Here is a 285,341-nt window from a genome sequence, read left to right as displayed (position 1 = left end):
GCCGCAGCGCGGACCTGAGGTGGTGGCCGGGGGGTGGGTGATGTGCTTGGGCCCCGGGGACACCCGCCAGGCTGCTGGTTGGAGGTGGGGTGGGGAGGGCAGGCCCAACTGCACACTTGGCTGGATGGGGGTGCCCCTCCCTGGTCTGGGGGGCGCCGGCGGGGCAGCGGGCAGGGCCTGCTGGAGACTTGGTCTTGAGCATTTGCACCAGGGTGCCTCGGAGACCCCCAGTGGCTGCCCCGTGCCCACCATGCACCGCCTGGGACCCACTGCCCTGACGCGGGCCTCGCGCCCTTCGGGTCCTGCAGAGGCCTTGTGGGGATGGCGCCCCGCTTATTGTCGCCCCCCCCATCTTGTTTGCCACCTCCAAACCAGCTTTGCTGGCTCTATGGGACCCCGCGCTCTTCCGCCTCCCCCTTTGGGGTGTCGTTTCCCTGGAGCGGGTCCTCAGAGCCCAGGGGAGGGACCCCGGGGTCCAACCAGTAGAAGCCGGCCTTGCCTGGAGTGGGGGGCGGGGAACCTCGAGGATTTGCTGGGGGAGGGGTGATTAAAGGAGCAGTCACACAAATCCTTAATTACAGCTGTCGCAAGCCTGCGAGGTCCACACCGGTGGGGAGGCGCACAGCCCTCCCACCCAAATCTCTAACCCGGGAGAAGAGGGCCTTGGGGTGGGGAGAAGGGCGAGGCGGCTGAGAGAGGGTCCCGCGGGTTTCCTGGCACTTTGGTTGAGGAGGCCTTGCGTGACGTCAGCCTGAGTCTCAGGCTTTGAACCAGGGTGCTAGAAGATTCCAGCAGCTGAGGCGCCGGGCGGGGGTCCCTGGGTGGAAACTCCTCTCCGTCCAGTCTCATCACACAAGTCACGGGGAGAACTGAGTTCGGTTTACAGGGTTTTGCTTCCTCAGGTCCGTTTTGGGGAGGGAGTCTGCTGCCGGGCTCCCAGAGAGGCATTGGTGGTTGAGGCCAGGCTGGGCGGGGGCTGGAAAGGGGTGCAAGTCTTCTCCGGCCACCCCCACCCCCTCCCCGGGCTGACCCAGGAGGCTAGGGCCGTGGGCGTTTGCTCATTTCCTGTCTGGTCTGGTCCCAGTGACCAGCCTGGCCCTAAGCAAAGGCCAGGGGGTCAGGCTGGACCTCGGGCAGCGGGGAGGGGGGCTCACAGAGCCGCTGCCCCGCCCCCCTGGTCACCCCACCCCCCACTCTGCGGGGCGCCAGCGGCACGGGGGCTGCGGACGGAGGGGCTCTTGGTGACTGCTCTGCCCCGCCGCGGGGCTGCGGGCCTGGGGGGGCGGGGCGCAGCACCTGAGCTCTGGCCCTGGACCGGAGCTGAGGTGCCCGAGGCACAAAACCAGGGGCTGCAGCTGCAGCTGACCCTCGGGATGTCTTTTCTGCCTGCCCCTCTAACACCAAGAGGGAACTGACAGTGAACTTGCAGTTCAGAGCAGAGCAGGTGAGAACTGGGGTTTGGGGGAAAAAAATCTCCACAAACCGACTCAGACCTGTGCTGCCAGTGCTGCCCCCAAAACCAAGTGCGATGCCCTAGAGAGTCGACGCGCTCCCCTCCCCGCCGCCCTGCCCGGGCTTTGGTTGGCAGAGTAATTGCTGGGGATTTCGGAAGAGCCACCCCCTCGCCCCCGGACCGAGGGGCCCAATCGCTGGACGCACAGGTGAACGGCACCCGTGGCTCCCCCCTGTTCTGCCTTTTCAGCTGGGGTCTTGCTTAAGTCTTTTTTTTTTTTTTTTTTTAGATTTATTTATTTATTTAATTGCCCCCCTCCCCTGGTTGTCTGTTCTTGGTGTCTATTTGCTGCGTCTTGTTTCTTTGTCCGCTTCTGTTGTCGTCAGCGGCACGGGAAGTGTGGGCGGCGCCATTCCTCAGCAGGCTGCACTTTCTTTCGTGCTGGGTGGCTCTCCTTATGGGCGCACTCCTTGCGCGTGGGGCTCCCCTACGCGGGGGACACCCCTGCGTGGCGCTGCACTCCTTGCGCACATCAGCACTGCGCATGGGCCAGCTCCACACGGGTCAAGGAGGCCCGGGGTTTGAACCGCGGACCTCCCATGTGGTAGACGGACGCCCTAACCACTGGGCCAAGTCTGTTTCCCTTGCTTGAGTCTTTTAAGCCAAAATTGTTCAATTCCTGAAAAATTAAGAAAGATATGAGTCCAACGTCGATGTGCAGAGCAGCATCTTTCCCCCTCTATTTAGTGAATTAAATATTTGCTACTTAGTTTGAATGGAGTGTGGAAATTAATAAATTCATAAACGCGTGGGGGTGTCCTCACCACGGCCAGAATCAGGCGGCTGGCCCGGGGGGTTCACACCGCTGAGGGCCCCTGGGTACCTTTTAGAGAAATAATCTATTTAAACAAATGTACCTCTTCCTTCTGTAATAGTAGGTTTTTCCAAATTAACCCACCTAAATTACGAGCATTAGCACAAATCAGGAATACCAAAGTGTTAGGAGATTCCTAATCACCACCCCACCATCCCCCTCCGCTTCTGTAGCAAGAATAACGGGGTGAACGAAAAACATACGGTTTTCTTAAGTTGATGTGGTGGCAAAGTCTAGTACAGAGAAGCAAGTGGGCGGGACACTTTATGACCTTGAATCCTGACCCCCTCCCCCACACTTGAGAGGTTAGCTGAGCTGGGATTTTGTCTATAGATTTGGTTTACTTTTCTCAGAGATATTGACAGCTTGCCTTGAAATTGTTTCCAAATTCACTGTGGTCAGATTCCAGAGATAAGACATATTAGTCAGCCAAAGGGGTGCTGATGCAAAATACCAGAAATTAGTTGGTTTTTATAAAGGGTATTTATTTGGGGTAGGAGCTTACAGATACCAGGCATAAAGCATAAATTACTTCCCGTAGTCTATTTCCACGCATTTGATAGAGCATGATGACTGCCGACACCTGCAAGGGTTCAGGCTTCCCGGGTTCCTCCCTTCCTGGGGCTGGCTTCTCTTTCCTCCCTGTGCTTACTTCCTGGGGCTCCAGCATCAAACTCCAACATCAAAAACCCTTAACTCTGTCCTTTACCAGGCCTTTTATCTGCGAGTCCCCACCCACCAAAGGGTGGGGACTCAATGCCCTGCTGGCACAAGAGGTTTACATAATTACATAATCAAGTAAACAGGTGAATCCAATATAATCTAATCTGCCCAGAGGAAAAGTTTACAAGCATAATCCAGTATTTCTTTTTGGAATTCATCAGTAATATCAAACTGCTACACAAGGGATTCTTGATTTTGAATTTATAAATAATAAAAAGGATATTAAATTCAATAGGAGTTTTTTGTTTTTGTTTTTTGATCCCTTACACTAACCTGCCAAATGGCAACTGCATTCAACAATGACTCTACAAAAGGGCTTGTGTACATGTCCCCAAGTGACCCCGGCACAAGAAAGTAGTATAGAAAGAGACCAAATTAGCAGATCCCCTTTTTCTAGCTTCCGTGCTGAGCAAACAGTAGGCAGACTGAGGTTGTTTTTAAACAGATTTTTTTGTACTTGTATTTGGCCCCACAAAATCACTAAGAATACATTTAACTGGTGTGCATTTCCTAAATCGTATCCCATGTAAAACCAAAACCTTACCATGAGGTTGAATTACTAGCGTTGTACCAAGGTTGGTTATTTAGTTGTGACAAATGGACCACAGTAATGTCAACAGGAGAGAAAAGTGGGTTTGGGGTCTATATGTGCTCTGTACTATCTTTTCTGTAAGTCTAAAACTATTCTTTAAAAAGGTCATTTGAAAAGACCTTATATAGAACTCAGAGGAATCCTTAGCATTTGGCTACTCTTGCTTAAAGGGACCCTTGCGTTAACTTTTTTCCTAATACATTTCCCCCCAACAAATAGCCCCACTCTTTCACTTGGTTCATAGAAACACACAACCAGCCAGTTACAGCTTTTTTCTTTTTTAATGATTGTCTTTTTTTTAGGTATTGACTAAGCATTTCTTGGCAACTTAAAAGCTTTCAACCTAAAACTACTTCAAACTTAGTGCAAGCTGCCTGAGCAATTCCTGTGGAAACAACCTTAGAAACCAAATAGACCATTTTACATATGGGGAAACTGAGGTACGGCCTCTCCTCATCTTAACACAGAAACTCAGCAACAATCTTATTGATGCCCATTCTGGATTCCATATTGTAAACTTATATACCTTTCCTTTCCCCACCAGTTTTGTGTAATAATTTCATAGCATAAGAAATTACTGGAAAGCAGACAGAGCTCAACCGATAGAACATCCGCCTGCCATATAGGAGGTCCAGTGTTCAAACCCAGGACCTCCAGACACATGTGGTGAGCTGGCCCACGTGCTGATGCGTGCAAGGAGTGCCACGCAGGGGTGTGTAGAGGAGCCCCAGGAACAAGGAGTACACCCCACAAGGAGAGCCACCCCATGTGAAAAAAAGCACAGCCTGCCCAGGAGTGGCACCGCACACATGGAGAGCTGACACAGCAAGATGATACAACAAAAAGAGACACTGATTCCTGGTGCCTCTGACAAAAATGCAAGTAGACAGAGAAGAACACACAGCAAATGGACACAGAGAGCAGACAATGGGGCAGAGGGGCAGTGGAAGGGGAGAAAAATAAATTTAAAAAATAAAAATAAAATATTTAAAAAGAAAGAAATTAGAGTTTGCATGAACCATTATATACAGCATATATAGAACAACAACAAAAAAACAAATAAACATGATTATCCCTGTGCAAATAAAACAGGGAAAATAATCCAGTTGTGGGTTTTTTTTGTTTGTTTTTTTTAGAACCTATCGAGGATTGAACCTAGGACCTTGCACATGAAAAGTGGGCACTCAACCACTAAGCTACATCTGCTCCCCTCAGTTCTTAAAAATAGTGCATTTCCCCAAATTTGGCTCCTATTGAGAAAAAATATATTTCTTGCATGTTCTAGTAATTTCTGTAGTTCCATTAAGCAAAATGGAAAATTGCTTTACAGTTTAAAACATAAAAAAGCAATTACCTAGATGTGTAGCTCTTTTACTGCCAAATATAATAAAAACAAAGATCTCAGGCTGTCTGCTTTTGCCTAAAGCATGGCTTGAATTTTTTATTGATAGTGACAGTTTATTTAGATTGCTACACAATTCCCTATGCGCTGAAACTACAGAAATTGGCAAAACCAAAAAACATTGCAGGAGTCAATTTCTTCCCAAGGAGGAAAAAGTATAATATACTAGATATTAAAATTTCCATTTGTCATTCAATTATTTTTGCTCTGTTCAAAACATAAAAATACAAATAATCATTGCCTTACAGATGAAGTCCATAATATATTGTTTTAAAAAGAGATAATGAGGTTTTTGCCCATTTTATTATTATTATTATTGGAATAATGAAAATGCTCTAATAATGATTAAAGCGATGAATGCACAACTATGCAATGATACAATGATATGCAATTGTACTCTTTGGATAGATTATATTTTATTAGTATGTATCAATAAAATTGATATGTTAAAAGAAAAAAGACCCTTCAAGCAATGAAGATTGACTGTCACTGTGGGCCCTAAGGGGAGGGGGAAAGAGGTATTGAATAGATGGAACCAATGTAACTGTGTGGGCAACAGAAGTGTTCCACAAGAGTACGCAAGGATGGATATAAGGCATGTAAAATTACACCAAAAATATATAGGGGCTGATAGGCTAAAATGTAAATCATAATATAACTAAAATTTTAGAAAATTGTATAGTCTAAAATATAAACCACAATGTAAACACAAATGTTACCTTGTTTGAAAGCTATTGTCTCAATATCTGTACATCAGTTTCAGTAAATATAGTATGAATATGTAAAAAGATTATTGCTGTGGAAGGGAAAAGGTTTTATGTTGGATATGTGGGAGTACTGTATATTGTATATATGAATTACTGTGATCTAAAACTCTTGTGAAGATAAGCTTAATAATTAGAAAAAGGAAAAGAAAAAGATAGGACATAGACACTGAGGAAAAGACGGAAGTAGTTGCCTTGCCAGTTTGCATACAGGGCAACACTTATTGCAGTGATGGAAGGCAAAACATCAAAAACAAAGCTTTTGCATTTTTTAATTTTTTGATACCCCAATTTATTTTTACCTTACTTTTTCCAAGTTAATATGTATTCTATATCTAACCTTTAAACTCATCACTATATTCCGTTTTACTAATAAGGGAACCTGGCAATATTTTGGGCTTCACTTTTCAGGAAGTTTTGGATCACAGAGAGTTTCAACAATGGCAGCGGAGGAATACTGGTGTGGGATGTTATTGACAGGGGACACATGGTTGACAGGGAGTTCTATAGGGCATATATCCAGGGGACATACAAATGTATGGATATTTTCATATTGGATACAATTAAAAACAACTGAGGGAGTGCTGAGTTCCTAGCCAGGGGAGCTCTATCATAGTCCCTAAAGGAACAGCAACAATCCCCCAAGTGCAACGGCAAAGACCAAAAAAGAATGAAAGTCCAACAATGAGCCCTTGATACTAATGAATATGCTTGTGAGCCTGTGCACCTGAAATAAAAATAAGGCCTAGAGCTGCAGGGTGCCTAAGAGTTACCTCTTGAGAACTTCTGTGTTGCTCAAATGTGGCCAGTCTCGAAGCCAAACTCAGCATGTAAATGCATTGCCTTCCCCCCAGCGTGGGACATGACTCCCGGGGATGAGCCTCCCTGGCACCGACTGACTGTATTAGAGCAGCTGAGGTGGCCAACCATCTCTACTAGGTCAAACCACGTCCCCTTTGCTACCTTAGGTTAGAGCAGTGGGTCTTGAACTTTAGGCCCATCAGAGTCACCTGGGAGGCTTTTTTATTTTTTTGCGGGGGGGGGGGGCGTGCTTTAAAACACGGATTGCTGGACCCCACCCCTGAGCATCTGGTTCAGGAGGTCTGGGGGCTGCCAAGAATTTGCAACACCTCGAGGAGCACAGAGCGTTTCTGCTTACCTTACATATGCCTTGGCCCTGTGGGTCAGCGTGGGCCGTGGGCTCTCAGCTCAGGAGCTGCCGTCGGTGCAGATGAATTCACCCATCGGGACTCATCGCTGGTTCCTGTGACAGTCCCACAGGTGCAGCGTCGCTCCCCCCACCTCCCCAACACCTCTCTGTGCCTGTCCCTGGGTCTCTAACTCAATGCGAACCAGGCAGGTGTGCTCCCAGCGCCCCTGCCTTCAGCCCCTGTTTCTAAAGCAAGAGAAAGAAGCTTCAGTTTACGTTCCTCAGGATTTAAGTGGTTATAAATACAAGGATTGCCTGGGAAAGGGGGAAGGGAGCACCCTCCTTGCAGCTCTGTATGACCCAGATGATAATGAAAATCATCACTGTTGTGACCACCTTCCTTTCGTGCTCCGGGGCCGTGCCCGCCTCTGAACGCATGTTCCTCTGTGACCGGCATTTGTATGGTTATCCTCATTTCACAGGTGATGAGATGAGCAAGGAGAGCAGGGCAATGGCTGCGTCGTCAGTGCTGGCGTCCCAGACTCCGCTGCTGGCCCCTGGCTCCCCCGAGGGACTTCAGAGGTGGCCCATCTCCAGCCCCCTGATGCCCGACAGCTGAAAGTCAACCTGTGGAAAAGGACACCTACCTCTTGGGCTTTTTCAGGTGCCACCTACTGGGCAGGGCTGCTCTGCTGTTTCTTCCAGCACCCAATGGCCCAGCACCCCAGGTCTCTCCAAGGGTCAAGATGGTCACTCTACCCAACCGCATCAGGGTCCTTGGGGAGGGGCTGAGATTATCAAATCTGCAGATTTGCAGGCCCCACCAGCTGCCCCAAATCAGAACCTCTGGAGATGGGGCGAGGCATACACATTTAGATCTGTCTCCTCTCCAGAAACTTCTGAGGCTTGCTGAAGTTGGGAAGCCCCTGTGGCTTTAAATCCCCTAAGAGTCCCCTGGAGCCACTTCTGGGGACCCTGACCTTCCCCATTTTCTTTCCCACCTTTATTCTCCCAAGAGCCAGTTTAGTTAGGGGTGGGGTACGTGTGGCACTTATGGAAGCAAATCGACACCCAACAGGCGTGCTCGGTGAGAGGTCCAAGCAGAGCACCTCTGGGGACCCAGAGGAGGCCCTGGCACATAAACGGTGCTGAGTAAAAGTCTATTCCTTGTACTGCCAGACTCTCAGGGGCTGATCTGAGCACGATCCATATTTGCTCTCCTGCAACTACTGCAGGACTGACACCAGGCAATAACCTAAATGTCCATCACCAGTGGAATGTATTTTTAAAATTAGGGCCAATGCCTGCTCTATGCAGCAACGAAGCAAACCGACTATTGCTATATGCAACGATGTGTGAATCTCACATAATGTTGAACAAGAGAAGCCAGACACAAATAAGTACATAATATTTATATAAAGTTCAAAATCAGACAAAAGTACTCCATGATGTTAGATTTAGGATAGTGGCTACGCTTGGGGGCTGGGCTCATGGTCTGCTTCTTGATCTGGGTGCTGTTTAGACAGCTTCTGCAAACTTATCAAGCTGTTCACTTATGATTCATGCACTTTTCTGAATGGATGATATAATCCAATAGAGAGTTTAAAAATACAATATGCAGACAGCCTTGAGAAGCACTGCACTAGTGTCAACGCTATCAAGCCAAGACCGTTCCTTTGTAGCTGGGTGCAGAGGAGCAGGATATGCACAGGTCAGGGCTGGGACTAGAAGGGAGGTGTCTCCGTCTCATTTTAAGGACATATGTGGTTCCTAGAATCTTGGAATTGGAAATACATTATAGGTCACAACTGTTTATGGGTGCCTGTGACATGCTAGGCACGACTCTTTTTTAATAACTTCTTTATTAAGATATAATTCACACATAAAATTCACCCTTTTATGGTGTACAGTTCAAAAATTTTAGTATATTCACATAGTTTTGCAACCATCACCACTCTGTAATTCCAGAATATTTTCATCACCCCCAAAAGAAACCCCATACCCATTAGCAGAGCTCCCCATTTTGGCCCCACACCACCTCGTGCCCTGGGAACCACTACCTACTTTCTGTCTGTAATGGATTTGCCTCTGAACATTTCCTATGAATGGAATCAAACAATATACAGCCTTTTGTGTCTGGTTTCTTCACTCAGTATAACGTTTTCACGGTTCATCCAGTTGTAGCGTGTCAACACTTCGTTCCTTCTTACGATGTCCTGTTGTCTGTCTAGACCATACCTGGTTTATTAGGTTTTTTTTTTTAAGATTTATTTTATTTATTCCTGTCCCCCCACCCCCACCCCGTTGTCTGCTCTCTGTGTCCATTCACTGTGTTCTTCTGCATCCACTTGCATTATCCGGCAGCACTGGAAAACTGCATCTCTTTTTTGTTGCATCATCTTGCTACATCAGCTCTCCATGTGTGAGATGCCTCTTGTGGGTGGGCTGCACTTTTTTCACGTGGGGCAGTTCTCCTTGCAGGCACACTCCTTGCATGTGGGACACCCCTACACGGGGACGCCCCTGCCTGGCAGGGCACTCCTTGAGCACGGCAGCGGCACTGCGCATGGGCCAGCTCACCACACGGGTCAGCAGGCCCTGGGTATCGAACCCTGGACCCTCCATATGGTAGGCAGATGCTCTATCAATTGAGCCACAACTGCTTCCCTGCAGGCATTCCTCTTGAATCTGGAGATACAGAAGTGAACAAAGCAAATCAATGTATGGTCATTTAGTTTTTTTCTATTTTCTTGCTATTGCAAGTATGCCATGATGAATATCTTGTGCAAATATATTTATACATTTGTGCTGCGATTTCTGTAAGACTCCTAGAAGGAGCATGTTAGTATGTAATCTACGTGCATTTAAAATTTTGCCAGATGTCAAATTTCTCACAAAAAGCCTGTACTGGCCATGTCTCTTTTACCACAGGTCATTTCATTATTCATTGTGGTTTCTTCTCAGGAAACTGAATGTTTCCAACTTTGTTTTTTTAAGAAATCTCTTGAAAATTTGAGGAAAATTTCCATTTGCATTATTTTACCTTCTCTGTCAAAGGTGAGCTTTGGAATGACAATGTCCTACAATAAAATACTCATGCTGCAAAAGTATTGTTTGCTCCACTGTAAAGTGGGCTGAAAACAGAACCTATGGAGCCGATGTAGCTCAATGGTTGAGTGCCTGCTTCTCATGCATGCGGTCCTGGGTTCAATTTCTGGTACCTCCCCTCCCAAAAATTTTTTAAACAAAATTGATTCATTTAACAAAAAACAAACTGTACTTCTTAAGGTTTTTTGTTTTTTTAACAAATCAATTTTATTGATACATATTAATAAAGAATGCAATTCATCCAAAGTGTACAGTCACTTGGTATTTAGTAGTTGTGCATTCATTGCTTCAATTTTTATTAGAGTACTTTTATTATTTCAATAATAATAATAAACAAAAACCAGACAAGCAAGCAAGAAAACTCTTCACCTTTCAATCTCTCTATGCTAACCCTGCCATACATAGCTGCTATTTCTGGCTATTCTTGCACATTTATTTATTTGTTTATTTATTTTTAAGCAGTTTTATTGAGATATATTCACATGCCTTATGATCTATCCAAAGTGTATAGTCAATGGCTTTTAGTATAGTCACAATGTTGTGTATTCATCACCACAAAAACTTTCAGAACCATTTCATGACTCCAAAAAGAAAAACTCCACGCCCTTAGCGTTCACTTCTCAATCCCTCTATTCTCCCCCAGCTCTATATAACCACTAATCTAATTTCATCTATAAGCTGATTTATATTTACATTTTATATAAATGGAGTTACAATAGATAGTACTTTGTGTCTGGTTTCTTTCACTTAGCATAATGTTTTTTGTCTGATATTGACATTTTGTAGTATTATCATAGTTTCAAAGAAAAATGGTCTTATATATGCAATTTTACCCATATTCATATTTCACATGCAGTTTTACTACGCTATGCAGTCCCATGTTACACTTTTTAGCTTTCCTTTCAGTAATATACATGACCTTAGACTTTCCTTTTAAGCCACTGTCATACCCATTTAATATTAGGTTGGTGCAAAAGTAATTGCTGTTTTGCTTTGTTGAAATTTGCAATTTGATATTGGCATACATTCTTAAATAAATGTGGTTATGTTATACATCATTTTAATGTGCATTTCTTGCTTTGTGTTTTCTTGCTAATGATTTATTGCTTGCTGTTTATTTTGTATTTATTTTAGACTATGGAAATGATGTTAGACAAAAAGCAAATTTGAGCAATTTTCTGATTTGAGTTCAAAATAGGTCGTAAAACAGTGGAGACACCTCACAACATCAACAACGCTTTGGCCCAGGAACTGGTAACAAACATACAGTGCAGTGGTGGTTCAAGAAGTTTTGCAAAGGAGATGAGAACCTTGAAGATGAGGAGTGTAGTGGCCGGCCATCGGAAGTTGACAACGACCAATTGAGAGCAGGCATCAAAGTTGATCCTCTTAAACTACACGAGAAGTTGCCGAAGAACTCAGCGTTGGCCATTCTTTGGTCACTCGGTACTTGAAGCAAATTGGAGAGGTGAAAAGGCTCAATAAGTGGGTGCTTCATGAGCTGATTGAAAAGTTAAAAAATTGTTTCAAAGTGTCGTCTTCTCTTATTCTATGCAATAACGAACATTTCTGGATCGAATTGTGACATGAGACGAAAAGTGGATTTTATACGACAACCAGTGATGACTATCCCAGTGGTTGGACCCAGAAGAACCTCCAAAGCACTTCCCAAAGCCAAACTTGCACCCTAAAAAGTTCATGGTCGCTGTTTGGTGGTCTGCTGCCAGTCAGATCCACTACAGCTTTTTGAATCCCGGTGAAACCATTACATCTGAGAAGTATGCTAAGCAAAAAGATGAGATGCACCGAAAACTGCAACGCCTGCAGGCAGCATTGGTCAACAGAAAGGGCCCAATTCTCCTCCATGACAAAGCCCGACTGCACTATGAACAACCAACACTACAAAAGTTGAACAAATTGGGCTACGAAGTTTTGCCTCATGGGCCATATTCATCTGACCTCCCGCCAACTGACTACCACTTCTTCAAGCATCTCCACAACTTTTTGCAGGGAAAATGCTTCCACAACCAGCAGGATGCAGAAAATGCTTTCCAAGAGTTCATTGAATCCCAAAGCACGGATTTTTATGCTACAGGAATATACAAACTTATTTCTCACTGGCAAAAATGTGCTGATTGTAATGGTTTCTATTTTGGTTAATAAAGATAAGTTTGAGCCTAGTTATAATGATTTAAAATTCATGGTCCAAAACCACAATTCCTTTTTCACCGACCTAGTTACAAACATTATGTTGAGCTTTCACCTTTTCTATTCATTTCCAAAGATTAATACACATCCTTTTTACAAGTTCTGCACAAGATAACCCTCAGCTTTCCGTTCTCTAGCCTCATTTTATTTTCTGGTGACCTATATTCAAGTTATTAACTTCATGAGATTACACAATATATTTAGTTCACAGTAGCACAATCATACAGTATTTGATCTTCTGTGTCTGGCTTGCCTCACTCAACATAATGTCCTCCAGATTCACCCGTGTTGTCATATGCTTTACAATCTCATTTCTTCTTACAGCTGTATAGTATTCCACAATGTATATCCACCAGTTTATTTATCCATTCATGGGTTGATGAGCATCTAGATTGTTTGCATCTTTTGACAATTGTGAATAACACTGCCATGAACATAGGTGTACAGATGTCTGTTCATGTCTGAATTGCTCTCAGTTCTTCTGGATATGTACTCAGCAGTGGAATTGCCAGGTCATGTGGCAAATCTGTATTCAACTTCTTTAGGAACTTCCAAACAGTCCTCCACAGTGGCTGTACCATTCTACCTTCCCACCAACACTGAATAAGTGTCTCTATTCCTCCACATCCTCTCCAACACTTGTAGTTCTCTGCCTTTTTAGTAGTGGCCATTCTAAGTGGTGCAAAATATCTCATTGTAGCTTTGATTTGCATTTCCCTAATTGCTAGGGATGTTGAACATTTTTTCACATGTTTATTTTTTTGCCATTTGTATTTCTTCTTTGGATGAATGTCTATTCAAGCTTCTGCACATTTTTAAATCAGGCAGTTTGTCTTTTTATTGTTGAGTTGTAGCATCTCTTTATATATCATGGGTATTAAACCCTTATCAGATATGTGACTTCCAAATATTTTCTAACGTTGAATCAGCTGCCTTTTCACCCTTTTGACAAAGTCCTTTGAAGTGCAAAAGTGTTGAATTTTGAGGAGGTCCCATTTATCTATTTTTTGTTGTTGTTGTTCATGCTTTGGGTATAAAAGCCAAGAAACCACCACCTACCACAAGGTTTTTAAGATGCTTCCCGACATTTTCTTCTAGTAATTTTATGTTCCTGGGTTTTATACTTAGGTCTTTGATCCATTTTGAGTTGAGTCTTGTGTAGGGAGAAAGATAAGGATCCTCTTTCATTCTTTTGGTTATGGATGTCCTGTTCTCCCAGGACCATTTGTTGAACAGACTCTTTTGTCCCATTAACATGGACTTGGGAGTTTTGACAGAAACCAGTTGACCATAGAAGCGAGGGTTTATTTCTGGACTCTTTCTATTCCACTGATCAATGTGTCTTATCTTTATGCCAATACCATGCTATTTTGACCTCTGTAGCTTTGTAATATGTTTCAAAGTCAGTGAAATTCTTCCCATGTTGTGCTTCCTTTTTAGAACGTTTTGGCTATTCAGGTGCACTTTTCCTTCCAAATATATTTGGTAATTGCCTTTTCTATTTCTGTAAAGTAGGCTGTTGGAATTTTGATTGATTTTGCATTGAATCTGTAAATCAGTTTGGGTAGGATTGACAGCTTCACAATATTTAGTCTTCCAATCCATGAACACAGAACGTCTTTCCATTTTTTTTGGTCTTCACTGATTTCTTTTAGCATTGTTTTGTAGTTTTCTGTATATCGGTCCTGTTCTTCTTTGGTTAAATTGATTCATAGGTATTTGAGACTTATTGTTGCTTTGTAAATGGAATTTTTTCCCTGATTTCCCCTCAGATTGTTCAATACTAGTGTACAGAAACAATCCTGATTTTTGCATGTTGATCTTGTATCTGGCCACTTTGCTGAACACATTTATTAGATCAAATAGCTTTGTTGTAGACATTTCAGAATTTTCTAAATATAGGATCATGTCATCCTAGAATAATGACAGTTTACTGCCTCTTTTCCTATTTGGATGACTTTTATTTTATTTTATTTTTTCTTGTCTAGTTGCTCTAGCTAGAACTTCTAGCACAATGTTGAATAACAATGGTGATAGTGGGCGTTCTTGTCTTGTTCCTAATTTTAGAGGGAAAGTTTTCAACCTTTTCCCACTGAGCACGATGTTGGCTATGGTTTTTAAAATATACCCTTTACCAATATGGAGAAATGTTCCTTCTATTCCTATCTTTTGAGGTTTTTATAAAGAAAAAATGCTGGATTTTGTTGAATGCCTTTTCTGCATTGATCAAGATTTTCATGTGTTGTTGTATTTTTCCTTCAGTTTGTTTTTGTGGTATATTATGTTAATTGATTTTTTAATGTTGAACCACCCTTGCATATCAGAAATAAGTCCCACTTTGTTGTGGTATGTAAGTCTTTTGATATTTTATTGAATTCTACTTGCAAGTATTTTCTTGAGAATTTTTGCATCTATGTTCCTTAGAGAGATTTGTCTGTAATTTTCTTTTCTTGTAGTGTCTTTATCTGACTTTGGTATTAGGATGATGTTGGCTTCATAAAATGTATTGTGTAATTTTCCTTCCTCTTCAATTTTTTTGGAAGAGTTTAAAAGGATTTGTGTTAATTCTTCTCAAAATGCTTGGTAGAATTCACCTGTGAAGCCATCTGGTCCTGGGCTTTTTGTTGGGAGATTTTTGTTGCTGATTCAATCTCTTTAAATGTGATTTTTTTGGGGTAAGTTCTTATATTTCTTGTAGCATTGGTGTAGGTTTTTTGTGCATTTCTAGGAATTTGTCCATTTCATCTAGGTTGTCTACTTTGTTGACATACAGATTCTCATAATATCCTTTTATGACCCTTTTTATTTCTGTGTGGTCAGTCATTATCTTCCCCCCTTTCATTTCTGATTTTCTTTATTTGCATCTTCTCTCACTTTTTGTTTGTTAGTCTAGCTAAGAGTTTGTGGATTTTATTGATCTTCTCAAAGAACCAGATTTTGGTTTTGTTGATTCTCTCTCTCTCTCTTGTTCCCAATTTCATTTATTTCTGTTCTAATCTTTATTATTTCTTTCCTTCTGCTTGCTTTGGGAATGGTTTGATGTTCTTTTTCTAGTTTCTCCAGTTTTTCTGTAGTTTTTTGATTTTAGCTCTTTCTTCTTTTTTAATATAGGCATTTAGGGCTATAAATTTTCCTCTCAGCACTGCCTTCACTGTACCCTATAAGTTTTGATTAGCTGTGTTCTCATTTTCATTTGTCTCAATATGTACGCTAATTTCACTTACAATTTCTTCTTTGACACACTGATTATTTAGGAGTGTGTTCAGTCTCCACACATTTGCAGTTTTACCTCTTTCCTGTCTATTATTGATTCCAGTGTCATTCCATTATGATCAGAGAGAGTACTTTGTGTAAGTACAATCTTCTTAAATTTATTGAGAGCTGTGTTGTGGCCTAACATGTGGTCTATCCTGGAGAAAGATCCATGAACACTTGAGAAGAACATATAACCTACTGATTTGAGGTGCAATGTTCTGTATATGTCTGTCAAGTCCTGCTTGTTTATCATATTGCTCAAGTTCTCTTTCCTTGTGGGTCTTCTGTCTAGTTGTCTTATCTATTGATGTGAGTAACATGTCAAAGTCTCCAGCTATTATTGTAGAGATGTCTATTTCTCCTTTCAGTTTTTCCAGAATTTACTTGATACATTTTGAGGCACCCTGGTTCGGTACGTAGGTATTTATAACTGTTACTTCTTCCTGGTGGGTTGTCTCTTTTATTAATATATAGTGGCCTTCTGCATCTCATCACTTTTTTGCTTTTAAAGTCTGTTTTGTCCAATATTACTACAGCTACCCCTGCTCTTTTTTGGTTACTGTTTGCATGGAGTATCTTTTTCTAACCTTTTGCTTTCAGTTGGTTTGTATCCCTGGGTCTGAGGTGAGTCTCTTGTAGGCAGCTTATGAATGGCTCATGTTTTTTATCCATTCTGTCAGGTTATATCTTCTGATTGGGGAGTTTAATCAATTCACATTCAGTGATATTACTATAAATGCATTATTTACTTCCACCATTTTATTCTTTGCTTTTCATATGATGTATCTTATTTTTGTCTGTCTTTATTCTTTTGGTTATGCTTTCTTGCTATTCTTGCCTTCTATGCTCTCCTCCAAGCCTCTCTCTCCTATCTTTTTCTTTCTGAATGTAAGCCTCCCTTTAATATTTTCTGCAAAAGAGGATTCTCTTTTATGAACTCTCCTAGTTTCTGTTTGTTTGTGAATATTTTAAACTTACCTTCATATTTGAAGGACAATTTTGTCAGATAAAGAATTCTTGGTTGACAATTTTTTCTCTTTCAGTATCCTAATTGTATCATACCACTGTCTTCTCGCCTCCATGGTTTCTGATGAGAAATCTTCACTAAGTCTTACTGGGCATTCCTTGTATGTTATGGTTTGTTTCTCCCTTGCTGCTCTCAGAATTTTTTCTTTATCTTTGACATTTGACATTCTGAGTCGTATTTGTATAGGAGTAGATCTATTCACATTTATTCTGATTGGGGTATGCTGTGCTTCTTGGACATGTAAGTTCATCTCTTTCCAGAGAGTTGGAAAATTTTCATCCATTATTTCCTCAAATACTCTTTCTGCCCCTTTACACTTCTCTTCTCCTTCTGGAACTCCCATGATGACATGTATGTTTTTTCACTTCACATTATAATTCAACTCTCTGAGCCTCTGGGCAAATCTTTCCATTTTCTCTCTTCAATCTCAGCTGTTCTGTCTTCTGTATCATTTATTCCTTCTTCTATCATTTTGAGTTTGTTATTGTATGCCTCTAATGTGTTTTTTTAAAGATTTATTTTTTATCCCCCCCCCTTGTCTGCTCTCTGTGTCCATTCACTCTATGTTCTTTTGTGTCTGCTTGCATTCTTGTCAGCAGCACCAGGAATCTGTGTCTCTTTTCATTGCATCATCTTGCTGTGTCAGCTCTCACACCTGGGCAGGCTACACTTTTTTCACGTGGGGTGGCCTACCATGTGGGGCACACTCCTTGTGCGTGGGGCTCCCCTACATGGAGGACACCCCTGTGTGGCACGGCACTCCTTGTGCACATCAGCACTGCACATGGGCCAGCTTGCCACACGGGTCAGGAGGCCCTGGGTTTGAACCCTGGACCTCCCATGTGGTAGGCTGATGTTCTATCAGTTGAGCCAAATCCGATTCCCTCTAGTTTGTTTATGATCTCACCTATCATGTCTTTCATTCCCATGAATTCAGTGACTTCTTTGTGCTTGCTCAATGTCTTTGTGATGTCCTTTTAGCCATATTGTCTTTCTTTTAAAGATTTATTTCATTTTTTCCCCACATACACCTCACTGTTTGTGGTTGCTGTCTGCTCTCTGTGTCTATTTGCTGTGTGCTCTCTTGTGTCTGCTCATCTTCTCTTTAGGAGGCACCAGGAACCAAACCCAGACCTTCCATGTGGGAGAGAGTCACCTCAGCTCCCTGGTTTGTTGTGTCTCTCATTGCCTTTCCTCTTTGTCTCTGTTGTGACATCTTACTGTACCTGCTTGCCACACCTGCCAGGCATGCCAGCTTGCCTTCTCCAGGAGGCACCAGGAACTGAACCTGGGACCTACCATGTAGTAGGTGGGAACCCAATTGCTTGAGCCACATCCACTTCCCCATATTGTCTTTCAATTCATTAATTTGATTTTGGAAATTTGTATGCATCTAATTAATTGTCTCAAATCCTGGGTCTCTTCTCGGGTTTATATATATTCCTTTGCTTGGGCCATTTCTTCCATTTTCTTAGTATGACTTGTATTTTTTTGCTGATTTCTAGGCATTTGATCAGGATGGTGAGTTTACTCAGATGCTCAATTTCTCTCTCTTGCTAGGGATTCAGTGACAGGAAGCTGTGTTTTACTGCTGTTCCTTGATTCTTGGTTCAACCTGTTCTGGGTCTTTATGATTGTCCCTGTTAGTTGCTCATATCTGGGCCCTGGACCCTGTAATGGTTGCAGACCTGCTTCCAAGGGCCTTGGGGAGGGAAGCTGTAAAGACCAGAAAAAACCTCTCACATTTACTTTTAACTTCCTCACATGCACTTCTTCAGTCCACCAGCAGATGGCACTCTTTGACAGTCCTCTCAGTTCAAAGCCTGCCCAGAATGTGTTTGCTGCAACACCAACTGGATCAATGTGAGAGAGCATCTTGCCTGGAGATAGCCTGGTAATTCAAACTTCCTCAGAGGCGGTTCTCCAGCCTTTTCTGGCAGCCCCCTCCCTTATCTCAGTTAGGAAATAATTCCACTCCCCTCTGTGTTCTCAACATGTCCCTGTCAGTAGAGAGGAAGATTGAGAGGTCTGGATCTCTTTTGTCCCCTGCTGACTCCCAAGGCAAACAATTGTGTGGTTGGGGACCAGAGGACCAAATCTGTGGGTTCAAAGCTGAGTCATCCTTAGACTGTGTCCCTCTTTCTCTCCTTTCCTGGGGACGTGGATCCTTGGGGCCCCTTTGTCTGTAGCTACTGCTCGTAACCCCGAGACCTGAGAATTTAATAGTGTCTACATGGTAGGGGAGGATGCCGGCAGTTGCAGCTGCAGTTTTTAACTCACAGTTTTGCCATCGCAATTCTTTTCCTTTGCCCCCTCGCTCATGGGTGGTGTCCACCTCTCCTCTCATGTCCTAAACCCTAGAAGATGTTCTCCAGGCCATTTCTGCCTGTACTCTAGCTATTTTTCTGGGGGAAAATAGAGTCTCTTGTCTTTCTAATCTACCATCTTCCCAGAAGTCCCTTTCTTAAGGTTTTTATGAGGTTTAAAAGAAAAATGAAAAAAAAAGATAATCATAAGGTGTTGGAACAACTAGACAACCATATGAAAAAAAATGAATCTTGACCCTCATTTCACACTTTTCAGAAAAAATTAACTTTGAAAACATTATAGCTTCAAATGATAAAGACATAACTATAAAATTTCTAAAAGATGAAACAATGGAGAAAACTTTTGAGACTTTAGGATAGACAAAGATTTCCTAGGTCACAGATAAAATGAACCATAAAGGAAAAAAATAATTTGAATTTTATCAAAATTTAAAATTTATTTTCTTTAAAAGACACTTAAAACAGAAAGGCAAACCAGAACAGATACTTCAAAAAAAGAGAGAAAAAATGGTTAATATGCACATGAAAAGATGTTCAACATCATTAGTCATAAAAGAAATGCCAGGGAAGCAGATGGGGCTCAAGCAGTTAAGTGCCTGCTTTCCACATGGGAGGTCCCAGGTTCGGTCCCAGTGCCCCCTAAAAAACAAAAAAAGACCAAGCAAACAAATGAAGAAACCAGCTCAGGGGAGTCAGTGTGGCTCAGTGGTTGAGCGCCAACTTCCCACATACAAGTTTCCAGGTTCAATCCCTGGCCCCGGTACTGGAGAAAAAAAAAAAGAGAGAGAGAGAGAGAAATACTAATTAAAACTACAATTAGATATCACTACCCTCCTATTAAAAAGGCTAAAATTAAAAGCCTGAACATACCGAGTGTTGACAGATGTGGCGCATCTGGAACCCTGATACACTGCAGGAGGGAATTTAAAATGGTATAATACTTTTGGTAAATTGCTTGTCAGTATCTAATAATATGGCCCAATTAAAGCCCTAATCATAACTTAATCATGCCCAGGTACAGACCAGATTACAAACATAATCCAATATCTATTTCTGGAATTCATAACCATATCAAACTGCTATAGTCCATCAACAGGTAAGCTAGACACAAAAGAGTGCTACAGGATGATTCCATTTTTTTTAATTCTGGAAAATGCAAACTAATCTATAATGACTTAAGAAGAAAAACAGATCAGTGGTTGCTTGATCTGGGGAACAGATACAAAGAGGAATGGGGAATCTTTTGGGGTGATAAGAATGATTAAGACAATGTTTCAAGGGGGGATACATCTGTCAAAACTCATCGAATGGGACATCCTACATGGTTGCAGTAGCAGTACATAAATTACTTCTCAAAAAAGTTTATTTTTTTAAAATAAGGGGTTTTTACAAACTCTTTCAATATTTCAGTTGAATGGCTACAACTTTTAATTTGGGTAAATTTAAGTGTTGAGAGGTTATGGTGGGCAGAATAATGGTGTTTTAGTTTCCTTGGCTACTCAAGCAAATATCATACAATAGATTGGCATAAACAATGGGAATTTATTAGCTCATGATTTTGAGACTAAACGAAAGTCAAATCAAAGCATCATCAAGGCAATGCTTTTTTTCCAAAAGACTGGCATTCTCAGCCTGGCTGACCATCATCCTTGGTCCTTGGCTCCTCTGTCACATGACAATGCATGTGGCAACCTCTCCTGGCCTTTCCATTCTCTTTTGGGTTTCCATTGAATTTCTGCTTCTGGCTGCTCCCTGTAGTTTTTCTCTCTCTGTGTCTGGATTTCATTCTGCTTTTAAAGGACTCTAGTAATAGGATTAAGACCCACTGTGATTGAGGTGGGCTACACTTTAACTGAAGTAACCTCATTTTTAAAAAGTCCTACTTACAAGGGGCTAACACCCACAAGAATGGGTTAGACTTAAGAACATGTCTTTCTGGGGTATATATAGCTTCAATCCACCATTAATGGCTCCCACAAAGAGGTCCACAACAAATTCTCAGCATCTATCAGAGTTAGAGGAAGAGCTGGCAATGCTATACTGTTGATTTTTCAGATAGAGGAAGGGGCCATGAACCAAGGAATGTGGGTAGCCTCTAGAAACTGGAAAAGGCAAGGAAACAAAGCCCTCAGAAAGAATACAACCCTGCAGACATGATTTTTGCCCAAAGACCCATTTTGGACTTCTGACTTACAGAACTGTATAAGATAATACCTTTGAGTTGTTTGAAGCCACTATGTTTGTAGTGGTAATTGTAGTCTATTGTAGTCTGTAATTTGTTACAGCAACAATAGAAGCTAATACAGACATGCTCCTTTGTGTCTGTATATACTTCTTGGGGCAGTGCTCCTCAGGTTGTGAGGGTGGAGCCTTATTTGTTTATTTGTTTGTTTGTTTTAATTAAGGTGGCATCTCCAGTTTCTGGAAGAAAGCTGTGGGGAGTTGATGCTGGGACAGCCTCAGAGAGAGCTTTAGGTAAAGTTGAGTCTGGTCTTAACCCACTTCAGGATACATTCATGTGCCTGCTGGTTTTTTGTCATCCTGCATCACCCTGCCCAGCCCAAGGGCCAGCCTCCTTCTGAGCATTGGACCTCAGATCCACCACTCTCCTATCCTCATCCTAAATGTACCGATTGAAGACTTTCCCTCAACATTTCTTACTAGCCCGAGGATGTTACATTTATCACTGGGACCCATCTAAGACTGCCAGCCCCTAGTCCATATGCAGAACATTCTTTCCCTAGAAATGTGTTGGCTGGTGGGCATAGGAGTTGCAGATCTGTTGAGGCTCAGGAACTGGCTATCACATGAACAGTCCAGAGATTCAGGTCCCCTGAGCATACACCAAACCCCAGCGCCAACCACAGGTCCAGTAAAAGTAACTGGAGAGGCCTGTGAACAAAGATCATATCTGAGTTCAACTCCATCACACTCAGGAACACAAACTCCAAAGTAGAGCCAAATGACATGGCACTGAACTCCATCTGTCATGACCATAGAACCTATGGGTCTCTGTAGCCCTTAAAGAACCAATACTTGGGCTTGTATCACTTTGGCTGTCTCTGGGACCCTGCTGAGGCATGTGTAAGAGCAACCCCTCTAAAGGCCTCCCGACTCTTTTTTGGAGAATCATAGCCATATAAACTCATTTGTCCTTTCCATTTCCCCCTTTTATTCAAGGTCAAAAAGCATTTTTGACACCTGATATTACATGTAGGCTGAGATATTCTGCTGGTCTTAGTTGACCCTTTTATTCAAGGTTGTTTTCTAGTTACATCATCGGCTGGTACTTGGTAGTAATCCCTCGGCACCAGGGAGGCTCATCCCTGGGAGTCATGTCCCATGCTGGGGGGAAGGTAATGCATTTACATGCTGAGTTTGGCTTCAAGACTGGCCACATTTGAGCAACATGGAGGCTCTCAGGAGGTAATTCTTAGGCACCCTGCAGCTCTAGGCCTAGTTCTTATTTCAGATGCACAGGCTCACAAGCATAGTCATTAGTATCAAGGACTCATTGTTGGACCATCCTTCTTTATTGGTCTTAGCCATTGCACTTGGGGGATTGTTGCTGTTCCATTGGGGAATGTGATAGAACCTCCCCTCCCTCCCCAGCTAGGAACTCAGCACTCCCTCAGTTGTCATTTTTAACTGTAACCACCATGAAAATATCCAAACATTTTTATGTACCCTGTATACATGCCCTGGAGAACTCCCTTCAAAGGATGTAGACACTGAGGAAGAAACGGAAGAAATTGCCTTGCCGTTGTACATACAGGGCAACACTTATAGCAGTGATAAACGGCAAAACATCAAAAACAAAGTATTTTCATTTTTAAATTTTTGATACCTCAATTTTTTTACTTTAATTTTTTCTAAATTAGTATGTATTCTAAATCTAACCTTTAAACCCATCACTATATTCCATTTTACTATTAATGGAACCTGGCAATATATTAGGTTTCATTTTCAAAGAAGTTTTGGATCACAGAGAGGTGCAACTGTAGCAGGGGAAGAATACTGGTATGGGATGTTATTGATAGGGGGTACATGATTGGAAGAATAATGGTTTTTTGAATTTCAATTCAAACTCACGGACCCCTTGTTAAGAACTCCTGCTCTAAATGCTTACATTTAGACTGGAAGAACTAGAAACAAAGAGCAAACTAAATCCAATGCAGACAGAAGAAAAGAAATAACAAATATTACAGTGGAGATCAGTGAAATAACAATAAATAAACCATAGAGAGAATCAACCAAACCAAAAGTTGGTTCTTAGAAGAGACCAATAAAATTGACAAACACTTAGCTAGTCTGATGAGGAAAAAAGAGAGAGAATACAAATAACTAAATGAAATGAAAAGGGGGACATCACTACTGATGCCACTGAAATAAAAAGGACTGTAAGAGGTGTATTAGTCAGGGTTCTCTAGGGAAACAGAATCAACAAGAGATATCTGGCAATAGTATGTGATTCTATAAGAGTCTTTCATGCAGTTGTGGGGATGCACAACTCCAGGTTCCATAGGCAGGCTGCAACCATGAGCTACAATGGAAGTCCAGTGAAGGTTCTTGATGAGTTCTTGGAGATGTTGGCTGTCCAAAGACAAGCTGGGAAATTCTCTCTCAATGCTGGAATCATTTCCTCTTTTAAGGGATTCAACTGATTGGGTTAAGCATCACTCTTGCTGATGGCAATCTCCTTGGTTGATGTAATTATAACCAGCTATCTATGATTTACCACTGCAGTAAAGTCAATGGTGACTAAAGTCCATAAATGCCCTTGTATTACAGTTAGCCCAGTGCTTGCTTGACCAAACAACCAGGCACAATTACCTGGCCGAGTTGACACAATAGCCTAACCATCACAAGAAGATACTATGAAAAACTGTACAACAAATTAGACACCCAGACAAAATGGGCAAATTCCTAGAAACACACAAACTATCTACACTGACTCAAGAAAAAATAGAGGATCTTAATAAAGCAATAACTAGTAAAGAGACTGAATCAGTAATCAAAAACCTCCCAAGAAAGAAAATCTTGGGACTAGATGGCTTCACAGGGAAATTTTACCAAACATTCCAAGAAAAATTAACACCAATCCTGTGCAAACTCCTCAAAAAAAAATTGAAGAGGGAATACTCCCTAATTCATTCTGCAAGTCCAACATCACCCTTGTACCAAAACCAGATAAAGATACTTCAAGAAAAGAAAATTATAGCCCAATATCCTTTATGAATACAGATGCAAAATTCTTCAATAAAATACTAGCAAAATGAACCCAGGAGCACATTAAAGTAATTATACACAGTGATCAAGTGAGATTTATCATCACAGGCATGCAAAGGTGGTTCAATACAAGAAAATGAATTAATGTAAGACACTGTCCCAAGTATAGTGAGGAGCTGTATAAAACAACAGCTTCTTGCTGAACTAAGAGGGATACATCAGCTAAAAGGATGACTCAAGCAAATCCAGTTTGGCAAGTAATGAGCATTTATTTAGGGTGCTTACATGGGGTCCTCATCTTTGGCAGTGGGAGGAGAGAGAGTATTTTCTGAATTTGATCATCCGCATCTTCCAAGAACTTGGTGGGTCTTTTTATAATGGTTGAAAGATGTTTATCAAGACACATGGGAGTGCATGTGACTTCTACCGAATGCTTCTGATTACAAACAAAGAAGCAAATGTTTGTATTGCTTACACAAGGAGGGAAAGGTCAGACAGTTATAGTTTTACTAACTTTAAGATTTACTGATTCTCAGGCATTTGCTAGCTGAATTTAACCTGCAGTTTAGTTTATAGAAAGGGCAGTAAGCGTTGGGGGGTGCTCTAAGTTACCTATTCCACAACACCGCATTAACAGAATAAAGGGGAGAAAAACCACACGGTCATTTCTATTGATGTAGAATAGGCATTTGACAAAATCCAGTACCCCTTCTCAATAAAAGCACTTAGAAAACTAGAAATAGAAGGAAATTTCCTCAACACAATAAAAGGGATATATGAAAAACCCACAGTTACCATCATACTCAATGGTGAAACACTGAAAACTTACCCTCTAAGATCAGGACCAAGTCAAACATGTCCACTGTCACCATTGTCATTTGGCACTGTACTGGAGGTTCTAGCCTGAGCAATTAAGCAAGGGAAAAAAAAGTGAAAAGCATCCAAATTGGAAAGGAAGAAGTAAAACTTTCCCTTTCCCTTTGCAGATGACATGATCCTATATATAGAAAATCCTGGAAAATCCACAACAAATCTCCTAGAACTCATAAATCAATTCAGCAAAGTGGCAGAGTACGAGATAAACACTAAAAAATCAGTAGTGTTTCTAGCCCTGGTAACAAACTATCTGAAGAAGAAAGCAAGAAAAAAATGTCTTATGTAAGAGCAACTAAAAGAATCAAATATCTAGGTATAAATCTGACCACCAATGTAAAGGACTTGTATGCAGAAACATGCAAAACATTGCCAAAAGAAATCAAAGAATGTCACTTTTACTGAACCTGTGGTTGACATTAGAGTTGGTGTACACTCAGGAGACTTGAATCTCTGGACTGACCATGTGCCAGCTGGGCCCTGAGCCTCGGCAGAGTTGCAACTCCCACTCTCCGGTTCATTGGACTTACCCAGGTCAGCTAACAAGAAGGTGAAGGTGGTCAACCACCACACCAGGGAACCGAGAGTCTACAACTGCAAGCAGGAGAATCGCATCCATCCGCCATGTGGGATCTAAGCACCCTCTCGATTTAGAGGTGGAGTGGACATCACCATCCCAGGGCCCACAGGATGGAGGAATAAAACATGGTTTTGAGTGGACTTACTCGTATTCTACTATAGAACTATTGTGACTATAGCAGTTGAAGAAATTGCATCATTGATGTGGAGACAATGGCCATGGGAGTTGCTGAGGGCAGGGAGAGGGAAGAAGAGATGTGAGAGGGGGCATTTTGGGAACTTGGAGTTGTCTTAAATGATATTGCAGGGACAGATGCTGAACATTATATATCCTGCCATAACCCACTAAATGTACTGGAGGAGAGTGTAAACTACAATGTAAATTATAATCCATGCAGTGCAGCAGTGCTCCAAAATGTATTCACCAAATGCAATGAATGTGCCACAAAGAAAGGAAAGCGGACTTGGCCCAGTGGTTAGGATGTCCGTCTACCACATGGGAGGTCCGCGGGTCAAACCCCGGGCCTCCTTGACCGGTGTGGAGCTGGCCCACATGCAGTGCTGATACGCGCAAAGAGTGCCGTGCCATGCAGGGGAGCCTCACGTGCAAGGAGTGCGACCCGTAAGGAGAGCCACCCAGCACGAAAGAAAATGCAGCCTGCCCAGGAATGGCTCTGCACACACGAGGAGCCAACACAACAAGATGACACAACAAAAAGAAACACAGATTCCCGTGCCGCTGACAACAGAAGTGGACAAAAAAGAACACGCAGCAAATGGACACAGAGAACAGACAACTGGGGGGGAAGGGGAGAGAAATAAATAAAAATAAATCTTAAAAAAAAATGATCAAAGAGGTTGTTGATGTGGGAGGAGTGAGGTGGGCTGGGGTATGGGCTATATGGGAACCTCTTATATTTTTTAATGTAATATTTTTGTGATCTATGTATCTTTTTTAAAAAGTCAATTAAAAATTTTTTTAAAAAAAAGAAAGAAAGAAAAAAAGACCTAAATAAATGGAAAGACTTTCTGTGTTAGTGGATTGAAAGACTAAATACTGTAAAAATGTCAATTCTACCCAAAGTGATGTGCAGATTCAACACAATCCCAATAAAAATTCCAACAACTTTCTTTACAGAAATGGAAGAACCAATCATCAAATTTATATGGAAGGATAAGGTCCCTTAACAGTCAAAGCCATCTTGCAAAAGAAAAATGAAGTTGGAGGACTTCCACTTCCCAATTTTAAAACTATTACACCCCTCTCAATTAGAAGCAGAGTGGGCAAAACCATCCTCAAATCCTCAAGATTGAGGAATGAACAAACATAAGGGGGGAAGGCAACTACGGACTAAAGTAGACTTATAAATATTTTAGTAGTGCAAGAACTTGTAATATTGATAGAAAGGCAGTGGTCACCAGAAGTTCTGAGGAGAGGAAGAGGGACATTTTGGGGACATTGGAATTGTTCTGCATGACATTGCAATGATGGATACATTTTGTCAAAACCTATAAAATTGTGTGATGTAAAGTGTAAGCCATAATATAAACTATAGACCATGGTTACTAGCAATACTTCACTACATATTCATCAATTTTAATAAATGTACCATATTAATGAAAGACCTTGTTAGTGGTGAAAACTGTGGGAAGAGTAGGGCTGGGGTACATGGGAACCCCCTATATTTTCGTTGTAACGTTTATGTAATCTAAAGCTTCTTTTTTTTTTAAGATTTATTTTATTTATTTCTCCCTACACCCTCATTGTTTGCACTTGCTGTGTCTGTTCATTTTCCTTGTTTCTTTAGGAGCCACCAGAAACTGAACCCTGGACCTCCGATATGGGAGGGAAATACCTAATCACTTGAGCCACCTCTGTTCTCTGCTTTTTTGTGTCTCTCATTGTGTTTTTCTTCTTGTGTTTCTTGTTGCATCAGCTTTCCATGCCTGCCTGTCATGCCAGCTTGCTGTCTTGCTCATCTTCTTTAGGAGGCACCAGAAAACTCTGCTACCTGCTTTTTTGTTGTTTCTTTCATTATGTTTTTCTTCTTGTGTCTCTTGTGATAAGCTTGCCACAACTGCCCGTTGTACCAGTTCACTGTCTTCTTTAGGAGGCACCAGGAACCAAACCAGGAACCTTCCCTGTGGTAGGTGGGAGCTCAATCACTTGAGCCACATCCACTTCCCCTAAAAATTCTTTGGGAAAAAAAAAATTAAAATACAAAAAAATCTTATTACAAAGTTACAGTAATCAAAACAGCATGGTACTAGCACAAGGACAGACACATAGATCAATGGAATCGAATTGAGAATTCAGAAATCAACCCTCACATTAACTGTGGCAACTGAAATCTTTTACGAATCCCCAAAAGAAAAAGATTATGTTTTGAACTAATCCATTCCTTTGGGTTTGAGACCCTTTTGTTGAACTACGTGATGTGTGACTCAGGTTAAGTCTCTGCCCTCTTGCTGGGTCTGATATAAATGGAGACTTGGGAGAGAGAGAGAGAAGAAAAGGAAGGCACCATATTTGATCTTGCCATGTGAGAGAGAGGACTGCAGAAGACAGAGACCCCAAGAGGCTGAGAGAGGTTGTATTAGTCAGGGTTCTCTAGGGAAACAGAATCAACAAGGAATATCTGTCGATAGTAAGAGATTATCAGAGTCTCTCAAGCAGCCGTGGAGATGCACAAATCCAAGTTCCGCAGGCAGGCTGCAACCAGGAGCTCCGATGAAAGCCCAGTGAAGATTTTTGAGTTCTGGGGGATGTTGGCTGTCCAAAGATGAGCTGGGAAATTCTCTCTCAATGCTGGAATCACTTCCCCTTTTAAGGGATTCAACTGATTGGGTTAAGCGTCACTCATTGCTGATGGCAATCTCCCTGGTTGATGTAATTATAACCAGTTATCTATGATTTACCACGGCAGCAAAGTCAATGGTGACCAAAGTCCATAAATGCCCTTGTATTACAATTAGCCCAGTGCTTGCTTGACCAAACAACCGGGCACAGTTACCTGGCCGAGTTGACACAATAGCCTAACCATCACAGAGGTCCTGGAATCTGGAATCAGCAGAACACAGCGATATGGAAAGAGGCCCCTGAGGGGCTGGGCCCACAGAGCAGCCCATGGTTGAGGAGGCGAGCGCTACGTCTGGTTGCCCACAGCTGCACTCCAGGAGATTGTAGATTCTGGCAGGGAAGGCAGAGACCTCGGTAGCCATCTTCACCACGTGGCAGAATGCTAGGATCAACGGTAGCTGACTTTGGTGAAAAAGCATTTTGGATGGTGCCTTGATTTGGACATTTCATGGCCTTGGAATTGTAAGCTTTTAGCCCAAATAAATTCCCTTTATAAAACCAATACACTTCTGGTATTTTGCATTGGCAGTCCCTTGGCAAACTAAAACAATGACCAACTGATTTTTGACAAGGGGACAAAGATCATTCCATTGGGAAAGAAGAGTCTCTTCAACAAATGGTGCTGGGAAAACTAGATCTTCTTTTGCAGAAGTCTGGAGGACCTCTACCTCACACCATATAAACAAAAAATCAACTAAAATGGATGAAATACCTAAATATAAGAGCCAGAACTATAAAGCTTCTAGAAGAAAATGTAGGGAAGCATCGTCAGAATTTTGTGTTATGCACTAGTTTCTTAGACTTTACACCCAAAGCACAAGCAACAAAAAAAAAAAAGTCAGTAAGTGGGACTTCATCAAAATTTAAAACTTTTGTGCATCAAAGCACTTAATCATGAAAGCAAAATGACAGCATACACAATGGTAGAAAATATTTGGAAACCACATGTCCAATAGGGGTTTAATATCCAGAATATTTAGAGAAATCCTTCAACTCAACAAAAAGACAAACAACGAGTTTTTAAAAAATGGGTAAAAGACTTGAGTAGACATTTCCCCAAAGAAAATATACAAATGGCCAAAAACACATGAAAAGTTGCTCAAAATCATTAGCCATTAAGGAAATGCCAATTCAAACAACGAGATACCATTTCACACTGACTAGAATGACTACTACTTAAGAAAATGAAAAATAACATTTTTCATTTGTGCAGAAATAGGGACAATTGTTCATTGTTGGTGTGAAGGTAAACTAGGGCAGCCACTATGGTTTGGCAGTTCCTCACGATGTTAAGTATAGAATTGTCATATGACCTGACAAGCCTACCTCTAGGAATACACCCAAAATAGTTGAAAGCAGGAACTCAAACAGATATTTGCACCTGATGATGTTCACAGTGGCATTATTCTCAATAACAAAAATATGGAAGCAACCCAAGTGTCCATCAACAGATAAGTATTATTCAGCCATGAAAAGGAACAAAGTTCTGACCCATGTGACAACATGGATGAAACTTGAAGACATCATATTGAGTGAAATAAGCCAGATACAAAAGGACAAATACTGTATGATCTTGCTGATATGAAATAATTAGAAGAGGCAAATTCATAGAGTCAGAAACCAGAATTCAGGTTACCAGGGGCTGGAGAGTGGTTGAGGAATGGGGAGTTCACTCTTAATTAGTACAGAGTTTCTGTTTGGGGTGATGGAAAAGTTTTGGTAATGGATAGTGGTGATGGCAACACAACATTGTGAATGTAATTAACACTCCTGAATCATATATATGAATGTGGTTAAAAGGTGGTATATATATTACTAGAATAAAAACTAATAAGAAAAAACAACAATAACCATAGAACTATACAATACGATAAGTGATTGTGAATGCAAACCATGGACTACAGTTAACAGTACAATTATAATAATATTCATTTATCAATTGTAGCCGAGGTACCATACCAATTCAAAATTTAAAAATTGGAGCAGGTATATGGGAATTCTGTATTTTCTGTATGATCTTTCTGTAAACCCACAACTTATTTAATAGAAATAAATTTAAAAAAAAAAGAAATTGGAAGCAACCTGCAGGTCCATGGTCAGGGACAGATTAAATAAATATGGCACATACCCATTCAGTGGTGTGGCCCATAGCTAGTAAAAGGAAGGAGAGGTATTTAAAAACCTGTGTGTACTTGAGAGTGTATTTATGAAGCAAACCAGGAAGCAGGGCTGGCTTCACTGGTGTCAGGCTGCGCATTTACTCAGGACCCACACTTCAAAGGACCCTACACTAAGTTTAATGGTCTGCTGTCACCATTTTGAAATTCTTAATAATTTATTAAAACTTTTATTGTGGTGATATATATATATACATTAAAATCTGCCATTTTAACCATTTTTAAGTGTACAGTTCCGTGGCATTAATTGCATGTACAATGTGCTACTGTAGCAGTTTGATATAGTTTATGGATTATATAGATGTGGATTATGTTTGTAAACTGGTCTGTACCTGGGCATGATTAAATTATGATTAGAGCTTTGATTGGGCCATGTCAGTAGGGTGTTGAGTCCCCACCCCTTTTGTTACAGATAAAAGGCATGGCAAAGGACAGAGTTAGAGGGCTTTTACTGTTGGAGGTTTGATGTTGGAGTCTGATGCTAAAGTCTTAAGTTGGAGCCCCGGGAAGTAAGCACACAGAGGATAGAGAAGCAAGCCCCAGGAAGAGAGGAACCCTGAGCCCAGAAAGAATCAAGACCTGAGAAGACAGGAACCCAGGAAGCTTTAACCTTGGCAGATGTCAGCAGCCATCTTGCTCCAACACGCGGGAATAGACTGGTGAGGGAAGTAATCTACGCTTTATGGCCTGGTATCCCTAAGCTCCTACCCCAAAAAAATACCCTTTATAAAAGCCAACAGGGGGAAGTGGACTTGGCCCAATGGATAGGGCATCTGCCTACCACATGGGAGGTCTGTGGTTCAAACCCCGGGCCTCCTTGACCCGTGTGGAGCTGGCCCATGGGCAGTGCTGATGTTTGCAAGGAGTGCTGTGCCATGCAGGGGTGTCCGCCGCATAAGGGAGCCCCACATGCAAGGAGTGCGCCCCGTAAGGAGAGCCGCCCAGCGCGAAAGAAAGTGCAGCCTGCCCAGGAGTGGCACTGCACACACGGAAAGCTGACACAACAAGATGACGCAACAAAAAGTAACACAGATTCCCAGTGCTGCTGATAAGAATGGAAGCGGTCACAGAAGAACACACAGTGAACAGACACAGAGAGCAGACAACTGGGGGAGCGGGGTGGAGAAGGAGAGAGAAATAAATTTTAAAAAATAATAATAATAATAATTTTTTTTTTTAAAGCCAACAGGCTTCTGGTATTTCGCATCAGCACCCCTTTGGCTGACTAAGACAGCTACCATCACCACCAGCCGTCACCAAATGTTTTCATCACCCCAAAACAGAACTGTTCTCATTCAGCACTAACATCTCACTCCCCCTTCTCCTGTCCCCTGGTAACCTCTGACCAACTTCCTACCTCTATGAATTTGGTAAGTATTTCATAGAAGTGAAATCATATATTTGTCCTTTGGGTTTGCCCTATTTCACTCAGCATAATGTTTTCAAGTTTCACGCACACTGTAGCACATTTCAGAATTCGTTCCTTTTTTATGGATGAATCACATTCCATTGCATGGATAGACCACATTTTGTTCATTCATTCACCTGTTGATGGGCGCTAATTCTTAGTAAGGTTTTCAACAAGGGGCCTCCTATTTATTTTTTTTTAGGAGGTACTGGGGATTGAACCCAGGACCTTGTACACGCAAAGCAGGCATTCACCACTGAGCTCTGCACCACGGGGCCTCCTATTTTTACTTTGTACTGGGCCTTATAAATTACGTAGCCTGTCCTACCAGGAAGGATTTCTATCCGACTGTTAGCAATAATTATCTCTGAGAAATAGGATTGCAGAAGAGTGAAAGCAAGCAAGGATTTCTTGTACACTTCTGAACTAAGTATCCTTTTAAAAAACTATTTCTAAGAAGCTGTGGGATCTACTCAGATGGATTCACACACCTTTGGAAGGTTGGATTTTTTTTTAACATCAGTAAAGCAATCCAAGATCTGTGGTAAAGGGGATTATATACAGATTCAGCTGTCAAATTTCTCCATTTATTGAACATCAGAGGGCACAACCCATTACAGCACTTCTAATTAATCCTTGTAATGCTCTGGGGTCGTGAGCAAAGGGCAAATAATAACCCTATGTTACCAATGGGACCTCCGGCCACTGTGATTCACCAACTTGCCCGAGACCACGAGGCAAATCACCTGCGTTTTACACCTTCCTTAACAGCACAGTTTATCAATTATAACAGCTACATTAACAGTGAGCACTTATTGAGAGCACACCCCCCCATAAACCAGGCTCTGTCCTGAGAACTTCACACACATCATCTCATTGAATCTCCGTCAAGACCTTATTAAGCAAAAAATAAAATAAAACTAAATTAAAATTTAAAAAAGACCTTATTAAGCAGGCCCCGTGATTATCCCCATCACATACACAAGGAAAGCAGAACTCAAAGAAGCGTCAGTCCGACAAAGACCATGGCCAGGAAGCTTAGGCCTGGCGACTCCAAATCTCCCACCCAGCTCTTCGATTTACTGCGCTCGCTGGGCGCCACATTGAGAAGTGAAGCCCTGCGTGCTCTGGACCCGAATCTTCCACGGCCTTGCTGTGTGGCCTTGCGAAAATTCTCCAGCCTCTCTGGGTCTTGGGCTGTTTCACTGTTGGAGGAGCGTAGAAAACGTGGACTTTGGAGCCACACTGGAGTTTGGATTTGAACCCCACTTCTGTCACTTACATGTCGTGTAACTCTGGAAATTTACTTCTTTGTCCTTCCATATTTTAACATGTAAAACCAGGCTAACAATAGTCCTGTCCCACAAAGTTTGTTGTGAGGGCAAAATTAGTTAATACATGTAAAACTCCGGAAACAGTGCCCGGCTCAGCAATAAGTGGTGTTTAAATGTCAGCTGTTTAGAACATAGCTGTCCTGTGCTGGAGGGTTGTGCTGGGGAATCGCTCACTCTGCTGATCTCTGCTGATTCTAAAATGAATGACTTCCCAAGGGTCATTTGGTTTAGTTACTGGGAAATCGTATAATTCTCCTGGGATATAGTTTGGGGTCATCTGAACAAAATATTTGCAATGTGCAAACAAAATAATGCTTGAGTCAAGACCCTTTTTTTTTTTTTAAGATTTATTTTCCCTCCTCCCTCTCTCTCCCCGACCCTGCTGCTTTTGCTGTCTGTGTCCATTTGCTGTGTGATCTTCTGTATCTATTTCTCTTTTTGTCTTCTCGTCTTTCTCCTCTAGGATTCACCAAGATCCGATCCTGGGGACCTCTGATGTGAAGAGAGGTTTCCGGTCAATTGCACCACCTGTTTCTGGTCTCTGCTGTGCTTCACCTCAACTCTCCCCTTTGTCTCTCTTTTGCTGTGTCATCATCTTGCTGAGTGACTCAATTGTGTGGGCACTGGCTTACCATGCGGGTGAGTGGCTTGCTGCTCGGGTACTCGGCTTTCCACGCAGGCTCTAGCACAGGCACTTGGCTCATCACATGGGCACTGGCTCATCACAAGAGCACCGGCTCACTGCAAAGGCACACTTGCTCTTTTCCTTTTTCACCAGGAGACCCCAGGGATTGAACCCGGGCCCTCCCATATGGTAGGCAGAGGCCTTATCACTTGAGCCACATCCGCTTCCCGAAGACCCTTTTCACTGGAAATGACAACCCAATTTAAAGTGCTCTAAGCAAAAAAGGAAATTGTCTTTGGTAAACAACAGTCCATAGGTAAATGGAGCTATAGGAACATTAGATCCAGGTGCTCAGTCATGTGCCCACTTCTGGATCCACATGGATTGAGGCTGGGAAAGGAGGGTTCCCCGTGGAAGGTGCCTGCTGGGTCTCTGCCCAGGTAGAGGTTACTGCAGCTCAAGCCACCTGTTGGCAGATTTCCTGGGTGTGAGATGCAAGGACATAATGTTGGGCAACAATCTCCTGGCTGCAAATTGGCATCCCAGCCCCATTCGCAGTGGGGAGGGAAGGTTCCCAGCAGCCAGTGCTTAGACCCCCGTCCCTGAGTATAGAACCCATACGCCACATCAACATCCTGTGATTATGCCCGCTCGGCCTCTCCTCCTTCATGCCTTACCACTCCTCCAGCTTGAGCGCCCCAGCCAGACGGAGCCACCGCAGTTCCAAGTTCTTGCCTCCCTCCGGACCTTGCACGTGCCACTCCCTCTGCCTGGCGCGCCCTCCATCTTCCTCGTTTCGTACATTCCTTCTAGTCCTAGAAGTCACTTCCTTCATCCCCGACTGTCCGTCACCTCTGCTGGATAAGATGTGCCCACGGCTCCCAAGCCGCCCCATGACCCACCCCAGCCCGCATGACACAGCGCTGCACTGGTCTGCTTCCTCATCTGCTACTCCCAAGACACCCGGAAGGGAGTTTCGGGAAGGGCGTATATTGCTCATACTTTAGCTCCAGGGCCTGGTGCTGGGCCTGACCCCTAGTGGTCAGTAGGTCTTTTCTGAACGGAAGAATATCCAGTGGACTGGACGGGCAGTGGGGATGATTCACTGAGAAGTCCAAGGGGCAGGCCAGCAAGGAGCAAGGCACCCAGTATGAGACGGACGTGAAAGGGCCCCAGGCAGCTGCCAAGAGACCCCACCAGGGTGGTGACGGGCAGGTCAGCCCAAGGCTATGTAAATGGGGGCACCTTGAATCTTCTCTCTAGATGGGATCTTTTTTTTTTTTTTTTTTTTTATTGTCACAAAACTTAATATATTTAGAATTAGCCAGCTGGACTCAGTTTAGATGATCCCAATTTTGTTGGCAACATCCAAAGCATCATAGTCAGGAGCCAGTCGAACATATGCCTTCTTCTCTCCATCAGGCCTGATCAGGGTGTTGACCTTGGCCACATCAATGTCATAGAGCTTCTTCACAGCTTGCTTGATCTGGTGCTTGTTGGCCTTGACATCCACAATGAACACAAGTGTGTTGTTGTCTTCAATCTTCTTCATGGCTGACTCAGTGGTCAGGGGGAACTTGATGATGGCATAGTGGTCAAGCTTGTTTCTCCTGGGGGCGCTTTTCCGAGGATATTTGGGCTGTCTCCTGAGACACAGCGTCTTAGGCCGCCGGAAGGTGGGTGACGTGCGGATCTTCTTTTTTTTGTGGCTGTGGACGCCTTTCAGTACTGCCTTCTTGGCTTTCAAAGCTTTTGCTTTGGCTTCTGTTTTGGGAGGGGCAGGCGCTTCCTTCTTCGCTTTCGGCGCCATCTTCGTGAAAAGGCTCTAGATGGGATCTTATCCAAGCCCAAACACCCTGCCCCAGGTAGACCTAGAAGGCACGCCCGGCAGGGCCCTTCCGGAACAAGCACCCTCACCCCCTCCTCCTCCAAGGAACGTCTGAGTTGGCTTTCAAGGAGGCTCTTTGCCATTCCCAGATAAAAGGTCGTGCGTGGAAAACACAAGTGCTCCTCCCTGCCTTGGTGGTGCCTGGGTCCCCTCACACTAATGAGCTTGGTGAACCTGCTTCCTTCTCTTTTGGGCCCCGGGAACACCTGACAACAGGCCTCTGGTGCCACAAGGGCACCCATGTTTTCACCTCCTTGGGGAAGGGCCCTCCATCCAGGCTCTTGCGCCCAAAAGTAAAAAGCAGGGTCAGCTTGCTCCTCCAGCCCAGGCTGCGGCCCCTCCTGCCGTTCACTCCCCAAGAACCAGGTTTGCTGTCTACGAGAAGGAAGGCGCTTCGCTTTTCAAACAGGCCTGAACCCCAGTTGGTTTCTCAGCCACCTGACGCTCCCACATGGCAAGCGTGGGTTCTCAGCCAGCCTCGTTATTGCCTTGCTCAGAAGTAATTAAAGGATCATTCTTACTCAGTTACATTTCCCTGCATTTCCTGAGGCTGCTGACTCTGCTCTCTAAGTGTATTTTCTTTTCCAAATCAATTTTGTCTTGACTTCTGTTGGAAGAAATACGGTGCTTACTGGGACAGGGAGACTGAAATGACTATAGACAAAGATTTATCGAGAAGCTCTCCCAATGGACGGGGTCTGAAGAACAGACTTCAGCCCCCCGCCTTGGAAGGGGGACTTGAATTTATACAGGACTTTGCTAGGCGGGGGTATGATAGTTGGTGGGAGGGGGTTGAGGGTCCGAGTGAAGTGCAGGGGCCAATGGGAAGAGCCCTAAAAGGTGGAACTTTCTCCTGATAGTGACTAGAAGATAGCGGGTTAGGGAGTTATGGTTTCCTGGACTGCTGCAGGGGCAGATGATTCTTTGTTCTGTAGGAATTTTATCTCCCTCTGATATGCAGGTAGGGAAGGTTTCCATTTCCCTTTACTCCCGTCTCTATGTGGCTTCTTTATTTAACCTGTGGGGAAGCGCCAGGCCCTTGGACAGGTAGGCTTACCCGGGATGGGGTTAGCCTTTCCCCAGTGCACATCAGGGGAAACTGAGCTACAGCTTGGTAATTACTGCAAACCTCTAACAACTTCAAAATCAGCTGCCACATGGTGACACAAGACGGCGGGCAACCTCCGCTGAGGTCTCGCCTTCCCGTCAGGCTCACAGTCCCTGGAGCCCAGCTCCCGGCCTCAGCTGTGAGCAACAGGCACAGCGCTGGTCTCCTTCCGGCCTCCTCTCTCAGCCTCAGCTGCTCCGCCTGCTTCCCGAGTTCAGCTGTGAGCTGTCAGGCAGGTCACCTTGGCTGGGGCGCTCCGGGGCCAGCCCCTCAGGGGCCTCTTTCCGTGCCTCTGTGCTCTGCTGGTTCCCTGGGCCCAGCCTCTTGGGGCTCCTCTGCTCCCTGCAGTCCTCCCTCCCTCCCTCTCCCTTTGCCTCTCCCTCTGCCTCTCTCTCTCTCCCTTCCCCTCCCCCTCCAAAGCCCCCCTCCCCTCTCCGTCTTCTCCCTCTCTCCTCTCTCTCTCTCACACACACATGGCAAGAGCACTATGGTGGCTTCTTTTTTCTCTGTTGAACCGTATCCATTTTTACAGGCACTTAGACTTTGTAACTTCTGTGTATGCAAAATATAAGAGAGACTTGCAGGGAAGTCTAACTGCCCCCTGGAAAGGATGAGGACTTGGGGTGGACAGAGCCAGGTGGAGTTCCGCCTCCATCAGCCAGTTCCTGGCTGCCTCACCTTGGGTAAATGCCTTCATCTTGCTGAGACTCAGTTTCCTCCTGGAGAAAGATGGAAACTGTTTTCTACCTCCTGTGGCTGGTATAAGATTAAATAGTGTGAGATAAAGGACAACAGCTGGTGCTGGAGAATATCAGGCACTTGTTAAATAGTACCTATTAGCAAGCCAGGGAGAGACCAGAAATTGAGAGTACAGGCATTCCTGAGCTTAAATCCCAGGCCAGCCACTTACCGTGTAGAGTTGGACCCTTCATTTAATCTCACTGTGCCTCAGTTTCGTCATCTATAAAATGGGAATGGTATAGGCTCACAGTCCTTATCTTCAATTCTGAAACCACAGGAACTCTGCAAGCAGGAAGTTTTGTTGTAGATTTGGCACAAGCACATTTGGCAAACGCTCAGACCTGAGCTGATGTGGAGCTATTTATATTTAAAATCTTGGCTTGTCCCCCACTTTGCATGAAACTCAAACATTTTGCTGCAGAACTGTTCATGTGTTTGATTCTGGCCCCCTCTGGGGCCATGATGTAATAGTACACAGGACGTGGGTCTGCTGGCTTTCTAAAATCCGAATGCTCAAATCCAAAACCCAGCAGGGCCCAAGGGTTTAGGGTGAAGGGTAATGGAGCTGCGATCCCGCCCCCAGGCTTTGGTGAGCTTTGGGTGCAGCAAAGTGGTTCAGGAGCCGCGCAGGACTGGGTCCGAGGTTCTGATCCAAGCAGGAAGGCTGGTGCTGGGGTTTGGTCTTCAGACGAACTCGGGTTCAAACCCCAGCTCTGCTCCTTCCGTCTCGGTGAGCGTGGGCAACATATCCAAGTCTCTGGGTCTCTTAAAGCAGGGACAAATGATCCTTCCATCAGGGAGTCCGTTGTTTTTTATCTTTTTTTTTTTTTAAAGATAATAGATCACACAAAATGTTACAGTAAAAAATAGAAGAGGTTCCCATATACCCCGCTCCCCACACCCCCCACTCCTCCCACATCAACAACCTCTGTCATCATTGTGGCACATTCATTGCATTTGACGAATACATCTTGGAGCGCGGCTGCACCGCATGGATTATAGTTTATGCTGTAGTTTACACTCTTTCCCAGCCCATTCAGTGGGTTATGGCAGGATATATAATGTCCTGACCTGTCCCTGCAATATCATACAGGACAACTCCAAGTCCCCAAAATGTCCCCACATCACATCTCTTCTTCCCTCTTCCTGCCCTCAGCAACTCCCATGGCCACTGTCTCCACATCAATGATACAGTTTCTTCCATTGCTAGAGTCACAATAATTCTATAGTAGAATACCAGTAGGTCCATTCTAGTCCATATTTTATTCCTCCATCCTGAGCCCCCATCAGCCTTGACAACAATGGAGTGAAGAGCCCAGTGGCCCGAGGAGGGGGAGGCACTGGCCGGGGGCAGTCTCACCTGCTTCCTCATTAATCAGGGCCCGAGCACACTCAAGGGCCAGGCAGGCCAGCGGGGGGCTGCAGAGAGGGCACCCCAGACCCTCAGCCTTCAGAGAGGCCCGTACTCTGGAAAGAGAGGTGCCCAGCTAATTCACAGGAGCAAACGGAGGGAAAAGGTGGGGAGGGACTCTGTATTAGTCAGCCAAAGGGGTGCTGATGCAAAATACCAGGAATTGGTTGGTTTTCATAAAGGGTTTTATTTGGGGTAGGAGCTTACAGATACCAGGCCATAAAGCATAAGTTACTTCCCTCGCCAAAGTCTATTTGGAGCAAGATGGCTGCCGGCGTCTGCGAGGGTTCAGGCTTCCTGGGTTCCTAAGTTCCTGGGGCTTCCTTTTCTCTGGGCTCAAGGTTTCTTTCTTCCTGGGGCTGGCTTCTCTTTCCTCTGTGTGCTTACTTCCCAGGGCTCCAGCTTAAGTCTTCAGCATCAAACTTCAACATCAAAACCCCAACATCAGAAACCGCCAACTCTGTCCTTTGCCATGCCTTTTATCTGTGAGTCCCCACCCTTTGTGCCCTAATGACATGGCCCAATTAAAGCCCTAATCATAACTCCATCAGGCCTGGGTACAGATCAGATTACAAACATAATCCAATACCTATTTTTGGAATTCATAACCATATCAAACTGCTACAGGCTCCAAGTGGGAACCTGGGGTCAGTATGGTGTCTGTATAGGAAACACCTGGAAAACCCCATCAACAGGGGTTGCCCAGAATGGTGAGCCCAGGACAGGGGCCCCAGGGCAAGGCACTTATGAGGGCTGAGACCTGCCTGCATCGTCAGGGTTCTCCAGAGAAACAGAACCAGTGGGAATATACACAAAGATGTATTTTGAGGAACTGGCTCCGGCGATCGTGGGGGCCGGGCAGCCTGAGCTCCAGAGCACAGGCCAGCAGGCAGGGACCTCGGGCAGCATTTCCATGTCACAGTCTTGAGGCAGAACCCCCTTCCTCTCCCGGAAATCTCCGTTCTTGCTCTGAAGGCCTCCAGCTGACTGGATGCGGCCGCCCACGTCATCGAGGGTCATCTCCTTTGCTCCAGCTGCCGGCAGATGCTGACCCTGTCCACCAAATACCTTCCCAGCAACGTCGAGACGAGCACTGTGCCCCAGCAAGTCGGCACGGCCCCGCCGCACTGCCCTGCGAGGAGCTGGCCTCCGGCCCTCGGTGAGGGTAAGCTCGTCTGTCCCTATGGTGTCCATAACTCCATGGGGCTTGGACCCAAAGGGGGACTGGTGCTTCCAACAGTTGCCTCTGGCTTCCCATGGCTCTTAGCATAAACCCGGCCCCGTGCCCGTGGCCTGCAGCCCGAGCTCAGTTCAGCCCGTCTCCCTCTCCTCCCCGTGGCCCTCGCGCCCGGCGCCTCACCCGCCCTCTAGCCCAGCACTTTACCCAGGCAAAGGCCCCCAGCTCAGGGCTCCCCCACACTTTGGGTCCCCTTCCTCAAGGCCCGGGACCAACAGGGGCCAGTGTGCCATTCAGGTGGGACCCCGAGTGGGCCTGGGTCCCGGTTTCTTCCTCTCAGGGCACTCTCTCTGACCTGTTCCGCACATGGGGTCGACCAGATGCCACCAGGGGGCTCCCTTCGGTCAGTGGTGTTTCTTCCACCGTATCACATGAAATGGCCCAGGGCCTGCACCCCTAAGGGCTGGGCTGCTCCAGCCACAGCGATTTTCCTTCAGTTCCTGGAGCCCACGGCATGATCCTTTGCACCTCCAGGTGCACCTGCCGACACACAGCACCCCTGCCCGGACAGCCCTGCCCACACAGTCCCCGTTAGCCCTTCCTTTAGCACTCGGCTCAGAGGCCCTCCCTGACCCCCCGTTATGCTCAGCCAGTTCTTGTCTCCTTGGCAGTCATGTGTGCCGGGCACAGGAGCCAGACGGAGCCGGCCCCCAGGGGAGCCTGCATCCCAGTGGCTCCCAGGGGCGACGTGGCCCTGGCCATGCCCCGGGACCGGCTCCCCAGTTCCCAAACTGGCCAAGCTCTCTGCAGCCTCGGGTCTCCCCGACGCCCGTCGCCAGCTAACCCTCACTCCTTCCACTGTTAGTCTAGGTGCCACCTCCTCCACAGCTCCTCCCCACAGCACCCTGGCTCCTTCTGTTGCCAGCGGGGTGAGGCCTCGAGGGCAGGGGCACTTTCCTAGAGCCTATAAATATTTTGTGAATGAACTGACAAAAAAGAAAAAAGCCATATTTGCTTAATGAACTTGGACTCTTACTGGGCATGCTGCTTTCATTATTTTTAGACTGGTTTTTTTTCCTTAATGGCTCCCACCCATCCCGGGTTCCCCTGACACGGCCCTAAGCCAGCAGCCCCCTGCCGGTCTCTCCTCACCACCCAGGACCAGCCTCACGACAGCCGTCCTGGCAGTCACCCGAGGCCCCACACTCGCAAGGGCCCTGCGCGCTGGGCATAATGCCCTGCTGGCGCCATCGTGAAATTCCTACTCATTTCAGAACAAGGGGCTGCACATTTTCCTTTTGCTCTGGGCCGTCCTCCTCTGCCCCGCGGTGCCCTGCTGTCCAGCCGCCCGGGCTCCCCTTCGTTTCTTGACGGTGACAGATCCGGGCACTCTGGCTTCATTTCCAGCCTGCCCACTCACTGGAGGTCCCTTCTGCCTTATACCTGTGACACGGGCGCTGCCCTCTTGGCGGGTCACCATGAGAACGAGTGAGTTAACCCGGTCTCAAGTGCTCTGCCCAGTGCCTTGATCTCATGAGTGCCAGCTCTGACTGCCCGCTCAGGACCTCGGAACTGCCCGGAATTTTCTTTGTCTTTGGCTAGCCAACACCCGTAGAACCATGGACTCCTGTGGACACACGGTCTTGCGGGGACTAGAGGGTGGACTGACTGGAGGAAAGAACCTGGCCTGAAGGCTCAGGGAGGGTGGAAGCGACAGGGGCTTGCCCAGCTCAATCCCAGGAGAGAAGGGCCCCGGGGGCCACGCTGGCTGTGCCAGGAGCCGAAGCCCACGGCGACGTGTCCCCCTCTCACGCTTCCCCGTGTGCCTCTCCGCGTTGGGGGAGGGTCCCCGGGCAGCCCGGCTTCGCGCCCATCTAGGTCTTGATCCAAAGACTGGGGAGCCAGGCTGGCTCCGTGGTTCAGGGAATCAGGGAACCCACGGCTGCTCCACCTGCTGGGGTACCAACGACGAGCAGTGTCCCTGCAGGAGCGGGGAAGAGGAGACGAGGCGTGGACCCATGTGGACCACACACCACGTCGGCCGCGCTTGCTGGAAACGCATCCCTGTCACCCGTCTGTCACCACGGCCCAAGCGCCCAGGCAACGATGCACAGCAGCCCACACCCGCTCCGTCTCCTGCTTCATCACGACTGCCCCTTCTCCTGGTCCGACCCCATCAGCTTTCAAATGGGCCAGCTGTTCCTCCCATCTTGAAACACCTCCCTTCAGGAGTGTGGTGTTCGCTGCACTACTCTTTCACCTTTTTGAGGGGTTTGAAAAAGTTCACAACATCAGATTGAGGGAAGGGGGTGTGGCTCAATTGATAGAGCATCGCCTACCACATGGGAGGTCCAGGGTTCAAACCCAGGGCCTCCTGACCCGTGTGGAGCTGGCCCACACATAGTGCTGCATGTGCAAGGAGTGCTGTGCCACACAGGGGTGCCCCCACATAGGGATGCCCCATGTGCAAGGACAGCGCCCTGCAAGGAGAGCCACCCCAATGATAAAAGCACAGCCTGCCCAGGAGTGGCGCCGCACACACAGAGAGCTGATACAGTACGATTACGCAAAAAGAAAGAGACACAGATACCTGGTGCCACTGAGAATGCAAATGGACACAGAAGAATACACAGTGAATGGACACAGAGAACAGACAACGGGAGAAGAAGGGGAGAGAAATAAATAAAATAAATCTTTAAAATATAACATATATGTAGAGAGAGAGAGGCTGCTTTCTGCCCTCTCCTCGGCCCTCCCCTCACAATTCAGTCCAGAAGGCGTCAGGTGGAAACAAACCACGCGGCATCGGCCCTGGGTGCAGGTGTGGAGAGGAGGGACGCACACAGCCGGGCCACCTCGTGGGGACCTCAGGGCCCAAGCGGGGGGCTACGGGAGCCCTGGCAGGGGTTCTCGGCAGCGGCAGCCCACAGCGTTGGGCGGGAGCCAGGTAAGGAAGACAGCGATGGGGCGAGGGTGGCAGCAGCCTGTGCAGGGCACCGGGGTCTGGCCCCCTCCCCGCCTTGCTCTCTGTAGCGCTGTCCCACGCATGCATGGCATGCTCGCGGTGGCTTCTCTCACTTCTGCACAGTCTGCCCCTGCAGCACCCCCGGAATGGCCTTGAGAGCAGGCCCTGTGGCCACCGTTCACAGTGGCGTTTGTTGAGTGAATGCAGGAGCCTGTAGCCCCTGCCCCTTGACAACTCACACCTGCCCCCGTGGGGAAAGGGAAGTGAAACTGATCTGGGTTCTGCTTCCGAGAGGGGAAGAGGGCAACTTGCCCCAGGGAAGGAGGGTCCCAGAGAGGGCAGGCTGGCGGGGAGTTTGGCTGGGGGCCCATTGCCTTTAGGGGCCTGGGGAAGCCCAGGTGGAGGTGGCAGGAGACTTGGGGTGGGGGGACAAGCGAGAAGCCCAGGTGGACGTGCCAGGGGCCTGGGGGGAAGCCCAGGGGGAGGTACCAGGGGCCGAGGGGGGTGCAAGCAAGGAGCCTGGTGGGGAAGCCCAGGTGGACGTGCCAGGGGCCTGGGGGGAAGCCCAGGGGGAGGTACCAGGGGCCGAGGGGGCGGGGCAAGCAAGGAGCCTGGTGGAGAAGCCCAGGTGGAGGTGTCAGGGGCCTGGGTGGGGAGGAGTCAGGGGCCTGGGGGGGAAGCGCAGGTGGAGGGGCCAGCCGCCTGGGGGGGGGCACCAGGGAGGGGGCGCTGCCTGGGCCAATCCAGACCCCATAGGGGTGGAGTGTGAGGAGGGAACCAAGGTAAGACGCAGGGCTGAGTAGCTCTGGAAGAATCCACCACTTGCAGTGCAAGAACTTAAGAAAGGAACAGGAAGTTTGGGGGAACATAAAAAACGTTTTCTGGGGCATCCCATCGACATAACGCACGTGGCTGCCTCAGTACCTGCCCCGGAAAGCACCAGCGGCCCAAGCACAGTAACACAGGATTTGCACTCACGCCCCCATCCCTGGAGGAAGCCGGGCGAGAAGGAAAGCGAGCGCGGCGTTCCGTGCGTCCCCAGCGTGGCAGAAGTCCCCACCCGCCGCAGCCGGAGGGGCAGCCGCGCCCAGGGCCCAGCCCGGGGTGTGCGGCCGTGGACGGGGCGGCCTGTGCCCCGCGCGGCCACCAGGGGGCGCTGCTTCCCCGGAGCAAGAGCGGGGCTTCCGGAGGCGGGGGGCGCGCAGGCGGGGGGCGCAAGGGGGGCGCAAGGGGGGCGCAAGGGGGGCGCAAGGGGGGCGCAGAGGGGGGCGCAGAGGGGGAGCGCGGAGGCGGGGGGGCCGCGGGGGCGGCGGGTGGGGGCGCGGAGGCGCGGAGGCGGGGTCTCTCTCCCGCAGCGCTTCCGCCACGGGACCCCACCTCAGCCGCTTTGCGGGGGCTGCCGCCTCCCGTCCAGTTCCCCTGCCCACGGCGGGGTGGGCGTGCGCGTGCACCTGCGTGTGCAAATCCTAAGCCAGCCGCCAAGCCGGAGGAGACGGGAAACTCCGGAGCTCAGGGTGTGAGAGCGCGAGCTGCAAGCGGACTCGGGTTCAAATCCCCCTTCGGCCCCTTGATGCTGCGTCAACTGGACTCCACCTCTCCCCGCCTCCCTTTCCCCATCTGTAAAGTGGAGCTAGTACCCACCCCAGGGGCGGTCGTCAGGACTGAGTGTGGTAACAACAGCTATGACTAATATTAATACGATTATTCTCACCGCGAGCGGGCCCTGGCCTAAGGCTTTACATGTGTCAGGTGTTATTACAGCTCCTGTAATCCGGAGTGGCTGGGGACAAATCCGTGTCCTCCCCACAGGGCCTCCCATGTCACGTCCACCTTCCCTGGGGACCCCTGGGTGCTGCTGCCCAGAGAGGGTGGAGAGAGGAGGGCACCCCGGGCCGCAGCCTGCCAGGCCGCTGCGGGGGAGCAGAGGCGGCCGGTGGGGCAGGGCCCACTCTGCCCTGGGGGAGCAGGTGGTCCCCACACCCGGGGCCTCCCCTTCTGTGCTGCCAGCAGCCCCCCCGAGCACCTGGAAGGAGGGGGCACCTGCCGCCTGGGGCAGGTCAGTGAAGATCGCAGCACGCCCCGGCGGGCCTGACGGTGGCCGGGGGGACAGCAGCGCCTTCCATGGGGGGTCTGAGATGGGTTGGGTTTGAGGCCCCTGTGGAATGTTGGGGGGCTGCCCAGGGGCAGCTGGAGGCCGCTTCTGGCTGGGGAGGGGGTGAGATGCGCTCAGGAGGCAAACGTAGGAGGTGAGTTGCAGCGCAGACCTCAGAAATCCTGGCAGGGGTCGCCATGGGGGGGTCTCCATCGGGAGGGACCCCAGCAGCCTCCGGTGAGGGCTGTGTCCCAGGTAAGGGCTCAGGCCTGGTGGGGAGGGGTTTTTAGGGGGCTCTCCCCCCAACCCCACCCCCCGCTGCTGTCAGGCCCCCTCCAGTCCCGCCTCTTTCCCCGAGGGTCTCATTCTGATGTTGCTGGAAATGGCCCCGGACTTGCCTCTAGGGGCTGAGACCACAGGACTGGGGTTACCCCGAGTTTGAGGCCTGGGAGCAAAGAGGGCTCTGAGCCTACTTCAGGCGCTAACTCTTTGGCCTCTCTGCCGGGCGAGGGCATAAACCCTTCATTTTGCATCTCAGGCAGTCAGTGCCCTCCCCCTGCCGCTTCCCCGCCGGTGAGTGGCCCACCCTGACCCTCAGTCTTCTCTGGTCTGGCAAAGAGGTGCTCGCTCCTCCCCAGCCCAGACACTGCAGGAATCAGAACTTTCAAAGCAGTGACCTCAGCAGCTGGCCTCCACTCCCCTTTCTTGTACCAGGTCAGATGAGCTGAGAGAAGGAGCCAGAATCCTCCCTGCGGCCCCCCCGCCCTGCCTTCCCCACCCCTGACCCTGAGCTCACAGGCCTAGAACAAAAACAGCCCACAAACAGAAATCAGAGCCTGAGGAAGGGATCAAAGAGCCATGACCCAGCTGTGGGAAAGGCTGTGTGACCTTGGCCAAGTCACCTAACCTCTCTAGTCTGTTTGCGCATCTGTAAAATGGGGTCATTTTTACCCACCTCGCGGAGGCGTTGGGAGAAGGTGTGACAAGAGGCGAAATGCAGGGCCTGGGCGGGCTGTTTGGTCAAAAAATAAACCCTCCCCGCCGAGGGGTCCAGGCTGGCCTCTGCCCTCGCCCCGCCCTGCCCCCCGCAGCCCGGCAGGGGCTGCCCCCTCGTCGCCGCTTTCCTGTAAAGCGGCAGGTGGGAGGGGCTCCCACATTCGCCTCGGTGGCGCTTCTGCAGGCTCGCTCTCGGCTCCACTTCCTGTTTTTCTCCCCAACGAATTTTGCACCATTGCTCTTTCATCACCGTGAGCTGGGGGTCGGCGAAGGCAGGGGCCTGGGGAGGAAACCCGGGGTACACAGGGGGCTTCGCGGGGCTGGGGAGAGGGGAGAGGTGTGCGAGGGACGCCTGGCCGGCTGAAGCTTTGGGATCCCCAAACTGGACCAGTGGTGCTGGGAGGTGGGGCTGCCCGAGGGGAGGAGCAGGGGGGTCCGGCCTCACTCTGGAAGAGCGTGTTTGCAAAGGCTGGGGAGGCGGCTCGAGAGGGCCCGATCCTGGCTGGACCCGCACCCCTCTGGGGATGTGAGGGCTAAAGGGGTGGCCCCTTTGGTGAGTCCAGCCTCCCTGCCTCCTTCGGCAGGCTCCACGCAGAGTCCTGCCCCTGAGGGGGGACACACGGGCCATCGTAGTGGAGTCACGGCGTGCCACCGTGGGGGGCGGCACAGGCTGGAGAAAAGAGGAAAGGCCTGGGGTGGGTGCCAGCCCTGGGGCTGCTGAGCAGGGAGGCGAGGCTGCTGGAAGGGCATACCAGGCAGAGGGAATAGCATGTGCTAAGGCCCAGAGTCAGCACCTGGGCTGCCCAGAGCTGGAGTCAGCACCCTGGAGCCTGGCTGGGTGGGCCCCATTCAGGCTATGAGACCCCCATCTTGTTCTCGAGCTGCAGCCACTCCCCATGCCCTTGTCCTAGCACGAGAGTGAGTCTGAGCATCAGAAACCAGCCCATGTTCCCTCAGGCAGGAAAGGGACATTTAGAGATAGGGTCCGGGGCTATCTCAGACCCAGGGAGGCAGCCCAGCCTTGCAGGACCGGAGGCAGACCCTCTCTCCCGCGCAGCTCACCTGCCCCCACCTGCCACCTGTATCCCAGCTGCCAAGCTGAGGTGCCATGGCCCATTCACCAGAAAGAACTATTTCCTGGTCACAAGGCCACATTCCTGGCCCGGCTTGGGTCAGGGCCTCCCTCCTGCACCTCTCGGCTAAGGCTAGCGGTCAAGGTGGTCTGCTAAGTGCCTGTTCTCACGGCTGTGTGGGGGTGGGTTACCAGAAAAGGGGACCAGGCAGACAGCCTAATGGCCCCAAACCCCATCATGCCCATTCCAGTTCATTCCCTTTGGGGGCTACCCAGCCTCCACCCTTGCTCAATTCCTACGGTTTTTCCCAGACTTCCCCCTTCCTCTTGCCTGGCCTAACCCAGGCCTGTACATTGGGAGGTCAAAGGACAGATGGTCCAAGTCATGTCACACTCTCATGTCCGGGGGCTGCATTTCAGAGCCTGCCATCCCCGGCTGATACCCAACCCCTCTTTTACTGCTGGGCTCCCCAGAATCCTTGTCAATTGATGGGCAGAGCAGTCAGTGCAACCTCTCCTGTAGACTTGATCTATAAAGCTAAAAAGAGAAACACCATCCAAAGCACAAACCCGGGCCTCCCAGGTGGGAGAGAAAAGTAAACTTTCAGAGCAGTGAATTGCGTGGGGTCTGCTTTGCTAGTTAACGTCCTTGGCAAATGTGGTTACCCCTGGTTCCGCCCGCGGGGAGGGGATCCCTTGTCTTGAGTCTTTCAGGTCGGCCCTTGAGAGGGGCCCGGGGAAAGCTTTTTCTAGGAGTGGGATGTAGCGGCCCTCGCGCTGCCTCTTGTAGGGGTACTCGTCCAAGAGAGCGAGATAGCCCCTGTTCCTATTTGCCAGGTTTGAGGGATTCCTAGAATTTCACCCCCATAAAACCCGAGTTGGTTGCCTGTCAGTTTCGTTTGGGGCCGTGTCATTTTCCAATCACCAAGGCCATGAAATCCTGTCCGGTTGAAAATTCAGCCTTAGCTTGGGCCTGCCCCAGGACGTGGGTTTCTCAGCAGTAAGTGTGAGGGCTGGAGCATCCTTTCAGCCTAAGAGTGAGAGGAGGAACCCATGGCCTGGCCTGGGTTGAGAAGAGGGCCTTGTCTCTAACTTCCTGACTGCTGTCCCTGCCTGCCCTTGTGACACTCAACAGTGGGCGACACCATCCCGTTTGCCTGACAAGAGGAAGTATTTAATGGGACCAGAGGTTAAGGGCCGCTCACTCTTATGGCCCCCCAGATCCCCCCATTCCAGCTGCTGAGCTCACAGCCTTCCCTGATCAGGTGCCACTTGTCTTAGAGACAGGGTGTGCGGAGAACGTGGCGGCCGCTAGCAGCAAAGTGCATCATTACCTGATTCTTAGCCATCCAGAGCTAGAGGAATGAAGGATTTCCCTCCATAGACTTCACTTTCTGCTCTCTTTCTTCCAAGCTTGAGCGAAATTGAACTGAAGCTTGTCTCGTAGCCCTTTCTGAAGGATGACATACCGAGAGCCTGGACAGCTTGCTACCGAGTTTCCTAAAGCTTCAGCCTTGGCTGACACCTGTCCTGAGTCCCCCAGGGTCACTGACCTGTGACCACATAGCAAGGACCCACCCAAGGAGGAGAGCGTCCTCATCGCCACTTATTCTGCCTCAATTCAGCTCACTTTGTACTTTCTTTGAAAAACTGTTTCTATTAACACCCCATTTCTGATACTAATTCAATTTCTGTATTAATTAGAATTTGTTTAGTTTCGAATAAAAGAAACCAAAGAAAGAGAGTTTAAGTAGAAAATGAAAATAAAGTATGAGAAGGTAGGGAGAGGATTATGCGAAGATGGTGGAGCAGGAAGCTCCAGGAATCAGTCCCCCCACCAAAATAGCTACCACCAGCAGGAACTGTCTGAGTCAACTTTTTTTTTTTTCCACTTTTTTATTTTTTAAATGATACTTCGATTACATAAATGTTATAGAGAGGGAAGCGGACTTGGCCCGGTGGTTAGGGCATCCATCTACCACACGGGAGGGCCACGGTTCAAACCCCGGGCCTCCCTGACCCGTGTGGAGCTGACCCATGTACAGTGCTGATGCGCGCAAGGAGTGCCCTGCCACACAGGGGTGCCCCCGCGTAGGGGAGCCCCACGCGCAAGGAGTGCGCCCCGTAAGGAGAGCCGCCCAGCGCGAAAGAAAGTGCAGCCTGCCCAGGAATGGCGCCGCACACACAGAGAGCTGACACAACAAGATGACGCAACAAAAAGAAACACAGATTCCCATGCCGCTGACAACAGAAGCGGACAAAAAGAAGAACACACAGCAAATGGACACAGAGAGCAGACAACTGGGATGGAGGGGGGAGAGAAACAAAAATAAATAAATAAATACATAAATACATAAATAAATAAAATGTTACAGAGAACATATAGGGGATTCCCACATGCCCTGCTCCCTACACCTCCCACATTTTCCCACATTAGCAACATCTTTCATCAATGTGGTCCATAGGAGAATACTAATAAGTTTATTTTAGTCCATAGTTCATTTTCCAATCCTTTGGACTCTGGGATGGTGATGCCCACTCCACCATTAATTGAGGGGGCTTTGATTCCATACATCCAGTAGGTGGGACTCTCTTCCTTGCAGCTGTAGGCACTCTCAATTTCATGGTTGAATCTACTATTTTGAAACTCTGGAGTCTAGTGGAAGAGTGGGCAGCATCCAGGGAAAAGTGGAAGGAAGAGGCTGGTAAATTGCAGTAAATACAGGTGAATTTCACCCTCTGGTTGCAGCAGGTACCATCCCCCACCCCCCAGGGTGAGGCAGACAGCAGTAGGCACTGCAGCCCAAGCTCCTGGGGCAGCTTGTTGGTGCCAGGGTGGGCTGTAAGGACCTACTCCTCCAAAATTTGAGAAGGGGAATGTGTGGTCTGATCACTAATCACTGCTTTTTTAAAAATGAGGTACCAGGGGCCAGGGATTGAACCCAGAGCCTCGTATGTGGGAAGCCGACACTCAACCACTGAGCCACATTAGTTTCCCTGAGTTGGTTTTATTGTTTGTTTTTTCAGGAGGCACTGGGAATCGAACCTGGGACCTGCCATGTGGGAGGCAGGAGCTCAGCTGCTTGAGCCAAGCTTGCTCCCTTAATCCTGCTTTTGATCAGCTACATCAGATCAAGGGGGTGAGGCCCTGGTAGCTCCAAGGGCAGCAATTGACCCAACACCCCTCAGGCAAAAAGGGCAGAGGAGTCTTAAGGAGGCAGTGCCTTTTTTTTTTTTTTTTTAATCTCATTGCATTCCCCATTTAGGAGCAAAAATAGTATGAAAAAGTCACAGGTTGATGACTCCAGCCAACAATAACAACAACAAACTGAGGGGAGTGGGGGAAATAGATTTCCAGAGTTAATAACAACATAATATTCAGAATGTCAAGTTCTCAACAAAATTGTCCATTCACAGGAAAAAAATAAATTTGCCAAAAACTATCCCTGAGAAACTCATACGTTGGCAGTATTAGTCAAAGACTTTAAATCAACTCTCTCAAATATCTTAAGTGAACTGAAGGAATCAATATATGAAGAATGAAAAGAAATTAGGAAAATGTTGTCTAAACAAAATAAAGATATGGAAAATATAAGAAAGAACCAAACAAAAATTTTGGAGCTGAAAAGTACAGGAATTGAAGTGAATAACTCATTAGACAAATTCAAGAGCAGATTTGAATAGACATAAGAAAGGACCAGTGAACTTGAAGACAACTGAAATTATCCAGTGTGAGGAGCAGAAAGAACAAATAATGAAGAAAAATGAACAGACCTGAGAACTCTGTGGGACACTATCAAGTGTACAAAGCACATACCACTGGAGTCCCAGAAGTAAGAGAGAGAGAGAGAGAAAGAGAAGGGAGTAGAAAAGATATTTGAAGAACAATGGCTGAAAACTTCCTCAATCTGATGAAAGACATGAAAATACACACCCAGATATCTCAACGAACTCCAAGCAGGATAGATTTTTAAGAGAGTTACACCAAGGTATATTAGAGCAAAATTGTCAAAATTCAAAGACAAAGAGAGGATTTTCAAATCAGCAATACAGAAGCAACTTGTCACATAAAAGGGATCCCCAGTAAGAGTACTCGTGGGGGGAAGTGGCTGTGGCTTAACCGATAGAGCGTCTGCCTGCCATGCAGGAGGTCCAAGGTTCGGTACCCAGGGCCTCCTGACCCATGTGGTGAGCTGGCCCATGAGCAGTGCTGCCGTATGCAAGGAGTGCCGTGCCACGCAGGGGTGTCCCCCACATAGGGATGCCCTGCATGCAAGGAGTGTGCCCCACAAGGAGAGCTGCCCAGCACGAAAGAAAGTGCTGCCCACCCAGGAGTTGTGCTGCACACACAGAGAGCTGACGCAGCGAGATGATGCAACCAAAAACAGCTACACAGCTTCCCAGTGCTGCATGACATGAATGCAAGCAGACACAGAAGAACACACAGCGAATGGACACAGAGAGCAGACAACGGGGCAGATGGGGAGAGAAATAAATAAAATAAATCTTAAAAAAAAAAAAAAGTACTAGTGGCTTTCTAACCAGAAACCATGGAGGCCAGTGGAAAAATATTTAAAGTCCTTAAAGTTAAAAAACAAAAACAAAAACTTGTCAATCAAGAATTCTGTACTCTATCTGACAAAATTGTCTTTAAAAAATGAATGAGGGGGAGCGGATGTGGCTCAGGCAGTTGAGCACCCACCTCTCACATGGGAGTTCCTGGGTTTGGTTCCCAGTACCTCCTAAAGAAAAACAAAACAGACAACAGACAGACAATGAGCACAAACAATGAGAAAAAATAAAATAAATAAGGCAAAACAAACAAACAAACTCAACAGACAAACAGACAGGGGGCCAGCTTGGGGGGGTGGGGAATAAAGGGCAAAAAAAATTTTTTTAAGATTTATTTTTTATTTATTTCTCTCCCCTTCCTCCCCAACGCCCCGTTGTCAAGGAGGGGTCAAGGAGGCCTGGGTTTGAACCGCGGACCTCCCATGCGGTAGACGGATGCCCTAACCACTGGGCCAAGTCCACTTCCCTAAAGAAAAAATTAAGATATTTACAGATAAATGAAAGCTGAAAGAGTCCATTACCAGAAGACCTGCCCTACAAGAGATGCTAAAGGGGATTCTTCAGGCCGAAATAAAAGGACGCTAGACAGTAACTCAAAGCCATTAAGAAGAAATAAAGAACATTAGTAAAGCTAAATACATAGGTAAATATAAATTCCTTTAATATTGTACTTTGGATTTGTAACTGATCTCTGACACACACACCCCCATGTGACCTAACAGGCAAATGTGTAAATAACATTTTAAATATATCTTAATGGGCATACAATGTATAAAGGAATATGTAGGAATAAATTTAACCAAGGTGGTGAAAAATTCTTACACTGAAAACAACAAAACATTACTGAAAGAAATTAAAGAAGGCCTAAATAAATGGAAAGATATCCCATGTTCATAGATTGGAAGACAATAGTTTCTTATTTGTTTTTTTTTAAAGATTTATTTTTATTTATTTCCCCCCTTCCCCTCCTCCTGCCTTGCTGTTTTTTGCTGTCTGTGTTTTCTTCTCTTCTCATTTTCTCTCCTCTAGGATTCACCAGTTTCAATCCTGGAGACCTCTGATTGGGGGAGAGGTTCCCTGTCAATTGCACCACCTCAGTTTCTGGTTTCTGCAGTGCTTCACCTTGACTCTCCCTTGTCTCTCTTTTGATGCATCATAGTCTTGCTATGTGACTCACTTGCACGGGGCACTGGCTCACCACGCAGGTACTCGCACGGGCACTGGCTCGCTGCGCGGGCACGCTTTCTCTTCTTCTTTTTCACCAGGAGGCCCCAGGGATCAAACCCGGGTCCTCCCATATGGTAGGCGGAAGCTCTATCACTTGAGCCATATCTGCTCAACCGTTTAAGCAGTTTTAAGGTGTTTTAAGATGTCAATACTACTTAAAACAATCTACAAATTCAATGCAATCCCTAGTAAAATTCCAGCAGCCTTTGTGCAGAAATGGAAAGGCTGATCCTCAAATTCATATGAAATTGCAAGGGGCTCAAAATAGCCAAAATAATTTTGTAAAAGAACAAAGTTGGATGACTCACACTTACTAGTTTAAAAACCTTCTACTATGTCATTTAATTAAAGCAATGTGGTATTGGAATAAGGATAGATTTATAGGCCAATGGATTGGAATTGAGAATCTGGAGTTAAAATCATACATCTATGGCCAGTTGATTTTCAACAAAGGTGCCAAGTCCATTCAATGGGGGAAAGAATAATCTCTTCAACAAGCAGTGCTGGGACAACTGGAAATCCACATGAAAAGAATGAATATGGACCTCTACATCTCACCATATTTTAAAAATTAATTCAAAATGGATCAATGACCTAAATAGAAGAGCTGCTACTATAAAACCCTTACAAGAAAACATAGGGAAATGTCTTCAGGACCTTAGAGTAGACAATGGATTTTTAGATTTTATACCAAGAGCAAAAGCAACAGAAAAAAATAGATTAAATAGACTTCATCAAAATGAAAAACTTTTGTGAATCAATAAAGTGAAAAGACAACCTTCAGAATGGGAGAAAAGATTTGGAAACCATATATCTGATAAGGGTTTAACATCCAGAATGTATGAAGAAATCCTACAAAATAAATGGATCTTGACATGTTGAGTGAGATAAGCCAGACACAAAAGGGCAAATATTGTATGATTTCTCTTTTATGAAATACTTGGGATGGGCAAATTCATAGAGACAGAAAGCAAAATAGTGGTTACCAAGGGTGGAAGAAATGGGGAATGGGGAAGTTAGTGCTAAATGAGTGTGAGTTTTGCTTTGGGAGGATGAGAACAGTCTGAAAATAGATATTGGTGAAAGTTACAAAGTATTATGGTTACAATTAATTTTATGTTATGCATAATTTACCACAATTTAAGATAAATTTTTAAATTTAGGAAAAAAGCTTAGGGAACTTTCACAGCATGCAAGGGCAAGAATGTGGCATGATTTCCAAATGGCTCAGAAGCCAGGGGCTGGAAAGTTGCCCCAAATCTCTTTCTCTCATCCGTGCTCCTCTCTCCTCAGTGCATCTGCTTCATGATTCTCTTTCTCTCTCTCCCTCTCGCCCCACCCCACCCCGTGTATCAGCCTCTCCAATCTCACAAGGAGCCCCACAGCTTTCCAGCCTACCCACTGTAGCGCCCACGCTATGGGTACCTGAAGCATCACTGACTCGGCTCTCTTGCTTCTAACTTCATATTCCCGGGAGGTCAGTTTGGGCGAGGTGACCCTTCTTGGTCCCGTCACCTTGGGCAGGGGTCAAGGGCACGATGGACAAGCATGTCTGATGGGGGACTGTCCCTACAGCCGCGTGAACACATGGGGGAGGGTGTGAAGTGCCCGAGCTGGGCACAGATCCCTTCCCTCGGTCTGGGGCCCCGTTCCCCGTGCCACCTGCATTTCCCAGTCGGAGTGCCCCTGGGCTGAGGCCCTGCCCTCCCCCGGCAGACTTCCCGATGCCAACTGTATTCCCAGAGGAGTCCCGTTCTGGGTGGGCTCAGGTCCCCACAGGCACATACAAGTCTGAACCTCCAACCTGGGGGTGAGAGCCCTTTTGTAACCAGGACTTTGGAGATGTTGCTCTGTGAAGTGTGGCCCAGTGGGAGCGGGTGGGCCTTTGTCCAGCAGGCCTGGAGTCCTTATAAGCCCAGGAAATGTGTGCCCTGCCAGCAGTAGGAGACAGACGCCCCGAGCCGGAAGCCGAGCCTGGGCCCTGGCTTGCTGACAGGCCACCGTCAGGACGCCCTGACATCTGAGGAGGCGTGGTCCAGCCGACACCCTGATGTGGGACTTCGGCCTCCCACCCTGAGCAGGGAAAGGCCTATTGGTTGAGCCGAGCTCTGAGGCCCTGGCAAAGCAAGCACCCTCCTCCGTGGGCCACCCTGGGGGGGTGGGGAGCCACGGGAGCCTCTGGCTACGGCCCACCGTGTCCAGAGGCTGGAGAGCAGACCGAGCCCCCCTTGGGGACCTGGCGTGAATGGCAGCGTGAGCTCTGACCCGGGGAGAGCCAAGTGTTTGGAAATGTTCCCACTTTTGCTCCACCTTTAGCAAAATGTAAACAGGAAAAGATGGAAGAAAACCATCTCTCAGCTCACCTCGCCCAGAGCTCTCGCTCCTGGAAGCCCTCTGCTGTGACGGCCCACGGCCCGCGGGGTGCTTACGCCGCCGTGGCCGGGGCAGAGGCAGGCCGCGGTGGCACCTCCTCCTTCCCCTTGCTGACATCCCACTTTCCCAGGATGCTCCAGGTCTCCAGAACCACCATCTGCAATGGCTGCAGAGAAGAGGATTTGGCCCAACGGACAGAGCGCCCACCTACCACATGGGAGGTCCGCGGTTCAAACCCCGGGTCTCCTTGACCCGTGTGGAGCTGGCCCATGCGCAGTGCTGATGCGCTCAGGGAGTGCCCTGCCATGCAGAGGTGTCCCCTGCGTAGGGGAGCCCCACGCACAAGGAGTGCACCCATAAGGAGAGCCGCCCAGCGTGAAAGAAAGCGCAGCCTGCCCAGGAGGGGTGCCGCACACGTGGAGAGCTGATGCAACAAGATGACACAACAAAAAAGCGACAGAGATTCCCGGTGCCGCTGACAGGAATAAAAGTGGACACAGAGCACACAACAAATGGACACAGAGAGCAGACAATTGGGGGGGAGGAGGGGAAGGGGAGAGAAATAAATTTAAAAAAAAGAGGACGTGCTGTGCCTTAGAGTTTGTCCAAATGTGCTTTTTAAAAAAATTTATTTTTATTTTTTTTTTTAAAGATTTATTTATTTATTTATTTTATTTCCCCCCCTCCCCTGGTTGTTTGTTTTCGGTGTCTATTTTGCTGCGTCTTGTTCCTTTGTCCGCTTCTGTTGTCGTCAGCGGCACGGGAAGTGTGGGCGGCGCCATTCCTGGGCAGGCTGCTCTTTCTTTTCACGCTGGGCGGCTTTCCTCACGGGTGCACTCCTTGCGCGTGGGGCGCACTCCTTGCGCGTGGGGCTCCCCCACGCGGGGGACACCCTTGCGTGGCAGGGCACTCCTTGCGCGCATCAGCACTGCGCATGGGCCAGCTCCACACGGAGTCAAGGAGGCCCGGGGTTTGAACCGCGGACCTCCCATATGGTAGACGGACGCCCTAACCACTGGGCCAAAGTCCGTTTCCCTAATTTATTTTTATTTCTTTCCCTGCCACCCCCCGTTGTCTGCTCTCTGTGTCCATTCACTGTGTGTTCTTCTGTGCCTGCTTGTATTTTTGTTAGCAGCACCAAGAATCTGTATCTCTCTTTGTCGCATCATCTTGCTGTGTCAACTCTCCATGTGTTCGGAGCCACTCCTGGGTGGGCTGGGCTTTTCTTTTTTCCCACAGGGCAGCTCTCCTTATGGGGCTCACTCCTTGCACGTGGGGCTCCCCTACACAGGGGTCACCCCTGTGTGACATGGCACTCCTTGTGCGCACCAGCACGGCACGTGGGCCAGCTCCACACGGGTGAGGAGGCCCCGAGTTTGAACCCTGAACCTCCCATGTGGGAGGCAGACGCCCTATCCATTGAGCCAAATCTGCGTCCCTTGTCCACGTGTTCTAAACACGTTCTGGCCAAAGGGAGAAGGCAGAAGGCTGGCCCCCTAAACGCTGGGTTTCCTCCTCCCATTTTTGGCACCCTCCATTCGGCGTGGACCAACTTCATATAACTGCTTGTCCAACAACCCACACCCTTGCCTGAAACCCGACTTCAGGATCGTGGAGTGTGGTGAGGTGGGGGCTCAGCTCCCCACCTGCCAAGTAGGTGACCCTGGCAAGTTACAGGAGGCCTTGCCTCGTTTCCCCATTTGAAGTGCCGCGATGACAGCAGCCACGTTGCTCTGGAAACGTGGTTACTGTGGGAGGAAGGCGGATAAAGCAAGAGAAGGGTTAAACCCAGGTCAGGCACGTGCTCATTGCTCAACAATGTTTCTGCTTTTTTCCCTTTGATTGTGTAGCCCAGACCCTTCCCATGAGGCCTCGCTTCGTAATAACCCCTTTACTTGTTCACTTGTTTAATGTGTCAGAAGAGAAACGGGGTGCATTCCTTTCCCAGGGCGGCCCTAACAACTGGCCGCCAACTTGGTGACTTAAAACAACAAGTTTTTATTCTCTCCCGCTTCTGGAGGCCGGAAGGGGCAGTCAAGGTGCTGTGGGGGTGGGGGCACTGTCCCTCCGAAGGCTCAGGGGAGGCTTCTGCCTCGTCCCTTCCAGCCTCTGGCGTCCCCGCGTTCCTTGGCTTGTGGCTGCGCCCCCCACGCTCCGCTCTCCGTCTCCGTGGTCGCCTCCTCTTTGCTCTGCGCCAGTCACCCTTGTTTCCCTCTTATAAGGACACTTGTTGGATTTGTAGCCCACCTGGATAATCCAAAATAATCCCATCTCAAAATCCTTCACTCATCACATCTGCTTTTTCCTAATAAAATAACCGGTTCAGGGGGTCCAGGCATAGACCCACCCTTCAGGGGCTACCACGCAGCCTCCTACAGGTGGACAGTGGCTCTCCCCCTAACCCCTAACCTTCTTGCTCGCCAGCTGACACTTTTTCGTTCTCATTTTCCTATTGGGGAAGAGGTAACTGTACCCCTTGTCACCGAGGTCTTTGGGTTTTCCTGTGGGACTGCTCTCAACGCAGGTGCTTTCAAAGGTAGAGCCCACTCTCGATGGGGGAGGGGCTAAAGCAGGGGGTCAAGGGTGGCCTGAGGTGGGGGAAGGGCGGGACTAAGGCCCCGCCCAGAGCTGTCCCCTGGAGGCCTGTCCCGCATCCTGCGCTTCTCCCTCAAGGATAAGGGCACCCGAAGGACTTGCTGGTCCCCACAGCACTTGCTTTGGGATTCTCAACCAGGGCTCTGTGGAAAGATTTCAGGGGGGCCGTGAGCTTGAACTGAAAAAAAAATCAACTCGATTAGATGTCCACCAGGACATGCATGTTGCTTTGTCAAATACTGCACCGCAGTTTAATGTCGTTATTCAACATAAACAGCCATCTGCACACTGGCATGTCTTTAAAGACTAAAATATAACTTTAACTTTCCTATAGTTTTGATGCATTGGAATTATTATTTAATGTTTTAAGAAAAAAGCACATATGTATAGTTATTATATCATATGTTTTATTTTATTTTAGTAACTGTATTTCAATATATGTAACTGATTTCCTTTATAACTTTATTTTATACATTTGAAAACATTATCCTGTGGGGACATATTAGTGTGGACGTGATATGTTTACTAAAATAATACACTGAATAGTGTGGACTTAGTATGATTTTTATTTTGATGTAGCATGTTCTGAGTGCAGTGGATAACTGCCTGCAAAAAGATTGGTGTGGCAGTTTGATATTATTTATGAATTCCAAAAATAGATATTGATTATATTTGTAAACTGGCCTGTTTCTCTGGGTGTGATACCCCTTTGATTGTATTAAACTCAGAGGTTTCAGTTTTACTTTATTAAATCAAGATTCAGGGAAGCTGACTTGGCTCAACGGATAGAGCATACACCTACCACATGAGGTCCACGGTTCAAACCCCGGGCCTCCTTGACCCATGTGGAGCTGGCCCATGTGCAGTGCTGATGCACGCAAGGAGTGCCGTGCCATGCAGGCCCCTGGGTAGGGGAGCCCCACACACAAGGAGTGCACCCCGCAAGGAGTGCTACCCTACACAGAAAAAGCATAGCCTGCCCAAGAGTGGCACCACACACACGGAAAGCTGATGCAGCAAGAGGACACAACAAAAACGAGACACAGATTCCTGGTGCCACTGACAAGGATACAATCAGACCCAGAAGAACACACAGTGAATGGACACAGAGAGCAGACAACTTGGGTGGGGGGGGGCATAAATAAATAAAAATTCCACTGTGTCCTTAGAGTGCGACTCAGCCCCCTTGGTGGGCTGATAACACACTCGCACACAGAAGGGGACGCACAGAGGAAAAGACCTGGTAGAGAAGAGAGACAGCTCATTGCAAACAGCAGAAGCCCAGGGAGGAGAGACGAGCCTGACAGTCTACAGCTGACCTTGAGAGGAGACCTGAGCGCCTGAGCCCGTGAGCTGGCACCACGGAGCCGGAAGAGGCAGGAGGAAGTCTGAACTCCCGTGGCTTCACCCGCCATCGTGCCTCGACACGAGGCCGATGACTTTGGGTGAGAAAGTACCTCTTAGGGTACCTTGATTTGGACTCTTTAGGGCTCTGTGAATGTCAGCTCCTACCCCAAATAATGCCCTTTATAAAAGCAAACCGAGTTCTGGGACTTGGCATCAGCACCCCTTTCTGGCTGACGAGTACTGTTGGTAAGGATGGCGAAGATGGTTTTATGACACCGTGGGAAAATTTGAATTTCTAAATGTTTGCCGAAAATGACTTTGAACAGATGTGGAACCGTGTTAGATTACCAGGTATTGAAATTATGGGATAGTTGTAAAATGTAATTTTGAATAATCCTAAAATTTAATTTGAAGACCTGCCAATGCCGAGTGTCATAAAACTCTCTGCCGCTCCATTCTGAGAAGGGGTCCGTGGTTTTCACCTGACTGGCAAAGGGGTCCGTGGAACAAAAAAGGTTCAGAAGCCCTGCAGTAGGACATCTCCTTTTAGCCTCCTAACCCCTCCCAAGTCAGAGTAACGAACCCCGTTTTACAGAGGAGGAGGGTGTGGGGCCAGGGCCGCTCAGAGGAGGAGGCACCAAAACGCAGGCCACACCCCGTGGGAGGGCAGAAGGGAGAATGAGCCCCGGCTTTCTTGATTTCTGTTCCTTCTACCCCGACCCCATGATTTTGCCTGTCCCCTACCCCAAACCATTGTATTCCAGGCTTTTTAACATAATGCCTGTGCTTTCTGCCCATTATATTCTAGTTATCTTTTTTTTCCCCTTAACAAATTCTTTCTCATTTTTTTATTAGAAAAGTTGCTGATTGACAGAAAATTCATGCAAAAATTTCAATGTTCCTACACCCCCCCCCATTCTTGACACTTTGCATTAGTGAAGTACTTTTCTTACAACTGATGAAAGAGTATTAAAATATTACTAACCAGATTCTGCAGTTTACATTAGTTGTTTTTACCCCCGCATACCACCCTATTATTGACACGATGTGATCATATAGTACGTTTCTTATACTTCAGGAAAGAACGTTCCTATGCTTGTAGTGTTAACCACAGCCCATAATCCAGCACACGGTTCACTGGGTTAGACAATCCCATGTTTTGAAGAGTCGATCCAAAGTGTACACTCAGTAGCTCTCAGTCTCATCACAGAATTGTGCTGTCATCACCGCAGTCAATTTTAGAACATTTCCAGAAGAAAACCCTGTGCCCCCTCCTCTTCCTCTGTTGTTGACACTTAACGTTGATAGAGCACCTTCATTGCACCTTTACAAACATTTAATTTTAGAATAATTTTAGATTTATGGAAAAAAACTGTGGAGATCGTAGAGAAGGTTCCCATTCACCCCCTTGTTAACATCTCACATTAATATGGTACATTCGTCACAATTAATGAACCAAGATTGATTCATTATCATTAACTGAAGTCCATATTTTATTCAGATTTCCTTGGTTTGTACGTAATGTTCTTTTTCTGTCTCAGGATCCCATCCAGGCCACCACATTCCATTTGTCCATCACATCTCCTTAGGCTCCTCCGGGCTGTGACAGTTTCTCAGACTTGCCCTTTGAAGACCTTGACAGTTTTCTAGATCAAATGTCCCTCAATCTGGGTTTTTCTAAGATTTATCTCATGCTTCAACTGGAGTTACGTGTTATTGGGAGGAAGATCACAGAGGTCAAGCACTCTTCTCATCATATCATATCAAGGGCATGTGCTACAATGTGACATTGCTGGAGATGTTGACCTTGGTTGCTGGCTCAGGTTGTGTGAGTCAAGTCTGCCACTGTAAAGTCACGTTTTCCCCTGTCCATACTGTACTCTTTTTGGAAGGATGCCACTAGAGGTGGCCCACACTCAAGGACAGGGAGTTATGCTCTACTTTTTTTTGAGGTGCCGGGGGCTGGGGATCAAATCCTGGACCTCATAATTGGGAAGCCGGCACTCAACCACTGAGCCTCATTGGCTTCCCTGAGTTGGTTTTTTCATTTATTTGCTTGATGTCCGTTTTTGGTTTTAGGAGGCACCAGGAACCAAACCCAGGACCTCCCATGTGGGGAGCAGGAGCTCAACTGCTTGGGCCACATCTGCTCCCTTGCTCTACCTTCTTGAATGCAAAATATCTAAAATATCTACATAAATTATTCTGCATTCTTCTGTACAGGAGATTTGTCTAGTCTCCATTTATTTATTTATTTATTTAGTCATTTATTTGTATCGGTATGGACCCATATTTATTTTATATTTTGGATAATAATCCAATACTACTTTATTTTGTTGCTCAAATTATTCCAGTTTTGCCCAAGGGGAGGTTTTCCAGTTCTCTATGTTCCTTTGATATACCCACATCATTGTGTTGTGTGTGTATGTTGTTGTATTGTGTGTGTGTTGTCGTTGTTGTTCCTGAGCACTTCTTTACTTTTTTAGCACTATGGGATGCTCCAGGCTCATCTTGTATAATTCCCATGCCAGTTCTGGAATCTGCCACTTCTTTCAAGAGCTCTGGGTCCTTTTATTGAGGAGAATAGTGATAGAAACCATGATCTGGGTGCTCAGTGTGCTTGTGGCTGCTGGGGTGTCATTGCTTCCAGACCCTTTCAGCTGACAGAACAAGGAGATGTATGTGTGTCTATTACAGACTAATTTTTTCCAGTTTTAACCGCTCTCATTTATAGTGCTTTAGGTGTCAGGGACTGTCAAACTATTTACATTTTTTTCTTATATAATTTTCTCAATGGGGAAGCAGATTTGGCCCAACGGATTGGGTGTCCGCCTACCACACGGTAGATCCAAGGTTCAAACCCAGGGCCTCCTGACCCATGTGATGAGCTGGCCCACCCGCAGTGCTGAATGTGCAAGGAGTGCCATGCCACACAGGGATGTCCCCCCCATTAGGGGAGCCCCACACACAAGGAGTTGCCCCATAAGAAGAGCCACCCCACATGAAAAAGTGCAGCCTGTCCAGGAGTGGCACCGCACACACGGAGAGCTAACACAGCAAGATGATGCAACAGAAAGAGACACAGATTCTGGGTTCCGCTGACAAGAATACAAGCAGACACAGAAGAACACAAGCAAATGGACACAGCAGACAACTGGAGGGGCAGGGAAGAGGAGAGAAATAAATAAAAAATAAATATTGAAAAAAAATTTTTTCTCAGTGGATATAGGAAGTTTTCTTATCTCCGTTTCATGTATGAGAAACTTGGGTTCTGATTAAGTAACTTCAAAAATCACAGAGCAGGGAAGCAGATGTGGCTCAAGCCCCTGGGTGCAGGCCTGCCACTTGGGGGTCCCGGGTTCAGTTCCCAGAGCTTCCTAAAGAGGATGAGCAGGGAAGCAGATGGGGCTCAACTGATAGGGCCTGCACCTACCACATGGGAGGACCCGGGTTTGATCCCTGGGGCCTCCTGGTGAAAAAGAAGAGAAAGTGTGCCTGAGAATCAAGCCAGTGCCTGCATAGTGAGCCAAGTGCCCGCATGGCGAGCCAAGAGCCCAGGCGAGTGCCTGTGTGGCAAGCCAGTGCCTGCGCAGCAAGCCAGTGCCATGTGGTGAGCCACGTGCCCACGCAATGAGCCAGTACCCGTGAAAGTGAGTCACGCAGCAAGATGATGATGTAACAAAAGAGAGGCTAAGGGGAGAGTCAAGGCGGAGTGCAGCGGAGACCAGGAACTGAGGTGGTGCAATTGACAAGGAACCTCTCTCCACATGAGAGGTCCCCAGGATTGAATCCTGGGGAATCCTAGAGGAAGAAAGACAAGAAGAGAAGACAAAAGGAAACATAGATCACACAGCGAATGGACACAGACAGCAAAAAGCAGGGCAGGAGAGGGGGTGGGAGAGGGGGAGGAGGAGAAATGAAAAAAAAAAAAAAAAGACCACCAAGACAGAGAGCTGACACAACAAGATGATGGCACAAAAAGATGACAGTGCAACAAAAATGATGATGCAACGAGGAAACACAATGAAAGACACAAAAAAGCAGGGAGTGGAGGTATCTCGAGTGATTGGGTGCCTCCTTCCCATGTGGGAGGTCCCAGATTCGGTTCCCGGTGCCTCCTAAAAAAAATAAAAAGAATGGAAAAATGAATATGAGCAGACAGTGAGCATGGAACAATGGGGGGGGGGTGAGGAATAGATAAAATTCTAACAAAAGAAATCACAGATCAAATAGTGACAAAGGCAGGTTTCAAAGCCAGGTGCAATGCCAACCCGTTCTCTTAACCACTCTGATCCTAATTCTTTGGATCACTCATTCTTCAGGAAAAAATTTTAAGAAAACTGTTAGAGATCATTCCCTGGGTCACTTTCCCTCAATTGCTTGGGTTAGTAAATTGTCCAAATTATGCAAATCCCTTTTATTTTTTCCTGGAGGCCTGCAGGGTTTGGGCGCCGGGTCTTGACTGTTTAACATGTAAATAAACCTCAGCCTGCAGCTCCCCAGCTGGGCTCAGAGCCTTCCTTCTGCTTCTCATCGCTCTTTTGGTCAAATCCCAGCTCCTCGGGTGACTCTCCATGGTGGGTTGAACCACAGACCCCAGGAGAGGTCGTGTGAAATCCTAACCCGCGTCCCTGAGGCTGAGAACCGTCTGTAAAGGGGCCCCTTGAGGAGGCCCTGCAGTTAAGACACGGGCTCATTTCTGACCAGGGTCTCATGTGGGTGTGGCCGAGCTGACTCCGGGCAGGCCCAGACTACTGATGACCTTCTAAAAAGAAACCAGGGTCAGGGAAAGCCACAGGAAGAGACCAAGGAGTCAGCCTGGCGTGTGGCGGAGGCAGAGGCGCAAACCAGGGAACCCCAAGACTTGTGCAAACCAGCCCCAGGGGCTGCAGACGACGGGAAGGGCGCGTGGCCCTGCTGACACCTTGGTTCCAGAACCTTGAGACAGCACATTCCTTCCTAAGAGACGTTTGTCATTACGACCCCGGCAAGCTGAGACCCCACCTCAGTGCCTCCTCCTGGCCTGGCCCAGCCCGCCCTCGCCCTCCCGGGCCTTCAAGATGCCACCGCTCAGAGCCTTTGCACCCGCTGTTCCCTCTGCTTGGAATGCTCTTCGGTCCCGCCTCACCTCGTTCAGGCCTTTGCTCTGCTCAAATGTCGTGACCTCAGAGAGGCCTTCCCTGGCTCTGGCGCCCCTCCCCATCTCTCCTCTCCCAACCTGCCTCCCAAGTTCTTTGCAGCGCCTACTACGCTATGACATTGTATCTCATGTTTTCGTTCCTAGTTTCTCTTGCCCACTAGAGCTCCTGAGGGGGGCGGGGGCCTCGGGTCGTACAGTGCCGCCTCCCCCGAGCAAGAACTGTAACTGGCCCTGCACAGTGCACTTGCCGAATGAATCAGTGTTGCCAAGCCTGGGTCGCCCCCAGTGTATGGCTGGGGTGAGGCAGAATCCAGCCTCCTGACCCCAAACCCCACCGCTCCTCCACGCCCTGGACTGAGAGGCGCGGAAGAGGGTTTCTGAAAAGGCAGCGGCTGCTGCTTGAGCATGACTTGGCACCAGGAGCAGGACTGTGGACCCACCGAACTCCCCTGCTGCAGCCTGGGGCCGGGGGTTCTTAGATCATCCTGGGCCAGATCAGGAAACTGAGGCTCAGGGGACTCCCCTGAGGTTGCCCAGCGGGGAGACGGGAGGGCTGGGATTTGGACCCAGGTGGCCCAGGTTCCGAGTGTGTTTTACAAAGAGGAGAAGTGGGTTTCCGCTTGGAGCCCCCATGCACCTGGGCCCAGCCCTGCGGCCTCCGTCAGTTCAGCCTGACCCCAGGAAGGCGGCCTCTGAGCTGTCCCATCGTCCGTTCCGGTCTTGGGCCCTTTAGGTTCAGCTCTGGTCTGAGATCAGGTGCAGAGGCGCCTTCCCCTCCATCTGCCAATCCCAAACCTGGCACTTCTGAGTCATTCACCAGCTAACAGGAGCTGCCTGGGGATGGGAGCTGCAAGGCCCAGGACCCCTGGATCCATTTCCTCAGGTCCTCCCACCTGGGCCCCTCTCAGTTCTCCCCCGAGCCTAAGTCATAGGAGTCAGAGTGTTCAGGATTTGAACCCAGCCCACCCACTCTCCAGCCCTATGACTTTGGCCCCATTTGCTCACCTGCCACCATAGGATCATCCAGGGCAGCGCCTTACAGTTGTGTTGACCGGGACCTACAGTGAGAAATGGATTTTACGTCTGGACCCAAACACACTCCCACTCCCACATCTCTAACTGGAACTAAGGTCTCAGGAAGTGCACTAACCCTTACCACGTGGAACACAGACTGATATTTTCTAGTCTTTTCTGTTTTTTAAAACGTGGCCCACTGGATTGATTTCCAGCCCACTAATGTGTCACAACCTGCTGTTGAAAAACCCTGTTGGGAAGCGGCTGTGGCTCAATTGGTTGGACTCCTGTTTACCGTGTGGGAGGCCCTGGGTTGACGCCCCGGGGGCTCCTTGTGAAGGCAGGCTGGACACACCTACGGAGAGCTGATGGCCGGCGCCCGTGGAGAGCAGCAGCAAGATGACGCAACAAAGGGAGACAAGCAGACACAGAAGAACGTGCTGTGAATGGACACAGAGAGCAGACAGCAAGCAAGCGGCAGGGGGTGTGTGTGTAAATAAATAAATAAGAAAAACCCTGTTTCAGAGCAGAAACACACAGGTCTGGTAAAGCACAAAGACCCTGTGGGGGCTTGAATCGCGGTCAGGTGCCAGCCCCTGGTCCTGTGGGTATAATCCCATTTGTCAACAGGAACTTTGAAGCTTGTTAGTTAAGGGGTGAGCGAGGGTGGGCCTTCATCCAATAGGGCTCATAGGCAAAGGAAGCCGGGCACCGGAGGAGGGAGCACAGAGAGCACCCAGGATCAGGAAGTCAGTGGAGCCTGGAAGAGAAAGGAGAAGGTGCTGCCACGTTCATTGTCATGTGACGGAAAAGCCACGGGGGAAAAAATCCAAAGATTGCTGGCCAACCAGAAGGTACCAAACCGATCCTGGGAGGAAGCAAAGCCTTCTAGCCTCTGCAACCATGAGTCAATAAATTCCTGTTGTTAAGCCAACACATTGTATGGTATCCACCTTAGCAACTGGGAAACTAAATTAACCTTGTTCTAGAATGATCATTTTAACTAACATTTTCTGGGGGTTCACACTACATCAGGGACTATTGTGAACATTTTTATGTGAAAAACTCACTGAATCCTAACAACAATTCTAAACTTGAGAATTGTCATTAGCATCCCTCCTTTTACAGATGAGCAAAGAGAAGCACAAAGAGGTTAAGTCACTTGTCCAGGGCCACACAGCTCCCTAGTGGTGGTGCTGGGCAGTCTGGCTACAGGGAGGATGCACTTGACCACTAAGTCTCACCACGCTTTTCCTGGCCAAGGCCAACCAGCAAAGGTTTCAGCTGGGTTATTTCTGCCTTGCCCGAAAGGGGAAGACCCCCAGCAAAGTGGGCTTCCTGCTGCCACGATACCTGAAGATAGATATCTGGAGCGCCTCGTGGAGGGGATGGGGAAGTGGGCTCCTCTTCCTTGCAGCCTCTCCACCCAAGCGCTCTGCTTGGCTCTCGCTGCCCCGCGATAACCCTGCTTGTGGGCATGTGTGGGTGGCAGTGGCAAAGCCGCTCGAAGTTGAAGTGAGCAAAGATGCTTTCTGCATCCGTGAGAAGGTGCAGAGGTTGGCTGACTTTTGGAGAGGGGGAGTTCTGGCAGGAGATGGTTGCATGAACAGAAGGAACGAGAACCTGGAAACCTGCGCATGCGCCGCCAAATCACTGTGGCTTTCACCTGCCTCTCCAAGTGGGTCTGTTCTCCACGGACCAGTCCCACCCTTTCGGAGCTGACACCTTCTTTCCTTCCATAAAGTGGGGCCAATGTGTTTCCCAACAGGACTAATTTCCGGAGGATGGAGTTGAGCACCCTGGGCTCACGTGCTCGTGAGTAGTGACTTTCTTGCAGCTAAGGTGCCAGTTTTCTTCCATGACTGCTGTAAATTCTCCACCGTAACTGGCTAGTTTGATTGACAATCCCAGGGGAACTTGAGGTAGCCCCCTCCAAAATCACACGGACAGCAGTTAAAAATAAAGTGAGAGAGATCAGAAACCATATAGAGGAAAGCAGAAGGCAAGTTCTACCAGGAACTCGAGGCACACTGATGACTGTACTTGAATGTTAAATTTAGCTTGAGCTTCCTGGCACCCCAAGCAAAATGGGGGTGGGAGGGCATGGTAAGTCCTAGGTTACAGTTTCGCAAAAGGAAGAAGAGCAACTTTTCAGGAAAGAGAAACTTCTTCTGGAGACTGGGGCCGAAGGAGAAGCAGGCAGGCATGGTAAATGGAGGAAGGTTCTGGAGTAGACTGAGAAAACGACCTTCCTGTTCCCAGCCTCAGCGTTCTCATTCATAAAATGGGGATGGCAGGTTTCCTGGGCAGCACAGAGCTTACTGGCCAGGCCTCCATTCCCCTGGCTTTCTCTTGCATAGTAAAAGGCACGGTATGGACAAATATATATTCAATGAAGAGTTTTCCGAAGATGCAAAAGAATTCTTCATGTGTTCTTACAAAGAACTCTGGAAGTGAAGGAGCCATGATTAAATGACGACTTGGCTGAAGATGGTCTGGGGACAAGTGTTAGGGAACCACGGCAGGCTGCTTGGCTTGCCATTAGATTTTCTCTCCAAAGTATCCATTGCTCTCCCGGCTTTTGGAAGATCTCCCTGGAGTGGACTGGAGCTCTCCGCCAAGCCCAGGGATTGCAAGCTTGGGGTAGGAGTGAGGCAGTGAGCCGCAGAGGATCTGTGCTGCCCAGAGGGGCTGGGACGGGTCCAAATCAGTCCCCACAGGGAGGGGAGGCCCTCCCCCCCACCCCCCAGGCCCTCCGCAGGACTTCAGTTGAGAGTCCAGAGCCTGCGGCCAAGATCAGAGAAAACTGGGACCATTTAGCAACCACCCAGGCTTGCGCAAACTCTCTGCCCTTTCCCGGTTAGAAATGGAACCGGCTCTGCCGCTCCGGCTGCTGCAGCCTGGGAAGAAGGCTGGGGGACAGCTCAGGTCTTGGAAAGAAACAGCCCCTCCCCAAGACTCAGTTTCCCCAATTATTGTCCAAGGGAGCAATAATAGCTGTTTTACCTTCCCGGCCCAGTTGGGGAGAGCAGTTTGATGAAGCTATTTCTTGCCTACGCATTGGACTGGCTCATTCCCCCACTTTCTCCCAGAAGGAGTTGAAGCAATCGTAATCCCCGCCGGCCGGTCCCGCCCCGGTGCTCTTGACCCACAAAGCCTGGCGCCCTCGGCTCTGCACCCCGGACGGGACTCCTGGGCCTGGTACACCACGGGGCCCTCCCTCGGGCGCCTCGGGCTGCAGTGGCGCCTCTCCCACCCCCACCCCCACCCCCAGGCCCCACCTTTGAGATTCTTGAGTGTGTGCCTGTGGAAGGTGTGGGGGTTTTATGACTCTTCGGATTTTTTTCTTTTTTTTTTTTTTTGCTTCTTTTCCTTCGTATGAAAAAGAAAACTTGTTTTCAAGAAGGGCAAGGTGCAGCTTCTAGCGGCACCTGGGTGGCTGCCCCTCCAGCCACAGACGGGGTGCGGAGGGGGTGGGGGGCCAGGGGGAGGGCGAGAGAAGCTGTTGTTTTTCCTGTTGCGAGTAAAAAGGAAACAAAGTGGGAAGTGGAGTGTGCGGGCTGTCAGCCCGCCCCGCCTCCCGCCCTCGAGGCTCACTCGCGTCCTGCGCCCTCGCCCCGAGCGGCCGCCGGGCGGAGCAGCCCGGGCCCCGCCAGCCGCCGCGGCTCCGGTAAGCGCTCGCCTCTGGGCAGGTGGGAGAGGGGCCCCGGGCCGGGGGCGGCGGGGGGCCTCGGAGGGCCGGGGCTGCGCTCGGGGCCCAGGGCGGCTCGCGGGCGTGCCCCCAGGCGCGGGGGTAGGGGCGCGCACAGCCGCGTGCGCCCTGGCCCCGCGCGTCCTCCCTCGGTCCCGCGATCTGGCGAGGGGAGCGCCCCGGGCCGAGTGCCGGCGAGAGCAGCGGGTTCGGCTCCCGCGCGGCCAGGCGAGCGGGACGAGGGTCTCCCCGGCCCCGTTGCGGAGGAGCTAGCGCTCGGGCAGCGCGACCATCTCCCGTGCCCCGCCGAAGGCCGGAGAGACGGGCGCGCACAGCCGCGCGCTCCCCGATTGTGCGCGCCCCCCGCGGAGCCGGGACCAACTGGACAGCGGGGCGACTGGGTCCGGGCTGCGTTCCCGCCCCGGGGCGCCCGTCCGGGCCCGGGCGGGGACCAGCGCCCAGCCCCCGGAGCCCGGCTCTGGCGCCCTCGGAGCCCCGGCGCGCGGGACGCAGGGGCGAGCTGCAGACGCGCGGCAGGGCCGGGGCTGCAGAGGGGCCGGGGGCCCGGGGGCCGGGGCGCCGCTCCGGGCGCGGGGACTGGCGGCCGGCGGTCCCGCCCTCGGGGGTCGTCGGCGCGGCCCCTCGGCGTGTTTACTGCAGCGGCGCGGGCGAGATCAGCCCCCGGAGCTGCGGCTGAGCCTGGGTTACGGCGGCAAAACCGCCTCCAGCTTTGCATTTCCGGACTCTCTCTCTCTTTTTTTACCCTTACCCGTAATTCGGCCTGAATGGGTTTTTTCTTTCTTTCTTTTTTTCAATCGAATGACCAATTTTTATTTAGGCTTCCTTCCCGGCGCTTCCTTCCTTGAAATCGCGGAGAGGGGGACAGGGACGACCTTCCGTGGAACCCCGGGTCGGGGGCTCTGCGTGGCCGGCTGCGCTCCGCCGGGACGGCGAAATGGGGGTCCAGGGAGACCGGGAAGAAGGGCTGGGAGGCCCGGAAAGTGCGCTGCGCGGCGGGGGGGGGGGGGGGGGGAAGCTGGGGCTGGGGTTTCCCGGTCGCGGGTGGGGGACCCCACCAGAAGGCTGGCGGCCCACGTGCTAGGCCTTCGCGCGACCCCTTGGGACCCGCCGGGCTGGCGGACGGGGTGAGCGGCTCCGAGCGGGCTCGCCGCGCCTTGGCGGGAGGGCCCTCCGCGCCTCGCCCCCTGCCCGGGGACCCCCGCCGCGCGGCCGCTGGTGGGTTTGGGGCGACAGTGTCTTCCCCGGGTGGGGCGAGCCTTCCTCTTTCAGAATTCTCCAGGAGGAAGGTTCACGGCTCCCACGGGACCCTGAGAGCTCGGGCTCTGCGGGCTGCTCACTTCCGGGGGTGCCGGCCGTGCCTTGGTGTTCTTGTCAGTTGACCGGTACCCCAGGGACCTTTGTCCCCAGATAATGGATCATCTTTACATATGGTGTCAGTTAAGCAACCGAACGAGTTCGGGAAACGTAAACCCAGAGAGGTTCAGTTGCGTGCCCAGGCCCGCCAGCTTCTCAGCAGCCGAGCCAGGATTTGAATTCCAGCTTTGGCGGCCTCCGAAGCGTTCGATCTCCAGGTGCCGAGAAGGGAGCACTTTCCCGATAGGTTCCCTTGGTGCGGGTTAGGCTGCGCCAGGGCGGGGGTCCTTTCCTGTACTCAGCCTCCGGCGTTCCTGCCCTTGATCTTCCCCTAAATAACGGAGCCCAGGCCGTGCTTGTCAACAGCTGCGCTTCTCGGCAGCAGGCGGGCTTTCATTCTGTGACAACCCGGGTCCAAGTGTCTTCTGGTTCACGCGGCTGGGACCCAGGGCCGGGAGATAGAAATAGCGCTTTCTCTTCTGCTTTCTCTAGAGCAGAACCAGGCAGCCCGAGCATTTCCGCACCCTGCTGTAATTTGCTCTCTGGATAGCAGGAATCTACCCTTCCGGGCTCCTGGAAGGCGGCGGAGCAAGGCCGGGGTGGATTCTCTTTGGGCGCTTTCTGGGAGTCCTGGGAGGAAGTGATGGCACACATCCTGGGAGGCGGCGTTCCTCAAAGAGCTGCCAGGCTCTTCTCGAGAGAGAGAGAGACAGACGCTCCGGCTTCCCTCCCTCGGAGCCCCCTCCTCCCACCTCGGCTGTGTTGAGAAAGAGGCCTGCCCAGCTGGGAGCAGAGATATTTTGGGAATTAGGGCAAGTGCCCCAGAGGCTCTCCTGGCCGCTCGACCTCCCCTTCGGGCAGGACCAGCTGCGTTTCTCACTGCATTCTTTCGCCGTGAGTTCCATCCTCTTCTCCTGCTTTTCCGTGCTTAGCCAAGCCTGGAGCTCCGGCTTTGGGCCAGGGGCTGAGCCGAGCACCAGGCAGGCCAAGGCGAGGGTACCAGCCCCTGTGGGCTCACGGGAGACCACCATCGGCAGGTAGAGACCAGCCTCCGGTGTCTGCCTGGGGCCTCCAGCCCCTGCCTGAGCCTTTGCACCCAGCGTGCCCACGGAGTTTGTGGGGGGTGTGCGTGGGGGCAGCAGGGGTCAGTGCCTGCTTCCCCTTGTTTTTCTTCAATTGCAGGGTTAAAGGGAGAAGTGAATGTGCAACTTATGAAGCAATTCCCCTTTGGCTGGCTTGTTTTTCAAAAGCCATTCTTGTTTAGTGAACAGTTCCCTCCTCTCTGGGGCCAGTTGCTTCTGGGGGGAGAGGGGGGCTGGGGGCCCCACCAAATGTTTCTTTAACCTGAGCCCTTAGTAGGGCCCTCCTGGCCAGGAGGGAAGCTGGGGCCACTCCTCAAGGGACAAGCATGTTTCCCAGCAAAGCTGTTGGAGGGCAGGACGGGAAGGGAATTGCTCCAGAAGCATCAGGGGGCAGGGCCAGGTGGGCTGGGCAGGTGGGCTGGTGTGTGGCAGTGACAGTCAGCCCAGGCTTATGCCAGGAACCCAGCTTGTTCGGGAGTGGAAGGAAACTTGATCATCTTTGTGCCAAGGACAGCGTTTCGTAAATGGCGAAGGTTGCAACACGCCACCTCTCTCCCTGCAGTTAACGTTAAAACTGAATTTTCTTTCATTTGGTTGGCGGAAATCCCCCGCCATCATATCAGAAATGCTGCCAGTTTCAAGGTAGAGAGAAACCCCCAGGAGCCTCCCTCCTCATCCCTTTCTCTCCTGCCCGTGGATTACACTGAAACGGAAGCGCCCTCTCCGCGCTGGCGGGGACCCTGCTGCGAAAGTTCTCCTTCCGACCCCCCGCCCGCACCCCCCACCTGACGAGAGTGGGAGCCCCCTGCTGCGTCGGCGGTGATGACCTCTGCGTCTTGGATGGGGGGGTCCCGGATTGTCCTGGAAGTGGGCGCTTCCCAAGGCCCCTACTTTGAGCAGAAGGAGAGGGGCGTGGGCTTCCTAGCATGGTATTTCAGTTAGCTTCTGGTTCGCTCACATTGGGGGAAATTGCTTTCCATTAGCGAAAATGCTAGGAGAGTGGGGGAGGGGGTGAGTGGCAGACGCGAGCAAACTGCCAGTTGGGATTTTTATGTGGATTTGTTTCCTTGGCCGATGGTAACAAGTGACGGCAAAGGGGAGGGGGCCTGAAACAACAGACCTTTCTTCCCTCACAGCTCTGGAGGCCAGAAGTGTAGGATCAAGGTGCCCGCAGGGCCGGCTGCCGCCGAAGGCTCTAGAAAGGAGTCCCTCCTGGCCGCCTCCAGCTCCTGGTGGCTCCAGGGGCTGCGTCCCCTAAGCCCTGCCTCTCTCGCCTTGTCCTCTGCCTCTTCTGAGGATGCTTGTTCTGGGGAGGGAGCGCCCACCGGGGAGATCCAGCCTGACCTCGTCCCCAGATCCTTCCCTGATTCACACCTGCAAAGACCCCTCCTCCCAGTGAAGTCCATGTACAGGCTGGGGATTGGCCCCAGACCTATCTGTTAGGGGGGCCCTAACTGCAGAGGGACAGAACGCAGCTCTTCCTGTGTTTGGGGGGAAGGCGTTGAGCGTCCCTGTCTTTGCAGGCGACCAAACACCTGCTGGCCTCAGCCAGGGCTTTCTGCTTTCCCACTGTCCCTGGGCCCCCCGCCTGCTTCCTTTTCTCCCCACTTCGTGGACGGGCAGCCACCTCAGCAGTCAGTCCTGTTCACTGCAGCCCCCTCCCACCTCCCCTCTCTGCGGTCAGGGACCCCTGGAGGGCTCTGCGACCCCACAGGTAAGTTCTCTGCCCGCCCTGGAGAACCGCTTCAGCCCCTCTTCCGTTCTCCTCCCGTCCTAACCTCTCCCTCTGCCTCTTACGGGACCCACACTCCCTGCCTCCCCCAAGCCATTCTCTGCTCAGGGCGTCCTCCCTCTGAGGCCACCCAGCCCCTCTGCCGGACAGCCATCAGGAGAGTTGGGGGGCAGGGCTCCATTTTGCTGCTGGGTCCCCATGTCCTCCGGGAGCCACAGTTGTCTCGATGAACCAAAAGGTTTTTGGAAACGGGGATGGTGGTGAAAGGGCTATGGAAGCCCCCAAGTTGTTGAAGGTGCTGGGAGCCTCCTCCAGCACGTGGATGAGTACAAGGGGTGGTGAGGGATGGGAGAAGGGTGCTCCAAGGCCACTCTGCGGCTGCTTCCTGAGGGTGGAGCATTGCTTTTCTTTGCTCTGATTGTGCAATCTGGGAGAAGTACTTTCTTATCAATAGGGAAGCAATCGCAGACTATAGCCCTGCTTTTGAAACTTGGATGAGTGGTTTGTGTACAGGTGAGGGTGGGGCACGGGGTGGTGATTTGGGGATTGCCACAGGGAAGGAAAAGCACCAGTGTTGGAGACAGCCGTGCTGCGTTTTAATCTTGACCCCTTTTTTGTCTGGGGGCAGGGGGACTTGGAGCAAATGGTTGGACCCCTCCAAGCCTCAGATCCCACCTGTAACATCGCAGTAGCAACACCTGCCATTCGAACTCATCTCTGACCATGTATGAAGTGCCAGGCATGCAGCAACATGCATGATCTCTGTGTAGAAGTTTGTGATGGGTTCCGCTTAGGTGCTTCATTATTATCTTACTATCCCAACACTACCACTTTCCATTTGGGTCTCCGCTCCATTTTTCACATGCATTTTTTTTTCAAGTTAAAAAAAAAAAAGTCTCATTTTTGTTATCATTGTTGTTTGATCCAGGACTCAAACAAGGATTACTTACGGCAGTTGGTTGTCAAATCTTTTTAGTCTCTTTTAATCTATTTTTTTAAAATTTTTTATTGATTTTGTAAAAATATTACATTAAAAAAAATTATATGAGGTCCCATTCAACCCCACCACCCCCACCCCACCACTCCCCCCCCAGCAACACTCACTCCCTTCATCATGACACATCCATTGTGTCTCTTTTAATCTAGAAGAGGTACACAGACTTTTTCATTTTTACTTTCTGGTCGTTCATTACATTGATATTTGTTGTAAAACAAATCAATTTCATTGATACATATTACTAAAGTATACAATTCACCCAAAGTATACCATCAATGATATTTGGTATAATCACATAGTTGTGCATTCATCACTTCAACCATTACTAGTACCTTGACATTTTTTAAGAGTCCTGAGATCAGGTCTCTTGTGCAGCAATTCGCCATTCAGATTTGTCCAATTGCTGCTTCGAGAATAGATTCATGTTGCCAGTTTTGAATTCCACATTTGGACAATGTCATATTCTCTCCTTTGTATCTCACGGCGACATTGACGTTTTACATGCCTTTCGAATTTAGCAATGATTTGTACTCACGCGCTCTCCACGGTTAGCTCATTTGGTTTAACCTTGGCTTGCTGGCATTTTTTCATGTTGGTTCATAACCAAGCCATCCTTTCTAGGAGCAGGTGAGGTGTCCTCAAGCAGAGGCACCATCTTCTGGAAGACTCCCCATTCTCAGACATGTATGGTGCTTCTAGACACACACACACATACCCATCTCAAAATCCTGTAATTGATATTTTCAGGCCTATGGCTTTTCCCATGTTCAGGAATTAGTGAGGCAAAGGCATTGAACATTTTTTACGGCACTTGAAGCTAGATGGTGTTCCAGAAAAAGTGGACCAATTTGCCCCAGTGATGCATAATGGTTTCATGGCTCCTTGTCAGCATTGAGTAATATTGAAATAAATGTCTTACTAATAGATCTGAAAGACAATCATTTTAAATGTGTTTCTTTTATTGCTAATAAGATTAAATAGCTCTCTTTCTGACTGCTCTGCTGTTTATAGAGCATAAAGTTTGCCACAGTGTGATGGGCAGTTAAGAACTCTGGAGTTGGATGGATTCACATTCAAATCCCAGCAGCCCCACGTCCCAGCGGTGTGAGGTTGAGTGGGTTACTTCATTTCTCTGATCCTCAGTTTCCCGTCTGTAAAATGGGGCTAATAGGACCCATTCCTAGGGCTGTCTTCAGGCTCAAATTACATGAACTAGATAGTGAACATCTCCTGGCACTAGATGACCCTCAGTAAAAGCTAGCTGGTATTGCTGTCGCTAATTTAATGTCAGCAAGGCTCTGTTCACCTCCGTGATTTGTCTTATTCTGCCAATGGAAAATGGTTTACACTTCAGCCGATGGGGTTCGCGGAGGTAGAGCTTCTGCCAAATGAGCTGATTGTCCTAGAAGGTGAGCCGACAACCTCCCCGCAGAAAAGCTGTCTGGCTTGACCCGGTGTGAGCCTCCCCGGGCCTGAGGTTTATGTCACGGAGCAGGTGAGGGGGGGCCGCAGGCGGTCTCAGCAGTCCCTGACAGGGCTGTTTTTCCAGGATCCTGCCTCCCCTGCAGTCCCACCGCCTCTCTTGGCCATGGAGGCTAAAGGCCTCCTAGTGGTTTCTTTTGAGTCCAGATTCATCTTCGTGACCTTCTCATTGTCCGCATCCAGATGTTCAGTCTGGGAAACACAGCCCTGCGGATGCCCCAGGCATCTCAGGCTCAGGAGCCCGGGCCCAGCTTGGTGTGCCGCCTTTTCACAGCCCCAAGTGGTCTGACGTGAGGGAACAAAAGTGAGAAGTAGAGCAGGCCTAATGCCCACGGCGGAGGAAGAAGGTACACCAACTAGGGGCTCGGTCTCAAAACTGCTTCATGAGAAATTTCTCCGAGGGAAAAAACACCAAAACCCCCCAACTTTCCCCCTTACTTGTCCCTCTCAGAAAATTCCACTCAAATGTTTCTCATGGTTGGAACCCACAAAAGGATGAGTCCAGGAACGGATCACCGGATCATGAGTATTTTTTTCCCTGTTGTGGGGGGTGACAAATATTTGAATAATAAAGCCCATCTGCTGTCATTTGGAAACCAGTAATGAAGTGTGGACTATTTTTAAATCAAGTGCAACACAGCTACTATACGGTGGCTTCTTCTGATGTGTGTAGCTTTGTCTTGTCAGGCACAGTTTTGCGAATGCATAGAAAGGAAGCTTGATGTTTGCATCAAAAGCCAGGGCCATAGAGAGATTGAGAGGTGAAGAATTTTCTTGTTTGTCGTTTATTATTATCATTGAAATAATGAAAATGCTCTAATAATGATTGAAGTGATGAATGGACAACTATGTGATTATACCAAATACCACTGATTGTACACTTTGGGTGAATTGCATGCTTTATTAATATGTATCAGTAAAATTGACTTGTTTAAAAAAAAAAGCAAGGACTTTAGAACTAGAAAGATGGAGGCTCAAATATTGGCTTTGACACTTACCAATTGGTGATCTGGACAAATAGCTTAACTCTCTGAGCCTCTGGCTTCTCATCTGAAAATTGGTACATTGGTACCTCCTATACTGGATTATCATGAAGATTAGAAATAGTGAAAAACCTGTAGCAGGTCATGACAGTTAATGAGCAATTGCTCTTTTTGTGATTGGATGAGTGCATCTCTGAGGCCCCATATTGTGGTGATGAATGGGTTTAACGTAACAGGTAACTTGCCATAAGCTGTTGAGGTTTGCATGATGCGATAAGATTTATGAATCCATTATCTTTTTTTATTCTTTTTTTTTTAAAGATTTATTTATTTCTCTGCCCTTCTCCCCCTTCTCTGCTCTCTGTGTCCTTTGGCTGTGTGTTTTTCTGTGTCCATTTGCATTCTTGTCAGCGGCACTGGGAAACTGCATCTCTTTTTTGTTGTGTCCTCTCGCTGCGTCAGCCCTCTATGTGAGCAGCTCCACTTCTCGGTGGGCTGCGCTTTTTTCACGTGGGGCAGCTCTCCTTGCGGGGCGCATTCCTTGCACATGGGGCTCCCCTACGCTGGGGACACTCCTGTGTGGCATGGCACTCCTTACGTGCAGCTGACCACACAGGTCAGGAGGCCCTGGGTTTGAACCCTGGACCCTCCATGTGGTAGGTGGATGCTCTATCAGTTGCACCACAACTGCTTCCCTCCTGTTATCTTTTTGATCCTTCTCTGGGTGACTCTTTATGGAACACACAGGGCAGGTATCAACACCTGCATTTTACAGATGAGATAAGTTTGGAATTGCTTTGGCCTTTGTTCTCAGCCTCTTCCTCTCAGGTATGTCAAAACCTGAGGTTTTAGTTCCTCAGGTTTTTTTGACCCTTTAAGGGCTGAAAGAGCTTGGGCGGCCAGAGCGGAGGGCTACGAGGTGTGCTCTTGTCTGGGTCGACTCCTGTCTTTCCCCACTGTGCCCTTAGCCTCGGGTGGGAGCGGCCTGTGGACCAGCTCCCCACACCTGGTTGGGATGGTGAGAGCAGCTCAGCAGTGAGGTCCACGACCATGTGACCCTGCCCACTGTGGCAGTTTGAGATTATTGTATGAATCCCCCAAAAAGATAGATTATGTTTCTAAACTAATCTGTTCCTGTGGGGGTGATGCCCTTTGATTGTGTTACATTCAGTTGGGGGACCTTTGATTAGATCACTTGATAAGATGGATTTAGACTCTTTCAGCTGGTCTCCATCAGTGAGGCGTGACTCAGGTTGAGTCTCTGCCCTCTTGGTGGGTTTGATAAAAATGGAGACACCCAGAGATACACGCAGACACAGAGAAAAAGGAAGCCGCCATATTTGTTCCTGCCACGGAGAGAAGACTAGAGGATGGCTTGAGCGTGAAGCCTCCAAGAGGCTGGGCGCGTGGAGCAGCTCAAGAAGAGACAAGCTCTATGCCTAAGAGCTGATGGTGAGCTCCGGGAGTTAGGCACCCAGATTCTAGAGGGAAGGACGAGACCTTGGCCGAGATTGGTGGCCATCTTTGCCACGAGGCAGCTGACTGTGATGAGAGAGCATCTCCGATGGGACTTGGGGACTTTTCATGGCCTTGGAATTATAAACTTTTACCCCATTATAAAAGCCAACCCATTTCCGGTATTGGCATTGGCAGCCCTTTGGCAAACTAAAACAGCCATTGTCAGGGGTTGAATTGTGTGCCCCAAAAGATGTGTTAAAGCCTCAGAATGCTACCGTATTTGGGAACAGGGTCATGGCAGGTCATGGCAGGAGTAATTGGTTAAGATGAGGTCCTCTGGCTGTTGTCCTTAAAAGGAGAGAGGGGAAACGGACTTTGACCCAGTGGTTAGGGCGTCCGTCTACCATATGGGAGGTCCGCGGTTCAAACCCCGGGCCTCCTTGACCCGTGTGGAGCTGGGCCATGCACAGTGCTGATGCGCGCAAGGAGTGCCCTGCCACGCAGGGGTGTCCCCCGCGTGGGGGAGCCCCACGCGCAAGGAGTGCGCCCGTGAGGAGAGCCGCCCAGCATGAAGGGAGAGTGCAGCCTGCCCAGGAATGGTGCCGCCCACACTTCCCTTGCCGCTGACGACAACAGAAGCGGACAAAGAAACAAGACGCAGCAAATAGACACAGAGAACAGACAACCAGGGGAGGGGGGGGGGATTAAATAAATAAATAAATCTTAAAAAAAAAAAAAAGCAGAGAGGAGGCGTGGACAGAGAGGGGGCAACGGCCACGAGAAGACAGCAGGGGTGAGAGCTCAGCAGCTACAAGCCACAGAGTCCAGGCCACCACCACCATCTCCGCGAGGCACGGAAGGACCCCCCGAGAGCCTTCGGAGCCCTGCCGACGTCTTGGTTTTGAACTTTCAGCTGCCAGAACTGGAAGAGAAGACATTTCTGTTGTTGACACCGCTCAGTTTGTGGCACTCAGTGGCCGCAGGCCAGGACACCAGCTCAGGTGTGCCGTGGACTCTGGGTCATCCCATTACGTGGGAGGCGCATCAGCGTGCCGTGTGCCCAGGCCGGGGCCTGCCCCGCTCCCGGGAGGGCTCTGCTCTGGAGGTGGCCATGCGAGGAGCCCTCAGGGGCTTAGTGCTGAGCCCATTGGGGGGGAGTGGTTGGGAGACGGCTGAGGGGCTGGCGGTGACCTTGACCCTGATAGAGCTGTGCTTCTCTGACTTTCCCACCGGCTCCTCAGGAAGAGGAGAGGGACCGGGTGACCCCAGCCTCCAGCAGCCAACCCCAAGCATGACCTTGCTTTGAAGCCTCAAGTTTTATTTTTTAACACTAACGTTAATTTTATATTCTATTACAAGATAGATGCATGTTTATTTTACTATAAAGTCTATTTTCCCCTACTTTTTGAGCCAAATGGATGCTCTGGGAAAATGTCTATGTTTTTTTTCCCTGTGACTTCCCCTACTCCCAGCACAGCGTCTCCACGCTTACTTTAAATAAACGTGGATGACAGCAAAATCGTAAGAGGAACGATTAGACACCATGTGACAAACGGGGTTTAGTAGAAGCCTTTTATCCTATGTCCTCCGGTAAGAGAAACTCTGGTGGAAAAGAGAATGACAAAGGTGCTGTACCCCCAAACCCAAACAAACATTTTATTTTCACTTAAAATGTGCAAATGTACATCCGTTCACTGGTTTGCCGACACGAGGCCGGGGGTTTTTGTTTGGTTTGAGAAGTGCTCTGGGTTGAATTGTGTTCCCAGAAAGCCACGTTCAAGTCCTCACCCCATCCCATGAATGTGACCGAAGATGTGATTAGAGAGACTGAGGCCAAACGGGAATCGGGTGGGCCCTGCCCCAGGAGGACTTGGGATCACAGGGGAGGCCAGGTGACAACAGAGGAGGCCAGGTGATGACGAGGGAGGCCAGGTGACAACGGAGGAGGCCAGGTGATGACGGGGGAGGCCAGGTGACGACGGGGGAGGCCATGTGATGACAGGGGAGGCCAGGTGATGACAGGGGAGGCCAGGGGATGATGGGGGAGGCCAGGTGACTACGGAGGAGGCCAGGTGACAACAGGGGAGGCCAGGTGATGACGGGGGGAGCCAGGTGACGACGGGGGAGGCCAGGTGATGACGGGGGAGGCCAGGGGACGACGGGGGAGGCCGAGGCTGCAGGGATGCCACTGCAAGCCAAGGCTGGCCGGCCACCAGCAGCAGCTAAAGAGGCAGGAAGGACCCTCTGATGGGGCTCTGAGGGAGCCCGCCAACCCCCTGATCGCTGACGTCTGGCCTCCAAAGCTGAGACACAAACACTTCTGTTGCCTGAAGCCCCGCGCCTGTGGAACTGGGTAGACGGGAGCCTGGGAAGCAAGGCAGGCAGAGTCATCATTTTTGCATAAGGCACACTTGCAAAATTACACACTTGCAATAGACTCTGTATTTCCCGATTTAGTTAAAAGTGCATCGAGAGTGTAAAGACATTGGGGAAAACTTCCGAATGCCAAATCCTTCCAGATTTTTCTAGTTCTCCCCATCTTTTGCAGTTGTCCTGCCCAATCTCATTCGATAGAAGGTTTGTTTCAGTGATTTGTCTTTATTGAGTTCCTAAAACATTTGGGCTAGATTTCACAGAAACAGCCCTTTCTTTTTGCGCTCATGTATCACCTGCTCGTGCAATAGTTGCATCATGTAATTACAAAGACAAACGGCTGGTATACACAGATGTGGGAACAAGCACAGATAAAACTCTTGTTGGCACGCAAAGACCAAAGGGCCCGTGAGCCCCGAGTGGCCAGCGTGCTGAGGACGTGGGTCAGGTGGCCTTGAGGAGGGAAAGTGGACAGAGGTAACCCCCGGATTCTGCTCGGCGGTGGGGGCGGGAGAGCCTGGGGCCGCGGCGGGCTCTGGGAGGGGGCCTTTCAGACCAGTGGTCTTCTCTTTTACTTAACCAGCTTGGCCGTCAGCCAGCTCAGAATCGCACCTCTAGCCTGGTCTTTCTTTTCTTTGTCTAATAATAATAATAATAGCAAATGCTTTGTGAGCTCTGCGATATCCTGATATCCCAGGCACTTTCAAAATACTCAACTGATTTATTCTTATTGCCACCTCATGTGATCAGTACTACTGTGATCCCTGTTTTATGGGTGGGGAAACTGAGGCATGGGATGGTTAAGTAACTGACCTGTGTACCCAGTTAGGAGATGGCAGAACTTCACCACTGCCCAAATGGGGGTGCCTGTTTTTCCCAGGAGGGAGTGTTAAGTTGGGACAGGGGGGTCTGGATCCCAGGCAGGAGGGTGAGGTGAGGCCCCGGGGGTCGGCTGGCTGTGTAGAAGCAGCTTCCAGGGGCTTCCAGGTCCTTTTTCTTCCCCACCCACTCCCACCCCTGGACTTAGCTGGGCTCCCGGGCGGCCTGCCTTGTGCTTGCGGGTCCCTGCTCTCTGGTGGAGTTGGCTCCTGTACAGTGAGAATGGCCAGCAGGACTCAGCTTTTGGTGTCCATCCTGGCCCCACTCTGCCCAGGGTGGTTCCCTTGCCAGCACTGGGCCAGCTGGGGTGGCCAGTGAGAGCAGTACCCCCCTTTGCCCCCCGCCAGGTCCAGGGAAAGCAGGCCCGGGCTCTGAAACCTCAATTGCCTCCACGTCCAACTCTTGGGCCTTCCTGCAGGAAATTGACCCAGGGGTCCTTGAGCTGGCAGGTTACCCAGTCAGGGCACCAAGACTTGGGCCCCCTCTTGGCCAATGTCCCCACTCTGGCTCCTCAGCGCTGACCAGGAGAGGCAGTGTGGTTCAGTGGTAAGACCAGGGCTCTGGTGTCAACCTGGGTTCAAACCTCACCTTCCCCCTTACTAGCTGCACAGCAACCTGAGCCCCATTCTCCTCATTTGAACACAGAATGCCTGCCTTAGGGGCTTCCTGTAACCATGGAAAGAGAACGGGGACCCAAGGTACCTGGAATCCTGACAGTTTGGGGGAGGCGCTCACAGATGGTAGCTGCCCACTTCGCCCCAGAGACCAGCCTTACAAATGATGAAAGGTCCCTATTCTGGGGCAGAACTGGCCTGGAGTCCTGCTTTGGAAGTAGGAAGAGGTAGCCGGTGACAGAGACTGAATAGGACAATGGATGATAGAATGAGGTTTCTGGAACATTCTAAGTTTCATCCCCAAGATTTTTCTCCCTTTGGTCCAATGGTTCCAGGGTTGTCTGTGTATCCAGTGCCTCACGGGAAGAGTTGGGGACAAGAACATGTCAGCCCATCGCGGGGTGGGAAAGAAGGGTCCAAGCTGGACGGGCAGGTTGCACAGCTGGGTGGGGGAGCAGCTGCACAGGTGGGTGGCAGGCAAGGGGTACAGCTGCAGGGTGCATCCCAGGAGAAAGGTGATAAACTGCTAACTTGCTGAGGACACTGCGAGGGACCCAGCTCCTTCGCCACCTCAAGTGTGTGTACCCACGTATCTAGATTTAGATCAGGATAGAAGACAGGAAGTAGAATTTATAGCTTTAAAAGATATTAATTATTTGGGGGTCTTGAGATTGGGGTCACTTCAATTCTGGGTATTCCAGGCTGAGCTCTAGCTTGGGCCTGTGGATGGTTTTAATAAAAATGCTAGAGAGGTGTTCTATAAGTGTGTCTGTGCATGGATACCATATATTTTAATTGGATAAAAGCGATACAAGCTAGTTATAAAAGGAAGGAAAAGAATTCATCATCCAACCTACCCTAGAAACACATCCCCAGGGGTTCTTAACCTTTTTCAGATTTTAAATCCTTTTGAAAATCTACTGAAAATCATGGGCCCTGTCCCCCCCCCCCCAAAAAAAAAAGGCTCCTACAGGAACATTATTGAGTATACTTTCCAGGGGCTCCTGGATGTCCCCCAAGTTCATCCACAGACTGCTGTATGGAATTGCTCTTAGGGTCCAGTCTCTGACTTCTGTGCCCCAGATTCTAACTCTGAATCCAACCTCATAGGTCAGAGAGTGACAAATATTCCCACAGCCCTGGAGCCCCTATAAGATACACCTGCCCTACAACTGGTTCTCTTTTGAGGCTGTTCCTATCTTCAGCTTTGATCTTCTCTTAGGTAAGATGTTGAACGAGTTTGTTCCACGCTGTTCAAATCCTTTTCTTTGTCCTAAATTTACTACTCCTTCCTTGGGGCCTGGAAAGAAGTGTCATGTGGTGGCTGATCAACCAGCCCCAGTGATCTCACTGTGGAGGGCAAGTGTCCTCTGAGACAGCTGGAGTCATCTGCCAAAGACAAGAAGTCAGGGTGTGCCCCAGGATTCACATGGTGGGGAGCTCAGGTGGCTTTGAGACCAGACAGGGTCTCCCCCCACCCTTCCCCCTAAGATTGGCAAGCAAACCCCTCCCACCTTTGCCAAGTAGGTGGGGCTGGCTCTGAGCAGCCACACCCACACCTGCCTGTTTGTCCTTTCTGCATTCTCTCAGCCATGGGTTGGCCAACCTTAGCATGCACATCCTCTCCCGCAGGTACCCCCAAGGTGCTCCCCCTTAAAGGATCACAAAGCTTTCCTGGGACCTGTGGGGGGCCAGCCTCCCTGGGCCTCTCTCCCCACTGGGGACCAGGGGTCTTGCCTCTTTTTCTCCTCCTTTTTTAAATATAACAGCTTTATTGAGATAGAATTCACTTACCATAAAATTCACCCTCCTAAAATGTATAATTCAGTGGCTTCTGGTATAGTCACAGAGCTGTGCAACTATATCACAATCACTTAGAGAACACTTTCATCACCCCAAAAAGAACACGGGACCCATTAGCAGTCACTCCCTATTTCCTGACAACCCTCCAAGCTCTCGGCAACCACTAATCTACTTCCTATCTCTATGGGTTTGCCTCTTCTGGACATTTCATAGAAGTGGAATCTCACCATCTGTGTTCTTCTGTGACTGGCTTTTTTTCACTTGGCATATTGCCTCTTCTTTAGGGATGTGTGTGAATCATACAATTGCGGTGGAGGGGTTTTTGTTGATTCTAAACGTTCATTCAATGGCAAGTTTTTCTTGTTTTGTTTTGTTTTGTTTTTAAGGAGGTACAAGGGATAGAACCTGGACCTCGTACATGTAAAGCAGGTGCTCAACCACTGAGCTACATCTGCTCCCCTCAATCACAAGTGTTGATGGAACCTCTGCACTAGCCGAGGCATGAGGCAGATTGCAAGGCAGATCCTGAGACACACAGCAAGGAAGGCGGAAGCTGTGGATGGTATATTACTCATCTGTTGCTGTTGTAACATATTACTCCAAACTTGGCAGCTTAAGACAGCAAACATGTATCATCTCACAGTTTCTTTGGGTCAGGAACCCAGGAGAGGCTTACTGAGATGGGTGGTTTGGGCGCAGGGTCTCTTGTGAAATTGCAGACAAGCTGTCAGTTGGGGCTTTAGGTATCTGTTGCTGGAGATACTTTCCAAGGTACTGTCTGCAGTGCTCAGAGTCCTCGGTTCCTTGCCACATGGACCTCCATGGGGCTGCTTGAGTGATCTCACAACATAGCTGCCAGCTCTCCCCAGTGTGAGAGATTAGAGAGTGCCCACGACTGAGCCACAGTCTTTTTTTTCTGTTTTTCCCCTTTTTCTTAGAGCAGTTGTAGGTTTACAGAAAAATCCTACAGAAAGCACAGATTTCCCATATACCCTCACTCCCCAGTTTTCCCAATTATAAATATTTTGATTAGCATGGTACCTTCGTTACAATTGCATGAAACAATATAATCATAACCACACTATTAATTAGGATCAATAGTTTACATTAACTTTCACTCTGTGTTGTAAAGTTTTGTTTTGTCTTGATTTGATTCTGATGACATATATACTAAAACTTCCCATTTTATCGAGTTTCAAATATACAATTCAGTGGTGTTAATTACATTCACACTATTGTGTCACCGTCACCTCCACCTATACGAAAACTGTTCCAACACCCTAAACAGAACTCCCTCTTCCTTAACCCTACCCCTGCCCCTGGTAACCTATATTTTAGTTTCTGACTCGATGAATTTGCTTATTCTAATTATTTCATATATGTGAGATCATACTCTATTTGTCCTTTTGTGCCAGGCTTATTTCACTCTGAAGTCACAGTCCTTTATAAACAAATCCCAGAGGTGACACACCATTACTTCTGCCATATTCTTTTGGTCACACAGACCAACCCTGCTGCCATGTGGAAGGGGGCTACTCAGAAGGCGGGGATCAGTGGGCACTGTCTACCACAGCCGTCCTCAGCCCACTGGAGACTGTGGTCAAGCTCACAGGGGACTGGGAATAGTTTCCTGTAGAGAATGACCACTGCGAGACCCCAGGGCCAAGCCAACTTTTTCCTGGAGGGAACAGGAAGATGCGTTCTCTGACCCAGTCGGGTATGAATTCTGTTTTTCATTCTCTATTTCAATTCCATGTTGTTATTAGGGAGTTTAGCATGTAAATACATATAGCCTTGCAGCAGATTTAATCACTTATGGTAGAATAATTTTCTCAGACGATTCTTCCAGATATTTGTGGATCTTATTGAATTGATGAGCCAGCTTTTGGGTTTTCTTTCTGTTGTGTTTCATCTTTTTTTCATCAAGAAAGATGTAGAGAAAGGGGATGTAGCTCAATGGTTGAGCACCTGCTTCCCATGTACGAGGTACTGGTTTCAGTCCCTGGTACCTCTAAAAAAAAAAGAAAGAGATAGACTAGAATAGACCCCAGGACTGATCCCAGTGGGACAGGGTTCCTCACCATCTAATAGGAGCTGCCAGAGATTCCTTCTTTGCCTGGTGGTCCATGCCACTGTCCCAAAGGGCAAGATCAGGTCTTGCTCTAATGGAGATTATATCGTGCTCAAAAAAGGAGCCTTGGGAAGAGGGTGTGGCTCATGAGATTGGGCTCCGGTCTACCATATGGGAGGTCCTGGTTCGGTTTCTGGGGCCTCTTGGTGAAAGTGAGCTGGCCTGCGTGGAGAGCTGACACAAGATGACGCCACAAAAAAGAGACAGAGGAAAGATAATGAAAGACAACAAACCAGGTTGCTGAGGTGGCTCAAGCAATTGAGTATTTCTCTCCCACGTCGGAAGGTCTCGGAATTGGTTCCTGGGGCCTCCTAAAGAGAAGGTGAGAAGAGAAGACAAAGACACAGAAGAATCTGCAGTGAATGGACAAAGAGAGCAGGCAGCGAGCGCAAAGCGGGAAGGGGGGAATAAGTAAATAAAAAAAAAAAGGAGCCTCAACAAACAGAAAAAGAAAAATAGAAAATTAAATTTAAAAATTTAAAAATGAAAAAAAAAAAGGAAAATAAATAACTTTAAAACAAGAAAAAAAAAGAAAGGCGCCTCGTGCCTTATCATGATTGGATGGTTTGCTGACAGGCAGGGGGGCTCTGACCCCTGCACTGCCGCTTACTTGCAGCTTTGGGTAAGTCTTTGACCTCAGTTTCCTCATGGAGATGATGATAATAACCACCTTGAGGGATTGTTTAGAGGATTTAACAAGATCGTGAAATTTCCAGCTCGCTGTGGCTGGTGACAAATCAGCCCAAGCTCGGGGGGGTCAAGCGCAGCTGTTTATGATGCTCGTGGGGGGCGTGGGCTCAGCACATGGGCCCGGGCCCGGCTCTGTCCCCTGACGTCTGGGCCTCAGCTGGGAAGGCTGTGGGGGGCAGCGGCTGGGACAGCGGGGGGCTCGGATGGCCTGCAGTTTCCTTGACTGGTGCCAGGGCAGGGATGGCTCCAGGGATGGGCTCAGCGTCTCCACCAGGGCTTTGTCGCAGCATGGCAGCTTTGGAGTAGTGAGACGGTTGTCATGCTCAGCGCTGCGAGAGTAAGTGTTCTAGAAACCAAGGCGGACGCTGCGTGGCCTTTTATAACCTAACCTCCCGACTCCCTTAGCATCACTTCTGCCTTACTCTCTTGGTCAAAGCAGTCACAAGCCCGTCCAGACGTGAGGGGACAAAAATCCCACCTCTCCATAGGAGGAGGGTCAAGGAATTTGCGACCATCTTTTAAAACCTCCACGATGAATGTATAGTATGTGTGAGTAAATGTTAGCTGCTCCTGCTGCTGCTGTTGGAACTCACTGCTGTGTAGCCGACTGTGTGACTTGGGCGAGTCACCTGCCCTTTCTTAATTCTTTAAAGTCCAGTTCTGTGATTATGCAGACTCATGCTTTTTACCATTTTCAAATTTGGGTCCACCTTTTGTTAAAATTTCCTATCCCTCGATTTAATTATCCTGCCCTCAGAGGCTTCTCGCAGAGATTTCGCAAGATGATCCTAGCAGATGTTTTGGCGTCCCCCAGGGTAGCCTTCCTGAGCCTTGATGTATGATGCGCACAGCCTCCTCTGGTTCCCCTCTTCCCCCCCTTATCCTAATTTTTCTCTCGATAAAGTATCCACAATTTACCTTTTCTACAAAGACAAGGAATGCCTTATTGTTCTTTCATAAAAGATGAAAAGAAGTCTAAGTTACCGTGTCCTCCCGCAAGGACCACGTCCTTGAATTGCAACTTAAGGCTCCTAGGAAAGGAGGAGAATGCCTGAGTAACCGCAGACTGAAGCCTCCCTAAACGTGCTGTGCATTTGCTCCTTTCCTCTTCAGTCCAAGGGCAGCACTGTGAGCTGGTACCCCCTTTTACAGATGGGGAAACAGAGGCTCTAACGCCAGAGCCCCTGTTACCTTTTTTCTTCAAGGTTCTCTACAATTGCAAAAGCCTTTTGGTTCAACCCTTGAAAGGATGAGCAGCGCAAACGTCATTTTCCCCTCTGCGCACCACCCCCCTCAGGTCACAAACTCCCAAAGCCACTCAATTAAGGCAGACTTTTGGTCTGAGCAATGGAGAATTGGTGAAAAAAAGCAGCTCCAGATTCTAATTAACTTTGCTTTTTAACTACAGATGAGCCACTTTTTGCGTTAACTGGGCATGAGCGTCTCAAACATTAAAGATAGTACAGACGGCAGGGGAGCTGGGGCCAGAGCATCGGTAATTGGGTTCCCTCCTCCTGGTACCTCGAGAGTGAAAATATCCAGAGAACAAAGGGGTCGGGATTATGTGAGAAACTAGGAAACTCTCTCCCCTTTGAGGAGGATTATTTTCCAGAGTCCTCATTTTCCTAATAGAATTAAAAATAAAGTGTTGTGGTTTTTTTTGTCAATTGCATCTTTTTTTGTTTTCTTCTGACTTTAGCCTCCCTAGTCTTGTCTTTGCTCAGCTTATCTGAACCATACCTAGAAATGCAGACGGCTTTAGGAGGAAAAGCCACGCAGAATTCCAGGGGGCCTGGTGGTTGGGACGTCCCAGCCAGCTGGCAGAGGCTGGCAATTCACCCACGTGAGCTTACCTGGGAGTGTCAGGAGAGGGACACAGAGGAGCGGCCAGTGGAGCAAACAAACTTCTTATAAGCTTGTTGGATGAGTGGGAATAGAGGCTCATTTAATTTCCTGCCTTATGCTCAGGAACTTAAAAAGAGGTTCGGCTCCTTTTGGAGCAGTGGGGCAGGAATTTAAGATCGAGCTTTACTCTAACTTTAACCCGCAGTGAAACTGTTCTTGATAAGGTGAGCTCTGAACGAGGAACAGAGGCTCGGCTTTTCTTCCATCTTCACCTCTAACTAACTGTGACCTTGAGCAAGTTCTCTGTGTCGGTTTCCATCAGTGAGTGTAAAGCTATTGAGCGTGTTTACTTCTCCCCAGGACAACTGATTATGTTATGTATCTTCCCAGAATTTCTCAGACCAGTTCCTGGACAGGTTTGTAGTCCTGGAAGGATGTTGGGGGCTAGCTTTTTTTTTTTTTGAACAGGTTTTTGCCTGTTCAAAGATTCCTGGATTGTGCTCTGGGCTCCAGAGAAACCACTGTCCCGACACCTCCAATCTGCGCCCAAGCCAGGTCATGGGTCCCATGGCTGCAGATGACCTTGACTCTGAGCTTGACTTTCAACTCAGACCCACGTTGCCCAGAGAGGGAAGTACCTAAGCAAGATGGCCACTGCAAGGCAGGGTCCCAGGGGACAAGGAGGGGTGCATCAGGGGACGGAGTGGAAGCGCGGGTGCTTGTCACCTGTCCCTTCGGAAGTCTCTCTGGAGGCTAGGCCTTTCCTTTTTTGGTTGGGGGCTGTCAGGGATGCCGCCCCCTCCCCACCCAGGGTGCCTTTCAGGGGACCCTCTCCTGCCCTGGTCCCGCTGTGATTTCTGGCGGCTCATTTCTCACCCGAGGAAACCCTGGTCCTATTTGGGCCGGGGAGGGGGTTGGGCCCAGGGGAGGCCCAGACTCCCCCATCTGCCTGCGTCAGGGGGTGCGAGCCACCTTAGGGCCGTCTTCTGCCCTCGGTCTGCTCCCCGCCCCCTACCCCAGGCGGAGGAAGAAGAGCCGCCGGTCGCGCGGGCAGGGCGCGCTCGCCCCCCCACTCGGGGGCCGGGGCTCCGCCCTCTCCAGGGACTGTCTGCCAAGTGCACAGCCGCACTCCGCGGTGCGGGAGAGGGTGGGCGAGGGTGGCTCGGTGCGTGAGGGTGTGCCTGGGTGCATTTCTCTAGTCTGTGCGGGTGTGTGAGGGAGTGAGTGTCCGAGTGCTGACAGTAACTGTGCCCGGGCGAGTGCGATTGTGTATGCGGGTGTGGACTTCGTGAACGTGAGTGTGCGTGGTGGGCGGGCGTGCGGGCCAGCAGCGGCCGGGGCAGGGCTGCTGGGGGCTGCGCCCCAGGCCCACCCTCTCCTCCCGGGCGCCTGCAGACGCCCCGGAGCCCCTGCCTGGGTCGCTTTCCTCCCTTACCTCGCCCCCGCGGCCACCCCGGGGGCTCTGAGGCTCCTGTAGGGTCCCTCGATGGCGACAGTGGGGACAACAGCGGGGTGTTTCTCAAATCGCCTGGCCCCAGCCCAAGTCTGTCCCACCTGGTCGGGGACAGCAGAGGTGGCTCAGCTCCTCTAAGACCCCTCCTTCCCCTGAGCCCCACGGTGGCTAAGGGCTAAGTCCAGGGCTGAGGACCCGAAAGAAAGCTCCGAGGGGCGTGGCCGGTTTAGGGCGTTGGAACTAGGTGTGAACCACGGCGTGCGCTGTAGACCTTGGTCCGGGGGAGAGTGTGGTTTTGGTTTCAGACCAGGCTGGTTCCAGTCCAAGCCCCGCCGGCCCGCGGCTGGAGGACTGAGCGTGGACGTGCGTGCGCCCGCTGGGAGCCGTGTCCGTGTTTGCGTGGGTGTCCGTGTGTCTGCGAGGTAGGAGCCCTCTCAGCTCGGGTTGCCTCATTCACAACCCCGGGGATGGCAGGGTCCCCTCGGGGCGCTGACGCTCCGATTCGAACCCGAGCGCCGGTGTCAAGGTGCGGGCGCTGCGGGCTGCGTGACCGCACCAGTGCTCCTGCCGCGTGCGCGCAGCTGGTGGCAAGGAGGGTGTGTCGGGACAGGCCAGGAACACCCATTGTTTTCGAAACCCGGCCCTCGAGAGGAACCCCCGAAGCCAGGCCGCTTGCTCGGGTGACCCAGCCCACGACCAGTGACAGGCGTCCGGTGCCCCGGCCCACGTGGTGCGGCCCCGGGAGCCCGGGAGGCGCAGCGCTCGGGCCAACCCCAGCCCTCGCCCGCTTTGCAAACGGTCCTTTCCAGCCCCGGGGGAGACCGAGGCCCGGGACCAGCGTGCGCGCGCCGCCCGCGGCCTGGCGGCACCTGGAAGCCCCGCAGGCTCCGCCTCGGGCCTCGCTGCGGGGGGCGGCGGGGACCCCGGAGGACCGCCGCGGGTCCCCACCCCGGCGCCCCGCGGCCTCGCGAGCCGCGCGCTTCGCCGGCCGTGGGGTGTGGGAATTTGCCCACGGTGCCCGCCCCCAGGCTGGCCCCGGCCCCGCCCCGGCCCCGCCGCCCCGCCCCCGGGCCCGCCCCCGGCCGCCGGCCCGGCCCCGCCCCGGGCCGCGCCCCTCCCGCCGCCCGCTGCCCGCACCTCGCGCCGCCCGCGCGCCCTCAGGCCCCTGCGGGCTCCGCGCCGCCGCCCCGAGGCTCGCGCCCTCGGGTCCTCGGGGACCCGCCCGCCGCGTCCCCCGGGCAACCGTCTCCAGGGAGATTGGGCCCCGCCCCCGGCCCCGGCCCACGGTACGGAACCCACCTGTGCGGGCGTCTGCGGGGTCCCAGTGCCGCCCGCGCCGGGCTTTGTCCGCCTGGGGCGGGCGGCCGCGGGCCGGGGAAGCGGCGGGCTCCGGGGACTGGGGGCGGCGGGCGCGTCCGCGTCCGCGGGGACCGGCGCGACCCCCGCGGGAGGCCGAGGCAGGGGGTCGGGCTCGCGCCCCGCTCGCGGGTGCGGGTTGGCGTGGTCCAGCCCACCGCCCCTCCCGGAGGCCGGGGTGCGGGCGCCGCGGCCGCCGCCCGGGATGGGGTGCGCGGGGCGGTGTTTACGCGGCGGGGCCGGAGCCGCGGGGCCGCGAGCTCCCCTCCCCCTGCCTCCCGCCCGGCGCGCGAGCAGCATCCCGGGCGCGCCTGCCCAGCGTTGCCCTTGAACCCCGCGGGTCGAGCGGGGCCGCAGACCCGAGTCCTGGGGTCCCCGCCAGCGCGAGGGCCGGAGCCGGAGCCCCCTCCCGGGAAGCGCCTCCTCCAGCCCCCCCCCCCCCCCCCCCGCCTGGCCTGAATTCCGGGGGCGCCTGTGCTCGCTGGCCCCCTCCGGCTCTAGCTCGTGCCTTTGGCTTTCCCTGCCTGGGGTGGCAAGTGCTTGCCCCGTTATCCCGTCTCGGGGCCCTGGTAGCGGGGTGCTGGTGTTTATCCCCAGAACTCGGCACCGGCCGTCTCTTCGCTGGCCAGCGATGGCCGTTATTGCTTCCTGAGCCCTTTCCGTTCTCGGGTGGCCGTGCCCGGGCAGTTCTTGCAGCCTCCGCTGGGTGCTGGGGAAGGACCCGCCCGAGCCCCCGTCCCTGGCCTCCTGCAGCGGGTTACGGGGTGTCCTTCCAGGGATGGCCCTGGCTGCGGTGGGATTGTGGAGTGTCCTTCTAGGGATGACGCCGACTGCAGCGGGATTATGGGGTGTCCTTATTATGGGGTGTCCTTAGGGATGGCGCTGGCTGCAGGGAGAATTCCCACTTGGTCCTTGCGTGGTGTGTTCCTGGAATCCTTAATTTTCTAACGGTCCCTAGAGGTGTGCTTTTCGGCTCGTGGAGAACCCACCGGTTCAGGCTTCCTGCCCTTCAGGAGCCCTCCCCAGTCCTGCCTGGAAGCTTCTCCCCGCCACGGAGGGAGCTCAGGGTAGGGGGCGTGCGCTGCTGGCATCCGGGTCCCCCGGACATCGCATCCCCAGCTCAGGCGTGTTTGTCTCCCAGGTGTCAGATTATTTCCAGGAGTGGGTGGTGGTGGGGGTAAAAGCCCCACAGACCGGCGAGTGGGTGGTCCCCTTCCCAGCCGCCCTCTAGAAGGCTGGCCTTTGTTTTCATTTCCAGCTCCTTCAGGGAGCAAATTGGACCTTGAAGACAGAAACTGTTAGGGAATCCTGATCCCAAGTTCACCTGCCTGCTTTTCCCAGCCCATGAATGGGACTGGAACCCAGGCTTGGCTCAGATCACTTACTTTGCTTTCAAAAACCAAAGGAAACCGGCAGACAGCTCTAAAAACGATCTGAGTCATCTGTGTATTCCTGCCTCAGGCCCTGGAACGCTCCTGTGTTTTGCCTCAGTACCACCAAAGGGAGCTGGGGGTGGCGGTGATGCAGATGGCGAGAAAGGCCCGTGAAGCAGAATGTGACTCGTTTGCAAAAAGGGAAACGAGGTGAAACGGTAGTGTTTGAGCTAAAATCCTGTAAGAGAATGTAAAGAAAGTTTCTGAGGTTCTCTCTCTCTCTTTTCTTCAGACAGATAAGTTGCTGAGGGTGAGCCCGGCGGAATGAAGGCATCTTTAATCTGCCAGGCAGAGGAGCCTTTGCTGGTGGCTTTTCTTGGACCATTCCAGAGAGGTAGGCTGGGGAAAGGGGGGAGAGGTCCGTGGGAGGGGCGAGAAGAGGTGCTGCTTTGCAGATGGGGTGAGAATGTGGACCAAGTCTGCCCTCCCTGACTCTTCGGTCACAAGAGAGCTTCTCCCTAAGACAGACGGCCGGAAGGGGGAGGAGGACCCAAATCTGTGCCAGGAGCAGGCGAGGGGGGGAATGTGAACGAGACATCAGCCAGGTTCCCAGGGGAGGACCGCTTCCTGGGAAAACCAGTTACAGTTTTGCTCAGAAGAGCCCGGGAACCTGAGTGTGTGATAACATTATATATATGTGTTCATATATGTTTACATACATAAAACGTAAAATTGCCATTTAAGCCTTTTTTAAGTGTATAATTCAGTGACTTTAATCACTTTTACAATGTTGTACTATGATTACCACCTTCCATTACTAAAATTTTTCAGCACTTCCAACATAAACCCTTTATGCAAGAACTACCCATTCCCCTCCCCCAGCACCTAGTAACCTCTGATCCTCTTTCTCTGTAAATTTGCTTATTCTAGATATTTCGTGTAAGTGGGATCACACAACATGTGGTCCTTTGCATCTGACTTCTTTCACTTGGCATAATGTTTTCAACGTTCACCCTTGCCGTAGCAGGTACCGGGCCTACTTTCCTTTTTATGGCTGAATAGTATTCCGTTGTAGGGATATTCCACATTTTGTTTATCCATTCATCTGTCGATGGACACTTCGGTAGTTTCTACCTTTTGGCTCTTGTGAATAATGCTACTATGAACGTTGGTGTTGGGACCCATTATTAAGCTGCAGCATTTCGTATTTGACTTCTGTGGTCATGGTTGGAATTGGGCTGGCCTTTTGGGGGTGGGATTAAAATATTCTTTAGAAGGAAGTGAATTTAGTTTTTATGCCTCAATAGTGCTTCTCAAGGAGTCCTTAGATAGGGACTTTCTTTTTTCCCAGAGGGCTGGCAGTCACTTTATTGGTAATAGGATGCTCTTTGGGGCTTCTAGAGTATTCAGCTTGGAAGGGAAACACTGTACTCTCATGCAGATGAGGAATCCGAGACCAGAGCTGACTGGCAATGGACTACCTCCCCTCATCTGAGGTCTTTCGTACTTTCCAAAATTTGTTAGTTGTGGATCTTGTTACCCATAAAAATCAAACTATTAAGCAGAATTTTAATCTGAAAAGCAGATAAAAGCAGGGAGCCACCATGCCATGGGTAGAGACGAGGCCAGGATGCTTTACACTCAGCACCGCCCCACTCCTACCCGTCTCTGAAGGAACCCTAGAGCTCTGGAGCTCTCCAGAACATAGAGGAAAATTGTGGATGACACAGGCCTGCCTTGGGGGCTTAGAGTTTCTTCTGCAAATCTGTTTATACTGTCCTAACCCTTGTTCCAGAAGATGTCCTTTCATAATAACTTTTTTTTTTTAAGTTTATTTATTTCTCTCCCCTTCCCCCCTGTTGTCTGCTCTTTGTGTCCATTCGCTGTGTGTTTTTCTGCATCTGTCTGCACTGTCAGGCGGCACCGGAAAATGCGTCTCTTTTTTTGTTGTGTCATCTTGCTGCATCAGCTCTCTGTGTGTGCGGCGCCATTCCCGGGTGGACTGCGCTTTTTTCACACTGGGCGGCTCTCCTTGCGGGGCGCATTCCTTGCATGTGGGGCACCCCTGTGCGAGGGCACCCCTGCATGGCATGGCACTCCTTATGTGACAGCACTGCGCGTGGGCCAGCTTACCACATGGGTCAGGAGACCCTGGGTATCGAACCCTGGACCCTCCATATGGTAGGCGGAAGCTCTATCAGTTGAACCACATCCACTTCCCTAATAATGGCTTTTAACCCTATGCTTTTTTAATTTATAAAAAAAATATGTACTTCCCAAAATTTGGAAAACAAAAAGAACTTGCAAGCATAACTCTTCTAGACTCTCAGCCTCCAGAGAGAACCATTGTCTCCATGTTGGAGTACCCATTCTACCCCTCTTACCTCCAAAGGGTCTTTGTATATATATTTTTAAACTTGATTTTATTTATTGTTCAATATTTTTATGGACTTCCAAATAAACACAGCTGCTGAAATGCATATGTTTACTTCTGCTCTATTTCAAACCTCTCTAAAATTAGAGCAAAGGAATAAAAATGGCATAAACCCATACAAAAACAGAAGAAATGATACAAGAGGGAGGGATAGGAGCAGAAATTTTGGGATATAGAAAGCAGGTGAGTGGGAGAGAAGCAAAGCAGAGAATGTCAAAACTCAAGTTCCTGTGCTGCGAGGCAAGGAAGTTGGCATGTCCATGGAGCTCACCAAAGACTCAGGAGTGTGGGCCACGGTGTTCTCCTAAAGGCAGGTGCTGGATGGGCTGATAGTAGGAAGATGAGTTGAAAATGAGTGTTAGAACTGCACACATGCGCTCTCTCTTTTTTTAAATTTCTCTGCCCCCCCCCCAGTTGTCTGCTCTCTGTGTCCATAAGCTGTGTGTTCTTCTGTGACTGCTTCTATTGTTATCAGCGGCACCGGGAATCTGTGTTTCTTTTTGTTGCGTCACCTTGTTGTGTCAACTCTCCATGTGCACCGCGCCATCCTTGGGCAGGCTGCACTTTCTTTCGTGCTGGGCGGCTCTCCTTACGGGGTGCACTCCTTCCACATGGGGCTTCCCTATGCGGGGGACACCCCTGCGTGGCACGGCATTCCTTGCGCGCATCAGCACTGAGCGTGGGTCAGCTCCACTCGGGTCAAGGAGGCCCCGGGTTTGAACCGCGGACCTCCCATGTGGTAGGCAGATGCCCTGTCCATTGGGCCAAGTCCACTTCCCCACACATGCTCTCTTAGTGCACATAGTCAGGTGGCTTGCCTCCTCCACCCCAGCAGAAGGTGGGAGGTTTCCTGCCAGCAGTTTGTACCAGAGAGGCACAGGTGCAATCCAAGGCAGAGAGAGAGGCTATGTGGAGAGCAGCAGAAGGTAGGGAGAAGCTGTGTGGAGAGGGGCTGAGGGCAGGGAAGGGCACTGTTTTGGGGACAGAAGGATTAAGTAACAGCTTACGTACTGAACAGTGAGACTCTCAGCACATGGCAGCCTGGCTTATCCCATTTTCCAGGCAAGGCCTTGAAGGCATTCTCTCTAAGGAACCCCTCGTCACAAGAAAAATGATCCTCAGAGGCTGACATTGAGTGGGACACCCATTGAGAAGTTGGCTTGCTGCTTTATCACTGTACAGTAAAGTGCACCAAGCAACTAGTTCTGCTTGGGTACAAGCAGCTTTGCTTTTAGTGCCTCTCTCTTACATTTGAATGGGCTGCCAAGGATCATCCAACATAGAATGAAGCCTCCTGCATGAAAGGCAGTGACTGACACAAACAGAAAAAAGGAATTCACCAGTCATAATCATGGTGGTGGTTTTTTTTTTAAAGGCACATTCCTAAATAAGAATAAGCTCTTGAATAGTAAAACTATGATAGCAGGAATGCATAATTCAATAGAAGAGTTGGGAGAATGAAAAACACACTTTCTGAAAAGTAGTATAGAAGATTTGAGAGATGGAAAAAGAGGGGGGAAAGATGATAAAGTTAGAGAATCAGTTCAGGAAGGCCAACATCCAACGATAGAAGAAAGAGGGGAGAGAAAGCAGAGGAGGGTAAAGTAATTATAGTTCAAAGTAATTATATAGGAGAAATTTCTAGAACTGGAGTTTCTGCATTGAAAGGGTCTCTGAGTGGTACCCAACATAATGAATAGTAGAAGACCCACACTAAGCGACATTGTAATGGACTTTCAGAACTCCAGTGATAGAGTTCTGAAGTCACCAAAGAGAAAAGAGGTCATGACAGAATGGCATCAGACTTTTCAAAAGCAACACTAGAAGTTAGAAGACAATGGAGTGATGCTTTCCAATTTCTGAGGAAAATTAATTCCCAACCCAGAATTCTGTGTTCATTATCATTTAAATAAAAGAATAGATTAAGGACATTTTCAGATATGTGAATTTTCAAAAAATGCACCCTCCCTCACATGCATTTTCAAGAAAACTACCCCCTAAAATAAGGGAATAACAAGAAAGAAAAGTGATGCAAAATGGCTTTCTAAGTTTTAGCTATTACCTTACTTTGACTCTTTGGAAGGGAGAGGGAAAAAATCCCACCTCCCCCCATAGGAATTGAAAAATATTTACTTCCAAGCCTCCCAGGCCAGGACCAGGTCTAAGATGCACCTGTGCCAGATTTGACACAGGAGCTGGTGTCACAGAAGAGAGGAATGAAGAGTATGTTCTATCCATGGCTGTAGTTGTGGCAGCAGTGATGAACTCTAAGGTCAAATTCCTGGTGCAGAAGATACAGACTGGTACCCAGTGCTTGGTGGCAACAGCAGAAGTTTTGCTATCAGATGTGCATTGTGGAGCTTACACAGTGTACTTGATTATATTTTCTTTCTTATTCAACTTTTTGTTTTTCCTAGAGTTGATGTTTGCCTTACTTTTTTGTTTGATTTGTTTTCTTTGTACTAATCACTAATTCTTCCCCAAAATCTCCCAACAGAACTACAGAACCCCTCACAGTACAAAAAATATGTATGTCAGATAATTCTCTGCTTAATCAGCCAGAGAAGGCTTCTTTACTTGCAGCCAAGAACTCTGATTTATCCAGAAAGCAGGAAAGGAAATTCCCTTAACGGTGGTAGAAAGGAGCCTCGGTAGCCGAGTGGTGAAGAGGAGCCAATGCAGCAGGTCTAGAGTCCAACCAGCCCCGCTTGGAGCAAGATGGCAGAGGGCCCTAGGAGGAATAACTTTGAGGAGAAAATGGAACTGGTGGATTACGTGACATATTTACTATATTGTGAGGATTTTTACAATTCTGTTGGAAAGTTTGGGAGGAAAATTAGTGACTTGTACATAGAAAACAAAGCAAATAAAATAAGCAACTGTCAGCTACAGGGAAAACAAAAAGTCAGACAAAAAGGAAATATAATTGTAGTTCATTACGGGGGTTAGCTTTGAACAATATTTGCATAGTCATAATGAAGTAAGAGCTGAAATTAATTTATCCCCAAACTATTGCACAGCTATATTCAGAAGATGGAGGAGAAGATATGTGCATGTGTGTATGTGTAGGGGGGCTTAGTTCCTCTTTTAAGGTAAGAAGTTACAAGTAGAAAATCAAGAGATACTAGTATAAACCTATTGTTTATAAATGTAGAGGTAAATACCCAAACAAACAACTGAAATTAGGAATGGACTCTGCATAGGGCTACTAGAGTCAGGAGCTGTTTTGTGTGTGTGTGTGTATGTGTGTGTGTGTGTGTGTTATTATAAGTGTTTAGACTCTGATTTTTAAAAATCTCATACTTGTATAACTTTCATAGAAAAGTAAAATTATTTTGATGACACCCATATCCACCCATAACTTGTTTTTTATCTGTGCTTTCTGAAATGCTTTGTCTTCAAACATATGTTGTAATGATAAAGGTATGTACATTTTTTGTTTCATTTAATGTGGAAAATATTTACAGCATTATGTAGTGTTCACAGGTGTCATTTTAATGACCACATTTGATTCCATTGAGTTAATGTACGATAATTTAGTTAACCATTTCCTTATCACTTTTGGGTTTTCACTTTCACAAGCAATACCACAATGAATATCTTTGTACACACAGCTTTATCTACTTTTCAATTGTTTCCTTAGGACAATTCTCAACTTCCTAGAATTATGAGGTCTGAGCCCATGGATCTTTCTCTAATTTTTATATGTTGTGCCAACGTGTAAGGCGGGCTCTTCCGGTGTTCTCCGCGTGGCCTGTGGCCCCCCTGGGTGGGTCATGAACTGAACATCGTAGGACGTGTTTGGAATAGAATTTTTTTCAGGGCTGTTGACTCTTCTAATGGCTGCAAAAGGCATCAGAAATACATATATTTTTTCCATATAGATTAGAGTTCTAGAAGCCTCTACCCCTCATTCTTTGATTTCTGTCTGGCTTTTCCCCAGTAAGGGTTTTGTTTTTGTCTTTTTAAATATTCAAATTAAATGTACATGGTATTGATTCATATGGCCTCCAGGGAGAGGGATAGCACTAAAAATGGCGGAGAGAGAACCGGGTAGACCTGGAAACCAGGGAGTGAAGCGGTTCATATCCTCAGCTTGCCATCCGAGCAGACCTCGGACACCTACAGGATGTCCCATGACTTGTTACTTCCTCCACGTGCATCCTTCCCACCTGCAGCACCTTTATCTCTGGTGGCAGGAGCTGGACAGCCCTGCAGTCAGGCTCCTCCTTGCTCAGCCCAGGGCATGGTCTTTGGGGTAACCTATTCCTTGCCTCACCCCCTCCCCCTGCTGCTGGAAGTTTCCCTCCCATTCATTTTTATTTTTTAAAGATTTATTTATTTATTTATTTTATTCCCCCCCATTGTCTGCCCTCTCTGTCTATTTGCTATGTGTTTTTGTTGTCAGTGGCACGGAAATCTGTGTTTCTTTTTGTTGCGTCATCTTGTGTATCAGCTCTCTGTGTGGGCTGCGCCATTCCTGGGCAGGCCGAACTTTCTTTTGTGCTGGGTGGTGCTCCTTACGGGGCGCACTCCTTGTGCATGGGGCTCCCCTGCGTGGCAGGGCACTCCTTGCACGCATCACCACTGCGCATAGGCCAGCTGCACACGGGTCAAGGAGGCCCGGGGTTTGAACCGTGGACCTCCCATGTGGTAGGCGGATGCCCTATCCACTGGGTCAAGTCCGCTTCCCCCATTCATTTTTAGATACACACTCCTGTCCCCCAGCTGCCCCCCAGTGGACACTAGCTTTGCCTTCCTATGACGTCTGAGAGCTGCCTGCATCTGATTTGCCAGGACCTCCGTTTGTGTCTCAAGCATCCTTTCTGTCTGAGGGTTGGAAGAAGGCTGTTAGACTGGGCCTCCCTGAGAGGCACGCTGAAACCCCAAAGTGTTCCCCAAGAAAGGTGTTCTGCTTTGGAAGCGCGGCACCTCCATCCTAAAAGTCTACCTACTGGAGGATGCTGGGCCATGAGTTCTGGCTCCTGGCGTCAGTCTTTCTTTTGCTGCCCTGGGAACGACAAGAGGCTCTGAGACCAGAGCACTGGGATGCCCACTCCTGGGCTCAGGAAAGGCGGGGAACGGTGGCGTCCCTGCTTGGGGGGCCTGACTCCCTGCTCTGTTAGTCTGGCCCTGCCAGCTCTTGCCTGGGGTCCTGCAGTAGCCTCCTGGTTGCTTTCCCACTTCCATCCTGGCCTCCCTCCCTTCCATTGTTCTCCTGGCAGCCAAAAGTGACTTTTATAGAGCACAACATCAGGCCCAGCAGCCCCTGCTTAAAACCCTCCAGCAGTTCTCCAGGACAACGTAACAAACGTGGACTCCTGACTTGTAATCCTCCCCCTTGGCCCTCGACTCCCATCACGTGGCCTCAGGGCCTTCGGACCTCCTGCTCCTGCTGCCCCTGCTGCCCGAGCCCTATTCCACACCTCTTCTCTGGGTCCTTCTCAGCATCTGGGCCTCCACTTCAACGTGATGTCACCTGAAGGCCCTTCTCTGATCCACCACCTGAATGGAGTCCTCCCTACAAGTCCCCGAAGTCATGGTTTATTAATATTTTTCCTTTTATTGTTCGTCTCCTCCCATTAGACCAAAAACTCTGTAGGGGCAGGCCCGGCACCTGTCGCCATCTCTGACGGGCACACAGAAGGTGCTCCAGTAAATCTGTGCTGAGTGAACGAATGAGCAGGGGCTGGGCCATGAAGGCTCTCCAGGGGGACCTGCTGGTCCTAGGATCTTCTACCAGCAGCGGGGCGGTGGTTTCTGGAAAGCTCCTTCAGGCTGCTCCGGCTGGAGCCCTGCTGGGAACCGCTGGGTAATGCACCATCAGTCTTGGCCCCTCAGATTCCCGCGGGCCCCCACTTTTCCATGTGGGTCTGGCAGCAGGAAAAGTGCCAACTGCATTTTCTACAGGAGAGGGGCCAGAAAACAAAACGCTTGATCAGAAGGACTTTCTGAGGCTGGAATGCACCAGTTGATAATGCCGCGTCCCCTCCTGGAGTAGACGCCAGCTTGTGGCCGCCTGGCAGCCACGCCATGGACGTGCTTGCAGGGTGACCCTGCTGCCCCTCGCCAAGTGCCTGCTGGCCATGTGTCTGAGCCTAGCTTGGCGGGAGATACTTGGACCACGTGCAGAACCACCTCCTTGAACCTTCTATGGCGCAGGCTCCTTCCCTGGGGCTAGATGGATTGCAGCTTGGGTTTGGAGATCGAGGCACTGGACAGATGTTTTATCCTCAGTGTCAGTAACAGGAGCAGTGATGACAAACCATCGTCTCCATGTACAGAGGGACGGCCTGGGGGGCCGTTAGACTCCTGCTGTAGAGTGACATCCAAAGGCACAGGCATCTCGCACAGGCCACCCTCGGGGGAAGAGGTTTATCACACGGATGACTTACCTTCTTTTCCTGCTGCCTGTCCCCTGGGCAGACCCTGCCAGGAAGGACTCGCATCTTCCCTTTGGGAGGCGCTTCCGGGGCCACGTGACCGTAGGACCTCAGGCCTGCCGTTAGGCTGACAATGGCCATCAACGTTGGTGCCGTTCGTGAGGGCTGCTGGACAGTGCGGAAGACGCTGGGCTCGGGGCACTAGAATTTCTTTCTTTTATTTTTTTAAATTATCTTTCTTTTAAAGTTAATAGAGCACACCAAATGTTACATTAAAAAACATAAGAGGTTCCCATAGACCCCACTCCCCACCCCCCCTTGAATTTCAAAAGGAATGAAATAGAGGTTTGGGGCGTCCCTAGCTGGGGACCAGGGGCTCCGCCAGCCCCTGCAGCTTCACTCCCAGCTCCAAGGCAGCGCTCATGGCTCTGGGCTCCACTCCCCTGCTTCCGTCCTCTCTCGGAAATAAATTAGAGCCCCTGGAGGTGCCCCCGATGCTGGCTGGCCAAGAGGGCGGAACAAGCACTTGATTGAAACTTTGGAGAAACTTCTCGGCCGGCAGCTGAGGACTCAGAAGGCCCGACCCTGGCCCCTCGCAGCGGGAGAAACTGCCCTTCAGCTGCGGCTGCAGAAATGCGGCCAACGGGGCACGTCTCGGAAGAGCCCGGGCAGGGGCGGCCTGTCCCGGGACAGGCACCCGGCTGGGCTCGCGCTGGCGGCCGCGGAGCCGGCTCTGGGCTGTGCTGGCTGGGGAGGCGGCAAGGGGAGAGAAATTGAGCTCTCGTCCTTCTGTACTTTTGCTCAGGACTTAGGTGTGGGTAGAGGGGCACGTCCTGTTGCGGGATTCTGGATGACTCCAAGCTGGGGGCTTGCTGCCAGCTCATCTCTGGCTGACTCCCCTCCAGGGCCTGTGTACTGGTCCTCTCGTACCTTCTGCCTGGGGCTATCTCAACTGTCCCCACAGCCCCACAATCTGTCTGGTTTTGTTTTGTTTTGAATGATTTATTGGATTTATTTCTACCCTCCCCCCGTTGTCTGCTCTCTCTGTCCATTCACTGTGTGTTCTTCTGTTTCCGCTTGCATTGTCAGGTGGCGCTGGGAAACTGCGTCTCTTATCGTTGCATCATCTTGCTGCATCAGCTCTCTGTGTGTGCGGCGCCACTCCTGGGCAGTCTGTGTTTTTCACATGGGGCGGCTCCGCGCGCTCCTTGCATGTGGGGCACCCCCGCATAGGGGTGCCCTGCATGGCACGGCACTCCTTCCGCCACTGCAGCACTGTGCGTGGGCCAGCTCATCACATGGGTAGTCAGGAGGCCCTGGGTTTGAAACCTGGACCCTCCATATGGTAGGTGGACACTCTATCATTTGAGCCATGTCTGCTTCCCCCACAGTCTTTCTGTAACCTGTCAACCCCTCTGATATCTCTGTGACCCCACGACCTGTCTTCTGACCTGTGCCCCTTGGCTCTCTTCCTGTGGGACGTCCATGGGCATCTCAGAGTCCCCACGTCTGAAGTGAAGCTCTCCCCCCAAAACTATGTCCCCTCCCTTACGTCCCTTGCCCAGGAAATTTCCCAGGCCCCAAAACTGGCTGTCAGCCCTGCTCCCTCCCTCACCACACCCCTTCTGGGCTCGGGTCTCCTAAATCCATGTTTTTCTTTCTTAAGATTTCTTTCTTTTTTTCTCCCCCCTCCGGCTGTCTGCTCTCTGTGTCTTTTCGCTGTGTGTTCTTCTGAGTCTGCGTGTCTTCTCCTTAGGTGGCTCCAGGAACAATCCTGGGACCTTCCAGAGTGGGAGAGAGGCGATCATTCTCTTGTGCCACCTCGGCTCCCTGATCTGCTAAGTCTCTCATAGTCTCTCCTCTGTGTCTCTTTTTGTTGCATCATCTTGCTGCTCCAGCTCTCTGCATGGGCCAGCACTCCTGTACAGGGTGGCACTCCGCATGGGCCAGCTCACCGCGTGGGCCAGCTTGCCCTCACCAGTAGGCCCTGGGCATTGACTCCTGGACCTCCTCTGTGGTAGACGGGAGTCCAATTCCTTGAGCCACGTCCACTTCCCTAAATATGTCTTGATTCTCTTCTCTTTCCATCTCTACCTCCTCAGACCACCGCCACCACAGCACCCCCTCCTCTCTCCGTACCCCCTTCCGTCCTGGCTTGTCTCCGGTCCTTCTGCACAGGAGCCAGTGGCATCATTTTGGACGCAGGTCGGACCCCATCCTAGCCTTGCCTAAAACCCTTCCCGTTGCCCCTGGAGTGAAATCCAGGCGCCCTTCTCTGTTCTGAGGGTCTGCAGGACCCGGTCCCTGCTAGCCTCTCCCACCCCACCTAATGCCACGCTCCCTCCCCACCCATATGCTCGAGCCACCATGGCCCCCCTCCCATCAGGAATGGAATATACCAGCCCCTGGCCAGCTGCTCTTGCTGTCCCTGCCCAGTGGGCTGCCCTGCATGTGGCCGACTCTGTCCTCCCTTCTCAGCTCCAGTGTCCTCTCCTTGGGGAGCCTTTCCTGACCTCCAGGTTTGGAGCAGTCCCCCCCCCCCCCCCCCCAGGAATCCCCCACCCCATCCGCACGTTTCCTTCTCTCCTCTTGGTATGACTTATAACACTCCCACTGCTTACTGGCTTCTTTGTGCCTCCCCTACAGGAACGTAAGCCCTTTGAGGGCAGGCGCCCTTTGGTCTCATCCACTCCAGTATCAGTCAGGGCTCCCTGAGAAGCAGCAGCATGTCTGCGTTGGGAGACCGAGTACCAGGAATTGGCAGGGGTCTGGCAAGTCCAGACTCCGTCGGGCGGGCCGCAAGCTGGAAGCTCCAATACGGGGGGTGTTGAGGTCCTTATTCCAAATTCCCCCTCGAATTCCCCAGGGGAGCTGATGGGCTGCACATCCGCTCCAGAGCCAATGCTGGAGCTGAGGCGGAAATTCTCCTTCCCACGTCTCAAACCCTCAGTCCTGGCTTGTGAGACCTCCAAGTGATGGGACAAAGAGACACCCCGTGTTGCTGCACCCAGTCTCCTCTGTCGGTCTTAGACGTAATCAACCAATCATAGATGCAAATCCCATCTGGGGGAAGCAGATTTGGCTCAACTGATAGAGTGTCCGCCTACCAGATGGGAGGTCCAGGGTTCAAACCCAGGGCCTCCTGACCTGTATGGTGAGCTGGCCCATGCGCAGTGCTGATGCGCACAAGGAATGCCGTGCCACGCAGAGGTGTCCCCCGTGTAGGGGAGCCCCATGCACAAGGATTGCGCCCCATAAGGAGAGCCACCCAGTGCAAAAGAAAGTGCAGCCTGCCCAGGAGTGGCACCGCACACACAGAGAGCTGACACAACAATATGATGCAACAAAGAGAGACACAGATTGCTGATGCTGCTGACAAGAATGCAAGTGGACACAGAGGAACACACAGCAAATGGACACAGAGAGCAGACAACTGGGGCAGGGGGTGGGGAAGGGGAGAGAAATAAATAAAATAAATCTTTAAAAAAAAAATCCCGTCTGGAAATAACCTCACACTAGCAGGCAGGCCAGCGCTTGAGCAAACAAATGGGCACCACCGCCTCGCCACGTGGGCACATGGAATCTCATCTCAGCTAGGGTAATTCCAGTACCTCACACAGTTACTGGCACTTAATTTGGCTTAAAAAAATATTAGTTGAATAAATGACTTTATCTCGGAGTGAAATATACAAAGTATCAAATCCAGAAACTCCTAAGTTCTAACTGTGTCTGTGAGTTGACATGACCAAACATAATTTTGAATTCTTGCATTTAGATTCAGGAAACTAATTTTTCTGGATGAGCTGGGAGGACCTGGTTTACTGGGAAAAATACGTGGAGGGTTGGCAGCCCACAAGCTCAGTGATGTGGTCACCAAAAGCTTTCTGGGAATGGCGGGTAGGGGGGAGCCCAGTTCACTTTTAGGCAGAAAAAATAGCAGCTTGTCATCCAGAATGCTCCTGCGCCACTTGCCCTGCGAGGTCTCACCTGGAGCCTCTTGTTTGGCTCCAAGTACTGAACTTTGGCAAAAGGGTCTAGAAGCCACCTTGTAGGGAGAATGGTCAGATGATGATATCTGGCCTGAAGTGGAGAAGCCTCTACATGGCAGCACAAAGGTCAGGGGTTGGCTGTTAGAGTCAGGCCAGCGTCCAAGAAAAACTTTCTAACCGCTACACGCTTCCAAAAATGAAACGTGCTACTGTATTTATTGAAATAACTACCTCCAGCTGCAAGTGGCAGAACGACCCACTGAAACTGCTGTGAGTTAGATAAAGAAGGCAAGGGAGGATATATTGGCTGATGAAACTGCAAAGTCCAGGGGTCAAGTCTAGCTTCAGGCATGGCTGGATCCAGGCACTCAGAGGATGTCTTCAGGTCCGGCTTGTACTTTCCAGTCTGAGCTCTGCTTTCCTCTGCATTGGTCTCTTCTCAGGTTCCATCCCTTAGGGCAGCAGATGTTACCGGCAGCTCTGGGCAGATATTCTATCTTTGCTACTCCCCCAGTTAGAAGCCCCTGAAGAAGTCCAGATGTCTTTGTCTGGATTGACATGACATTCACCTGCTCATCCTGGAATCTCTGTAGCCAGGGAGGTGACACACAATGATGGGCTGGGCCCAAGTGCCCTCACCTTCCGTGACTGAGGGCAGTTTCGAGTTCTGATTGGCTGGGCCTGGATCTCAGGCCCACCCCTGCGGCCAGGTCCCCAGCTCCCAGCTCAAGAGACCAAGCCTGCCCAGCACCCAGAAGGCCCCTCTTGCTCCTTTGCAGACACTCCTGCTCCCATGCCCCCTGGGTAAACACTGTCCCCTCTTCTGCCGGCACAGATGAGTTGTGCCTACTTTGGCTCTTTCTGTAATGGAATGCAGTACATATTCCTTTGGGTCTGGCTTCTGGTCAGAATTACATTTGTGAGCTTCATCTCTAAGACTGTGTTATGTATTTGCAGATTGTTCATTCTTGTGGCTGTGTAATCTTCCATCGGGAGAGGACACCACAATTGACCTAATTTTTCCAGTCTACTGTGAATGAGCCTTTGGGGAGTTTCCAGTTTGGCTATTAGTGATGCTCTCGACATCCTAGTGCGTGTGCTTTGGTGCACATGCACTTGCATTTCTCTTGGGTGTCCACCTCGGAGCGGAATTGCTGGGTCATGGGGCGAGTGTGTGTTCAGCTTTAGTAGATTCTGCCAAGGAGTGTTCCCCAGTGGTTGTACTGGTTTGCACTTTCAGAGCAGTTTTGAGGTTCTCCTTCAGCTGGGTCAGCTGGGTCAGCTGGCGTCTGTACTGGAGAGCGGGGAAGGGGCTGCACCAGGGGAGAGGCTTGCAGCAGCTGCACCCTGGGTCCCGGGTCCCTGTGGAGGGAAGGAGCTCCTGCTGTCCTCTGCCCCCTCTTACTGGAGACTGTCTCTGGCATTTGACTCTTTCCTGCCCACCCCGTCCTGTGTCTTTCTTTTTTAGGAATGAGCTTTTTACATGGAAGTATTTTGCCAAATCCCAGGTGGGTGAATGGAGTGGGAGGCTCCACTTCCAGAGTGTCAGGTGGCAAGGGCCTGAAGAGGGCGTTCTCCTCGGCACCCAGGCCCTCTGGCTGGAGTCCCCGGGAGCTCAGGCCACCTCGGCCTCCCAGGACTGGGGGTACCAGGGGTCCTTTACTCCCCAAGCGTGGCCACCACATATTTAGGATCATAAGTGGGTCCTCCGGGATTCCTGACACCCCCCCCTCCCACACACACACACACGTTTTGAATAAAAAAGGAAGCCTTTGGCCTAGCCGTTCTCGGAAAGAGGAACCCAGAGTAGGATGTGGTTTCCCGGCCAGAGGAAGTGAGTGCCGACAGTGGTAAGATGGCGGCCCAGGTGAAGTGTGCTCCACCACGCAGAGCGGCCTCTGAATCCAGCCCAGGGCGGGCTTTGGCCCACCTGGTGGAGCCCCCAAAACAACTTCTCTCTTAAACTAAGCATTTCCTTTCAACTGTTTTAAAAAGTTATTTAGATCTAGGAGAATGTGACCTTAGCATAGGGAAGTTTGTTTTTTTTAAATAAAAATCATGAAACATAAAGGCAAAGATTGACAAATTTCACTGCATCAACAACCAAAACTTCTATTCATCAAAAAAAAAAAGACACCATATGGGAAGTGGATTTGGCTAAACTGATAGGGCATCCACCTACCACATGGGAGGTCCAGGGTTCTAACCCCGGGCCTTCTGACCCATGTGGTGAGCTGGCCCACGTGCAGTGCTGATGCACACAAGGAGTGCCGTGCCACGCAGGGGTGTCCCCTCCATAGGGGAGCCCCACGCGCAAGGAGTGAACCCCATAAGGAGAGCCGCCCATCGCGCAAGAAAGCGCAGCCTGCCCAGGAGTGGCACCACACACACAGAAAGCTGACCCAGCAAGGGGACGCAACAGAAAGAGACACAGATTCCCGATGCCACTGACAAGAATCCAAGCGGACACAGAACATGCAGTGAATGGACACAGAGAGCAGACAAGAGGAGGGAGTGGGGTAAGGGGAGAGAAATTTAAAAAGAAAAAAAGACATGATATACAAAATGAGAAGATAACCCTGACTAGAAGATATTTGAAACTCAGGGAATCAACAAAAGAATCAAATCTAGAATATCTAAAGACATTCTCCAAGCCAATAAAAAGACAAATGACTCCATATGAAACGGGCAAAGGTTATGAGGAGGCAATTTGCTGAAGATAAATGGTTTACAGATGATCTGAGAAAGGTAAAGTACAGCATCAAGAGACCAACATTCCTGCCCAGTTGGCAAAAAGAGAAAGTTCACGCAACACCAAGTGTTGGCAAGGATATGGAAACTGAGCACTGTCCAAAGATGGTGTGATGGGTAATCGGTGCTAGAGTCTAGGGGACAATTTGGCAATCATCTAAATTAGCAATTTGGTAAAGTTAGTGACCTGTACGACCTATGATTTGACAATTCAACTCTTAACTATAGATGTCCCCAACCTGTGCTGCCCAGGACGGTGGCCACCAGCCACTGGCCATTCTGGAGCCCTTGAAATGAGGAACAGGATTATTAAATGTTCCAGTTAATCTTAATTAATTTAAAATGTAAAAATTGATACTTGGTTCAGTTATTGCAAAACACTTTTTATGTTTTTTTTGAACAACGTGGATTGGGAAACCTACTTTCCCCCGTGTCAACTGTATGAACTCTACTGAGAGATGAAATATTTCTTTGGAAACCTTAGCATCCAAATTGCCGTGTGCTGTACGTGTAAAATACCAGATTTCAAAGATTTAATATGCCAAAAAAAAGGTAAATATTTCATTAGTACTTTTTTCAATTTTGATTACATGCTGAAATGACAGTATTTCGGGTATGCCAGCCCTAAATAAAATATATGATTAAAATTAATTTGACCTGTCTTTTTACTTTTTAAATGTGGCTACTAGAACATCTACAGGGCCTCTGGGATTCCCATTCTATGTCCATTGGACAGCGCTCATCTAATTTCCCACCTGTACACAAGGAGACCCCGTGCAAGGATGTACATTGTAGCGTTGTTTGTAATTAAAAATATATATTTAGAAACAAACCTTGAGGTTCATCAACAAGTGAGGGGGTAAGTAAGTTGTGGTTTCTTTACACAGTGAAATACCACACAAGAGTTAAAATGAATAAACAGGCGATAACATGTATCAGTGTGGATAATCTGAAGAACATATTGTTGAGTGGCAAAAGCAAGCTGCAGAAGGCTTACTGTTGTTCATACACAGTTTTAAAACGTGCGGCCATATTAGGGATCGGTCATAGATACCTCTTTGTATAATCAAAATATAAGACATGCATGGAAATTATCAAGAACCAGATTCCAGGTGGTGGTAAAATAGATAGTGGGGGAGGAGGGCAGGTGGGGGCGGCGGGCAACGAGGACCTTTAATTGTGCCTGTAACGTTTTGTTACTTACTGGGCTTTGGGTACCCGGATTTGTGTACACTTTGGTATGACTGAGATATTTCCAAAAATTGTTTGCTGACCAAAGCCAATTTTAAGCCATTTGGTTTCTGGGAGGAAGCGTCAGCGACCTGCAGTGTCCAGCCTTCCTCGGTCCTGGGTTGCCCGGCAATGCCCCTGCAGGCCGGCTGTGCGGCTGGTGCCCCGGCAGGTCTCCCAGGCCTGGGTGTCCCTGAGAAAAAACGATTTGACGTGGGCCTGTGGGTGTCTTGATGCGGGGCGCTGCCCTGAGCCGTGTGGACTGAGCGCCCCACCTGTGATGGGGACCGCTCAGTGAGCCCGTGGCCTGGGGCAGCAGAACGACTGGCCACCCTGGGAGGGACGTCAGGGGCCAGGACCCAGCCCCGAGCCTCCTGCTCTCGAGGTCCCCTGACGTACTGTGTTCTGAGGGGTGTCTCCAAGGGGCCCCCCCAGAACGCCTGAGGTGGCTGACTCTACCTTTTCTTCCTTTTCAGGCCAAGTGGTGCCTGGGAAGTAAAGCAGGATGCCACCGGGGGTCGACTGCCCCATGGAATTCTGGACCAAGGAGGAGAACCAGAGCGTGGTGGTGGACTTCTTGCTGCCCACGGGGGTGTACCTGAACTTCCCCGTGTCCCGCAATGCCAACCTCAGTACCATCAAGCAGGTACCTCCTCCCCTCCAGCCTGGTGTTCAGAACTTGGGGCTCGGAGCGACAGACAGATGGACACTCTCCTGGCCTGTGCAGTGTTGCTCAGATTTTGGGATCCCCGGGTATCAATTCGAAAAGATAGAAATGATGTCCAGCAATTGTTGTAAGAACTGGCAATTATCGCCCACATAGTCCAAATCCAGGTCTCCCCCTTTGCACAGTGCGTCATCCTAACTAGACCGCGGCGTGAGCTCCAGGAGCATGCTTTCAGGGGCGATCCTTCTGCTCCATCTGTGAAACTGTACCCCAGCCATGGCCACTAAAGAATTCTTACCAACCTTTTTGTCTTTAGAGCTGTTGCCATAGTAAACAGCTTTGGAAATAGTTGCTGGATGTGTGGAATAATTGTCAGGGTGGATTACTGAGTCAAAGGATGACTCATCTGGGTGGTATTTGGTAGATAGCGTCACGCCACCTTGCAAAGGGCCCGTCCCATTCATAAAGTATGGAGTTTAGGGGTCACGCCTCAGGCCGCCTGGGCGTGAGACTTATCCCAGGATTTGGGGAGCAGAAAAGAAAGGAGCCTGCCAGACAGAAGCCATGGACCACACTTGAGGTTTTCTCTTCCCTTCCCGGGAGATTGCTTTAAAAACCAAGTTTCTATTTTTCATTACGAAAGTAATATGGGGACATTAAATTTCAGGAAAATAAGGAAAAAATACCTGTAATTTCGCTATCTTTAAGATAACCACAGTTCATCTTCCAGCTGTTTCTCGTTTTCTATACGCAGAATTGGGTTTTTCCTCCATAATTGTTAAATCTTTCTGATTTTGAACTTTCATATCCTCTTTTTTGAGTTCACTTTATAATGTCTTTGTTCTTGTTGTGAACTTTAAGTATTATTTTAGAGTTACTCTTATTTTTTCTCCTTATGGAAGCTATACGTGCATGTTAGTAAAATTCAGATGCTGCAGACATAGAAGGTGGATGTCAGCCCTGCTGTCTGACCGCAGGGAAGGGGGACTGATTTGGTTTCAATTTCTTCACATTTTTATCTCTCCCAGCAGTGGGCAGACTTTTCCCCTAAAGGGCCAGATAGGAAATGTCTCGGGCTTTGCTGGCCTCCTGATGCCCACTGCCATCTCTCAACCCTGCCACGTGGCGCTAAAGCAGCAAATGGATCTGAGTGGCTGTTTCCCTAGCAGGCCGCCCCCACCATCTCTATTAATAAATGTTCATTGTTGTTGGTTGTTTTTTGTTGTTGTTTTTTAATGAAAAGGGGCTTGAATTATACCTGTGGGTCTGCCTCTCAGATTTTTTCCCCACCTCGTGATGCACCCCCGTCCCCTCTGGCCGTAACGGGCCCGGCGCTGCTGCTCGTGGCCTCACTGGACTGTAACCAGCTGCTGCCCACGGTGACTGCCCCGGGCTGGTTCCTTCTCTCCATCTCCTCTGTCCCTCTGTGGCCTTTTTTTTTTTTAAAGATTTATTTTTTTATTTATTTCTCCCCCCTCACCCCCGTCCCAATTGTCTGCTCTCTGTGTGCATTCGCTGTGTGTTCTTCTGTGTCCACTTGTATTCTTGTCAGTGGCACCGGGAATCTGTGTTTCTTTTGTTGTGTCTTCTCCGTGTGTGCGGCGCCATTCCTGGGCAGGCTGCACTTTCTTTCGCGCTGGGCGGCTCTCCTTACGGGGCGCACTCCTTGTGCGTGGGGCTCCCCTACGCGGGGGACACCCCTGCGTGGCAGGGCACTCCTTGCGCGCGACTTCCCACGTGGTAGGCGGACGCTCTGTCTGTTGAGCCAAATCCACTTCCCCCTCTGTGGCCTTCATACTGAAACCTGGCTGTCACACGGCATCCCCTTGGCTGGTCCCTGGGGGGCCGGGCTCTGGCACACACTCTGCCATCCTCAGGTGCGTTTTCCTTGGCCCACGCAGCACATTCGGCTTTTCCACTCTCACGGCCGACATTTGAAAATTGGGCGGTTTTATTTGATTGCCTTGATGACGATCTCAGAACCATGAGCGGGGGGTGCCTGGAGGTCATGACCCCGCAGGCCACCTCTCGGGGTGAAGAAGGGCGGCCCCTGCACCCGCTCTGCTCTCAGTGGGTACCGGGTATCCCCACGGAGAAGGGCACTAACAGAGCATCCCAGCAGCCCACTGGCCAGCGCCCAAGGGATCCAGGGAGCCTCCTGGCCTTGGGGCGAGGGTGCCAGGCTTGGCCGGAGCCGCTGACCGGCCACTGTCCCCCCAGGTGCTGTGGCACCGCGCCCAGTACGAGCCGCTCTTCCACATGCTCAGCGACCCCGAGGCCTACGTGTTCACCTGCGTCAACCAGACAGCCGAGCAGCAGGAGCTGGAGGACGAGCAGCGGCGGCTCTGCGACATCCAGCCCTTCCTGCCCGTGCTGCGCCTGGTGGCCCGCGAGGGGGACCGCGTGAAGAAGCTCATCAACTCGCAGATCAGCCTCCTCATCGGCAAAGGTACCCCCGTCCCCGGCGCCCCCCTCCGCCAGGCCGGGCCCCCCCACCCCCGCGCTGACTCCGCCCCTCCCCGGCCCTCAGGCCTCCACGAGTTTGACTCCCTGCGCGACCCGGAAGTGAACGACTTTCGCGCCAAGATGCGGCAGTTCTGCGAGGAGGCGGCGGCCCAGCGGCAGCAGCTGGGCTGGGAGGCCTGGATGCAGTACAGCTTCCCCCTGCAGCTGGAGCCCTCGGCGCAGGGCTGGGGGGCCGGCCCCCCGCGGGCGCCCAGCCGGGCCCTGCTCGTCAACGTCAAGTTCGAGGGCAGCGAGGTGAGCTGCCGCTCCCGGGCCTGGGATGGGCGCGCGGCTCCCGCTGGGGACCCGGGCCCCTTCGGCTGCGTCCCCTGGGGGAACGCGGGCCCTGGGAAAGTCCCCAGGGGTCGACGAGCCGCCCCCAGATTCGCCCTCCCCCCAGCAGCAGTGGCCGGGACCCGCGAGGGGCTCGGCGCGACGTTCCGCTGGACAGTTCCTGGCCAGGGCGGCCAGACGGCGTTGGGTCGCTGGTCCGCTTGTTCGCGCGACCCTGCCCTCGGGGAGCTCGCGTTCAGGGGAGCAGGGGGTCCTCGGAGAGGGAACCGGGCAGCCCCCCCGCCTTGTGGCCCAGAACCTCACAGGCCCCCACTGGGCGGAGCGCTGACCTGCCCCCCCACCCCCCGCTCCCAGGAGAGCTTCACCTTCCAGGTGAGCACCATGGACGTGCCCCTGGCGCTGATGGCCTGCGCCCTCCGCAAAAAGGCCACCGTCTTCCGCCAGCCCCTGGTGGAGCGGCCCGAGGACTACACGCTGCAGGTGAACGGCAAGCACGAGTTCCTCTACGGCAGCTACCCCCTCTGCCAGTTCCAGGTGAGGCCCGGGCTTCCGTGCTCCCCGCCGCCCCGCGCCGGCTCACGGGGAGGGCTGAGCTGATGAGCCGGGCCCTTGGGGTGCCAGGGGGAGCACAACGAGGGCGTCTTACCAAGGCGGGAGCTCACTCGGCCCCCCCCATCTCAGTACGTCTGCAGCTGCCTGCACAGCGGGCTGACCCCGCACCTGACCATGGTGCACTGCTCCTCCATCCTGGCGCTGCGGGACCAGCAGAGCAACCCAGCCCCCCAAGTCCAAAAGCCGCGCACCAAGCCACCCCCCATTCCCCTGAAGAAGGTGAGCCGGCGCCTTCCGCGTGCCCCTCCGGCCACCCCCTGGGCCAGCCCAGGGTCCAGGTGCCCATCTCCTGCCCCGGCTGGTTGGTGTTGGGAGCTGGGGCCTCGATTCTGGGGACAGGGGAGCTTGGTTGACCTTCCCGGGGTGCAGTTCCCAGGCCTGGCTGTCCAGCCACCCCTCGGCCTCCTGCCCCCTGCACCTCAAGTGGAACTCAGGGGCATCGGGGGCTCCTGGGGCAGATGCCTGGGCCTGGCCACCCAGCGGTCACATGTGCCCACCCCCACATGGCCCGGGGCCTGCTGCCCGCTGCAGCGCTCAGCCCTGTCCCCCCGCCCCCAGCCCTCCTCCGTGTCCCTGTGGTCCCTGGAGCAGCCCTTCTGCATCGAGCTCATCCAGAGCAGCAAAGTCAACGCCGACGAGCGCATGAAGGTGGGGGCTCCTGCGGGGGCGGGGGCGGGGGCAGGCCTGGGGGGGGGGGTGGCGGAGGAAGACGGGGCCACCCGAAAGCCACCTGGCCACATTACCCAGCATCCCCGCCCGGGGTGGTGTGTGAGCTGCTTCAAAACAGGAAAGGGGCGGGGCCCGCACCACGGGCCGATTCGGAGAAAGCTGGGCCCCCCTCGCCGAGTTCTGGGTATTGCACCTCGGCGGAGGTTGTGGGGACCGGGCCTAGACGGGAAGGTGGGAGCCACAGATGCCGGGGAGAAGGCTCGGGGCAGCACCGGCCTCCCCGCCCCGGGGGGCCAGCCCCCTGCGGCGCGGCTGTGCGGGAACCCCACCGCACGTCCCCTCCCGCAACCCGTCCCGCCCGTCCTCAGAGGGACCCGGCAGGTGCGCGTGTTACTGTCATTGGCCAGCCCGGGTCTGGACTTGGGGGGCTGCGGTGATTCTAGAAGAGGCCAGGCCTGGGCTGCCCTGGCACAATCCTGGAGAAGTGGGCAGAGGGACGGCGGGGGGAGGCTTTCTGAAGGGGCCAGGGGAGGCGGGGTGGGGTATTTAGGCAGCAGTAAAACCTTCCCCACCCACGAGGGGTCACACAACTAGGGAGTGAAGGGAGCCAGGAGTGCCCGAGTCTAGATGGGGAAACTGAGGCCCAGAGAGACCAGGCTGCCCGCCTGCCACCTGCGAGCCCCCTCCCTCTACCCTGGCCACCCAACCTTGCCCCACCTAGGCCCCCCTCTTTCCACCGTCCGTGCCACCCTGTTCCGCTTGGGAAGTGGGATCCGGAGCCGTGGAAAGTGGTGGACGTTTCGGGGCAGGGGGTGGACCCTCATGACGGGGTGGCCGAGCCCGGGGGGCAAGGCGGCTGCCCTCTCACCCTGCGCCCCCACCGCCCCAGCTGGTGGTGCAGGCCGGGCTTTTCCACGGCAACGAGATGCTGTGCAAGACGGTGTCCAGCTCGGAGGTGAGCGTATGCTCGGGGCCTGTGTGGAACCAGCGGCTGGAGTTCGACATCAGCACCTGCGACCTGCCCCGCATGGCCCGCCTCTGCTTCGCGCTCTACGCCGTGATCGAGAAGGCCAAGAAGGCGCGCTCCACCAAGAAGAAGTCCAAGAAGGCGGTGGGTGGCACCCCCGGCCCCAGTCCCTGCTCCTCCCCTGCCACCACCTTCCCCGGGGGTGGGGAAGGCAGAGCTCCCGGCCGCGCCAGCCGAGTCGCTGGCCCACACGTGACCTGGAGGCCACTGCTTGGCAGTGGAAGGCCCAGCCCGCCGTGCTGCGGAGGGGCTGCTGGTGGCTGAGTCACACCCAGGACGCGCCTGCCCGGCCGTGCTGACTCACCCAGAGCTGAGCAGGGCCAGTGCTCTGGGAGCCGGGGGATGGGTTAGGGGGTTTCTTGAGCAGCCGGGGCTGGGGTGCAGCTGGACGCAGGGAGGTGCTGACCTTGCCGGCTTCCCCCGCCGGCACCCCAGTGGGAAGAGGACACCATGGGTCCTCCCCGCTCCCCAAGTAGGATCTTCTCTGGGGTCCAGGTGGGCCACCTCCACCGGGGGCGGGGGAAGGCTCGGGCTCTGCCGACGAGCAGACGGGGCTCCCTGGCAGCGGCCTGGCACCGCTGAGCAGCCGCGTCCCCTCCAGGACTGCCCCATCGCCTGGGCCAACCTCATGCTCTTTGACTACAAAGACCAGCTCAAGACGGGGGAGCACTGCCTCTGCATGTGGCCTTCAGCCCCAGGTCTGCCCAGCGCGGGGACGGGGAGGCCTCGCGGGGTGGGGGGCGCGGAGAGGGCGCCGCCTCCCTCTCCAACCCCGTCCGTCCCTGTGTGCAGACGAGAAGGGGGAGCTGCTGAACCCCACGGGGACCGTGCGGGGCAACCCCAACACCGAGAGTGCTGCCACCCTGGTCGTCTGCCTCCCCGAGGTGGCTCCCCACCCCGTGTACTACCCTGCCCTGGAGAAGGTCAGTGGGCCCAGGCCCAGGGCTTGCCAGGTGCAGCCGCCCTACCCAGAGGCTGTGGGCGTAAAGGGGCGCTTTCACCCCAGAGTGTGGGCCCGACCAGCCAGAGTGGCCCCGGCTGGCTCGCCAGGCGCTCCGGGGGCTGCCCAGACTCTGGAACCTTCCAGGCCCTAGAGAAGGCGATTTTGTCCCGCAGGGGGTGTCAGGCAATGCCTGGAGAAGTCTCTGGTTGTCACAACTGGGTGTGGGGGTACGCCGGTGCCTCTGTGGGTGGACCCCAGGGACCCTGCCAAACGCCCCCAGTGCCAGCACAGCCCCGCACCAGCGGGGGGTCAGGGGGTGCAGCGGTGGAGACAGGCCCTGGAGCCAGGGAGGCCCCACCAGGGCTCAGAACTGGCCGTGTGCGCAGGTCCTGGAGCTGGGGCGGCACGGGGAGCACGCGCGCGCCACCGTCACCGAGGAGGAGGTGAGCTCAGGGCCGGGGCAGGGGCGGCGGGAGCCCAGAGCCCACGCGGTGCCCTTACCCGGCCCGCGCCCCACAGCACCTGCAGCTGCGGGAGATCCTGGAGAGGCGGGGGTCCGGGGAGCTGTACGAGCACGAGAAGGACCTGGTGTGGAAGATGCGCCACGAGGTCCAGGAGCGCTTCCCGGAGGCGCTGGCCCGGCTGCTGCTGGTCACCAAGTGGAACAAGCATGAGGACGTGGCCCAGGTGGGCAGGGTGGGGGGCAGCGTGGGGCACCCTGGGCAGAGCCTTGAGCCTCCCCCCGCCCCTGACCCCCACCTGCCCACACCCCCCCCAGATGCTCTACCTGCTGTGTTCCTGGCCGGAGCTACCGGTCCTGAGCGCCCTGGAGCTGCTGGACTTCAGCTTCCCAGACCGCCACGTGGGCTCCTTTGCCATCAAGTCCCTGCGGAAGCTGACGTGAGTCCAGCAGCCTCGGGCCGGGTCTGACTGGGCAGGGTGACCGCCGGGCTCCCTGCTCCCCTGGAAGAAGGCTCTTCTCCGACCGTCTGGATGTGGGTGCTGCTGGGAGACCCCCTCTCCGTTCGGCCCACCGCCGACCCCCAGTCGCATCTGACCACCCCTTCCTCGCAGGGACGACGAGCTTTTCCAGTACCTGCTGCAGCTGGTGCAGGTGCTCAAGTACGAGTCCTACCTGGACTGTGAGCTGACCAAGTTCCTGCTGGACCGCGCCCTGGCCAACCGCAAGATCGGCCACTTCCTCTTCTGGCACCTCCGGTATCCACACTGGTCCCTGGGGTCCGGCCTCTGTGTCTCCAGGGAGGCCGTGGGGAGGGGGCGCCTCTCCTGCCCAGTGTTCTGACTGCCCGGGGCCTGGGGGGCATCCCCGCCTGGGCAGCCGATGGGCTGCGCGGCCCCACCTGGGTGGGCGGCGGGCTCAGCTCTCTCTCCCCCCCCAGCTCCGAGATGCACGTGCCGGCGGTGGCCCTGCGCTTCGGCCTCATCATGGAGGCTTACTGCAGGGGCAGCACCCACCACATGCAGGTGCTGATGAAGCAGGTGAGGCTCCGGGCCCCCATCCGCCGGCCCCTCCAGACCCGCCTGCCCCCCACCCAGCCTGCCCACCGCCGCCGTCCCGTTCTCCTGACCAGGGGGAAGCGCTGAGCAAACTGAAGGCCCTGAACGACTTTGTCAAAGTGAGCTCGCAGCGGACCACCAAGCCCCAGACCAAGGAGCTGATGCACCTGTGCATGCGGCAGGAGACCTACCTGGAGGCCCTCTCCCACCTGCAGTCGCCGCTCAACCCCAGCACCCTGCTGGCTGAAGTCTGGTGAGCGCCGCCACCCCCGCGTGGGCCTCCCCGCCCCTGCCGCGCGGCGCCGGGAGGCGGCTGACCGCCCTCTGGCCCGGCAGCGTGGAGCAGTGCACCTTCATGGACTCCAAGATGAAGCCGCTGTGGATCGTGTACAGCAGCGAGGAGGCGGGCAGCGAGGGCACCGTGGGCATCATGTTCAAGAACGGGGACGGTGAGCGGGGCAGGGTGCGGGGAAGGGACCCGTTGCACCCCTGCACTGGCCCAGGGGTCCCTGGAGATGACTCCCCAGAGTGGGAGAAGAGGAGAAGATGCAGGACTTGGGCCTGGCTGGGAGGGAGACCCCGCTGCGCACTCACGCTTTCCCTTCCGGCTGGCCAGATCTCCGCCAGGACATGCTGACGCTGCAGATGATCCAGCTCATGGACGTCCTGTGGAAGCAGGAGGGCTTGGACCTGAGGTGAGGAGGCCCTCAGGCCAGGCATCTGGGTCTGCCCAGGTGTGCTCTCAGCTGGCAAAGGGCTGTTGGGGGAAGAGCAGGAGTGGTTTAAAAGCAGGGGCCGGGCGGTGGATTTGGCTCAACTGATAGAGCGTCCGCCTACCACATGGGAGGTCCAGGGTTCAAACCCCGGGCCTCCTGACCCGTGTGGAGCTGGCCCACGTGCAGTGCTGATGCACACAAGGAGTGCCGTGCCACGCAGCGGTGTCCCTGCGTAGGGGAGCCCCACGCGCAAGGAGTGCACCTGTAAGGAGAGCCACCCAGCGCAAAAAAAGCGCAGCCTGCCCAGGTGTGGCACTGCACACACGGAGAGCTGATGCAGCAAGATGACGCAACGAAAAGCGACACAGATTCCCGGTGCCACTGACAAGAATACAAGTGGGCACAGAAGAACACACAGCGAATGGACACAGAGAGCAGAGGGCAGGGGGAGAGAAAGAAATTTAAAAAAATAAAATCTTTGAAAAAAAAAACAAACAGGGGCCAGTGGGGGCAGCAGGGTGGGCGTGGAGAAGGCCGCCCCAGGACTTGGCGTCCAGCCCACTCCCCGGCGTTTTCTTTGCCCCATGCGTCCGTGTCATCTCTGAAAGTAGCTGCGCCACCCACGCCACCATGGTCTCTCCCTTCTGAGTGAACGTGCGCCTGGCCAAGGTGCTGGGCGTTCCTCTCTGGGACCGACTCCCCCAGGAGGCTTCCCCGGGAGCCCCAGGAGCCACGGGGCCCCTCCCTGGCATCCTCCTCTCTTTCAAGCAACCTGAACAGTCGCTCCGGCGGCTTTTGTGGGGACCTCGAGGCTCTCGGGGCCAAGCAGCCGCAGGGGCAGCCCTTGGGCGTGGCATTTGTCCACCCTCCTGCCGTTGTGCCTAGGATGACCCCCTACGGCTGCCTCTCCACCGGGGACCGCACGGGCCTCATCGAAGTTGTGCTTCGCTCGGACACCATCGCCAACATCCAGCTGAACAAGAGCAACATGGCGGCCACGGCCGCCTTCAACAAGGACGCCCTGCTCACCTGGCTCAAGTCCAAGAACCCTGGGTGGGTTTCAGGCTTTCAGGGTGGCGCATCCTCCGGGGGGTGCTGTTTGGGAGGGGCGGGGCTACTGGGGTCAAAGGCGGGGAAGGGCCGTGACATTCAGGCTGAGGGCCTGCCCACGTCCGTGTTGGGGTGGTTGGCATCTCTCTGGCCCCATGTATAGCAACCACCCGTGCCTAAGGACCTGAAATAGGGACTGTTTGCAGGCTCACGATTTGCCATCTGAGCTGGGCTCAGCCGCGCCCCAATATTCTGGTTTTGCTTGGACTCACTCTTGCAACCACTGTCAGCCGGTGTCACGGCCAGTCCCGGGGCTCTGAGATGGCCTTGGGGCTGGCCGTCCACCGGCCCCTCCTCGTTGAGTAGTCCAGCCCCGGCTTCCTTCTAAGGTTCCGAGGCCTTGGCCCTGAATGCGCCCAGTAAAAGCTCCTCCTCCACGCGCTGTTAGTCAGGGCACGTCCCTAAGGCCAGTTCAGATTCCAGCGGAGGGCAAGAGCCTCTGCCTTGGTAGAAGGAGTGCAAGGGTTGGGGCCGCAGATGCCATCTTCCCCACCCAGGGAGGCCCTGGACCGGGCCATCGAGGAGTTCACCCTCTCCTGCGCCGGCTACTGCGTGGCCACCTACGTGCTGGGCATCGGCGACCGGCACAGCGACAACATCATGATCCGCGAGAGCGGGCAGGTAGGAGTGGGGTGGGCGGTCGCCAGGCGGGCAGCACCCGTCTGCCACGCCCGGCCCCCTGGCCTCCTGCCCTGCACCCAGCTGCCGCCCCTCGCCCGCCAGAGGTGCTCTGAACTTTGGGAGGGGGTGCTGTCCTCTCTGACACCATCTCAGCCTGGCCCTCCCCTCCCCCTTAGCTGTTCCACATTGATTTTGGCCACTTCCTGGGGAATTTCAAAACCAAGTTTGGAATCAACCGCGAGCGAGTCCCCTTCATCCTCACCTACGACTTCGTGCATGTGATTCAGCAGGGGAAGACGAATAACAGTGAGAAATTTGAAAGGTGAGGGTGCCTGAGACCCCTGGGGTGCCCCCGAGTCCCCTGGGCCCGGGGTCGGGGAGACAGGCTCTCCTGGTGGGGTGCCAGGGCAGGACCTCAGCCCGCGGGTGGCTGAGGCATTTGAGCTCTGTCCCTGCGTTCTCGGCCGCGAGCGCCCCCCAGCCCTGCAGTGTCCCCCTGGGGCCGTGGCGGGGTGGGGTGGGGGGCCCTGGCGGGCCATGCGGGAGGCCGGCTGAGGCCCAGGGGGTCCGCTGGAGGGACTGGGGGCTTTGTGTACACGCCTGTTTTCAGGGCAAGGGCAGGCGCTTGGGCCAGTGGCCGCGAGGTGCAGACGCCCCCTGCCCGGCCCCCGCAGGTTCCGGGGCTACTGTGAGAGAGCCTACACCATCCTGCGGCGCCATGGGCTGCTCTTCCTCCACCTCTTCGCCCTGATGCGGGCCGCGGGTCTGCCGGAACTCAGCTGCTCCAAGGACATCCAGTACCTCAAGGTACCTGGCCGGGGAGGGGCCCTGCAGGCAGGCGCCAGGGGCCCAGGTGTCCCTCGTGCGGGCAGGGGGCAGCAGGGCCTGGTGGGCGGCAGCCGGGCCAGGAGGCCGGCACCCCGGGTGAGCCCCCAGGCCTGCCGCGGACGTGCCCGTGGCCTTGGGTAGCCGGCGAACACAGGACACAGGTTTCCAGGTGTGCAACAAGGGGCTGGGTCCGACCCGGTTTCCTCTGTGTTAAAAAGAACTCTTCCCCATGTGTCGACCCCATCTGTGTGTGAGGGTGGGAAGCAAGGGCAGCCCCCCAGATGCTTGCTGGGAGCCCTCGGTGCCCAGTTCTTGCAGCAGGAAGCTGCTCCCCATCTCTCGCCCCACAGAGAAGGCAGAGCTGCCTGTCGACCCGAGGGGCTTTGGGGCCACGTCCCGGCCAGAGCTGGTCGCCTTATTTTGTGGGTGGGTCCAAGGGCCCGTCTTGGTGTGAGACAGAATAAAGAGCTTTCCCCAAAAGAGACAGACGTGAGGTGGCTGTCTCAGAACCCCCTGCCTGCGGTTCTCTTAGTGGGATGTGACAAAAGCCCCAGAAGGGCAGGAGATCAAGGCAGAGAGGGGTGCCGCCCCTCGCCGTGGGGGTGACAGTGGCCTCCGGCTCTCTCTCAGGACTCGCTGGCTCTGGGAAGAACGGAGGAGGAGGCTCTGAAGCACTTCCGCGTGAAGTTTAATGAAGCCCTCCGGGAGAGCTGGAAAACCAAGGTCAACTGGTTAGCTCACAACGTGTCCAAAGATAACCGGCAATAGCGTCTCCCCCCCAGGCCTGGGGAACCAGGCACCCCCAGCCGTTCTCTGGGGCCAGGAGCCTGAACTGCACCTCGTGGGAAAGCACCTACACAACTGCCTTTGTTTACACTGAAAGAAATCCTCACGGTTATTTATTTACGACTTGAAACGGTGACGGGACCAAACAGCCATAGACAGACGTGCACCCTTCCTGCCAGGGAGGGCAGAGCCCCGGCGCCTGGAGGCTGGCTCCCGCCGCGGGCTGAGGACCGCCAGCCCCGTCTTCCAGCCGGTGGGTCTGCACCCAGCGAAGACCCTGCTCCTCCCGGGCGAGCCTGCCTTCCTCCCAGGTTCCCCGCCTGACGCAAGGGTCTCGGTGCCTTGCGGCCACCCGGTGCCTACCGCCGGCCCCTCGGCTCCCCTCCAGCCTCCACCGTGTCTCCCCCCCCCCCACCTCCTCCACGGCCCGCGACCTCCAGGCACCTGGAGGAAGTCTGGGAACCCTCTAGATTCAGGGATGCTTTTGTTTTGCTTTTAAAGTAACTCTTAGGTTCGAGAATTTTTCTCCTTTCTCTGCTGTAAAGCAATTTTGTTTGCGGGTAAGAAAAAAAAAACAGCCAAACTACTTACTGACCCCTGTGGCCCAGGGGACCTGACCCAGCCTCTGGGAAGTATAACACATGCCCGGCCTCAAGACGTGTTTAAAAATGTTAAAAAAAAGCAAGAAGGAAAAAAAAAAAAAGGTTTGAGCTTGTTTCCACTCATCTTGATCACAAGACAAGGTGAAAGCAGGTCAGAGAGAATTTGTGCAATTACCTGTGACCTGCCTCTTCACACAGGTCCTGATTAAGGTGTAAGACCTCATCTCCCTTTTCCAGAACTGTCCCTTCTGAAAACCGGCTGTGGGCGCAGTCAGGCATGCGGTGGACTCGCTCTCCGACGGCACTTAGCTGAAACCAGCCCAGCTTTAGCCTTGAGCCTCGGACCTGCCGGCCGTTCCCAAATGCTGGGGCTGAGGAGCTTTCCAATGCAGATTCCTGGGCTTCTCCCAGCCTTCCACAGCCCACAGGCGGGCCTAAGGGATCCACCTGGCTGCCCTGCGCACCGCTGCAGAGGCCTCCCCGGTGAGGGTTAGAGCAGGAGGCAGAGGCCGTGCCGGCCGTGTGCTCCAGCAGCAGCCTCGCTGCCAGGCCCCGCCTCGCCTGGCGCCAGTGACTGCACCTTGTTCCCCGGTAGGTGAGGCACCTCATCCCCCTCGCCTGCGCTGAAACGGGGGCAGCCGCGGGTCTGTATATAGTGTTATTTATTGGAATGAGTCCGCGTGCCCAGGTATGGGTGGCACATGTTGCACATACGCAGCAGTCTGGGTTTGGGTGTATCGTCTGTGTGCTTGGAGAGCAGAATAGTTTCTATTTTTTTAAATCCTTCAACGTTTCTGTTTGGGGAAGGCGAGTTAAATATATACCTGATGTGGGCTGAGGCCAGCACCTGTGAAACCTTGCAATGAGAGGTCAAAGCAGATTAAAAAATAAATGAAAGCCTTTTTCTGTTATGTTCTCTGCTCAGAAAGCAGCAAGGGAATGCAGAATTTCAAAACAAAAACGACCAAAAAAAACACCAGAACCCTCCATGGAGTTAGACCAGAGCTTTATTGTAGCTTACACGGGCCCGACCGCGCATCAGTAGACACAGCTGCAGTCACCCCACCAGGGCGGCTGCGCACGGAGCGCCCCCCCCTCCCCCGCGTCAGCACTGGCCAGTCGTCTAGTGGGAGCAGCGACGGGCACGGCGGGTGGAAGGTGGCCTTCCCGGGCCCCCAGCTTGAAACTAGCAGTTACGACCACAGAGCAGTGTTCAGAATTCGCTGCCCTCGGGTTTAGGGATGATCGTTTTACACGGAGACGTCTTGTGTCAAGTGGCTGAAGGGTTCTGGATGCCCCTGCTCTCCTTCCCCTTCACCACTGCGCAAAGCCGAGCAGCAGGGGCGCCTCGCTCCCGGGGCGCCGGAGGCGGGAGAACACCAGCGGTTTTGGGGGGATCCGGCGCTTTGCCTTCGGGATCACTCAGGCTTGTTGCTGTCCCCAAACCAAGTGGTCCCACAGTTTGTACAATAGTTGTCAGTTTGTATAATTTATACATAATTTCACCAGCAAGGAAAAAATACATTAAGTATAAACGACAAGGCTACACATGACGAGGGTCCGAGTTACTGTACAAGGAGTGTATGATAAGCCGAGGAGCCCCACGGTACTCGCCCCCCCGATTAGAAACAGGGTGAATTCCAAAGAAGACTTGGCTATTTCAGCCTCCAAAGAGGGGCCCCCCGATCTGGTCCCTCTCACCAAGCTAAAGCCCGTGCCCCCACCAAGACCAGGGTGGGAGGGGGCTGAGGCAGGCAGGCCTCTACCTGCTCATTTCTTAGGGGCGTGGTTGGGACGCTGGGAGCGCGGAGCCCACGGGGGGCGCGGCTGCCCTCAGTAATCTGCTTTTCACTTGAAATTCCAGTCTTTGATTACACTAGCACAAAGGACACAACAGAATCCCCATTTATTTACAAAATATTAAAAAGTCAGTTAATCATCTACATATTAAACCCCATTCTGCCGTTTTATACATGCACTAGTTTGGAAAAAAATAAAAACTTTTTTAAAAAAGAAAAGCAATGATTACCAGGTGGGAGCAGGCCCCTGTCCGCCTGGGTCCACAAGCCCAGCCCCTGCGGCTTCTCCAGGGGCGCAAGCGGGTGGCGTCCTCGCACCGGCCAGGAGGGCTCTGGGCAGCGTGCGGGGCCGGGGGTCGCGGCACAGAGCGAGACGCTGGGCGGGGGGGGCCGGCGCCGCACAGAACTTGGGCGGCGAGGGCGGGAGGAAGCCTACGGCCTAACGCCAAGCACGGGCGGACGGCCAGCCGCGGGGGCCCCGCGCACCTACTGGCCCACGGCGTTACACATCAGGGGTCCCGAGGGCGGAGGAACGGACGGCAGGCGGGTCATCTGCAGCAGGAAGGGGCCGGGGGCGGCGGTCAGTAGCTGAGGGTTGAGTCGTCCCACTCCAGCTGCTGCTGCCTGCTGGCATGCGGCTGGCCCCCACGCTCGCCCTCCTCCTCCTCGCTGCTTTCGGACTCTGCACTGGTGATGTCGTCCTCTTCCTCGCCATCCTCGCTCTCCTCCTCCTCCTCTTCCTCCTCCTCTTCCTCGCTGCTGTGCTGGTCCTCGTAAGTCTGCCAAAGACACGGCGCTGAGCGTCGCCCGCCGGCCCCCACCCTGCGCCGGCTCGGCGTGCCCACCCAGGGTTCGGCCATCAGGAGGCTCGCTGGGCCAGGCCCTCCTCCACGCGCGATGAAGAGGAGGGGGCTCGAGCTCTGGCCGTCACGCCACAAGACAGAAGCACGGCTTCCGGTGCCTCCGCACTGGGGGACAGGGGAGAGAGGAGCTGGGGCTTGGGAGAGGAGTGCAGTGGGGGATCCATTTCCACACTCCAGCTTGTCTCCCCGAACGGGGCGTCTCGGGGCCTGGGGTGGCCCATGGCGGGGACAGGGCCGCCGGCCGCGCGGGGTGGACCTGAGGACTGCACGAGAAGGCGCTGCACCCGGCTCTGCTGCCCCCCTCCCCGGGGGGCTTCCCAGTTGTGGGGCCCCGACCACACGGCCCCCCCCCCCCCCGGGCCGCCACCTGCCCTACCTCCATGGGGTTCACGGTGATGGTCAGCGCGGAGTCATCCCAGTCCATCTCGCTCTCCTTCCCCGCGTCCTGGTCCCGCACCGTCCGCTGATGCGCGGCCCGGATCCGAAACACCCCCAGGATGATCATGAAAACCAGGAAGCCGACGCAGACGACGATGACCACGGTCGCCGTGCTGGGGACCACTGCGGGGGATCGAGAGATGGAAACAAGGGTCAGGACGTCGACCCGGCGCGCACTGCCGGATCCCCAGGCCTGGATGTCGCAGCGGGCTCCGCCCTGCACAGCCCCGAGGCCGTGTGCTGCAGGGGAGACAATGCGCACGCCACCGTGTGCACACCTGGGGACCCCGCCTGCCCTTGTCCAGGCGGGGAGAAGGGGCGTCCACCCTGGCCCTGCGGCCCTACCTGCGAACGGGTGAGGACTGGCCAGGTTATGGCCCGACAGGTCCACGAAAGAGCGGTGCTCGGGGTGGACGAACAGCGGCTGCGCGGCCATGTGGCTGGCGTGCTCCACGGGGCTGGCTGTGTGGATCACGTTCACCTGCCGCAGAAGGAGAGGGCGGGGCTACTGCCATCCACTCAAGACGGCAAGTGGCCAGGGCCAACCAAGTGCGGCCGCCGGGCCAGCACCGGCCTGCGCATCCCACCAAGAAGAGGACAGACAGGAGGCCAGGGTCTGCACCGAGCAACTGTTGTGGCAACTCGCCATCATGCTACGTCCAGAAAGACACAGCTTTTCTAAGTTTGTTTCACTGCAGTTTATAAAAGAATCCATCTACAGCTGACTGGGAAAGCACAAACAACGGGTCCTTCGCCCCCAGCAGTCTGAGACGCGCTGGCCTCGACTGTTCCCTTTTCCTATCCTCCACGACAGCACTGCTGCCACCATCTAGTTCTGTTCAAGTCAACCACCCTTGGCTCAAACAGAATACTCGCTGATTCCCCGGCACCGTGGATTTCACCATCCACTGCTACGCGGGTCCCAGGAAGATGCTCTATGCCTGGAATAACTGAGGTCCACTTCTCCAGGCCACAGAAGTCCTGAGTGACAGAGAGGCTGCAGCAGGTCTGCAGAGGGTCTCGGGACGGGCTAAGCTGTGCTCGCTTGGCCTTCCGGCGAGTCTTGCAGGTGCTGGTCCTGGCGCCAGCAGCCCTCGCCCTGCGCTAAGACTTCCTCCCGGCAGGCCGGGACTCCCCACAAAGACAAAGAGCCCGTGGTTCCCCGGTGCTGCCCCTTCCTGCACGGTGCCCTCGGGTCTTGCTCCCGTGTGAAATCTCAGGGGGCATCCTGCCCCTCCCCCGGGGCCGCCCCCACACGCTCCCGCAGGCTCCGACTCGCGGCTTGAGGAGGCCTGGGCCCTGTCACCCCAAACCCGGGGCAGGACCTGGGCTGGGAAAGGACACGACCCAGGATGAGCCTGGACGGCAGGCCCCGCGCCTGCTCTAGAGAGGCTGCGTCGGGGCGCGGGGCGACAACCGCTGCCGGCCTTCTGGGCGGGCGCCTGCGCTCACCTCCACCTTAAATTCGTTGCTGACGTAGCGGCCGTTCATCTCCGAGCAGACGAGCTTGAACTTCCGGTCCAGCAAGGCCCTGCTGTGCCAGTTCCGGTAGCGCAGCAGGTGCAGTGCCTCCTCGTAGCTGGCCATGGTGTCCACGCCTGCGGGGGCAGAGACGCGACGAGACCGCTGGCGTCGGGAGGAGGGGCCTGGCCGGGCCGCGGGTCGCCTGCGTTGGCGCTTTCCCTCTTGGGGGGGGTGGCTTCACGCACCCCACATCTACCCCATCCCGGCCTGAGGGCGGGCTCTCCCCCCCACTTCCAGGCCGCACTCGCCTCCCATCTGCAGCACCCTCTCACCTGTCAGGACCACGCCCTGGTCGGAGCTGCTCACTTCGATGCCCTTCCGCTGCAGGCGGCTCACGTCCACTTCCAGGCTCTCCTGCTCCTGGTTCAGCTCCTCTCCCTCCACCGTGACCTCACAGGTGTCCAGGTCATGCACGATCTCCTCGGACACCAGGGACTCTTGAACTGTAAAAACCGCCCAACACGAAATGGCAGCGCCCGGAGCCAGCGGGGCCGGGCCCCTCGGAGGGCCCTGTGGCCTGCCCCTGGGCAACAGCAGGTTCCAGAAGCAGACCCCAGAGTAGTGGCGCACGCGTTAAAATCCCCCAAAGTCCCGCGGAGAAAGGGGCCCAGCAGCCGCGGTGGGCTCTTGACTGCGGCCTTCGCCCGGGAGGCGGCCCTCACCTGTGGGGTCCTCGTCACCGTCCCCCTCGGGGTCCACTTCTCTCGTGATGGTGCTGATGATTCGAAGCTCAGGGAAAAGGAAAACCCCCTCCGAGCTTTCAAACTCAGAGGCTGCGCGAGCAAAGTGGTGGACCCCGCTCAGGCTGATGGTGGGCTCCTCCGGCTGCAGGACCACCACGTAGCCTTCGACCGGGGGGCACCGGAGCGCAGGCGGCCTCGTTCAAGCACCTGCCGGCAGGAAGCAGACGGAAAGTGGGGGTCGGGGCTGGGGCCCGTTCCAGAGCCCACCAGGCCAAGGCGCGTGGAGGTGGACTCCAGGTGGGGGCAAAAGGCGCAGCCTTTCAGGAGTACACATCGAGAGCGAGTCACCTTCAGACCTCTCGACCGTTTTGGTAGCGAGTGACAGTTCACCCTTCCTCACAGAAGGGGGGTGGGTTTCTCTAAAAATCTAGACACACGTTTCCTTCTCAAAGGTCACGAGCTAAGAAGACGGGTGTGTTGTTAAGAACCAGGACGTACTTGACCGTGGTGGTGATCCTGAGTCTTCGGATGCCAGGTGTGGGGAACTGCCGCGAGTTCAGGTAGGAGACGTGCTGCAAGGCCTTCTCAAGCTCCCTGCCGTCCTCACCCTCCAGGGTCAGCACCGCCCGGCTGGGGTTTGCGTGGACCTGAAATCACGCCAGGCCGGGAAGGGGGAGAAGTAAGTGCCAACTGCAGGCAGGTGAAAGCCACACAGGTGCTCTTAGCCTGACATCAGAGGTGACTTGAAAAAGAAAAGCTTTTATATCGCAGAGGATGACAAAAGCCTCTCTCCTCGGATAGGAATGCCTAAATGCAAGCGTTTAAACCACAGGGGGCGGGAAGCGGATTTGGCTCAATGGATAGGGCATCCGCCTATCACATGGGAGGTCCTGGGTTCAAATCCGAGGCCTCCTGACCCATGTGATGAGCTGGCCCATGTGCAGTGCTGATGCATGCAAGGAGTGCCATACCTCACAGGGGTGTCCCCTGCATAGGGGAGCCCCACGTGCAAGGAGTGCACCCCATAAGGAGAGCCACCCAGTGCGATAAAAGTGCAGCCTGCCCAAGAGTGGCGCCGCACACATGAAGAGCTGACACAACAAGATGATGCAACAGAGAGACACAGATTCCGGGTGCTGCTTACAAGAATACAGGTGGACACAGAAGAACAAGCAGCAAATGGACACAGAGAGCAGACAACTGGGGGGGGGGGGAAAGAGTGAGAAATAAATAAATCTTTAAATAAATAAGTAAATAAACCACTGGTTGCTTCCTTCGCCCTGGGTGGTTTCGACGCCCAGTTACGCCGTGCAGGTAGAGGCCAGCCTGGGTGCAGTTACCTTCACCCCTTTGTCCTTATCTTCAGGGCCCAGCAGGTCCAGCCCCTCTTTGCAGGTGTACAGACAATCGATCACCTTCTTATCTGCCAGCTTCCCAGCACGGATCGTGAGGCCGGCCAGATTTCCTCGGAAAAACTGGGTCATGTGCAGGTCACCACCTTTGGAATGGGGGAAAGAGCAAAAGGTTTCAGGTGGCCGGGGCCTCCAGGTCGCTCCTGAGCACGGCGTTAGTGGTCGCGCAGCTGGATGTGTGGACGCGCGGGTTAGTGCATGCCCGCCCGTTAGCCTGGCAGTCTACGCGAGGTGCGATGGAGAAATGGAGTCGCTGATGGTCATGCGTGTGGCCCGGAGGAAAGAGGGGTCGGGGGTCCCTGACCCTACGCCGAGAGGCCCCCACCCGGCCACCCCCCGAAGCGTCACCGCGGTGCAGAGCTGCCACTTCCTGCCACACCCAGCACCTTGAACCTCTTTCTTCTCCATGGGCTGGAGCACCCTACAGGTGCCTTTTCCTAATTGAGAAATGCTCTGGGAATACGCACAAATTTGGAGATGAACCTACATAAAGGTGACTAGAAAAATGAAAGTGCTGCTTAGACTCACCCCCTGCACCTCAAAGCCCCATCTCGAGGCCCTTCGGATGACCTGCTATTTTCCTGAGTCACGTTTCCCCTGCCTCCTGCTGCTGAGGGCAGCTGGGCAAGGAAGATGGCACAAGGAGGACAAAAGTCCAGGAACAGGTGCATTTGTTCTGAAACTGGTGGAGGAGAAGAGGCAAACCCTTGGCAGCACGTCTCATTTCCTGATAAGGACATGTGACACTGTAAATCACCGCTGGGGATCGAGATTTCTAAGAAACATATACTTCACATTTAATACCAATCAGGAGAGAAAATCTAGAAACGAGTCTTTTCCTGTCTCGTGGTTCCACCCTGTGAGGACCACGAGTGGCTTGGAAACCTGCCCTGTGAGATTTAACAGGGAGCCTCATGCAGTGGGATCAGGGTAAAATTAGATGAGGAGGAAAAAAGAATTGCATTAGTGCACTGCATGGATGAGTCACTTATCCTCACTTCAGTGGGGGTCAGAACAGGCAGAGGAGGGGAGCCCATGAAGCAATGGGGGTGCACAATGCAGAGGTAAGCCAAGAAGCAGCTCAGATGGTGGCCCGGCCCCAAATGCAACTTGGGCATTTCATGCGAAATGGGGAATGAATCAATGTCTCATCTTTAAAGGAAACACAACAGTGAACTGGAGGGAAAAAAATCCAGCAACCTGCAGAGGTCACAGCCCCAGGCTCGGTTTCATTGTCACTTTCCACTCCTGAATACTCTGTAGAAAAGCAAGACAAAGACAACAGAAAAGGGCCAAGAGGTTAGGGCCTTCAAAGATGGGCCTTGGAAATTAGTTTTGAAGCTCCCAAATACAGAACACAACGGAAAAAGTCCCCCTCTCGTCCACTTGGGGACACACCCCGCACCCTGTGGACCTGATCACCCTTTCCCGGAAGGGATATTTACCACCCCACCCCCAGCGTCTTTTGTATCCTTTAATTCCATCTTCACATGTCCTCCTGGAGGAGACACAGGTTGGATTCAAAATAAGACACTGACCTCATCACCTCGACTTCCTACTAAGTGGGACTCCCCAAGGAGTGCCGTAGTACGTACCCAACCCTGGGCCGCACCAGACGTACGTACCCAACCCAGGGCCGCACCAGACGTACGTACCCAACCCTGGGCCGCACCAGGCGTACGTACCCAACCCTGGGCCGCACCAGGCGTACGTACCCAACCCTGGGCCGCACCAGGCGTACGTACCCAACCCTGGGCCGCACCAGGCGTACGTACCCAACCCAGGGCCGCACCAGACGTGCGTACCCAACCCTGGGCCGCACCAGGCGTACGTACCCAACCCTGGGCCGCACCAGGCGTACGTACCCAACCCTGGGCCGCACCAGGCGTACGTACCCAACCCTGGGCCGCACCAGGCGTACGTACCCAACCCTGGGCCGCACCAGGCGTACGTACCCAACCCTGGGCTGTACCAGATGTACGTACCCAACCCTGGGCGGCCACGCCTTTCTTCCTGAAAGGGAAGCCACTTTGTGCAGACGAAATGGGACAGGGCACATGAGGGCCCAAAGCATAAGGCTGGCAAACACGCAAAATAAAAGCTCAGAACCCACTCACAGGTCTGGGCTTTAACCTCTGAGAGAGGGAAAAGCAGATGTGTTTGACTTTCTGTGAACTCGGGGTCAGGGAGAAACTCGGCCACTGCCTGGGGGCCTGGGGGCCGGCTGTCTGCGGCTCCTGACCCAGGGTTCTGGGCACGGCCCAGGACAGAGGCCACTCCTGGACGACAGACTGGCTGGCTCGCCACGGCTCTCACCGCCCCCGGCACGGCCCCGGCTGCGGGGCCCTCTGTGCCGCAGCAGTGCCGGAGACGCAGCTTGGGGCAGGCCAGGGGAGCGCAGGTGTGGCAGGCCTGCCGCGTCCACCCTCTAGAACACACTGCTAGAGATGACCTTTCAGTCTGCGGGAAAGGAACCCACGACTGGTGGCGAGGCTCTCTGCGGCAAATTTGCAAGGAAAGTGATTTCAAATTTGATCAAAGGAAGGAAAAAGATTCTTGTTCTCATTAAGTGAATTTTAAAGAATTTTATATTTGGTGGGAGATGTGGAAAGGGCTGAAGTAGAAAAAGGTGAGAGTAGATGAGAAGTTACTGCTACTGGACGGCAGAAAGAGTGTGGTGTGAGCAGAAAACAGAAGGGTGGGGGATGTGGTGATTTATTCTCACCAAAGCAACCAAGTTCCCAGAATATAAGGAGAACTTTTTAGGTTTACACAGGTATTTTCATTCTCATGTTTAAAAAAGTTATTCAAAAATTGTTGTTTGACTTGGGAAGCAAAGTTGAATTAAAATTTTAAGACTATCAACTAAGAAATTCTTTAGATCCCAATAGATCCCAATCCTCACTCCTTAGTCTCATGTTCCATTTTCTCACAGTTGAAGAATCACCAAAATTAAACCTTTTTTATCTGAAAGAATCCTCCAGAAAATTATGGAATGAAAATTCTCCTAAAGTAAGCAAATTTGTCTCAGGAATTAGGCTTTTTCATAAATTTTCTAACCTAACTCAGAGCACAAGGTTCCTGTAAGGAAAAAAACAATATTCAAAAAGTGATTTGACCAAGCACATGGAGCCACTCGTGAGACCCTGAGTGACACAACACGGAGTTACAGCAGCCAAGTGCTGGGGACCCTTGAAACTCGTGGACAGGCTGAGGGGGTCCATGACCTTGGATGGGGAAAACGACAAGTGTTTCTGCTGGCTTCTGGAATTTAGCAATGCCTTTGGTTCCAAGGGCAGGCAATAAGCCACAGTAGTAGTACTGGCATTAGCTGAGACTGTCACCAAGAGAAATCACAGACATCGTCCTACCACGCTCTAGTTGTTGCAGATGTCACGCAAGGTCATTTACATTCATGACAGCACAAGTCATGAGACGGGCTGAGAATCTTGCTCTCGGTTTACTAATGAGGCAGCGTGGGTGTTACTATTTTACAAGATTATTCTTTTAGTATTTTGGTAACTTTATTCTAATGGAACTGGTTACCTCTGAATTCCGAAGTATTTTTATTTGCTAGATTAGAAAGATAGTATTCTGAGAAGGGGCTTCATAAGCTTTACAGTTCAGTTCTTGCCTTAGCCCATGATAACTCAGCCACGTAACACTGGGCAAGTTGCTTAATTCTAGTTTCTTTAGCTACAAAGCAGGGATATAAATAACTGCAACCTCAGAGTTATTGAAAGGACCAAGTGAGATAATGTGTAAGTATATATGTACATGTATGTATGTGTAAATAGCAGCCCACAGTCTGGTAGTGCTGTTGGGTGGTGGTTGCCATCATAAGCCTATTGGGATTTTCCTGAAATCCAAATCACTTACAAGCTCGACATCTTGCAAATCAGAAAGACAGTGGGTTTTCCTAATTTGCCCTGATTTCTCCAAAGTGCTTGGTAACATCCCTAGCCTTTGCAGCAGAGCTTGCCATGGAATCCTCTCCTAACCTGGCACTTGTTAAAGGTGAACAGTGCCCTCACATGGGTGCCACCAGGTCAGCCCTTACACGGGGGCCACCAGGTCAGCAGGTGCGAAACGCCTTAGGAGAGCCCTCCGGGTCTGAAGCACAGCTCGACTGCCGTGGCCTTCGGAGGAGGTCTGTTGAGCGCTGCCCCTCTGTCCTTGTAAACTTTTCAATAAACAGACTACTTCGTACGAAGGCTGCCCAGCTGCCCACTCGCTCAGGGCCACGCTCCCTCCCAGGCAGGTGCAGCTGGACCGCAATCCTGAAATACCTCATCGAGCGTCCACGGACAGCTAACTGACTGCGGCGCCAGCAGTGATCCCCCACCAAGGCTATGCACAGGAAAGGGAGGGAAGAAGGGACAGAGACAGGAAATGAGGGCACAGGGCGGAGGCTCCAGTAGGAGCCTACCACCCTAGTAAACTGGCATCACTTAATTCCCGAGACCTGGAGGCGGGCAGAGTGCCGGTGCCATTACCTTGCCAGCAAGCGCCAACCACGAGCTGAGTGTCTATCTTGGAGGGATGAAGCGGGTAATCTTCAGTCACGGAGAAGGGCTCGTGGGCAACGCCGTCCACGTAGAGAGCCACGCTCGGGAGCTCCACGTTGAGGACGTAGTGATGCCAGTCCTCATCACACACCTAGGGGAGGCGGAGGGAAGGGTGAGGAGCATGGCATATCCAAAGAGGCGACGATGAAGCCACACACCCCTGCCGAGGCGCCTTCTTCTAAAGGGGAAAGGATTTTTTAAAAAAAGAACCTAACAGGAAGCGGATGTGGCTCAAACGATTCCTGTCTACCATATGGAAGGTCCAGGGTTTGATTCCTGGGGCCTCCTGGTGAAGGAGAGCTGGCCCGCGTGGCAAACTGGCCTGAGTGGAGAGCTGGCCCACACAGAGCGCTCGTTGTGCAGGGTGCTGGTCCACGTGCAGCAAAATGATTCAACAAAAAGAGACACAGATGGGAAGCAGTTGTAGCTCAACTGACAGAGCGTCCGTCTACCATATGGAGGGTTTGGTACCCAGGGCCTCCTGCCCCGTGTGGTGAGCTGGCCCATGAGCAGTGCTGCCACACGCAAGGAGTGCCGTGCCATGCAGGGGTGTCCCCCGCACAGGGTAGCCCCACGTGCAAGGAGCTCGTAGTGTAAGGAGAGCCACCCTACATGGAAAAAGCGCAGCCTGCCCAGATGTGGTGCCGCACACAAGGAGAGCTGACGCAGCAAGATGATGCAACAAAAAAAGTGACACAGTTTTCTGGTGCCGCATGACAAGAATGCAAGCAGACACAGAAGAACACACAGCAAATGGACACAGAGAGCAGACAATGGTGGGGAAGGGAGAGAAATAAATAAAGTAAATCTTAAAAAAAAAAAGAGACAGAGGAGAGACAATAAGAGACACAGCAGACCAGGTAGCTGAGGTGGAGCAGAGATTGAGTGTCTCTCCCCCATGCTGGAAGGTCCCAGGATCAGTTCCCGGTGCTACCTAAAGAGAAGACAAGCAGACATAGAACACACAGAGAATGGACACAGAAACAGCAAAACAATGAGGGGTGGGGGAGAGATCAATAAAAATAACTCTTAAAAAGAAAAAGAGGGAAACGGACTTGGCCCAGTGGTTAGGGCGTCCGTCTACCACATGGGAGGTCCGCGGTTCAAACCCCGGGCCTCCTTGACCTGTGTGGAGCTGGCCCATGCGCAGTGCTGATGCGCGCAAGGAGTGCCGTGCCACGCAGGGGTGTCCCCCGCGTAGGGGAGCCCCACATGCAAGGAGTGTGCCCGTAAGGAGAGCCGCCCAGCGTGAAAAGAAAGTGCAGCCTGCCCAGGAATGGCGCCGCCCACACTTCCTGTGCCGCTGACGACAACAGAAGCGGACAAAGAAACAAGACGCAGCAAATAGACACAGAGAACAGACAACCGGGGGAGGGGGGAAATTAAATAAATAAATAAATCTTTAAAAAAAAAAAAAGAAAGAAAAAGAACAAGATATTCTACAAACACATTCCAACAAATAGAGCCAAGGCAACACTATCATCTCCAGGGCATTTCAATCCGGTGGCTTTGCTCATTAAAAGGACAGAAAACAGAAACTGCTCTATAATTCTGTCCTGCCAAGAGATGACACCAGAAAATTCTCCTACAGCAAGCTGGAGAGCCCTCCACTAACGGGCTGCCTTAGACTGCCAGTTCTTTTGGATCAAAATTAAAAACACCACCAGTGTCAGGATAAGGCACGTTACAGTACATGTTGTTTTTTTCCAATTCAAAGTTGAAGACCTAAGTAAACATGAACGTCTAGCTCAGAGGGCATGCCAGATTAAACGGGGTGACTTTGATGTCATGAACGAGCATCTCACTAATACTCCCCTAGCTGTCACGTGAGGGTGTTGGTGGCAGTTTCTAAAGCCCTTTTGGTTCTGGGATTCCCTGAGTTTTGGCATTAGAGGGAAGAGGCAAGACACTCAGGAACAGAGACAGGAAGAAAATGAGACAGTGGGTGACGGAATTCCTTAGACGTGTTTCTAAAAAGCTTGCCCATGGGAAAAGGATGTGGCTCAAGCAGTTGGGCGCCCACCTACCACACAGAAGGTCCCGGGTTCAGTTCCCAGTGTCTGCTAAAGAAGATGAGCAAGAGAGCGGGCTGACCCAGCATTTTCCAGGGAGGGCCTGTGGGCCCTTTCAGGGTTTGCAGAGGCACGGGACGCCCTACTGCTTTTCTCCACCTTGTCCCCCACAGATGCCAGCTCATGTGGGGCTTGTCGCTCTTGGGGTTCTGTCCACCTCTCTCATTTCTAGGGGCACGGGCTCACCTTGCCGCCGAGTCTTGTTGAAGATGCTCTCTGCAGGTTTTGGGTTTTGCTATCCTAATCGCCAGGTCTGTTTTCAGGAAAATTAGAAAGCTCCTATAATTCTACTGCCATGCTCTCAAAAGGCACTTGTAGAGTTTGACCAGATGCTACTGGTTTTTTGTTTTTGTTTTTGTTTTTGAGATACTGGAAAATGCCCAGTCAAAGTGAGGCGGCAGCTAAAACCGGAAGGCATTTTGCACACTCCAGTGCAGGGGTCAGTGCTAAGGGCTGGGATAAGGCTTGAAGGGGCTGATGCAGTCTGGGCCCTGGGAACTCCCACAGCTCCCTGGCCAAAGCTCCCTCCCAGGACGGAGCCCCATCAAAGAGAGAAGGCTAGAAACAATCAAACCAAGACAGGGGCCTGAGAAGGGAAGGGATCCATTTAGAGCACAGCAGGCCAGGAGAGGTCAGAGGACACGAGGCCGTATTTTTAACACTTCGTGAAAACAAAAGAAGGGGGAGGCACTAGTCATAAAGCTAGAAAAGCCAGCCCATCCAGCTCTCTTCTGAAAGTACAGGAAAACTAAATTCATGTAAAAGGAAGGAAGGAAAGGACCACAGTGAAATCCAACACAAAATTTTTATAAGAAAAAAAGAGACAAGAAGAATTATGAGCCAGAGATTTTATATCCAACCAAACTAACCTTCAGTCCAAAGGCCACCAATTATTACAGACATGTGAGAACTGAGAAATTACTCCCATGAGCCCTTCTTGAGAACACACTTCATACAACCAAAATGACCAGACAACACGCTGCACTGAGCTTGATAGCTGCCTAAGTCACACAAGAGAAACAACTAGTGACATGTGTCTCCGCCAAACAGGGGAACCCAAATCTGATCCCACTACCAATTTTTCGGGACATAAAGAGGCCAGTGAATCATGCTAAATGATGTTACAGGGATGCAATCAGCTAAATCTGGACTGTGGGAAACTCTAAGGGACAAATAAATTGCAAGGAAGAAAAAAACGATATCTAGAGATGAAAAGAAACTCAAAAGGCGTTGTCAACCAATCACAATGTGTGGCCCTTCTCCGGATTCTGATTCAAACAAACCAAAAACCCTGGTTGTTGATTTAAACATGGAATAGATATTTGATATATGAGGAATTATTGTTAATTTTTTTGAAGATGTGAAAAATATTGATTGTACTCGTAAAGTTACATAATGGAATATTTATGAATGAAATGCTATAATCCGGAATTTGCTTGAAAATTATTAATGGGGAGTGAGGGAGCAGGGAATAAGTAGGTGGGGATAATAATGAAATAAGACTGACCACGAGTTCACAATTATTAAAGCTGGGTGAAGGGCACATGGGATAGTTCTTTATACTAATCTACTTTAACAAATGTCTGAAGTTTTCCATAATAAAGATTTTTTAAAAATGCAAATCAGAAGAATTGTAAGAAACTAAGTATATAAATACAGTCTATGGTTATTACAACAGAATTGTAACAAAAATGTCTATCTATGGTACAAAAAATTTTCTCTGACTATACTTTTGTGTCTTCAAAAAAATTATGGTAAAAGTTTCCATAAAAGATATTATTTATGTAAATAAAAATTACATCAGTAAGAGATAAATGTGACCAACTGGACACTTACTTTATCTTTCCACTACCAGGTCCTTTTTTCCCTTTGTCATTTATGCTCTTACATTTGTAACTGTTTAAAATAATGTTGTGTTTTAGCAACTACAGGCACAATATGGCAGCCCTTGGCCATGAACCAAAAAAATTAGGTCTCATCCCTAACTCAAGAGAAAAAAATCATTTGTCCGATTTTACGGAGACGGCTTTCTCAGTTTAGAGGACCCCCTTCATTTCCTGAACATGTGGGTTTTATCGCATGGTAAAGATCCTCAGAAAGAATGCACACGGTGTGATCTGGTGCCGAAACCGTGACCTGCCCCGAGCTAGGAGTGTTCAGCAGATGTCAAGGTGGCTGGTTCCAGAGGACATAAACTATCCTGTTGTGCTCCTCCTTTGCAGAGGCTCCCCTGGGGTACACCTTGGCAGTGTGGGAGCCAGCGCCTTAAATACCAAAGAAGTAAATACAAAGATCTCAACCCCAACTTTTAAGCAAATATTGCCTGTTTCAATAACACAGTATTTTGAATTTAAAATACACAATTTCTTTATGTCTATATTTCATATATAAAATACATACATGCAAGAAAATTTGGGCTTTTGTTAGAAAGGCATTAAGTGGATTCGATTTGTTGTCTTACTGCCCATACACACAGAAGTCCTAAAATCACAAATATGCATCAACTATAAACAGCCAGTCACCTGCAAGCTTGCGGTACATAGTTAATCTCTTTTAAAAGACCGTGATTAGCTAGTTTCCACTCCCTCACCTGATTCAGTTTCCAGTGGAATTCTGCAGGTTTATATTTCTTCTCCTCCGCAGGCTCTTGGCGGAGCAGGAAAACCAGCCGGCAGCCGTGGACGTAGAGTGAGTAGTGGTGTCTGTTCATGTCTGCAGAGATATTTTCCAGGGGTAAAGTGCCAAAGTAAGACCCCAAGGAGGAATAAAAACTATTTCTTTAACGGATTTTGAGGACACAGTTTTATATGGATAAACAAACTCTCTCATTGGGCCAGGGCTGAGTTTCTTTAGGAGCAAACACCCTTGGGCTTTCCTGGGCGGGAAGGCCCATGGTCACTGCTCAATGATCCACTGACCAAAGCTAACAAATAACCAAGTTGCCCCTCTGTGCCTCTCACACATCTAGAAGGTATATCACCAACTGGCCTATCTGGAACTCTCAGGGGAGGGAAAAGGCATCCCTGCCTCCACCGGCAACCCCACTGGACAGCGCAGGGTTAGGGTGTGAGAAAAGTATGACATCGTTTATGGTCAAATGGACCCACCTGTTTTGTCTGAACTGCAGAGAATCGTCTCTTTCTTCCTGCCGAAAGGCCTGTGCCGCATCCACACCGAAATCATAAAAGGCTCCTTGGGGTCGACCGAGACGACGCCCTCTGGAACCCTCACTGCCTGAGTGCCGTTGAACTCAAAGACCTGGTCACTGTCATGGCCGTTGTCGGTGGGGAGCCCAGCTGTCCAGTTCAGGCTGCTGCTTGGGGAAGGAAGCAGCTCGGTGGTGCCAGAGGATGCACCTGGAAAGACCGCAACGCGCGATGTCAACTGGGGGCAGGGCTTGCACGTCTGAAGAGTGTGAAAGCCGCTCCAAGGTTCTGTCCTTATCCTACGGCTATACCATTTGCTGGTTCTAGTTTACTTTGCCTCAAAAAATTTTTTTTAATTAAAAAATATCATAATCACCCTAGATAGTTTTAAAAAGAAAAAGGAAGGAAGAAAGGAAGAAAAGATTACCCGTAAACCCACCCAAATATGTCCACCCCTACTAACCTTTAGGATAAACATTTCCAGTCTTTTCCCTATGACCATGTAACTCACGCGTATATGTACAAAATGGTGCCGCACTGTATACACACATACATATATATGCACTCCAGTTAGTAGTCTATTAATTTAAGACGTCTGACCAGCATTTTGTCATACAAATGTACTATAATTTATTTAACCAATTTCCCAGGGGACACTGAGGCTATTCCTAATTTTTTCCCATCATGGGTCTCATGTTTATTCCCTTAGAATAAATTTCTACAAATAAAACTGCTAAGTCAAAGAAAATGAAAAAGTATTGTAACTTTTGTTATGGATGGCACCACACTTGGATTTTCCCTTAAAATTTTCCATTGAAAAAGATTACAGGGAGCAGACGTAGCTCAGTGGCTGAGCACCTGCTTCCCATGTATGAGGTCCTGGGTTCAAGCTCTGGTACCTCCTTTAAAAAAAAAAGATTATACAACTTTTCTTAGGCACTTGGGTCCTTTATGCCTAGGGGCAGCAAGACTCAGTTGGGCTGGGAAAAGGATGTGGCTCAAGAGATTGAGCTCCTGCCTACCACATGGGAGGTACCAGGTTCAGTTCCCGGTGCCTCCTAAAGAAGACAAGCAAGACAGCAAGCTGATGAGACAGGCTGGTGTGGTGAGCTGATGCAACAAGAGACATAAGAAAGAGAACACAGTGAGAGACACAACAAAGGGGGGAGGGGAGGTGGCTCAAGAGATTGGGTGCCTCCCTCCCACATAGGAGACCCTGGGTTTGGTTCCTGGTGCCTCCTAAAAGGAAGACAAGCACACAACGAACAGACAAGGGGGTGGGGAGAAATAAATACATAAGATAAATCTTCAAAAAAAACAAAAAGGGCTCAGTTGGCCCAGCCTGGTCTTTTGAGTAATTTAAGACCCCAGTTGCAGTGCCAGCTCTGCCACTTCCTAAATGTGTGACTTTGGGCGAGCTACCTAACCTTCTTAGGGTCAATTCATTCTTCTGTAAAACCGAGTCATTGCCACTGACATCGCAGCCCCCTGGGAAGAGTGAATGAATCAGCACAGGAGGAGCACCCACATACAGTAAGCACGCCAACATCCAGTTCTTTCTTTTCCTTCTAGCTTCAAACAGTTCTGCTGAGAGAATACTCATTTAATACCGTAAAAAATAAAAGCATCGTGAGAGAGAAAATAAGTTTTCTATATTATATTTATATGCATAGTTTAAAATAGAAAATACTCCAGATCTCTAAACTTTTGTGTATTTGGGTACATGATTATGTTTATTTGGACTCAAAGTATAAAACATCATATTCATCACTAGGACGAGCCAAGATGTTGTCTCCTTTTTTCCTTTTGGTTATTCACCATATAACAGATTTCAATTATGCAAGAAAAACAGTTACCTAACTCTAACTGATGCTATCAGGCTAGTGAAAAAGACCAGTATTGAAAACGCCCCCTGTGGAGCTGTTTCAAGAGTAGCTCTTGAAACACAAAAGACCCTTCGGATTATGTCAAGGCCTGTTCAACTAACTGATACTTATCATCTTCCTCAGCAAATTCCCTGAGCGGAGCCCAGGCCTCCCCTTGCCTCATTTGCATAAACCAGAAAAACATCCACAACTGACGGTAAAGAAAGAGCCCTTTTGGTCAGGGGCTAAAAGTGAGCCCTTTTTGTGTCTCATCGTCCCCAAGCAGTGTTTGTGATACATAAAGCCTACGGAGATGACTGATTAGATGGGGGTGTCTCAGTTTTGACCGTACATGTTCTCTAAAGCCCTTAAGGAGACATCTCATCTCATTCTCTTGGACCTCACTCTCCTTACATAATCCCTGTTTTGAAGCTTCTCGATGTACATTAGAGAAAGACTTTCTTCACATCAGTGGTTCTTAACTTGGGGGGTGGGTCATAGACCCACATAAGAAGCTGATGGAAGTTATGACCCTCTCGCCAGAAAAATGCACATTTATATTCTACTTTGAATAGAGTTTTCAAGGTGTATGTAATCCCTGAGGCCCACTGAGTATGGAAATTAGCCCTAAGGGGATTTCAGAAACTGAAGAGTCTCTGTCACTCTTTATGAGGAGGAACACCATCCCACACTCGTGGCTGGTCAGCTCGTCGGCCGGCCCTTCGGTCGGCAAGGGCCTCTCCCCCTGCCCCGGCCGCTGGCAGGCCCAGCTTCACGGGGTCTCTTACCACAGAGCCGGTGAAGGGACTTCTCAGAGTAGGTGTCACGGTCGCAGCCCTTGCCTATGTGGCCCGTCTCAAGTTCCACCGTGGCCTGAACGGATGCGACGGGCTCGTCACACATCTCCAGGTGGATGTTTGGGAAGAGGGCCAAAGCGCCAGTGCCCGGCTCATACTCGATCCTGTTGCTCCATCCTGCATTTGCCCGCAGATCGGGGTGGAAGGAAGCAGGGGAAACTCTCGTTTTAGGTTCCCAGGCTGTGGCCGTTTTAAGGACACGTACGAGAGCAGAGCAGAGAGCAGGGCTCACCTTGCCACCCAGGGGTGCAAGCGGGCTTGACGCTGATCTTCACCAAAACATCTTCTGTGGCTCTTTTCTTCCCACAGTCATAGGCTGTGACTGTCAGCTTGTACTGATGTTCCTTCCCATAGTTCAACTTCTCTGTGTTTCTAATATAACCTTAAAGAGGAAAAAAATACAACAAAAGCAACAGTGCGAACAAGAAACCATGCTGTCTTACTTTCAGGGCCCTGTGCTGACATGCAAAATGCATGTGTGTTAATTAAGCCCTGTAAAATACTGACGTGGGACTAAACTTACACTTGAGATAATTAACCCTCAACCAGGCTAATGTGCGCTCCGAACGCACCCTAAACTCATCTTTAAGAATTATTCCAACAGAAGATAAGCGTCCACACAGTTCAACCTCCATTCATTCTTATGATTTTGCATGTTTTCTATATTTACCTGAAGATTTAATCGTTTACATGTAAGAGAATAAAACAGCAAAAACCATTCAAGCACTGCAAATATTAAGTACAAGGTCAGGCAGCACCAAGCACTCTTGCTAAAAGATTTTCTCTGTTACAGAAAAAGAGATTTCCCACCCCTTTAGAACAGAAGCCTGCTGTTCACGCATGAGAGCAGATGTCTTATAACATACCCGCAGTGTCCCTAATTCCATCCAAGATCCTGCAGTGGGCGCTCACAATGGAGACTGCCAATAGGCACATGAGCCATGAGATTCAAAATCTAATGAAGCACAGAAAAAAATGGCTCTACTGCATGGAATTTGGCCTCAAAAGAGAGGTCAGGCCTTTGTCCTGGCTCCTAGGGGAAAGCCCTGGAAACTTCCAGGGTGAGAGTCATGGTCATCACCCTCTCCCACGCACCTGAAGCGTATGTCATGAGATGATGGGGCAGGGGAAGGCGGGCAGCCGGCCACACCAGGAAAGACCAACTGTGACTGGAGGGTTGGGCTCTGAGCCACCTGGCATCAGCCCCGCCTGGACTCTGAGCACAACCACCTGGGCACAAGCCCATGGATTGGGCCTATGTGATGAGACCCCACGAAAACGTAGGATGCCAAAGCCCCCTGCCTGCATGCAAACACGCATCACTGAGCTGGCATCATGCTGTGCCTTGACTCTGCGGGGACAGGACATGCAAGCTCTGCATTGGGAGACCCCTAGACCGCCCTCATGCATCTCTTCTTTTGGGTCCTTGTTTGTTTGTCTTCAGGAGGCACCAGGGAGTGAACCCAGGACCTCGTACATGGGAAGCAGGTGCTCCAGCACTGAGCTACATCTGCTCCCCAGTGAGAGTTCGGTTTTTTGTTCTGTTTTGTTTTCAGGAGGTACCAGGGATCAAACCCAGGACCTCGTACATGGGAAACAGGTGCCCAACCACTTGAGCTACATCCGCTCCCTTTGGGTTCCCTCTTATTTGCATCTTTTCTGCTAAAATAAAACTGTAATCATACATTGATTGCTTTCAAATTATTGAAACTGAGGGGGTGGTGGAAACCCCTAACCTAGCCAGCTGCTCAGGAGTGTGGGTGGCCCTGCAAGCCTCCCTAACTTGTGGCTACATCGGAAGGGAGGGGGTATTGGGGCCACGCCCCCAGCCCCAGGCTCAACCCGACTCCAGGGAGTTCCTGTCAGAATGACCTCACGGTGACTGAAGGTCAGACCTGCTCGGGTTCATGTTGACTGAAAGACGAGAAGATTAAAAGAACAAAAGCATGTTAAGTGGGGGCCCTTGATCTGTTTTGTTTAGGTGGGAAAGGAAAAAGCAGGGAGCCTCAAGAGGGAACACAAGTCTTTCAGGTGCCAGAGAAGGGGCAGTTGGGGGACAGAGTGAAAACTCTGAAACACATGAACACCGTGCTGGGTCTCCAGTTGGGGAGCTTGGTAGCCGCGCGGACAGCGCGCCCGTGGTGGCCTTTGGTTTAAAGCTGATAGGCCCAGAAGGGCCTGTGTCTGGCCGAGCGGCTCCACCTGCCAAGGACACGCTCCCCTGCTCTCACCATCCTTGTCGATGGCGAACGGCACGTCTGGAGTGACGATCTCGTAGCTGCAAATCTGGCTGAACTGAGGCGAGCAGTCTGCGTCCACCGCCTCCACCTTCAGGAGGCTGCCGTGCTGCCCGCCCTCGACGGCGGTGGCCTTGTAGGACTTCTCCTTGAACACCGGCGCGTACTCGTTCACGTCGTTCACCTGGATGTGCACAGTTGCTCTGGGAGAGGGAAGAAAACAGCTGCTTATTTTTACCCACAGGATACAAGAATTCTGCCTGATTTTTAAATTGCTTTCTTCCAATACTTGTTTTGTAAAATTAATACAATGAAGATGAAAATGGAATGACTGTTTTTTTATTTTTGTAAAGACTTTTTCTTTGTCTTCCCTCTGCCCCGCCCCCCTCAGTTGTCTGCTCTCTCTGTCCATTCGCTGTGTGTTCTTCTGTGTTTGCTTGGATTCTTGTCAGCAGCACCGGGAATCTGTGTCTCTTTTGGTTGCGTCATCTTGCTGCGTCAGCTCTCCGTGTGTGCGGCTCACTCCTGGGCAGGCTGCACTTTCTTTTGTGCTGGGTGGCTCTCCTGACGGGGTGCACTCCTTATGCGTGGGGCTCCCCTACATGGGGGACACCCCTGCATGGCATAGCACTCCTTACATGCATCAGCACTGCACATGGGCCAACTCCACACAGGTCAGGAGGCCCTGGGTTTGAACCCTGGACCTCTCATGTGGTAGGCAGAAGCTCTAGTCATTGAGCCAATCCACTTCCCTGTTTTTAATGCAGTGGAAATGACGGAAAGTTGAAATAGGGATTTGGGTCGGCTCTTCCAGGTCCAGTGCTAAGTGGCATTGAAAACACTCAGTACTGTCAGAGAGACCTGGGGTTTTCTTTGACAACTGGCAACACCACATGCAGGAGGGAGAGAAACCTTACCCAACACTGGTCTCCTCGCACATTGTAAGGTTAAACGTGGATATATATTTTGTTGTAAAATTCAGAGAAAAATTAGAGCCAAAGAAACGATGGGTAAGAAATAGAGGAGGCAAGGGAAGGTTTGATTATGGGAATCAAAGCAAGGTCTGTCCTGCTCCCGAGAAAAAGGGTGGAGGCCTGGACCAGTCCACTGCTGGCTGTCACCGATTCCGAGGCCACCCGTGCGGCCACCTCCTCCTGGGGTGCGCACTCGTTTCCCACGGCGACTCCTTAGATGGTGTCGCCATGAACTGACATCTCTCCTCCTCGACCCAAACCACCAGCTGGTCCGCTCTTGGCCACTTAGAAGCAGTGAGGAGGGGCGTGGGGCAGCAGGCCAGTGTGTCCTGGCACCGTGGGCTTGCTTTCTTGGACTCTTGGATGGTGATGACACCCCTCAGGCTTGAACACTGCACCGTCCCAGCTGGGATGTCCGAGCAACTAAGGCATCATGTTATTAACCAGGGCATTTTCCCCAATTAGACAAGGTCTGTGATCAAAACAAAATACTTCTCAGGGAAAACAAACATGACAGGGAGCGTTTCACTGGCCCACGGCACCCCACTGCTCACAGCAGCCTCAGGTTATCTGGTGTGACCTCACAGTGGCTGACATGACATTATCTTGCCCACTATGGAAACCAAGACTCAACGGAACTAAATTATGTGCCTAGTGTCAAAGTGGGGGGAAAAAGCCTGGAATTCTAGATCTAACGTAATGTTGGGGTCCTCTCCACTGCACCAGCAGCTCTCAACCGGCAGAAGTACACAGATGCACCCAGGATGCGGGGCGAGCGAGCTCAGAGCCAGCAGCGCTTGTTAATGCCATGCCTTAGAATTTACCGCGACGGATAAACGTTAACAACGAAATACCTTCCTTGGGAAAGAGTGGGCTTTTTGAATTTTCAAGGTAGTCTAAGCGTCTTTAACAGGGTATTTGGTGGAATAAAATCATTCATTCGTTAATTTTTTTTTCTACACCAGGCTCCTGGTGGGAGCCATGTACAAGGGCAACGAGGCAGGTGTGATTCCTGCCGCATTTTCGAGGCGCGCTGCGGCGCCCGCGCGGCTTGCTTACTTGTGGGATTTCTTCGCGCTCGCCCCGTCGGGCCCCTTCCCGCAGTCGTACGCCTGGATGGTGAACGTGTAGTCTTTCTGAAGCTCGCAGTCCAGTTTCTCCTTGGAGCGAATGAGTCCCTCGCCCGTGGATTTATCCACTACCACTGCGTCAAAGGGGGCATTCTGCCCGTGGATTTTAAACCCACAAATCTCACCTAGGGAGTCAAAGCAGGAGAGGTCAGGACTTCTGCCACCCCGACCTTCGGCATGTTCCCCGCCCCACCCCCAGCTTCCTGCTCCCCCCTGCCCCCCAAAGAAAATAAATGACAACAACTTGGCAGCCAGGGGTTGGAGGGTCTGTGGACAAAGCAAGAGCACTGTGCTTGAACACGGGTAAGTTCAGAGGCTTTAGTAAAAAGAAGCAGAGTCTGGCTTTCCAAGCAACTGGTTTACTTTGCATCCATTCATGCAGGAGTACAAAAGAGAGAAACTATAGACAGGCATTTCACAGGAGAACTTAAGAGAGCTCCAGGGTAAAAGCAGATCCCATTAGCAAACAGCCAAGGCCTCTATAACCCGAGATGCTGCCCCAGTACCAAGGGGGTAGCCAGGCAGCTATTTTGATTTGGACCAAAGAGAAGGCACAGATAAGTGTTGAGAGAAGAAGTGTGAGATATGGAGTCAGCACCATAATTACAGAAATTCTGTCAAAAAAAAAAAAAAAAAAAAAAATCCAAAGGAATAAGTCTTCCTGTGCAATGAGCCTGGCTAAAATTAGGGAATCAAAACAAACTACTAAATGAGAAAGGTAGAAATACCAACTTTTCAGGCATCCATTTCAACAGCTATCATCTACTATAAAGAGACAGTTTCTATTGCAGGGAGGGATTTGCTAGACTTTCCTTTATTTCAGACTTCCTCCTGTTAAACCTGAAAGAGAAACCTGCCTGGGAATTCAACTACAGTTAGCTGGCTTACCATCTCCACTAGGAGCTAAGATCTATTGTTCCATTCTTGCCCATGGCAGAACAAGGACACACGTTTTGAGGTATATATAAAACTGCACAAAATGTGTTTCATAGAAAAATAAGACTGAACTCTTTGAAATTCCAAATATTAGAAAATTGTTATGAAGCAACAATTCTCTTCAAACTTGTTAGATTAAAAACAAGAGCAACCATAACACAGTATTATCCACACGTTCAAATGGATGTCTGATTTCCAGATATTTCTAACCAAGGGTTTGGTTACATACAATTTTTATCAATATATTGAAAAATAGAAACAAAGTAGGAGAATAAATAGGGGTAAAAAAAGCCATGACAGTTTCTTCCATTTAAGGGCTGATTCCCAATTTTATAAACAAAGTTAGTGGGTTAATATTCATAAGGGGATAGAAAGAACCCTTTATCACCTTCTTTGGTGACTGTCACCTCAAAACTCTCTAAAGGGAGAAAAGATAAACCCATGTCAGTAATACAGAAAAGAATGAAGTCGGAACAATAAGGAAAAAAAGTCAAAGATGCACATATTACATAGAAAGGCTTGACATGTAATTCAACAAGGAGCTCAGCAGCCAGTTGCTAGAACTGCTAGAGCAAAACTGGATCCTCGGTAGCAAAACATCACTTTGAATTCAACTTACCATGAACCACTGTGTAATTCTGAAATTACATTTACTGATGAAATAGTGCTGTTAACACCGTAAGGTGTCATGAGGATTTTTAAGTGAACATTTTTGAGGACAACAGTTTATTAAGTACACCTATTTGTCATTTTACCATTTTTGGGTTTTCGTTTTCAAGCTCAATTCTCTCTGCTAGATTCTGATAACATCTACTTCATCGTTAGGTTTAATGAAAGAAAAATTTTGGAGCAAAAGGTTTTAATTTTAACCCTTTGTTTCTGAAAGGAATAAATAACAGTGTTTCCTAATCAAGTGCTCAACCAAGGCAAGAAATACAAACCCCTCTTCTAATGGAACATCTGGTTAAATGTGAACTGAAACCAGTTAAATACTAACGAGCAGCGCTACAATGACCATTGTTTTTATTATGGGAAAATACTGCTCTACCAAATGGGTATCAAGCCTGCCCTGCACCTGGAGGCCACCAAATGGGAACCAGCCAGCTCACCGGCTGCACCGGGGCCCGCTGACTGCACCCTCTCGCCCAGCAGGAACAGGGCCTGATCCCCTTGCTTTTCTAAACGGTTTGGCCTTATATTTGTACACTCCTGAGCAATCTGTTGTTTTGTTCTGCTTGTTGTGAAGTTTGAAAAAATGCTAGCTCATGGTATGTGGTTTTTGTGACTTGCTTTTTCACTCAACCTTGTGATTCTAAGGTTCATTCAACCTTGTTGCCTTAAGTACTATGGTTTAGTAATTTTCACTACTACATGGTAAAGTCACATATTAAGTGATTAAAACATTGCCGGCTCTCAGAAGGGGAGAGACTACATGGAAACTTTTTTTTTTCTTTTTCTTTAATTATCTTTTTTTTTTTTAAGTTTGGAAATCTTACATGTGATAACGGATTAATACCCAGAATATATAAAGAACTCCTACAACTCAACAGCAAAAAGACAGACAACTTGTTTTTAAAATGCACAAAGGATTTGAATAGATAATTTCTCCAAAAGAAGTTATACAAATGGTTAATATAAGCACATGAAAAGATAACCCAACATCATTTATCATTGGGGAAATGAAAATGAAAATCGCAATTAGATACCACTGCATGCCCACTAGAACAGCTATTAACAACAACAAAAAATAAAAAATAAAACAACAGCAACAACAACAGAAGAAAAACACCAGAAAATGACAAGTGTTGGTGAGGATGTGGAAAAATTGGAATCCTCACACATTTCTGGTAGGAATGTAAAATGGGAAAGTTTAGTGGTTTTTCCAAAAGTTAAACATAGATTTACCACATGACCCAGTAATTCCAGTCCTAGATATATACCCCAAAGAACTTGAATACTTGTAGACAATGTTCACAGCAGCATTTTCACAACTGCCAAAAGGTGAAAGCAACCCAAGTATTCATCAACTGATTAATGGATAAACAAAATGCAGTACATCCATATAATGGAATATTAGTCAGCCATAAAAAAGGAATGAAATTCTGATCTATGCTACCAGATAGGTGAAACTTGAAGACATTTTAAGTGAAATAACCAGATACAAAAGGACAAATATTGTATATTTCTACTTATATGGAATATCTAGAATAAGCAAATTCATTGAGACAAAACTAGATTATGGGTTCCCAAAGGCTGGGGGGGGGGCAGGGCAGAGTTGGAGCTATTGCTTAATGGGTACAGAGTTTCTCCTTGGGATGATAAAAAAAAGTTCTAGAAATAGACAATGGTGATGGCTATAAAATTTTCTGAATGTACATAATGCCACTGAATTGTAAGCTTAAAAATGGCTAAAATGGTAAAACAACAACAACAACTGCCTGACATGAAGAAAGCACCCAATAGATGTTTGCTTTTACTATATCTTCCATTGTAGCCCCTAGCCATGTGTGTTTAAATTAAAATTCATAAGAAAATTAAGTAATACTAAAAAATTCAGTTCCTCAGTTACATCAGCCCCATTTCAAGTGCCCAACAGCCACATGTGGCTAGTGGTTACCAAACTGGAAGATGTAGATGTGACAGACTAAAGTTCTTTTTTGAATCCCAGAAGATTATGTTCTTAAACTAATCTATTCCTGTGGGTGTATTCCTTTGACTGCATGAGATTCACTTAGAAACATCTTATAATAGTGTGGAACATCTGTTACAATTGATGAATAAATATTGATGCATTGCTCCTAAAAAAAAAAAAAGATTCACATTAGAGCACTTGATTAGACTGCTTTTGATTCATCAGTGTGGTGACTCAGGTTGAGTCTCCCCATCTTGCTGGGTCTTACATAAATGGAGACACAGAGAGACACAGGAGAAAGGAGGCTGCCATTTTGGATCCTGCCATGTGAGAGAAAGGAGAGGGGGAGAGAAAGGACTCCAGGTTTGCCTAAAGCTGCAGAAAGGCAGAGGAGCCCTGAGAGACTGAGAGGGGAGGCCTGGAAAGACCAGCCCCAGGCCTGGCTGCCCACAGCTGAGCTCTGGGAGATGGTAGATTCTGGAAGGGAAGGCAGGGCCTCAGCAGAGACCAGACGCCACCTTGTTTCATCACGTGGCAGGACCCCAGGAGCACCAGTCACTGACTTTGGTGAGATGGCATCTCTGACGGTGACTTGATTTGGACATTTCACAGCCTCGGAAGCTTGTACCCTAAATAAATTTCCCATTATAAAATCCAACACATTTCTGGCACTTTGCATTGATAGCCCGTTGGCAAACTAAGACAGCAGACATAAAACATTTCCATCCTCACAGCGAGTTCCAATGGACAGAGCTGCTCGAGAGCAGGCGTCGGCAAACCGGCGCCCCTGGACCAAAATGGCTTGCAGCAGATTTTTTTTTTTTTTTAAGATTTATTTATTCATCCCCCCTGTTGCCGCTTGCTTGCTGTCTGCTCTCTGTGTCCATTCCCTGCGTGTTCTTCTGTGTCTGCTTGTCTCCCTTTGTTGCGTCATCTTGCTGCGCCAGCTCCCTGTGGGTGCGGGCCGTCAGCTGTCCGTGGGCATGGGCCGTCAGTTCTCTGTGGCGCGGGCCAGCTTGCCTTCACAAGGAGGCCCTGGGAAGTGAACCCAGGGGCTCCCATATGGTAGATGGGATCCCAATCCATTGAGCCACATCTGCTTTCCTTGCTGCAGATTTTTATACCACCTGTGTGCTAAGAATGATTTTTAAATATTTTGTGACACAAGAAAATTATATTAAATTCAAATTTCAGTGTCCATAAATAACATTTTATAGGAACTTAGTCATGCTCATTCGTTTCTCGATGGCAGCTTCTGTGCTATGATGGAAGAGTTCAGTGTGGAGTTGAGCTGTTGGACAGAGCTGTCCTAGGGCCTGCAAAGCATAAAATATTTACATTGGGCCTCACTCTCCAGAGATGCATCTACGAGTCAAACTGCTTGGCGCAAGACATGTCAAGCTGTTTTCCAGAATGCAATTCATTATGTTATGGTTATAATCTTTTGCATATATTATTACTGCATAATATGTATTTTTTTAAAAGTCAAATTGCACCAGGGAAGGCTCCCAGGAGGAGGTGTGCTTGCAGGGGAAAGCATCCCTCCTGTTTAGAAACCTAAATTCCCTGCGGGAGAAACCTGGGCAGGGCAGGGGTTCTGAAACGGAAGATGGATGCTCGGGTGGCACAGTTATGCCACCACACACGCCCTCCCCACAACGCGCCCTGCATTCTTCCTACCCAGCTCGCACGTGGGTCCTACTGAAGGCCTGCAGTTCCGCAGGACAAGCGAGACGTGGCCAGGCTGGGTCTGTGGCAGGGTGGAGGGGACCGCGAGGCTCACGTCCTCTGTGGAGGTGCTGAGCAAGCCAAGCGGCTTGGACACACAGCGGGAGCACCACCTTCCGAGCAGGCCTGGACCAGAGCAGCCTAGCAAGCCATGGGCTGGGGGTCCTGGGGTTCCAGGTCAGGCAACCCTATTTCCCAGAACAAATTTCTGGGGATGCCCCAAAGATTTCCCTTAAACTGCAAGTGCATCTCAGCTAAGAGATGCTGATGGCTAAAACCAGGTGGCGACAAGGAGGGGTGGCAAGAAGTGGTCAGAGAAAGGCCAGCAGCATCTGCTGCCAATGATGTGTGGAGTTCCATGGTAGTTCTAGATGTTCTGTCACTGTAACTCCTTGGAACGGTCCACCTCTACCCCGTGGGATTCTCAGTCTGCTAACCTAGGCTCAGCCCTCTCCTCTCCAACACACGCCTGACTCTTGAAAGGAAGGACCTCTCAAAATCACCTCTCAGGCCCTACTTCCCACTCACTTCAGACTCTGCACCACTGCTAGCCAAGAAACCTATCCACGCGCAGCTTTCCCCTTGCTGTTCACTATAATGAAATGCCCTACCAGGCTCCGATGACGCACGAGCTTAGGAATGGACCAAACCTTTCCCTGTCTCTTTTCACCTCTTCATTCCCTGAAGACTACCTAAAACAGCCAAATGGAAATGTTCTAAAGCATTTTTAAACAGCAAAACACACAAATATAAAAGTGGTTGAACCTAACAAAGAGGCAGTTTGACTTTTCAACATCCCAAGTCGTGTCTGGGCTTCTGAGCAGCTGGCGCTCAGCCCGCCTCTTTTCCTCTTCTCTCTCTTCGATAAACCTCAGCTTCAGGCTGGCCCCTGAGTCCCAAGTCTTCTTCCAAATCTGAGTATGGCTTAGACTATGCCTCTCTTCCTCTAATGAGACAGGAATCTCTAAGACTGGCACCTCCAGCTCTCAGGAGACCCATATCACCAAGTGCTTCCTTCACTCCTTCCAGGGCTCATCAGTGCTGGCTCAAACTGCTAAGATTCTTTGGTTGCAAGCAACAGAAACCCAATCTAGGTAACTAAGGTCATGGGAATTTGTTGGGAAGCTATCAGGAACTCATGGGACTGACAGACTAGAGAAGGGACTCGGAAACAACCAGAAACCAAGGCGGCCTGGGAAACCAGGAAACAGGAATGACAACAGTCCCACAGCAAAGCAGCCTGCTCAGTATTCACTGCTGAAATGGAATGGATACCATCTACTCTTAGCATCTTTGTCCCTCTGCTCAATATTCAGATTCCAAGGAGGGAGCATCTGGTCAACCTAGCCTGGGTCATGCACACACTGGGCTGGAGAAAGTAGGGGAACAGGTCGTAGATGCACCAGTCTGTACCCAACGGGAAAGAGATGAGGGGACTGTTAAGAAGGGGAAATGGACACTTGCTGAGCAACAAGCATCCACCACAGTGCCCGGCTAATCCAGCTCTCATCCCTAACCCACTTCCCTCTGCCCTACTTGGTCAGTGCCCGTGCTCACTAGTTGAGCGTCCAGGTTGTTCCTTATCTTTGATGACCATTGGCTTCCTTGCTGCCTGGTCCAGGCCGGCTTCTAGGGCCAGCTCGTGAGGCTCTAATTAATAGATATTCAAGATATCTTAAATATACAGTAACAACAATGGCACACATCCCCCAGGGATTATGCTATTATTAGTTTCTCACTGACTAGAGCAGTGGTTCTCAAATTTTAGGGTACCAAGAATCTCCTGGAAAGCTGGTTAAAACTGCAGTTCCCTAAGCCCCATCCTCAGAAATTCTGGGGAGGAGCTCAGTGTTCTGCTGGGTTTTTAATGCACATTGCCAGATGGTTCCTAACGCAGACCATGCTTTGGGTAAACCGGCCATTGGTGGTTTCCAAGCCTGCCTGGCTGGGTCGATTTCTTAGGCTCAGCTCCTGGAGGTACAGACCCAGCCAGCCACGCGCAGGCGCAGGAACCCACGTGCTGCGCAAGGCCCCGGGTGCCGGGGTGCAGTCCTGGAACACCACACCCACAGGAACACCCCACCGACTCAGCTCAGCACTAGAAACCCAGCCTTTTGCTCCTCTGTGCCACCTGCCACATGAGCTTAACTAGTCGCCTACCCCTGAAAGTCCCACCTGTCTATACCTTTCCCTCTACCTTCACTGCCTGTGCAAATTCTACACATCTTTTATGAAAGCTCAAGTCCTGCCTTAGGAAATCACTTCCTTGCCTTCTTAGTGCAGTCAGCTTCTCCTTGCTAAGAACTCGAGGAGATACTACGTAACGCCTCTCTCAGGGGCCCTGACTTATGAACTCCCTACCATCCCTTGTTAACTCTTTGTCAATGCTGATTTTGCCTTACCACCTAGATTTTCAGTGCTTTGAGAACAAAGACCAACTTTCTTGGTTTTAAAAAATTACCTAGATGGAAGTGGTTGTGGCTCAAGCAATTGGGCTCCCATCTACCATATAGGAGGCCCAGGGTTCAATGCCCAGGGCCTCCTGAAGAAGGCAAGCTGGCCTGTGTGGTGAGCTGGCCACATGGAGCGCTGCCCCACGCAGGAGTGCTGGCCCATGTGGAGAGCTGGTGCAGCAAGATGATGCAACAAAAAGAGACATAGAGGAGAGATAATAAGAGACACAGCAGATCAGGGAGCTGAGGTGGTGCAAGAGAATGATCGCCTCTCTCCCACTCTGTAAAGTCCCACGATCGGTTCCTGGAGCCACCTAATGAGAAGACAAGCAGATACAGAAGAGTACACAGCAAATGAACACAGAGAGCAGACAGTGGAGGGAGCGGGGAGGCCATAGCACATGGCTGTAGCATAGGGATTTACTGATCACTCATCCCAAACTTTTCCTGGGAGGCAACCACATCCAAAATGAGTTCATTCTAGTTCATATAGGTAATGTGAAGCACCTATCCTAATATCTAGATACTTATTTAAAACTGCTACTCAATTGATGATTAGGTTGGACCATGTGAAATTTCTGATATTTGATCACTTTTGACATTCAAAATTTGCAATTTCATGTGGTTCAACCTAATACCCCTGTGCACACATACGCACACATACACTGCTGCAAACACAATGCCTGCCCAGGCAAGCAAGCAAAACCGGGAAGTGAAGTGTAGCAGGTAAGCCTATCAGTTATCCTCACAGCATAAAGAATATGGAGAAAGCTTCTGAGAAGGTTCTACTTAAACACCTATGGAATAAACTTCCTGTTCTTGCCTTCACATTTCTTTTGGATTCTATTCATACCAGAATCATTTAACCAATCTCCTAAAACACCTGTACTCAGTCTGGGAAGGTAAGGAGAAAGAATGTTGGAATAGAACCACCTAGAAGGGTGAATACCTACTAGCAGTGACCACCTATGAACGGTGTACGCTCAGCCTCCTGCCAGAAGCAGCACAGAGACTCTCAAAAGCAGCAACAACGCAGCCTGAGGAGTTGGTTCAAGCTTTTCGGTCTTCATTAAATACAGAAAATATAAAATATATTTGTTTTGTGTTTTACGCTTATAAAGTTTAGCATGTTGACATTTATTAGAAGCCATAGTGCGGCTTGAAAACATACAGATGGTCGTTTTAACAAAATGTCATTGCATTTGAAACTGTTAACTACAAACATGCAACTAATTTTTAATTGTCAGCTTTGCCAACAGAGCAAATGATTGCTTGCAAGTTGTTACAGTATTACATGGTTTTCTTTCAAGCAATGTTGTAAATTCAAGTGAATACCATTTCATCTTTCCTCATACAATCCACTAATCAAAACTGAAAAGCTACAACCTGCCCCATAAGTTTGAGTTACACTTTAACTGCTTCTGAAAAAAAAAATCATACCTTTATAATGATCAGAAAGTACGTAGCACAAGCAGAATAAGTAAACTGATTTTGCAAATACATTGTTTTCCTGTGGCTGAATTTTAACCACTTACACTGCCAAGGTTTCATACCTAACCATACTTCACCTACTCAGGCTCTTAACAGATTCAGCAGGTGAAGGGATAGAATAAGAAACTGAGTCACTTGATTTCCTAAATCCTTGGCAAATACCAAACACTATTTTCTTAGTTTCACCCCAAGAAAACAATCACAGCTAGACCCTGTAAGTCAAGATGAATGTCTGATTTGTGACAAATAAACAATTTACCACAAGCTTTAGTGACATTTACACATGCTTTTAGTTCAGACCTTCGACAAATAAACTCCAGTGGTTACCCACACACAGGCCCTCTAATGGAATAAGACTACGAGCCAGAATGTTTAGAGCTGTTTCAGATAACGTCATGAGAGCCAGCTCAGTGGGAGAGTCACACTGCCTGGGTCACAAACGAGCCGTGTGGGAGCAGATGTGGCTCAAGCGACTGAAGGCCTGCTTCCCCCATGGGAGGTCCCGGAGCCTCCTAAAAACAAAACCAACAACAAGCAAACAAACGAAAAAACCAACACGGAAGCCGATGTGGCTCAGTGGTTGAGAGCCGTCTTCCCACATACAGGGTCCCGGGTTCAACCCCTGGCCCCTGGTACCTCAAAAAAAATAAACAAATAACTATGTGATTTGTGATTTGGGGCAAGTTCACTATTTCTTCTACAAATATTTGTGGCACGTGGCCTTGTCCCAGATGCTGATCCGAGGACTAGGGGACTCAACGTGGAGCATGTTAACAGACAAGCCAAGCCTACTGCCTCAGCCAGAAGGCGGGATAGTGTGTGTGCCTGCTGCAGGCACCCACGGCTGAAAGAATCAGACGAGGCCATCCCCTAAAGCGCTCAGAGCAACCTCAGCCACACCGTAAGCACCAGTCGATGTCAGACGCTGCGACTGCCACCGCTACTCAATTAAATTCAATATCACCACCGTGGAAAACCTAGGATCAAACAAGGCTCCATCTACTTTACCTCTACTTTACCCAGGAAAACTACCTAAGAAACTCTAGGAGAAAATGGAACACTATGACAACTATGTAGAAAGATGGAAAAATATTTCTCACAAAATGTTAAGTGAAAATCTATTTTTAAAACTATTATTATTAGTAATAACAGCAGGAGCAAACCCTGTGTGTGGTACTTACTATGTACCAGGCACTGTTTTGAGCTCTGCACACAGACAAATAAGCTAATATTTCCCAAACCCTAGAGGAACATGACATTAATATCCTCATTTTACAAATGAGGAAACTGAGACACAGCAAGGTTAAGTGATTTGCCCAAGGCCACACAGCCAATAAGTGGCGGCAGAGCCAGGATTCAAACATAGGCTCTAGGGTCTGTGTTGGCAACAGCCAAGTGACGGTGGGTTTCCGAGTTACGGCTGGATGTGGTCAAAGGCAACAGACGAGTAAGAAAAGGAAGAGTTCCCTTTCCCACACCACGGGGCTGCTCGCTCCTCGGGCAGAGAGATGGGGACCAAACTGCAGCCAAGAATACACAAATATCATTTTAAAAATGGCACGTGGGAAAAAAGACACCGAATGCGAACTATGGACTCTAGGGAACAGTTAAGACGTGGACACAGGGGCCATGGGAGTTGCTGAAGGCAGGGAGAGGGAAGAAGGGGTGTGATATGGGGCATTTTCGAGACTTGGAGTTGTCCTGAATGACACTGCAGGGACAGACGCAGGACATTGTATATCCTGCCATAACCCACTGAATGGACTGGGGGAGAGTGTAAACTGCAAATGTAAACTAAAATCCCTGCGGGGCAGCAGTGCTCCAAAATGTATGCACCAAATGCAATGAATGCGCCACATGATGAAAGAGGTTGTGGAGGTGGGAGGAGAGGAGGGTGTGGGGAGGGGGTACATGGGAAACACTTATATTTTTTAATGTCACATTTTGTGTGATTTATGTTCTTTAAAAAGATAATAAAAAAAAGAAAAAAGAAAAAAGAATAAGTTAACATTCTTTCGTCAATTGCAACAAAGGTACCATACCAATACAAAGTGTCACCAATAGAGGCGTATATGGGAATGTTGTATTTTTTACCTGACTTTTATGTAAACCTACAATTACTCTAATTTTTTTTAAGCTACAATAATTTTTTTAAAATTATGCTATATGAAGGAAAACAGACTTAAAGTACTACACACAGCATGACTCCGTACTGTATATAGTACTTTATAAAAGTATAAAATGTAAATATAAACAAGTCTACAGAGATGAAATTAGACTAGTAGTGATGTAGGGCTGGAAAGGATAATGAGATTGAGAGGTTAACTGCTCAGAGGTGTGAGGTTTTTCCTTTGGAATAATAGAAATGTTCTAAAATTGACTGTGGTGACGAATGATTATACTAAAAATCACTAATTGTACACTTTGGATGGATTGTAGGGTATAAGACTCTATCTCAATAAAAAAAAAAATGGGAAGCAGATGTGGCTCAAGTGACTGGGCTCCCGCCTAGCACACGGGAGGTGGCTGGTTCGGATTCCAGCGCCTCCTAAAGAAGACAGCAAGCTGGCACGACAGGCAGGTGTGGCAAACTGACCCAATAAGAGACACAAGAAGAAAAAACATAATGAGGGACACAATAAAAGCAGGAAGCAGAGCTTTCTGGTGTCTCCTAAAGAAGACAGCGAACTGATGGGACAGGTATGCATGGTGAGCTGACGCAACAAGATCACGCAACAATGAATGTCTCATGATGATGGAGGAGATTGTTGCTGTGGGGGGGAGGGGTGGGTGAGGTAAGGGGGGTGGGGGGTATATAGGGACCTCATATTTTTTAATGTAATAAAAAAAATTAATTAAAAAAAAAAGATCATGCAACGAGAGATGTGGGGAGGAAAAACAGAATGAGAGACACAACAAAGCAGGTAGCAGAGGTGATTCAATCGATTAGGCACTTCCCTCCCACATTCGAGGTCCTGGGTTCAGCTCCTGGTACCTCCTAAAGAAACAAGGAAGACAAACAGACACAAGTGAAAAACAACAAGGCAGCAGGGAGAAATAAATAAATTTTTAAAATCTTAAAAAAAATAGAAAGGAATATACATGTATCCATTCCACTCTCACATTATACCCAAGAGAACTGAAAACCTACATCCTTGCAAAAACTTGTTCACAAATGTTCAAAGCAATAGCCATAGGAGCCAAAAAGTATGGTACACATACAACTGAATGTTATTAGACATTATAAAGGAATGAAAAATTTAGAAAAACAAACATAGGACTGTTCAACACAGTGAATCCTATTTCACACAACAGACTATAGTGAATAGTACAATTATAAAAATGTTCTTTTATGAATTGTAACAAACGTACCACACTAAAGCAAGGTGTTAATAATAGAGTGGTAGGGAAGCAGATGTGGCTCAAGCAATTGGGCTCCCGTCTACCATATGGAAGGTCCAGGGTTCAATTTCCAGGGCCTCCTGACGAAGGCAAGCTAGCCTACACGGAGAGCTGGCCCACGTGACTGGCCAAGAAGATGACGCAACAAAAAGCGACACAGAGAAGAGACAATAAGCGATCAGGGAGCTGAGGTGGTGCAAGATATTGAGCGCCTCTCTCCCACTCTGGAAGGTCCCAGGATTAGTTCCCAGAGCCACCTAAAGAGAAGACAAGCAGACACAGAAGAACACACAGCGAATGGATAGACAGCAGACAACAGGGTGTGTGTGTGTGTGTGAATAAATTAATCTTAAAAAAAAAAAGGAACAATCAGTTATATACAGAAATATTTAAATACAAAATATGTTTACTTCAAATTTCCTTAAAAATAAATAAATAATAGGGCGGTATATGGGAACCTTGTATTTTATGCATGATTTTTCTGTAAACTTACAACTTCTCTAATCAAAAAAATTTAAAAGAATTTAAAAAGAGGAATGAAGCTCTGCTACATCCTAGAACATGAATGAACCTTGAAAACATTATGAGGAGTAAAAGAAGCCAGTCACAAAAATGTACATATTTGCATGGTTCCATTCATACAAAATGTCCAGAAGAGGCATATGTCCATAGCGACAGAAAATAGATTAGTGGAGGGGGGGACGGGGGGACGGGAAGGGGCCTGTTAATGGGTACAGAGTTGCTTTTGGAGGTAATGAAAATGTTCTGGAATTAGACAGCAGTGTTGATTGCATAACCTTGTGAATATACTAAAATCTAGTGAACTACACACTTTAAAAGAGTGAATTTTATGGCACGTGAATTCTATCTCAAAAGTAAATATATAGGAGTAGTTGTTTTCCCACATGAAACTCTCCAAGAGGAAAACAAAGACTATCTTGTCCACTACGGCAAATACAACCAAATTACCACTATGGCTTAACTCTGAATTGCCTTTCTCTATAGTTTAAAAAGAAAAAAAAATCCATTATATTAGTTTACACATTAAGCACACCTTATAAAACTTTATAAGAATTATTTCACTCACGGTAATACATTAAGTTTTTATAAATGATACAACAAAATTAAGTCCACTAAGAAAGAAAAAACAAGGGACACTTTACTGACTCACCAACTTCCTTTAGAGTCAATACTCAGCACGTGCCTTTTCTCTCTTGCTTCCTGTTGTAACTTTGTGCAGTGCCCGACATGGCATCGCGGTCAAGAGCCGTCCTGCCTCAGTTGGTGCCCTGCTTCGGCCACATGCCAGCTGTGTGACCCGGAGCACCTTGCCGACCTGCTCTGTGCTCAGCTCCCTTGTCTTTATAAAGGGGTTGGCAGAAACAGCACTTGCCTCATAAGGTTGTTGTGAGGATGAAACACAAAATGCGTATTTCTAAGCACTGAGAATAGAGCCTGGGACACTGTCAGTGCTTTCTAGACCCCACGTTATTGCTGAGGAAGCAGGACAGTGGTCCACGAACAAGGGCACAGTATACAGCTAACACTTCATACTGGTCAAGAAAGGCTGTCGAGAGTATGTGCAGAACTTTTGACTGAAATGCATGAAATGTCAGAACTGTATATAAATCCACTCGAAAACATACAGATATTCCTGTTAAAATTATTAATACAGAACGGTATACAATCAAATAGGGTGTGCATGGGAGTATGTATATATGTACATACACATTCAAAAATCCAGTTAGTAGAGAGAAAACCAACATACAATGCTAAATGACTTTTTTTCAGGAGGTACCGGGGATTGAACCCAGGGCCTTGTACATGAGAAGCAGGCGCTCAATCACTGAGCTGTATCTGCTCCCCAATGAGAGTTGGTTTTTTGTTTGTTTTTGCTTTTAGGAGGTACTGGGGATCGAACCCGGGACCTTGCACATGGGAAGCAGGTGCTCAAACACTTGAGTTACATCCACTCCCCCAAAATTGTCTTTAAATCCGGAAAATGATTTAAAAAAACAAAACAAAAACAAAAAAACCACCTCAACCACTAACAAATAGTTGTGTTCGCTCATAGCTTCCTCTATTGCCCATCTATTTGAAGTTTTCCCTAAAAACCAATAAATAAGTAAAACTAACTGGAAAGGACCTGTCTCCAACACCAGCTAGTCCTCAGCTTGCTTTTCTGAAAATGTGATGTGACACTTGAACAGAATGAAGCACAAATTGATTTTCCAAATAGCTCCTCAGAAACAACCCCACATTCACTTTCCTCAATTAACGAGAGCAAAATTCACATTTAAACAAGTTAACCCAATTTTTATTGTTTGTCACTAAAGCAAAACAGGACACACTCCTTATTACGGAAAATTTTACTCTGGAAAAATGTCATGCAAAATCTACTCTTGAAAAATTAAGTTTACAAGGTCAATTCCAAATCCAAGGCCAACAGAGAGTTAAGCAGCACGTTGTGCCATCAGCTAAGAAACCAGCTATGCACACTGGATGTAAAGCAAGAATTGTTTCGATGTGGAATGTACTCTTACATTTTAGCGCAGGAAAAGGTTATTGCAGTATGAAAATCTCCAAAGCCATCCCAGAGATTTGTCTCTTTAAAGACTTAGGTATTGCAATCTTAGGAAGTAACTCACGTTTAAAACGTATTAACCACAAAATCTGAGCCAAAAAGGCCTCCTCTCTGCAGACTGCTCAGCTTTTCCAGGGAAGGTCTTTCCTTTGACAGTGAGCAGTCGTTCCCGGCCCGTGCCCTCCAGTGCAGCCGGGCACCACCTGGGGCAGGTGGGAAACGCGGAACCGCCGGCTCCCCCGACCTCCTGAGGCCGCAGCTGCATCTCAGCACCGTCCCCGGGGCTCTGAGCGCACACTCTTCTCTGCCCGGCCCTGACCTACATGCTCTCTACCGGGTTACATCAAGGTCAGGACCATAATTTAGCAATGAAATATTTTGTTTTTTAACTATAAGAACAGGTTTATTTTTTCATTGTTTGTTTGGGGTGTTTTTTTTTTTTTTGGTCTGGTATCTCAAGTGTTAAAATTAAAAGGAAAAATTCTGGTGCAGAGGAGCCACAGGTAGCACTTTGCTCTCAAGACGTTTCGGGAAAGGTCAGAACCGGTACGAGAACGTGTGCGAGAACGTGTGCGGGGTGAGCAGAAACCGAGGCTGTACCTGCGAAGCGCAGGGGCGCGTCCTTGTCGAGGGCGATGAGGGGCGGGTCCAGCAGCACCGCGTCGTCGTTCTCGGTGACGATGCCGTGATACGTGGGCTCCAGCCAGGGCTTATGCTTGTTGACTGTTAACGGGGAGAGACAGAGGGAAGGAAATGGACACGGTTAGAAGTACTATTTTGAACTCGTAACTGTTTCGAAGACAAATCTGCCCATTTACATTAAAATGAAACCCTCATTAGGTTAGTCTGGAAGGCAAGGCTTGTGTTTTTGCTGCTGGGTTTGGAATTAAGACCCACACAGAGTGAAGCACTAAATTTTGAAAGTAAGTAATGTAGACGTTAGCGAGGCCAGGAAGCAACCAGGACCAAGAAACAAGTTGCCCTGAAAATTAAAAGAAAGAAGACTGGAGGCCATAGACAAACTATCACAGAAAGGTTACAAAGAAAAATAAGCTCTCATTTTAACGACAAAGATATTACCTTATTGTTTAAAACTGGCATTACAAGAGATTCAAAATGGACAAAACTTAGGAATATAAAACTCTGAATAAAGAACTAATAAAACTAAACGTAAAGATTTCTAAAAACTCAACTTGAAACTCAATGTTCAAGAACACCCATCTGGAGGGAGACAGGACCAGCCAGGCTCCAGCCCCTCTCTTACTGTTCATGCGGCCTAAGTTAATCGCTCTCACAACCTCACTTCCCTCCTCCAGAACCAGGGACATGACCAACCTCCTCCCAGGGTCAGCCTGGATTATTGGAGAAAAATAATCTTTTTCCTTCTCCATCAGGCACTAGAACTACTTTTTTCTTTTTAGGTAAGAGCAGCTCTTCTGGCAATTTCTCACTTCACTTACCTGATAAAATACCCTGGTAGTGATCCTAAGAAACGGGAACAAAAGGAGATGGAAAGCTCCCCCCACCCTCTGTCTGGTCTGGGGCTTTGCTCCAGGGGGTCTGTGTGGAGACTTCCTGGGGTGTGGGCCAAGCCCCTCCGTCCACTCAGCTGAGCTTCCCACCCCCACCCCCACCTCCATCCCCACCCCCACCAACGTCCCCATCAGTGGAGCAGCACCTAGGCAAGCAAAGGCCCACGTTTGGAAGGGAAAGAAGACTGGAACGAAGCTACCATCTCTCTGGTTAATGGCATGTTTCCCAGTCACTTCCACACCCACGTCCTAACCAAGAGCAAATCCTTGGCTTTCACGATAAATCCAGACGCAGCCACTTCTCATCCTCTCTGCTCCCCGGACTCACGAAGCCAGGCAGGCAAGCCCCCGGATGTCACTCTCGCCCTCCAACGCTTATTGCCCACGCGGCAGCCAGGGTGCAGCTTCTCAAGCAGTGGTTCTCAAACTCTGTGGTCTCAGAATCTGCTTACGCTAACAACTGACCAAGGGCCCAAAGTTTAGAGAGAAGAGTGGCAGTGCTTCACATGTCTGCACCCTTTCTGCTGTCTGGCCTAACAGAAGACAGCTGGGTTCTGCCTTCACTCTGCTGCACTGTCACGCGTGACGCAGCCTCTGGAAAACTCCACTGTCCACTCACGAGAGGAGGAAAAGGCAAGTAATATCTTAAGAGTTTCAAAATAGTTCTGACCTCTTGGACCCCCTAAAAGGGGACTCGTTACCTCACCTGGGCTCTCTGCTCAGACATTTCCCCCTACCTTGGATTACAGCCTCCTCGCCCCCTTGTCTTCACCCCGCCCCCATCCGCACCCCAAGCCCATCTGCTGACGGCGCAGGGGGCTGACGGCGGGAAAGAGCCCTGGACGCAGGCGCCCAGCTGGCCATAAGCAGCCTGCGACCTTGGGGCACGGCCACTTGACTTCTCCTCCGGGCCCTGCCCACCTCGTAAATCAGTCCTTGTGTGTAAGATGCCTAGAAGTGCCTGGCACCCAGTTGATGCCAAAAAAGAGCTGTTGCTGTTATTATTTCTGTACTCCTTCCCCCACGAAGCACACAGGAAAAGGCAGCCTCCGGGACGGATGACCTTTTGCTTTCTACTAATTCCCAATTCTTAGAAAAGTGCACAATTACTCAACATCTATTTGACAGTGAATGAATCTCTAAGGAGCCTCATAAGGAACAAAGAAATCCATGCTCTGAATTGTAAATTCGCTCACATGGAAGACAGCTTTTGAGCTGAAAACTGAAAAACAGGTACAATTTGGGGTTTTAGACCCCGGGAAGGTGTTTTGTTTTTTTGTTTGCTTTTGGCAAGTGGATGGCCCAGGAAAGAAGACTAGGAAATCCAGAGACATGGCGTGGGTGAATCAAAATACTGAGAATCACCCTGGGAAAGGTAAGCTGAGGTTAGATTACAGAGGGACCTATGATAAACTCACACCCAGATCGAAGTCAGACCAAAAATTAAAAATGCCTTTGAAATACAGCCTCCCCCCGCAAAAAAAAAAAAAAGCCGCTCCTGGGACAAGAGATGTGGTAAAGAAGAGAATTCAGATGGACACAGCACACCTGCCCTGCTCCTAAAGAACCACTCCCCAGGACAAAGACAACAGCCTGAGTTCACCAGTAGGAGTCTGCTTGAGCCTGATGGCTCGCCACGGGTCTCAGAGGATTCCAGTGAACACAGAAGATAATTCCATCATGCAGGCCGAACGGTTTACCTAACTGCTGAAACTCGGCATCTTCTCCTGCTAAGTTTTATTGGTTTTTTTTAAAGATTTATATATTTATTTCTCCCCTGTGGTCTGCCCTCTGTGTCCATTTGTTGTGCTTTCTTCCATGTCTGCTTGTCTTCTCTTTTAGGTGGCACAGGGAACTAACCCTGGGACCTTCCAGAGTGGAGGAGAGGTGCTCAATCTCTTGCGCCACCTCAGCTCCCTGGGCTACTGTGTCTCTTATTGTCTCTCCTCTGTGTCTCTTTTTGTTGCGTCATCTTGCTGCACCAGCTCTCTGTGGGGGCCAGTTTGCCTTCACCAGGAGGTCCCAGGAATCGAATCCTGGACCTCCCATATGGTAGACAGGAGCCCAATTGCTTGAGCCACATCTGCTTCCTTCCAGTTAGCTTTTAAAATAAACTATGCTAATAAACAGAAACTAAGCGAGTACACCAATAAGAAACCTGCCCTTCAAGACATACTAAAGGGAGTTCTGCAGGTTGAAAGGAAAAAACAGGAGAGACAAAGTTGGAGTACAGTGTAAGAACAACTAAAGAGAAAAAAGGAGAAATAAAAACAATATATGACATACACAAATCCAAAGAAAATATGGCTAATGTAAGTAATTCCTTGAGAGTAATAACACTGAATGTTAATGGATTAAACTCACCAGTCAAGAGGTACAGAGTGGCAGAATGGATAAAGAAATATGGCCCATCTATATACTGTCTCCATCTTAGACCCAGGGATTCAAGGAGTTCGAAAATGAATGGCTGGAAAACAATCTTACAAGCAACCAATAACCAAAAAAGGGCAGGAGTAGCTATACTGATATCGGACAAAAGAGACTTTAAATGCAAAACCATTGTGAAAGACAAAGATAGACACTATATATTAGTAAAAGGGGTAATCTTTTAAGAAGAAAGAACAATCATAAATATTTATGCACCTATCAGGGCGCCTCAAAATACATGAGGCAAACACTGGAAAAACTAAGTGGAAGAATAGATGCCTCTACAATTATAGTGGGGTACTTTAATACACCATTATCACCATTAGACAGAACATCTTGACAGAGTGTCAATTAAGAAACAAAGACTTTGAATAATATATTAAAGGATCTGTATCTAATAGACATATACAGAAAATTATACCCAAATACAGCAGGATATACATTCTTCTCAAGTGCACATGGATCATTCTCCAAGACAGACCTCATGCTAGGCCACAGAGAAAGTCTCAATGATTCAGAAAGATTGAAATCATACAGAATAATTTCACTAACCACAATGGAATGAAGCTGGAAATCTGCAAGGGCCAGAGAACCAGATTAGGCACCAGATATGGAAGTTAAGCAACACATTCTTAGACAAACAGTGGGTCAAAGAGGAAATCTCAAAAGAAATCAGTAACTACCTTGAAACTAATGAAAATGATAACACAACGTATCAAAACTTACAGGATGCAGCAAAAGCTGTACTGAGAGGGAAATGCATAGCCATAAATTCATATATCAAAAAAGAAGAGCTAAAATCAAAGACCTAACTACACATTTGGAGGAATTAGTGAAAAAACAACAAACTAACCCCAAAGGAAGAAGAAAGAAAGAAAGAAATAACAAAGATCAGAGCAGAAATAAATGAAATAGAAAATAAGAAAGCACTAGAAAAAATAGGGAAGTGGACTTGGCCCAGTGGTTAGGGCATCCTTCTACCACATGGGAGGTCCGCAGTTCATACCCCCAGCCTCCTTGACCCGTGTGGAGCTGGCCCACGCGCAGTGCTGATGTGTGCAAGGAGTGCCCTGCCATGCAGGGGTGTCCCCCACATAGGGGCGCCTCACGCACAAGGAGTGTGCCCCGTAAGGAGAACCCCCCAGCGTGAAAGAAAGTTCAGCCTGCCCAGGAATGGCGCCACACACACGGAGAGCTGACACAGCAAGATGACGCAACAAAAAGAAACACAGATTCCCATGCCGCTGACAACAACAGAAGTTGACAAAGAAGAACATGCAGCAAATAGACACAGAGAACAGACAACTGGGGTGGGGAAGGGGAGAGAAATAAAAAACAAACAAACAAATAAATAAAAATAGACAAAACAAAGAGTTGGTTCTTTGAGAAGATCAATAAAATTGACAAACCCTTAGCTAGACTAACAAAGAAAAAAAAAGAGAAGATGGAAACACACAAAATAAGAAATGATAAAGGGGATATTGCCACTGACCCCACAGAAATAAAGAGTGTCATATGAGGATACTTTGAAAAACTATATGCCAAGAAAAAGGGCAATTTAGAGGAAATAGACAAATTCCTAGAAACACATAAGCAGCCTACATTGACGAAAGAAGAAATTGATGATCTCAACAAACCAGTCACAACTAAAGAGAATCAGTCATTAAAAACTTCCTAACTAAGAAGAGCCCCGGAGAAGTGGATTTGGCCCAATGAATAGGGCGTCTGCCTACCACATGGGAGGTCCAAGGTTCAAACCCAGGGCCTCCTGACCCATGTGAAGAGCGGGCCCACGCACAGTGCTGATGCACACAAGGAGTGCCATGTCATGCAGGGGTGTTCCCCGCGTAGGGGAGCCCCACTCGCAAGGAGTGTGCCCCATAAGGAGAGCCACCCCACACGAAAAAAGTGCAGCCTGCCCAGGAGTGGCGCCACACACATGGAGAGCTGAAGCGGCAAGATGACCAACAAAAAGAGACACAGATTCCTGGTGCTGATGACAAGAATGGAAGCGAAATAAAGCTCAGCTATTGAAAACCTGAAAGAAAAAATAAAAAAAAGAATGCAAGCTGACCTAGAAGAACACACAGTGAACGGACACAGAGAGCAGACAACAGGGTGGGAGGGGGGAGAAATAAATAAAAAAATAAATCTTTAAAAAACATACATACACACACACACTACAAAGCTATAGTGGTCAAAACGGCATGGCATTGGCACAAGGACAGGCAAACTGACAAATGGAACTGAACTGAGAGTTGACATAGATCCAGAGAATATAGTCATCTGATATTCAACAAGGCCACCAAGCTCACTCAACTGGGAGAGAATGGGCTCTTCAACAAATGATGCTTGGAGAACTGATATCCACATGCAAAAGAATCAGAGAGGATAACCATCTCATACCTTATACAAAAATCAACTCAAGATGGATCAAAGATCTAAATATAAGATCAAGACCATAAAGACCTTGGAAGACAATGTAGGGAAGCATCTACAGGACCATGGAAAAAGAAGTGGCTTCATGAACTTCACACCCAAAGCACAAGCAGCAAAAGAAAAAATAGATAAATGGAAGCTCCTCAAAATTAAAACCTTTTGTACCTCAAAAGAGTTTATCAAGAAAGTGAAAGAAAGCCTACCCAATGGGAGAAAATATTTGGTAACCATATATCTGATATGAGCCTAATATCCAGCATATATAAAGAAATCCCATGTCTTGAGAATAAAAAAACAACCCATTTTAAAAATGGGCAAGAGATTTGAACAGATGCTTCTCCAAAGAAGAAATACAAATGGGTAAAAAGCACATGAAAAGATGCTCAACATCACTAGCTGTTAGGGAAATACAAATCAAAACTACAATGAGATACCATCTTACACCCATTAGACTGCGGCTATTAAAAAAACAGAGGACTACAAGTGTTGGAGAGGATGTGGAGGAACGGGAAGCCTCATCCACTGCTGGTGGGAATTTAGAAGGATTCAGCCATTGTGGAGGGCAGTTTGGCGGTTCCTCAAAAAACTAGCTATAGATTTGCCATATGACTCAGCATTTATTTACTACTGGATATTTACCCAGAAGAACTGAAAACAAGGACACAAACCAATACATGCACACTAATGTTCATAGCAGCATTATTCACTATTGCCAAAAGCTGGAATCAACCCAAATACCCACCAACAAATGGATAAACAAAATATGGTATATACATACAATGAATACTACTCAGTTGTAAGAAGGAATACAGTACTAACACACAGGATAACATGGATGAATCTTGAGATCCTTATACTGAGTGAAGCAAGCCAGGCATTGAAAAATACTCCATGACCTCTCTGATATGAATTAAGTAAATCTAGCTGTCTCAGGGAGCTAGAGACTGGAAGACAGGCTTACAGGAAATAGGGGGGAGAGGAAGGTTATGAGCCAATGCCCACAGGCGAAATCTTTGATAAAGCGGAGGTAAGTAGTTTTATAGTAAAGGGATAAGACAGGGGTATAGGGATACTATTAGGTTGGGCTTTGCAGGCCTGAGGGGACCTAGGGTTACGAGGATGGGTCAGATGGTCCACGGAATTGGGGAGAGATTTGGGGGGGAGCAGGTGAACACAGGAGATTGCCAGGTTGTGGCTGAAACTACCATGTTGAGAAAACTCTCTAGAAAATATAATAAGGGTTACTGGTTTAAGGTGTTTGATGCGGGGGCATCTGGCACAAGGTGCACCTGGGGCAGGCTTCTAGGGAGTGCTCATTGTGTCATAGTATATCAGTGGGTGGAGATCCATTCAGTGAGCAGGAAGGTGTTGTATCCCCATCCTAGGAAGGCCTGATATTCTGAGGGGAGGATGTCTCTTGAGAGCATGGGTGGCTCCCAATGAGGGAGCACAGTCTAGTGTGTCAACCCCCAGCGTCGTTGCAAGTATCTATGACTCTTGTCCTTTAAGCAGTGAAGCTTGATTATCACTGTGGGCCCCAAGGGGAGGTGGTGAGAGGAATAGAATAGATGGAAGAGGGGTAACTGGGGGGAGGGGGCGCAGTGGAAGTGTTCTATATGATTGTGCAATGATGGATACAAGTCATGTTAAATTTCACCCAAAATTTATAAAAGTGTATAGTCTAAAATGTAAACCATAATGTAAACCATAATGTAACCATGGTTAGTAGCTATATTTCAATATTTGTACTTTAGTTGTAGCAAATGTAACATCCACATGTAAAAAGATCATTTCTGGGGTAGGGGGAAAAGGGGGAGGATGTTGGGTATATGGGAGTCCCCTACATGTTCTATATGTGAGTTTACTGTGACCTAAAACTTTTTTGAAGACATGAAAAAAAAATGATGGAAGACATGGAAGAGATTTTCTTGCCACTGTACATACAGGGCAACACCTATTACAGTGATAAAAGGCAAAACATCAAAAAAATTTTTATGATATTTTTCATTTTTAATGCCCCAATTTATTACCCTTTTTTAGTTTTTCTAAATTATGTAATTTATTTCTAATCTTTAAGCCTATCATAAGTATTTCATTTTCCTATTAACTGAATCTGGCAATATATTACACTTCATTTTTTAAGAAGTTGTGGATCACAGAGGGGTTCAATTATGGCAGGGGAGGAGCACTGGTGTGGGGTGTCATTGATGGGGGATGCGTGGGTGGGAATTCTGCAGGGCATGCATATAGGGTATACAGATATGTTCGGATGTTCATTGGGTATTGACATAGTGGGTAGAGTTTCACACAACAACTGAGGGAGGGCTGAGTTCCCATCCTGGGGAGCTCTGTCACATTCCCCTATTAGAATACTAACAATCCCCCAAGTATAAGGGCAAAGACCAGTGAAAAAAGATGGTCCAATGATGGGCCCTTGATACTGATGACTATGCTTATGAGTCTGTGTGGTTGAAATTTCAACTTGGCCTACAGCTGCAGGGTGCCTATGAGTTACCTCCTGAAAGCCTCCATGTTGTTCAAATGTGGCCACTCTCTAAGCCAAACTCAGCATATAAATGCATTACCTTCCCCCCAGCATGGGACATGACTCCCAGGAATGAGCCTCCCTGCTGCCTAGGGATTACTACCAAGTACTAGTTGGTGATGCAACTAGAAAAAGACCTTGAATAAAAGAAGTAAATGGTAAAGACAAATGAATTTATATGGCTAAGTGACTTCAAATTAGTCAGGAGGTCATCAGAGAGGTGGAGCTTACACACATCTCAGCAGGATCTCAGAGAAAGCCAAGGAGATGCAATCCCAGGTAGTGGTGATCCTGAGGGCTATGGAGACACCCAGGTCCTACAGTCATGGCAGATGGCTCTGGAGTTCAGTGCCTTGCCAGCAGATCCTACATTGGAATTTGTGCTCCTGAGTGTGATGGAGTTGGATTCAGATATGACTTCTCTACACATGCCTCTTCTGTCACTTTTACTGAACCTCTGGTTGGCGCTGGGGTTGGTGTGTGCCCAGGAGACTTGAATTTCTGGACAGTCCATCTGTCTGCTGGGCCCTGAGTCTCAGCAAAATTACAACACCTATTCTCCAGTTCATTGGACTTACCTAGGTCAGTTAACAAGGAGATGAGGATGGTCAACCACCAGACCAAGGAACTGAGAGAGTCTACAACTACAAGCAGGAGAATCCCATCCATCAGCCATGTGGGACCTAAGGTCCCTCTCAATTTAGAGGTGGAGCGGGCATCACCATCCCAGGGTCCTCAGGATGGAAGAATAAAATATGGAGTAGAGTGGATTTATGGTATTCTACTATAGAATTACTGTGACTCCAGCAGTGGAAGAAATTATATCATTGATGTGGAGACAGTGGTCATGGGAGTTGCTGAAGGCAGGGAGAAAGAAAAGAGGTATGATATGGGGGCATTTTTGGGACTTGGATTTGACCTGAATGATATTGCAGGGACAGATGCAGGACACTATATATCCTGCCATAACCCACTGAATGGACTGGGAGAGAGTATAAACTACAACATAGACTATAATCCATGCTGTGTAGCAGTGCTCCAAAACATATTCATCAAATGCAATGAATGTATCACACTAATGAAAGAAGCTGTCAATGTGGGAGGAATGCGGGGTGTAGGGAGTGGGGTATATGGGAATCTCTTCTATTTTTTAATGTAACATTTTGTGTGATTTATGTATCTTTAAAAAACTCCATTATTTGTCACTACTTTCTCACTTTAAAATGTAAAAACTATTTATTTAATTTACATTAATGTAATATTTGATTCCAATTTGTTTTAAAAATTTAAGATTTTCTTAGTAAAATTATAAACATAATAAATAATAAAATCAAAGCATTCCCAATATTGGAGCCTATAAGATTTCTGAGATTTTTAACTACTTTATAGCCTTTATTTACCCTAAGAGGAATGTGAAAACAGTAGGCATAAAAATTCTGTAATCCAAATGGAAAGGCTCAGCTGAAAATGGTTGATGGTTCAAGGGGAAAGGTAATTTTATAGCCATAATCCCAGCATTCTCATGTTACAATTCAAAATTTCTAAATTGTTCCTTTAAGATGGCAATAGATTGAAGAGCTGTGGTCAATTCCAAAGTCTGAACTTTTAAGTATTTAATGAATGACATTTTTAACATTTCATTTCATCACATTCTACATCATTAAAAAAAAAAAAAAAAAAAAGCAGCCAGGCTCAAATATTTACTGAGTTTTGAATGGTACTTCATTAACTTAAAATAATGGAATAGTAAGGCTGGCAATCAGATCTTTTGTAAATGTAGGATATATCAGGGGATACCTCTATTGAGGATATGACTACCTTTTTTTTGGTGATGGTGGGTTTTAGTTGATTGAAATTGCCAAAAGATTTAAAAACCAAGATTAAAGAATATGATAGTCAACTTCAGAGTCAACTCTAAATATAAAATGTGTGCCTGTCTGCTACACCCAGGACCTCTGGCCTAAAGAGACGTTAGCACTTCGCCAGACCACACAGGCGAGAGCCCCTGCAGGCTGTCTCCATGCTTATCGCCATGCTGCGGCAGTCTTGACGCAAGACTCAGAACAGCCAACAGCCCCATCTGGATGATTGATTTGAAAATTGAAAGCAGTACCAAAAAAAGAATTTGATGCGTGCCCCTTCTCATTCAGTCCACCTAGATGGGTCATAGTGATCCTTAAATAAGGACACCCGAGCACTTCAGGGGATTGTAGGCATTTCACTGCTAAACCTAGATGAGGGTACCCGTTTGGTTTGCAGATTCAACTTAACCTTGGCCCATGGAAAGAATCTGCAATTAAAGGACACTGCCGCTAGGTGGCAGCAGGTGCCTTTGAGTACATGCTCCAGATTTTTCCGGTTTAAGATATAAAAACCCAGCTCTTTACAAAGAGGCAACAGAATGTATTCAGTGCTACCAGGCCCTTTGTTAAAGATGCCTTTCACAACGTCTTAAATTTAAACACAAGTCACTTTGGCTTCTAACTCACTGGGCATCTGGTCATATGGCCCTACCCAAATTCAAAAGGGTGGGGAAGTACAATCCTATCATGTGTCTGGAGGCGTGAGCACCAGAAATAACTAAGAACAACTCTATGGCCATAAGCGGTGCAAGTAGAGAGCTCACAAGTTATCCTTCAAAAGATAATGGGGGACAGAAGCGGACGTGTTCAAGGGATTGGGCTCCAGTCTACCATATGGGAAGTCCAGGGTTCAATGCCCAGGGCCTCCTGGTGAAGGCAAGCTGGCCCACGAGGAGTGCTGGTAGCAAGAAGATAATGTAACAAAAAGAGACACAGAGGAGAGACAATAAGAGATGCAGCAGACCAGGGAGGTGAGGTGGTACAAGAGATTGAGCGCCTCTCACCCACTCCAGACGGTCCCAGGATCGGTTCCTGGTGCCACCTAAAGAGAGGACAAGCAGACACAGAAGAACACCCAGTGAATTGACACAGAAAGAGGAAAATGGCGGGGGGGAGGGGGTTTAAAAATAAATAAATCTAGGGAAACGGACTTTGGCCCAGTGGTTAGGGCGTCTGTCTACCACATGGGAGGTCCGCGGTTCAAACCCCGGGCCTCCTTGACCCGTGTGGAGCTGGCCCATGCGCAGTGCTGATGCGCGCAAGGAGTGCCGTGCCACGCAAGGGTGTTCCCCGCGTGGGGGAGCCCCACGCGCAAGGAGTGCGCCCCACGCGCAAGGAGTGCGCCCCACGCGCAAGGAGTGCGCCCGTGAGGAGAGCCGCCCAGCGTGAAAAGAAAGAGCAGCCTGCCCAGGAATGGCGCCACCCACACTTCCCGTGCCGCTGACGACAACAGAAGCGGACAAAGAAACAAGACGCAGCAAATAGACACCAAGAACAGACAACCAGGGGAGGGGGGGGGGAATTAAATAAATAAATAAATCTTTAAAAATAAATAAATAAATAAATCTTTAGAAATAAATAAATAAATAAATAATTCTTTAAAAATAAATAAATAAATCTTTAAAAATAAATAAATAAATAAATAAATCTTTAAAAAGAAAAAAAAAGATGTGTGGGGGTGGAGAGTGAATGTAGCTCAGGAGTTAAGCACCTGCTTCCTACATACAAGGTCTTGGGTTCAATCCCCAGTACCTATAAAATAAAAAAGGTAATGGGGGTTTCTTGGACACGAGGAAGTATTTTAAATAGAATAAAAATATAAGGTGCAAAGGTAGAAAAGTACATAGCTTGCTCTGGGACTAGTAAGACAGTGATAAATGCATGGCTCTAAAAGAGTAAGGGGGGTGCAGATGAAGAAGGGGCCTGACCGAGGTGAGCACCTCTTGCAAGCCATGCAGATGAGCCCTGGTAATTCTTTAGACAAGAGGCTGGTCAGAGCTTTAAACAGTCACCATGGTATGGTAGAAAAGGCAGGTACCTTGGAACCAAAAAGGACTCGGTTAACCTACAAATTCTGCATCTGGCTCGCGCCCTGCACTGCACCTGTCGGGGCATTGGGAACGGTCACAACCTCGTGGGGTTGTTGTGAAGATCATAAACAAGCAAAGGGCCTGCTACGTGTCTGCTACATGGTGCTCAATAAATACTTGTTGGTAAACTGAGCATAAGTGGGCGCTCTCCTTTAGAAATAAGAGGGCAGAAATGGCAGAGGCAAGGAGACACAGGAGGCTTGGGGGGCCTCTCTGTCGGCCGTCCCACCACCAGCTTCCTAAGCCCACGGCCTCCAGCCAAAGAAATGCCCACATCTTCAGACTCTTCAGAGGCCTCCTCCTATCCCTTTTCATTCAGCAAAAGGAAAGAGAGAAGTAGTATTGCAGCAGAGTGATACCGTTAAGACAAAACACCACACACGCACCTGGCACTTTGTTTAATAAAATAGGAAACTTTTTAATCAATCAAAGCAAGACTGCATGAAATTTTATATACAGTAACTCTCCATTTCAGCTGAGGTTATTTCTAGTAATAGTTTTGGCTAATAGAGCATTGATTTCCTCAGACTTTGTTAAACAATATTTTTTAAGTTATTCTAAGGGTAAAGTTTTTTTCTAAAACTGAACACTTGCAAAGAATCTCCAGACAAATTCTTTGACACAAGTGTAAGGGCTTCTGTACCACAATCCCAAATTTAAAGTGTCTGGAAACCTACATACACATATCATATATTATTTAGATCAAGGTTTCTCAGTTCAGCACTTTGGAGATTTAGTTTGGGGGGCGTTGTCCTGCACATTGCTGGCTTCTCCCCACTAGCACGGCAGCACCCGCTCCCAGTTGTGACAACCAAAAATGTCCCAGAAAGTGCCAAAAATTCCCTGGGGGGCCCATGCGCAGTGCTGATGCACGCAAGGAGTGCCCTGCCACGCAGGGGTGTCCCCCACGTAGGGGAGCCTCACGCGCAAGGAGCGCACCCCATAAGGAGAGCCGCCCAGCGCGAAAGAAAGTGCAGCCTGCCCAGGAATGGCGCCACACACGGAGAGCTGACACAACAAGATGGCGCAGCAAAAAGAAACACAGATTCCGAGTGCTGCTGATAAGGATGGAAGCGGTCACAGAAGAACAGGCAGCAAATGGACACAGAGAACAGACAACTGGGGGGAGGGGGGGAGGGGGAAAGGGGAGAGAAATAAAAAAAATTTTTTATTGTAAAAATTTAAAAATTAAATAAAAAATTGCCTGGGGGGGATAAAATCCTAGCTCCTTCCACCAACTACTGACTTGAATCCACCCTCTTAAGGAAAACCAGTGTTTTCCATATTGAAATCATTTGTACATTTCAAGATAGCCATCTTCATAATTTGTGTGTTATATATAATAAAGTTAATTTTTAAAGTAAAATCATATTTGAGTATAAAATACACCCTTAAATTAAGTAAACAAGAAATTACTCTTTTCAGTGAAACCTTTTGGGTATTTATTTCCTTTTCCCTGACAAGCAGGTCACCTAGCATATGCTATTACATACCACGCGATGATGGACTGAGCATTGCCATTTCTAAAAAGTGAGAATCTGCTGGGGACAGCCAGCTGCTCCCTGCACTCAGCCCTTTGGTGAAGGCGGGCACCACGGGCCACCACTCAGCAGCCTGACTGCTCCCCAACAGGAGGATCTGTCCCTGGGGTGTGGGCTGGCCACTAACCAGGAAATGATCTTTTTTTTTTTCAGGACTGCAAGTTGCTGGGCGAGGCTGGGAGCCATGACGCAAGCAGGGGAGTGCCACCAAGTGAGATGGGAGAGGCAGCGGGAGTGGCGAGGTGATGCTTGGGGCGCCCTTCTCCCAAGTGGGAGCCGCACCCTAACTGCAAAGGGGGGTGAGAGGCAAGGGAGAGAGCACACTCCGATCCCTGCATGCCAGGAAGGCCACCTGCCTTGGGGTGGAAAAAGACTGAGGGGGCAAGAGTGGAATCAGGGAGAAAAGGTCAGGGGCTGAGTCACAAGTGCGGTTTAGGGCCAGACGTCTGCTGCCCCCGGGCTGCTGGGGCGCCTGTCCCAGCCTGGACCAAAAGTTAAGGAGCGGCCAAGAGCCGGGAAACTACCCTGCCTTCATGCCTTCCTTCCACAGATGCACAGCCATTTGTCACAGGTGATTAAAATATTAATTTTGAGCACATTCTGCAAAGTAGTTCTGAGGGAGCAAAGCATACTTTCAACCACGCAACTTTTCAAAGCATCAAAGGGGCCTTCTAGTTATTCCTCCAGATTCCAGACAAGTTTAACGTCAAGAAAGTTTTTAAATCGTGTGAAGTTTACAACATATAAAAAGTAGACAAAAGAATAATGAACTCCACATGCCCATTGCTCAGCCGGTTCAATTATCAGTATGCTTAGTCTTGTGTGATTTATAGACTCCCAGCCCCTCCATCCAACTTCAATTATTTTGAAACAAATCCCAGACTTCATCTAATTTCACCCATAAATACTTCAACATGCATCTCTAAAAGATAACAACACTTTTTTTTCCTTTCCCTTTTAGGTCGTCCTGGGGATTGAACCCGGGATCTTGTACATGGGAAGAAGCACTCAACCAGGGGACTACACACTACACCTGCTCCCCTCCTCTTTTACCATTACCACCAAAAAGACTCAAAATGATGATTTTTTTGTTTTTTGTTTTTGAGGTACCAGGGCCAGGGATTGAACCTGGGATCTCGTATGTGGGAAGCTGGTGCTCAACCGCTGAGCCACATCAGCTCCCCAGAGTTAGTTTTTCGTTTGTTCGTTGTTTGTTTTTAGGAGGTATTGGGGACCAAACCCAGACCTTGTATGTAGGAAGCAGGTGCTCAACCACTGAGGTACCTGTGCTCTCCCTTTTTCTTTTTTTAAACATTATCATTTAAAAGGCTCACGATGACTTTTTTTTCCTCTCAAAGATTTATTTTTTATTTCTCTCCCCTTTCCCCCCCACCCCAGTTGTCTGCTCTCATTGTGCATTCACTGTGTGTTCTTCTGTGTCCGCTTGCATTCTTGTCAGCAGCACCGGGAATCTGTATCTCTTTTTTTGTTGCATCATCTTGCTGCATTAGCTCTCTGTGTGTGCAGCGTCACTCGTGGACAGACTACACTTTTTTTGCACGGGGTGGCTCTTCTTACAGGGCGCACTCCTTGCACATGAAGCTCCGCTATGTGGGGGTACCCCTGCGTGGCACGGCACTCCTTGCACACATCAGCACTGCGTGTGGGCCAACTCACCACACAGGTCAGGAGGCCCTGGGTTTGAACCCTGGATCTCCCATGTGGTAGGCAGATGCTCTATCCATTGAGCCAAATCCACCTCCCATAATGACTATTTAATATCATCTAATAACCAGTCAGGATGCACATCTATCTGACTGCCTCCATATACCAAATAATTTAACTCAACACACATCTCTGTATCGTAAGTTTGTATAGTTTCCTCTGAAATGCTGTTGCTAAGAAAGAAAAACTTAAAAGCACTCATCACCCTTAGGCAATAATGCTTTAGCAGTTTCCACAACTTTGCCAATTATTTTTGTAAATTTTGGCCAATATAGTTTAATTCACTTCTTTTTTGATCTGAAAATTCTGCCAATTTAAATATAGCCAGTTTTGTGGATTCACCATCAAATACATCTTTTCTGAGTATTGACTCCAGGCAGTATTGACTCCATATTTTGATTTCACTTACAGTTTTCTAAAGACTCATTTTCTGTAGAACTTAGCCTCATGACTCAGTCAAGAGACAGCCACAGCCCATCCCATAATCCAAGGCAGGCACTATAAAAACAGCACTTAAGAGAGCATTTTCGGAATAATACATTTTCCTTTTTCCATTTTTCCTGCTTTACGAAACATTTTCTAATTTACATGGGTTTTAATTGAAAATAAACTTGAGAGTACTGGCAGAGCTGTTTTTCCTCATTTCCTAAAAGGAACAGATGCAAAATAAATTATTAGCAGCCCTTGCTTGGGTCTTAACTATTTGTACTATATTGTTGATAGCTCTGGCTTCTTTTAAACTAATAAATAGTAAGAAAAGTCGCTACATTTCAAAAGAGATGGGGGGGAGAGAGGGGGGGAGAGAGAGAGAGCGCGAGAGAAAGAGAGAGAGAAAGAGGCAGCCATAATTACAGTGCTATTTTTGAGAAATCAGGGTGTGATCATCACAAATGTGCTTTTTAAAAATTAGGATAAAAAAAGCCAAGTGGAATTAATGTTTCTGTTATTAAATATCGCTTAAATATAGCATCCCCAAACCAAAAGACAAATAATTGAATGCGTGTTCTAAAGCAAAGTTCATAACCTTTTTTAGATCATGGGCTCTTTTAAGAATCTATTGAAAGCCACGAACCCCTCCCCAGGAAAAAATGCCCACACAACACTTGGCAAGAGATTTCAGGGGCTCCAGGGTCCCACTAAAAGGAATCCAAGTAAGAATCACTATTCTAAAATATCCAGTGAAACCTCTATTAACTGACTCTCAGAAATCTGGTATTTTCATCTGGCACCTGAATGTAACTGGAAAGCAAAACATAAAACTTTGTTTCACTTATGCATATAGTTCTAAAATTTTACCTGTGTTTAACAATACTGAGAAGCAATATCTTAATAGTTCATGGAGACTTCCTTACATGCCACCCAGTGAAGGAGACCAGGGAAGAAATCCAAATAAGGTGCAACATTGTTGCTAGTTTTTAGAGTGCTTAAAGCTAGTGACACAAAAAAGTTTAAAGTAACAAAGAGTGCATTTGAAGCTGAAATGATAGAGTATGCTTTAAATAATGTTGAGAGGTACAAGTGATAAAGATAAAAACATTATACTTTCATTAAGAATAAGAAAACTGCCAAGAGAGTGGCATCTCACATTCCCTAATTGATTTTATAGATGGACATCTTAACACACTATCCAGGAAGTTATGCAATTCACCATCTTCTCTTCACAAGGACAAAAGCACCAGAAGCAAACAGGATGGATGGATGGATGGATGGATGGATGGATGGATGGATGGATGGATGGATGGATGGATGGATGGGTGGGTGGGTGGATAGGTGGATGGATGGGTGGGTGGATAGGTGGATGGATGGGTGGGTGGATAGGTGGATGGATGGGTGGGTGGATAGGTGGATAGGAGGGATGAGGGAGGGAGGCTGCACGGATGAATGGAGGAAGGGAGGAAGCAAGGAAAGGGGGTAGGTATAAGGGTTTCCTTCTTTAAAACACATTCCATGGGAAGTGGACTTGGCCCAGTGGATAGGGCGTCCGTCTACCACATGGGAGGTCCACGGTTCTAACCCTGGGCCTCCTTGACCCGTGTGGAGCTGGCCCATGCACAGTGCTGATGTGCGCAAGGAGTGCCCTGCCACGCAGGGGTGTCCCCACGTAGGGGAGCCCCACACGCAAGGAGTGTATCCCATAAGGAGAGCCGCCCAGCGCGAAAGAAAAGTGCAGCCTGCCCAGGAATGGCGCTGCACACACGGAGAACTGACACAACAAGATGACGCAACAAAAAGAAACACAGATTCCCGTGCTGCTGACAACAACAGAAGCAGACAAAGAAGAACACACAGCAAATAAACACAGAGAACAGACAACTGGGGCGGGGGGCGGGGAAGGGGAGAGAAATAAATAAATCTTTAAAAAACAAAATAAAAATTCCAGGTATATTCTAGGTAAGGGTCTGTGCAGATTTGCTCTGTGTATATACCCTCTACAGCACAGTAAATGATTCCAAGCCACCAAGAACACTCAGTATATTTTATTTAAAGTTTCCAATGAATGGTTTCGAAATGTTTATATCCCTTTTAAGGGGCTAACCTTCGGTTACCCATTATCTCATTTTTCTACTAGATTTTCATAAAAAAAAGATATTTAAATTTTCCAAAGTACCGTAATATCACATTTACAAACTTTTATTGTAAGCAAATAAAAGCAGTTCACTAGCATGAAGTGTAGACATCTATGAATTTTCTAATCAAATTATTTTTATGTAATATTAAGGTAAACCTTATAAAACTGACAGTACAGGCACCAACCTAAAACCTAGCTAGCAAGCCTAATGGCCAGGTCTACGATCATAAACAACAATCAAGCCCATTGAGGGAGAGCCTGTCTCTAATGCTGCAAATATGACGTCAGGCAGCGTAGCAAGCCTGTCTATCCACAATGGGCGTTGCCTGTCCAGTTGCGACAAGTAAGATTTCTAACTGCAAAAGCTCCTGCCCCTCCCTGCCAGGAGTTCCAAAGGTGACGAGTGCGTGCGCAGGGAAGCAATCCTCAAGCTTCCAGGAAAGAAGGGTCTCCCTCAGGATTGTGGCTGTAGCATGGGAGGGGGCCCAGGTGAAGAGCTCTGTCGGGGTCCCGGCATTGAACACTGTCCCTCCGGCCACCTTGTCCCTTACCAGGGAGGCTGAACCCATCGTGGTGCCTTAGGAGGGGGCTGAACTCCAGGACCGCGGGGGGATGCTGAAGGAGGCAGCCGGCGGGCAAGCACCCCAGGGGCTCGGGCACCTCCCTGGCTGGCGTGGACTGGCACGGCGGCTGGCTGCACGGTTGCTGTGAGTTTTTCCTCAAGCTCTGCTCCCCCGGCTGGTTGCTGCTGTGTGAATTATTAGCAGTATTTCAGAACTAAGGTTTTTCTGGGGGGTGGATAGAGTTGGAGAATGTGTCTCATTCAGATGTTTCTCTCTGGGGTTAGTGGAGGTGAGAAACTGGCAAAATCTCATTAATTGAAATTAAAATGAGAATCCTTACTGAGAAGGGAGAACAAACCCACAGAGGGCAAGGAATTTGTCTGAATTCATCAACCGCAGCGACGGAACCGGAGGCCCCTCCAGATGGCTCCCGTCAAGTGCGCCTCTCCGCGCCCTGGTGTGAGCCGGTGAGTCTGGCACTAGGCTCCGGCAGGTTCCGTCTGGAATGTTCTCTAGGAGCTAGTGCCGCACTCCCCAGCAGAGAACAGTATCAGTGGAAGGCTCATGAACAGACGCCCCTCGGGGCGCCTTTTTGTAAGAGGAGTGATGTTTATCAGCCTGAGCTGGCAGTTTTCACTCTTGCCCTCTCAGTGCGCGTGCCCCCTGGAGAGAGCACTTTGGGTCGGCTCTCACCTTGACGTGGCTCCTCCAGGGAGCTTGCTCCTAACTGGCAGCAGCTCCAGCCTCTGGCTCCCTGCTTCCGTCGCAGGACAAGGACCCTCCGCGAGTGAAGTGTGGCTTAGAGGACTTCCCACAGGCGGAGCAAGGCGAGGTGGAGGAGTTCCTCGCCAGCGGCACCCACTGCCTTGCCGCACCACTGACGCCAGTTTCCCATGTACAGGCACCCCTTCCCCACCCCTCTGTGTCCTGATTCACTTGACTTCTTTTTTTTTTTTTTTCAGATTTATTTTTTATTTATTTCTCTCCCCCCCCCACTGCCTGCTCTGCGTCCACTCGCTGTGTTTTCTGCATCCACTAGCATTATCCTGAGGCACTGGGAATCTGTGTCTCTTTTTCCTGTGTCTCTTTTTTTGTTGTTGGGTCATCTTGCTGTGTCAGTTCTGTGTGTGTGACACAGGCTGTCCTGGGCAGGCTATGCTCTTTTTTTTCACGTGGGGTGGCTCTCCTTGCTGGGCACACTCCTTGTGCGTGGGGCACCCCTATGCAGGGGACACGCCTGTGTGGCGCGGCACTCCTTGCACGCGGCAGTACTGTGTGTGAGCCAGCTCACCACACAAGTCAGGAGGCCCTAGGCATCGAACCCTGGACCCTCCATGTGGTAGGCGGACACTCTATCAGTTGAGCCACATCTGCTTCCCTCACCTGATTTCTTCATCAACACCAACACTCACCTGCTCCAACCTTCCATTTTCTCAAGGTCCTGCTAAGAAACTGACGAGCTAATCTGAGGTACTAATTTGAGCTGGGTGCTAATGAATGATAACATCTCAAGGTACCCACACTTGCATTTTGTAAAGAATGTCAGTGATTTGATACAAAAGTAGAAACGAAGGTAAGAAATACAGGCATCGGGCAAGCAAATATTTTTGGACACAGCCCCTTACTGCCTTTCAGGTCCTATATTACCTGGGTCTGGCTACCTTCCTCAAAAAGCCAGCCCTGGAAAATTATTCGGCATGCACATACTTTTACGCAATTTTCTACAGAATTAAATATATAGCATGGTAGGAACAAATCCACTGCCAAACAACTTTTAGAGCATTTCAAATCACTTGATGTGTACACATCCACTTATCAATTGACTCTTACAATACAAGTCAATCAGACATCTAGTTATGCAACAAACTACCTGCCATGCTTCCCCTTAATTTCCTATTTTACTATGTTATCAGAAAACACAGGCCAGGTTTACCCTTTTATTTCTTCTTTATCATGATCACATTTATCACATTTGTCTTGAATTAAAATAGGATAAGGCGCTGTCCTGAATTGTAACATAATAGTCCAATGGCAATTTCCAAGTTCTGTGTGTGTTTTTTTAGTCTCCTGACCTTCATATACAATGGGAAATGTTATCACAAAAAGCTCAAAAAAGGCCACACACTATGTAAGACCTGCTGACATCCACGATCAGTGCAAAGTTCTTAATCGCTATTCCCCCAAACTAGTTGTAAGCTAACTAGTATTGTCCAAAAAATCCACAATGCAGTCAGAAAAATCAAGATATTCCTCCCTTGTTCCCCTATTAGTTGCCCCTTTAGTACTTTCTTTCATACCATATTAACAACACAAGATAAGTGCTTTTATGTATTTATATATTACTTATAAAATAAAATGGGTGTAATGTTTTTATGATAACACAAAGCAAAACACCTCAATCTTCTTTTGACATGGAGGCTCTTGAGAAGCATATTTTTTATTAGAAAGAGCAAGATCAATATAATGATAGGAGAACTAAAGCCTTCCAGGTTAGTGAGAACATAGAGAAAAAAATAAAAGGACTTAATTTCCTTATTTTGGGTGTTTTAAATCACAGGGCACTGAGAAAACTTATAGACAGAATTGCCAGCTTACATAAGGGTTGATTTTAAGTAAACTTCAAAGCATAGAGAGATGTGACTTGTCAAAATGGGAAGAAGACAGATATTGCAAACCAGGCTTTACTGAGTCTGACATCTATTGTGGGCCAACTCAAGATGGGTTTTTGTGCCTTGAGAGAAGGAAAAGAAACCACAAAGAGCAGGTGACATTATTTGAAGGCATGAGTTCTGGAAACATTCTCTTTTTTGAGGGCTATCCAGAAAGTCAAGGGAAAGCTGGAAGAATGGCATCAGCTACAATTTAAGTGCCAGGCATCACGCTAAAACTTCATTTCCACAACTCCTCACTCTAGAACAGTACACTAAACTGCGGCAAGACATCTGAGGCCTTTCCCTATTTCCTTGTGATGGAAAGCAAGGGTGGGAAACTGACCTGGGTAATAATACAGGTGGGTGGACTTACGACAGGTTCAATCACAAAGAACACTGAACCATCTCTGGGAACCTTCCAAAGGTTCCACATTTGGTTGGCTCTCTTCAACCTTCATGCCAAATTGGAGAATGCTAAAAGCTAGAGTGAAAGGTGCAAGTGATGGAACATGGAGTGGGAGCTGAAATCACGTGACAGAACGGATGTACAGTCGGCTGCCGACGGGTGAGGCAGAATGACGACAAATGAAGACAAACCCTCACACTAAGGATCAAAGCATCAAGCCGATAGAGGAGAAGTGGTTAAACGTCAGCTGGGCTTGGGAGGACTTGGAAGTCTGGGTTAAATAAAAGCTCCGTGTGACAAGGAGCAGCAGGTTTAGACCAAGGAGTGCCGTCCCCACACCACTGCTCTGCCCCACCCTTACGGCAGTACCTACGCCCTGGGTGCACCCAAGGAGAAAGCAGGCTGGGGGAGACTTTGGAAATACATCAGGGAAGAGCTGCTGGAAGAACAGAAGATGCTTAGCTCTGAGGTGTAAAAAGCTGTTGGGGCAGGGGGGGAGTTGGCTGCTGGCTCTTTAAACCCTTTTAAAAAGGTATATGAAATTGACTTAGCAAAGCAGGCACAGATGCTTGCTTATCAAGTGTTCTGAGCATTTGAGAATTTGCTCAGTCCCCATAACAACCCCTGAGGGAGGGACTATCATTATCCCCATTTTACAGATAAAGAAACTGAGGCCCAGAGACAGTAAGTGACTGTCCAACCTACACACGGAGTGGGCGGCAGAGCGGGGTGTGAACCCCAAGAGCTGAACTCGAGTCCATTCTCTTGGCCCCTCCACGACACTCCTGCTGTGCCAAAATTTATTCCGTGGGGATCCGGTGGTGGAGTAAAGACCAAGAGGTGCCCTCCAAATTAAGGCTGCCCTCCAAAAGGAAAGGGGCTCCCCGCTTAGACCTGGTCCAGCAGAGACTGCCCGAGACTGTGCCCCCGCGGTCGGGAGGGAGCCGCACTAGGCTCTCGGCCCCGTGGCAACTGTGACTTGAGTGCAGCGTGACAGTTTCTCTGGGCGGTCCTCACAAAAAAGTGCTGAAACCATGGAACTTTGTAAATAAATGTACAATTTCTCCAGAATTTTTTAAAACTCCATTCCAATTCTATAATCTCCCTTCCTGACTCAACTGCACATGAAATTTAACAACTTGCCTAAATTTATATTTTCTGAATATTCTTTGTTACCAAAAAAGAGAAACACTATGGGTTGGACTCCACCATTTATTCCCACTTTTTATATTCTGAGCAACTAAAACAGCAATCTGGGAAGCAGATTTGGCTCAACGGATAGAGTGTCCACCTACCATATGGGAGGCCCAGGGTTCAAACCCAGGGCCTCCTGACCCGTGTGGTGAGTTAGCCCACGTGCAGTGCTGATGCGCGCAAGGAGTGCCGTGCCATGCAAAGTTGTCCCCCACATAGGGGAGCCCCACGCACAAGGAGTGCGCCCCGTAAGGAGAGCCGCCCAGCGCAAAAAAGGTGCAGCCTGCCCAGGAGTGGCACCGCACACATGGAGAGCTGACACAGCAAGATGACACAACCAAAAGAGACACAGATTCCCGGTGCCGCTGACGAGAACACAAAGTGAATGCAGAAGAACACACAGCGAATGGACACAGAGAGCAGACATTGGGGAGGGCAGGGACGGGGAGAGAAATAAATAAAAAAAAAACAGCACTCTGACAAAATAACCACTTCACTTGTTTCCTCTTTGGTAAAATGAGCTGACTGAGCTAAATAATTTCAAAAGTTCCATTTCTAGAATTCTATCCATATAATTCAGAAGCTGTTTTTTTTTTTTTCACTAGATTAGCAGAATTTTTAAGTTTAGAGGGTTTAAAAACATACTTAAGAAGCTAATGCAATAACGTATAAGTAAACAGAGATGATTTAATGGGAAGACAAACTGCCGGATTTCAAAAGTAAAAGATTTTTTCTAAATGGGGAAAATGGATGATATGACCTCTCAAGAGGAAACTGAATTTATGGGATGACGTTTAGTAAAGAAACGGAAGCACTGGCGATCAACATAATGCCAAACAAACAAAACGCCCTAGAAGGGTATTTCTCAGCCCTCATCCACCAACACAACAGGACACATCCACAGTCACGCACAGCATATTCCACAAGTAACTCAGAGTCTGAGAACATCCCAAAAGAATCTTAAGGAAAATAAAGCAAACACCAGCACAGACTTCTTTTATCATGGTAGTTATACACGTTTTACAGTGAAACCAGTCATTTAAAGATCTCCAAGAGGCCATCTTATAAGGAAAAATAAGATGGGAATCTCCTCCTTTTTTAAAGCTTTGAAATGTTTTTTTAAATAGCCTTGATTTTTCTAGATCTCATTTAACAGAAAATATTAATAAGGTAAGTGTATACTAACAAAGAAAAAGTCCAAATAAACCTGATTTTGCCATTAATTTACAGGGTGTTTTTCTTCTTTCTATTCTTGCCTTCTCTCTTATTAAAATGTGTCCAAGACACTTCACAAGCACTAGAAAGGCTATAATTAAAAATAAAAACAAAAAACTGGAAAGTAACGAGTATTGGTGAGCATGTGGAAAAAGAGGAAGCCTCAGACATTTCTGGTGAGAGTGTAAAATGGTAAGCTGCTGTGGAAAAGTTTGTTGGTCCCTCAAAGTTGAACACAGAAATCCCAAATGGTCCAACAATGCCGCTCCTAGGTATATAATCCCAAAAACTGACAGCAGGGACTCAAACAGATTTTTACACACTGATGTTCATAGCTACATTATTCTCAACAGCAAAAAGGCGGAAGCAACCCAAATGCCCATCAATGAATGAACGGATAAACAAAATGTGGAAAAGCCATACAGTGAAATATTATCCAGACGTAAAAAGAACAGACGGGGGGAATGCATGGACATTCCACTGTATCCTCAGTCCCCTGAATGGCTGGGGGAGAGTGTAAACTACAATGTAAACTATAACCTATGTGGGGCAGCAGTGCTCCAAAATGCACTCGCCAAATGCAGTGAATGTGCCACACTGATGAAAGAGGCTGTTGATGTGGGAGGAGTGGGGGTGGTGGGGTGTAGGGTAAATGGGAACCTCTTATATTTTTCAATGTAACATTCTTTGTGATCTACGTATCTTTTTTAAAAAAGACAATTAAAAAAATAGACAGAGAAACTTGGAAAAAAAAAAAAAGGAATGGGGAGTAGATGTGGCACAAGGAGGTGGGCGCCTGCCTCCCACATGGGAGGTCCCAGGTTTGGTTCCCAGTGTCTCCTAAAGAAGATGAGCAGACAACAAGCAGACACAACAAGTAGAGACAATGAGCAGAACAACAAGCAGAGACAATGAGCAGATACAGCGAGCAGACAGCTGAGGAAGCCATGGGGTGTGGGGGGGCAGACTGGAGTTCTGATACATGCTACAACATGGATGAAACCTGAGGACATCATGTTGAGTGAAATATGCCAGACACAAAAAGACAAAAACCATATGATTTCACTTATATGAAATAACTAGAATATATAAAATCATAGAGACAGAAAACAGATTACAGGTTACCAGGGGTTGGGGAGCAGAGGGGATGGGGAGCTAACGCTTAATGGGTACGGTTTCTGTTTGGGGTGATGGAAAAATTCTGGTAAGGGGTGGTGGTGATGGTAGCACAACTTGTCGATGTAATTAATTGACACTGAACTGTATGCTTGAAAGTAGGTGAAGTGGGAAGTTTTAGGTTGTATGTGTTACCACAGTAAAAAGCACCTAAGAGTAAAATTAAAAAGAAAACCCGAGTAGCACTCCGCAGCACACAAGACCGCCTAGCTCCACCGTGGCCGGACTAACTGCCACCCTCAAGGTCGCTCAGGGGACCACGGCAGGTTTGCTCTACCTGAGAGGCAATTCCAGGTATGAGGGCCAGAATTCACCTGTCTCTGCCCTACTCAAGAAAGCAAGCTACAAGGCACATGGGGAGACACGACTGCAGGAACAAGGTGAGTTACCTGATAAGTACATCATTTGGCAAGCTTTGCTTTGCTACTTCAGCTGTTATTTAGAAACAAACTACTCGTGACCCCTTCCCCAACTATAGTTAAACATTGACCAGAGCAGCAATTATCTATGTGTGGTTTAAGGACCCCTTGGGGGTCCCCAAGACCCTTTCAGGGGACCCAGAAAATCCTTTTTCTAGCTATTTACCTGTCAGGCCGAATTTTCGGCGTATGCTTCAATGAAACAACATGTGGTAACATTGTCTCCAGCTAGCTTCTCTGAAGTTGGACATAAAAGAGATTTGCAAAAATGTTAAATAATGCCCACTCTTGCTAAACTGTTTTGTGTTTGGGAAAATATAGTTATTGTTCATAAAAAAAGTTTACATTACCATGTAATGAGTTTCTTATTGCTATTTTAAATAATTACTTTAATTGGTTCTCGTTTTAATTTCTAAGAGAGTACATGTCAATAGATAAAACTCACATAAACACAAGCTCTTTGGGGTCCTCAATAAATTTTTATTTATTTTTATTTATTTATTTATTTATTTTTATTTTCTGTGTGGGAAAGGATGATCTTGAGACTGCGGGGAGCAAGTGGGCTCCAGACTTCTCCAAGTCCACATCTTTTTGCCTCCAATTCTTACGTGTCCAAGGACAGGAAACCACCGACACGCCTTTGTAGGAGGGTTATAAATTCTTAGAGCACAGGAGTCCTGAGACCAAAAGTTTGGGAACCACTGTCCTAAGGATTAAACAGATTCCAGTACATTCCTTTCATGGATTACCGTACATACTACAACCTGGTACAAATGCTTGTTGAAAGATATTAAAAAACAGAGAGCTTGGTTTGATACACTGTATAATCACATTTTGCTTTTTAAAACTTTGACTATTTGGATAAATTTTTACAAGGAAAATAATCTAAAAGGATATGCACAAAAGGGTTGAGACAAATAATCTCCAAGAAGTAGTATTTTAGGTCACTTTTTTTTTTTTTTTTTAAGTATTGGGTCTGGGATTGAGCCAGGACTGAGCCAGGACTGAACCAGGACTTGTAAATGGAAAGCTGGTGCTCAACCACTGGTCCCCTGAGTTGGTTTTTTCATTTTTTGTTTTTGTTGTTAGGAGGTACTGGGGATCAAACCTGGGACCTTGTACACGGGAAGCAGGCGCTCAACCACTGAGCTACATCCATACCCCTTAACTTTTTTTTTTTTCACTAACCATATTTTCTTTTCCCACAATAAGAGGGCGGGGTGTGAGGGGGGTGAGGGGAACCCGGAACAGCTTCTGCTAAGTTGTTTCAGGCCCGATGCCCCAGGAAAAAGGCTGATTATCCCCCCAGGCAATTACTTGCGCTAAAGACTCTGAGAAGTCCTACATTAAGGTAACCTCTTACACCTTAATAGCACCCAAACTCAGGCGAGCAAGAGTCCTTTTTAAAGATCCATTTGTCACCCTATATAACAATTTTAAGAGGACACCTGCAGTTGATCATTATTTCATTATTTTTAGATGTCACTATGTCACCATTATTTACCATGGATGACTTCTAGCAAGATAATATTAAACGGCATGTACAAATCAAATTAAGAATATTTGCAGGGTTATGCAAAATACAGTTTTCCATTAACTTTAATAAAATACCTTTACAATGGAGTATATTTAATTTATATAGGTTTGGAAACATGGAAAATTCAAGAAATGGCTTTATTTTTTAAGATTTATTCCCCCCCCCCCCCCCCGCCCCCGACTCCCTGCCAGTTGTCTGCTCTCTGTGTCCGTTCGCTGAGTGTTCTTCTGGGTCTGCTTATATTCTTGTCAGTGGCACCAGGAATCTGTGTCTCTTTTTGTTGTAACATCTTGCTGTGTCAGCTCTCCGTGTATGCGGCGCCACTCCTGGGCAGGCTACACTTTTTTCGCGCTGGGCGGCTCTCCTTACGGGGCGCACTCCTTGTCCCCCTACGAAGGAGACACCCCTGCATGGCACGGCACTCCTTGTGCGCATCAGCACTGCGCGTGGGCCAGTTCACCACACGGGTCAGGAGGCCCTGGGTTTGAACCCTGGACCTCCCATGTGGTAGGTGGATGCTCTATCCATTGAGCCAAATCTGCTTCCCAAGAAATGGCTTTAAAAGTAATCCTTAAGTAAAATTGTCTTTGATGAAAATGAAGTGCACCTGGCCGTAAGTAATTTATTTAAACATGCATCAGCAGGTACTCTGCACAAGGCACGGGCTTGCGTGCCCAGGTGGTCCGGTGCTGTGGAGACATGGCCACTGAGGCCTCCCGAGCCGGGCCCACCTCCCAGGCACCCCCGGCCAGGCCACTCGGGGTGGGGCTGCCAGGTGGGCCCAGAGGGGTGGGGGGCTCCTTGGCCATGACCCCTCCCTACTGGTCCTCTTGGCTTGGAGGCCCTCACCCACCCAGGCGGGGTCCGCTCCTTTTCCTCTCACTGGTTCCGCCTCCTCCTGCTCAGTCTTTCCTTACTTCCGGCTTCTCTTCAATCCCCGCGTGAGTCAAGGAGCCGCTGAGGGTGGCTGACGCCCGCCAGGGTCTTCTGAGGAGCTGCTTTATTACTTCAAAGCCTACTTACTATAGCATTTTAACTAGCTCCTCATTTTTGGTGAATATAATTACTAATATTGTAACGAGTGTGGGTCCCCCCCCCCCACTGCAAACTTGTGCTTTTTCTACTTGTTATAGGACAGGCCTCTGTGGGTCACTTTGGGAGCTTAAAACAGTTTGTTTCCATGGGAAAATAAAATTTTGGTTCCAACTTCAGCTCCGAATAGATCGATACCAGTTACGTTTTAAGGTCATTTGGGAATCCGAAATGGCTCGAGGTAGGTCACAGGATCACCGTCTCAAACCAAGCTGGGTGAGGGCGGCTGGAGAGCAGGCGGTGGACGAAGCCGTAGAGCCGAGGCAGTCCAGGCCTTTCGGCTCGGGGCGAGTCTGGCTTATAGGCTGGAGGATCCACAAACACCACGTGCCTGCGCATCCAAGAGAAAAGAGCTCAGTCCGACCAGAACACGGCACGGACCAGCTTCTGCTGGCCACTGCTGGGGGCTTCTCAGGCATTGGGGGTCCCGCCTGACCATACTTGGGTCTCCAACAGGTAAAAAGGTACAGTCAGAGCAGCCCTCACCTAAGCCAAGGCTTGGGCCCCAAATAATCCCTATCTGCTCTCCTACCCCCCTGAGCTGGGCCAGATAATAGAGAAACTTCAGGAAACCCTCCTCGCCTTCTCCCTCCAAGCTTAACCAACTGAGCCTGGCCTGCATGACCCACCTCCTCTCTCCCTCTGCCCTGGCCTCACTCAGCCCACCAGGGCTAAGACTAAGCAGGAGGCACCCATGGCCCACGCCGCGGCCCGCCACGAGGGCTGGGACCCCGACCCCACGCTGCCCCTCTGCCGCCCACGGCCTCCCAGGGCCCTCCTGAGAGAGGACCTCCACCCCACTAGGCCACCCCCAGCAGCCAGCCTGAGGAGGCCTCACCCCATGCAGGCCTCTGGTCTCAGTGGTCAGGCTCACCCCCAGACCTCTCTCCACACGCCCTGAAGGTCATCCACCTTCTAACCAGCAGCCTGACCGCCGTCCGCGGCCCTCAGTGGCCAGCGACCTCCCCGAAGTCCAAACGGCTGCCCACACCCACCGGGAATCTCATTCCGCACATACCCTGGTTCTCTCCTCTGCTCGCCCACGATCCTAAAGCAATCTAAGACACGCGTAACAGAGCCACGAAAACACAACGCGGTCACAACAGGCCTGTGAGACCCTTGTGCCACAAGCGTTACATTTTTTTAAATCGTGGTGAAAATCTCGAACCTTTGATGAATACTCAGAAAGAATAATTCTAGAAAAGAATGGAGTTAATGAACTATTGAATAAGCAAATATATATATTAATCACTAGCATTAGTGACCCATCTAAAACAATATTTCATTCAAATATTAATGTTGTGGTCATTATTAAAATCACAAGGGGAAAATAAGGCATTATCCCAGTAGGACATGTTCTAATTTAGAAGAGCTTTAAAAATGTCAGATTTCACATCAAAAAGGACCTGAGGGAAACGGACTTTGGCCCAGTGGTTAGGGCGTCCGTCTACCATATGGGAGGTCCGCGGTTCAAACCCCAGGCCTCCTTGACCCGTGTGCAGCTGGCCATGCGCAGCGCTGACGCGCGCAAGGAGTGCCGTGCCACGCAAGGGTGTCCCCCGCGTGGGGGAGCCCCACGCGCAAGGAGTGCGCCCGTGAGGAAAGCCGCCCAGCGTGAAAAGAAAGAGCAGCCTGCCCAGGAATGGCACCGCCCACACTTCCCGTGCCGCTGACGACAACAGAAGCGGACAAAGAAACAAGACGCAGCAAATAGACACAGAGAACAGACAACCAGGGGAGGGGGGGGAATTAAATAAATAAATAAATCTTTTTTTTAAAAAAAAAAAAGGACCTGAGTCAATATTTACCTTCTATCCTTGGCTTTGAATAATATTTAGAAAACACTTATTATTTCCTTTTCTTAGTTAAGTGAGAGAAGGTGCTCATAAATTTGGGCCTGCAGCTTTTTAAACCCTGGTCAACTGAAAACGCTTTATGCAGGGAATCATGAGCAGATATCAGTGGATATTTACAAACAATTCAAAAGCAAGATGAGAAATATCGCCAACTCGTGGCTTTATAATCCAGTCTGAGGATTATCCAGGTACCCTACCATTAACTTCGCACTAGTCAGTAAGGCACTGAAATACAACTGCTACCCGCTCCGCTGTTCTTTAATTTTAGCCCAAGGAGAAAATCAAATTCAAGTCAGTGCATTTTGCTACTTATTAACTATTCTGGTAAATGTTTGAAATGCATGGCAGAAAAACAAAGATTAGGAATTATCCAAGAATATATGAACTTTAATTATTGCTGTTATCCTTGTTATTAATTCCATAAGTGGTAGGAAACTGGCATGAATCAGTTAAGGTTTTTTAAGGGTAAATCTATCTCCTTGATGCAAAGGCTTTAATCCCCCAAATTATGTGACCCTATTCTTCGACAGCCTTTGTGGTTTGCTCTCATCCTCTACTCATTTCACAAACATCTACTGTGCATTTAGTACAGTCCACCCTTGTCTAGGTGCTGGGGACAAAGGACGGTAAGCGGTCCCCAGCCTGAGGCCACCGGAGAAGAAGAGGTGGCAGGATCCGGAGGGCAGAGGCAGTGGGGGTGCGGGGAGCGAGCAGCAGCCGGCTCACCTCAAGGCAGGCAGGGGCCGTGGGCTAAGCACACACCCTGGGTCTTGACAGTCAGGCCCCTGTGGGGTGTGCAGAGCCCCATGCTTGGTTCATGTTCTATTGCTGTCCCGAAATTCTTAGTGATTTTTTTAACGAGGGGCCTTGCATTTTCATTTTGTGCTGAGCCCCATGAATTTTACAGCTGACCCTGTCGACATTATTCATCATTCACTACATCGGAAATATGCAAAATCCCACGTGACTGGACCCAGCATTTCAGATGGACTAAATTAGGTTATTTAAAAGCCACTTAAACCCTAGATCTACTGAATCAGAATCTTTGGAAGGAAGTGCAGGAATCTGCCTGTGAGCAAATATCCAAGACTCCTGCAGCCCACCTGGGATCCGTCCCCATGCCACCCAGCAGCACGGAAACGCCCCGTCCCATTCAGAGAACTCACTTCTTTTCCTTCCCAGATTCCCATGTTTCTCTTTCATTTGTTCTTGCCTTTGTTCTTGATTACCATTTAATGTCAATTTTGCCGTATTTGATAATTTCTTTAAAGTTCTCTACTTTTGAGGAACAGGTTTTTGCGGTCAGGATACGGAATAAACTTTCACCTTGCAGAGCTGCCATACGGTGGGAAGTTGACTGGACTCAGAACTTCATTTCCCTAGCAAAAACAGCCACTTAGACAGTGGTATACAAACCACTCCAAAGTTTGACATTTCTTCAACTGAAGTTTATGATTACCAACTTTTTTCTAGGTGATTTGTAAAGTGGAAGTACTATATTATATACAAGAGAAATTGTAGTATTAGGAAGAACTCAGAAAAAATGTCTTTGTCACTTTAAGTATCTATTTAAACAAAGGTGACATTCATTTTTACAGAATTTTCAAATTTGCTTTGAGTGTAAAGAAGCATTTTCAAGCCTTTTATACTGTGGTTGAAGTTTTGGTAAATAACAAACAGTTAAGCAATAAAATCAATAGAACAATCTTGTTTACTTTAACCAAGCATATTTTTAGCCAATTAATGTAACCAAAAAATGAATGGGTGAAGAAATGTCATCTAAACTGGTGGCATTTTGAAGAACATTAGCGTTATCTCCAGGCCCTTCCATAAAGGAGAAGTCTGCATTTGGCTCCTGGGTGGGGGTCCCCGGGTGGGTCCCCACCAGAGGTCAGCAGCAGGCTGCAGCCATGCACGGATGCTCAGCCCCCCGAAGGCCAGCGCCCTAAGAACAGCTGCGGGGCTGGATGCCCCGAGGACGCGAAGGGCGGACGGGTGGCGTCTAGGGCGAGCAGGCCCAAGCTCCACTGAAAGGACGTGTTTAAGCAAAGGGCCGCTCTGCGAGCTGGCGAGCGTCCAGCACTAGAAAAATTCAAACAGAGGCTGAAGGATGGCTTGTCAGGATGGTGTGAAGACACGGGGTTCTACAGGGAAGGCTGTAAAACAGCAGAGAGGACGGACCTTGGAAAGCGCCTTTCGACCCACAAGTCGGAAGTCCTGGGTAGAAGCAGGGGAGAGAACGGCTAAGGGAGGCCAGTTTGCCCCTCGAACAGGAAAAAAACCCAGCACCTTAAGCCTCTAATTAGATACCTGCTAAACAACGTGACCTATCAGATGCCCGATGGCGGGCGTCGGGGTGCTTAATGATGGGGGTGGGGGGCTGATGGGGGACCAATGGCTAAAGGCTGGACTTTCTTCTCGAGGTGATGAAGTGATGAAAATGTCCTAAAACCAACTGTGGTGATGGTTGCACGTATCTGTGAGTATACTAAAAACCACTGAACTCTAAGTGGGCGAACTGTACGGCATGTGAATTATATCTCCATAAAGCGATCTTTAAAAAGGGTGGGTGTGGGATGAAGGGGCCGGTTTGGAAGACAGTCTGGCATATCCTCAAAAAGTTAACCATAAAGTTGCCATATGACCCAGTAATTTCACTCTTACTATATACCCAAGAGAAATGAAAACATCTGTCCATATGAAAACATTTACTTAGCAGCATATGGGTGAAGTGTGTTCTATGTAGATATATCTCAATAAAGCTATTAAGGGGAAAAAAAGAGTGGCTGTAGGGAGAAAAGTCTTCTTTTGTCCCAAACAACAAATTCAAGAAAGTACAGATCAAAGTAGCCTTTTAAGCAGCAGATTCTATAGAAATTTGTGTCACTCAAGAATCAGACTGGTCCAGAAGAGACAGCTTCTGAAAGAAAACATTCAAGTCTAACCAAAAAGATAAAAAAGAAATCCATGTTATGCTACCCCATACTTCTTACTGGAGTTCTGCAATGGAACAAAGCTGACATTCAGACGTGTTAATAGGTTTTTAAAATGTTCTAAATGCAGATATTTTGAAGTAACTGAATCTTTGCTAAGAACCTTTAAAAATAAAGTCTTAGGAACAGATCTTGTGAAATTTTCTAATCTAATAATAACAGTATCAACTTAAAGCTAAATAAGAAAAGGAACAAAAATATGTCAAAAACATATGGAAGAAAACCAGTCAAATCAGAGACATCCAAATGCAGTATTCTAACCCCTAAGAAGTGACACTTACGGAAAAGACGAGCACATATTCATCAATGACACACAGGGCGGGGGGGTGTCAGAATTTAAGGGTCCCTATCTCTGGCCTGTATATAGCCTCTTTTGTACAAAAATGCCACATCTGAGTTTTTTCCTACAATCCTATAACACACCATTGCATAACTCACTTCCACCAATCTTGAACACATATTCTTGAAGCTGTACTCAGATCTATATTTTATAGCAAGTCAACCATTTAAATTTAATTTATAAAGACACAGCATTTCTCCAAGCAATGCTGCTCCTGCCACATCAAGACCACAGAAAAAGCATAACAGAAAATGCAAGATTTCTAAAACTTCAATTACCCAGAACAACTGAGAAGTACACCCTTGGGGATTTTCAAGATAATCTGATTTCCTATTTTGTTTCAACTCACAAATGAAAACTCTACCGCACAAAATTTATAACTTTTGCCTCAGAAAGTAAGAAGATAATAATTCTTTTTTCATGTTTTAAAGATCTTAACATAACCTCAGGTTCCTCGTTTTTTAAAAATTAACTGGTTTGACAAACTTAAGTCCTCAGATGAGTGTCATGAAATTACAGCATTTTCTAATTGCAGTACAAAAACTTTTTCATATTTAATTATTTCGTTTATTGTCCATATTCCTCATATCCGAAACTGAAATATTAGTTGCTTCTTTTAAGGCTCAACAATCAAGTAGGGGAGCAGATATAGCTCAAGTGGTTGAGCACCTGCTTTTCCCATTTTCAAGGTCCTGGGTTCAATCCCCAGTACCTCCTGAAAACAAAAACACAAATGAAAAAACCTAGTTTCACTGGGGGGGGGGGGGGCAGATGCAGGTCAGTGGTTGAGTGCCTGCTTCCCACGTATGAGGTCCTGGGTTCCAGCCCCGGTACCTCCTTAAAATACATGTATATATATCAAGTAATATTGACACAGTGTATTATATGAGCTCCTACATGTAGAATTACTATGAAACTGTTTGACTTTATGCTTCTTTCCTTCTAAAAGTAATAGGCAACCAAAAGATGACTTTCAGTTAACTGAAGATTCTAGTTAGTCAAATTTTACAGCTATTAAATTAGAAAAGTCAGAATTAGTAATATTTTATTTTCTTTAGCAATTATATAGGTTTCCTACATGAATATTTACTTTCAGCAATAAAAAGATTAGATTAAATGTAAAACTGACGTCCATATTCAGATGACTTTTTCTTCAAAGTTTTTTTCTGAAAAACAAGATCACAAATTAATGAACCATTTTCCCAAAAGAACTGGGAGCTGCAGTATTTTCTAAATGGACCCAGAATGGTAGCCACCAGAGCTACAGACTTCAAAAATTGATATAAATTTTTATTATCTAATATTTCCAACACTGCAATCAATGAAATGGATCCCTGAAAAATTACTATGAATTCCCATATCCACATATCAGAATTTTTAATATTCTGTAATGCATTTTTCCCCCCTCAGTATTGAGGATTTATCTGTCAGGTGAAAAATTAGATGCAAGAATACTATATTGACAAATGACAAAAAAAAATACATGAAAAAATGTTCGACATCACATAGCAGTTTGATATGGTTATGAATTTCAAAAATAGATACTGGATTATGTTTGTAATCTGGTCTGTACATGGGCATGATTAAGTTATGATTAGGGCTTTGATTGGGCCATGTCATTAGGGTGTTGAGTCCCCACTCACCAAGTTATCACAGATAAAAGGCATGACAAAGGACAGAGTTTGGGGGGGGGGGGGGGTTAATGTTGGAGTTTGATGCTGAAGCCTTAAGCTGGAGCCCAGGCAGTAAACTCACAGAGGAAAGAGAAGCCAGCCCCAGGAAGAGAGGAACATTGAGCAAAAGAAGCAGCAAGCCCTGAGAAGAGAGGAAACCTGAACCCAGAGAGAAGCAAGACCCTGGAAGAGAGGAACCCAGGAAGCCTGAACCCTTGCAGATGTCAGCAGCCATCTTACTCCAATACATTTAGGGAAATGCAAATCTAAATACAGTGAGATATCATTTCACATCTATCAGAATGGCCACTATTAAAAAGATAGAGAACTATTGGACTTACCCCACTCAGCTAACATGGAGTTGAAGAATGTCAACCACCACACCATGGAGCCTAGAGTGCCTACAACTGAAAGCAGGAGGATTGCATCCAGTATCCATGTGGAATCTGAGCCTCCTCCTGACATAGAGGTGCAACAGACACAACCAATCCAAGGTCCACAGAGAAAAGGTGGCATTGGTGTGGGAAAAGTGGCCATGGTGGCTGATGGGTATGGGGAATGGGAGGAAGAGATGAGATGTGGAGGCGTTTTTGGGACTTGGAGTTGTCCTGGGTGGTGCTTCAGGGACAATTACCGGACATTGTAAATCCTCCCAGGGCCCACTGGATGGAACGTGGGAGAGTATGGGCTATGATGTGGACCATTGACCATGAGGTGCAGAGATGCCCAGAGATATACTTACCAAATGCAATGGATGTGTCATGATGATGGGAGTGAGTGTTGCTGGAGGGGGAGTGGTGGGGTGGGGGTGGGGGGGTTGAATGGGACCTCATATTTTTTGAATGTAATATTTTTACAAAATGAATAAAATTAAAAAAAAAAAAGATAAGAGAACTAAGAGTGTTGGAGAGAATGGAGAGAAATAGGAACACTTATTCACTGTTGGTGGGAATGAAGAATGGTACAGCCCCTGTGGAGGACCGTTTGTCAGTTCCTAAAGAAGTTGAATATAGATTTGCCTCATGACCCTGCAATACCACTACTGGGTATATACCCAGAAGATCTGAGAGGAATGACATGAATAGACATCTGCACACCAAGGTTCACAGCAACATTATTCACAACTGCCAAAAGTTGGAAATAACCCAGGTGTCCATCAACCAGTGAATGGATAAGCAAATTGTGGTATATTCACATGCTGGAACATCATACAGCTGTAAGAAATGAAGTCATAAAGCATATGACAACATGGGTGAAACTTGAGGACATTATATTGAGTGAAGCAAGTCAGACACAACAGGACAAATACTGTATGACTACAAAGTATGAAATAAATACATTATGTAACATAGTGTATGATTTCATTTATATAAAATGTAAATATAAATCAATTTATAAAGATGAAATTTGAGTAATGGTTATGTAGGGCTAAGGAAGGCATGCTAAGGGGTGTGGAGTTTTCCTTTTTGGAGTAATGAAATAATTCTGAAATGTTTGTGATGATGAATGCACAACATTGTGATTATACTAAGCCATTGATTATACATTTTAGGTAGACTGTGTGTATATGAGTGTATCTCAATAAAACTGCTTGACAAATAAATAATTGTGCAAAGAAAAAGCCAGAAATAGCAACTAAGTAAAGCAGGGGAAACACAGAGAGATTGAGAGGTGAAAAATTTTGTCTGTTTTTTGTTTATTATTATTGAAACAATGAAAAAACCCTAATAGTGACCGAAGTGATGAATGCACCAACTATGTGATCATACCAAATACCACTGATTGGACACTTTGGATGAACTGTATGCTTTATAAATATACCAATAAAACTGATTTTTTTTTTTTTTAAGTACTGTATTGCTTAAGCTGAAAGAGAGCCATCCTTTCAATAAATCACCAGTGAAGATTGCCTACTGGATACAAGGCTTGGGTAATAGGATACATTTGTAAACCAAACAGACCGAAAAAACCATCTCAAGATATTTGTTTTAGTGAGGGGAGACTGACAAACAAAAGTTAACAAAGCATATTAGAATGGGATAAGAGCAGAGAAGAGGACAAGTGGAACGGGGAAAGGAGATTTAGGGAGAGGTGGGGGGGGGGGGGGACCTGAGCAGTGTCTGCAAATAGCGGATGAAAGTGGATACTATTTATTTGGCTTTTAAGTGTATTACATGATTTTATTTAATTTTTAAAAATAAATTTTAGTATTCAGATAAGCTTTCTACTTTTTCTACTTCAATCCTCTACTTGCTGATTATTGACTAATCAGAGAGAAGAATAGGGCTTTCCAGGGAATGAACACGTGCCAAGGCTATGTCTCCAAATATTTTGGTTAATTTGTTGTTTCTTGAGAACTACAGCTACAATTAAAGTGAAATTTAGGGTTCTTCATAAAACCACTAATAGTCAAATGCAATTTATGTTGCAAAAGCTATCATGCTCTCCAACAGTTTTATGTTATTTTTATCCCCTCAATTATTACAGGCAGCTAGAGTTTGCAAACCAGTTCCTACCATACTGCCTTGCAGCAATAAAAAATTCAGGTATTAGTTGAAATGATCACCTTTTAAAATGAGCCCACAGAAAGTGTCTCCACAAATTGCTATTTAAATATAAATTTATTTGTAACATTACAAAATGAGTATTTTATGTAATATTCACAAGACATTTCCCCAACTTGAAAGGTGAAAAAAAAAAGCAATAGAATAACTGATTTTTTAAAAATGTGGTTATATTTTGAAGACTAAGAATCCTGCACCAAGGAAAGCTTTCAGAAACCTATCAAATTACAAAGAACTCAAGACCTAGCACCTCTCTAATGTAAGATTTCTGTGAGCCAAGGCAGGCATTTGATGGTTGATATTTATGGTAACTAACTGTCCAAAGTAACAATAGCAAATGCAGGTGAATGGACAAACTTAAAACATACGTTATCACTGACTAAACTAAATATACTTGAACTGTTCCCCAAATACCCAAATACCCAAAAACTGTATGGGTTTTCCTAAGAAAATCAAATCTTTAACATATATTATAAGCTTTTTTCCTTGATATATTCGACTTTCACACCTCCAGCTAATATCTGAAAAGACATTTTAAACTCAGCTTGATGAAACTGAAAATCAAATTGTAAACTTGGAGCAATTAGATACTTAGTGCCTTTAAGATCTGAATTTGACCATCAACAGCAATTTAGACATGATATGAAGTATTCAAAGTTTATCATCCTCGATGTTAAGAAAGGAACAGGGAACAAAAGATGCATTTTGCCTCTTCTGCCCTTGAATCTGTAAACACCATACTTCTTCTGATATGTCATGCTAAGGAGAAAAAAGAATTGCAAAAGCTTGCTAAATGGAAATGTGAGTCTCATTTAGACTTCTGCCAAATCCCCACGAAATCTGAATTAAAAAATAATAATTTTATTGAAAAACCAGAAGACTAGATTCAAATACTCTCTAGGTTACACCGAGACTACTTTGCTGCAAAGCCAAAGAAAACGTTCACGATTTCAAGATCCATTCAGAAGCATATATCTGCAATGCGTAAGCTTTTCGTTGGCACGATCAATCAATATCAGAAAGCTTGTAACGTTTTACAGGTTAAACGGCTGAAGGTTAAAAAGCTAAAAGAATCTGTTTACCAAGAAATACTATTTGCCATGTAGCCGGAAAATAATTTCGGTCCTAAGAGGCTAATGAGTCATTGAAAGGGTGTGTTTTCTCGTCTCCATTGAGGCCGTGTAGGCTCCTGCCCAATCTCAATGACCATCAGAAAATCTGCACCGGGGTTCGGGGGTGCAGGAGACCGAGGTGCCCAACACGGGGTGAGAACCAGTCGTAAACCTCGTGACAATTTCACCTTTGGGTGAAAACGGTGTGTGTGTGGGGGGGGGGAGTTTCCCCTCGCTCCGTTGGAGACCCTGGGAGCAGGCGGACGCGGGGAGAGGCAGGGTCCGCGCTGCGCCGTCGCCCGCGGAGCAGCGCGATCTTGGAGAAGGCAAGCGGAGGAGTGGGTCCTTATGTAAGCACCCACCCAACACTGTGCGTGCCGCCCCCCGGCCTGGGGCCCACCCGAGCCCACGAGCCACGGACCGAGCCTCGCCCCGCGGCCGCGCATCCCCAGGCTGCGGGTGCCGCCGCGGGGGGCCCGGGCGCACGGCCCCCGGCCCCGTGCCGCCAGCAGCAGCCCGCGCCCCGCCGCGCCGCGCCCCCGCCCGACCCCCCGCGCCCCGGCCCCGAGCGCTTACCTCGCGCGGCCCAGCCCCCGCGGGCGCCCAGCAGCGCGGCCAGCAGCAGCCAGGCGGCCGGGGCCGGCGCGGGCGCGGGGCGGCGCGGCATCGCTCGGGCTCCGGCGCCCGCCGGGACGGGAGCGGCAGGGCCGCGCGCGGGCGCCGAGCGGGGCTCTCGCGGCCCGGGGCCGGCTGCGGGGCGCCGCGGCGAGCTCGGGGGGGCCGAGCCGGGCCGAGCCGCTGGGCCGCGCGCGCCCTCCCTCCTCGGCCGAGGCAGCGCCGCGCTGGAGCCGGCCGCAGCGACCAAGATGGCGGCGCCGCTCTCTCTCGGGTCCGCCGAGGGTACCCGGCCGGGGGCGGGGAGGCGGCGGGAGGCGCGCGCGCGCGCGGGAGGCGGGCCGGGAGCGCGCGGGAGGCGGGCGCGAGGCGGGGCGCGAGGCGCGGCGGGGCGGCGCGGGCGCGCGCGGGGGGCGGGGAACGCGCCCCGAGGTGGGTCCCCGCGAGGCCGGGAGGGCACCGCCCCACCGCCCGAGGGCCTCGAGCCCGGGTCCCCACGCGCGTCCCCAGCCCCCACACCCAGCGAGCGGCACCCGGGGACCCGCACCTCCCGCCGTCGCCTGCGGGCTGGCGCCCCCGCGCCCCCGGCCGCCCCCAGGAGCGCGGGTGCCGGGTGCGGGGCCGCGCGGTGTGGCCTGCGGGCGCGTCCTCGGGGTCCCTCCCGCGCAGTAAACGATGGGGGCAGTTGGCGGGGGCCGGCAAGGTGCTCGCGGGGGCGCGGGGGACCGCGCCGGCAGGCAGGTGGAGGGCGGCGCGCGCGGGCCGCAGGGGTGCCAGCCCCGGGGGGGGGGGGCCGGGGGCGGCCGGCCTGCCCCCGGGGAGCCGGTCCAGATTTTGTAACTCAAGGTCCCTCCATTTGCTGAAGAAGGTGGGCTGTGGCCTTTCAAAGGCGGCGAGCGTGCGGGCTCTCTCTAAACGGTCTCAGTGTGACGCTGATGGCCCCTTAGAAGAACAGGTTAAGATGATAAAGGGTCCCTCGGGTGGGTTCCGGGCCCCCTCCATCCTCCCTAGGAGGTAGCTCCCCTTTTCCTCTGTCCTGGGGCACCCACCTTCCCTCCGCTGGCCGCCCCGGAGGGAAGGGCTGGTTGATGGGCTCCTGTGTCCCTGGCACTGTGCCCTATGGGAGGACAAGCCTGGCTCCTTTTGCAGATGAGGAAACTAAGTCAGAAAGGCGAAATGCCTTCCCGAATTGAGGCCACCACTGTGAAAAGAACGTGCCCTCGAGGACAGGGCCGGCTCATTAGGGAGATAAGACACCCACAGCAAAAAGTTAAAAACAATAAAATGTTAATTATCCAAGCGGGTGCCGGAAAAGAGATCAGAGGTGATTCCTTGCCAAGTGAGCACCCTGGACCACGTTCTCCGTAAGGGTCCAGCTGGCAGGTGGGCTCCAGGGAGGCCAGTTTGGGGTGGGGGTAGAGGGTAGGCTGGAGTAGCTTGAGTCATTCAGTCTGGCGACAGCAGAGGATTTATTTAGGAGAGTAGGAGAGGCGTGGGTGGGAAACCCAAAAGGGTGGATTGAGGCCAGGTTGTGGGGCGCCTTAAATGACAGGAGGTATTTGGACTTGATCTTAAGGGCAAGAGAAAGATAGCCAAGGGTTCTGTGCAGAGGTGCGATGTGACCTGGGGGAGCCAAAGCAATCTGTAATCCAGTGGGCCCTTCCCTGCCCCTTGTGCTGCACAGCAGCCTGGAGATTCCATCTGTAGGAGTCTCATCTTCCTCACCTCCTCCCCTGGGCAGCGCACCCCTTGTTTGGACCTCTCCTGAGGCATCTCGTCCTCCAAGGCGTTGCTTCCATCCAGCCCAGTGGCTTCCTGCTGCCACTTCATCTGGTCCCGACAGCTCTGCCGGGTGTCCCAGCCCTGGGTCCCACCCAGCTGACGTCAGGACCCACCATCTGCTGTTGTCCTCGCTTAGGTTCATTCCAGCCCAGGGCCAGCTTTATGTGGCACATCTTCCCTCACCTCCACCCTGATCCTCAGGTCCCGACGGCACTCGGCTGGGCTGCCTCTGTCAAGAAGTCCTCCTGACCTTCTGGCTCTCCCTTGCCAATGGATTCATTTGCTCTTCATCTTCACAGCCCAGGTTTAAAAACCTGCTGCCTTGTGCTGTCGACTGAGTATCACATGTGCCCTTTTCTCTCTCCACTGTATTCTAGCCGGGACGACCCAGCTCTTACAGGCAGACAGAACTAGACTGGAATTCTAGCTCCCACTACGACAAATGACCTTGACAAGGTGTGGAGCTTTCTGAGTCTCTCCTTACCTGTGAAATGTGATAATGATACCCACTTCCTAGAGTTGTGACAATTAAACAAAATGGTGCAATTAAAGTGCCTAGTAATATTTTGACGATGCCCTTTCATAGTTTGTAACAAATGTTTCACAGCAATGCCAGGTGGTGGTGGTAGGATGCTGTATGGGAGCCCTGTATGATGACTTTTACTATACACTTATTGTTTAAATATGTTTGTGTATGAATGTTATACTTCAATAATTTTTAAAATGAAAAAAAAAATGCCTAGTAGACAGTAGGTGCTGAATATATGTAGCTCTTTCTTTTTCCCTCAGGGGTAGTGGACTTCTGAGCTTCTGGTGTACTGCTGAGCACATAGCAGGTGTTCAATAAATATTGATATGTTACTATTTTCTATTATAGATATCATACCTCCTGAGCAGAGGTGGGTGCACTCTGTAGGTATCTGTGGACCTTCGAGATTTACAAAACATAACATCAGAAAGGTATATTTTCGGTCAAGAGGTTAGTGCCAAGAGGGAAAATATAAATGTATTCAGTACTATTAAAAACACAAACAAGAGCTCTTTGGTGTCTGAAATCCTGATCCCTTTATCTTATCACCCTCTCTGTCCCTTAAAGAACAAAGAGAAGCTTAAAAGGGTTCAGAGCCGGCGGGGCAGACGGAAGGCTGGTGAGCCCAGCGCCTGCATATGCTGAGAGGTTCTGCCCAGTCGCTTGGCTCACAAGAGTCCTGCAGCCGAGGAAACCAGCGGCCTCAGGTTCCGGGCTGCCTGACAATCGCCTCGGCCATGTCCTTCATGTGATGGGTTAGTTAATCCTCAAAATGACGGCGAGCTGGAGTTGGATGTGGCTTTACGTTACAGTTAGCAGAGAGAGGGGCTGGGCTGAGCTGAGCCAGCCGCTGCCGGGGGAGAGGGGACGGTCCCTGGAGCTGCTGGCGATGGGGCTGCACCCTCACAGATTGACCTCTTCTGGATACTTCCACTAGGGGAGAACGCAGGTGGGTTGACAGGAGGAGGCGGCGGCTCTGAGCCGGGCGGAGCTGTGGAAGGGACAGTCAGCCCAGGTGAGGCGGGGGCTGTTTCTCAGAGCCTCTGAGGGTGACTCGCCAGTAACAGCAGCCTCTGTGCTGATGGTGGCGGAAGGCTCTGGGTTCAGGGCTTCGAGGTTCTTGGCTTATGTGGCATGAAAGAATTTAAGGACACGCCATAGGGAGCAAAGAGTTTATTACGAAACAAAGAAAAACAGGACACAGTCTGAGACAGATTGTGGGCATGCTGCAAGGGGAGGCGCCAGTGTCGCCCCTTAGGCCTTTAGAAAACCTGCCCCCCTCCTCCTTCCTGATGTTGGGGAGGGGTCCCAGCTGTTGGCTGTTCTGACTGGCTGCCTTACGACCCCCGCCTGCTGGCGCTCAGGGGCCCAATGAGGAGGCCTGTTTGGGGTTATCCAGGGCTTCTCTTTGACCACAGAAAGAGTTACAAATGAGACCTGGTGACCGGGGCCTCTCTGGCTTTCTTAGTGGCAGGGGGTTTCCAGGTGGGGTTTCCAGACGGGGTCTCGCGGCCAAGTTCTCTGTGGGCCTCAGCCCCTTCCCTGTTTCCTATACTACCCTGCCTCACTGGGCCCCAGTACCAGGTGCTTAACCCGTAAATGACCTATCATTTATGCCGCCAGCAACTCTTTAGGGAAGATAACTTATATTGCCCCTCTTTGGCAGAATGAGAAAAATGTAAAATTTACTCGAGAGTACATTGCTGAGACTCAGTTTCATGCTTGTGTGAGGCCAGAGCAGTGCCCCAGCCCACTGTAAAATTACCCCCAAGGTCCCAAAAGCCTGCTCTGCAGGCCCCCCAGCTTGCAGCCAGCCTGCACCGCCGCCATGGGGAGGGCTTTCAAGGTCTGGCTTCAGCTAAAGGAAGCCCAGAAGCCTCGTGTTGGTCCCCAGGGACTCCCGGTTCCCAAGTTGCTGGGAGGGTGACAGAAGATGGCCTGCAGGGAAGCTCTTTGCCAGCGACTTTCCAGGCGGGCATGTCTTACTGTTTTGCAAGGTGTGTGCCCAGCTGAAGACAGGTAAGCAGTCGTTCCCGCTGCATTCCTAATGATGTGCTTGGAAAGAAGCCCACTTCAGAGCTGCAGCGGGAGAAGGCGAGGAGAGTATTGATGGACACAGCTGATCACCCATTCCTTAGAGTACTCAAACCACCACCACCCAGAGCCAGGGAACCCTGGAGCCCCCAAAATTTTGAGGTTCGGCCCCATCTCTGCCTTCTGGTGACCTGGCCAGCTCACTCTATTGCTGGGAGTACTCATGGGAGGGAAAACGATGGTGTGGTTAGAGCAGGGACTCTGGTTGGACGGGCCTGGGTTCAAAGCCCATCTCTAGCCACTTCTTTCCTTCTTATAAAATTTTGATTTAATTTTGTTTCATTATTATATGAAATATTGACATGATTCCAAAATCAAGACAACAAAGTACTCAGCAAAGACTAGTTCCCTCCCTGTCATCTACCCCCTGTGTCCTCCCTCCCCTTATAGGTTACCATTTCTGTCTGTTTTGGGTTTATCCTTAAGTATTGTGGGGTTTTTTTTCCATTTTTTAAATTGAAGTAAAATTCATATAACAAAATTAGCCATATTGAAGGGGACAATTCAGTAGCATTTAGTACATTCACGTTGTCGTGCAACCACCACCTCTGGTTCTCAAGCATTTTCATCACCCAGAAGGAGACCCCATCCCTGGTATGCAGTCACTCTCTTGCGCCTCCTCCAGTCTCTGGCAACCACCACCCTGTTTTCTGCCTACAGATTTACCTCTTCTGGGTATTTCATATAAATAGAATCCTATAATGTGTGACCTTTTGTACCTGGCTTCTTTCACTTCACATGTTTTCGAGGTTTGTCCATGTTGTGTGTATCAGGACTTCCTTCTTTTTTATAGCTGAATAATAGTTCATTGTTAGTATATACCACACTCTGTTAATTTGTTCATCCATCAGTGAACATTTGGATTTACTGTGTAAATACAAGCAAAGTTTGTTTCTATTTCTCTCCCCTTTCTTAGGTAAAAGATAGCGTACTATACCCACTGTTTTGCATCTTGCTTTTTAAATTTAGCAAAATATGCTGGAATCATTCCACTGCAGTCTAAAGACACAGTCTTCCTCCATTTTCGTAACTGTGTAGTATTCCACTGCATGGCCATGTTGGAGTTTATTTAACGAGTCCCCTATTGATAGGTATTTCTCCCCTAGTGGTGGACTGTTTCCAGTCTTTCGCTTTTACAAAGAGTTCTGCAGTGCCTCTTTTTGTGTTTCTTGCCAACTTTTCCACTTACCAACTCCATGACCTTGGCTAAGGTCCTTGACCTTGATCTGTAAGATGGAGACAGAGTTGGTATGTGCCTCACTGGTGACTGTAACAGATGACCCAGTGCAGGAAAGCCTGGAGCCCAGTGCCCGCTGCCTGCTAGCTGTTACTACTAAGCATTCTTCTATGGCTCAGAGCTGGAAGCTACTCTGGCAGTGGCAGAAACCTTAGGATGGTCCGGACCTTCCTGTGATCTCCGGGAAATCAGGCTGTTGGGTTTCTTTCAGACTCTCCATCTGCAGAGGAGCTGAGGAATTCCTCTGTATGAAGCATCAGCTATCTCTGGCTGGTGAAAATTTCCAAGGAGGAAAACCTCGCCATCCCACAATGGTCGAGTCACTCACTTCTGCACCTTCACAGGTGGGAACAGGATTGGGGTTTCCTACTTATACTTTTGGTCACCACAAAATCTAAGAGAACACATAGCATGTTCCTCTCCCCTCTCTGGATGGGCCCATGAGCTCCTCCCTTGCGCATTTGGTGGAGAGGAGGGGCAGTCATTCTGGCCTGCGGACAGATCGGCCACCCCAGTGCTCTATGCACGCACACAACACATTGACAAAGGGGGGCCCCACCCTCTGAGGACTCACAGGCCAAACGTGATGTGCTGTGGCCACATGCAACACCCAGATGGAAAGGGCCTGGGCAGGGTTGCCAGGGAGGAGCCGGGGAGGAGGGAAAGGCTAGAGCAGAAGCAGGTCCAGCTCCCTCCGAGCTGCAGAGGCGACAGGGCTTAAAGGTGGGCAGCATAGGTGGGCACAGTGGAAATAGCACCTGTAGCAGTTTGAATTTCAAAAAAGATATTATGTGCGTAAACTGGTCTGTCCCTCTGGGCCTGATGGCCTTCAATTGTATTCTAACCTGACTGTGTTAAGATTAGGGCTTTGAATGGAAAACGTCATCAGGGCACGCAGGTTGAGTCCCCACCCCCTGTAGGCTCTCTAAATGGACGCTCAATCAAGAACATAGAAGCAGATACACAGAGAACATACACAGAGGAAAAGAGCTCCCCAGACACAGAGATGGTCTGATAGTCACAGCTGACCTGAAGAGACAACAACTGAGCCCGGAAAGACACGAGCCCTCCAGCCTATAGCTGAGATGGAAGAAGCTGGGACCACGGAGCCTTAAGAGGAAAGAGGAGGGCTAAGCCCTTGCAGATGTCACCTGCCATCTTGTGTCAACACGTGGCAGCAGACTTTGGGTGAGAAAATACCTCTTATGGTACCTTGAGTTGGACTATTTAGGGCCTTGGAACTGTAAGCTTTTACCCCAAATAAATGTCCTGTATAAAAGCCAACAGAGTTCTGGTACTTTGCATCAGCACCCCTTCGGCTAATGCAGCACCTAATGTACAGTTAGGAGACCTAGATTCTATCCGTACCTCCACCCTATTTATGGATTGCAGGGAGATAGTAGGGTAAAGTGGTTTAAAAAAAAAAAAAGGAGGAATTATTTACTCACAGATCTGGCTTCCAGTTACTAGCAGAAAAAATCAGGCAACCTAATCACCGTGCACTTTGTTTTCCTCATCTGTCAAATAAGCCGCATCATCCTCATCATCACCATCCCCCTTTAGATTAAAGGATTAAATGTGAGGATTCGATGAATGGATGTATATAAGAGGTACAGCTCATGCCTGACAAGCAGACGTCTAGTTCTTACGATGATGGTGATGGTGGTGAAGGACATGGATCTCTCTGAAAAGCCTAAGGAGATGATGACGGTTGTAACTCCTTCCGTCCAGCACTGTACAGTTTGCATCTGTTCAGCACGCTCTTCTTGTCAAAGGCATCACATGCCCTCACAGCCATCTCCAGGGTAGGGGCTTGTATTCATCCCCATTGAACTGACAGGAAGCTGGAGATCAGGCGGCTGAGTGACGTGTCAAGATCGTGCAGCTGAGAAGTAGCAGAGCCAGGTCTCAGCTGCAGCTCCTCGGGCTCTTTTGTGTTCCTTCCTCAGCCTGGAGCTTCCCAGGCCTGCAATGTACAATAAAAAGCAAGAGCCAGGCTTCAGAATTTCTGCTCCTTTCAGGCCTCCAGCTCATTTAATGGCTTGGGGATAATTCTTTTTTCTCCTCATCTGCATAGCAGGAATTAATCACCCCCAGAGATAGAGAAATGACAAGCACAGCTCACATCCTGAATTGCCAGAGCCCAGCCCTGCACAAGGCAGCCGTGCAATATCTGATTTCATGCTAGCAGCCACCCCTTGCAGTAGAGATGGTTACTATCCTCGTTTTATGGAGGAGGATGCTGGGGTTGAGAGAGGTTACGTAATTAGCCCAAGGTCACACAGCCAAGCAGTAGAGCCAGGATTGGAGCCCAGATCTGCCTGGCTCCAGAGCCGAAACTCTTTCCCAACATGGCTGTGCATTCTAGAAACCGTTGTGGCAGTGAACGTTTCTGCAGTGGCCATGAAAAAATAAAAGCCAGAGTGGCGCCCAGGGAGAACTGCTTGGCGGGTCTCCTGGTGCTTTTGCAGTCGCTCAGGCCCCTGGATACGGGGGGAGCGTGGGTGGGAATTGAGCCAGAACACCGGGGCGGAGAAGCGAGGGGAAGCACATGAGCAAGCAAGGGCCACCAGGTGCCAGGTGGCCAAGGGACCCTGTGTGCCAGGGAGGCAGGGTCACACCTCGCCTGCGTGCACATGCAGCCCCTTACCTGCACGTAGCCCTTCCCATGTTACCGAACGCTTCTTGGGCCATCTCTCACTTCCCCCTGGTGCTGCCACTTCCTAGCCCTGCAGCCTCTCCAGGTTCCTCATCTGTGAAATGGGAAAGTAGTGACATGCGCCTGTGGGGTGGTCATGTGGCCCGACTGAGCGGAAGGCCTCAGGCCCAGGCCTGACACGTGGCATTTAGTAGACCGGGGCTGTCGTTGTGGCTTGGACTCTATCGGCCATCGCCACCCCCCCACCCCCGGCGTGGGCAGGGCTGCCAGATGACTAAGCCCCCTCCTCCCTCTGCCTGCCCAAGCTCTGCTGGTTCATTAAGAACTGCTGCAGGGAAGCGGATTTGGCCCAAATGATAGAGCATCCGCCGACCACATGGGAGGTCCAGGGTTCAAACCCAGGCCTCCTGACCTGTGTGGAGCTGGCCCACGTGCACAGCTGATGTGCACAAGGAGTGCCGTGCCACGCAGGGGTGTCCCCTGTGTAGGGGAGCCCCACACGCAAGGAGTGCGCCCCATAAGGAGAGACGGCCTGCGTGAAAAAAGTGCAGCCCACCCAGGAGTGGCGCCCACATGGAGAGCTGACGCAGCAAGATGACATAACAAAACGAGACACAGATTCCGGGTGCCACTGACAAGAATACAGGCGGACACAGAAAAACACACAGTGAATGGACACAGAAAGCAGACAACTGGGGCCCGGGGTGGGGGGAAGGGAGAGAAATAAATAAAAAATAAATCTTTTTTAAAAATTTGAAAAAAGAACCTCTGCAGGCAGGCCTTGAACCTCTACCAGGGAGGCCGAGTTGGGGCCCTTCCTCCCAAAGAATCCCCTCTGCACAGCCCCGACCAGGGTCCCAGGCTTCTTTGGAGTGCCTGAGCCGAGGCCCAGGACGTCGCAGCAAGCTAGTGCCAGCCTGGGCTGGCAGGGCAGGAAGAAGGGCCGGCTTCCCACCCGAAGGAGGGAATTCTGCCCTGGTCCCTCCGTGCGTGCACGGCCAGTGACTCCCAGGGACCTCCTGTTCCCAGGCTCCCTGGGGTCCCCAGGGCAGCAGGAGGGAAGGCGGCCCTGCCTCCCCTCCCCTCCGCCACCCCCTGCCTCTGCGCCAGGCTCACTGGAGTTCCACGCTGGGGCTTTGATCATCTGAGGACATTGATTTAGGGATGCAAATGAGGCGGCTGCCTGGCTGAGGAAGACAGTGGCTGGGGCTCAGAGACGCTTCAGTGCCACTTAGCAGGCGCCAGGGAGGGAGCCGGGAGTGGCCTGGGAAAGGCGGACTGCAGGAAGGCCCTGGAACGGGGCAGGCCTCTCGCCCTCTGCCCGGGTATGGGGGCAGGGATGTCCAGGGCCTAGTGGGGAGCAGAGGGAGGCCCACTGAGGGGCCTGTTAATCCCTCCCCGCCCTGGCGCCCTGCCAGCTCAGGCTGGCGAGGAGCCCCCATAGATGGGTAAAGTCAGACTGCACGAGCTGCAGGTGCCATCCCTCCTGGGGTGCCCCCCCCACCAGGGAGTCCGAGGAAGAGGCAGATGGGTGGGGGTGGGACACCTGTCTGCTGCCAGTGCCGGGCCGAGGGTGCTGCGTGTTGGGACTGAAGCCTGCGCCAGCCTCGGGGCCTGAGCAGGGCATCTTCCAGCAGAAGGAGGCAAGCCTGGGCAAGGCGGGCTCCAGAGGGCGAGACCCCCAGGGACTGCGGGGATGCAAAGAAGGCAGAAAGGAGAAAGCCATGAGCGCTTGTCCTCTGCCTTTCCATGCCCTTCAGGGCCCTGACTGTGGACTAGACGGCCACCCCAGGGATGGAGACCATTGAGTGTCCAGTCTCCACACTCAGCCCAAACCTGTCCCAGGGCCCAAAATAGGCCCCGCCTGCCGGAGCCTCAGCCTCAGCCGCCTGCAGAGTACCAAGTCCCCGGGCCCCCGCCGGGTGGGCTGCTGGCAGCCTGCCCTGCGTTCCTCCCTCTGTGGCCGCCAGCCGAGGGGCCCTTTGTCCCCCTCACCCTGCCCTCAAAGGTCAGGCCGGGGTGCCTGGCTCTGGACAGGCTCCATCCGGGGCTCCTCCCACCGCTCCCCTCTGCGCTGGGTGAAGGGGAACCGGAGGATAATTTGTTCATCTTGGCTAATTCGAAAAGGAGCATAAACAGCGGAGCTCAGTTGCACAGCTCTGCCGAGGGTGTAGTTTGAGCCCAATTATGTGCTATTAGTGTATTTGCTCTTTGTTCCCAGGGCGTATTAATTGCAGATCTGGTATCGGGGCAATTACCACAATTACGGGCTCTCGGGCTCTCTCTTTCTGGCAGGCCACGTCCACAAGCCTTTGGCCGGGGAGCTGGGCTTGTGGGGTGACCGCTGGGAGCGCGGCCGCCTCTTCCTCACGGGGCCCGAGGCCACACGGGTGGGAGAAGGAGCGCTGGGAGGCACTGTCCATTCAGAAGTCCCGAGAAGGGCTGCGGTAGTGGCCACTCGTCGGCCTCTCCATCCACAACCCGCGCCTCTGTGCCAGGGCCCTGCCGGCAGTGGCGCCTCTAATCCCCCGGCCCCCGGGCTGCCCTCTGCGGCCCTGCAGCTGCAGTGCCTCCTCCCTCTGCACTCGCCCAGCTCTAGTTGTCACCCAGCTCTGCAGTCCTGGCCTCATTACTTCCTTTCCCTTTGTCCCCTCCCTACTCCTGGCGATGGAGGGTCCCCTGCCTTGTGAGGTTAAGCAGGTACATTTTATTTTCCAGTGAAACCGATTATAACGATCAGGCAGCTGTACAGTGCTTTGCAGCTTACAAGATACATGTTCTCATTCCACACGTACTACGACCCGATGGGGTTGGTGGTGTCCCCATCTTACAGATGGGAAAACTGAGGCTCAGGGACGAGGCACAGCCTGTAAGTGGCAGAGCTCAGACCTGAGCCATGGCTCCTCGTGCTCTGGCCTCACAGCAGTTCCATGAAGTATTTAAAAAAATAAAAAGAGTTCTGAGCCAAACAGGTCAGGGAAAGGCAAAATGAAGTGGACCTCTTTACCGCAGGACTTCTAGGGCCCCGCAGTAAACGGGGGCTCTCCAAAAGGGGGAGCACAGCGAGCAACATTCTTCAGTCTTCTGTGACTACAGCGCTGTTTTTGTTTTGTTTCTTTTGCAGGCAGCCCGCTGCTCCAGGCAAGGCTGCGCGTCCCCACGGGGCTGCTGTAGGATGGCAAAGCCAGGAAGAAGAAAACGCTGATCTTAATCCCCCATGGAAGGCCCCGGCCCCATGGCAGGCAGACTGAGCACCCAGGGCAGGTGTCGCCGGGGGTCCTCACCCTCCCGGCTTCGGCCAGCACCAGAGCCCTGAGGTGGGCGTCCTGCCTCTGGCTGCAGAGCCCCCTTCCCGTTCGGCCTCCCCGCTGCCTCCTCCTTGGGCTCTCTCGGTAGCCTGCCCCATCCCGGCCACAGGAAGGGAACAGGAGCAGATCCCCAGCAGCCCGGCCTGCTCCGATGGGTGGCCCATGACCCGGGCAGGGCCAATCAGGCACCACCTGGGACTTATTTTGGGGCCCTGGGAAAAGGAAGCTCTTTCCACTGACGTTGCCAGGAGCCATGCTCCATCACAGAAGGAGAGGTGTGTGAGAGCAGATGGGGCCAAAAGGCAACGAGCAGGAGGGAACTGCACCTAGAGTGTTCCAGAACACAAGGCCCTGGCTCCTACAGCCACTGCCTCAACCCTAGAGTCTACACTGCCTGCCCCCTGGCCTCTCCAGCTCTGTGAGCCAGTGGTGTCTGTTGCCTGCAAACCAAACAGCCTGCTCAGCTGTCCAGATCTCCCTACCAGGGAGACAGGCCCAATGGGGTGTAGGTGTGGGGTGCCACCTCCCCAGGGTCCCGCCCCCCACCTCACATCCCCTGAGTGAAACGGAGAGGACCCCTCCTCTCCTTAGGCTCCAGATATCCTGTTGTCAGCGCAATCCTGCTTGAGAAAATAGGGTCTCTGAGGGGCGCAGCAGGGGCGCTGGGCGTCCCCAGGGGGTCAGGCTCTGTGATGAGGTCCCTGATCTCCAGCTGCTTGAGTCCTCGAGGGGAGAGCAGGAGCTGAACAAGTAAACAGACTCATAAAGCACTTTCAGATGAAGAAAAGAGGAAAATAGGACAGAGTTGGTGGGGGTGGAGGGTAAATTAGGGTGGCCTGTGAAGACCCCCTGGGGAGGTGGCATTGGAGCTGACATCTGAAAGTTGAGAACATTCCAGGCAAGCACAAAAGCCCTGAGGAGGAAGCAAGCTGGGCCTGTTCCAGGAACTGCCAGAGGCCAGTGGCTGGGGTGTGGGCAGGAGGGGGACAGTGGGAGCAGGCGCAGCGGGACACCAGCAGGGGTCAGATGGCTCGTGAGGAGTGCAGGGCAGCCCTGCCTGGCAGGGTCCAGGGTGCCCTGTGCAGCCTTGCCGCAGGCACCAGAGGAACAAGCAGCTCTCGGGCACCAACCTTTCAGGGAAGCCCTTGGACTGGGAGTGGAACAGGTTGAAGAGTCTGGACGCCATGACTTCAAGGCTCGAGAGGTGACCCATCCAACTGGTCAGGGGAGGCCAGGTGCTGCTGCAGAAACAAACAGTCCCAAGACTCCTGGGGCAGGAAGCAACATGGTTTCTTCCTCACTCGTGGACGGGCGAGGGGCTCTGCCAGGAGCCAGGCTGCCGGGACAGCCCCCTCTGGACACTGCAAAGCAGCTCTTGGAGCTTCCACCTGGAACAGCACAGCACACCTGACCACATTTCATTGGCCAAAGCAAGTCAGGGCCACACTGAACGGGAGGGATCCTACCGTATGCCTGGAAGGTAGAGGGCTGGGAGTCTTTGGGGAATCACATGAAAAACTCCCACAATCCCCTGATTTTCAGATGGGGAACTGAGGCTCAGATGCCCAGAGTTTGCAACCTACCCAAGGCTAGGGGCAGAGTAGGCTCCAGATGCCCAGACCCCTGACTGCTGGCCCCATGCTCACTGGCTCTCTGCAATACCCCCACGTGCCACCCTGCCCCGCCTCGTCCCCTGCCCAGTGCCCTTTAAGAGCTTACTCTCCTAAGCCTCTGCCCACTCTGCGGACACGCACTAGCTCAGCCTCCCACCTCCTGAACAGCGAACAGCCTCAGGTCAGGCTGAACCCCTTGTTACCACCAAGGGACCGAGAACACCCCCTCTCCTCCTTCCGCTCCCCCCGCACAATGTTTGGGGCCAGAATAGGCCGTGCAGCCTGGGGAGGAGGTGGAGAGAGCAAGTCCAAACTCACGTGGGCAGTGCCCACCTGCACAGCGGCAGCAGGAGTTCCACCTGGGCCTGGGGTGGGTAACGGGGGGGGGGGTGCTGGCACCTGGGCAGCTGCCAAGCTCCAGCCCGACCCCTTGGGCTTGTCCCAGTAAATCGCCGTCCAACTGCCGCCCTCTCCTGTGCGGTTCTCGAGCAGCAGCCGGGGCTGCCGGGAGCCTCCAGCCCGCCTCACCTGGGACTGCCAGCCAGCCCCCCCTGACCCCCTCCCTGTGAACACGCCAGCCTCTGCTGCCCCCCGCCCTGACGTCCCAATGACAGCTCCCAAAGGCAGGTCCTGGAGCTTCCCGACCCCCTCACTGCCCGGGCTCCCTGCACACAAGCCTGTGTGTGCCCACGCCGCTGGGTCCCCTCAGGGTGACGGCCTCTCCCCTCCCCAGCCCAGCACACAGTAGGTCCTCAACCAAACTGACCGGCTGAAGGCCTAGCCCGAGGGGCACAGGCGGGAACAGGTTCACTAGTGAGGAGTCTGGAGAAGTCTTGGGGTCACCTCCGAAGCATGCTGCCCGAGCTGGGAAGATCTGTGGGAGCTGGGAATGTTCCAGATGTACACCCCGAGGAGCCAGAGTCCAGGGTATAGCCTCTGCAGCTTGGTTCTTCTGGATGGGGGGGGAAGGGAGAGAAAAGTTCACAGACCACCATGGCTGCACGTTCGGGGAGCAGCCCCCCTCTGATGCTAGAGCACCCTCAGGTGATTTCAGGGCAAGCCAGGCAGAGCAGGGGGTAGGTGGGTGCCTCCTCCCCTCCTCCCTCCTCCTTTACCCTCCCCCCTTCCCCTTGCTCCTGCTCCTCCCTCCCCATCTTTCTCCTCCCTCTCCCCCCCTTCTCCTCACTCCCCATCTCACCCTCCACTCCACCCCCAATCCTTTCCCTTCCCCCCTCACCTACCTCTCCCCTCTCCATCCCCTCCTTCCCTCCTCCCGGGGCCTGGTGGGGGAAGAGTTTTGAGACTGCCCAGTGGCAGCCACCACAGGCCTCGCTGGGGGGCCACCTTGGGCCAGTGGGGCCCAGCGAGGCTACCTGGGGAGGTGGCTTCCCAGGCACCGCAGGGGGCAGGCACATCTGTGCAGACAGCAGAGGGCAGAGGCCAAGGCCAGCCGCGCCAGCCTCAGCCCATCTGGCCTCCCCCCAACCTGAGCTCCCCTCCTGCCAGCAGGCCCTGCTGGCTCTTACTGCGCCTCCTTGGGGTGGTGGTCGGTGTTTGTCTTCCCACAAGGACACATAAGGATGTGCAGCATATGGTAAACAAAGGGCTATTTTTACCACTCATTGTTCCTCGCTCAGCTTCCTCACTCCCCTGCCAAGGTACACCTCAGCCCTCCTGCCTCCCCGGCTCTGCCCTGCCAGGTGCCAGTGGCCTCAGCCTCCACGTGGCCCCTCAGGGGCCGCCTCCTGGGCTGGCCAGGGGCTCCGGGCAGGGGGCGGCCAGCAGCCCCGAGGCGCGGAGCTGTGGGCTCTTTCCATGCTGCAGACGGCACGGCGGGGCTGGGAAGGCGCAGAGACGGGCGCCAAGCCAGGCCTGGGGTCGGGGAGCCCCGTCCCTGCTGCGGGCTTCCAGCCACTGTCTCCCCCTTGCAGCCAAGCCCTGGCCTGGGTCTCCCACACTCAGCCCTTTCGAGCCCCAGCCAGCCTCTCTGACCCACCCCATGCTCGGAAGGAGGCCCTGGGAGCCAGGGCAGCAGCCGGGCTTCCTGCCTAAAGGAGGGCCAAAGGTTGAAGGTTAAAGGTTGGGGGCAGCCCCTCTCATTCCCTGTTCAGAGTTGCCAGTGAATAGAAACAATAAAACGCAGACCAGACTTTTAGGCCCGTGTATTCGTTTTGAAATTCTCTCCAGACAATGCAGCCCTTTGTTGCGTGAACCCCAGGCAAGAGGCTCCCACCTGCCGCCCCCACCGCTCCCCCACATCCCCTGCTGGCACCAACACCTTGAATCTAGACAGCCCAGGCGGCAGGTGCAGCGGTTACCCCATGTTCCAGATTAGGAAATAGAGGCTCAGAGATTAGTGACTCAGTTATAAAGTGGCAGAGTCTGGATTCAAACCCAGGTCCGTGCAGCGTTGCAACCCAGACTCCGGGACCTGCCTCCTTGGGCAAGGCTTGGGCTCCCCCTTGGCGCCCACCTCCGAGGCGGCCGGGGCTTCATCCCAGGGAGCCGGCAGGCCTCCCACCCACAGGGCAAGGGCTGGCCTGGAGCCTGTGATGGGGGTGGAGGGGGAGCAGGCAGGGAGGGAGGGGTGAGGGTGCTCAAGCTGCGCCTCCTCCTTCTTCTCCCCCCCCCCTTCCTCCTCCTCCAATTTGCTCTGAAGCAGCCAAGCTGGCTGCAGCGGGGAGGGAGCTTCTGGCTGCGATGTTTTTTTTTAACCACTTGATCATGATCAAGGATTTAATTTTATCCCCTTCCCTGGCTGGCGCTGATTCTATTTGGAGTTTAAACACAGGGTGAGCAGGAGGAAAGCCTTTGGAAAGACAAGACCCTCCCCTCCGGAGGCCCTTCCCTGCCTGTACAGTCAAGGTAGAGTCCCTGGGGGGACCGCCCCTCAGCTCTGTTCTGTGGGGGAGGCTGCGGGCCGCTGCTCTGGTTCACCCCCCCACCCCGTGGACAAGCTGCTTAGCGGAAGGAGCGGTTCCCAGGTGGGGGCAGGGCACAGGGAGCAGCTTCTACCCAGGGATCATCCCAGCGCTGTCGTCCTCATCAGAAATGCATTTAACAGGCACCTAATTGGACCTGAGCTGCCCACCCCTCCACCCCTCACCCCCTCACTCCCCCACCCCCGCACGGCTGCACACAAGCCCTTGCCTGGGAGGACTTGTGAGCAGAGAGGACGGGCAGGCACCCATGACTGAATGAAGAACCACGGGTCCCGCCCACCTACTGTGCCTGGGTCCCTAAGCCGATATCTCGTTAATTCTCATAACTCCCTTCTGGGACAGTCCTGTTTTTTCCTCTGTTTTTCCTTCAGTAAGTTAGGTAATTCATTCTAAGGCACACAGCGGCCAGGCTTCAGTTCCGGCCGTCTGCGTTTGGAGTTCTCACCCTAAACCCCAGGCCCCAGCTGCGTTGACATAAATTTATACCCTGGGGAAAAAAGTTATAAACTGAGAAGAGAGAATACTATTTATTTGGGACTTCATTGGGTTCAAGCACTGTATGTCGAGTTTATCAAAGGTGCAATCCTAAAAAGAGCTATACTGGGTTTTTTATTATGCCCATTTTACAGACAAGAAAAATAAGGCTGAGACGTGCCCAAGGGCACGCAGGTTTCAGTAGTGAGGCAGGGATCCAACCCTAGCCTTCGGGCACCAAATCCTGTGCTCTTTCCTTGACCTCACCTGGGGGCAGGTGTGCTTCAAGGCTGGACTGCCAGATGCCAGGAGGTGTGGACAGGAAAGGGAAGGGCAAAGTGGAAAAGGAATTATTCTAGGAAAACCAGTTTGGCCGGCCTCAGAGGGACCAGAAGGGTGAGAAGTAGGAGTTGGGATAGATAGCTGTGGGGAGGGGGGCGCTGGGATGGGTGGGGGACCAGTTCCACCCAGAGGCTTCAACCTGGTGATGAGAACCGGCCCAAGGAGCCAGCCTGGGGTTTAGCTGCCCACCTCCTAGAGCCGGACAAGGGCCAGGCTTGGAGAGCAGGCAAGCTCCAGACTCCTGGCCCGGGCACAGCTGGCCAGCCTCGGGGCGAGGAGCCCCTGGGAACTGGCCTCCCCCTGGGCAACTCCCTCGGGGTTTACTCTCCCCCACCCCCATCGCCCACCCCAGCCCCACCCCTGTCCACGCCGGGAGTGGGTCCAAGCCTGAACTCTGGGGTCAGACAACCTAGGTTCCCATACTGACCTTTAGCAAACCATTTAAGCCCTCTCTGCTCATCTGCACCTGCTGCATACATCCCTGCAGATATATGTCAAGGGTTACACACCTGTACACAGGTAACAGTAAACACTAGCTGTGCTATGAAGACCGGGGCAGAGGGCGCTTAACTGCATCTGACACGGGAGACACCTGTTTCAAAGGTGTTTGTGAAGACCTACCTTCCTGCCCAGGAGCAGCTCCTTGGCCAGGGCCAAGGGCCAGGAGGCCGTGTGCAGGAAGGGGCGGTGTGCAGGGAGGGCGGGGCTTCCCCAGGTGTGCAAGCAGGAGCGGCCACCTGTTGCAGGCGGGGCTGAGTGGGCAGGAATGACGGTGCTCCCGACTTTGGGCAGGCTCCTTGGGGACGCACCCCGTCGACAATGGGGACAGTGCCCATGTCAAGGAGAAAAGTGAAGGGCAGACACTGGCATTCGAAAGCATCCCTCTGCCCTGCCCTTTGAGGAGGACTTCCTTGACATGAGGAGGGGCCGCATGCAGCCCCCCCCACCGCCCCCCACCGAAATCTCCTAAACACGCAGTCTTTCGCTGGACAGTGCAAGTTAGTCTGGGCCTATTTCACTCCCTGGGAAGGGGCAGGTGGCCATGAGCCACCCAGTGACAGAAGGGGCCCGCCCACTCAGGAGGGGCAGGTGAGGGTCCCCCGGGGCACCACAGAGCTACCCCTTTCGGAAGTTGGCTGCTGTCCCCCGCTGGACAGGAGCCCTGGAGGGATTGTCTTTCCTGCCACAAAGGGCCCCGTTCAAAGGCCGCGGAGCGGCCTGGAGCGGCCGGGCCTCACAGCTGCCATTCACCTGCCGGGAAGGGAGAAGAAGCGCTTCATTCATTCTCGGCTGCCCTCCCCCAGGCCTGGGAAACACCGGCAAAGGCAGGGCGATCAGCCACGCCGGCCTGGCCCCAGCTCTCCGGCACCCTCCACCCCCAATGCGCTGTGGGGGTTGCTCCTGGGTGCTTGTCCCTGTACCAAGGAAGGTGGCCCCCAAAGGCTGCCTGCTGCATGGGCTGAGGGACCCCCAAAGAACCAGCCTACTGTCCCTGGCTGTTTCCCTTCGCCCTCAGCCTGTGGGGAGCCCTGTGGCCTCCTTTCCACTGGAGACACTGGGAGCTCTCGCTTCCTCCTGGGTTTGATTTGGTTACTTATGGGGCTAGGCACGTGGCACCAGCGCCCAGGGGAGCCCGCTAATTACAGTGGCGCTGGGGGCCCTCGGACACTGGCTCCATGTCATTTTTGGCTAATATACCTATCTTTTTTGGCCTTGCAAGGATTACAAACTCTTATCTGGACAGGGAAGGTACAAAGGCAGAGCAACACCGTAGCAGGATGAACAGTGTTACCTGGGGATGGAAAGGTCTGACTTGTCGGTAGTGAGTTCCCCAGTCCTCGAGGGTAGTCAAGCAAAGGGTAGACAAGCCTTTTCAGAGATGTTCCAGGGGAGACACCCATCCGCCCCTGGGGGTGCGAGACGACCTTCAGCACCTCCTCCAACACAGCCTTGCGCTGCCGCCATGTTCCGTAAACTCCACTGGACCCAGGAGGGCGTGAAATTCTTTGGAAAGGGCATGGAAGCAATGAAGAAATGAAGACCTCCAATGGGACTGTGAAGGGTGGGAAAAAATTCTAGAAAATGTTCCCAAGGCAAAAATTCCTAAAATAGAAATGATTTCAGCTTCCAAACTTGAATATACGGCTGGACACCCATAAACCTCCCACCTGAGGAAGATGGAAGACGGGTATTCCGTTTAGACTTTGTAACAAGCATCCTCAGACCGCTGCGGTGCCCGTAAGGATGTCGGGGTGTCTGTGATGGAGAAGTGAGGTCACCTCTGAAGTTTACTAACTGTGGTCTCTTCTGGGATGCCTTGACTCTCCAGGACAAAAGGTGGGGGCGGGGGACCCTCCAAAGGACCCACTCGCCAGGCTGGGTAGATGTGGAAATTCTTCCAAACTCCCAGCTCCTCCCGGGATCATTTTCATCACCACCTGCCACCCCTCCTTGGGGAGGGACGGGGAGAAACCAGCTCAGCTCACACACTAAGCTATTAAAAACCTTTATTATTCATTTCTTTTGCCAACAGATATACTTTTAGATGAAATAGGAAGCCACAGCAACACTTTCACTTTCCTTCTTCAGAAGAGGAGACAGAGCAGCACCATCGCTTTTACGCGCAGGAGGCCTGTGACCTTGGCAAGGCCAGGCTGGGCGCAGAGCACACAGGTGCCCTGGCCTTAGACCCTCACGAGAGCTGGTCACGGGGTGGGGGGTGCACAGCAGCCACATGGGCCTTCACACCTGACCCTGCACATAACCAACGGGGGGATGGGAAAGGGACGAAAACCCCTTCCCTGGGGGCTCAGCCGGAGCTGCACACACACGCACCTGCTCCTCCTAGAGGAGGGTGCCAGGCCCCTGCTGTCCGCATCCTCACATCCAGGGGACCCGCAGCCTTTGCAGTGCTGGGGACCAGGACACGGCGGGGGCGGAAGGTTTTGGCTATGGCACAGAGGCTCGGAGCACAGTGATCCTGGAGCCGGGGCCCAGGACGTGTTGGCGTTTGGCTCGCACGAGCGCCAGGCTGCACAGCAGCCCCTCAGTCCCCGGAGGCCTGAGATGGCAGAGAGACCTGGGGGGTCGAGGAAGGGGCCTTCGCCTCTATTTTGGTGGGGGCAGGGTGGCTTTCCCTCCCTAAGTTCTTTGCATCTCACAGGAGAGGGGGGCGACCCTCCAGGAGACCTGGCCCCAGCCCCTCAGGACCACCACTCTGCAGTGTGTTTCTGGGGGCAGAGGGCCAGCCTCGAGGGGCCAGCTGTCCAGGGGACACATCATAGATCCGTGACGACGCTGTCCTTTACAGGCTGATGTGGGGAAAGATCCTTGCACAGGCAGCACAGGGCCTCAGAGGACAGAGCTCCAGGTGCAGTGGGACCCCACGACCCCAACAGTAGATGCTGGGGAACCTGGCCAGGGCGGGTCAGGGGGTAGGATCTGGGGGCCCTGCGAGCCAAGCTTGGGCTGTCATGTGTGTTCTCAGCTTCCGGGCAGAGGCTGCTGCCACACTGTGAGGCCTCACAGAGGGGGAGCAGCTCCTCCCCTTTACCAGAGGGGCCCCCAGTTGAGGCCTGGGGGGACACAGAGGGATGGCCGGCAGGACAGAGCTGCCCAGCTCCTCTGCCGCAGCACGGCCAGGCTGGAGAGGCCAGGCGGTGCGTGAGCGGCTGCACTGCCCCACGGGGGCTGGCTGCCACCTCACGGAAGGGGTGCTCACAGATCCTGGCAAATGTCACCTCTACACGCTGGGCTGCTCAATCCGGACAGCACAAAGCTCTGTGTGCCTTTTCTCCAGCTGCAGGCCCAGGGGTGCTCAGCACCGTAGATGCATGCTCCAGGTGGACCCCGGGCCCCAGGGGGGGCTGGTGAGCAGCAGAGTGGGCGTGGATCCATGGCCAGGGTCATGGGCGAGCCAATGGGAAACCAAACACACACAGCGAAAGCCCATCAAATTCAAACACAGACAAGGGTGTAAAAGCAGCAGCAAGCTCTTTGTGTAATAAATATTGCAAAGCGCGCTTGGTTTCTTTCTTTCTTTTTTTCCAAGGCAAATATTACAACCAATGTCCCAAACCCTGTTTTCTGCATTCAGAATAGAGAAGCTGTTGATAGCGGCAGAACACCTGCGGCCAACCAAAGAAAAGCTGTTTCTCATTAACCAGCCAATCAAAATCCATTTCCAGTTTAAGTAGCCAATCAGACCCCTTCACATTCCTAAAAAAAAAATGACCTAAATAAAGCACCAGAGCTCGGGGAGCTTCCTGAGAAGCCACAAACCGAGGCGCAAAGGTTAAAAAAAAAAAAAAAAAAAGAGAGAAATAAAAATAAAAGGTTTCTGTTGGTCAAGATTTAAAAATAAAAGTTTCTTCCGGTAGCCAATCACGGAGTCCATCCCTTTAAGCCAATCGTAATTGCATCGCTGGTGTCGCCCCAGTACCGGCCCAGCTAATGGCGGTGAGACGGGGGAAGGGTGTGGGGAGGGCGGGGGAGCCTCTGATCCGCACAGAGCTCTGGGCCCTTGCCACCTTCTGGGGGGTTCCACGGCGTGTGCAGCTACTGCCTCCGGTCCTCCGTCTCCGACCTGGAAAACGCCATCACCACGTCCTCTGCACCTGCGGGCCAGGGGAAAGAAGGGCTGGAGAGGGCTTCCAGCACCTGGCCAAAGTCGGGGACCAGCAAAGAGGCTGTGGGCCCCCGGATGGAGCATTGGCCCAGGCTGGCGCAAGGGTGCCTGAGTGCACAGCCTATCGAGGCAGGCCTGGGGATGTGGCCAGCAAACCGGTGGGGGGCTGACCCAGGGCCCTGCCAGGGAAGGGGCCTTGGGACCTCCCTCTTTCTTCTCAAGGCTCTTGTCCTGATCCTTTTGGGGGCTCTTGCTCGTTAGGATTTTTAATAGCCATTCCTCTTTGGACCAGCTTACCCTTTGCCCAAACCTAACACCTGCTCACAGGCGCGTGGCCAGGCCCATTTCCAGCCTGGCTGTCCTGCCTGGTTCTTGTGGCAACAGAGAATGCCCTAATCTTTATTATTATTTTTTTCAATCCTGAGTTTGAGCTTCTGGCCCAGGCACTCATGAAATCACTTCCTTTGTCTTGTTTTCCATAAGACAGGCTCTGACAGGCAGCCAGAAGAGGCTGGAAGGAGGAGGGGAAGAGCTCAAGACACTGGCCAGCCCCACGTCCACAGAACTCTTGGGGGGGGGGGCAAGTGACCACAGCTCCCACCCATCCCCCCCCACCCCAGCCCTTCCTGGGTCCTGCTGCTGGCTCCCTCTTGTTAAAAGGATGGTTTTCCATTGTGCCCTGAACAATCAGGCTGGGCTGCCCGTGGCCTTTCCGACACACTTCTCTTCTGTGCTCCTGGAGGAATTCATCCCAGGAGGGGGAGGATGGAGCAGCAGAGCCAGGAGAGGCTGCCCAGGGGTGGACTGGAGTGGGAGGTGCACAGTGGGGCTTCTGGCCTGTGCAGTGGAGGGCAGGAGTCACTCCCCAGGAGCTCAGGGCTGGCCGGCTCTGCCCACCCCACGGGGGCATCCCCTCTCTCTGGCAGCCTCAGACTGATCTCCGTCCTAACTGCCCTGCCATGCAGAGGAGTGGAGGTGGCACCCAGCCATGGGGTGCTGGAGAGTGGGGCCAGCTGCGAGGCTGTCACATCATAAAGACATGTCTTCGAAGAGGCACCAGAGCGCCAAGGTGCTCTAACCTTGTCACCTTCTCCCCCTGCCCTGCTGTCATGAGCTTCTGCAGTGACCGCAATTCCTGAGAACGGAAAGGAACTCAAATGGGCTTCTTGGGACAGGGAAGTCCTGTAACCCTTCTCTTCTCTTCTCTTCTCTTCTCTTCTCTTCTCTTCTCAGGAACATTTTGTTCTTTCCTCATTCCTTGGACCACACAGTAGCACTGCAGGCAGAATTTCCTAGCAACCACAGACTCCAGGATTACATCAGCCCCGCATGGCAGCTGGGCTGGTTACCTAACAGATGCCGACTTCTCCCGGGGGCTCCTCCCTGCTCACTAATCAGCAGGGGCTGGAGGGGGACCATGGACGGGGAGCCATCCGCAGAGGGTGCCTCTTTCCTTGCCTGCCTCCTGGGCTTTCTGGCAGGGACCTTGGGCCTCTGGGGTGAACTGCAGGCATATAAATAGCACCGGCTGCCCCCAGGAGGCCATGGTGAGTCGGCAGCGGGAAGGGGCCACAGGCCTGCCTCTCCTGGGGGACCACTGCCCAGACCCAGGGTAGGGCCCCCTCCAGGCAAGGGAGGGCTCCCTCCAGGCAGGGGAGGGCCCCCTCCAGGCGGTCTGCCCAGGGTGTATGCTTGCACTGTGCTCCGAGGGTGGGGAAGGAAGAAACCTTCCCAAGGTCAGGCGGGGACTGAGATGACTATTCAGCAAGATGCCCAAGAAAAGGGTTTTCAAGAGTCCCCTCCTTCCCACGCTGCCAGCTGGTCGCCCCTCCCGGGTTGGGGATCCATTGCTGTCATTTATAGAGCCTCCCACTCTGCTTCTGCGGGGGCCGGGGCGGAAAGGGCACGCAGAGCGGCTGCCCGCTCTGCTCCTAAAGGGCTGTGTTGTTTCCTGGTCTCACCACAGAGCTCTGCTTTCCTTTGGGGTCAAGGAGGGAGCGGACTCTTCCCCAGTGTGCCCTGACCTACCCCTGTCATCGGGACGGCCTCGTGTGTGTCATTCGATGAGAGCCCGGCCCTGAACCTGGCAGGCCTCCAGCTGAGGAGCTGATTTTCCAATCTCTTCTCTTTATGAAATTGGAGCCAGCTTCCCAGCAGGGAGGGTGAGCTGCTCAATTAGTTATCACGAAGGATTCCTGGAGGTAGAGTTTCAGAGCTGGGAGGGACCTCCAAAGTTGGTTCCCATGCTCCTTCCTTCTCTAAAGGCTGTGTAGTGGCTCCCTAGGGAGCTCACTCAAGTACAGGGCTCCCAGGAGAAAGATCCTGCAGCCTGCAGACCCCGCCCACTGCCCCTGTCAGAGGAACTTCCCAGCCCACTGTGCAGATAAGATTTGTCCTCCTCATAGGTACCTTTGCTAACACTGCCAGGAACGTGGGCTCAAGGCTTTTACTCCCTCCTGCTCAGGTGAGCACAGTGAGGGAGAAGCTGAGCAGTCGCTCCGGTTTCATACTCTCTGACACATTAAAAGATAAGGATAATTTCAAAATGAAAAGTTAAAAAAAAAAAGAGTAATATATCACAAGAAAAGAAAACTATAGACCAATATCTCTTATGAATATAGATGTAAAAATCCTCAACAAAATACTAGCAAAATACTAGTAAATGGAACTCACAACATGTAAGAAAGATTATATACCAAAATCAAGTGAGATTTATCCCAGGAATGCACGGTTGGTTTAAGACCCAAAAATCAACTAATGTAATACACCATATCAAAAGAATGAAGGACAAAAACCATTTAATCATCTCAATAGATGCAGAAAAACCATCTGATGAAATTCAATACTCTTCATGATAAAAACACAAAACAAACTAGAAGGGAAGCTCTTCAGCTTGTTAAAGGGCATCTATGAAAAACTGACAGCTAAAGGAGTGGATGCTTTCCCTTAAGATCAAGAGTAAGTCAAGGATGCCCACTCTTACCACTTCTATTCCACATCATACTGAAGATTCAAGTCAGGGCATTAGGCAAGAAAAAGAAATAAAAGGCATCTGGACTGGAAGGGAAGATCTAAATTTACCTCTATTTGTAGATGACATGATTGTGTATGAAAAAAATCCTAAATAATCCAATTAAAAATTATTACAGCTAATAAATGAGTCAAATAAATTTGCCCTGACCTTTGTCTACTTCCCCCACTGGAGCAGGAGCTCCATGTGCTCAGGATTCCATCTTATTTGCTGCTACAGTCACAGCACCTGGAGAAGTTCTTGGAACACAGTGGGATTCATCAACATTACAGAGTGAGGGGGTGCATGAATCCTGTTTCATAGGGCAGGAACCCTGTGCTCAGAGGGGAAAGCAGCTCTGAGTCAGGAGCGAGGGAGAGCCCAGAGCCAGCCTCGGGGGGCCATGCCATCACCACGGCCACTCCCTCTGCCTTTTCCTCTCAGGTGAGGGGCAACTGCTGACCTCCCCAGGCCCCCAGAGCATCGAGGCAGGTCTGCCTCCCAGTGGAGACCCTTCCAATCCAGGCATCCCCTTCAGAATGGAATGGAGACCAAGATTTAAAAAAATAAACTGCCACAGTAGCTCAGGCTGCCCTGAAGAAAATTCAACATGGAACCCAGAGTACCAAACCACCCTCAACCCCTCCTCATCCTAGCCTCCTGCCCATGTCCCCAGGGCCACCCAGGTCCAGCACCTTGCCCTCTACCCCCTCCCCACATCACTCCCCTACTCTAGGCTCCCTACCCCACCCTGTTCTGGACCAGGTCACTGCCCCTCTGCCCCCAGTTCTGACCCTCTGCCCCAGCCCTCCCTGTCCCCCACACCAGGCGTCTTGCTCCAGGCCCACTGTAACTGAGGATTAAGAATTAACAAATGGGGAAGTGGATGTGGCTCAAGTGATAGAGCTTCCGCCTACCATTTGGGAGGACATGGGTTTGATCCCTGGGACCTCCTGGTAAAAAAGAAGAGAAAGTGTGCCCGCACAGTGAACCAGTGTCTGCATGAGTATCCGTGTGGTAAGCCGGTGAATGCAAGTACCCATGTGGTGAGCCAGTGCCCACTCAAGTGAGTCATGCAGCAAGATGACGATGCAACAAAAGAGAAACAAGGGGAGGGTCAAGGTGAAGTGCAGCAGAAACCAGGAACTGGGGTGGCACAATTGACAGGGAACCTCTCTACATCAGGAGTCTCCAGGATCAAATCCCGGTGATTCCTAGAGGAGACAAAATAAGAAGAGAAGACGGACACATAATCGTAGCCATCAGTATCAAGGGCTCATTGTTGGATGATTATGAGCCTGTGCACCTGAAATATGAACTAGGCCTAGAGTTTCAGGGTGCCTAAGAGTTGCCTTCTGAGAGCCTCCATGTTGCTCAAATGTGGCCACTCTCTAAGCCAAACTCAGCATGTAAATGCATTACCTTCCCCCCAGCGTGGGACATGACTCCCAGGGACAAGCCTCCCTGGCACTAAGGGATTACTACCAAGCACCAGTTGATGATGTAACTAGAAAAAGACCTTGAATAGAAGGGTCAACTCAGACCAGCAGAATATCTTAGCCTACATGTAATATCAGGTGTTACAAACTGCTTTTTAACTTTGGACAAAAGGGGGAAATGGAAAGGACAAATGTGTTTATATGGCTATGAGTCTCCAAAAATGAGTTGGGAGGTCATCAGAGGGGTAATACTTATGTACACCTCAGCAGGGTACCAGAGACAGCCAAAGTAGATAGAAGCCCAGGTACTGGTTCTCCTGAGGGCTACAGAGACCCACAGGCTATATGGTCATGGTAGATGGCTCTGGAGTTCAGTGCCATGTCAGTTGGCCCTATTTTAGAGTTTGTGTTCCTAAGTGTGATGGAGTTGGACTCAAGATATGACCTCTTTACACATGCCTCTTCTGTTACTTTTACCAGACCAGTGGTTGGTGCTGGGGTTGGTATATACTCAGGAGACCTGAATCTCTGATTGTTCATGTGACAGCCAGGCTCTGAGCCTCAGCAGACTTGCAACGCCTACGTTCTGGTTTATTGGACTTACCCCCGGCCAGCTAACAGGGAGGTAAAGAAGGTCAATCACCACACCAGGGAGCCAAGAGTGCCTACAGCTGCAAGCAGGAGAATTGCATCCATCATCCAAGTGGAATCTAAGCCCCCTCTTGATATAGAGGGGGAGTAGACATAACCATCCCAGGCTCCACAGGATGGAGGAATAGAGTATGGATTAGAGCGGACTTACTGGTATTCTGCTATGGAACTATTATGATTGATAATGGAAGAAATTGTAACATTGATGTGGAGAAAATGGCCACAGTAGCTGCTGATGGTAAGAAGAGGGAAAAAGAGATATAATATGGGGGCATGTTCAGGACTTGGAGTTGTCCTGGGTGGTACTGCAGGGACAGATGCTGGACATTGTACGTCCTGCCATGGCCCACTGGGTGGGCTGGGGGAGAGTGTAAACTACAATGTAAACCACCATCCATGTGGTGCAGCAGTGCTCCAAAATGTATTCACTGAATGCAATGAATGTGCCACGATGATGAAAGAGGTTGTTGATGTGGGAGGAGTGGGGTGAGGGGGGTGGGGGGTATATGGGGACCTCATGTTTTTTGAATGTAATCTTTGAAAAAAAAAAGGGAAAAATAAAAAATAAAATTTAAAAAAAAGAGAGAGAAGACAACACAGACAGCAAAAACAGCAGGGCAGGAGGAGGGGAAGGGGGGAAAATAAATAAATCTTTAAAAAATAATAAAAAAACAATTAACAAATGATCATGATTACTGAATTCTTATATAGATCTTGTTTTCTTATTTTTCCAGACTACTATAGAATAGCTAAAAGCTAATACTTGAAATTACTGAAACTGGCTAGATTGGCCTCACCTTTGTTTATGATTATTTCAGAACTAGGCTCACGCTTTGACTCCATAAAAACCTTCAACTCCTCAAAATCTGGAAAGGCAGATGGATGAAACAATCCCTTTTCCTTCTCCCACCTGTGTTAATAAACCTGCTTTTCTCTTGCGACCATCTCCATGTGGACTCGAATTCACCTGCTCCAGGCAAGGACCTGGAGGGACCCCGGGGGTCTCCTTTCGCCCCCACTCCACCCACTCTGGCCAGCCCCCACCTGCCCCTGGCCCTCCCTGTGCCCTACCCTGGGCCTGGCGAGGCGGAGAGCAGGACCAAGCCTCTGGCAAGGGCACCACTCTGAAGCTGGGCAGGATGCCCAGGGCCCTCTAATCCCATGCCCAATCCGAGCTTTGCCCCTTTAACAGAGTCCAGTCAAGAGACTGGGAGAGAAAAATGACAAAACACGCAAGAGCTCAGGAAAGGCAAGCTGGGCCCCAGCTGGGGGCAGAGGACAGACAATGCGGTGGCTGGTCTGTCTGCCGGCGCAGGACGAATTCACACATCAGTGCGTCAAGCCTGATGCAGGCCCAGCAAGCCCAGGATTGGCTCTGTGCCCCGTTTCTCGGCTTCCTGGAGGGACTCAATGCGGCCCCACCTGGGATCCCGGCTCAGGACAGTGGCATGTCACAGGGTGGGGCTGGGGGCTGCAAAGTCCAGCTTAGAGCTGGTGCTCACAGGTGGCCTCGGAGGAGGAAGGAAACAGCTCTGAGGACACGGCTCTGAAGGGATGGTTAAAAAAAGGGGGGGAGGTGTGGATTTGGCTCAACTGATAGAGTGTCTGCCTACCATATGGGAGGTCCAGGGTTCAAACCCAGGGCCTCCTGACCCATGTGGTCGGCTGGTCCACGCGCAGTGCTGATGCGCGCTCAAGGAGTGTCGTGCCACGCAGGGGTGTCCCCCGTGTAGGGGACCCCACATGCAAGGAGTGCACCCTGCAAGGAGAGCTGCCCAGTGTGAAAAAAGTGCAGCCTGCCCAGGAATGGCGCCGCACACTCGGAGAGCTGACACAACAAGATGACGCAACAAAAAGAGATACAGATTCTGGGTGCCACTGACAAAAATACAAGCGGACACAGAAGAACACACAGTGAATGGACAAAGAAAGCAGACAACTGGCGGGGGGAAGGGGAAAGAAATACAAAATAAATCTTAAAAAAATAAAAATAGAAAATCTTAAAAACGGGGGGCACTGGTCCAGCTTCCAAAGGCCCCACAGACCCTTTGCAGAAGTCACTGGGGAAAACGGGGGACTCCAAGGAGCAGCAGCGGCCACGGGCGTGGAGGCCAGCATTGTCTGACTCAAACCCAAGGGCTCCTCTGAGCGCAGCCCCCTAGACCGCAGTGCTCCGGGCCGGGGAGCTTCTGCCAGTGCCTGAAGCTCTCCTGCCACCCCTGCGCCCCTCTCGGGCTGGAGCAACCAGGACTATTCCAACACCTGACACCCCCTCCTTGCCTCCGGGACAGTCTCAGCTCAGCACCCCATGACCTCCTGAACACCTTATGCCTTCCTGACGCAGGTAAACGAACAGGGCCTGCAAAACACAGACAGGATCCTGAAGCCCCAGGGCTCCAGTGGCCCACAGCTGGTGCGGGAAGCCCCATTTTCAGGTCAGCGCCAGCCTACAGCGTTAGCGTCAGCTGAGTGCTGCAAAACCGCGCAGGGCGCCGATGTGCCCCCGTCACCCAGGCAGGGGAGGAAACGTGCCCACATGCCTAGCAGGCCAGCATGACCCCCGCTCCGGACACGGTGCCCTGTCAGACCCCATGACTGTTGGCTGGGGTAACTGCTCCTCCACCCACGGGCTCATCACGTTTCGTCAACACCAACTGGCGTTGCTGCCTGGTGCCCCAACACTGCAATGGGCCAGCCACCAGCTCTGGGGAAAGAGCCGCACGGCTGCTTGGAGCAGCAAGTCCCAGATGCTCCTCCACAGGGAGAGCACTCTCGGAGTGGGGCGCGGGCTCCTGCCCGGATGGGGCCTCCTCCGGGCCACTGGGCCGCAGGTGCTGCTCTTAGCAGCCTCAGGTGAGGAGCCTGGGGGTTCTATTCCTCTTAGCTCTGAGGCCCCAGGGTCCCCTGGGGATGGCTCTTACCCGGGGACAGCATGACACTCTGGTTGCCATGGGGATGGCAGCCACCGAGCTCGCCACATCAAAGCAGGTACCAGGCTTGGCGGCGCCTGCTGGGCTCCAGGCTGACAACCACCGTCACCAAGCACGAGAGGCTGCCAGGAAGTGGGGGTGTGGGGAAGCGGTGGCTGGTGCTGTCTGCCCGCGGGCTGAGGCCCGGTGCCCTCTCCTGGCTGAGGCCCTGGGCCTCCTGTCCAGCCTCTGAGGGCCCTTCACAGGCTTTGGGGAGGGCGCGCACGGGGGGACGTGTGCTCCCACTGTGTACTGCAGCACCAAGACCGAGCAGCTGGGGCCCAGGGGAGGCCCCGTACATCCGGCCTTGGTGTCCTCATCTGCAGGCTGGGATGACCAGCACGTACCCCGCCAGGCTAATGACTGCAGGATAACGCTGGGGCGCGCTGCGGGGCAGGAAGCATCAAGACCATAACTTGGGGGAAGCAGACTTGGCCCAGTGGTTAGGGAGTCCGTCTACCACATGGGAGGTCTGTGGTTCAGACCCCGGGCCTCCTTGACCTGTGTGCAGCTGGCCCACGCACAGTGCTGATGCGCGCAAGGAGTGCCCTGCCACGCAGGAGTGTCCCCGTGTAGGGGAGCCCACGTGCAGGGAGTGTGCCCCGTAAGGAGAGCCGCCCAGTGCAAAAGAAAGTGCAACCTGCCCAGGAATGGTGCTGCACACACCAAGAGCTGACACAAGATGATGCAACAAAGAGAAACACAGATTCCCGTGCCACTGACAACAACAGAAGTGGACAAAGAAGAACACACAGCAAATAGACACAGAGAACAGATAACTGGGGTGGGGGGGAGAAATAAAATATATATAAAGACCGTAACTTGGGGCTCCATCACACCTGCTCTGCTCTTAGCCCAGACATGGCTCCACAACCCCACCTCGCCCCCACCCCAGCCTCAGCACCCCCTCCAAGCTCATCGCACACACGTCACCTTTGTGGTTGCTTTCTCAGGGGATGAACTCATTCTCCTCACTCAAGTGCTTTGGTCCCGTCCCCACAAACGTAAGCCCTCCCACACCAGAGAGCTTGACGGTGTGGAGTGGGGGTAGAATCTGGGGGGAGTGGCTGGGGTCAGAGAAGACCAGGTTGGCCTAAAGTCCTGGTGCATTGTCATCCCCTTGGGGACTTGCTTAAAATGCAGATTCCCAGGCCCCACTGACAGGTGCCCTGCTTCAGTAGGGCTGGGGCAAAGCCTGGGAGTGTACATTTCTAACAGGTACTCTAGGTGATTCAGACGCGGTGGTCTATGGACCACAGTCAGCGAACTTGATGCTACAGACTGTCCCTTGCCTTAACCCCTGACCCCGCTATTGTCACTTCTTGGCCAATATTCTGAAAGAGGTGCCTGTCCTCGCAGCTTCCACCTCCTCACCTCCTATTCACCCCCAGCCCGCAGCCATCTGGTTTCCAGCCCAGGGTCCCACAGGACTACCTGGTGAAGGTCACCAGTGACTCTTAGCTGCCAATCCCAAAGGTCCTTCCTCTCCTTTCAGAGCCCGCCATCTACAGTCACCACTCTGCCCTCAGTGCATCCTAACAAGGGCCTGTGGCCCTTCCCTCACCCCGTGTGTGTTCCCTGGACAGTCCCTACCCCCTGCCCACACCCCTTGTCCCCATCCCTCCATCTGCTCCCCACTGCACCTGTGCTCAAGAACTTCCCAGCCCCTCCCACCCAGAGCCCCACCCTCCTCCCCCCATGCCCCACTCCTGCTCAGACCAGATGCCGTGTGTCTCGCCCACCTGGCCCCACGCCACCCGTCCAGCCCGCCTGTGGTCTCGGTCGCCAGTGTCCTTCCACAATTCCCCCGAGCTGTGGCCACCTTGTCTCTGGCCTGGACATTGCCATAACCTTTGTGCTGGGCATCTGTCTGCCTGGCCGTGCTCCCCGGTGGCCCGTGGGGACCCCTGCTGCCTTCAGTAAACTCAGTCCAGGGACCTTCTGGCTTTCTGGCCACTTGCGCCCCCAGGTTCTCCGCACACATCGCCCCCCGTCCAGGCCCAGATCAGGCACCACTGTGCCTCGGGGGCTTCCCTTCCTGCCCCTCAGGATGGGCCCCACTTGGCTCCGTGCGCTCTGGGCTCCTTACACGCATGTTCACGCGTGTCTGCCCTGCCCAGCCGGCAGCCCGAGGGCAGGAGGGTGGCGTGCCAGCACGCGGTGACCAGGGGTCATCTGTCCAGTGTGAGCTGACCTTCCAGCTGCAGCCCGGCCTGGCCCTCAACGTCCCTCTCCACGCGGGTGTGCGGGAGGTTTCAGGCACCTGTTCTCAGTGCTAAACAAGGGAACCCATTACTCCGATCAGAGAGGGGCCTGAGCCCGAGTGCAGAGCCACGCGCTGGCCCTGTGTTTCAGCACAGTTCCCACCCTTGCGGTGGATTTGTTCTTTTTTTTTCATTTTTTTCTCTTTTTGTGATACAAGTTGGCACTCAGCAAATCCTCCTGCCTGATTTTTCACTTTAAGTCAAGGTATGTATGACTTTTCATTCAAATGTACTGTTAATGGGTTACTTCTTGTGTAAGTGTTGACTGAAGTTTAAGAAGCTTAGCTGCCCAGCCCACAGCCCGGAATCCTTCCAGGGCCTCAGCCCAGTTTGTCACCCGGAGCCGCCCAGGAAGGCGTGAAGCTCTCCCCACATCTGGGCCAGAAACAGAGAGCCACCAGCTGCCCCCAGTGAGGGGCCACCTCCCTCGCTGCCCAGAGGTGGCCGTGGCCCCATAAATGCTGCCCGTGGGCCAGGGGTGGGCGCAGGGGCGTGACTGTGAGCCTGGGTGATAGAGGCTACCGAGGGAGGAGGCTGCGTGGGGAGGTGGGGCCCACCAGGGAGGGTTCGGGGGAGGGGTGAGGGAGGCGGTGTCAGGAAGAACTTGCACCCCTGGCTGGAGGTGGGGGTTGTCAGGAGCCGTGAAGAGCAGAGAAGGGCGGCCCCGCCAGCCCGGCCTCCCCACCGCCCTAACAAGTCTCCCGCTGGAGACCAAGGCACCTATTTTGGGCTCTCTGGCACCTGCAGCATGGGGGTGTGTGTGTGAAGTGGGGGGTTCAGGAGAGAAAAACAGCCTTGGGGAAAGCCAGCAGAGCTGGGGAAGGCCCGGCTGGAACTGGCCTCCACTGGGTGCCCCTTCCTGGCTCCCCTCCCCTGTGCCCTGTCCCTTGTCCCTCATACCCCGTCCCCTGTGTGCTACCCCCATCCTCACATCCAGCCCTGGGCAGTGCCGATGCGGGAAGAGACTGGAAGGCAGCACAGCCAAGGTGCCTGCAGGTGAAGGGCCCCGAGAGCTAAGGCAGCAGGGCGCTCTGCTCAAGGCTTTCTGCCCTCTCCCAAAACAGCACTGGCTGTGGCCACAAACTGCACCTCAACCAATCTGCTCCTCGGGTCCTGATTAAACACGTGCATAGTCTTTAAGCCACTTCTAGAATTTACTGTGCAATTAACAATCAGAAACAGACATGAAGACTTTTATGCTATGAGCGTGACCCTGACAGCATTATTGAACCTCCGTGAGCCTATTTTCTTGTCTTAAAAATGGGGTGCCTGGGACAATCCCTCTCTCACGGGGTGGTCATGAGGACACACTGGCCAGGCACCTGGCCTTAGGAGGAACTCAATAAATGTTTGCTATTATTATAATTAACTGCAAAATTGAGAAGCAAATGACTAACGATAAGGTCACCAACATACAGCTGCATACTGTGCAACTGCTAGAATTCTAGGGAATTGCTTAAACGCATAGTAAAATTATCATAAGTAAAAATATATATTAAAATGTTTATACTGTCTGATCCAAATTTTATGATGAGATATGCATATTTTTTAAAAGGCTGGCAGGAAATTTTTAAAAAGTCATGGTGATTACAGTCATCTATCTTTACTCAGTCCTTTAGATTTCCTCTATTCTTTTAAGATGACTGTGCGTTATTTGATAACCAGGAAAACAATCACTATATGTTGCAGAGTGCAGCACTGGCGATAATAAAGGAATGAACTCAGCATTCTGCCCAGCCTGCCTGAGGACACCCCCGCCCCACCCGCACCTGCAGCTCGGCCTGCTCGGCACGGCCACCTGCCCAGGGAAAAACCAATTTCCTCCCGTTCACCGCCAAGCCTGTCGGAATCTGCTCCACGTTACCACCTTTCCGCGGACCGTGGGCTCATGGACGAGAACCCGGTGTATCCGCACCTCTAATCCTGGTCCCAGAAATCCAGATTGGAGCCATGGTCCCCAAGCACAAGGAGCTCAGTCTGGTCAAGGCAGACCGGGAGCCAGTGTGGGAAGCAGCCCGCAGACCAGGTGCTGGAAATCACGGAAGGCGGCGCGATGCGACGTGGGCCAGGGGTGGGGTCAGGGGGTAGGGGGTGGTTAGGGCCAGGGCAGCCAGCAGTGGAGGCAGGAAGGGGTGCACACCCATGGACCGGGACGGGCGCTGCGGGCCACTCGCTGTGGCTGGCTCATGGGGCACATGAGGTCACGGTGCCAGGGTGGGTCGGGGTTGGAACGAGGGGGTCTTGCCATCATGCTAAGGAGGCTGGTTTTCTCCTCGAGGGAGAAGGGAGCCACCGAAAGGTTTTATGAGGGGAGAGGCTGCTGGCCAAGCCTTCGAAAGTCACTCCGGCTACGGGTGGCGGGTGGGCTGGAGGGGGCAAGACAAGAAACCCAGTCACTAATTAGGAGCTTTTTGCAGAGACCTAGGCAAGAGTTAATGGGCTCAAAGTAAAACAGGGTTCAAACTGAGGCGGAGTAGAGGATGCAGATGTGAGGAGCTCGGGCAGCAGAATCGAAAGCACCTGGCAACTTACTGGCTCTGGGGGAATAGAGGTGGCAGGGGAAGCCCTGGGACCCTGTATGTTTGGCGGTCCATGCATCATGACAGAAAATTCATGCAGGAAATTCTAGGCGGGAGGGTGTAGCTTTGGACCTGCTGGGTTTGGCATGTCTGGGAGATGTCTCTGACAAGAAGTTGGGCTGACAGTTGCACATAACCATTTAGGGTCAGCAGAGGGGTCTGCACTGCAGGTCTGTATTTGGAAGATGTGGCAGTTTGGCATTGTTTATGAATTCCAAAAACAGACACTGGCTTGTGTTTGTACACTGGTCTGTTCCTCTGGGCATATTAGATTGCATTACATTCAGAGGTTTCACTTTTACTTGATTAAATTATGATTAAGGCTTTGATTCAGCCACATCAGTAGGACGTCAAGTCCCCATCCCCGTGGTAGGCAGGGACTCACAAAAAGGGCACCACAGAGGATAGAGTTGGAGTTTTGATGCTGGAACCTCAGGAAGAAAACACACAGGAGAAGAATACAGAGGAACTGAGACAGCTCCGTAGACATAGCAGAGGCCCCGGGAAGAGAATGAGCCTAACAGCCTACAGCTGCAGGTGAGCCTGGAGAGAGCCGAGCCCCAGGAGAGAAACGAGACTTCTCAGCCTACGGCTGAGATTGGAAGAAGCTGGGACCATGGAGCCTTAAGAGGAAGAGGAAGGCTGAACTCTTGCAAACCACTTGCCATCTTGCTCAACACGTGGTCAATGACTCTGGGTGAGAAAGGACCTCTTATGGTACCTTGAGTTGGACTCTTTAGGGTCTGGTAGCTGTAAGCTTCTATCCCAAATAAATACCCTTTATAAAACCCACCAGACTTCTGGTATTTTGCATCAGCACCCCTTTGGCTGACTCATACAGAAGGAGTAGATCAGAGCTTGCTGCTGAAGTCACAGGAGACCAAGAAAAGGAGAGGACAGAATCTGGGAAGCACCAGCACGTATTATGTAAGAGGAGAGCTCACCAGGAGAATGGGCAGAGGCACTGAGAAAATGAAAAGAGAGGGGAGAGAAGAGAGCGGGGGAATTATCAATCACAGAGACCAAGGAGAGGAGGGTTTCCAGAAGCTTCTAGAAGGAGACTGTCGTTAAGAATGACTTGGGGGGAGCGGATGTAGCTTAAGTGGTTGAGAGCGTGCTTTGCATGTACAAGGTGCTGGGTTCAATCCCTGGTACCTCCTAAGGAAAAAAAAAAAAGAATGACTTGGTAACTTGGGAGGCCGTGGGCCTCGGCGGGCAGGCTGTAGTAACCCCATTAGGGTGCAGGCCAGTGTGTGCGTGACAGTGGTGCTCCAGCAGAGAACAGGTGCTTGGTACTCCGCAGATGAAGTCGAACCGAGGACAGGGCACAGGAGCCAGCTGCAGGGGTTCAGTGTTGCAGGCCCCCAAGCCCTCCAACCCTGGAGGGGAAATGCGCTCGAGTGTAGAGGGGTGGCCAGATTCTCCTTACTCAGTGGAATCTGGAGAAGCACTGCCAGCCCCCTTGGGATGCAGAAAACGGGGCATTTGCTGAGAGACAGCGCCACCTAGTGAGCAGGAGGCGCTCATGCCAGGCTTTTGCCAGACAGCCCATCCCTGCTCTTAGGTCTTTGAGGGGCTTCCATGCTGGGGCCCCTCCCACGTCCATCTCACTGGAAGGAAGAAGCCAGGGCTTTTTCCACCTGGGCAGCATCTGAGTCGCTACACCAACAGATCCTGCAGGATCAGCCAGGACAATCCCTAACGTCTCCTGCAGGTGGGTTCTGCCAAAGCAGACGGTCAGCAAGCTAAGATTTCAGCAGAGATGGGCTTGGCTCCGAGGCTCCAACAGAAACGACGGGTCCTGCTCTCGGGCGCTCACTACCACAGTGGGAGAGATGGACTGATTGCCATTTGGTTGTTTTTCTGTGTTTCTTTTTGATGTCATTAGACACCAAAAGAAGAAAAGGTATGCTGGTGAAACTCTTCCAAACACAGCTGCCTCCTCCGCCCTCTCCAACCTGCAGGCCCTGGGCATTCTCAAAGCTTCTCACATCGTGTGTCTTGCCAGGCTTTGGCAGCCAGGTCTCACTAGGGGAAGAGAGCCACGCCTGCACCGCACCCTGGCACGCCCAGCAGGATGGGATTCTGAGACCCACTTGGTTGCATGGGCATGTCACACCTGCACAGCCCTCTGCTCCCTCCTGACGGCTCAGCAGCTTCAGGGCCCTGTCAACAGCTAGGCGCGGCCCGAGGTGAGGCTACCATGACCTGATTAAACAACCCGCCCACCTCCTTCTTATCCTCAACAATTGGTTTAGCTAAGTGAGATAAAGAGTTCTCTTAAATACAATTTTTAAAGAACTTCCCCTTATTGTGAAAGAATTACATGTCCAATGTTAAAAATTGAGCTCTGCAAAAATGTGACTTGGAAAGTGAAAATCCCTTTATAGTCCTAACCCCCATAAAAATTTCTATTAACAGTCTGGTACATACTTTTCCAGCTTTTTTCCCGATAGGTAGACACATTTGTATGTGTGTGTATACATTGTTTTTCCTTAATACTGACACACTATTCAACAACTTATTTTGACGTTTGCTACTAAAAGCTTCTATTACAGGCATTCTTAGCAGCTCAGCTTAAATTCAAGTTAGCACAGCTATGCAAGGCAATGTGGAGAGGAACGGGATGCCCGGGGGCGCAGAAGCCCGCAGGCCTCCAGGACACGAGGTGCAGAAGCCAGTCAAGGGGGCCACAAGCTGGAAACCCAGAGCAGCCCTGGAAGGGGAAGACCTTTCCCAAGGCATCCTGGGAGGAGGGCAGGGGTAGACGCCACACCCCTCAAGGCCCCCCCCCCCGCAAGGATGCCAGCCCAATGGTACATTCCGGAACAGGCTGCTGTGTCAGCGCAGGCAGCATGCCTGGGCACGCACGCCCGGGCCAGAGGTGCATGGTGAGTGGTTGGCTGGGGAGCCTGAGCCACCAGAGCACCCTGTGGGTTCTGCTGAGTCCTCGGGGTGCACGGGCTGGGCATACCCAGTGCCAGAGTGTGCCGTCCAGAGAAAAGGGCTGGCTGGGGATCTAGGTCAGCTGAAGACAAGCAGCCCCGCGTGCCACCTCCCAGCAGAGCAGGCACACCCATCGACACTCTCCTTCTGGGAACCCGTCCGTGTCTGGACGTGCCACCGGGCTGGGAAATGTTTATGGCCAATAATGCCAACTAAGCATAAAAAGAATAAAATAGGACACCTACTGGGCTACCGAGTGAGGACGGGCCCTCCAGGAAGGCAGGGTCCTGAGAAGCTGCCAGGCGGCTCGAGCGGCCCAGCAGCCCCGGGTCATGCAGATCATGGGCGGGAGGACAGATGGTGGTAGGAAGTGATGGCTCGGGAGCGGGGCTAGAGGCTGGGCCCTGGGGCCCACCAGGCACTGGCTGTGTGGCCAAAGGCAGAGACTTATTGCATTGGAACCCGTTTCCTGATCTATTAAATAGCAGCTATGCAAAATTAAATGCTATGATGGGGAGCCCGACATGACTCAGGTGATTGGGCTCCTGTCTACCATATGGGAGGCCCTGGGTTCGATTCCTGGGGCGTCCTGGTAAAGGGAAGCTGGCCCCTGTGCCGCCTTGGATAGCTGACAGCAGATAGCAAGTGCAAACAACAAGGGTGGGGCAGAATAAATAAATGAAATAAAACAAATAAATCTTAAAAAAAAAAAAGGAAACACTATGATGTACCCCCAGTATTAGCACAATCCTGCCACACCGCAAGCACGCAGTAGATGCTATCTGCTATCATTATTACAACTGGTTGCAGTCACCCAAAAAAAGATGCAACTTCTGTGGGTGCATGGAGGTCACTGGGGCTTTTGGGGTGCTCTCCTGGCCACAGCCTGGGCCCACTGCACACGTTCAGGCCGGCAGGGACAGCTTCACCCCACCAAGCGGGAGGGGGTGGGGGGCTGGTCTCACTCCCCAGGCCAACAGGGGCGGCTCAGCTTGGCAAACAGGCGCAGCCTTGCTCCCCTGGGCAGGATGCAGGGCTAGGGCGCCACCAAGGCCAAGGGTGAGGAAATGCCACAGCCAGAGCCTCCGCAGTTATGGGGGATCCCTGGGCTTCCACTGGGGGAAGGAGATGGACCTGCTGGGAGGCCCCGGGGCTCTGGGCTCCGCGTCTGAATGTGGCTGCCCCTCCTCGGTACTGTGGGTAGGAGGGAGCTGTGGCCCCCCCCTTCTGCCCATGCCCCCCTCTCTCGTGGATCACCCTACTTTCTGGAGGAACCGCGGCACGATGCCCCTGGCAGAGCTCGGCTGGCTCACCCTGGTCGATGGAGTGCTGGGGTAGCTGGCTGAGCTGGCTGCTGGCCACGCCTGCGTAGGTGCGCAGGAACTCCTCCTCGCTGGCCGTCAGCTGCGGGGGTGAAAGCCACAGGGTGAGGGGCAGGCGCTGGCGCCCCAGAGGCGCCGCCCTCCCTGGAGCCTGGGCCTCCGCGGCCCCTGGCAGGTGTCTCCTCCTTTGCCCCTAGGACTCACTCCCTGAGAGCTGACCCCTCACCCAGCTGCTGGGAGCACCGTCACGGTAAGTCCAGGCAAACAGCTTTACAAGTCCAGCGCTCGTACAGCCCTCGCCCCCACACCCACTCCCCAGACCTGGTCCCCAGGGCCCACGGGCCTTGACACTCAGATCAACCTGAGGAAGGTGCAGGGCCCTGCCTGGGGAGCCGATGGGCAATTCTGAGGAAGGCCCTGGACATCTGCTGCTCCTTGTTGGGCCTTCAGGGGTCTCTCCTGACCAGCTGCCCCTCAGATGCCACCCTGGGCACGGTGACTCTTGGTGGTTGGGGGAGGAAGACCTCCCGACAATAGCAAAGAGCAGCACCTGCTGACCTCGAGGCCGAGTGAGGGTCCTGGGCCCTGCTTGTGGTGGCCGCAGGGCCACCCATGGACGGCAGTGCTGTCTCCAGACCCTGGTGCTGTAGGAAGGGCCCACAGAACCCGCCCTGCCAAGGCCGGTGGGAATTCCTCCCTGAGGGGGGACCTTTTGTTCAACTCACGTTTGAGCCCATCTTCCTCAGCATGAGCAGGACTCGGACCTTCTGCTGAATGTACATCTCCTCCGCGCTCTTCCCGGGAGCTCCCTCGCGGTTCATCCCCCTGGCCCGGCTCTGGGGTTCCTGTGGAGCAAGGAACGGCAGCGAAGGGTCAGGCCAGGACACACCCAGATGCGGACACTGGAGGGATGACCCACACACGTCCCCGAGGGCCGGGGGCTCCGCCAGGACCCACCAGGCAGCCCGCTGTGCCTCGGAGCTTCTTTCTGAGCAGGGCCAGCTGCCTGGTTCCTCCGCCTCCCCTCTGCCCAGCCAGCCAGACCGAGCAGGAGGAGGGGGCCCTGCCCCTGTTGCCTCTGTGCAGGATGCCGCCTGGCCCAGGGAGACCGACTCTACCTTCCAGCCACCCCCTCGCCAAGCCTCCTGCCTGCTAGCCACTTTTCCCAGTTAGGGCATGTGGCACAAGAAATCTCAAAGTGTCCAGGCTTCCACAGCAAGCAGCTTCCATGGGAGCTGCAGTGACATGCTCAGAGGCAGTGGCTGCGGCTTTCAGCTCTAGAAACCATGAGATCAGGACCCGCCCCCCAAACACCGAGCAGCTCCCTCAGCCAAGGCCCTTGATGCGTTCCAGAGGCCAGCTCCTGGGATGGGCTCCAAAGAGTCCCTCGACGGGAGCGGCTGGCCTGGCAGTGAGCGCAGCACCGGCCAGCTCGCTGCACTGCCTGTGCAGGCTCAGCCCACCTGTCGGAGGGTGGCTCCCACGGCGGGTCTCCAGGTGCACCAGTGGGCACTGGTGCTCCGAAAGGTCCCAGGAGAGAAGTCCCAGGGTTTCTTCCCTCCAGGGGGGCCTGAGCGGAGGAGGCCGGCGGGGAGGGGTTTGGGTTACACACTTGCAACTCCTGGATGAGTCAGAAATAACGCAGCAGCTGGTGGGGGTGGAGCCCTAGCAGCCCTGCTGCCAAGGAGCTGCACTTGGAGCCTCCGCACACCCGGCCATCCCCCGGGAGCTCACGGGCCCTGGACCAGCAGGCTCTCCTGGCCAGGCAGCTCTCCTTGCACAGGGCAGATGCCAAAACGTGGAGCGGCCCAGGCAGCAGCCTCCTGGGGGTGCCTGTCAATGCCTGTTCCCCATAAGCTAATGGGGACCCTCTCCCAAAGAGCCCACCAATAAGCTAAAAACGGGCAAGTTGGGGCTTAAGTAACAGCTGTGTGCTGTGTGCTGGAGGTGGCCGGGGGTTCCTTCCGGTGCCTTCATTTCCCTAGTTCTTCTGTCTGCTCCCTTTCACCTCTACCTGGGCTCAGGAAAGGGCCTAATTAAAAACTGGAAACTGGGAACTGGGATAACCGGCCAAAACGGCCTCTCAGGAGAGGGCTGGGCTGTGGGCACACCGGTACAACCCCGACTGCCTAGCCCAGCTGAGCTGGAAAGCTGGGTCTTAGCTGACCCATCCTTACCCCATTTTTCAACTTCCTTCCACCCGCCCCACAAAGCACTGATGTTGGGGCAGCACTTGATTCTCACACACGCCCATGGCCCTGGCACCACGGCCTGTGGCCACTCTGGGAGCTGCTCTCCTCCCCCTTCCCCATGGCGGCCACCAACTCCCAAACCCCACGCTTCCTTTCTCGTCCTTTTCTCTACACAGTGGCCAGAAAAGTCTTAAAAAATAGAACAGATGGCATCACTCCCAGGCTTAAGGTAAATTTTACAGTCCCTGCCAGGGCCTGCCAGGCCTGCCAGTCCATTTCTAGAACATGCCAAGATGCTCTTTCCCCAGAAGCCTCTGTACTGGGAGTTTCCTCAGCCTGGAACAGGCTCCTTTTCATCCCTCAGGCCTCTGTGTAAAGACGGCTCCTCAGCGGAGCTCCCGGGTTCTTCTCTGAAGCAGCTGCTGTGCTCCCCACCCCGTCCTGCTCCACACAGGCTGCGTCTTCTGGGGCTGAGTCTCCGGAAGGTTCTTGTTTGAGCGCGCGTGCGCTGTCTCTCTCCTGCCTCTGGAAAAGGCCGTGCGTCTGCTTAGCTCGCGCTGTGCTCCCTCAGAGCTCGGGCTGAGTGGAATGTGGAGAAAGCCTGTGCCTAAGCTTTCCCCGCCCTACAAGAGCCACATCCATTTAGGACCCGATGTCAAGTTAAAAGAGACCAAAGTACCTAACCTGCGCTCCTAAAACCAAAGCACTCTGACTCCTGAGTGAGTTGTGTGCCGTGGACAGATGTGCAATCAGAGGACAACGGAAACGCTCCCCAAGCCTTCCGGGCTGGCGCACGGGCATTCGGGGTGACAGCCTTCCTTCTGCGCTGCGCCCAAGGGCTGGTTTCTTCACGGCGCTCGCTTCGCGGAATGCCAGGAGCCTGCCACTAGGTGTCGCCACACACAAAAGAACCGGAGGCGGGTGGGCGCCCCCTGCTGCCCCCACCCCCAGGCGCCCAGAGCCCAGTGGCCACCTGTCCTGGCCCGCTGTCGAAGCCAGTCCCAGGCCAGCCCTACTGGGCAAGGATCTGGGTCTGTTTTTCAGTGCATGGCAGCAGCCCCGGGCCCTCAGGGTCCTGGTACACAGGAGGAGCTCACGGAAGGAACAGCTGTTCCACACCCCAGAATCCTCTTCCATGGGGCCTATTGAGAGCAGAATTCTGCTCTGTCCAGCTCTCCCTGCCCCTGGCACACCTTCCCCTGGGCAGCCCCCTGCCAAGCCGCATCCCCTCCCACCCTGACCCGGGGCCTCCCACACCTCCCGCGGCGGCTGGGTGGGGGTGGCGCCTGCGTACTGTCACTTGCACAGGTTTCCCTGGCAGAGACCAATTCTTAAGCCGACTCTTCTTGCTTCAGGGCATGCTCTTAACATGTCGTTTCTAAAATTCCTGCTTGTCTGGTATTCTCTGAGCTGCAACTAAGAGCTGATTCGGCCCTGTTGCCTAAGCGAGAGAACACACCCTGGGCTGGATCTGGGGCAGAATGGAGGCCTCCGCACGCCAGTCCAGACGGACTGGAAACATTCCACCTGGTGTGCACGAGTCCACCCACACAAAACCTGCAGCAGGGGTGTCGATGTCAGAAAACTGACAATGGAGAGGAATAACTCATACTCAACACAGCACAGACGTTTCAGGCACTGGCAGGCTCCAGGTACCCATTAAAGTGCTTGGGGCTGCTGCCTACCCAGGCAAACCTGCTATTAATTTTTCATCCAATTCTGACAAGCATCAGATTAACTACACTTGAGGATTCTTCTCCCCTGTAGGGATCAAGAACGGGGCTTCATTAGATGCGTTTAAATTACATAAGCTCAAACAGCCAGTAATTTAGACACACTCATTATTCACCTGGTCCTCTGATGCAGATCTGAAAGCCCATGCCTCTAAGTGACGATCTCCCAGCTAAACCAATAAACACCCCAGCTCTGTGTTTTCTGTTCTAAATCCTAAGACAGTCCCTCAGTGTCAGCTGCTCCAGGCAGAGACAGAACTATTCTCTCTCTCTGAAGACACAGCATTCTGCAATCTGACTTGGGAGAGACACAGATGGGGCAAAAAAAGAAAAATGTAACAAAAGAAAGAGGTAACTATGAACTATCCTCATGGACAGTGAGCAGAACAGTCGGTGGCTCAACAGTCAGCCAGTGACACCTGTGGGTGGAGAAATGTGGATGCGATCCCAGAAAATTCTATCTGATGGGGGTAACTGCAATGAAGAGCTGTGGAGGTGCGAACATTCACCCCGGCATGTGGAGGCACCCCCCATCCGCTTCCTGTCGGTCTGAGCCCCCGTCTCTGCTGGAGGAAAGGATGGTTAGGAAGCAGCTCCCAACAACTGTAAAGAACCGGTACCAAGCACGGCCCTGGTCAGCGTGGGGGGCCACAGTGCATCCTCTGGGAGATGCCAAGGTCATGTGTGAGAGGCACCCTTAGCTGCCACTCTAAAAATGCCTCTGGGTGACCAATCTCTCCCAAGAGGGCGTTCTCCAACTTTTCAGCAGCTGGCCTCACTGTAGAAGAATCGGGGGGCGGTGGAGGAGGAGCAAGGCTGCTGACTTCTGTGTGCAGCAATCACAGGCTGCGAGCTCTGGGCGCTCACGTGCGTCTCTCTGGGAAGTGCAGCCCATCCTCGTAAACAGCTTTGAAAGCTGGCCTCCCCTTGACAGGCACAAGTGGCCCTGAATACAAACGCGGCCGCCTGCTCTCATTTGTATGTATAAACTTCAAGTCAATGCTGTTTACACACCCACACTTATATAAATTTGAATATACACTGGTACCCAGGGTGGTCCTGCACCTGCTAGGAAAACACCCAGAAACTTCAGCTGGGCCAGACACCCGGAGAAGTCCTTTAGAGAGACAAGCCGCATCTCTGCCCGTGGGCTGTGGGTCCCAGCACTTCATTTTAAAACAAATTGAGAGATATTTCAAATGTTTACATTTAAAAATGTACATTTACATGGTGTATATTTGCAGTATACAAAAAATAGAATGTAATATAATCATAGGATTCAGAGTAAAACATAATACTAATTTCAGAGTCTTCACGTGTCTTAACAGCCTAAAAGATCATCCACCCTAAGAACCTGTACATCTGAGAAATGGGCATTACTGGGCACAGCAGAGAGAGGACACTAAGTGAATTCCCTCCTCAGTCGGTCCTGGAGCATCCTGGGGGCTTCCGAGGCCCCGAGACCCCCCTCCCCAGCCCCGTTCTGCAGCCACATTAACACAGCCCTTCCTGGGGGTCCTTACCTGCTTCTGGAAATTGACCTCAGGCAAACAGCTGCTCAACTGTGACAGGCAAGGCTGTGGCCAGGGAGAACTAGGAAGGTGTCGTCCTGTGGAAACACAGACCAGCCGTCACGAGGAGTGGGGAGGGCCCGTGGTGGCCACAGCGGGACCTGGAGCGCAGGCGCCACGCCAGGGGCCCGGCCCGGCTCACAGCGACAGGACTGCCGTGGCCCGAAATACCTGTGTGTCTGGCCGGCCCAGGGAACCTGCAGCAACAGCTCTGGGACAAGGTGCTGACTGCAGCTCTGCTTGCCTGTCATTTCCGGCCAAAGCAGGTCACCGCACCCCCCCTCCCCTGGGTTTAGTCACTCTGCGTGACTCTGAGGTGTCGTGGGCCAGAATGAATCACCCCAGGACACAGCTGCGATGGTCTTCCACCTGCCAAGTCTCACTCGACAAGCGCAGCGCAGCTACGGCGGCCCACCGCCTCTCGTGGGCTCAGACGTGAACTTCTACAACCGTGTGTGTAAACGTGAACCAACACAACACATATTACACACACACACATGCACGTACACCCCAGCGGCAGACAGCTGGCGGGCCTGCAGCCTGGCCCCGCGTCTGCTTGCCCTGAGCACACCTCCTCCAGACATCAGAACCCTGCCTTCCCGGCTGGGGTCGCCCACACGAGACCTTGCCATTCGGGCCACATGTACGGCCTCACCTCCCCGGGGTGGGGGGCGGCCACGGCGGGCCACGGGCAGGAAGCACTGGGGGGCGGGCTGGGGCTGGGGCAGCCGGGGAATCTTGCTTTGTGAGCCCGCGCCTCCCCCAGGGCCCCTGATTTAAAGGTGCCAGCCGGGAGGACGGAGGGCTGGGGTGGGTCTGCAATGCCCTTAGCCTCAGGGGATCCGAAACTGAGGTCTGCAGAAGCCTCTTCATAGGGGGGTGCAGGGCCTGGGGGGTCTCTGGGAGCCTTTTGCACTGCCTTCACTTTACTTTCGCCAAGAAAGCTGCTCACTGACCCGGGGGGCCGAGGACAGCAAGCTTTCCAGAGCAAGTGAGATTTTAAAAGCCTCCGCTCGAGGGAGACATCACAGCGACCCCAAGTCATTGTTCAGCCCGTGGCTGGCCCTGGGATGGGGCACCCGCCACCCACCACTGCCCCCCCCCAGCCAGCCCTACAGGAATAGATCGTTTATAGCAAGTAATTGCTCTTTTCAGCCCTCTCAGTATCAAAGCACTGAAATACCAAGGAACCCTGGGGAACATTCCACCCAAGTCCCCACATTCCTTCAAAATGAGATGAAAAGGGGCAGCCTCTCCTGCTCCTGCAGGGCTCTGGTGTCTTCATTTAGCACGAGCTACAGGGCTCCGATGCTCCAAGAGCCCCTGGCGACTTTTGTCCTGGCGGCTTTCAGGGAAAGGGGGCAAAGGCAGGCTGTGGCGCTCCTCCCCAGGGACGCACAGCCCTTTCGTAATCCATCAGATGATGCTACCATAGACGGGAAGGCATGGAGGGCCCCGGCCCCGGGCAGGAAGCCTGCTCCAGGAGCCAGATCCAGTGGCCTGAGGCTGGCCGCTGCCCTCCTGGGTGCTTCACTGTGTCCTCCATGAAAAGGTGACCACGGTCTCCGCCACAATGACCCCTGGTGGATATGATGAGTACGGGGCCGCTGTGCTCACAAGGGCCCCACATCGGTTCATGACTCCACGGTGCTGCCCTGAAATTCTTAATACCTTTGAGCAGGGGCCTGGTGCTGGGCCGGCAAGCTGTGGCTCGTCTGCACAACGGTAAAGGAGGTCCGGGAGCCTCTCACGCTGCCACGGGCCTCGCTGCCTTAAGTCGACACTGTGTGGCCTCAGGGATGCGCTACAACCTTCCCAGGGGCACGCAGCCCTGAGCAGGCCTGGGAAGGAGGCGGTGCCAAGGCCAGCATGGCACTGAGCTGCCAGCAGGCGACCCAACAGCTGAGGAAGGTGCGCTGCACCAGACAGACAGAGAGAGCACAACGATGGGTGATAATGGCCCAAAAAGAGATGCCCGGGAAGACACAAGCACTTCCTGAATGCTGGCCACGTGCCTGCGCCCAGAGCAGTGAGTGGCTGAGTGACAGTGTGTGCACAACTCAGCGAGAGCAGAGGAAGGAGGGATGCCACTGGGGGAACTGCAGCTGGGTCCTTTTTTTTTTTAAAGATTTTTTTTTTAAATTTCTCTTCCCTGCCGCCCCAGGTGTCTGCTCTCTGTGTCCATTCGCTGTGTGTTCTTCTGTGTCCACTTGGATTCTTGTCAGTGGCACCTGGAATCTGTGTCTCTTTTGGTTGCGTCATCTTGCCGCGTCAGCTCTCCGTGTGTGTTGAATGGCGCCTGCACATTTTTCACGCTGGGCGGCTCTCCTTATGGGGTGCACTCCTTGCGCGTGGGGCTCCCCTGCACGGGGGACACCCCTGCATGGCAGGGCACTCCTTGCGCGCATCAGCACTGCGCGTGGGCCAGCTCCACACGGGTCAAGGAGGCCCGAGGTTTGAACTGTGGACCTCCCATGTGGTAGGTGGACGCCCTATCAGTTGGGCCAAATCCGCTTCCCTGTAGCTGGGTCTTGAAGGATGAAGAGGAGTTTGCAGGGCAGGGAGGAAGGGGAAAGGCACTGCCAGCACAGGGACTAGCACGTTAGAAGGCATGGAAGGTCATTCAGCCACTAAACAAATAACTGCTGAGCAACGCTGTTCCTGTTACCTGCCAGCCCTTATTCTAGGCATCGAGGGTACACAGGTGCGCAAAGCGGACCTGGCCCACGGAGGGGGAGGGGCTCCCGTGAGTGGGGGAGCCCGACATTCATCAAGCCTCCCCCAGGTAATCGGTCCTTAGACGTGATAAATGATATGGGATGTAAGTGGGAGGGGTCCTGAGGGTCGCAGGGGGCCTCACCTGCCCCGGGGACCTGGGAAGGCATGCCCAGAGGCTGGGGTCTGAAGGATGAGGAGCTGGGGTGGGGTCGGCTTCCAGGCAGGGGTGAGGCGAACAGGAGCTAAAGCACTTCCGTCTCTTAAGGAGGAGAAGGAGCATTTCAGCTGACGGAGACAGGGTGGCGTGTGAGCTCTACCCCACCAGCATGGCTGCAGCCTGGAGGGGGCAGGGCTGAATGCAGGGGAGCGGAGGGGAGAGCAGGGAGGGAGGGGCTCCACTGGACCGGATGGGAGCCAGGCCCGGGCTGGGGGTGACAGGGAAGGACTGGGAGGGCTAGGAGGGCTGTGGGCACCTTGGCAGGCCAAATGGCAGGAGAGGCACTTAAGAGCCGGGGCTGCAGCCGGGGCTGGGAACAGTGGAGGGAGGTGGGGGGAGGTGGAGGAGGCTTGGAGGAGCAGGCTGGACGCTAGGGCTGGGGTTTAGAAAGCAGAGGAATGAGACTGTGCTACAGGGAACATCTGCAAAGCTTCTGGGAACAGAATCAAACCGTGGCGAGGAAACCTCCAGGGCACTTCTGGGGGGTACCTGGCCTGGCAGCCAGGGGAGGGGGGGCCTCGGGATGAAGGTACGGCAAGGGGAGGGAGAAGCGAGGTGGGCCGCCGGAAGGCAGGCCGTTCCTGGGGCACACAGTGCCGTCAGGGCACGGATGGTGGCCGGGGCTGGAGCAGGAGGACGCGCAGGAGAGGAAGTGCGGGGCACCTGCTCTGAACGCTTCCGCGCTATGAGAAGTCAACCTGCCAGTGAGGGGCATCGAGTCCTGGTCTACCAGGAGGAGAGGGGTCTTCTGAGGGGATGGACACTCGATGGGGAGAAGAGTCCGGAGAGGAGCAATGGACGGTGGCCGTTTGGCGTGGGCTCCTGAGACAGTGTCCTGGCTCTGCCGCTCACCGGCCATGTGGCCTGGGGGGCAGTGCTCATTCATTCAGCACACGCACTGAGCACCTACTAAATCCCAGGCAGTGTCAGTGAGAAAGCAGTCACAGACCCTGTGTACACGCTAGAGAGAGGGCAGAGCAGACACCAGCAAGCCGTGATCAATGGGGATAATACAGGATGGAAGAAGGCAGCAGGGCCCTAGGCAGGGCCGGGGAGGGGAAGGGGGACAAGGGTGCAACTTGCAATAGGTGGGGGGGCCTTCCTGAGACAGACTGGGGGCAGGGCACCCCCAGGGAAGAGCAGGGACAGGGGCTGTGTGGGAGCTTTCGAAAGTGTGTGTTGCAAGGAAGGCGGGGCAAGCGAGAATGGGGCGCAGGGGCCTCTGTGAGGGCCCCGACCTTGGCGAAAAGGGAAGCGACTACAGGGCTGTGAGCAGAGGAGCCCTGGTCTGACCTGGCTCTCAGCAGGGCAACCCTGGCAGCCAACACAAACGAACCAACACAAACGAAGAGGCTTTGGTGCCCAGAGGCAGAGAAGGGCGCCCGAGGCGGCCGGGGGTGGGGCTGGGAACCTGGGCAGAGGACACTGGTGCCTCAGGCGGGGGGGGGGGGGGGCGGCGGGATGGCAGCGGGGTGCAGCGGCTGGGGTTGGGATACTCATACAGGCAGAACACAGCCTCGCCAGGGGACCAAGTGTGGGGGGCGCGAGAGCGGGGGCAGGCAGCGACCCCAGGTTTTCAGGCTGAGAAACTGAAGGTGGGCGTTTTTGGACACTTTAGGGCCTTTCCCATCTCTGAGTGTCAGTTTCCCATCTGTAAAATGGGGGTGATAATGTGCCTGCCCCAAGGGCTGCCTGTGAGGATGACGCAAGGTGGCACAGCACGTACGTGGCACAGGGCCTGGTACCAGCAAGCGCTCCGCAGTGCTGACTAACGGAAAGACTCAGAAGAGGCACAGGTGTGTCAGCGATATCGCATCACAGGGTGGGCAGGGGGGAGTGGGTGGGAAGGTCTGAACAAGAATTCAAAGTAGTAACCCCCCACTCGCCTCCTCTCCTCCCCTTTCCCTCCCCATCTGCCCAGCGGTGCCCACGTGGCTGAGAAATGACAGCTGGGCAGGCCCTCCCTTCCCAGCCCTGGACACTTTAAGAGGGCTCCTCGGCCTCAGCACCAGGGACATTTGGACCGGGGGACTCTGGGCTGTGCAGGATGTTAGCAGCAGCTCTGTCTCGACCACTAGATGCACAGAGCACCCCTGGCCAAGCCATGGCAATGAGAAGTCTCTCCAGATACCGCCACATGCCCCTGGGGGGGCAAAGCGGCCCCTGGTTGGGAACTGCTGCCTTAAAGGAATAGCTGACACAGATTTTGGGCTTACTGTTTGCCCGGCGCTGTTCTCAAGCCTCCCGTATTATTACGACCTTCACAGAAATAACCCTACCGGGTTTTACGAATGAGGACACGGAGGCACAGGGAGATGACACAACTCACCCACGATCCCCCAGCCCATCTGTGCTAGAGCGGGATTCAAACCCAGGTCACGGGCCCTTAACCATGACACCATGTGCTCACCAGTGTACAAGTAAATGAAGAAAATCAGGTTGGCGGCTGGGACTGAGCCTGCTGGGAGTCACACTCCACGGGGCGCTGCGTCCCAGCAGGGGAGAACTTGCCCACGCTGCCCTCCAGCAGTTAAATGGCAGCCCCCAGGCCTGCCAGCCTCCTAAGCAACCCACCTTAATTAACAAGTGTCCCCAGCGCGCTTGGCCAGCACGGGCCCTGCAGGCCTGCCAATGGCACCGCGCCCGGGACGCGCTGGAGGAGTGCGCGCAGCTCACGCCTGCTCCAGAGCTCCTTCCCGCTCCCTGAGAGGCAGGCGCGGGGCAGGTGTAGGGAATTACTGCTGTGGCAGAGCATTTCCTGAGGGCACAGTGTCAGGCCCGCTCGGTATGCTGTGCATGGTCTCAGTTTTAGTCCTCGCGACAAGCCTGCAAGGTGGGAGTTATTTCCATTTTACAGATGGGGAATCAGAGGCTCAGAGAGGGTAAGTGGCCTGTCCAAGGGCAGAGCCTGAATTTGAATCCATTCTTACCCTACATGGTTCTGGCCTCCTCTGGCTCAGAAACTGACAGAAGAATTGTCCATTTTCACCAACAGGAAAAAAGAGAGCCAGAGCCCAAACTACTACCAACCAAAGAACAACCAGAATTTAAGAGAAGGCAGCAGGGAAGCAGATGTGGCTCAACTAGTAGGGCGCCTGCCGACCACACGAGAGGTCCCAGGTTCAGGTCTAGTGCCTCCTAAAGAAGAAGAGCAGACGCCGCACCTGCCCACCCGCCGCAAAGAGCTGGACGCCTAAGTGAGTAGACGCTGCAGCCTGTCGTGGATGTGGTCAGGCTGTTGGGCACCTGCCTCCCATGTGGGAGGTCCTGGGTTTGGTTCCCGGTGCCTCCTGGAGAAGGAGAGCACACAATGAGCAGACGGCAGAGAGAACTATCTGGGAGGGGGGGGATATATAAAAAAATTAAAAGTAAATAAATAATGATAATAAAAAAAGACAAGGCAGCCGAGCAACTACGTACAGTGAATGGCCTTGATGGGATCCAGGTTTGGGGGGAGGGGGAGGCATGGACCATAAAGGCCATTATTGTGCAATTGGGGAAAATGTAATAGGAAGTATTTATTAGAGAATAATATTGTATCAGTGTTACATTTGTTGAATGTGATAATTAAATTATATTGTGTTACATTGGAAAATATCCTTGTTCCTTAGAGACATAGGCTGAAGTATTTTTTTTTTAACATTTATTTTTTATTTATTTCTCTGCCCCCACCGCCCCCGTTGTCTGTTCTCTGTGTCTATTTGCTGTGTCTTCTTTTTTTTTAAAGATTTATTTATTTATTTAATTTCCCCCCTCCCCTGGTTGTCGGTTCTCTTTGTCTATTTGCTGCGTCTTGTTTCTTTGTCCACCTCTGTGGTCGTCAGCGGCATGGGAAGTGTGGGTGGCGACATTCCTGGGCAGGCTGCACTTTCTTTCGCGCTGGACGGCTCCCCTCATGGGTGCACTCCTTGCGCGTGGGGCTCCCCTACGCGGGGGACACCCTTGCGTAGCACGGCACTCCTTGCGTGCATCAGCACTGCACATGGGCCAGCTCCACACGGGTCAAGGAGGCCCGGGGTTTGAACCGCGGACCTTCCATGTGGTAGGCGGACGCGCTAACCACTGGGCAAAGTCTACTTCCCAGGCTGAAGTATTTAAGGGTGAAGTGTCTCAGTGCTAAAAACTTACTCTCAACTGATACAGAAAAAAAACGTGTGTGTGTGTGTACAGAGACAGAGGAGAGAACAGGTGAGCAAATATGGCCAAATAATAACAATTGCTGAATCTAGGTAAATATGGATGTTCACCACACTATTCTTTGAACTTTTCTATAGATTTTGAAGTCAAAATTAAAAGTTTGGAGAAAATTAAAAAGCCCCTTGGAAATGGTAACACAGGCAATGGGGAAAGGCTGGCCGCCCGCCCTGCCCAAGGCCCTCAGTGTGTGGCATCCTGTCTGTCCCATCGTGGGTCACCCCACGTAGCCATGGCTGGGCCTTCTCCTTGCCCATGGCCAGTGCGCAGCCAGGGGGGCAATCAGGTCCCCAAGTCACCTCAGCTTTCACACCCAGGCTGCCGACCTCATTCCCAACGTGTCAGCTGCTCTGAATGAAGGCCTGACAGTGAACGTTCTGGAAGCAGTAAAATCAAATCAGCCTGATGTGATTCAAAGCAGATCTCACTGCAACCAGAGACAGCCCGTCCACGCCCCCAGGCCCCTGTCCTGACAGAGGCCCCAGCATGGGGCAGCACGGTCAGCCTGGGAGGGCTGGCATCCTCCTTCCCTTGACCGACACTGGCACGCGCACACACACACGCAAGCCCCACAAGCCGCTCTCGACACACACACACGCAAGCCCCACAAGCCGCTCTCGACACACACACACACACACGCGCACGCAAGCCCCAGGAAATGGCAAAGCACTGAACCTGCCTCAAGACAGCTTCCCCGAGGCCCGCCCTGCACGGGCCCGGCGGTCAGACCCCAGGGCTGCACCGCATTCCCTCCGTGCTGGTGATCCTCAAGACGATTTTGCCCAATGGGGGGTACTTGGCACTGTCTGGAGACATTTTTGATGGTCATGCCTGGGAGGATGCTACTGGGCAGGGGCCAGGGATGCTGCTAAATATCCAACAATGCTCAGCTCAGCCACCCCCCCCAAAGAATATTGGCCCCAAATGCCCATGGGCACGGCAGAGAAACTCTGCTCTGTGGCCATCTCAGAGTTGTGAAGGGCCCCAGGCTCCTGCAACACCTCTGGGCCTTTGCCCGTGCTGTTCCCCTGCCTGGAAGGCCCTTCCCACACTCATTCGGGAGAACAAACCCCACTTACTCCTCTCTGTCCAGCCACTGCTGCTGTGGTCTTCCTTGGGACCCGTGTCCTCACGTCTGCCTCCCCAGGGAATGGCACCTGGTCATCTGCTCATCCGTGTCCACCACCAGGCTGGGGGCTGAGGGCGGACCTCGGGGTGGTTTTAAGAAAGACCTTCCTAGTCCCAGGCAACCTTATTCACAGAGATATTAAAAGTCCCGGGAAGCGGACATGGCTCAACTGATAGAGCGTGCGCCTACCATATAGGAGGTCCAGGCTTCAATCCTGACCCGGCCTCCTGACCCGTGTGATGAGCTGGCCCACACGCAGTGCTGCTGCCACATGCAAGGAGGGCCATGCCATGCAGGGGTGTCCCCGTGTAGGGGTCCCCCACGCTCAAGGAGTGTGCCCTACAAGAAGAGCTGCCCCGCATGAAAAAAGCGCAGCCCGCCCAGGAGTGGTGCCACACACATGGAGAGTTGACATAGAAAGATGATGCGACAGAAAAAGAGGTGCAGTATCCCAGTGCCGCCGGATAATGCAAGCGGACACAGAAGAACACACAGAGAATGGACACAGCAGATAATGGGGGGGGAGGGAAGAGGAATTTTTTAAAAAGTACCCGCATCTTTCATTAACTATGATTCTCATATAATTCTTAAGAGTAGGAGTTGAGACGTTTTTTCAGGTCTCCAATATTTTTGTGGACCTTGGAAAGCTTATAGGGTCCTCGGTTCTATGCCAAAGAATCTTGATGGATAGAACAATCGGGCCCAGCTACTGCTCAAGAAATGTGTGTTGGTGGTGGACGTGGCCCAGTGGTTAGGGTGTCCACCTACCACATGGGAGGTTCGCGGTTCAAACCCCGGGCCTCCTTGACCCGTGTGGAGCTGGCCCACGCGCAGTGCTGATGCGCGCAAGGAGTGCTGTGCCACGCAGGGGTGTCCCCCGCGTAGGGGAGCCCCACACACAAGGAGTGCGCCCCGTAAGGAGAGCCGCCCAGCACAAAAGAAATTGCAACCTGCCCAGGAATGGCGCTGCACACACAGAGAGCTGACATAACAAGATGCAACCAAAAGAAACACAGATTCCCATGCCGCTGACAACAACAGAAGCGGACAAAGACGACGCAGCAAAACAGACACAGAGAACAGAACCAGGGTGTGGGGGGGGGGGAGGGGAGAGAAATAAATAAATAAATCTTAAAAAAAAAAAAAAGAAATGTGTGTTGAATGAATGAACAGATGAAGAAGGCTTGCTGGACTCCCTTGCAAACCACAAAGGAAGCCCCCAGCCTTAGAATGTCCTCACCTGGGATAATTCTAAAACAACAAAGAATTCAAGGAGCCTGTGGCATATGTATAATTTATATAACTGGATTGGTGTAAGGCACCTGCTTAGACCTTCTGGTTCTTCCATCCCACTGACAGCCCCTGTTCTGCTGAGAACATGCCAACAGGAAGGGAATTTTGTGCTTTCTGAGGGTCGCAGCTGGCCGCATGAGGACCCCCCATCCTGGGCCCAGTCGTCAGGCTCTGTTGTTCTGACCTAGGAGACAGGCAGTGGTTTTATCTACACACAGTAGCAGAATAAGGACAGAAGGAGAGAAAGGCACTTTGGGCCTAATTTTTTTTTTTCTATTTCATTTTATTCTTTGTATTGGCTTTTTTAAAAAAGATTCATTTCTCTCCCCCCTCCTTCCCCACCCCCATTGTCTGCTCTCTCTGTCCATTCGCTGTGTTTGTCTGTGTCCGCTTGTATTCTCATCAGGTGGCACTGGGGATCTGTGCCTCTCTCTCTTTTTTTTTATTACTTCCCCCCTCCCTTGAAGCTTGCTTGCTGTCTGCTCTCTGTGTCCATTTGCTGTGCATTCTTCGTGTGTCTGTATTTTATTTTTATTTCCGCCCCCCCTTGCGGCTTGCTTGTTGTCTGCTCTGTGTCCATTCGCTGCGCGCTCTTCTGTGTTTTTACTTGTCTCCCTTTTTGTTGTGCCACCTTGCTGAGTCAGCTCTCTGTGACACCTGTGGGCTGGGTGGCACTCCGCAGCGCTTGCAAGCTGGCAGCTCTTCACAGCATGCAGGTGAGCCTGCCTTCACAAGGAGGCCCTGGAATGTGAACCCAGGGCCTCCCATATGGTAGACCAGAGCCCAACTGTTTGAGCCACAGCCACTTCCCCTGTGTCTTTTTGTTGCATCATCTTGCTGCATCAGCTGCCTGTGTGTGTGGCACCACTCCTGGGCGGGCTGTGGTTTCACGCAGGGCAGCTCTCCTGTGCAAGGGCCACTCCTTGTGCAGGGAGCACCCTTACACAAGGGCATCCCTGCGTGGGCCGGCACTCCTTGCACACAGCAGCACTACATGTGGGCCAGCTCACCACACAAGCCAGGAGGCCCTGGGTATCGAACCCTTGGACCTCCAATATGGTAGGTGGATGCTCTATCTGTTAAGTCATATCCACTTCCCTGGCCCAATTTTAAAAGAGATTCTTTTTTTCTTCCCAGAGAAGAGCTGGAGCCCTACAAGCTGAAAAAGTCAGAGCCCGAAACCTCAAGTCAGGAACCAGTGCATCTATACAGTTCTCTACAGATTTTCCTCTAATTCAGTCTGACCTGTGACCTTCAGCCTCTGGCAGGTTTCACCGGGATGGATGATGCAGAATGCAGAGCCCTCATCTACGCATTACTGAATGTCAGGCTCTCCCGTGGGTGCAGCCCAAGGGCTCCCAGGTGGGCCTTCCCTGCAGGCTGTGCACCTGGCAGGAAGCTTCCCAGGGTGAGAAGTGGTGGCAGAACAACGGCTTCTCTCTAGTAACCTGGACTAACACCAGATGCCCCCTGGCATGCTGGTGAAGCCCCCGAGGGAAAACTCAACTGCATTTCTGGTTCATCTTTTAGAGCCCAAGTTGAAGTCACCTTAAGGCTGGAGGGACCAGTTCCAAGGCTAATGATTCCAGGGAGGGGCCTGGAAGTGTCACAGAGCTTGGGTCACCACCAGAGAACGAGGCCAGAATGGAAACTTCAACCAATGGAAGCTCTCGACCCCACTACCCACAGCTATGCCAACCACTTTGCCTTGGAGAGTCACAATTTAACATTTTATTTAAATAAGGGCATTTAAAAGTGAAGTTTTTTTTAAGAGGAAGGGGGAAAAAACTATGCTGTGCTCTTTAATCATACTTTTTGTTTGATTTTTAGAGCAATTAATTGTAGGTTTACAGAAAAATCATGCAGAAAGTACAGTTTCCATACACCCCCCTTATAATTTTCCCTATTATTAACATTTTGCACTACTGTGGTCCATTTGTTACAATTGATGAACCAATATTATTTACATTAGGGTTCACTCTGTGTGTTGTACAGTTATATGGTGGCTTTTCAAAAAATTTTTCATTGTGGTAATATATATACAACATAAATCTTCCCATTTTAACCACTTTCAAGTCTACAACTGAATGGTATTAATTGTAGTTACAATGTTGTGCTACCATCACCATGCTCTATTCCCCAAACCCCAAACAGAAGCCTTACCGCCCCATACCCTATCCCCACCCTGCCCCTGGTAACCTATATTCTAGTTTCTGATTCTATGCTGTGCTATTTATCAGGAGAAGAGGGGTTCCATTTCTATGCGAGCTGAATAAAGGTCCTTTTTTTAAAGAAGGTACAGGGATTGAACTTGAACCCAGAACCTCATACATGAGAAGCAGGTGCTCAACTACCAAGCTATACCTGCTCCCAATGCCAGCTGGTTTTTTCATTTGTTTGCTTTTTTTAGGAGGTACAAGGGATCGAACCTGGGACCTCCTACATGGGAAGCAGGTGCTCAACCACTTGGGCTACATTTGCTTCCCAAAGGTCCTTTTACTCAGAACTGTATTGGTGTGTCCAGGGGCCCTCACACTCACAGGGGCAGACAAGGGCCAGCCCTCCCAGGGCCCCGAGGGTCACCACAGACCATCCAAACACAAGGCTGCCCTTCTCAAAGATCCCCTCCCCATTCTGCTCCCCTCCCTTTGCCTCTCCAATCCCCCCATTGCTTTCTCTCCATTAAAATTTCCTATAATTGGTGGAAATAAACAAGTTTCCTGAACCAGGTTCGCTGCATTCCCTCAGAATCCCAGGGCCCAGAAAACCTCCTGCTTCCGCTGTGAGGATTAGAACATTAAATCAATGGGTCTCCCGCAGGACAAGCCTGCAGAGGTGGCAGCCTGTGGCCTCCTGGCCTCACAGCCAGTGTCCTGCTCGAGGCCCAGTCCTGGGACGGCCATTCCCCAGCCCTGGCTCAGAGGCCCCAGGCATCATCTCCTTGATAAAAAAAAATCTTCCTATCATGCTCTTAAGAACATAAGTTTTAGGGCCTCTTTCCTAGAGCTTCTCGGCATATAAATCCTGCTAATTTGCATAAAAACATACTCATCCTTGCTACAAATTGCAAGGCTTCATTAGAGGCCAGGCATCCAGTGGAGCCACACTGCTTGTTTGTTTGGATAGCTGCTTCTGCCCTATTACACAGAGGCAGGCCCTCCCCTCTCCCTTCCTCTCCAGCTGCCCCCAGCAGAAAATAATCCAAGGAAGGAGGAAACCTCCCCCAAGAGACTGCTTAGGACTCAGTTTCCTTCCTCCCCAAAATGTTTAAGAAGCTGATAATCAAAACGTCTTAAACAAAGACAACGTTGGATTCTCCCGAGCGTTTATTCAGTTAACTCAGTGGGGGGATGTCGCATCAGGGTGAAAACCCCCGATGGCTCAGTGCGCAGGCAAACACCCAGGCTGGGGCTGAGGAGAGGAGGAGGAGTGCAGACCCAGCGCCCAGCACAGCTGGGCATCTGGGTCATCTGGGGGGTGGGTAAAAGGTCAGGGCCTCTGTGCAAAAGCTCAGAAGAGCTGATGGAAGTGGGCTTTGAGGCTGCGGGGGCCGTGGTCCAAGAAACAAACTGTCCCCGTTCCCAATGGGGGCAGGCGTGAACTCCCAGCGCCAGGCACATCCTGATGGACCAGTTCAGAAGCCAAACCCCCGTCATCCATTTGTAATTACAGCCCCATTCCCAAAGCCACAAAACCATTAGTCACCAAACCGCGGAAAGGGGGCACAAGCTCGCAGTAAAGTAGGCCTGTTCGGGCTCCGCTGGCAAAAAGAGTCTTGGTTTTACAGGCCAACTCCTCACCCAAGACTGTCCCATTTCACAAAATGGAACCCAGGGGCCTTTTTACAAGCCCACATACACAGAATTCAAGCAGGACCTGTCCCCTGGCAAAACCTCTCAGCTGAGAAGGAAAAAATTTACAAGGTACGCGAGAGAGGGTGATTGGTTTGATGGCACTCCTGAGGACTAAGAGTTTTTTTAAATAACTAAACTTTTGCAAATTTACTTGGAACACATAACGCAACGTTAAAAAAAAATACAGCTATCGACGTAGAGGAGAAACTCGCTTCCAGAAAAGTCATAGCAGTCTACCAGAAAGATACCTTGTCCTTAAAACGTTCAAGTCCAGAAAAGAATAACTCACAGAGAAAGAAGGCTGAACATGCTGCAAAAGAAAGGGAAAGAAACCAAAAATCCAGGACAATAACCCAGGAGAGCCAGGCAAAGCCAAGGGAGCTGCAACCAAAATAAACTCCCGATGGAACAAAGGGGGTTTTATTTCTTCTCACCTTTTTATTTTGAACATTTTCAAAGCCACAGAAAATCTGAAAGACTAGTACAGTGAACACCCAAATGCCCTTCCCCTGAAGTCACCAATGGTTAACTCTGGCCACGCTTCTGCTTTATGCTCCTCTGCCTGGGTTTATGTGGGGTATTTTTTTTTTTTTCCTGAACCATTTGAAAGTAATCTGCAGACATCATAATATCTGCTAAATACCTCATCATATATTTCTTATGGGCATTCTCCTACATAACCAGATTACCACTACCACCCCCAAAGGACTTAATATTGACCCAGTAACACCCTCTGATGTATAATACAACCCGTATCTGAATTTCCCCAATTCCCCATCCCCTCCAATTCAGCCTTTACTGTTTTTTTTTTTTTGTTGTTGTTTTTTGTGTTTTTTTTTTTGCTTTTTTGTTTTTAGGAGGTAACAGGGATTGAATTCTGGACCTTGTACATGGGAAGCAGGTGCTCAGCCACTGAGCTACACCTGCTCCCATTTTATTTTTTTTAAGATTTGTATTTATTTCTCCCCCACGTGGTTGTTTGTGCTCACTGTCTGCTCGCTGTGTCTATTGTGTGCTTGATGTGTCTGCTCATCTTCTTTTTAGGAGGCACCTGGGGTCTCCTATGTGGGAAGGAGACTCCTAGTCGCTTGAGCCACCTCTGCTCCCCGTTTGTTGTGTCTTTCATTGTGTTTCCTCACTATTTCCCTTGGTTGCATCATCTCACTGCGTCATCTTGTTGTATCAGCTCACCATGCCAGCCTGTCACGTCCGCTGGCTGTCCTGCTTATCTTCTCTAGGTAGCACCAGGAACCAAACCTGGGACCTCCCGTGTGGTAGGCAGGAGCCCAGCTGCTTGAGCCATATCTGCTTCACCCCTTTTACTAGTTTTTTTTTTTTTAAAGATTTATTTTTTATTTCTTTCCCCTTCCCCCTGCTCCCCATTGTCCACTCTCTGTGTCCACTCGCTGTGTATTCTTCTGTGTCTGCTTGCATTCTTGTCAGGTGGCACCAGGAATCTGTGTCTCTTTTTTGTTGTGTCATCTTGCTGCGTCAGCTCTCCATGTGTGCAGCACCGCTCCTGTACAGGCTGTTCTTTTTTTGCGTGGGGCAGCTCTCCTTACGAGGCGCACTCCTTGCACAGGGGGGTCCCCTACACGAGGGACACACCCGCATGACACAGCATCCCTTGTGTGCATCAGCACTGCACGTGGGCCAGCTCACCACATGGGTCAGGAGGCCCTGGGTTTGAACCCTGGACCTCGCATGTGGTAGGCAGTCGCTCTATCAGTTGAGCCAATTCCCCTTGCCTTACTAGTTTTTAATCCAGGTTTAATCAAGGATCCCAACTACATTTGGTATTTAATCCAGGCTCAATCAAGGATGCCAAATGTATTTGGTTGTCATGTTCTTAGCCTCCTTTAGTCTAGAATGGTTCATAAGCTTTACTTTATCATGACATTAATATTTTTTAACCATCTTAACAGGGGTTCTTAACCTTTTTTGTTCCATGGACCCCTCTGCCAGTCAGGTGAAAGCCATGGACTGCTTATTAAGTCCACTCCATAATGTGTATTATTTAATAAATATATCATACCCGTACCAACACATCCCCACAAGCATAATGTTTTTATGAATTCCAATTCGAGCTCACAGACCTGTGGTTAAGAACCCTCAGTCTAGAACCACTGTCTTGAGGATGTCACACAATCTAAATTTATCCAGTTGTTTCCTCAGAATTAGACTGAGGTTAAATATTTTTGGCAAGAAACTACTGTAGCTGAAAATGTACCACTGGAGGCAAATAATGCCATTTTGCCCCATTTCTGGTGATAACAGACTTGATCAAAATTTAAAATATATGAATAGAAAGTAAAATATATTATAAGAAAACACAGGAAAAGAAACCAGTGAGATAAGAAAATATATAAACAAAAACTGCCCTTTATGACTATGAAGGGAAATATTTTTAAAATCTTATTACATAAAAATCAAAACTGAGTGCAAAAAATAATACAGTCAAAAGAACAAGGAAGCAGGTTTGGCTCAACAGATAGAGCGTCTGCCTACCACATGGGAGGTCCAGGGTTCATACCCAAGGCCTCCTGACCCATGTGGTGAGCTGGCCCACATGCAGTGCTGATGCATGCAAAGAGTGCCGTGCCACGCAGGGGTGTCCCCTGCATAGGGGAGCCTCACACACAAGGAGTGCGCCCCATAAGGAGAGCTGCCCAGTGCGAAAAAAAGTGTAGCCTGCCCAGGAGTGGCACCGCACACATCGAGAACTGATGCAGCAAGATGACGCAAGAAAAAGAGACACAGATTCCCAGTGCCGCTGACAAGAATAGAAGCGGACACAGAACAACACACAGCGAATAGACACAGGGAGCAGACAACTGGAGGGGGAAGGAGGGGAGAGAAATAAATTTAAAAAAATAATAATAAATCTTTGAAAAAAGAAAGAACAATGATACATTGGGGGAAATATGTGTAACATACACACAGTCATTAAGCAAACTTCCTTAATATGTAAAAAACGCCTATAGATCAGTAAGAAAAAGATTACCAACCCAAGACAAATATGGGCAAAGAATACAAAAGTTGTTCAAAAGTAGCTCTTATGAATATGATGAGATCCTCTATTTCCTCATAAGGAAAATACAAAATAAAACTATAATGATACACAATGTTTCAGCCAGCAGATAAGCAACAAAAAGTTCAAAGACTTTGGCCAAGGTATGGGACAAACAGGTATTCTCATTCAGTGTATAAAATGTTACTATCTGCTTGGAGGATAACTGGCAGTACTAACATTTTAAATGGATACATACATCTTTTGCCTAGTCATTGAGCCTGTAGGAGGTTTTGTGTTAATTCTTAAATTTTTATTGTGATTTGAAACTCTGATTTAAAGCACTCTTTTAAAAAACATCAGAAAGAATATACACAATTCCTCAAACCTACAAACATATTCCACCTAGTTTTTCAAAAGTGTATTTTTAAGCCGTGTTAATTTATCTAAAGATCTAAGAAAATCTGTGAAAAACATTTTATATTACCTAGATTAATGAGCCACAGAAAATTAGTAAGAATGATATATTCAGAAAAATTAGGAATGACTCTGCTGGTGGTATCTGAGCAAAGTTTATGTGTGATGGAAGCACCTGGGGCAGAAAGAAAACAAAAAGCAGGGCCCGGCCTAGGACAGGGCGAGTGAAGTCGGGGCAGGGCTGACCCTGAGAACGAGTGCTGCCTCACGCTGTGGCCCCCGCACACCCTCGCCTGACCCTGGGCCTGGCCCCTAGAAGGGTCTGCTTCTGTGGCACTGCCATTCTAAGAGCAACCTTGCTCATTTTAGACAATGTAGTTCAAAGAAATGCCATGTGTATGAAAGTATTACCCTAGAGACCGCTCATTAATTTACTAAGGAGAAAAGGTATCTTTATTCTGTAGAAAACTGGTGAGTATCGCTTTAGCCAGGACAGCAAACTTAACATGACCCAAAGTCAACCTGCTGGAATTTATCCTATATATAACTGTGATGTTAATTTAATGTGTCAACTTGGCTGGGTTATAGTTCCAGTTGTGTAATCAATGACCCTGTCGAGATGTCGCTGTGGAGATATTTTGTAGAGGGGATTAGCATCTACAATCATTGACTCTGCCTCAAGACTATACCCTCACTCCGTCCTGAGTTTCCAGCCTAAAGAAACCTTCACATCACTCTTGCTGGAATTTCCAGCTCTGGTATTCCCTGCAGAATTGGGACTTGCCTGTCTTTACAGTTGTGTAAGTCAGTTCCTTATAATAAAACTCTTTGTACAGACACACACACGTGCATGCTATATTCAAGATAGACATAGCACTTAGATATATAAACACAGCCTGTTGCTCTGTTTCTCTGGAGAACCCAGACTGATCAAGACACATGCTGGGAAGCGGACTTGGCCCAGTGGTTAGGGCGTCCGTCTACCACATGGGAGGTCCACGGTTCAAACCCCGGGCCTCCTTGACCCGTGTGGAGCTGGCCCATGCGCAGTGCTGATGCACGCAAGGAGTGCCCTGCCACGCAGGGGTGTTCCCCGTGTAGGGGAGCCCCACACGCAAGGAGTGCGCCCCATAAGGAGAGTCGCCCAGCATGAAAGAAAGTGCAGCCTGCCCAGGAATGGCACCGCACACACAGAGAGCTGACGCAGCAAGATGACGCAACAAAAGGAAACATGGATTCCTGGTGCCGCTGATAAGGATAGAAGCAGTCACAGGAGAACACACAGCGAATGGACACAGAGAGCAGACAACTGGGGGTGGAGGGGAGAGAAATAAATAAAAAATAAATCTTAAAAAAAAAAAGACACATACATGCAAATGCACAAATATACTGGAATATTCTTTAGAGTAATAAAAGACAGAAAGCCTAAGTGCTCACCAACAGGGGATGGTTAAAAAAATGAAAGTATTCTCAGTCAACAGAATGCCATGGAACCATGAAAAAGAACGAGTTGGTTCTAAATTACCTCAGACAAGTTACTTAGCCTCTCTGTACCTCAGTTTACTCATCTGTAAAATGGGGATAACGGTACTTCATAGGGTTGTTGGGAGGAGTAAATTAGTTAATAAAAGTATAGCACTTAGAAGAATACTTTGCACGCAGCAAGAACTCAAAAGGCATTAGCAGGAAAGCAAATGTGGCTCAAGCATTTGGGTGCCCGCCTACCACACGGGAGGTCCTAGGTTCAGTTCCTGGTGCCTCTTAGAGAAGATGAGCATGACAGTGAGCTGACCCAATGGGCTGACATGGTGAGCTGATGCAAGGAGACACAAAGAAGAAACACAATGAGAGACACAACAAAGCAAGGAGCAGAGGTGGCTCAAGTGATTGAGTGCCTCTCTCCCACATGGGAGGTCTTAGGTTCAGTTCCCGGTGCCTCCTAAAGAGTAGATGAGCAGACACAGAGAACACACAGCAAATGGACACAGAGTGCAGTCAATGAGCACAAATAATGAGGGTGGGGGGAGAAATAAATAAAATAAATCTTTTTTAAAAAAGGCATTAGCCAAATGATTACAAAGAGGAGGAGGAGGAGGAGGAGGAGGATGATGATGACAGTGGAGGTATGGAATGAGCTAGGCAATTGTTAAGAGAAAAGAGTAGGAAGTGGATGTGGCTCAAGCAACTGAGCTCCTGCCTACCACATGGGAGGTCCTGGGTTTGGCTGCTGGCGCCTTCTGAAGAAGACGAGCAAGACAGTGGGCTGGAGTGACGGGCAAGCATGGTAAGCTGATGCAACAAGGAGACATAAAGAGAAGAGACACAACAAAGCAGGGAGTGGAGGTGGCTCAGCGACTGAGCGCCTCTCTCTCACATGGGAGGTCCCGGGTTGGGTTCCGGTGCCTCCTAAAGAGAAGACGAGCAGACACAGAGACCACACAGTGAATGGACACATAGTAAAGTCACAGCACCGTGTACTCGGGTTGGGGGACCATATATACAGTGTGTGCATGTGTGCACAAGCACGTGGTTGCCCAGGCGTGGGACACACTCGCACATGTGTAGTGTCCCTGGTATAGAAACAAGGTGCTGCTTCACAGAAGTCACTTTGGGGGAGGGAAGCTGGGTGGCTGGACATCCAGGCAGGGAGGAACACTTAGTTTTCAACACACATGCTTTTGAATTCTGTACTATTATATTATTTACTCGATAACATGATTTGTTTTTTTAAAGTAAGTGGAATGGAGTCAGAGGATCAAAATAAAAGAAAAAATTTCCTCTAGGTGGCCCTGCAGTCCCGGGGCAGTGTCCGGTGCCAGGCATTTCACTCCCACCACCATGGTTTAGGAGCCTGGGGGGCCTCCTCTCTTCACACGTGGTCAGGAAGTAAGAGCGGGGGCCGGGGGCCTATGGCAGGTGTTTGGGCAGGTGGGTGGTAGTGTCACCCAGCAGGAGGGAGAAGCCCCGGGCCTGCCCTAGCTCCGGCTGCTTCCGCTGCATCGCCCCGGAGCTGGGGAGGCCCACACCCCACCTTCCGCAGCACCAGGGGTCCCCTGTGCCAGCAGCATCCGCACACGGAGGGGCTGGGCCTGCTGCCCCGGCCGGAAGCCGGATGGGCAGCACTCTCGGGGGCGCTCACACCGGTCCGTGATCATGGCCTAGCCGCAGTGACCTTGGCAGTGTCCTGACTGCCTCTTGCTCCCTCTGTAAATAAGATCAGATGAACCCGTGGCACAGAAATGCTATTTTACCAGCTTATGGTCATCAAATCATCCTGGCAGTGCTCATCGCTTCATGCATTTAAACAAGCTCTCCACCTCTCACCCCCCCCCCTCAAGAGAAACATGACATGAGAAATTATTAAAATGCCCTCTACCTGAGAGAAGGGAAAACATCTAAAGGGTCTGAAACCAGTTGTGTATTGTGTCCCCGCAGCAGAATATTCCAGGAGGGCCCATGGCCAGAAGGAGGCTCTGGGAAGCCGGGGCTGCCTGGGGCAGGAGGCCGGAGGTCCAGGCTAACCAGTCTCCTTGGAAACCGAGGCCAAAGTTTGCCTGGAGATTTAGCAGGAAGAGAGGGGGTGGGGCCCACACTGTGTGAGGTGTGGGATCCCAGGGACCTGACCTCCGCAGGAAGCCCCCCTGCGGGCTCCAGGATTGGGAAAGGAGCACCTCATCTGCGGTGGGATGACGCAGGGTCGGGGACCCAGGGCACAGCGGCAGGACCCCAGCGGCAGGAAACGAGCAGGCGGGCTGCTCAAGCGGGGCTCAGCCCTGAGGCTTCATGGGCGCTGGGCTCTAAAAGGCTCCCACCCAGCTGTCCGTGCAGGAGAGGACGTGAAGTGGGTCACCTCCTCCCAGCTGAAACGGGCGTCCCTGCCAGGCTCCGACCTCACTGGCTCTCCTGGCAGCCGGGCCAGCCGTTTCCTCCAAATCAGATGCCAAATGATTCTGGGGCTGAGACAGAAAGGGACACCAATGAGCCCCCAGGGTGCCGTGCATGGTGACAAGTTGGGGGGGGGGAGATGGCTTCGCCCAGGGATAAGCTGTGCGGTCCTGGCACCTGCCTCTCCCTCTGAATGTGCGCAGAAGCCTCTGCTGGCCCCCTGCCCGGGCCACCCCAGCCCTGGCCAGAGGCGGAGAGCAAGAATACCGTGTGCTTTCCGCTTCAGTTCCATGAAGGGACCTAGGGCCCGGGGCTGGGCAGACCTGGTGAAGAGGAAACCCTGCCCCCACCCCACCGCGCAGACACTGACCCAGAGCCGGCTCGAGGACACAGGCGTCCACACGCCTTCAGGAGCCCCACGGTCACGCCGGACAGAGCACTGAGCAGCCAGCCTCACAGCCCGCCACCTGAGCCTGCAGTTAGAGGATTCTGGAGCGCCATGGTCTGCACAGCAGATCCATAAGGAAAGCCTGGGGTTGTGACATAACTTCAAACTCCCAGAAAGAGCCCATTGCAGTGCTCCTTCCTCCTGGACCTGAACATAAGTAAGAGTCAAAGAGCCTTCAGGCTTCAGGGAAACAGCCCTTGCTCCAAGGCTGCCAAGGTGCAAAGGGCAGCCACTGTTAAGTGTGATAGAAAGGGCTTCAATCCATTGACCCTTTCCATGCTCATCTAGCAAGCCCACCCAAGGCAGGTAACAATTGGGGCTGATAGGTACACCTGGAATGCCAAGGGAAGCGGACTTGGCCCAGTGGTTAGGGCGTCCGCCTACCACATGGGAGGTCCGCGGTTCAAACCCCGGGCCTCCTTGACCCGTGTGGAACTGGCCCACGCACAATGCTGATGCACGCAAGGAGTGCTCTGCCACGCAGGGGTGTCCCCCGCGTAGGGGAGCCCCATGCGCAAGGAGTGCACCCCGTAAGGAGAGCCCGCCCAGAGCGAAAGAAAGTGCAGCCTGCCCAGGAATGGCGCCTCCCACACGGAGAGCTGACGCGAGGCGGAGAGCTGACGCGGCCAGATGATGCAACAAAAAGAAATACAGATTCCTGTGCTGCTGACAACAGAAGCGAACAAAAAGAAGAACACGCAGCAGATGGACACAGAGAACAGACAACCAGGGCGGGAGAGAAATAAATAAAATAAATCTTGGAAAAAAAAAAAAACCCTCTTGCCAATATGTCCCTCTCTATCCACACGAGCCCAATCAGATAATGAGAGTCTTGGCCCTGGACTCTCAGCTCTGCCTTCTGCAATATTCCCAGGGCCTATGATGGTGCCTGGATCATCATAATGGATCAACACATATTTATTAAATGAACCAATGAAGAGTTAGAAGGAGGGAGGGAGGACGGACATCACTTCTTGGTATCCCACAGCAGGGATGAGAAGCCAAGCCCTTTCCTCCCTTCTCGTTCCTGCCAGCTTACACCATGTACCTGGACAGGAGGGCACTGCTGGGAGCCAGGAACGCAGGCTCATAGCACTCAATCCTTCAGGAACTGCAGCAACCAGCAACCTCCATCCTCCAGCTGTGCCACCAAGGAAGGACACCCTCCCCTCTGCAGATGGATTGTCTTTCCCTTTTTAACTAGGCTTGGTGGAGGATAAGGGCATAAAAGATCTTTAATAACTGGGGATAACAACAGTTGGTGCTCAGTTCCCTTTCATAAAAGAAGCTCAAAAGCATTTTGGTTCAAATATCATTATACCCCTGGGAGCTATGAAGGGTCAAGTATCATTATTCCCATTTACAGTTGGGGAAAGGAAGGCAAACGGAGGTTAATTACTCTGCCCAAGGTCGGACTTTGCCCAAGGTCAGACAAAACGGTGAAAGCGCCTAGGAGTCAAACTCTGAGCAGCAGCCAGTTAGCTAACCACACTGCCCTAAGAATGTCACCCACCTTGGCATAAGGCAGATTTCCGTTTTCTCCTCTATAGCTTCTGCTGAGAGGCACTTTCTAACAACATGCTGCTCAGGGCTTGTGTTCAGGAGCCTGACTGTGTTGCTGGTTAGCTTGACCTCAAACAAGGCACTGAGCCTTTCCAGGCCTCTGCTTCACATTGTGTAAAATGGTAATAATAAAATGCTATGTATCACAGAGACTACAGTGAGGATTAAACGAGACCATTCATTTCTCATTTTCTAAATGAACGTGGAGCACTTTCCTAATAAGAAAAGCGGTTACATGAGAAAAAGGTTGCACCCACTGTGGGTTTAGTTTTTACGAGGCTACAGATGACAAGGGACTAACAGGCATTTCTGATTCTGCCAATGAAATGCCCCAGGACGCTGGAAGTGACTTGCAACATGAAAGTCCTATTTGATTGCCACTAACGCATAATGCCCTTTCAAGGTCAGCAGAGTAAGAGGCACCCATGGGCCCTAAATGACAATGGAATGCCTGTGCGTGCGGATGAAAAACCTGTTACCTGCATCCAGGCTAAAGAGGCCAACCCCACGTCCTGGCAAGCAGAACCCCTGGATTTGAAATGCCAACTCTTAGTATGTTCTACTGAGCATCCCAACTCTGCTCAGCCCAGACAGAAGAGAGCCAATGCTTTCTGGTACCACCATGTTCCTAACAAAGTCATCAAACAGGAAGTTCCAGAGATAACTGTGCCCTGACCCTCTGTGGGAGACTGGAAGAGAAGCAGGGGTTGGTGGGGTAGGAAAGCTGTCTGGTCAATCTTGGTGTACCCCTTCCCCAACAAAGAAACTGTGAAACATGTATGTATACTTGGTGCATGTAAGAAGAACAGCTGTAGCAAAACCCCAAGGTCACTAATGAGTCACTGCCAAGCAAAGAGACCTTAAGTCATGCAGGGCAGAGAACAGGTCCATCCTGCTATAGAAGACAAGATGCTAAAAGCTGGTAACACTCATTCATTTAACTTAAGAAATGTTTACCGATTATATGTACTCAAGGAGGGAAAAAAAAAGCTCAATGGACTCTGCAAACACTCACACATTTGTTCCTTCATCAACCTAACCCAGGACAATTCCCAGCTCCCCTGGGTGTCCAGGCCAGAAAAATGTGGAACCTGAGATTAATGCTCAAGACAGGAATCAACTCAACACTGGAGGCCTGCTGGCCTCCAAAAGCCTTCTCAGGACAGGGATGGCCCACTTCACCTGCTCTTCCTCCTGTCTGCACTCAAATATTCTCCAAGACCCCCCAGGAAAAGTTTCTGTGCAGTGACTTCTTATGCTGCAAAATTCCAGAGTCAACTCCAACCGTCTTACCAGGGCCACAAGAGCCGGCCCTGCCAACCCCCAGCCTGGCCCATGCCAGCCACTCTGGCTTACAGCTCCTGCCCTTGCTGCCCTCTCTGCCCACGAAGGTGGGCCTTACGGATCTTCCTTGCTGGCTCCTTTTTATCATCCATGTCTTCATTCAAAAGTCACCTCCTCAGAGCTAGCTAAAGGTATGGCCCTAACCTTTAACCCAGGCACCCTCCAATGTGTTGCCTGTTTTATTTTCCTGGTCTCTCCTTTTGTCCTACGTTATTTTGTTCACTTGTTTGCTGACTTTCTCTCCCACTAGAAAATAAGCTTCACTGGGCCATGATCTTGGCTATCTTGTTCTTGGTTATATCTCCAGCACCTACACCAGTCTTGGCTCATAGGCGTCCCATAATCCACCCAACCTGACAGATATTTACTGAGTGCCTACAAAGTCTAGGCACCAGGCTACATCAGTGCACAAAGCACTAAGTGCTAGGTGCTGTTCTAAGCATCTATTAGGTGTTACTTCATTGAAGCCTCAAACAACCACCGCAGGAAGTATTATTCTTTTACTGATGGGGAAACCGAGAAGTTGAGTTACTTGTTGAAGGTCACGCACACAGCTCATAATGACAGAACCAAGATCCAAACGCGGATAGTCTCGGTACAGAGTCCACGCTCTGACTACGAGCTACACCTCATATTTGCTGAGTGTCGAATAACCACTTGGTCAGCACCCTCAGCAGCTGTTCCCCGAAGGCAGGGCGGGAGAGAACAGACCATTAAGGAAGGGCGGCCTGTTCTGTGAGCACGGGTAGACCAGGGACTGCCGGGTTCACCACTGGGCTGGACCTTGGTGAGGGGTCCACAAGGAAGCATGGCCTAATGAAAAAGACAGGGGCAGGGTTTCTGGGTTCCAATTTTAGGTGCTCTAAGACACCCAAGCAAGTCAACCAATATTTGATGATTTACATTTTGTGCAGAGTCCCCGCGTGGGTGCTGTGAGGGAGGCAAAGTTGAATCCAATAGACACCTTGGCCTCAGAAAGTTTAGACTTGGACACACACACACAGGGCTGACATAGCGGTAGGAAGTGACAGGTGCCATAAAAAACGTACAGCTAGGGGACCTGAAAGGAGTAAACTCAACTCTCAGAGCTATAGATTTCCAACCACAAAAGGAGGGGGCCTGTGTAATCCCAAGGTCCCCTTACTCTGACAGGTTCTGAGAGCACAATTTGGAGCGACAGGGAGATCAAGCTTTACCTTGATTCATGGCTCGAGTGCATGGCCACTGAGTTGTTCTGCCACCCACCACGAGAAGAGTCCAATGTCTTTACGCAACATCTTACAACAGGGGCAGGGCAATATTATTCCCATTGAAATACGGAGCCGGATGTGGGAACCAAGCCCAGGGCTCTGCCTTCCTCCACTTCTAACTGGGTTTTAAACCCACGAGGTCTCCTCCATCAAGGAGGGGGTGGCCTGTTCTGGGAGCACACTGTTGAGAGCACGAAGGCTCTGAGTAAAACCACAAGGTCCACCAGATTGCAAGCTCAAAGACAGGCATCTGCCTCTCTCCAGTCTGCATTCCTAGAGTCTAGCACAATAGTTGCTGATCTAAACTTGAGCACCGTGGGGCCTGGAAATTCTCTACTGTGCTCGCCTAAGCTTTGCTTTACAGCTCTCGGCCTCTCCAGGGGGAAAGACTGGTTCCACCTCTTCTCTCCAATCCTACGGCTACCACCCTGGCCCCAACACACTCTCACCTCGTGCCAGGTGGGCGCAATGGTCTGTCTTCCAACTGGTATATCTGCCTCCACCTCTGCTCTGTACAGTTCAATCTCTGTACAGCAGCCAGAGAGATCTTTTCAACTTAAATTAGATTTTATCACCTTCCTGCTTAAAATCTCCCAATGGATTCTACGTGCACTTGGAATAAAATCCAAACTATTTATAATGACCTACAAATGCTTGCATGTTCAGAGATTATTCTGCTTGCTTATCTGTTTACTTGTTTATTGTTTCTCTCACCTTCCTTTTAGAATATCAGCATCACCCAGCCAGGACCGTGTCTGTCTTCTTCATCTGTGTCCCCAGGATTGGAATGATGCCCGGCACATAGTAAGTGCTCACCATTTATGGAATGAATGAATCTCCGTCCCATAGAGGTGTCCTGTATTTACAGAGACCACTGACTCCACCAGGAAATCATGAATGACACACGGGCATTTAACAGCAATCACCTTTATTTATGATTCAAAGTCCTGCCTTAAATCAGAGAAAGTTGCCACAAGAGATCAGTATCACTTAGGGTTTGAAGCCAAGAACTAGAGCCCAGTGGTTGTCACAGGGAGCGGAAGGGCCAGGGCACTTTGGAACAGAAACTCAGCACACTCTAGCTTACCTCCAGGTCCCTCACCAACAAACCCGGAACCTCAATTTACCCAGCAGTGGGTCAGGCGCACTTCCCTAAGCGCCGGGAGCGACAGGAGACAAAGTAATTAACAGTTACCGCACAGTTTAGATAGTCAGATAGGAGGTGCTCATTATTCATGAAACTCTTGACTTGCTGCCAACCCAGGCCCCTCGGCCTTCCCAAGAGCCTACCTGACAGCAGGTTCTGCTCAGGCAGGTTCAGCCAGAAAGAGGAGAGGGCGGGCTGTGTGTCCAGACGTAAATGTCTCGGTTATAAAGTCCAAGAAAAAAGGAAGGTGGCTGGAGGGTGCGGCTGATGAAGAGGGGGTGAGAAGCGCAGTCTGGGGGTCCAAGTGGTTAATTTTGCAGGCTCACGCACGCCATACAGGTGAGACCTGTGCCTCCAGCGTGAACCTCCCAAGAACACTCACCAGGCTGAGGTGGAATTGGGGAGACGATGATAAAACAACAGTTCAATCAAACTAGGGGGAAAGGAAGGGTGGCTCGGTAGCAAGACCTCGAAAGCTCTAAGTTTGGGCAGACGTGGAGGGGCTCGACACGGGGAGGAAGGGCCGGGACGCCGAGTGGGGCGCAGGTGAGGAACGGGCACCGCAGGGCAGACGGGCGCTGACAACCCGCGCCCCCGCCGCGGGCAGCAGCAGCGCGGGAGGCGCGGCCACCTGTGGAGGCGCCCCTCGGCGGAGCGAGGGAGGCGGGAGGGCGGCCCGCGGCGGCGGGGAGGGCCCGGCTCAGGCCAGCGCGCAGCGCCGCGGGCGCCGGACGGCGGGGCCCGGGCGGGCCGGGGGCGCCCTGCGCGGCCCCTCCCCGGGAGACAAAGGGCCAGCGGGTCCCCGGAGCCCCGGCGCGGACGCTGCGGGCGCCGGCCCGCCTGGGCGCTTACCTGGGCCGCCGACCCGGCGGGGCTGCGGGTGCGGGTGCGAGGCCCGAGGCAGCGCGCGGCGGCCTGCTCCGGGGCGCGCTCAGCCGAGCAGCCGCGGCGGCGGCGGCAGCAGCAGCGGCGGGAGCGGCCGCCTCAGCCTCCGCCCCCCGCTCCGTGAGTCACCGCGCCGGGGAGGGGGGGCGGCGCCAGGCCGCCGGGGGCGGGACGGGCCGAGGGGCGGCAGCGGGCGCCGCGCGGGCGGCGGAGCCAGGCGCGGGCCACGCCCGGGGGCGGGGCGGGGCGCCGGGGCGGGGCCTTGGCCGGGGCGGGGCCTTGGCCGGGGCGGGGCCTTGGCCGGGGCGGGGCCTTGGCCGGGGCGGGGCCTTGGGGCGGGGCGCGCATTGGGCCCAGCAGGCCGTGGGGCGGAGCTACCTGCTGCGGGGCGGGGCCCGCGGGGCGCGCGTCGGGCTCCTCGGGCGCGGGGCGGGGCCGGAGGCTTGGGGCGGGGCCACGAGGCGGGCGGGTGGAGCTGGGTCAGAGCGGGAGGGGCGAGGCCGGGCGCGGGTAGGAGCGGCGGGGCGGGGCTGGAGGAGGAGGTGGCCCGAGCGAGGGGCGGGGCCGGAGCCCGCGCTGCGGAAAAGCAGCTCTGCCTGCCCGGAGCTGCTTCGGGAGCAGAGTGATTCCGTGAAAATAATGGCCTCTCCCACACAGGTGTGTGTCTCAGAACGGGAGAGGCCAGAGAGGGCGGGCTCCTCGGTGAGGCTGGCTTACCCAGGACCCCTGAAAAATCTGAAACGGACCGTGTTGCAAACGTTCAGAGGCGTGGCCTTCCTCCGTCACTGAGTGGGAACGTTGCTAGCTCTCCAGCTAGGCCCCCTCGAGAATTTTTGAGGCCTGTCTCTCCAAGGTTTTTAGAGGAATCGAGGGACCCCAGAGAGACCAGGGATGGGCCTCCAGGGGTCCGTGAAATCCCAGAATATTTGTGTATTTTTAATGCGTGCATTTTTCTGGGGAGGAGCCTATTATTAAACTGTTTCTAGAGGCTGGATCTATCTGGAGAGAGAACTGGGAGAAACAGCCCATTTTAGGCAAATGCGAATTCCTTTTAAAGAGACACAAATCTGTAAGTACGGCCTCATTTTCGACATTTTAACTTATTGGTTACATGGTGCGATACTAACCCCAATTCAGAAGCCCTCCTGTCTCTCGTTTCTCAATCTTTTTTTTTTTTAACTCCTTTTCTGTCCCACTCCCCCCATTTCACACACACACTGCATTTTTCCCCTTCTCTATGCAAAAAGAAAGTGGGATAATTTTTTTACTGTTTATATGTTCTGTAAGGTCCATATTACTCTTCACTGCTTTAACAAATGTATTTTATTTGGTTACAATTGAGGAATATTTAAAATTTTATCAGAAGTCATGATTGTGAACGCTTCAAGGCCAGGAATGCATCTTACTGGTGTCTGCACCCCTGCCATGTCCAGAAGATGACCATCCTGGCAGCAAGAGCTCTGCAAATATTTACCAAGGGGCCAGCTGGTCCTTCAAGTTTCCCTGAGTGAGCACAACAATAAGATAAACTGACATATTCAAATTTATTTTTATGTAAGTATTGATGCTTAAACAAATAAATAGAAATCAAACATTCTGCTTGAGATTCAAAACACAGTGTCTATTCATGGCCTTAAAGATGCTTAAGGGTGAAAATGAGAATGGAATAAAATGAGAATGTCAGTGTGAAATAATGGGTGCTTTTCTTTTTGCAAACTTTTCGTAATTGTAGTTTTCATAGTTCAAAAGAACAAGTTTATCAACATAACCAGTCCCGCAACTGCACCATCAGCTTAGAGTTGGAAAATCCTGCATTTCCAGGTATCTGCTTTACTTCAGGATTAACTCAAGCCTCCACCCTTCTGTATGGTCTTCTTAGAACAAGACATTTGAAGACATTTCCTATTTGCTTACGAGGTAGCAAGCATCCCTTAGTGGGATTGCACTTCCGCACTTCCCAAGAGGTGCTGCTGAGGTATAACAGTATTCTATCCCTCCTCCCCCAAAAACAACAAAGGGGAGAGATGTACCCAAGCTGAACAAATTCAAACGCTGCCTTCTCTTGAATATGGTTGAGTAGGGAAATGACCCAAGCCCAGTCTTTCCCTGAAACTTTCTGAATTGGAAATGAAAGCGAAACTCTCTAAATTTTAAGAACTATAAGGGTGTGTGACCTCAAATATGTTAGCTTCTTCCTCCCTCCACCACATGGAAATCCCAGAGAGAATGAGGCAGTGTTGATGACAGAAAAAAAGCAAAGAGGTTTGGAGGGAGAGCAGGGGGATGGGAGGCAGGGACAGACACGACAGAGGGAGACAGAGAGAGCTCCTCATAGCATAGCATGTGTTCCCTGGTTTCTCATTTCTGTAGTATGTGCTCTTCCTGGTTCCCAAGGAGACCTTGCACCAGCTCTGCTCACATTGTTTTCCATCTGCCAAGTCTCCAAATTTGTCTCTCCTCCAGTGGAGAGCTAACCCAACTGCTTACACCAGAAACTTAAAGAGCATCTTTGATGCCACTTCTTCCTCATATCCAGCCCAAACCATTTCTCAAATCTCACGTCCTTCCATCTCCACTCGCTCTCCCAGTTTTAGGTACCATCAGCAGTCTTCCAACTGGCTCCTCATTTCAGTTTACTCAGGCTCCCTACCACCCCCAATCCATTGCCCAAACAGCAACTAAAGGGAATTGCATCAATGTACTGATTGTCTGTCCTCTATTAGTCAGTAAGTAATGACTTTTCTTTGACTTCTCTTTCTTTTCACTATGAAGCCTGATCTTGAATCACTCTTGCTGACTGGGCTCCAGATAAGCACAGGCCCTCTCCCTATTCTTTGACCACGGTGCTTCTTTAAGCTCCAGGACTTCTGAGTGTGCCGTTTCCTTTGCCTCAGTCGCATTTCCTCACTTCCCACTTTGCCTGCCTGAATATTTGATTTTCTTCAAGGAGACTTTCCTTAACCTACACACACTCATCTCAGAATAGCCTATACATTCCAGAAGGGCTCAGATCATATCACTGTGATTGAGTACATACCTGACACATGGAAGATGCTCAACAAAATTATTGCATGAGTTATTGCATGAGTACCCCACCCAGGACTTTTTCTCCCATTGGCCAGTCATGCTTCTCCCCCGCCCCCCCCCCCCCCACTCCATTGCTATCAACCCTCTCCTCTTTCCTATTCTCTAACTAAATTTTATGATTCTATATTTTCTCCTTTTGGCATTGGGAAGGGTCTCTCTGTGATTCCAGAACATAAGCATATACATCTTTAATTACTTTCTAGAGCAAAATATTTTATTGTCTGCACCAAAGGAATGGCTGTTACAGTAAAACTTCCAGGCCCAGAATGAAGTGACAGTGGAACCACAGCAGGCTGCAGGGAAGAAGAGCTATTTTGAAGCAGTTAATGCCTTATGGTAACAGTGGTCCTCAAATTTTACCCTAAAAAGGGCACTCCTGCCTACAAGTAAAGCAGGTACAAGGTGAAAACGGGTGAGAAAGGAAGAGACTTTGTACTGAATAAAGTGTTTTTTTTAAAGCAAAGTAAGAGAAGCAAATTTTAAACACTGATAATTTTCCAGTAATATAGAAAGACATTACCTTTTTCTTTGGTCCATATGTTTGTCATGCTGTTTGTTTGGTACAGCTCTAACTTCTCTGAGGAAGGCCATGAGCAGGAGGCTAAGTGCACAGTAGACAGAGGGCTGCAGCAGTATGCCATTCCCCAGTGTTTTGCCTTTGTAAATACTAATCATCTAATTTTGCTTTGGAGATAATAAGGAATTATTAAACACAATGATGAAAGCATTTTGTCAATCAGTGAATACACACAATTTGTGTCATGAGTGGGATATGTACAGCTGTGAACATCTGGCTCTCTGCCAACCTGTCCCTAGAGTGTTGGTCTCAGTAGCATGTGATAGGTAGGTCCTTCCCACATCACAGAACACTTATAAGTGAATTTCTCGTGTAACCTCCAACATTCTAATCATCTAGTAAAGAAAAGCAACATAGGAGTTCAGTTTGGATTCAGATATTCAGCCTGTTATCCTTAAACATGGTAGTTCTATTTATTGTCTTTTTTCCTGCTGGCTACCGTCCAATTAAGTACAAAAAAATTACCATCCCCGAAAGCAAATAGCCTCTATTCTCTAGAAAGAAGTAATTAAGCAATTGTCTTTCCCCCAACCATGTATCATTGCATTTCATACCTATAGATGTTGCAATGTTATCAGTGTATTCAGGCGACTGAAAAAGACTGTTCCTGAAGCAATTCCTTCCTCACCCTACTGAGATACAGTCTGTCCAGTTGCAAACTATGTGTTTGTTGTTGCAAACAAGTAGCAGGGCATTACAATGAAATATTTGTAGCTTTGCTCCTACTCATCATGAATGTAAGACAGTAGCAATTTTCAAACCTACCTGAGACTATAAACTGTTTTTATGTCCATACCTTTAACTAGGTTTTTTCATTTTTTATTTTTTTAATAAATCCTTTGCTACTAGTGAGACAGAGATCTCACTTTGCTGTGATGTGACACTTAAATTTTGCCTTTCAGTCCAGCAAAGATTTCTCAATCTAAATGAAGTTTGTGGTTTTGTTTTCTCCTCACACCCACCTCACTTTCTTCATTACTGTTCTTCAGGGAAATTACTTCCATCAGCAGTATTTACCCCCAACTGGTGAATCAATGGTAGTTCTTTTTTTATAATTAATAAACACTAAAGTCTGAGGGTGGCAAATCTACACCCTGGTGCCAGCTAATGAAGAGTCAAACATGAAAGCTTATGCAAAGAGGGACAGGCATGGTGCAAATATCCTGGGATCCAAGATTACTCACTCTTCTCCCAGACACTCCATAACACAGTAACGATTATTAATTATTTAAGCAAAGAACATGAGTACTAACTCAGGCGGCAAAAAAAGGAAGCTGCACTCTAGGATCCTCTGTTGAAATCATTTTAATTAGCACAAGCTACGGAGCCAAGGGAAATAGACCAAGACACTTAATAGCAAAATAATTTTTTTTAAAAATTCTCTACCATATTTTCTTTTAAAAAAAGACAACTCAGGTTTTATTTGTATATGCCGCTGCCAAAATTGAAAATGAAATTGCTTCCACAGACTCCCTCATGTGATACCATATCAAAAAAATAAGGTGACAGAAGGAGGCTCAATCAGATTTTCATAGGTTCTAGTGAATCCTGAGGCTGTGAATCCCATCTCCCCACAAGATGTCTTTCTTGTTCATATGTGATAAAGATGTTGAAAGTCAAAGATGCAGCTCTCTCCACCTTGATTTTCTATTTTTTGCACTTTGAACTGAAATCTTCATGAGATTTTCATGTAAAATCTCAAACCTGTGTCATTCTTGCTAGGATTTACTTTTTTCTGTACATATTATGATACCGAGAATAGTTTCTCTCTGTTAATCTGCGACACTATTTAAAAAGTTAAGACAAAAAGATATAGTTTTGCCCTTGTTTTCAAATTGTTGTTTGAAACTCATTTCTGGTCCAACCTTTCCACTCTATCAAATCCTCTGCAGCTAATGACATTCCCTTGCATGTAAGTTTTTATTTCCATTTTAGCAACATTTAGAAATCTAAATCTCACTAGTACTACTACTAAACTGTCTCTGTGACTAACAAGAGGTCATGTTTCCTTTGCAGGTGTCTTTTTCTAACCTTGTTCCAACATTCTCACTACCTTACATTAAAATTCTTATGCACTAGTTCCTATCTTCATCAACATATAATCTATCATGCATCACCTGACTTGGATATCCAGCAATCACTCATTCAAGGACTATTTATTGAGTGCTTCCTGGATGCACAGCTTTGTGCTAGGCAGGTGACAAAAAGCAGAAAATCAAACTTAGTTCTTGCCTTAATGGAACTGACATTATATTGGGTGATATAGACACTAATGAGTTACACAATTGACTAATTCATTGCAACTATAGTTAAGTGCTACAAAGTCAAACTACAAGGGGCTGTGAAACCATGTCATTGGAAATCTACCTTCGTTATAGGGTCAAGGAGAGCTTCCTTGGTTAAAGTGACATTGAAGCTGACACTTGAGGTATAAGTGGGAGTTAACTAAGCAAAGATGTGGAGAAGAGCATAGTGAGATGGCCCATAAAAAGGCTATGAGGAAGCAAAAGTACATGGCAAGATCAAGTAACTGGGAAGGCTGGAGTGCCTGGAGTGCAAAGTGATGGGGAAAGGGGCCCTGGTGAGGTTGGCAAAAGAGGCCAGATCAAACAGGACTTTCTAAGTCATGCTAAATATTCCAGTATTTATTCCTGGAGTAATGAGAACTACCGAAGGGTTTAAACAAGGATGTGACATGGTCAAATTTGTATTTAAGTAGCTATAGCACAGAGAATAGACCAAAATGGAACAAAGTAGTGTATCAGTCAGCTATTGCTGCAATAATGCTGCATTACAGTAAACCACCTCAAAACTTAAATAGCTTGAACAAGCACTTTATTTTTTGTTCCTGGGTCTGTGACCTGCCTGGTTTGGGTCTGCTTTGGGCTAGTTATGACTCTGCTGGGCTAAGCTAGGATCAGCAGAGCTTACCTGCAGATTGGATGAAGTCTGTTCCACATCTCTTCATTCTTCTTGGACCAGAGGCTACCAGGTGCATATTCCTCTTAAGATGACTGGCAGAAGGGCAAGAACACCTGGGGGTGTGAGGCTGCATGGAAGCACATGTAAGGCCTCTCCTGGAGTCATAGCTACTAACATTCCATCGGTTAAGTCAAGTCTCATGGTGAAGTTCATAACAGTGGGGCAAGGAAGTATATTCTACCCAAAGGGAGGAATGTGTGGGTAAATATTTGCTGAGCAATATTCCAATATGTCAAAGAACCTATGATCAGGAATTTTCCATTCTGATGGAAACCACGTAAATGGTAGAGACTAGTGCTCTCCTCATCCTAAGTCCCTTTGCTTTCATCCCCAAACAACCTGCTTTAACTTTGCCCAAAGCCTTTAATTTATGGGGTATAAAATCAGTATTAAACTATCAGTTTAGAATTACTGTAATCATTTACAAAACAGCTTAGGATCCTGGAGTCCCTTTTTTTCATTGGGTCTATGAATGTAACATGTGTCTGATTTCTAGGTGCCAGAGGCATTTAGTATCAGTAACAATGAAATGATATTACAATATTTTTCAGAAACATATTGACCCATTTTCACTTGCTTCTATGTAAACATAAGTTTCTTCCCCTTAGAGTTGGCTCCACCTTGCCTAGGAATGTTCACTCTTCTGCCAGCTGCTCCATGGCTACCAGTTCTGCAACAGTTTCCAAATGGAAAGAAGAGGAAAGCGTAATAGGGTCTCATTTTATGATGGATCTACTATAGCTCTGGCAGTGCTATGTGCTCTCACTCATTTTCATACATAATATTTAGGGGGAAAGAAAATCTCTGTCTTTTCCCCAAAGTCTTGATTTCTTGTCTCAGATTCTCAGCTTTAACTTGGGTTCATCTTTTGCTTTCATGCTTGCCGTTAGGACTATATTCACAGTAATAATCCTGGATCTTTAATAAAAAACTAGTCTTGCTGGGGACATCAATATTTTTGCTGGGGTATGAGGCTGAGGAGGGAATTCATGCAACCTGGTGGCAACATTGGGGAGAGAAAGTGAACTATTTTTAGCTCAATTCAAGTGGCAGCAATTCACTTAAATAATCCAAAGGTTTTAGCAGTATCTTAGATTGGCTTTAAGGAGTAGTTAGACTAAAATAGCTACACACACCAGGGGATAGACCAAACCTATTGAGGGCCTCTCCTCGGAGATAAAAAGGCACTTACGTAGCTTGCACCATGAAGCAGTGTCGGCTTCCTCCAGGTCCCTAGCACAGTGCTCAGCATGGAAGCATTTCTGCTCATCTTACTAATTGGTGGCTAAATACAGAGAGTACATAAAGAGGCATTTATTTCACTAATAAGCAGAAAAGCTTTCTTAGCAGAGAGGAAGATCAGGCTTACAGAGACGAGGAGGCAGGGAGTCCTAATGCCAGTATACAGGTGACATTTGTGACTTTTTAAAACAATTTTGTCAGGCTATTTCCATTTAATTTCTTTTCAGAGTAGGAGACATATAGAAGCAGCATGCTAAAGGGGCTGCGGTGTCTGGGAAAGATAAAAGGACCAGTTGTAATTTGTCTTCCATTTCTGCGGCTAACGACACCCTGCTGAGACAGATAGAATATTAACACACAAATCCCCAGAAACCCTTAAATTTTTTTATTTTTTAAGGAAGTACTGGGAATTGAACCCAGGACCTCATACATGTGAAGCAGGTGCAGGTGCTCAATCACTAAGCTACACCTGCTCCCCTGTAATATTCTTTTAGTTAGGATATCTTGAGTTATTACAAGATCTCTTTAGCACAACTCGCATCATTAAAAGCAAATATAACAGAAAAAAGTAATTGACCCCATCTCCACAAAAGGAAAAGACAGGAGAAACAAAATTGTAGTCACTTCCCCACATTATGTTCTCCCAGATAATTTTATCTTCATTTTCCATTACTTCAAATATCTGCACTATGAACACACATGCTTTCCTAAGTCAAACAAGCACAAAACGTCCATTTTATTTAGTATTCTTAATTGTTCCTTTAAGATTTATTTATCTATTTCTCCTCCCCCCATCGTCTGCTCTCGTGTCCATTCATTGTGTGTTCTTCTGTATCTATTTGTATTCTCATTAGGTAGCCGATCCTGGTACCTTCCAGAATGGGTTGAGAGGCGATCATTCTATTGCGCCACCTCAGCTCCCTGGTCTGCTGCGTCTCTTACTATCTCTCCTCTGTGTCTCTTTTTGTTATGTCATCTTGCTCCGCCAGCTCTCCACATGGGCCAGCATTCTGTGGGGGCCAGGTCATCACACAGGCCAGTTTGCCTTCACCAGTCCCTGGGTATCGAATCCTGGACCTCCTATATGGTAGATGGGAGCCCAATTGCTTGAACCACATCCACTTCCCAATAGTTCCTTCTTAAGAAGTAGATTTTATGTATTTTATTTGAATGAAAGTGGCACTATTTAATATACAGTGTTTTATGCTATAATTTAGCAATTTATGCATTAATCATTCTTCACAAACTATTTATACGAATAAGTGGAAGGCCACTTGGCAAAGCAGGACATGAACTAGGGATAAAGGAGTGGCAGAATTAGGATTGGACATGGAGTATTCCAACTTTTTCTCCATTTAATATTCTCCAAAATAATAATACTAGTGTTTTAATGACATAAGGATTTTCTAAAGTTAATTAAAGATGAAGTAAAAAATTAGAGATAAAAGAGATCATTTAGACCAAGCTGTATATGCCAGGATTATTTCCAATATTCTTTACAATATATAGGTATAATGTAATATAGAGAAATAATTTTTCTAAATACCTAGCTAACTATGCTAGAGTCCAGATATTTCTATTTAATTGTTAGGTCTATTTAAAACAGAATTGTCATTATAAAGTTAACATCTAATGGTGATACAGATGGATATCTAAATCTGTAGTAATTATATAAACACTTAAAACACTTAAAAAGATGGGGAGCAAATGTAACTCAGTGGTTGAGTACCTGCTTACCATGTATGAGGTCCTGGGCTCAAACTCCAGTACCTCCTAAAAAATAAATTAAAAATAAATAAATAAATAAGAACACTTAAAGGTTACACCAATTATCCATTTTAAAGAAATTGAAAGAAGAAAAAAAAAGCCAAAGAAAATGCCTAGCATATATCAACATTCAACAAATATCTGATGAAAGAATAAATGATATCACAATCAAAGGAGGTGGCAGATACAACTCCCTCCACCATAGGGATTAACATAATAATTTCCCAAAATATCTGTTTTCTTCTCTTCAATTTCAAGACCTAATCCCCACCAGGAAGATACATACACTGGCGATTTTCAAACCCAAGGGGCATAGCATACACAATTTCCTCAGTGCTTTGCCTGGTAACGAAGTTAATCTGGTCCAATCTAAGTGTACCAGTTATAATTAAAGTGGCAGTCAAAAGCATCTTGTGGGGAGCAGATGTGTCATCGGTCCAGTCAGACTCCCAGAAGAGGCCCTGAACGTGAGTGAATGAACACGCGCTCATATTCCTCATATTTTCTCCACTCTCACCAATTAAAGGCAGAGTCCACATTCTTCTTTCTCAGTTGGAAAGTGGATTTAGGTATGTCTATATGTACACCTTTATATCAAATGTTGGTCATGGAATCTTGCAGAGGAACAAACTGTCTTAAAGACAGTTTGAAAAGAAATGCTGCAGAACTGTGGCTAAGGGACTGAGATTTTGTCATGTTTGCTCCAAAAGTACAACTGCTACATTCCTGACTAAATATGAAACAAAATATTTAAATATAAAGTATAAGCTCAAAGCCTTGCAAGCCAAATCTAAAGCATAATTTATCTAAGACCTAGAATAAACTTGATGTAAAATTTGAAATGCTAATAAAGTAATATTTTGTTTTGTTTTTCTCTTTAAAAGAAGTAGTTTTTTACACTACATCTTCTAAGACCATAGCCAAATCATAGGATGAAGGCAATCAGTTACAATCTAAGTCAGGTCAAATATCTGCTTTTACCTAAATTACCTGACTATTATCATTGAGGTAACTGCCTCAGATTTAAACTTGGCCTGGTTTATGAGTAATGGGGGCATAATTACAGGCCTAAAGGAACATTTCAGTTTTCTCAGTTTTCAGTTTTGAGCAAAAAAAAACATAAAACAAAATAAAGTATCATTAAACCAAATTCCTCTTATAGGAAATAGTCCCATGTAATATGACAATTAAGCAGTAACACTGACCTCCTAAGGCATGTCACACTAAACAGACATAATTAACATAACTTAAGCTCTTAAATCATGTATTGAAATTATGACTGTAACACAGCTTCATTAAAGTTTTTTTGTAGAAAGGCTTCAAGAGTTCACGATCACAGTGGCCAGAAGTTCAGGCAGAGGATCGTGGCTAATGCGTAATCTTAGAAATAACCCTCGCCAGCATTACCTTCTTTAACTCAAAAGAAAATCCGTGGCTCCCTTTGACCTCCTTTACAGAAAACAATTTTTTGTTTGTTTAGTTATTTCTTTTCTGTTTATTTTTAAGTGTAGTTAAATGTCTGAGGCTGTAAGGAATGTGATCTTCTCAAAGAAAAACAACCAAGCATTAGGAAGCTTCCAAATGACAGCCTCAAACCTCCCAACTTTGCTGGCCCTTGGCTTGGAACAGCATCAACTCTTCACTGTGAACTCCTGAGAACATCGCTGACCCCGTGTCTGAGGCCCTTTCAATATTATAATCTCTCTACTTTGATATTAGTGTGAGCAGGGAGAGGGATTTCAAAAATTAAGTGAGTTAGGACATAAACAGGCCATATTTTAGAATAATATCTACAAAAGCTGTATTTTTAACCTTGCTTTTTGAAACATGATGAAAATATTAAATACTGGTTTCTCCAGTTTCTAAAATCTTTTTAATTCCAGGGCCCGACTAGAAGCAATTATATTTTACAGCTTGTTCATGGGAATCTGTGGGCATGCTGACAGTTTTAATTTACATATTAATGCTGGAAAACATTTTGAGAGGCAAAGAAGAGCATTCTTTGGTCTCAGTAATGAATAGAATGAGAAAGAAATGGAGAGGAAGGTGGTTGAAAGGTTCTAAACAAAATGGCTTGAATTTATTTTTTCTGTAATAATTTCAAATTATTATCACTTACTATAAGATACTGTTTCAATGGAGGAGTTGCATATTTTTATTTTGAAAAGAGGACCATTCCTGAATGTGGTTAAAGGGGAAACTTTTGGTTGTATATAGGTTAATAAAATTAAAAAAATAAAAGAAAAAGAAAAAAATGACCATTCCTTGCCTGTCTTCAATAAAAGGTCTAACAAAGTTAACTATTTGTCCCAACTCCCCAACTCTTTCCTGGGAACAACTCCTTATTCGATTGTTCAATTTCTTCCTTCACCACACACCTAGAATACTATCTTACCAAGTCACAGGATAAAAAACAAAACAATGAAACAAAG

The 285,341-nt window shown here is 50.3% G+C and overlaps 4 protein-coding genes and 1 non-coding gene across 13 annotated transcripts; 1 reads left to right on the top strand and 4 right to left on the bottom strand.

The window, feature by feature from the left end:
- Positions 1 to 35,239: 35,239 nt before the first annotated feature.
- On the bottom strand, positions 35,240 to 35,788 carry LOC101440821 (large ribosomal subunit protein uL23). Its single transcript, XM_012529851.2, has one exon. The coding sequence runs from the start codon at positions 35,776 to 35,778 to the stop codon at positions 35,308 to 35,310; it is 471 nt and encodes a 156-aa protein (XP_012385305.2). The 5' UTR covers positions 35,779 to 35,788; the 3' UTR covers positions 35,240 to 35,307.
- A 32,991-nt stretch (positions 35,789 to 68,779) lies between these two features.
- PIK3CD (phosphatidylinositol-4,5-bisphosphate 3-kinase catalytic subunit delta) lies at positions 68,780 to 123,587 on the top strand. Of its 7 annotated transcripts, none has more exons than XR_009187328.2 (25): positions 69,240 to 69,356; positions 93,295 to 93,396; positions 110,266 to 110,435; positions 112,677 to 112,905; positions 112,987 to 113,216; positions 113,610 to 113,789; positions 113,937 to 114,086; positions 114,426 to 114,515; positions 115,426 to 115,647; positions 116,165 to 116,261; positions 116,356 to 116,486; positions 116,893 to 116,949; positions 117,026 to 117,193; positions 117,285 to 117,406; positions 117,581 to 117,724; positions 117,907 to 118,006; positions 118,099 to 118,277; positions 118,361 to 118,473; positions 118,641 to 118,719; positions 119,626 to 119,793; positions 120,348 to 120,471; positions 120,648 to 120,793; positions 121,146 to 121,278; positions 121,930 to 122,338; positions 122,925 to 123,587. XR_009187328.2 is itself a non-coding variant. In XM_058304457.2 (24 exons), exons 3-24 carry the CDS (start codon positions 110,295 to 110,297, stop codon positions 122,065 to 122,067), a joined length of 3,141 nt encoding a protein of 1,046 aa, XP_058160440.1. In that variant the 5' UTR covers positions 68,780 to 69,356; positions 93,295 to 93,396; positions 110,266 to 110,294; the 3' UTR covers positions 122,068 to 123,587. The 7 variants fall into 7 exon arrangements, 3 of the variants coding, with proteins under 3 accessions (XP_058160440.1, XP_058160438.1, XP_058160439.1); XR_009187329.2 differs by lacking the exon at positions 69,240 to 69,356 and adding an exon at positions 91,377 to 91,559; XM_058304457.2 differs by having other exon boundaries at positions 68,780 to 69,356; positions 121,930 to 123,587.
- Positions 123,588 to 123,676: 89 nt separating this feature from the next.
- CLSTN1 (calsyntenin 1) lies at positions 123,677 to 201,837 on the bottom strand. Its single transcript, XM_058304459.2, is given in 20 exon segments — positions 123,677 to 125,265; positions 125,726 to 125,910; positions 126,133 to 126,268; positions 127,240 to 127,385; positions 127,584 to 127,754; positions 127,974 to 128,169; positions 128,171 to 128,201; positions 128,493 to 128,641; positions 129,335 to 129,492; positions 130,607 to 130,663; positions 133,903 to 134,065; positions 138,637 to 138,758; positions 139,154 to 139,402; positions 141,846 to 142,031; positions 142,147 to 142,296; positions 144,146 to 144,354; positions 146,185 to 146,380; positions 147,580 to 147,609; positions 162,082 to 162,204; positions 201,579 to 201,837. Coding segments are annotated over 20 exon segments (2,946 nt in total). The 5' UTR covers positions 201,670 to 201,837; the 3' UTR covers positions 123,677 to 125,067.
- On the bottom strand, positions 188,355 to 188,486 carry LOC111767095 (small nucleolar RNA SNORA38). Its single transcript, XR_002798990.1, has one exon. It is a non-coding gene; the product is annotated as a small nucleolar RNA SNORA38 (small nucleolar RNA).
- Positions 201,838 to 221,087: 19,250 nt separating the features above from the next.
- On the bottom strand, positions 221,088 to 273,389 carry CTNNBIP1 (catenin beta interacting protein 1). 3 transcript variants are annotated; one of them, XM_058304462.2, is made up of 5 exons: positions 273,222 to 273,389; positions 245,853 to 245,938; positions 241,130 to 241,249; positions 240,396 to 240,486; positions 221,088 to 223,213 (listed from the first exon to the last, which is right to left on the bottom strand). In XM_058304462.2, the coding sequence occupies exons 3-5, from the start codon at positions 241,223 to 241,225 to the stop codon at positions 223,155 to 223,157; spliced, it is 246 nt and encodes an 81-aa protein (XP_058160445.1). In that variant the 5' UTR covers positions 241,226 to 241,249; positions 245,853 to 245,938; positions 273,222 to 273,389; the 3' UTR covers positions 221,088 to 223,154. The 3 variants fall into 3 exon arrangements, with proteins under 3 accessions (XP_058160445.1, XP_058160443.1, XP_058160444.1); XM_058304460.1 differs by lacking the exon at positions 273,222 to 273,389 and adding an exon at positions 246,072 to 246,118; XM_058304461.2 differs by lacking the exons at positions 245,853 to 245,938; positions 273,222 to 273,389 and adding an exon at positions 241,868 to 243,059.
- Positions 273,390 to 285,341: the final 11,952 nt, after the last annotated feature.

This window comes from Dasypus novemcinctus, chromosome 9 (assembly GCF_030445035.2).
Source record: "Dasypus novemcinctus isolate mDasNov1 chromosome 9, mDasNov1.1.hap2, whole genome shotgun sequence".
NCBI classification, from domain to species: domain Eukaryota; kingdom Metazoa; phylum Chordata; class Mammalia; order Cingulata; family Dasypodidae; genus Dasypus; species Dasypus novemcinctus.
Note: the sequence above shows the minus strand (reverse complement) of the source record. Positions and strands in the feature narration are given on the sequence as shown.

Bases quoted from the DNA above. Each gene is read 5' to 3' on its own strand.
- PIK3CD (XM_058304457.2), top strand. From the start codon at position 110,295: ATGCCACCGGGGGTCGACTGCCCCATGGAATTCTGGACCAAGGAGGAG. The intron at 114,516-115,425 runs GTGGGGGCTCCT...CCACCGCCCCAG, and splicing joins ACGCCGACGAGCGCATGAAG to CTGGTGGTGCAGGCCGGGCT. The intron at 116,262-116,355 runs GTCTGCCCAGCG...CCCTGTGTGCAG, and splicing joins CATGTGGCCTTCAGCCCCAG to ACGAGAAGGGGGAGCTGCTG.
- CTNNBIP1 (XM_058304462.2), bottom strand. From the start codon at position 241,225: ATGAACCGCGAGGGAGCTCCCGGGAAGAGCGCGGAGGAGATGTACATT. The intron at 240,487-241,129 runs GTGAGTTGAACA...TCACCCCCGCAG, and splicing joins TGAGGAAGATGGGCTCAAAC to CTGACGGCCAGCGAGGAGGA. The intron at 223,214-240,395 runs GTGAGCCAGCCG...CCTGGCCCGCAG, and splicing joins CCAGCACTCCATCGACCAGG to GTGCAGAGGACGTGGTGATG.
- LOC101440821 (XM_012529851.2), bottom strand. From the start codon at position 35,778: ATGGCGCCGAAAGCGAAGAAGGAAGCGCCTGCCCCTCCCAAAACAGAA.